The sequence below is a fragment of the Armigeres subalbatus genome, chromosome 3 (genome assembly GCF_024139115.2).
Source record: "Armigeres subalbatus isolate Guangzhou_Male chromosome 3, GZ_Asu_2, whole genome shotgun sequence".
NCBI lineage: Eukaryota > Metazoa > Arthropoda > Insecta > Diptera > Culicidae > Armigeres > Armigeres subalbatus.
The window spans coordinates 59,932,914-60,221,271 of NC_085141.1; the positions used below are offsets into that span (position 1 = coordinate 59,932,914).

The 288,358-nt window shown below is 40.7% G+C and overlaps 2 protein-coding genes and 1 long non-coding RNA gene across 3 annotated transcripts; all 3 read left to right on the plus strand.

Annotated features, from left to right (window-relative positions):
• Positions 1 to 1,628: 1,628 nt before the first annotated feature.
• LOC134226045 (uncharacterized) lies at positions 1,629 to 205,473 on the plus strand. Its single transcript, XM_062706560.1, has 4 exons — positions 1,629 to 2,316; positions 202,299 to 202,823; positions 202,959 to 203,381; positions 203,441 to 205,473. Exons 1-4 carry the CDS (start codon positions 2,314 to 2,316, stop codon positions 204,542 to 204,544), a joined length of 2,055 nt encoding a protein of 684 aa, XP_062562544.1. The 5' UTR covers positions 1,629 to 2,313; the 3' UTR covers positions 204,545 to 205,473.
• A 35,590-nt stretch (positions 205,474 to 241,063) lies between these two features.
• LOC134221669 (uncharacterized) lies at positions 241,064 to 245,224 on the plus strand. Its single transcript, XM_062700857.1, has one exon. It carries the CDS (start codon positions 241,064 to 241,066, stop codon positions 245,222 to 245,224), a length of 4,161 nt encoding a protein of 1,386 aa, XP_062556841.1.
• Positions 245,225 to 275,874: 30,650 nt separating this feature from the next.
• On the plus strand, positions 275,875 to 276,714 carry LOC134227421 (uncharacterized). The gene is made up of 3 exons (XR_009983671.1): positions 275,875 to 276,033; positions 276,089 to 276,152; positions 276,254 to 276,714. It is a non-coding gene; the product is annotated as an uncharacterized LOC134227421 (long non-coding RNA).
• Positions 276,715 to 288,358: the final 11,644 nt, after the last annotated feature.

Consider the following 288,358-nt stretch of genomic DNA (forward strand, 5'->3'; position numbering starts at 1 on the left):
AAACCGATGGCAAAACAACTTATGGACGTTGGTCACACCCGTTGCGTTCGACAGACGGAGATGCCGCAGTTAAAGCAAATAGTCTTATTAAGCATTTCTGCATTTCGAAATTTACATAGCCAGTATATTCTTCCATTTTTGGTAGTATGAAATAAAGATTTCATTAATATTCTCTAGCACATAGCTAACATCATATACTTACCAAAATTGCATGAATTGATAGTTCGATATGATAGTTGAAATGGTTTTGCCTTTCTCGTACACCAAGGTGTAACGAAAAGGCTGTATATTCACTTCCAAGACGATTTTGTGATAGAAGGTCCGGAGACCCATAGTGTTATATACCAATCGACTCAGCTCGACGAATTGAGATGATGTCTGTCTGTGTGTATGTGTGTGCGTGTGTGTATGTATGTGCGCAAAATAAAACTCACTCATCTTTTAGGAACTTATCGTGATCCGATTTGTTTGCAATAAGTAGCATTCGACGGGGAATCTGTCCCCATGACCTATGTCCCTATGACTATGGGATCAAAAGTTATGGCCAAGATACGATTTACATACAAAAAAAACACGCTAATAAATTTTCACTCATTTTTTTCAGTATATCACGATAAAGGCACAAACACCGCTAGGTGGATCAATCAGGGTTTTTTTTTATAATTTCAGTGTTAACCGCCTTTTTATTACAAACAAACCGTTAGATGCAATGCTTCAGTGTCTGATATGTCAGAAGTTAATCACTTTCATCGTTAACAAGTTTTACCTTTCAAGTCTCTCATTTCCGCTAATTAAGCAGGATTGTTTACCTTTTATGTTATTTTTCATAAAAATGTTCAAGTTAGTATGGCGTCTAATTCTATTCTAAAGTATAAACGCTCCACCGTGGACATTAAAAAGTTTCTTTCAAATAACATCAAACCATCATTTCCTGTTCGCGATCGCGGCTCTACATTCTCTCATTCACAACACCCACCCGGATGTGCTCACTGCGCCGCATTTTCAGTTCAAATTACATAATCAACCATCCAGCCAACCCCCGCACCGAACCGACCGCATTTCATGTTCTCGGATTAATTTAATCCTAATGAAGTGCTTTCATGCACCGCACACTCAGGTCATTCCGGAGTCCCGTTTGTCCACTTTTATTGGCACTTATTTCACGTGCGATCAACGGCGACGATCTTTAAATGCCGTTTCTCGCGCAAGTGAACTCCCTTCACCGCGCTCAGCTTGGCGGCTCGGTCCAAAGTGGCGTCTAGCGTGGTGAGTTCGTCGCGTAATCACCACGCTGCTGGTCTGTCGTCTCTCCGGGTCCGGCTCGAATGAACCGCACTCTCAGACCGCGCGCGCGAGGGTCTTCTTCGCGTGGACGCGCACGCGGATGCAGATCACGTTTTTCTTGGAGCGTTCATTTCACTCTCACTCTCGATTGCGCGCGCGATCACCCATCGCCCAATGCGCATAGCCAAAACCAAGCGACGAACCTCTTCATCCTATTTAGCCGATGATGGTGTGGTCTCGTGTATGCATTATTGATGGGGCGGCGGAGTGGGATTCTCTCTCGTCATGCAGGTCGTGGTGGTGCGGTCGTCGTCGGTCGGCGGCTTCTGTTTCTTGTGGGCTTTTTGTCTCTCCGGTTGGGATCGAGGAAAACATCCAAAGTTGATCTGTATAATAGCGTTGCGCGGGTTAAATTTTGATGGCATTTAGCAAATTAACGTCGAACCCGTCAGGTGGTTTTCGGAAACGCCGTTCAATTTTGGGAGTTTTAATTTAATTCTATTTTTATTTTTGGTTTTGTTCGGTCGCCTTTCGGTGAAAGCCGGTTCTCGAATCGAAATTTCGGTACCTGGGCACAGTTGATGGTGAGCTGAGAAAAAAAAGTATATATCTCCGGTATCCTTCCAAAAGAAGAAGCCACAAGGATCTGGTGGAATTGTGCGTGCTCGGAATACGAAATTGTGCAGAAAGTATAAAGGATCGGTGGAATTTAAAACCATTACCTGTTGTTGTTTTTGCCCCGTTGAACGGAGTGATTGTGGCTAGCGAAAGGAACACGGAACCGTGTTCGTAAGGGATTGTGTGAAAGTGCTTTAACGATTTTCCCAGATCTGGGGGAAACAGCCCGAAGCGATTTTGAACAAGCAAGAATTTATCGGAAGAGTGCGAGTGAAGTGAAAGCATATATTAGGGCGCAGGATATTCCGCGCTCTGTTAGGATTGTTCGAAAAAAAGAAACGCTCCCATCGCATCGGAGAAGGATATCGGAAAAGGAGACACTCGTCGCGAGGATAAATTCTGCAAATCGAAATGGTAAGTGAAAAAACATTCGGAAAATATGTGGCACTCGAGATTGTTTGCTTATTTCCGGAAACTGGCACGGCGGAGGCGGAAAACCTGGGTTGGTTTTGGGAATAGATGGGGGCGTGATGTGATAACGACCAAAAGAATTGCGAACCGATTGAGTCATGGTTTCTTAAGCATGGGAAGCTGCTGTCAGTGCTGTTAGCGAGTGGGAAATTTATTGGAATTTAACGACCTACCTTTTTTGTGTTGATGTGTGAATCTAGATCTTCTGGAGACAGGCAAGAGAGTGAAGGGTAAACAAAAGGTGGAACGACAAAAGGTAGAAAAGGTTGGGCCGGTGACAAAAATAGGACTTCTGCAGCAGATGATTGGTTACCTTTTGGAAATTCGTTTTTGGAGAGACATATGTTCAATTAGTAGACTGCACGTTTTAGCGGAAAATTGTGCAACAGCAAAACTTCGTCTCGATTTAGATCACGGTCTGTAAATGCAATTTAAGAAAAACCATTGCAAGTGCAAAATGTTTGGAAAAAAAATATTCTTGTATCTCCAAGTATTTGGCACTGCCGTTTTTTTGTGTTTGCCACTGCAATTTTTGCACACTATTCATAAATGTGGAGAAATTGTAAAAAAAAATATCCAGAACCTAGTTCCACTGCAGTTTTTTGTTTGTATTTCCCACAGTTTGAAATTGTTCCAAATGATATTCTATGAAATAACTAAGGGGTGGACCAAATTGCAACAACCAGATGGGAATATCTTATTACTTATTGAATTCTACTTAACTACATAGTGCTTGAAAGAAGGAGGTGGCCTTCTTTAAAGGAGCCCACCTGCCAAGAACAGAGCTCAAAATATTCAACTTTATAAGACTACTTCTGTCCGATTTTTGATAAACATTGCATGATAATTTAAAACGTAGAATGACATATTCAGACTACTACTCCATCGACTCATTCATCCGACCAAGGGCGTATCCAGAGGGGGGCAGGAGGGCCGTCGCCCCCCCTCTAAATGGTGATAAGATTGAACGGGGACTGGAATGAATTCCCTTAACATGTGCACTTTACAATCCAAATAGGTGGTTGAAATTCAAAAGATTCCCACAAACTTATTAGGGTATCCAGGATCCATAATACATATGAAAGTTCAAAACAACTCGAAAAATTTCGGAGTCATAAATTCTCCTTAAAATCCTTCTAGAAACTCCCCTGGGAACTTTTTCATTCCGCCGGGAAGTTATCCACAAATTCCTTTTGAAAATCGTTCGAAAATCCTTCTCATGTAATTGTAATTCCTTTTTATCTAGAAACCCCTCACTAATTTTTTGTTTAAGGGAATTCATGAGGAAATTCCTTGAAGATTTTTTACTTCTTTCTAAATTTTACTTGTAGACATTTCTTTGGCTATTCTTCCAGCAAAATCTCCGGCATTTCTTCTGGAATGTATTCGAGAGTTCCTTCAAGAATACATACGGAATTTCCTCCCAAAATTCCACCAGAAGTTTCTTCAACAATTTATGACAGAAATTCTCCGATTTCGCTCCTTACTTTCACTTGTAAATCTTTAAGAAATTTCTTCGGAAATTCTTCAAGGAACTTCTTCAGGCATTTCTCCAGGAGCTCTTCCTTTGATTCCTCCGGGATAAAACCGCCATAAACTTAATAGTGAAATCCTCTAGGATTTCATTCTAGAATTCTTTTCGCCATTACTTCAGAATATCCTTCAAGAATTCCTCTAAAAATTTCTTTGAGAATTTCTCCAGGAATTCGTCCAAGTATTTCCCTGGAAATTCTTCCAGGTATTTTTCCGGGAATTCCTTCAGGTACTTCTCCTGGAATTCCCTCAGGAATTACTCTGCGATTTTTCCCGTAAAAATTGTCCTGTAATTCTTTCCGGACTTCACTCGGAATAAACTCCAGAATATCATTCGGAAATTAATTTGAGAGTTCCTCCAGGACATCTTCCATTGAGTTCTTCCAGGAATTTCTTCAGAACAAACGCCCGGGAATGCATCCAGTAATTTCATCCGCAATACATCTAGGAATACTTTCAGGATTTCATCTGGGAATTTCGGCATTAATTCCTCCTGGTATTTAATCCCGGAATTACTTCTGATATTCTTCCTTGTGGGAATTCCTCCGGAAGTGCTTGTGGGAGTACCTCCGGGAGCTCCTCCAGGAGTTTTACCAAGAGTTCCTCCGGGAATCCCTCCAGGAACTTCACAGGGAATTCCTGGATTCGAGGTGAGCCAGCCTTGGACTGAAAACTTCCCAAATAAAGATAATAATAATATTTGAGGTTATGGCTTTCAGTCTTCTTATGCTCAAAAACGGGTTTTACGTTTTTATCCGACGTTTCGGTTACATATATTGTACCTTTATCAAGGAGTTAACTAAGTCCGGTTTTATTGTTACATTGTCTTAGCATTTCCTAATAAAACGGGACTTAGTTAACTTAGCGACTTAGAATTCCTCTGATAATTTCTACGGGAATTCCTCCGGATGTTCCTCCGGAAATTACTCTGGGAATTCCTCTTCTGAGGTGTATCTCCCGGAGGTAACCCCGAAGGAACTGCCGGAGGAGCTCCCGTAAGAACTCTCGAAAGAATTTCAGGAGGAACTCCTAGAAGAATTCCTAGAGGACCTCCCGGAGGAACTCCCACAGAAACTATCGGAAGAACTTCAGGAGGAATTTCCATTTAAATTTCTGAAGAAAGCCTAAATGATTTCCTGAAAAAAAGTCTAAATGAGTTCCTGGCAGAGCTACTGGTGGAGTTCCCGAAGAAGCTCTCGGAGGAATTCTCGTAGGAACTGCCGGAGGAATTTCTGAAGAAACTCCCGGGAGAATTTTCAAAGGAACTTATAGACAAATCTCGTCTAGCTCTCGTATGTAGCTGGACCATCGTCATCGTCAGAAGACATCCCGGAGAATTCCCTGAGGAGCTCCCAGAGAAATTATCGGAGGAGCTCTGGGTGAATTTCTATATAAATTCCTGAAGAAAACAAAATTAATTCCAGAAAGAAAGCCTGAATGAATTCCCAGAGGAAATTCTGGAGAATTTCCCGGAAGAATTTTCAGAGGAACCCCCGTAGGAACTGCCGATAGAACTACTGGAATAATTCTCGGAGGAAATCTGCCGGAGGAACTGCCGGTGGAACTCCTGGAAGAATTCCCGGAGGAGTTTTTGGAGAAATTCCTGGAGGATCTCCCAGTGGAAATCTTGATGTTTTCACCGGAATTCTTTCAGGATTACTTTGGGAATTAATCTAGGAATTCCTCCGAAAATTTCATTTTCGGTATAATTTCTGTATGTTCGGTGGAATTCCAGGAGAAATTCTTTGAAATTTTCACAAGAAATTATTTGAAACTTTCAGGGAAAATTTTATGGAATTTACACAAGAAATTCGAAGATTTTTTGCGAAATTCTCAGGAATGTTTACTGGCAGTTCTGCGGAATTTCCACGGAATATTCTTAGGAACTTCACGGTGCAATTTTTCAGAATTTTTAATGAGAAACAGCACGAAGAATTATCGGAAGAATTCCCTGCAGAACTCATAAAGGAGCTCGTGGAAGAATTCTTGGAAGAAAAAATGGTGGAATTTTTGGATTAATTCCCGGCGAAATTAATGGTGAAATTCCTGAAGACATTGCCGAAGAAGTTGCTGGAGGCATTCTTAAAGAATTCCTGATAGAACTTCAGATGTCGAAAGAATTCCTGGAGGAAGCTTGCATATTGTTTTTTTCTGCCTATGTGATAATAAATATTATTTCAGAGCGGATTTGTTTGGAAATTCAAATATCATTATTGTTGTTTAATAAACGCACAACGCGAACGTTGCATTGTGGGCATGAATGCGTCACGTTTATTAGCGTTGCGTTCTAGTACAAAACGCTGATTTCAACACCCAGCGCAAAGTGCTATTGTGATCCAGCTTTTACTGTTGGTTGTGAATTTCGTTTCAAAGTTTTTGGAACTTAGAAGGAAATAGTGCCAAGCATTAATATTAATGTGTTTTCATAAAACCACTATAAAACTACGAATTAGAAGACCCAAAAAGTTGCCCCCCTGCTCGAAATCCTGGCTACGCCCATGCATCCGACTGTCACGAGAGTCCATACTATGTGCAGAAAAACCATGATTAGCCTTGTTTGTATTGACGTTTACTGCCGAGCATGCCTCACCGAGTTCTGTGTGATTTATTACTTCACTAATTTTAAACGTGTTTAGGTTTGAAATAGTTTATCATAAGAAAATTATTTTGAACGTTTAGTGGAATGAGTTCGTACAACTCCATCCAATTCCACCACTTTGACAGATACGCATTTCGACCTCAACAGTAAGGCCGTCTGTAGTGTCTCGTACTTGACTCGACTTCAATTTATCGATTTCTAGAATGTAACATACATATTCATTGACCAATATTTTACCGAAAAATACCAAAGGATTATTTGTGAAAATTTCAGAATAAAAAAAACGTTTTAAGAGCGTCGAAATTCAGTGTCAAGTACTTAATCTCTTCAGTTTCGTAGTAGGAGAATTCTTTACGAATTACTTGCAAGGATCCTGACGTCAACGTTATTTTTTGTTCTGCTGCAGATTCTTCCGAGTTGCCCTTTAACCGATAAATCAGGCATCTTCTTCGTACCGATCAACAGGTGTGATCGTTGTCTCAGGTTCAACGATCGCATTAGGAATGATTAGACGCTACAAGATCTCGTTTGCTTGATTAATCAAAGTCGCTCTGGTTACAATCTCGACAAATGACAGCCATTCGTCTTACATGTGGCTGTTTCGTTTTGATGGAGATTGTTACTATGTAATAAATAACCAATCATGTTAGCCACTTTTTAATTGTTTACGTAACAGTTGCACTGAAAAACGTACATTAAGGACTATTTTTAATTGATTCAAAATAATAGTGGAACACGTCGGAGCAAAACAAAACATTGTGCATTTGGTAGCTTAAAACCGAATCTTTCAAATGGTGGCTGTTTGGCTTGCCGCTTTTCATGGTGTGTTGATGTGAAAATTTACTATTTTTTCTAAAGATTCCTCAATAACTTTGACAGGTTTCATGATAGATCAAAGTAGTCTTCTAGTCCTGAGTTAGGCCACAACTCGTACAAACTCCGAAGGTGACGAACAGATGCTCTAGATTGCCAGCTGGCGCTGACCCATGGACTTTGAAAGCTTCCGACAGCAACTGCTTTTTTAAACTTTGTTAAAGTGATTTTTCATATTACTAGAGTTCTTCACTGAAGGGGCTGCTGCTGTAACAATCCAGATTATCGCTCGTTATTTTCCAATCGGCAAATCCTCTAGTTGATTTCCTGGCGCTTATTATTATCATTACCAGACTAAGGTTGGAGTGGCCTGTGCAATACATAAAAGTCTTCTCCATTCAGCACGGTCCATGGCTGCACGTCGCCACGCAGTCTGCGGAGGGCCCGCAAATCGTCCTCCACCTGATCGATCCACCTTGCCCGCTCGGACCTCGCCTTCTTGTTTCCGTCAGATCGTTGTCGAGAACCATTTCCATCGGATTACTGTCCGACATTCTGACTACGTGCCCGGCCCACCGCAGTCTTCCGATTTTCGCGGTGTTAACGATGGATGGTTCTCCCAACAGCTGATCCCAAGTAACAATTTCCATGCTTCTGGGGTTTATTTAATTCTTATCGCGGATTCATAAAAGCAATCGCCATAGCTAGTTGCTCAGTTTTATTGTCGATCTTATTGCTATCAATAAACCTCTCATAAATATGCTGAAAAAGCTTCAAACGTCAAACGCTTATTGACCTTATGAGCAGCTCTACGGTTGTGATGAAGAGCGTGATAAATCCTATTTTCAAAACTCGATAAAAGCTAGAATTTTTGGTCGTAATGTGGTCAAATGAATTACCCCAATAAGAATATTTGCATTGCAAAGAGCTTATGACGGTATTCAATAAGAGCAACATGTTTCTAATCGAATTTTGTGAAGGCCATATTGAAAATGAAGAAGCATTTTAAGTCAGTGAAATTTTTCACTGAAATTTATGATTTGATGATCGTTTCACCAAGTAAAGCACTTTTTTGGTAATTGATGTGCATTACAAATATTTTGGGGTGTAGTATCAATCGACTCAGTGGAAATTTGATGTTATGATTACTTCAACTCAAAAGTCCAGAACTACATTATTTTGAGAGCGCGTAGTATTCAATCTAATTTTTTCACTAGCTTTCGCCATGAAATTGAACGCGCACCTCATTTGGATAGAAGTGAATTGAAAAACAGACATGAAAAAAATAGTATTTTAAAATCATCCTCATCACGATTGTCATCACCAATTTATTTTGTTTTTATTTTTCAGTAGTTTTGTTTAAAGCAAAAAATTTGACTGCCGCAGCAAATTCCCTTTTTTGCGGATGGTTTACAAATGATTTCTAAATAACTCTTTTAAGAGGTTTATAGTGGTTATCTAGAGAGGGCCACTTGGCCATATCTTACTCTTATAGTGGTCATCAGAAAGTTGTCACGTAGTCATGGGTTTTATTGTTAGATCTTACAATTTTAACTTGAAAACCATTCCTGGAGCGAAAAAAAAACTTAAAATGTTACTTGGGATATGAAACTCGTGGTTCATTCGCCTCTTCCACGTACCGTCCGCCATCTGCACGCCACCATAGATAGTACGCAGCCCTTTTCTTTCGAAAACTCCCAGTGCGCGTTGATCCTCCAGGAACATCGTCCAGATCCGTAGAAAACTATCGGTCTAATAAGCGTTTTGTAGATAGTCAGTTTGGTACGGCGGCGAAATCTATTCGATCAAAACGTTTGGCGGAGTCCAAAGTACGTACGATTTCCATAGTGCGTCACCTAATTTCTCTACTGGTATCGTTATCGGCGGTACCAGTAAGCCCAAGTACACGAATTCTTCAACCCCCTCGATTTCGTCATCACCGATACAAACTCGAGGTGGGTGGCTTACATTGTCCTCTCTTGAGCCTCTTCCTATCATGTACTTCGTCTTCGACGTGTTGATGACTAGTCCAATCCGTTTAGCTTCGCTTTTAAGTCTGATGTATGCTTCCTCCATCCTCTCAAAGTTACGTGCCATGATATCACTGTCGTCGGCGAAACCAAATAACTGGACGGACTTCGTGAAAATCGTACCACTCGTGTCAATTCCTGCCCTTCGTATTACTCCCTCCAAAGCCATGTTGAATAGCAGACACGAAAGACCGTCACCTTACCGTAATCCTCTGCGCGTTTCGAAGGGACTCGAGAATGCCCCTGAAACTCGAACTACGCACATCATCCGATCCATCGTCGCCTTGATCAACCGTATCAGTTTATCCGGAAATCCGTGTTCGTGCATTAGCTGCCATAACTGGTCCCGATCGATTGTCTCATATGCCGCTTTGAAGTCGATAAATAGATGATTTGTTGGCACATTGTATTCACGGCATTCTGCAATACCAGACGTACGGCGTACACCTGATCTGTGGTAGAGCGTTCGACCATAAATCCCGCCTGGTACTGCCCCACGAACTCTCTTGCAATTGGTGTTAGTCGGCGGCATAAAATTTTAGAAAGTACCTTGTAGGCGGTGTTCAGCTACAACACACGACACCTTCCATCCACTCCTGCGGCAGAACCTTATCCTCCCAAACCTTGGCAATTACCCAGTGCACGCTCGTTTGTAAGAAGGTTCCAGTTAATGTCCTTACACATATCGGGCTGTGGCGGATATACCCCGTTGGGCATAAGTACGTTAGGCATAAATACGTTAGGCATAAGTTCGTTAGGCATAATGAACGTTAGGCATAATGTACGTTAGGCATAATGGACGTTAGGCATAAAATGACCCAAAGAACAGCGTAAAGCTATGTCCATTTAGAATCCGGAATAATAAAATCATCTGTATCTCGGTAACGGATTGACGTACAAAGAAGGTTAATACATCAGAACAAGGGTAATTCACTGTACTTTAAGGAAACATTATTGATACAAATAATTTCTTCTTGTTTCTAGTGAAAATTCGCACATTCTTCTTTATTCCTCTCATAAAAAGTTGCACACCTCCGTAGTCAACTTCCTTGGCACAACAAATTTTGTTCCACATTTTGGTCATCTGAGTCGCGACCCGAGCTGTTTTTCCACTTTTTTCACTTTTTTTAAGCTTCCGCTTCATTACTGCCCAAAATGTCTCGATGGGCCGGAGCTGTGGGCAATTGCGTGGATTTATGTTTTTATCGATGAAATCTTCGCTATTATCGCGGTACCACTGGAAGGGTTCCCGGCTGTAGTGGCAACTCGCCAAATTTGGCCAAAACTTCACGGGACCTTTATGGGTTTTATGGAAGGTCGACCGCGGTTTTTGAGACATTCCTCCTTGTACAGCTTTGAGTCCATCGTCTTATTCGTCACAAACACTTAGGTCTTTGCCCCACAGTTGCATATCCCTTGCCAAAATCATCCGTTTTTTTGCAAGTTTGTCCAAAATTCAAACTTAAACTTCGCAGGAACTACTCCTCGTGCCGTCACCATGTAGAATTTTTGGCTAGGAAGCTGTCCGAAATCCATTTTGACGTAGGTTCCATCGTCGATGAGCAGGATTATCAACGTGGGTGTGCAGACTTTTTTCTCTCCTTTCGGCTTCCATCTGGAATAATTTTTGACACGCTGCACGAAACTTCGTGAAATTTATACCACAGCAAGTGGACGCCTAGGTAGACAAACCGCTGTAAAAGAATTCTTGCAGCGGTCACTTTCCGTGCCGCTGCAATACAATAAATGGTTCCGGATTCTGAACGGTCATAGCTTTATGACATAAAGAAGGCAGAATTATGCCAAACGTCCATAATGCCTAACGTACATTATGCCTAACGTCGCGGACCCGGCTGTGGCACGTGTCCCTTACGTGAACGGTTTAACTTCTCATAGAGCTTTCGTGCGTTATTAGAGCGATACAATTTCTCCGTCTCTTCACGGTCTCGATCTTCCTGCTGGCGCTTTTTCCTCCGAAAAATCGACACCGTCGAGAGTTTTGAGCGCAGACATACTGCAACGAGGCAGTGGTCGGATTCAATATTCGCACTGCGGTAAGTGCGTACTTTCGTGATGTCGGAGAAGAATTTACCGTCGATTAGAACGTGGTCGATTTGGTTTTCCATTACTTGATTAGGTGATTCCCATGTGGCCTTGTGGATATTCTTGCGGGGGAAGAAAGTGCTTCGGACTACCATTCCGCGGGAGGCTGCTATGTTTATGCATCGTTGGCCGTTGTCGTTCGATACGGTATGCAAACCATCCGGTCTGATGACTGATGACATTTCCTCCCTTCCTACCTGAGCGTCCATGTCCTGAGCGTTCATCCATCGTATGTCTGTTCCAGCTGTGCATAGAACGCTTCTTTCTCGTCGTCGGGTCTCCCTTCATGGAGGCTGTGCACGTTGATGATGCTATAGTTGAAGAATCGGCCTTTTATCCTCCTTGCGTTGATTGGCTGCCACACAATCACGCGTTGGAGCATCTTTCCCAGCACCATGAAGCCGGTTCCAAGCTCGTTAGTGGTGCCACAGCTTGAAGGTAGCCGCTCGATGCCTGCCTTTCCACACTTTTTGTCCTGTCCAGCAGATTTCCTGCAGCGCCACGACGTCGAAGTTGCGGGATGTAATTCATCGTAAATCATCCTGTCGCAGTTCCACGTTCCAAGCTTCCATTCGTGATCATTTATTCGTCACCTAGGCCCTTGGCGATTGTATCGAATCGTATTATTTTCTTTGTCGTTGTAATTATTGCTTTTTAAGGCCGCTTATTGAGCTTGCGCAAACCTCCTGTCTCGTCGGAGGGCCGTCGTGTCAGGGCTGTTCAGCGTCCCACCTAACACCACTTTGGTCGCTTTGGCGGAGCCTACTTGCGGATACATGCAGCTTTTTATAGAAGTTTAACATGGCCCACTGTCAAACCCCACCACATCCTAGGCAGGCACCACAACTCGCAGATGGCCTGGGAAGAGATCGTCAAGCCCTTGGACATAGTCCCTGCTTCTCGTTCTGGCGCTTGAGAGCTGCAAATTTTATGTCCTGCATGCGTGCTCCCTGATTAGCTACTTCTAAGATGCTCTAAACAATACTACCACCTTCTTTAGTCCATCTTGCACTACGACTAAAATAAAAATTTGCCCATCCCAAATACCAAATACCCAAGAAATCAGAGTATTAGCGAACAATAAACAAATAACAAAACTCAGCAAATAGTGCTAAATAGTGTGAAAATTTTCCACAAAACAAAAATAAATTTTCACTTTTAATAGCAAAAATTGCAATAATAAAAGAAGAATTGTCCATAAAAAAAAACAAAATGTTCAAAAAAAAAAAAATATAAAATTTCCGCAAAATAATCAATAAATCGCCTGAGCTTGAGCTTGAGCTTGATTGACTGCTCGTAGTTGCTACTCCATTATGACCAGATCAGCTGTTCTTGCACAGGGAACCAACAGATGTTTGCTTGGGACTAGCACACATCTTCAATGTACAAGTACTGATGATCTCATTTATTAGGTCATACTGGTGCCAGCCACGTCAGAATGCAAGTCAATGTAGGGAAGGGGGAGGAAATTATGATGCAATCACTCGCCCACTGCAAGCCGAATATACCTCTGCACTTGCCACGAGTTCATGCGGAATTTGTTGGAATTTCTGGGCTAGGCTGGAGAGTCCGTCCGTCTTGGTTAACGAGTTGCCAATGTGATAGATAGGAGAAGGTAACTGATGGAATTTCTAATTGAATGTAGGAAACGAGCTCTATAGTTCATTTCCAATTCTAGCAGATTATTGTTAGAATACTCAAGTTGAAGGTATAGGAATAGTAATGGAAACGGTATGGAAGTCCATTTCCAGTTCTAGTGATTGCTAGAACATGAGAAATAAAGAGAAAGATACAAAGTAGAAGAATAGTACGGACCTGGGATTGAACCCATGACCTCCTGCGTATGAGGCAGAAGCAGTAGCCATATGACTACCAAGCCCGCCTCGAAACAAGAGAGATCACGCACTGAACTGATTAATTTTATTGCCGGCCGCGCAATGCAGAACACAATAATTCGGCCGACCGCGCGATCGTTCTGCTGTCCGAAACATGAGAGATCACGCACAGGACTGATTAATTTTATTACCGGCGCGCAATGCAGAACACAATAATTCGGCTGACCGCGCGATCGTTCTGCGGTCCGAAACATGAGAGATCACGCACTGAACTCATTCCGCAAAATAATCAATAAAGAGCAATGAAAAAATAAAAAAAGGTTCATAAATAAATATAAAACCCAGAATAATCCACCTAGCGGTGATGGTGCCTTTCTCGTGTTTTATAAAACAAGAAAACGCATAAGAGTGATAAGGAAAGCACATAAGAGAGGTCAAAATTCAGCTATTTCCATCACTTCACATTTATTTGCGTTCATTTGAATGCATTGCAACAGTTCTTGAAAAAAAAATCGATTTTGAATTTTTTTTTCCAAGGGGACCCTTGAGAAAAATAGTGAAAAAAAACAATATTTTTTCAATAACTCTGGAACGCAATGGCCGATCGGGCCAACTTTCAATAGCAAAAAAATGAGGAAGGATTCCGGGTCGAATGAAACCTGTTGCAAGCAAATCGGATAAGGCTAAATACATAAAAGTGTGTCTAACATTTGTTTGTACACACACACACACACACATACATACATACACCCATACAGACATCTCTTCAATTCGTCGAGCTGAGTCGATTGGTATATAACACTATGGGTCTTCGAGCCTTCTATCAAAAGTTCGGTTCTGGAGTGTTGGCTACATTTATATTAAAACACTATTTAAGCGTATGTTAATCATGCACACGTTTTTCTCGGAATGAAATAAGGTACCTGAGCTAATATTTTGGTTTTGAGACCAAACGAATAGCTATTACTATCCAAAATATCAAACGAGGCCGTAAAAATAGGGTCTGATGTAATTTTTAACCATTTTTCCGCAAGCTTTAATTCTTAATAAGTTCATAATAACATTGATTCAAACCTCTTCTAACCACAGCCAACCAATAGGACAACTTTCACAAAGATGTTGCAGGGGTAAATAGTAAAATTATTGGGTTGCATAGTTAGAGGAAGAGTTATTTATTACAAGGCACGTATGGGGGTAAAATGAACACTTGTATCAAACTTTCACAAATTTATGATGAAAGTTGTGCAATTGTGAAGCGGAAGTTCAAGAAACAAACCAGATCAAATAACTGATATTTCAAAACTTTTTTTTCTTCTTTTTATTATATAGATAATTAAGAGCTTTTCAAAAGTTTTACCAGATTTTTCAAAAGGCTCTCATAATCTTAACTAGTTATATAGGGGGAATGACGGCTTTGGCAGGTTTTGTTCTATATTTGGCAGGGGGGTTTTATGACTGACTAGGCTCAAATTTGACCTAAACATTCTTTGCATATCAAAGAATATTGTGGCCAAATTTCATAAAATTTGGTCGACAAAAACCCCCCTGCCAATAATAGAACAAAACCTGCCAAAGCCGTCTTTCCCCCTATACAGTGCTAGAGTTAGAAAAAGAAAATTAAATGTTTCAAAAGGGTTTTAAAAGCGATATTCATTTTACCACCAGGCAGTGTTCATTTTACCCGCCCTATTTTTGAACATACGAAATTTCGATGTTTTTTATTTCGATGAAAAACTATATAAAACAATGTTTATTAGCGAAAAAAATGTTCAGTGCAATAAGAATATGAGTTAAATTGTCGAACCAAGTGGTAAAACTAGCAAATTATCCTCGTTTTATGATTGAATTCAACGCAAGTCCTTAACGTGTTCATTTTACCACCTGTTCCCCTACTTAGTAAACGCGAAAGGCAAAAAGCAATGAAGCTGAGCATTCTTCCATAGATGACCCCTTCTTTTAAGGCGTTTGAAGTTCATGGAAAATCTTATCAATTTTATTGCTTTTTTGTATTTTTTATGGATTTTTTTTTATTTTTTCATTGCTCTTTTTGATTATTTTGTGGAAAATTTTGTAATTGTTTATTGCTATATTGATTTATTTATGACAATTTTATATTATTTGTGAAACATTTTTATTTCTTCATGGATAATTCTTCATTTATAAATGCAATTTTTGCTTTTTAAAATCCTATTTTTTTTTGTTTTGCGGAAAATTCTCAATTGTTTAAGAAAATTTTGCATTATTTGGGAAAATTTTATATTTGTGTATTGCTCATATCCTGATTTCTTTATTGGCAATTTCCTATTTTTTTATGGAAAATTTCTAATTCTACATGGAAATTTTATTTTCCTGCCTTCTGGTTCACGAGACGATTTACATGCATGTCCCTTCACAGCTAAACCTGTGGCACGTGGGCTGTGTTAGAGAGATTAAGCTTCTTTTAAACTTTATGTGTCATCAGCGTGATAACCCAGTTTGGATAAGACTGCTTTTTCTCCGGAAGATCGACTTCTATATGTTCGCGCCCGTTTGTATCGCATTTCATTAACCCTCGTATGTTCTGGGCAGCAATCTGTACCCGTATCCATTATTCTCCTTCACCAACTGCTTACATTCGCCGTCATTACCAATCGTTTCTCTAGTGCACTGGCTGCGGTGCTATTTTGACACTTTTCCTATCATGTAGTGGAAGAATCAATCAATTTATACGTCGGTCTTCGACGCTATTCGAGCTCGTTATTCGGAGTAATATGCTATCTTGAAGAAGGAGATGTTATCTTCCCATTAGAAATTTGTTAGGTTTGGTTGCTAGATTTTGTCATCTGAAAATGTGAGCCTCGTGGTGAAATATATACCTAGCTTTTAATTATGCTATTAATTGTATAAGTATATTGACTTTACATCGGAGATAAGTATTTACATTCAGTTTTCTGTATGCTTTGAAAACGTGAAATGTACTCAGTCATATATTCACCTCTCGTCGTTCCAACAGACTGATAGAAGTTGATTGAGCATTTCAAATATTTGATATTTATACAAGCAGTACTCTGTAGATTTTACCCTTTTTTAATTATTTGAAAATGTGAAATTTTCCATCTTATTATTTTGATTGGATTATTCAATATACAATTGCATTCCCACGATATTTCTAAAAAGTTTCTCTCGATTATGATAATATTCAAAATTTGCAAATCGGAAAGCTTACCAGAATGCCATCTGGCGTCATTCGAAGATGAGGAAAAAAAGAAAACGACTTATCACATAATCATCGGAGTGAAATCTGTCGCCATGCCACCGAACACGGAAAAGATCTTTTCGTCACTCGCTCATTAGGTTCGACTGACTAATAGACACGGTGCCAAACGCGAGGAAGAAAGTGAGAGTTGCCACAACAACACAACAGGAACAACCGAACCGCACATCGCATCACAAGCCGCCGCCACATCTGCTTAGCATATAAATCGTTTTTCTATGACTGTCATCGCACTCCGACCGACCGGCATGGCACCACACAAACGGCACCATGGGGGTGCTGCAGCGCAGCTCAATGACTCAAACGAGCGCTGCAACCAAATCAAATTGAGACTGCGGTGAAGTGTATAGTTTTTGGATATATTTTTTCCCTCTCGAGCACACCCGGTTGCACTGAAAGGCTTTGGGTTTATTGCGAATCCTTGTTACACAGGGTTGATGGAGTAACTTCCTTAGCTTAGCGATAAGTCATGCGACTACAAAAGAAAACCACCTATAAGAAAGCCGGTCCGATTAACCAAGGTACCTTAGTTTTGCGGCACTGCAGCTTGTGAGTTGCAGTTGATAACATCGGAAACGATTGATGGTTACATCGTCTCAAATGTGTAAAGCACTGCTATATAGTCTTCTCACGACAGTGCCAAGTTTCAATCACCACACAAGGTGGATTAATCCAAGGTTTATATTTCTTGCTGTTCGCATTTGATTTTGGATGCGATGCGCGGTGGATTTGAATATTTTATTCCGGATGCGATACAAAGGTGCATATGCGAAGCTTGTGCCACCCAGTTGTGTGCAGTGATTGCGATTCGTGGGGATTCCATTTCACCCGGGCAGGATTGAATGCGGAGTAGAGTGAAATGCAGATTGCGCCGAGTTAAGTGTAGAATATGAAATGAGATGGGATTTGTGTGATTTGTGAGACGGATTTGATTTTTATTGTGGTGAAATTTGCGATTATTGCGTAACGAAGACATTAAATATTGGTGAAATAAGGATCGTCGAACGGATTCAGTTTGCAAATTCGTTAGGATACTGTTTAAATATTTTAGTGAGACTGAATCACGGGTATCGAAATGCAGATCCGATCATCTATTAGAAAGAGCATTTATAAATTCGCATTTCGCTGTTAAAATTATCGAATAGTTGTGCAAGGCCACGTTCAACGAATGAATAAACGGGAAGATGGTCTGGAATAACTCAACGTTATCATCCGTGGAATTGCCTAATGAACGTTAAGTTGTGAAGCGGAGAGATCTGCCAGAGTAGGGACTGGAGTTCCATTTCCCGACATAAGCTTGAAAATTAGTACACCGTCATGGGAAGTGACAATGGGGATGAACATGGGCCCCGGTCAAGAAAACTTCATAAGAGATGAGCCAGCTTGGGGCTATAGACTGTTGATGAGAACGATGGCCCAATCTCTTCTCCAAGCCCATTGTTATCCCCGCTGACGGTAAGCAAAAAAATGATTGTGTTGTGCTTTATGCCGCGAAATTACATGAAATATCGTGAGAAATCATTGAGTGACGCATTATAGTTTAACTTCTGCTATCAACCATATTGTACGTATCACCAATTCGATTTCTGGCATTTGGAGTCGCTTCTTACGCGTTTTCACCCGTTTTTTTTGACATCCGCGGTACGTATCACGCGAGTGAGAACCAACTTCAGTGTAAATTTTTTCGTTTTTGACATTTTGATGGCAAAGCACGGAAAATAGTATGAAGTTTCACCTGACAAAGACCCAAAAATTCATAATATATCAAAAGTTACGCTAATTTTAAAAGATTTTTGAAAAAAATTATGTAAATTCTTGTGTATAACGATTTTACAAAGTATTTTACTGAAATACACAAAACTTTTTGTATCAATACATGTTAAAACATCCATGGAATTCGAAATGATGTCAAAAATATTGAATTTTTATTTTTTGAGTGAAAATTTTAAAACGTCGTTTCTGAATATTTACAGATTTCGAGTTGAACCTGTATTGAAAACCGTCGATATCCTCATGTATACACTGCCGAAAATAAATACATTGAGAAGTCTGCTTTTAATACATTTTCATCACGGTTAGGTATCAACATTTCGAATAATAGTGATTCGATTATAAATTTTACTAGGAACTTTGACTTCTCAAACTATTGTTGTGTAGGTCTTTGACTTTTAAAATATGGATCTGCGAGTTTGTATAAACACACTATTATATGAGGCTTCAAATGCAGATAAATACCTTGATTTGATTAAAATTTAGTCCCTGTAATCAAACAAGTCCTGCTAAGTTTTTAGAACTCTGTCTTGTCTTTGTTTTTATTTTCTGCCGCCAGGTCCCTCCTAGTGCGACACTGTTGCCTCGCAGTTTAGTGTTCATTAAGCACTTCCACAGTTTTTTTGTTGCGAGGTTTCTAAACTAAGTTACCATTTCTGCATTCGCATACATATCATGAGGCTAACATGATTAGGGTGACCATATGAAATTTTTCCAAAGGAGGACAAATCATCCGAATCGTAGCAAAAAAGGAGGACATTTAGTTGAAAAAGGAGGACATAAAAAACAGTGATCGATTTTTAGTTTTTAATATGATTGAAAATATTATATTTGTCTGAATTTTGCACACCATATTCTACTGGAAGAAGTATTTTTAAGTCGAGGCAAATACGACATCTTCTTCTACTTTGTTAACATAACAGATTACTTTATTAACTCTAGATCACAGATCGACATTGCAATTCACAATCTCATTTTGACAACACGATGGCGCTGGTATGCTCTTGCATGCATAACGACAGTAGCGCACAGTGGCATTTTTTGATGACGCTAGCGCTGATTATGCAGGGGATAACGGCGGCATTCCAAAATTATTTCAAAATGAACAGTAAAAAGTTATCACAACATGGCGAGTGCAGCTTCAACGTCTGTTCTCTGTGTCCAGATGGAACATTCCGAGTCTCATTATAGTCTATATAAAGCACTTTCTAGTTAAAAATTACCAGCATCATCTTTATAACGGAAAGGTTTTTTGCTTTTTCTGATTTTAAAATCAGCAATGAGCAAATGTTGCACTAGATTACTGATCGAACATTAGGTTCTATTATGTAGGACCGAACACAAAATGCTTAGTTGACCAGAAGAGATTTTTTTTTCTTGAATGCCATTGAAAATCACAATTTAAGGAATGTGAAAGAGAATGATTCCGTTAACTGTATGACAAGAAAGTTCTTAACTTAACTTAAAACTGTTCAAATTATTTTAGATATTTATTTTCCATTCTAGACATGACATAGCCGTAGATATTGCCGTAGCGGCTGCTCTTTGCCTCAAAAAAGCTTTAAGTTTTAAGGTGAATCGGGGAGGCACTACAAACTGTGCTATTTTTCCTATCTCTTATCTCTTTCTAGCATTTTCATCTCGTAATTTTGGAGCGGGGAATTTCGGTAATTGTAAACGTATCAGCATGTAGGTTACGAGTAAGCACGCGCCGGTGGAACTTTTTCAAAATCATATTTGTTGTAGAAAAAAAGTTAAGCAGTCAATGATGAAAATGACGACGATTTGATGATTGTTCGTGCTTCCCGTATCACGTTAAGATAACTTAGTAAGATGAAAAATTATACAAATAAATAAATAAATATAATACATATTCAAAAAACATACCGTTCGATGCGTTTAAAAAGAGCTCGACAGATGTTAACTCGTAGAAAATTTTTAGAAGCATTTGCATTTTTGTCCTACTTTTTACAATTCTTCTGATATCTTTAACACCAACGATTGATCAATTATTCCCAGCCACATCAAATGACCGGAACGTCGGGCAGAATAAAACGTAAACCGTTTGATGGTTTTACCGACTGAGATAGCCGTAATTACAGTCGTCTTCAATACCATACTAAATTATGGAGGAAAATATTTCAGATTAGAAAGCAGCATCGCAAACGTGTCTGTTGCTAATGCATCTCTGTTGTATTATTGTTTGTTAAACTAAAATTTGTTTAGAAATATAGTTATTCATGCAAGTGTTTTCTCAAAATTTTCGAAAAGGAGGACATTTAGCGCAAAAGGAGGACATATGATTTTTAACGAAAAAGGAGGACATGTCCTCCTTTAGGATACCATATGGTCACCCTAAACATGATGATAATGTATTGTCAGTGAAGTCGAAAAAAAAAATCAACAAAGAAATCCATATCCAGAACAACGAAGCTTCGCATAGAATGCATCAGTTCAGAAGTTATCTTGCGAAATGCGACGGGTGCGTGTGCACGCCACGGAGATTTGAAAAGAAAAGGCCGCATCATGACCGAGACTTATGTTAACTAATAGTAAGCTAATAGTAAGCCAACAACTCCAAACTAATAGCTTTGTGAATGCTGGAAACGTTTCTTAACTTCGTAAATTTCGGATGTCTGATCCAACGGATAATTCTGCAATAACTACTAAGACAGTGAGCCCCAACATAGGTTTCAAGATAATATATTTTGCCTTCCAAACAACTTTGCAGCATACGAAAGTTCTTAGTATTTCTCAGATTTCGATAAAACTAGCTTCACTGGTAGTTTCATGTACCCTAAAGCCGCCAAACGTATACATTTCAAACTAAATTTATTTTAACCAAAATCAGGGATTGAATCCTGAAGAGAATTAACAAGTCTCTCACTTATCATCTCTGTATACATATACGATATGTAGCATACCGCGAGAGACTTTGTTCGCAAGCTGTCATGATAGAGAACTGTTCCGGGTGGCTTTGTTTTTTCGCACTTGTATACAAGTTTGATAAATTTGTTATCATGGCTTGTTATGATTCGGAACAGTTTTTGCCTCTCTTTTATCGTTGTTCGTTATCTATTGAGAGCGATTTCTGCAAACTCTGATCAAAATCAATGCTTCCAGGACTCACCTTGGGATTTTCTAGATAGTCAGCTCTTTTGCTCGGCAGTCTCCCAGATGCGCCAAACCACAACCAATTTCAGTCATAACCATTTTTTCGTGATCTTCCAGACACGCAGGGCCGGATTTAGCCGGAAGGGGGGCCCGAAGCCGACAGCTTGTGGGGGCCCAAAATATACAAAAAAGGTTGGTTTTGGTACATAAGATTTGTGGGAGCCCGAAGTCCCCAAACCAAAGCCTCCCCCTCCCCCCCCCCCCGAATCCGGGCCTGCAGATACGCTTTGAGGTTTTCCAAACCATTTTCCAGCGGCCTTCCAGACGCGCTTTGTGAATTTCCAAACCACAATCCATTTTCCATTGGTTTTCCAGCGTGTTGTGAGTTGGCAAACCACAATCTGTTTTCCAGCGGTCTTCCAAACGCGCTTTGTGATTTTCCAATCCACAATCCATTTTCCACCGGTCTTCCAGACGCGCTTTGTGAATTTCCAAGCCACTTTCAATTTTTTATTGGTCTTCCAGACACGCTTTGTGATTTGGTAAACCACAATTCGCTTTCCAGCGGTCGTCCAGGCGCGCTTTGTAGCAATACAAACCCCTTGCCTTGTGATTTGTTTACCAAATATTGTAACACATTTGCACATTACCCACTTGGATCCAACTCACCTTTTGAAATCAGCGTCAGGATCTAAAAAATAACCAAAATGTGTGGCTCCAAATGGCCGGAGCGAAATGCGACGACATCAGCTCTCCGTGGGTGTGTGTGCTAGTAGTCATGGCTTGCTGCTTATCGATTGACACGTTGATTGTAACTTACTCAAACCCCACATATGTGCGCACTAAACTCTGGAGAGAGTACAAATGTGTTCTATGCCTTATCGGTGCTGCTGCTACGTATACTGCTTCCAAAAGCAGCACATTTTCTACAGAAACACAGATTGGCCACAATCCGAGTATTGTGGCGTTAAATAACGTTTTCTTTGCAGTCACCCATTTCTCCGTTCTGGGTACCATTCCGATAGGAGTCAACTTCTTTGTGGAATACTAAGTCTTCGACGCAACTTGGAGGAACATCAGAGCAATTTGAGTCTGTTCTTTTTATTTCCTGTAGCAGTTCGATAATTGCAACGCAGTGCAATGCAGCTGTAATTGATTAATCGTCTGGCCAAAAGACATTCGGTCAAAGGCCAATATGCCGAAAGTTGTTTGGCCGAACAGACCATTAGGCCGAAAGAGTCATACAGCCGAATAGGTCATTTGGCCGAGTAGGACATTTGGCCGAAAAGGTTATTTGGCTGAAAATGTCGTTTGGCCGGATCAGTTGATCAGTAAAAAAAAGTCATTTGGCCGAAAATGTTGTTTGGTTGAATAGATCAATTGGCCGAAAACATCGTTTAACCAATGAGATTAATGAGAAGTGAGAAGTGATCAATAAGGAGTGAGCAGTAAAAAGAGAGACGTCTCAATTCTCACTTTTCGATCCTTATTTTTTATTTCTCACTGCGGAAACGGAAAAGTACGAAGCGAGATATAATGAATGAGAAGTGAGACGTCTGTGAAGCGTGATTAGCGCAAAGTGAGAAGTGAGGCATCTCGCAGTGAAAAGTGATAAAAGAGACTTCTCACTTCTGACTTCTCACTCGACATTTCTCACTTCCCACTGCGAAAAGTGAGAAGTCAAATGTGACAAATGAGAAGTATGTAATAATGAGTGAAAAAATATAAGTCTCACTTCTCATTTTTTATTTCTCACATCTCAATTTTCGCAGTGAAAAGTGAGAAGAGCGAAGTGAGACGACTTTTCACTCACTTTTTTCCATTTCTCACTTCTTACTGCGAAAAAACTCTCACTTCTCACTGCTCACTCCTCATTTCTCACTTCTTACTGTAAAAAGTGAATAGTTCGAAGTTCGAAGTTCGAACAAATGAGACGTTATACTTCTTACTTCGCACTCCTCACTTTTAATGATGAAAAGTGAGAAATGAGAGGTGAAAAATTTTCACTTATCACCCCTTTATTCTCACTCAGGCACCTCCTTTCTATCTTATATTTTCTTACTTCTAATTTCTCACTTTTCGCTGTGAGAAGAAAGTAGTGAGAAAAATAGATTGAGACGTCTCACTCCTCACTCCTCGTTTCTTACTTCTCACTGCAAAAACTGAGAAGAGCGAAGTGTGAAGTGAGACGCCTCTTTTCTCCCTCATCATTTTTTACTTCTAAGTTTTCACTTTTCACAGTGAGAAATGATGATTTCGAAGTGAGATTTTAAATGGCATATTCGGCCAAACCATCTATTCGACCAAATGGCCTATTCGCGCATTTACCTAAGGATATGCAGTATTTCGAAAAAAAATAAATTCAGGTGGCCCGAAACGAAATTCCGCGAAATTTCGCGGAATTTAAGCATGATGAAAACTTATTTTGCGATTTCGTTCCGTTGATTTAAAAAAAAATCGCCAGTGAAATCTAGGTTTTAACGAAATTAAATGGAATTTTAACCAATACATAATCCAAAAAAATTCGGCTACGCCGCATTTTGGTACAGCTTTGTTGAGAAAAAAAAAAAACAAAAATACATTTATTTTACGGAGCGCTAAAATCTATTGTGCATTTGCTAAAATACTTCAATGTATTCCTCTTCTCTTCGAACGGATTATCAACAGATTTTCATAAAAAAGGCCTTCGCAAACACCATGAGGAGTGGCGAACTTGTAGCACCTAAATGTGTCTACCGCAAGTCTTGAACAAATTCGAGTATTCCGAGAACTCGTTTTTATATAGACATTAAACCGATTTATTTCACTGCTATTTCCAAATGATATCTGTAGATATCTGAACACGATATCATAGAAGCAAACAGATTTTGTTCCGTACGACTGCATTGAAAATTCGTCGAATTTATGCTGTTTGAAAATGTGAACACAGTGTGCTAAATTTAAGACGATTTTGACAGCTACGATAGTTGCAGCGTTATTAGGCGCTTATCTGGAACTTCTATCTATTTGCTTTTGAATAGAAACAATTCATCCATGTATTAAAATATTCTCATAATGGAGTACATAATTTAAAATCAATCATATTATGTATATTAAGGTGGCTCAAAAAACACTTTTTCAAATTTTTTGATGGGCCGCCCTCTTATTCGGTTCTATTTGATGCCCTGATGCTCTGGACAAAATTTCAGCCAAATCGGTCAACGTTTGGGCGGTGCTAAGCTCGTTGAAAGTTTATATGCAAAAATGTATGCAGAAACATCCAAAAACAGTGATTTGCAGTTGGACGGCACAATTTACGATCAAGAACCATGATACTCATTCAGTTCTTGTAGAATTAAGTACAGAATATTATGCTGAAAACAGCGAGAAGATTAGAGTTTATTAGACAAAGATATTAGCATTTTACTGGAGTGTTGTAGGGGTGAATTTATTTCTTTTTTTTTTTTTTTTTTTTTTTTTTTTTTGTTAAAACTTTTTATTAGTTAATCATTTCTAAAATATTGCTAACTACAACTCTAATATGTATGTGAAGCAAATACATCATTGGTAATAAGAAGCAATGTATGCGGTATGACATCTTAACGTGAGTTATCGATTTAACAGATGTTAAGAAACTTTTTGAAATATTTACTGAACATTTCCTTATTGTTCCACCTTAGTTCACGGATATTTTTTGGAACGAGAACAGGCTCGGGTTTTATAGTGTACAGTATTGTATGCCATTGCTTCAGCAACGAGAAATAGTGCCGCACTCTTTTGTGATTTTTAGGGTTATACCGTTATACAAAATTTCTTCTAGTTCTCCTAATTTCAAATTCAACCTTTTATCTACTATGTTTTGTTCCAGTTCCACACTATCCCGGATTGAGTGCACTTCTTAATTCTATGAATAGTTGTGTCCGGTTTGTTGCATATTTCACAAAGATTGTTGTCTACTCTGTTTGTATAATTAAACATTTTTACTCTGTTTGGTATAACATCATTGAAAATAAGGTACAGCATCGACTTGGTCCTTGAACTTAAAAAGGGTTGATTAATATTCTCCCAAATATATTCCCACCAAAATGGGGGAACTTCACTTGAACTTTTGGTTTGATTTCCATTTCATCTATGAGATAATTGTATAAATTCCTATTAGTGCCCACGCACGCATTACTGGATAGTTTTTTTGCATCATCAGTCCATTTTTTACAATTTATTGACAGGCGACTCGAGTTGCTATTCTTCGCTAAAAAGTGCGTAATCTTTCTCCCGGAATCAAAAAGTACATTTCTTATGAATAATGCTCTACACTGACTCTCTGGGTCGATTAACTTCAAACCCCCTTTGTAATAGTCGAGGTATAATTGATCCCTATTAACCTTGAAGAAATATGAACTCCACAGGAAATAGCCTGTTTTCTTTTTTAGTTGACCTAGATGCGAGTTATTCGGTGGTAGCATGTGTGAGACATACCATAGTTTCGAGAGTAGATAGGTATTCAAGATAAAGACCTTTTCAAATAAATTTAGATTTCTAGCACTATGAATCTGACATGCAGCAGTAAAAGTATGTAGCAAGGTATCAAAATTTGATTTGATCATATTTTTCCAATTATCCTTAATTATTATTCCTAAGACTTTCAATTCATGTTTTTCTTGAATTATGTGTGGGCCAAGCTTACAATTATTGAATCGCAGAAAACCCGATTTTTTAAAGTTAATATTGATTGCTGCTAGTAATGAGAATTCTGTTACAATAGACATAACTAAGTCAAATTCAAGATCATTTCTAATTATTAATGTCAGATCATCGGCGTAGGCCATTATTTTCAAGAGTTTTCCGTCTATCATTATTCCCATCGTTGAGTCATATAATTGCCGGATCAGTGGTGAGTGGTGAGTGGTGATCTCCACGTATAGTGAGAATAACAGCATCGATAATGGACAGCCTTGTCGTACCGAACGGTGTATTTTGAACGAAGGTGTCAAAAACCCATTCACCAATACCCGCGATGACGCGTTGGAATATAGTTTTCGGATGAAAGCTATGAAGTGACTAGGAAAGTTGAATTTCTGTAGTGTTTCCCAGAGTCGTTCATGATCCACAGAATCAAAGGCTTTTGCAAGTCCAAGCTGAGAAGTGCAAATTTAATTCGTTTGCTCTGTTGTGCTCAAAAGTGATTACAGTTCTTATTTTATCCAGATTCTGTGTACAAGATTTCCTTCCAAGCCAGCAGTTTGACCTTCTCCGATCAGCAGGTCCATACACACCTTCAGCCTTGTTGTACATATTTTTGCTAGAATTTTATAATCGGTGTTAAGAAGACTTATTGGCCGATAATTCTGTAGATCATTGCGATTGCCTGATTTGAAAATCAGAACAATTATGCCGTTAGCAAAATTTTCCTGCATAGGTATTGAACCGTCCAAGAATCCGTTGAATAAATGTAGAAGATCCAGCTTCAGTAGCTCAAAGTGCCTTTCGTAGAACTCATATGTCAGACCGTCCGGCCCCGGTGATTTCTTTCTAGTTGCGTTCTTTATTGTAGCCAGTAACTCCTCTTCTTGTATCGGGGTTGTTAGGGTGATTCCTTGTTGGTGTGTAAGGGATTTCCGGATGTGATTCAGAGCTGCATAAGCTGACCTATGTTGATTTTGTGGTTTGCAGAATTGCTTTTCGAAGTGATCATAAACTACTTGTTTGGTGCTGTTACCATCCGGGCTGACAATTTTCAGTATTGATGAGCTTAGACCACTCTTAACTATTCGAGATACCTGGTATATACTTAACTTTTCGCTCTCGAGCATCGTAGAAGGTTGCACCTTGCTACGCAGACTAGACAATCGTTGCTCTTCGATTCCAACAATCGCTGACTTCACGGAGTTCATATTTTCCTGTACGTCTATGCCGCTAGACTGCTGCTGCATCAAATCCATGAGTTGTTTGTAATGACCTTCCTTCTTCATCGAGTTGGTTTGGTTGAGTTTGAAAGCTTTGGATTTGTAGAAATTCTTTGCCTTGTTTTTTAAAGTCATAAGACCACCACTCTGAAAAGTTGTCCGTATGCTTACGTCGTTGCTTCATTTCTGTGTAGATTTTAGAAATCTTCTGCTGTGTTGTCATCCGCTAGCAGAACTCCATTTATTTTCCAATATCCTCTTCCCATTAATGGAGCTACACCCTGACTACTTATATTGACGGTAAGAATAATTGCGTGATGATCAGAAAAGGAGACAGGCATTGTGCTGTAATTTTTAGCTTGGTGCGCGAAATCTTTGTCACAATAGAACCTATCTAATCTGGAGGCAGAATTGTTTCTCAAGAAGGTGTAGTCCCGCTTCTTGGTCCCAAGATCCTCGAGCTTGAAAAGATTGACCAGGTTTCGTAGTCCTTTGCAGTAGGGTTTGTTTTTTCCTTTGCAGTCTACCCCATCCAGTATACAATTGAAGTCACCGCCTATCAGAATATGTTGACCTTTGCTCAAATGAGGGGAGATGAGATTCTGAAAAAGATCATCTCTTTCAGCATTGTTTTGCGATCCTGAATGTCCATAGACGTTTATTATATTCAGACCATCAATCACAACTGAAGTGAGGCGGCCAGTGGGACACATCATTATTTGCTCAAAAGACAAAGTTTTTCGCACAAGAATAGCTGTGCCAATGTTTACATCACTGCGGTTGACGATAGCGAGATGTGAAGAGATGAAGCAGAAATTGTCAAAAGCAACTTCTTGTAACAACAGTATGTCTATGTCGTTGTGTACTATAAATTCCTTTAGCAGATTCTTTTTGGCTTCTGTTGTTATCGCGTTCATATTGACAGAGCATATCTTTCTGCTATAATACATGGTTACTTGTATGCAATATCGCATGGACTAATCGAGATCGAGACATCAAGTGACGGACAGCTGTCATCGTTGTTTGACATCATATGCCAAAATCGGCTAACCGTGTCACTACCACTACTCGGAAGCAGTGTCAGCATTTACCACACTCACCTTCTTTGTACTTCGCGATCGAGAACGGTTTTCCTGTTGTTTCTGGGTTGTGACCCACTGGATCTGCCATCATTACAAGCTGTGGCCGCAATAGTTTCCAGTGGATTCGGCTTCGCTCCATCCTCGCCGCTACGCTTCTGCTTTCGAGACCTTCGGTTCCGCTCAATGGTAACAAAGTTCTCTGCACCATCGTCTGAGCTAGATTTGCTGCTTGTTGTGAGGGGCCTTTTATTTGACCGATCTAACCCACCTTCAATCACTCCCTCAGCCGATTCGAGGTCGGATTCTGTGAAAATAGCTTTTGCATTGGATGTGACGTCAGCCTCCGCTTCCTCCAACACTTCGATGATTATGTCCTCTTCTTCTAGAGTTGTTTGCAGGACACTTCCGTCTCTGGAAGAGACCAGTTTCACCATTGACAGCTGTAGCTCTTCGCTGCTTTTGGACGATGATGCCATTCCGATCACGGCACCGGCGTATGTCTTCTTCGTGTTTTCCTGTTTGTCTCCTTTAGGCATTGACTCGTTGATAACAGCACATGTTGTATTCACATGTTGTAATAGCATAATAATAATAATAATAACAATAATTGAAATTGAAGTTGGAGGGCCAAGCCGGCCGATCACTGTACATGTATAAAATGATTGTAGAACAAACAATGTTTTAAATAAAGAAGAATTTTACTACTACTACCAAATTAGGTTTACATTATACCAAGGATGTTATCGATCATTTAGTAATTTGCGTTCGGTCATTTAGTAGTTTGTCAATAGCTCTTTCCAGAGGCTAAATTTTAAAATGTATTGCATGGCGGACTTCAAGTTCGAAAGTTTTCCTACAACTCTGCCTGACAGATCGATATTTGAATTACACTATTAAAGGAATTAAGACACTAGTTGTAGAATTGTAGATAAATCTTTGCACTAGAAGTCCGCCATACATCTCATGTTAAAATTTAGCTTCTGGAATTAGCTATTGGCAAACTACTAAATGATCAAACGCAGATTACTAAATAATCGATAGGGGCTGTCCACAAACCACGTAGACTGAAATTTCACATTTTCAAACCCCTCCCTCCCCTCAGTAGACTTTCGTAGACTTTTCCGAAACCCCTCCCCCACCCCCTTGAAGTCTACGTAGACTTTTCCAAATTTTACAAAATATCATATGTGATTGGACAATCAAAATCGAAATCAAATTTAATCCTCTGTCCACTGCTCCTGAAACCAAACCTCCAAGTCAATTAATTCAATTTCTGTTGAATTCGATTCCTCCTAGAGGTGTGCACCACCGCTGCCGACACTTTTGCATCGGCGCGCCACTGCTTAAAATCTGTCACACATCTGACCTATACACGACTTTCCGAAAGTCGAGTCAAGTACGAGACACTGAAGACGGCCTTACTGTTGAGGTCGAAATACGTATCTGTCAAGATACAATTAAGCGGTGGAATTCAAGGGGATTGTACAAACTCGTCTTATGATAAGTAAGAAATGGAGCCAACGGTTCGTCGAGATATGGAGAGATCAAGGAATGAAAGAAAACTTGAAATGGGTACTAGATCCAAAAAAAGCTCGTTGCCATGAGAAAAGACGACAAAACAAATGTCATGTTTTGTTGTTGATATGGTTGTTATTGTTCGAAGATGGTCTAGTAGCCTAAAAATTCGAACATATCTACATAAGGAGAGTAAAACCGAAATAAAATATGATCAAAACACATCGAGATAGAGAGATATCGAAATAGGAAGTTCGAGATACAGTCAAACCTCCATGAGTCGATATTGAAGGGACCATCGACTCATGGAAATATCGAGATATGGAATAGAAAACCCCTGGGAAGCTGTTTGAAAGGACCATCACAGTAACCCAAAAAATATTTTTCAACATAGCAAAATTTGCTTCCATGAGTCGATATCGAGTCATATAACATCGACTCATGGAGGTTTGACTGTATCGATATCGAGAGATATCGAGATATAGAATAGTCGAAGGTATGTAAATTGGGTTTTATGAGTGTTGATAATATTACATAGCTTGAATCTATTTTAAAAACTGAGCCTAAATCCAAAATTTCATTCAGGTGCATGGGAACTATTTTAAATCAATTTCAAAAAAACCTAATAATTTCGTGTATTGAACGTCCTTAACTTAATTTAAGGCCGAGCTGTCAACCTGTGAGCCAAGAAGTCAAATTTTCAAGATCTTTCAAAATGGATTAAATTTAAGGTCTATAAGTGTGAAACAAATAAGTTGTAGCTCAGAAAAAGGTGTTCTATCGAATGAATAAAAAGAAATCAACATGTTTCTAAAATTTACAAAACTCAATTGAAGGGACAGAGGAAACCATCGACATAGAATAGAATCGAGATATAGAACATCAAGCTGTAGAGAGTCGACTGTCGTTTGATAAATGCAACATGTTTAAAGTTTAAAGCAATGCTTTTAATGCACTTAAATGACTTGCAGTTATCGAACGAGCAAAATACCTCAAAAAGATTCCATAACAATGCCGCGAAAAAAAAAAATATTTCGTTTCGTTCCGTTAAATTTCGAATAAAATAGGACCTTGATTTCATTTCGTTTCGAAGTTGCGAAAATAATCTACATTTCGTTTCGTTTCGAAATAACTACGATGTTTAAAATCTTGTTTCGTTTAGTCTCACCGGACAACATGTGTTATCGCATACCCATGCGTTTACCTGTTCACGCCAAACGCTATACTATTTTACTCATCAAACATCTATTACCGAACCCATAGCTCAAGACCAGCAGCGAACTCTGTATCTTATCATCCAATATTCTGTCTGCAGCCACGTACACAACTTGATGATATACCATATCTCGGGTAGAAGCCGTGATATTGGTAACAAAACATGATATAAACTTGATTGAAATGAGTAAGCATATGTGGTATTTCGAAAAATTTCGTTTCAGGTGGTTCGAAACAAAATTCCGCGGAATTTGAGAATGGCGAAATCTGATTTCTTGATTTCGTTTCGATTCGTAAAATTACAAAAATTTCGCTAGAAAAACTAGCTTTAAACAAAATTTAACGGAATTTCGCGGAGTTTCCAAACAAATTTAAACTTAAACCATATTGCCTCGAATGGTCATGAATTATCAAAAAATTTGGCTGCGCCGCTAAACTGAATCATAAAACTGAATGTTATACAAATTTTCCTATTAGTCTTTTAAGAGCGCCTCTTTCACATTGATTTTGTGTTGGATTGATTTGAAACACGGTTTTCGTTTTCGAGTTTTCAAAACAACTTCGTTTACAATAAATATTTAGTGGGTTCACTTGAATTACCTTTTCAACTAACCAACGATTCCTTTCGCGTGACGCTCACGGAGATGCAGAGCATTCCTCGGTCTTGTAACAATAAGTGTCAAACTAATTTTCCTCTCCTAATAGCAGATCGTCGAGCTGATTCTATATGAGACTGTGGGTCTCTGAGTCTCATATAAAAAGGTCGAATTTGGAAGGAAATGATAGTCTTTAGTGCAACTTTTTGCATGGGAAAGTAAAAAATATTTCTTCATACCTGGTAAAATGCTGCTGTAAAAACTTTGCGATAACGTTTCTGAAACACAATCTGAAATACATGTCTTTGTGGATTTTAGAAAGAAGCAGAGGATTATTCTAGTGAGCATATGTATGCTATTAACAACTCTCTATCTGCGTACACGCCTGGCAGATGTGGATATATAAATGAGTATCCCACTAGAAAAAAAAAAACGAAAACAAAATCTGTGCATTCATTTTCTGGTTTTGAGTTAGCTCAACACTATAAAACCACGCTGATAAGAAAATATGATATATGCTTCAGCAAAATTACATAATTCTTAAGTGAAATAAGGTTTTCAACAGAATTTGAGTCCAAACACAAAAAAATCCCACAATTTCTATATTTTTATATACTTACTGATATAAAACTGAACTGATATAAAATTGATCAGATTTGAGGGCACACATTCCATGATGATTGAATTATCATCTTATCGCCATAAGTATATAAACGGGAATGCGGCAATTTAGCACAGACTGCTTCTTCTGTTACAAATAAGAAGTCATCTGACTTCGAAAAACCCAGATTAATCCATCTAGCGGCGATGGTGCCTTTGTCGTTTCTTTCGAGTGAGTAATTTCTACGCACTTTTGGTATGAAAAAAAGTGTTTTGGCCATAATTTCTGAGCCTATAGTCCGATCCGGCCAATTTTCAATAGGAACCCGAGTAGACGAAAATAGCTAAATAATATCAAATGTTGATAAGATAGCAAAATGAGATATGAACATGATTGATATAAGAGATAAAAGATCAGACGACAATATCAATATTTTGCACTAAAATATCATGAGGATGTCAAGTTATGCTATTTGTAAGAAGTGATCAATATCATGTGCCATTAGTTTGTTCTTATCCATAGCATATCTTGCTATTCAAATGATATTTCGGTGCAAATTTTTGATATTGTCGCCTGTTCTTTTATCTCTTATATCAATCAAATCCATATCATGTTTTGTTATTCTGTTCATGGCTTCTGCCCGGGAAACAATGGGACAAGTTTCCCCGTCGAATACAACCTGTTGCGAGGAAATCGGTTAAGGGTAAGTACAAAAAAAATGAGCTAGACTTTTTGCGCACACACACACACACACACACACACATATATACACACACACAGACATCACCTCAATTCGTCGAACTGAGTCGATTGATATATAATACTATGGGTCTCCGGACTTCCGATATAAAGTTTGTTTTTGGAGCGAATATATAGCCTTCACTCGTAGGGGAAACTGGACACACATGATCCCCACTTTTTGTTTAGGATATTTCTCGATGTAACATGCACAGATTTGCACAGATATAGGTTTCGGCTGATGCGATTTGATCAAAAAACCCAAAAATACAAAAATCAGCTCCTAATAAACCAGCCGAAAATGATATAAAAGTTCATGTAATCATCATGCAATGTTCTGTGAAATTGTTCTGTAGCATACCAACTGCCGTTTTTGCAATCCTGAGGTCAATCGAGCAATCAGAACCAATTTCCAGATCGAATGAGTGACAGAGGTGTATTTTCCCATACATTTTGACTGAAATCCCCATACAAACTTCAAATCAAATGCGCCAGCTTATGCAACAAGCGATTGAGCTGAAATTTTCAGAGATTGATTTTCTCACCCAAAGACACAATTCTGGGAGGTGCCCCGTGGAATTCGACAACATTTGTGTCTCCCCATAGTAATCTGGGCCAGTCTACTGAACATGTTTAGGTTCTTCCAAGTCCAATGAAAGGTTGAATTGGTCTAGCCTCAAATCCTAACAATTCTTCATAGTATGTCGTAATATCAGTCGTGCGAAAATCAAATATTGTTGATATTAAGTCGATAACAAACACTGAAGAAGTTTCCAAGTAGGAAACGAAATACGTATCTGTTTGTTGATACATAAAAAGTGAATAGTGGAAGTAAATGGAAGAATAATAGTCTTTTAACCTTGTAGCATTTCCCCTAAGACGCTCTAAAATAATTAATCATAAAAAATAACAAATTTAGCTATGGATAAGAACAAACTAATAGCTGAAAAGTCTTTGATAATAGCAAAACCTGATATTTTTATGATACTTTTGCCTGTTTTTTAGCACTTATTTCTAACAAATTCATATCATGTTTTGTTATCAATTTCACGTTTTAATGTTGATGTGCTTTTGTGGCAGCAAAAGACTGTGTGATACAAGCCCGTACTATAGTTAACCGCTGGGCAGTACGATCCTTCCCATAGGCAAACGTCGCACCGCGCGCGCTCGCTCGTTCCTAGTACCTTTAAACCATGGATTAGGATGGGTAAAGGTGTAGAAGTTTGTACATTTGTAAATAACCTGTTACATGTACTCAAATGCGTAAATAAAAAGCAGATAGAATTGAAGAACTATTTCTGTAAATCAATTGTATTCCTGGCCTTAGCATCGACCTCACATTCGGCCTCAACATGACTTTCGGCCAAACGACCCATCCACACTTTCTCTTGGAAATAAGTAGTTTAGAGTGTTTGTGATGCATAACCCGAAAAGCTACGTCGTGAAATAATGTTGAGCAATAACCTGAAAAAGCTCATCGATCTAAGCATTGAAAGTAAGGAGAAATGTGGTCATAGTGGATGTTCTATCAGTGATCAGGATTACAAGCGTGTCGTGCAAGCGGATACAGTTGTAAAGTCACGGGCCCGGAAACTATACACTTAGTCGCTGATGGAGCATTATTGTCTCATAATGGATGATGAGACTTACGTCAAAGCGGACATCCGGCATGGAAGCTTCTCAAGAAGGTCAAATCTGGGGAAGATATGAAGAAAAGTGGGTTTCCGTACCGCTGTAGCTCAGTAAATTTCGGAACTGATAGTTTGCAGAAAATTTGGTTTATTACTGATTTTCGGCAAAATATTTACCGCATCTCCGCAACTGAAACGTCACTTTTACTGAGATCTCGGCAAAACTCATGTTTGCTGAAACTCGGCGGTGCCCACCTTGGGAAAATTAACAAAAAATGCTGAGATCTCGGCGAAACAAATTAAGTATGTGGGGTACATTTATTGTTGAGGATGGACATCCTACCCTATGTGATTTTTGAAGTCATTACAATTTAGATTCTTGTTCTCTTGTTTTGTCTATCTAATCGGAAGTTGATTCAATCCAAGATTGGAGTGTGTGTCTAGCTATCGTTGAGTAAAATCGTGAATATATCAGGGAAAGTTTTGATTTTATTAAAGGAATCTTTTTGTGCTGCCATCTCAAATCCACTCAATTTGATCATCGATACATTCATTACACTTCAAAAAGCATCCATTCACCCAGATCAAGAACAGACTGATATGCGATCTGGAAAAGAAACCCATTTGATTACAATCTTTTACAGAATTGAAAAGAATCTTAGGAATCAAATTTCAAGACGAATTCTCATCATTCCTATTACCCCTATATCAAAGTTCTTTTCCTCCGTCCAATCATTTTACCCTCAGATCGGTTTCACCACCGTTGCCTTCCGAATGGATATATATTTGCAAGTCATCTAACGTCCATTTCGCATCCCCGATGTCGCACAGTGGGATAAATCATTATTTATTTTCCTCTTCAAAATGTGGTTTTATATTTCTTGTTTCGTTTTGTTCTCATTTACTCCAAGTTATTACAATTATAAAATTCTATAAATACAGAGGCAGGACCAATCTATCGAGACAAGAAAAAAAAATTCATCATCAAATTTAATAGTAGGTACCTAATTTTCCTAGAAAATCAGGAACATCTTTGAAATTCGAATATTTTAACTTGGATTTGAAACAGTCTGTAGAACTTTTCCTCATCGATTCATTGAAAATTGCTAGCAGAAGAACAATTTGAGCAGCAAGCTTGTTTTTGTTCCCATATTTATTACTCGGAATAAACGCAACCAAACTGTTTGTATTAGGTAGTCCATGGTTAGTATATGTAGATTCCTAGTAATGTAGGATACAACAAATTCAACCCCATCTCCCTATTTCTGATTCCAAATTTTATTTTAGGGAGCACACGCAGTCTTATTTTTTTTACATTGTATAGTTAATAAGCTGTCCGCAAGTCTAACCTCACTAGTGCTGTGCACGACCCACTGTGGGCCGTAGTGTTTCCATTACGATAACCTTTCCCCGTCATTCCCACACTTGGCGCTGTATCCACTCGGCAACTCTCGATAGATAAAAAGTGAAATCCCCCCTTGCCGATCTTCTTCGTTCATTATGAAATGGATTGACCCTTTTGTGCCACTCGATTCCCTTACTTTCGCCATCGTCATGATGGTCGTCGTCGTCGTCGTCGTCATCGAAATAGTCATTCCGCCCAAGAAAGCTCCTCAATTTTCTGCGGAACATCATTTTGAATTGATTTTGTTCGGTTTTCAGTCTCGGGTGTGTGTGAAGAAAATCGAGCCCTTGTTTAGGGCTGTCTGTCCTTCTTGTCGGAACATTACGCAACAGCATGAGGCTGTGAAGAATCGTACATAACTAATGCATAGACTGGCTCGGACACCCGACGGGGCCTCATCTCGAGAATTGAAAGAGACGAAATTGAAATTTCAAATGAGGAACGCGCAAAAAATGTGGTCTTTAATGAGGGTATGTGATATTGCTGTTTTTTCTCCCTATGAAATTTTGCAGAGCTTGTATGCTTTTAGATTACAAAGAGATTGAAATTTGGTTATCATTTCTGCAATAAATTTCACAACCTTTTGAATCTGGTAAAGTACCAAACTTTAAACTTAGTATTCTATTAGCATTTCCTTAGTCATTAATTGAAAGCTTTTCTATGCCCGCCATTGCATGAATATTAGACCTCTTCATGTTTTCAAAAAGTATCAAAAATTCAACCGGTCAGCCCAGAATCACAATTCTTATGCTAAAATAAGTCTCCTGTCAAATTTTCAGCTAATTCGGATAAAATTTCGAGGTGGCTCAAGTCGATTTAGTGTTTTTGGGCTATTTTCAATTTTGGAAAAAATCTAACGAGAGATATAAACGTCGAAAACTATCGCAACAACCTCTATACGGAAGCTTTTGGTGTGCTCTACAAGTCTTGTAACCATTGCTATTCGTTCCGTTCACGTTTTGTCCATGTAAAAGTGATTTTCAAGCTTTTAAGTGCATATAAATACTGCTTCCTCCAAAAGTCGTTGTTCTACAAATTTCTTGAATTTATGACAAATGATTGCTAATTTATTATATTATTATTCCTCTTTTTTCCCTGAAAATTTTAGTAATATAATTGTCGATGTGCGATTTACCGTTAAATTCTAAAAAATCAGAAGCTGAACATTTGTCATAAATTTGCACGCTGAGATTTCTCCAAACAAGTTGTTCAGGGTGTCGATGCCCAGGGTGTCGAAAAAGTTTCCAACCCGAGAACACCCTAGACCGGACCGAGAATCGAACTCGACATCTCCGGATTGGCGATCCTACGCCTTTGCTCGCTAGGCTACTGGAGTACGAAGTATATCATGTCGATAATAATACCAAGAATTCCCTTCCTGGATGTATGGATGAGCTGATTTATTATGGTTTTACAGCAATCTTGTTGGGAAAATCATGATCCATCAACTATGAAAAGTCATGAATGCCATTAGCTAATGTGATGGTTTGAATGCGAATAAAAATATCACATTCTTGCAATCGCATACCCGTAGCCGTTGATGTTGGTGATGATAATGATGATGAAGCATTTCCCTAAGCGGTTTGGTGGTGATGAAGTAATTTGATTCGGCTGAAAGAGCGTAGGCAAAACAAACCACGTTTCTTTCCGTCCGCTCATGGGGAAAGGGTTCTTTCTTGGGAGGCGCTAGAGATAAAACAGAACGCGCCACAAGAAATGAAATCTTTGATGAAGATTGAAATTTGAACGGCAGGGAAAAAGCATCGCCCTGCCCTGCAAAGATGATCAATTGAGGAAAAACACCCCGAGGAACGAATGCATGATTTAGTAACACCTTTCGTGGCTTTCCTCTCATCGCGTGGTACGCTGGATGGATGGCGTGAGAGGACCAGCAGCACCCGACAACGACGGGAAATCGAGGTTTGTTTTGTTTCGTTGATGATGATTCGTTCGGCGTGATGTGTGTTTGGTGAGCACGGTGCATCGTGATGAAAGGGTTTCATGACGACGAGCACGGTTGGAGAACTGGAGCTGGATCTGGCAAATTGCGTCATGCCAGTGCTTCCATACACGGCAACCATTTCCATCCGCCCAAGCCCACTGGGACTTTGGCGCACACATACTTTGAAGTTATGCAATGCCCTGTGTGATGTGCGGATGTTTGAAGGTGAAAGGTTTTCTCCATTTGAAGAATTGGAGCACTTTTTTTGGCATGTCTTCTTGGTCATTTCAGCGCCATACATCAAACAATGAATGGTTAGATAGAAGCCAGAGATGGTTTATTCTGAATAACTGTGAGCATTGGGGTTTGCACGAAAAATGTCATTTCGAATTTAAGACCAAACGTGATAGTGTATGAAATAGTCACCATCTTCTATTACATCTTCCACGTTGAGAATCGGTGATCCTACGAAAAGCCGTGACAGCGCCACTTAGGCAGTGTAGGAATGTCACACCGCGATTAAGAATTGACATCCAAACTTTCTTCTCGCAACGTCTATTTCCGAACCACGTTGCCTAAATCGGAAGGAACGACTCGACGGGCTCGAAGGTCAAATTAGCACGTCGGTGCTGAGGCGGCACGGCAGTGACAGGCGAGCACTGATTTGACGGGGCGGCGTGAGTCAGACCCTGTCGTTGTGCTGTGTGAAAGTGAAAATGGTGTGGATTGGTTGTTTATCGCACCAATTATGGGGAAATTTGAAACGAAGTGCGACAACTTAGCGAACGGATGCACGATCTTGGACAGTTACACTGATTGGACAAATTTGAATGCTGTATTGGTTTTTCGGAACTAAAAGTTGCATGACCGTGTTAAATATATGAATTAAATTATAATTAACTTCTTCTATGGGCACCTCGATGGCTATGAAAGGTGTATCGTTTTGGGGTGGTGCTTTTATTATTATTATTCGTTGCTGTATTATTTATTTCAAATAATGATATATTTTTTTCTTTTTTCAGGTGAGTTTTCCACTTGAACTGTCAGTTCTATCGTGAGTACAATCTTAGGTTAGAGAAAATAAGCGTTCAATTATAGTAAATTTCATAAAGCAAATATTCCATATGAGTAGGCAGCATCCCCTATTCCAGACCCCAATGTTTATGACTTGGCCGCTATTCAGCCAATCGGCTTGATTTGTTTGGCTTTAATTTTGATTCTGGCGATTCATTTAGGTGTTGCTGCAAATATAAAAACAGATAATAATATAACAGCCGATATGTATAACCTTTGCGAACTTGGTGCTAGAATATTAGGTTCAGTTGAGAGCGAAGAAGTTTCTATTGCTTTTCGGATATTTTTTCTTATTACTAAATTTTTTCTGGTATTTCTAGGATTTGCTTTGAAATCCAAATACTATTTTCTAATTCTCATGATACTTTCCGTGCCTCTACTATTCTACGAGCAGTTTTAAGTTTTGTTTCTAAGGAAACTCCCCAATTCAACGCTTATTTTCATTCTATAAAATACCAGTTTCGAAAGATTTCAAAATATTTGGATTCATTTGGACATTTTAAAACTCTTGATTTTGATATCAGATTTGGTTATTTCATGTATGGAATAAACGATTATTGTCAATTTCAAACGTGACGTGTACTTTCTTGGGGTGAATAAAAGATGAAAGAGTGTGTCAGATATGAAGGTTTTATACAGAATTCCAAGAAAAGCTCAGCATACAGCTACAGCATAATTGAAACATATGTTAATATCATGGTCTACTTGATTCGACTAAATACGAAAGTCGATTTTCCCATTTTTGTCCAAGGGACAACGCACTGTGCGTGGCAGGCGCCAGTATGACCTAACAAATGAGATCACCAGTACTTGTACATTGAAGATGTGTGCTAGTCCCAAGCAAACATCTGTTGGTCCCCTGTGCAAGAACAGCTGATCTGGTCATAATGGAGTAGCAACTACGAGCAGTCAATCAAGCTCTAGCTCAAGCTCAAGCTACGGAAAACTTGACCCCAGTGATCTCGGCTGAAAGATGTTATCTGTCACGGCGATTGTGACATCAGAAAGTAATCTCTGATAAGAATAGGTCCCCGCAAAATTGTCTGCAAATAGCCAGTTATTAAATTGAATGGTGCGAGATCGAACGTGTTTCAGGTAGGACGCAACATATTTGAGAAATCCGAGTTTGTGGTTGTGTTTTGTGCAGAGAAGTACACAGAACGATCGCGCAATCATCCATAATATTTTTTTCTGCTTTTTGCGGCCAGTAAATAAATTAAGATGTGCGCGTCTGGTTGTATTTTAACACGTAAATTTTTTTTTCAAAATAACTCCAGTAATATTTTGGTTTTATAATGGTTTTAAGGCACTCTTGTAGAGTAAATAATAGTCTTCGTTATAAAGAGCGTTATAAAACTAAAAATGTTACTTGGGAATGGTTCTCAGCAGTCTTACATCGGAATTTGTTTCTGTTTTCTACAATAGATCTCAAAATTCCTATAGTTCCTATGGAATGCTGTTTCCCTGGAGGAGGTGGTCACTTTTTGATCAATACTGAAACTTGCCCTGCGACGTATCAAGCTTCATGATTTAACAAATCAAGTCCATAGGAATGTGTTCTGATGGAATTTGGTTCATACGGTCACATTCCGGAACACCCTGGAATGCTACTTCCCTGGGGGGATTGGCCACTTTTTGATCATTACTGAAACCTGGCTGCATTCCATGGTGTTCCGGAATGTAACCAGATGTATCAAAAGAGGTGAGCCAGCCAAGGGCTGAAAACCTCTTTAATAAAGACGATAATAATAAGAAGATGTACCAAATACCTTAAGAACACCTTCCTATGAACTTGTTTTGCAAAATCATAAAGTATGACACGTCGAAAGACGTGTTTCCGGCTCGATCAGGCAGTGGTAATTTTTCCGGACCGGGAGGTTACTTCAGTACTCCCATCAATATCTCCGGAACCATGTCCATTTTCGAAACGATGGGCAATGTCGCTGAAACTATAGGAATTTTGTGATAGATTGCACAAAACAGTACTGCTTAGAACCATCATTTAGAAATTTTATTTCTACGTGAAATTGGGAGTCAGGTACGTATGTATTAAAGTTAGCACATCAGCTCAATAGACAGGAAAGTGAGCGCTTAGCTATATCCTATCTCTTCGATCGCATCGCTTACCGAAATTAATCCAGATTAATTATCTTTTGTAACGAACATAATGTCCTATTCCAAGACAAACGTGGAGATGCAGAGGAATACTCGGTCTCTAGTAGCAACGAGAGTCGGACTAACAATCCTTCCCTTCCTATATGACCGTAAAGACGCACGTGGCCAGCGCCGTTACTGACTAAAAATATTTGAGCTTCCAAAACGTGTACATTCAGAATTAGTAGCTAATCCCAAGCAACATTCATTTGGCTAGCATTTTTTTATACAGAATTCAACCTTTTGTAGTGCTCACGCAACGAGAAGTAATCATGTTTGGAGTAGACCTATGCGCCGATCTACTGTAAACCAGCGGCGTGAATACTATTTACTAACGTCAGCCTCGGCGTTGATAGGCGTGGATCAAAATTATCCCCAAAACTTCCTTGAATGTATAATGTGATGTGGCGAGAAACCGTACCTTTTATCAATTTCCAATGAAGAACCTATTAGTAGAGTAGAATGAGTAGTCCAGGAGGAAGTCCTGTTGTAATTTATTGTGAAAATATTCAGCAAAAATCCTGCATTTCGCCATCCTTAGCCTTCGTGTCTACAAAGCAAGGCTATGCCAAGGTTACTGGATTCAATTCATAGCACGGTGTGTGATTTTTTTTGGACTTCCCTATACATCTGAGCATTATAGAAAAAGTTTTATGACAAAGAAATGCAATACTGGTGCTTTGGCTTAGAATTATCTGGACTTTCTCATCGAAAAATGATGGGAAATATCTAATTCATTCCTCAAAAATCCTAGATGAGGAAATCCCCAAAAAATTTCGATAAGGAATTCCTGGAAAGTGAGTCTCTAAAAAAAATGGGAAAAGAAACTCCTTATAATTCTTGAATAAGAATTTCATTGAGAACTCCCCAAAGGTTCAGTAGAAGACATTCGCTATATGTTTCAGAAAATCTGGACTGGGGCGAGCGATTCCCCAGGAATTTCTCTGCCTGAGAGAGGAATTCTCCAAAACGTGTGCCGGAGGCGTTGCGTTGAGTTTTTGGAGGAGTTGCTCCATACAAATTTTGACAGGGCATTGTCGAACATTCTTGTAGAAGGAATAGAACTCTCCGGAGTTCTGGATAAATTCTCCAAGAATCCTGAAGGAGGAAAAATCTAGAACTTTTGGAGAACGAGTTCCCGTTCTTTGAGAATTTTCTTTGCAAACCTGGGGGAGCTTTTCCTGAGAATTTGAGAGAAAGAATACCTGAAGGGGAGGGTGAGATAGGCTGAGGTTCTTCAGGATTCTCAGAGGAGGAAATAATTTCTGAAGAGGTAAGTCCTCAAAACTTCTGGGGGAGAAATTCTGCAGAAATCCTGGAGATGGAAAAACCCAAAATTTTTGGAGTATAAATTTCCCAAAATTCATGAAGCAAGAATTTTCCAAAATTGTGTTGTTTAGCAAAAGAAAATAATGAATTTTCAATCAACGAATAGAGCTTAATTTACTAATATCCGACGTATTTAAAATTTATTCGGGAACCTTCCGGATTTAATTTGCTTTCATCAATTATATGAGATTGACAAAACAATTCAATACGAGAAAGGTAGAAAGTAAATCATAGAATGACACTAACATACATAAATGCAATTTGGCATATGCATCGTAGAAATGAATTGCTAGTCTCGTAAAATTTCTTGAACCAAATTAATTCTGGAAAATTGGCATTCGGAATAGTTTTTCCAGTAGATTCAGAACACCTAAAATCATCGATATTCCCAAAAAGAATTTGAGAAAAAAAATAATATCCAGAGCTGGTCATCATTCTCTACAGTATTTAGAGTAAGAATTTTCGATAAACCCCAAAGGGGTAAATCCTCAGAACTCCTGGAGAGGAGAATGTCTACAAAAAAAATAACCCACAATTCTTGGAGAACTTTCTATGATTCCAGAATTTTAGGGGAAAGATTTCCTCAAAACTAAAGAGAAAGAAATGTTCATAAATCTTTATGGAGAGATTCTCCAGAATATCTGCAGTTGACAGAGAAATTCCCCAGAAATTTTGAAGAGGGAATTCCTCAAAATTCTAGGAAGAAGAATTCTCCACTTCTTACCCAAAATTCTTGTAGAAGGAGTTGCTAGTGCTATCAGAAAGATTTCCTGGTTTTAAACGCTAATATTTCTAGCTTTTTTTGTATGTGAAATACCTAGAAAATGCTTTCCTACCTCTGGAGAAACTCACTTTATTTCTTTATGGTTTGACTTTTTCCTTCATCTTTTTCGAATTTTACGTCTCTAATAACACATAATATCAAGATAACGGTTGGATTACGACTGTAAATTTTGTAGTTCGATTTTCGGATAGCCATATCAATCATGAATATTAGCGTTGACAATTTTATTTCATCGCTGACGTTTCGATCCAGGGATGGGATCTTCTTCAGATTGAAACTTTGGCGATGAATTAAAATTGTCAACGCTATTATTCGTGACTGATAGCCAATGCGAAAATCGAACTATCAAGATAACTGTTCAGAAAACATATTGTAAGCTCTTTTAGTGGAATGTATATGGAATTCAACCGTCTAAGACGAGTTAAGATACCTCCATTTAATTCCACCAATTATTATTATATCCTAATAAGATAACTGTTGTTAGTGATAAAATAAAATTTCTAAAAGTTAGGAATAAAAATGAAAAGATGAATATACGGTGAAAATTTTCGGTGTATCGGCTGCACGGTCCAAAAATTTCAGCGGCGCGTAGGTGAAATATGGTGGCGACCGCGGCGCGGCACAACTCTAGTTTGGAGTAGTGCCTGAGAGCAGCTCTTTTGGTAGCTTTCGTGCTACAAAGCTGACGGGTTCATCAAGGACAACTATTAGAAGCGACGATTTTCCTACGCACGTGCCTTTCATTCACGTGTGTAATAATATGCGATAAAATCAAAGCCGCATTATCTGCATCGCAACCGTGAAGAATGTCAGCCAAGTCCACTGTAGCAAAGAACTCATCAATGCTATGGTAATCGGCCTTACGGAAATTGTAGATTACGGGCTTGATTGATGCTCGCATGTTGTTCAGCATGCAAAATTAACGGAGCAGCGTCTTGGGCGCTAAGAAAACACAAATGCAGGCTAGGATTATTTTTGTTAGTACTTGATTGATTTGACGTACTGTTAGATGACTTTATTCATCATTTCTGTTGATATTATTCCCAACGTGACAAATGAACTCATCACGTTCACAGCGTAAACTTCGTATTCAGGTCCAATTCAGGTCAGGTCTGACTAGATAGGGTACGGAAATATAGTCAGGTTACAGGCATTTTTTCGTTAGTTTCTCATGGATTTTCTGCACGGATTCTAACTAGCAGTTTTTTTGCGTATTTCTCCTGGTATTTTTAAAATAACTCTTTCAGATTTTTTGACGTAAACTACGTCTAAGGGGAAGACTCGGATATAGGGTGACAAATGAAAATTTCCAAATCCGAGACCGTCACGAAATCATGTAAGATTTTGAACGTTAATAGCGCATTCATCTTTCGATGGATTTCCCGACTCCCGGGATATTATTTTTGAAAGCCCGAAAATCCCGGGATACCCGGGACAAAACATCTTTTTTTACTTCAGGCTTACTAATAGTGTGTATGCTCACAATTTTTTTTTTGCATTGAACGCCCAATGCCAAGAGGAACTCCTTCACAAAGAAAACACAAGACTAGAGTTTTCTTTACCCTATGGCGGTCTACTGACTGATACTTCTGCCAGCAACTGCAGCTCTCTTATATTTAAACAACAAGTATCTACAATATATCGCTAGCTAACAATATTCCTTGATATTACAAAAGAGCAGATACATCTAACTGGCGCATGATTCCTACTTATCTTCCGTCTACAACGAGGAGTCGCACACTATCCGATACATATTTCAGCATTTCTCTACACAGCCTGAAATATTTTGTAAATTTACATTCATTTTGATGCACATATTTGGAGCATAAAAAGGACGCAAAAACGTTTTAATTTTAAATCTAAATTGATTTCATTCATTGATTGATGTGAAAATAGTTTTAATACATCAAATAAAGTTTATATTTGCTTTTCTATTTTATTTTATTTTGCGATTCTATTTTACGCCTCGTTAAGCTTCTCGGCCCTCCTAACACCGAGCTAGTCATCCTGAGCTCTTCGTCCCCTATGTTTATGTTTTGGTCCGAGTTCCTTCAGGACTTCTGCTGAGCAGCTTCTGAATGTTTTGGATTAAAGCTCTCCTAAGACTTTTGCTGACCTGCCCCGACAAATTCGGTACGACGCTTCCCATGATTAACGCAGTCAATTCATGATCGCCACGAGACTCATACAACCGATTAATGGATCCCGTACTGCGATTACGTCAAATATTATATTTACTTAATTAGTTGATCTTTGATAAAGTCTTTGGGACTAGTTTATCGACACTAAGTTGTAGATCTGGAACCATTCCTGGACCTATAACCTGCTGATGAATAGGGGAAGCTGTAACTGCTGGTAGAAATATCAGTCAGTAACGTGCAATGGAGTATAGGGAGCTCTACTATTTTGTTTTCGTTGTGACTCGTAGGCTTATGGACTAGAGGTGGGCATCCCGCTCGTGAACGGTTCAAAAGAACTAGTTCTTCTACGCGACTGAGAAAGCGCTCGCTCCTTTTTAACGAACGGTAGTTCTTTCGCTCTTTCCACACAAACGCTTGAAACTGCTTACTGCTGGTAGTTTATTCATTGCGCCACACTAACGAACGAATGAATGAGCGTGGAGCGGGAGCGCAAAAAGAGCTACTTACCCAGCGCAGTCTGGCTGAGCCGAGGAAAGGGTTTTTTGAACGAACGAACGAACGAACCAAAACAAAAGAGCGTGGAGCGGGAGCGCGCTTTTTACACAGTGCAGATCTGACTGTGCTGAAGAAATGGTTCTTTGAATGAACGAACGAACCAACAGAAATAGGTTCACACGAAAAAAGAGAGTGGAGTGCGAGCGTGCAGTCGATGTGTTCCAGAATATCGACGTGGCTCAATGAGAATAGATAGAAGGTGAGGAAGAAGACCAAATGCAAGTGTATTAGTGGATGATAGAAAATGTAAACAGCAAATGGTGACGTACATATTTGCACGGCTTCTTATGGGTGCTCATTCGAATGTAGTAGTGAAAGGTTTTTCGCCATACACGAAAGACACGCACACAGTATATGGATTTCCATACCTTAGTATTTATTTTCATTGGGCGTGGCCCACAGCGCGTTGGGTGCTTAGCAGTAGCTTGAGCCTGTATGTGAGTGTATGCGCGTTTCAGTTTCGTATCGGCAAACAATTCGAGAGCGGCAACGATGGAAACGGAAACAAATGAACGGGCTGCAAAGTCGAATGGGAAACAGCGAAATGCGCGCAATTCTAAGTCGTCGATTGTAGCAAGCGTGTGCTGTGCGAGTATATAAGACTAATGCTATGTTTAGACAAGGCAGTGAAGTGAAGAACAAGTCGCTTGAATTGAACGTCTAAACGCCTTCATTCAACTCACTTGAACGAAAAGAAAGTTGAACAAGTTCAACTTTTGGCAAGTCAATAGAATTCAACTGAATTGCTTAATTGACTTGCCCTGTCAAATCGTAGCATAAATTATTGTGATTTATGACAGCGAATAACAAGAATGAATTTTGTAAGAATAACCTTCCGTCAATGATTATTGGTTGATAAATGTGTCCTTCATATTATTTCATCTGTCTAATTTCTATATGGGTGAAAGTCAATGGAGACATAAGAAGAGGCAGTAAGACAGACATGCATTTTTAAAAAGAGTTCTGGTGCACTGCAGCTTATTTAGTAGTCATGTAGTGCTTTAGTAATTTACCCTATGCGGTAAAATATTATAATTTTATTAGGGTAATTAAAATGCATGCGTTGGTACGATAGAAGCGAAGTCTCAACGAAAATAATCTATCTCTTATTATATTGATACCATAAAGCAGAGGTTCCCAAACTTTTGGATATGCGACCCACCTAGCAGAATCCCATATTGCTCGCGACCCACCAGGTACCAAATGCATTGATTTTGTGAAATTAGATAAACATGAGTTCGCGTTAGATTATACAAATTGCTTTTTATCCCATCATTGTATTTGTCAAAATTTCGTCAATTTTTTGGATTGAATTTGGATGGGATTTGAATTGGATTTGGGTTGGATTTGGATTGGATTTGAAATTTAATCAGATTGGATTTGAATGGGATTTCGATTTGATTAGGATTTGATTTGAATTAGATTTGGATTGGATTTGAATTAGATATGGATTGCATTTTAAATAGATTTGGATTTGATTTAGATTGGATTGGAATTGGATTAGGACTGATTTTGAATTGATTTCGGGGTTTAGATTTGGATTGTATAGGACTAAAAAAAGGCCGTTGACCTCGTCAGGTTTGTTGTTCTTTAATCATCCAATCATTACTTAGATCCTAATTCAAAATATGGAATAGATTTGTGGGACAAAATAGTAACAAAATTATAAATTAAGATTTGTCTTACGCGACCCACCACTGAACAGCCCACGACCCCCCTGGGGGTCGCGACCCACAGTTTGGGAAGCTCTGCCATAAAGTAAATAACCACTGAACTGAGCTAAAAAATCTATTATATTTCGCTTTATTAAATAGGTATACTTTATGAAATGTAGTGAGCGGATGAACCGTTCGGATGAGCTAGTTCACTTTATTGAGCGAAACGATTCCGGATCGCTCAATAAGGTGAGCCATTTTGCCCATCTCTATTATGGACCCAGTACGATTCCACTACGCATCTTCCCTCTACAGCGAGGTGTCTGACACTACCTAGTATTGCCACAGAAAAAAACGCCGCTTGAATGAAAATTTAGAAATGGTCTAAATCAAAAGATATTTTAGTTACCAGATAAAGATTGTCGCTGTCGTCGCTGTCCGGAACATCTTTTGCTGGCGAGGATAGGGGAGCTAAATGTCAAAGAAGGAAAATCCATACAATATGACAGCTTGGTACCCAACATGTTCCGGACAGCAGAACAAAGGGAACCGAAGCGACAATCTTTATCTAGTAACTAAAATAACTTTGTCTAAATCTTCTATATAATAAAAATGAGTTGAGATTTCCTTGATGACGATTTAACTGGGGTACGGGTTGACCGTACGGGTTGAAAATTGAAATGTGTACTAGATCCAAAAAAAGCTCGTTGCTATGAAAAACGACAACAATACAAATGTCGTTTCCTGTTGTTGATGTGTTTGTTATTGTCCAAAGATGGTCTAGTAGCCTAAAAATCTGATCATATCGACATAAGGAGAGTGAATCCTGAACAAAATATGGTCAAAGCACATCGAGATAGAGAGATATCGAGATAGGGAGGTTATCGAGATGTAGAAAGATTGAAGGGACTGAGGAAACCATCGACATAGGGAGGGATATCGAGATATAGAACATCGAGATGTGGAGAGTCGACTGTATTTGCAATTGAAGTCAAACCAAGGATCGATTTATATTGATTTATTGTTTTAATTTGAATTCTGTATCATCTGGCCTTTCTAAAATATTAAAAAACAATGAAAAAAAAAAATTCAAAACAGAAGAAAAATGTTTTTAAAAACATTGAAAATCCCCGGGATCCCGGGATTTCCCGGGATATTCAAGAATTTTCATCCCGAATCCCGGGACAGCAAAAATGGCCGGGAAATGAAAACTCTACTGTGGTTGGCTTTTCTGCTCTGCTTTTTGTGCGGTGCTTTCCACCAGTTTGGTACAAAAAGTAGAGCCAGAGCAGTGACCGCGGTCGGCATAGTGTATAATGGAACGTACACACGGTCAAGCAGTTTGACCAATATTGACTCCACCTCTCGTTTATTCAAACATCCATCAAGCTTTATCAACAGCAGCACGAACAATCAATTTTTTCGACCAACAATATCGCACACGAACGACCGAAGCGCCAACTTGAGCACCAACTAGAGGTCGTTCAAAAATGATGTCACAGGCTTTAGGGGGGGAGGGGGTCTAAGATTTTGTGACAGTACATGTACTAGGTATACAAAAAAGCGTGACAAAGGGGGGGAGGGGTCTAGAAATCCCAAAAAGTAGTGGACGTCATACTTGAATCGCCCCCTATCAACAAATATATGGGGTTTGTGCAACGTCACTACAAATGATCAAACATGTTCGGCGAACCTTGACTCATTATTATCTCCGACAAAAACAAAACTTTGTCGTTGGTTCGCTTTCGTCGCTTGTTTCGCACGCATTTCAGAAAAATTACGAATATGTTATCCATAATGCCACTGCCAGATAGTGGGAGTTAGATTGCAATAAAATAGCACACACACTCTATTCCCGTCCGCAACGTTTACTACTCTGGCGCATCTCAACCAAATCACTTGGTGTTTGGTACCATGACTCATATTACGAACAGTGGCGTTTTAGCGCTCTTAAACTAAAATTGTCATTGGTTTTCCGCACTGAGGATCAATATAACAAACGAATTCAAGCTCCTGTGGAGAAAATTCTAAGAATAAAGTTAAAATGGGCATTTAAAAGCTAGTGTTCGAAATATGAGTCATGTTCGGAATTTGAGTCAAAACGGTACGGTACAGTCAAAACGGTACATTTCTAGTTGTCGCAACCGGGTTTTATCGACTCGCGCTTCTTTGTCGGACTCGACAATACGACTATCCCTTCTCTGCCAACGATGCCTCGACACTCCAACTAACATAGGGTGAAGATTCTGTCAAAGGTCCATGGCTCGTATTCCTTCACCAGTGATGGCTCGATGCTCTGACTACCATTGGACAGAGGCACCTGCACAAATATATTGCACATCGATCACAGTAACTTATATATGACCGGATTCTGTCACAATATGGTTACTGCAACAAGATTGGCTCAACTTGTGCTGCTTGGGAAATGGGACATCGTGACCATGTAACGCTAGTGATGCATAGATGATTCATCCTTCGGAACGACATCATATACATAATTTTTTCTTGACCATCTGACATTTCGTCTGACATTTCGTCATTAGACTTTCTATGTCACGTATCAATGGACACGAATTTCTTTTACCAACATCAATTATAGAGTTTTTTATTTCAAAATAGTATTCCTGCATAATTAATATTCATACTCCACTATTTCCACCTAAATATGACTACACTAGTGATGTACGAAAATCAAGATATATAGTTGGAAGGCTTTCGATAAATAAACGTTGCGGATGGGAAAAGAAGTGCTACCCTAAGGCTTCTTCTTTGAAAATGTAATGGAAATGTAAGCAATTTTTTAACTTTTAGTTGCATTAACCACACTAAGAACAAAATCAGCAAGGATTCAAATGGTTCAGGCTGTCATTTTGAATATGAATCTGAAACACTCATTTGCCCAGCAGCTGTTCTAGATTAATTTTTTATACCAAAAACTTTATGTCAAAAACTTAAAACTGGTACAAGGCTCAGTTCTATTTTCTGCATGTTTGAACCACGAATGAATCACGAGATTCAAATATTTGTCAATTATTTTGGTGAACGAATGATCATTTTAACTACTGATCAATCCTCTTTGCAATTACGGCACCTTTCCTGGCAGCAACATAATTATTTTATTTATTCAATCATTTAAAAATACGAATGGAACAATGCTGGGGAAACCAGCGAGTTTGTTCTGTTTTGCTCCAGATTCAAACTAGAGTAGTGGTCGAAAATTTGGAATGAAACAGAATCACTAATTTTACCATAAGCCGAATGCAACAGTTGGAATCGTGAAAAGCATCATTACCACTTGGGGTTTTAAAATTAAAATTTTAAGTTATCGTACCGTCGTCGAAGATAATAGATTTTTCTTAGAGTACCGTCGTCGGAGGTGACAATGGGTCAAATGGGGGTGATAATGTGTCACTGTTTCAACTACATAGAATGCTTGTAGAATAGATTTAATGTATCTGAGAACAAAAAAACTAAATTATTTTTTGTTATCCGACCTCCAGACTGTCGGTGAGGGCGCTGACGTCACCCCTGATTACGGTATCCAACATTTTTTTTATATTTTAAGTTATGGTAAATACAATTTTTGGAGCATTTTTCTTAGATATGGAAGAATTTTTGAAGAAATTACTCGAAAAATAACTCTTGTAGGGTTTTCTGGTTGTATACGTGAAGACATTTTGGTAGGAGTACTTGGAGAATATTTCAGAGAACTTCATGTGCAATTTCCAGGAGAATTCCTGAAAACAAATCCATGAAGAATTGACTGAATATTTTCAGGATTATTTCTCAAAATATTTTCATTAAAATTTCTTGGGAATTCTATGTGAAATTTCTTGCAATTTGCTCTTGGAGAAATTTCAGAAAATTTTCCGAAGAAATGTGCAAGGGAATTCCTGGAAAATATTTCAAATAATTCCTTAATGATTTTTAGAAGGAGTTCTTGGAGGTAATACCTGGAAGAAATAAGTTTGATTTTTGGAGGAATTTCTGGTTCCTGGAGAAAACTGCGTGACATTTTCTGGAGATATTCGCAATGGAATGTCTGTAGGAATTTATGGAAGCGTTATCGTAGCAAATCCTGGATGAACTTTCGGGGGAAACCTGTAGGAACTTTAAGTATCAAAAATTCTCCTCGGAAGAATAAATACAAAATAGCAACTCGATTTTTTTTTTTTTTTAACTAATTTTATTTGCTAATTATCTAATACATGCATTCATCTCTTAGACTAGGTGTTCCGTGTTTTCTTAACACTATCATCCTTATTTGCTATGTTACAGTTTTAGTTATTATTAATACATTTCAATTGCCTCTGGCAGTTAGAATTTTTCCTCTGGTTGAATTGAACCATGTAGGAATTACAATGTTTTCAACTTAACTAAACTAAACTTAACCTAATTTATACTAAGGGTACAAGGAGCTAATCGTTGCTATAGAAGATTGCACAGATTTTTGTCTAAAATTGGAAATTATTTTGTTGGACATTTGTTGCAATGTCTCAATATTAGAAATTCTATGAAGTTCATTGGTACTATACCACGGAGGCAACTTCAGAATCATTTTCAGAATTTTATTTTGAATCCTCTGGTATCCTTCTTTCTGGTATTGCAGCAACTAGTCCATATTGGCACAGCATACAACATGGCAGGTCTAAAAATTTGTTTGTAAATCAAAAGTTTGTTCTTAAGACAAAGTTTTGATTTTCTGTTTATAAGTGAATATAGACACTTAATATATTTGTTACATTTGGCTTGAAGGCCTTCAATGTGATTTTTAAAAGTTAATTTTGGCCTAGAAGAAGCCTAAATATTTAGCTTCGCTAGACCAATTAATTGCAACCTCAATTATAGTGACAATATGCCTGCTAGAAAGCTTCAAATAAGAAGCTCTCGGCTTATGTGGGAAAATTATAAGCTGAGTTTTGGAAGCATTCGGGGAAATTTTCCATTTTTGCAAGTAAGTGGAGAAAATATCCAAACTTTTTTGCAATCTACTACAAATGACACGAAGGCTTCGTTCTTTGGCTGAGAGGCCCGTGTCATCTGCAAACAAAGATTTTTGACACCCTGGTGGTAAATCAGGTAAGTCAGAAGTAAAAATGTTATACAAAATGGGCCCCAGTATGCTGCCTTGGGGGACACCAGCCCTTACAGGTAATCTATCAGATTTAGAATTCTGATAGTTTACCTGCAGTGAGCGATCTGATAAATAATTTTGGGTCAGTTTAATGATGTACAGAGGAAAATTAAAATTCATCAATTTTACAATCAAACCTTCATGCCAAACATTGTCAAATGCTTTCTCTATATCAAGAAGAGCAACTCTAGTCGAATATCCTTCAGATTTGTTGAGCCGAATTAAATTCGTTACTCTTATTAACTGATGGGTGATTGAATTCCCATGACGAAAACCAAATTGTTCGTCAGCAAAAATAGAATTGTCATTAATATGAACCATCATTCTATTTAAAATAATCTTTTCAAACAGTTTGCTTATTGAAGAAAGCAAACTGATTGGGCGATAACTAGAAGCTTAGCTGGATTTTTGTCCGGCTTCAAAATAGGAACAACCTTGACGTTTTTCCATTTATCTGGGAAGTATGCCAATTGAAAACATTTGTAAAATAAATTAACCAAAAAGGATAAAGAGCTCTCAGGAAGTTTTTTGATAAGTATGTAGAAAATACCATCATCACCCGGGGCTTCCATATTTTTAAATTTTCTAGTAATAGATCTCACTTCATCCAAATTAGTTCCCAACGAAGGGTCAAAAACATTCTCTTGATTGAGAATGTCTTCGAAGCTTCGTGTAACCTGATCCTCAATTGGACTAGTGAGACCTAGACTAAAATTATGGGCACTCTCGAACTGCTGAGCAAGTTTTTGAGCCTTTTCGCCATTTGTTAATAAAATTTTATTTCCCTCTTTAAGCGCTGGAATTGGCTTTTGAGGTTTTTTAAGAATTTTTGTTAATTTCCAAAAGGGTTTCGAACTGGGATCCAACTTCGAAACATTATTCTCAGAATAGCGAAACGTTTTGCCTTTCTCGTACAACAAAGTTGTACCAGAAGGCTATAATTTCACTCCAAAAGCCAAATTTTGATAGAAGGCTCGGAGACCCATAGTGTTATATACCAATCGACTCAGCTCGAAAAACTGAGCACATGTCTGACTGTGTGTGTGTGTAGCCCCGGGAATTTTTTATTGTTAAACACGTTTCATATAGAAGGACTTGACCGATTCGAGTGCAACTAATTTCATTCGACGGAGAAACTTTCCTAGTTGGACACTATTGTTTTTGTTTGCTAATATCTCATGCGGTTTGAATAATATTTCTATTTTTCTTTTATCAAATACGCTGTGTACATGCACATTTTAAATCATTAATCAATTTAGCCGTGACGCAATCCATTACTCTCATAGTTGAGTTATTTTTAAGCAGCGTGATATAATCGCATCAAAGCTGTTAACCGCCTAAATGTAGGCAATAAGATACCAGTCAAAACGATTAATGCAAGAGATGGCGTTTTTTCAATGGTAGTAAAATCGAAATTGCATCACTATTAAACTACTAATCAGTGCAAACTAAGTGCAGGAGATAATCTTTTCACCTCATACTTCATTCCTTATCACTACTTTCTTCTAAAACACCACCATTTTCCATAAATTTGCAAAATACTTGATTTTTCCATACATTTTATCGATTTCCAACTACCATTCTTCCATGAGCTCATGGTGAAAATTTTGAAAATCTCAGAACATAGAGTAGCAGGCTTAACAGCACAGATAGAAACGCCGGTTCCACCACTCAGTGACGAGTACCGTAAACATGGTGCACGGAAGGTTGTTGTCTACACTTTTTACGGCTGCTGCACCCTGGAAGTAAATGTCATCGAAGTAAACAGTCGGTCCCTTATTTACGTTGCATTTACCATACTAATTCGAATTCAACCCATTGAATCGAGAAAGGCATAATCACCACTGGGGGATAAATTTGGGTTTTGCCTTTCTCGTACAACTAAGTTGTACCGAAAGGCTATCATTTCACTCCAAATTCGAACTTTTGATATAAGTCCCGGAGACCCATAGTGTTATATACCATTCGACTCAGCTCGATGAACTGAACAAATGTCTGTCTGTCCGTGTGTGTGTATGTGTGTGCGTGTGTGTGTGCACAAAATGCCATAAAAAACATTAGCCAAATTTTCACATAGAAACTCTTAACCGATTTTCTTGCAACAAGTTGCATCCGCCAGAGACTAAAACGCTGTTGATCACTATTGAATTTCATAATAATTGCAAATTGCAAAAAATAGATAATATTAAAATAGTGATGAGACATAGTCACATAGAACAATAATGTGTTATGAAAAATGCCTTGCATCTATGAATATTTTTAAAGTTTATCCATGGCTTGCTCCCATTAAGAGTTTCATCGTACTATAAAGATGCTCGTGTTGCACGCATTTAGGCGTAAGTATGCTCTTCGTTCAGTCTCATAGTACTATGAAATTGTCCGAAAGTTAAAATTCGAATATAGGAAATTCGAGAAACTTTTGGCAGAGCCATCTGTCGTCTACTAGTGTAAATTTTCTATCATAACATTAGACGGTGTAACTGTTTTGCCTTTCTTGTACATCATCGAGGTGTAAGCGTAAAGGCTACATTTATTACCTTTTTGCGCGAGAAAGGCGCCATCACCGCTAGGTGGATTAATCTGGGTTTTTTAATTTCATTTTGCAAATCTCGCCAAATAACTTTCAACGCGGGATCGCGAGTTCTTTGGTATTGCCTTCTTCTCACATTTTTAAGACGGATCAGTAGCTGAAGATCGTCGTCAATAATAATGGAGTTGAATTTAACTTCACATTTCGGAATGAATCGCCTGCTTTGAGCGTGCTTACAGCGGCACACTAGGAGTTAACTTTCTGAAATCAGTATGACGAAAGGCATCTAAGGTTCGATTTCTCAAAATTAAGCACCTTCATCGAAAAAATATTTGGTAGGCATAGTAGCGGACACCTTTCTACATAACCGGTACCAAATAGTTTTTCATGAAAAGTTCCTAATTTTGAAAAAACCCGCATTAGATGTCTTTCGCCATACAAATTTCTGGCGGATAACTCCTGCTGGCTATTTTACGCATATACTTTAGCGCCTGGATGTGGTAGCGGCGAGTAGAAAATCAGCCACTGCCAATAATTCATTGCAATGCCTCTGGCTTCGACAATTAAATTTGTCAAAGATACGAGAGCATTATCAATATCACTTTTGGTATCGAGAGGAATATCAACATCAAAATTCCTATCGATATACGTTTTATATAAATCCCAATCAGCTCTATGATAATGAATCGCCTGCTTTGAGCGTAATTACAGCGGCACACTAGGAGTTAACTTTCTGAAATCAGTATGGCGAAAGGCATCTAAGGTTCGATTTCTCAAAATTAAGCACCTTTATCGACAAAATATTTGGTAGGCGTAGTAGCGGACACCTTCCTACATAACCGGTACCAAATATTTTTTCATGAAAAGTTCCTAATTTTGAGAAAACCCGCGTTAGATGTCTTTCGCCATACAAATTTCTTGCAGTTAACTCTTGCTGGCTATTTGCGCATATACGATAGCGCCTGGAAGTGGAAGCGGCGAGTAGCAAATCAGCCACTGCCAATAATTCATTAAAAGTAGATTTGAGATTTGAGAGATTTCAAACGTCACAGGAAGGTGATCAGAGTCAAAGTCAGCATGAGTTACCAATTGGCCACACAGCTGACTTGAATCCGTTAAAACTAAATCAATTGTAGAAGGATTTCGACTGGAAGAAAAACAAGTTGGTCCATTGGGATATTGAATAGTATAATATCCCACAGAACAATCTTCAAATAAAATGTTGCCGTTGGAATTGCTTTGAGCATTATTCCATGAACAGTGTTTGGCATTGAAGTCACCAATTACGAAGAATTTTGATTTGTTGAGAGTCAGAATTTGAAGATCAGCTTTCAACAAATTCTTCTGCTGCCCATTGCATTGAAATGGCAAATAGGCTGCAATGAAGGAAAATTGTCCAAAATTTGTTTCAACAGAAACTCCCAAGGTTTCAAAAACTTTGGTTTCGAACGAAGAAAATAATTAATGTTTGATACGTCTATTAATGACGATGGCGACCCCACCACAGGCGCTGTCAAGACGATCATTTCTGTAGATAAAATAGTTTGGATCTCTTTTAATGGAGAGTCCTGGTTTTAAATAAGTTTCTGTTATAATGGCAATATGCACATTATGAACTGTTAGGAAGTTGAATAATTCATCTTCCTTACCCTTTAGAGAGCGGGCATTCCAATTTAGAACTTTCACAAAATTATTTGGATCCATTGAAACGGAGTCCGATAACAATTTTTTGTGTGCACTTTATACCAACCTGAACAGCTTCAGGAATGGTATTTGCTTTGAACATTGCATCAATCATGTGATGCAATTGTTCAGTTAAACAATCAAAATCGGAAGCAGTCATGCCACCTGAATCGGCAACATGGCCGTTATTTTCCGTTGGGACATGGGTATAAACCTCATTTTGAGAAGAGAAATTTTGTCTACCAGCAGCGACGTTTGCATACGTAGGTACATTGGAAAAATTGGAATTTACTGAAGTGCTTGCTACCCGTTGACGAGCGGCAACATTTGTTTGTGAATTGTGGTGGGTATGAATTGCTCGACCGGTAACCGGTTTCGAAATTTGAGCGTTTGAAAAATTTCTACCCGGCGAATCTGGGATACGATTGGAATTTCCCGTCATCAATTTTTGACGGGAATTCAAAACTTTTTTTGCGTGAAGGGCATTCCTAGAAATTGGATTTATGATTGCCCCCACAATTTGCGCACTTAAATTTATTGGAATCTTCTCTCACAGGACATGCGTCCTTGGTCCTTGGCCAGAAAACTCGGCAACAGATACCACAATTGGCGGAATCCTTTGTTTCTTCGCATGAATCGAATCACCTGGGCTAAAGGTAGATTCGATTTGCTCAGTTTCATCATTAATCAAATCGAACTGATTGCTTAGCCGTGCGGTAAGTTGCGCGGCTACAAAGCAAAACCATGCTGAGAGTGGCTGGGTTCGATTCCCGGTGCCGGTCTAGGCAATTTTCGGATTGGAAATTGTCTCGACTACCCTAGGGCATAAAAGTATCATCGTGTTAGCCTCATGATATACGAATGCAGAAATGGTATCCTGGCTTAGAAACCACGCAGTTAATAACTGTGGAAGTGCTTAATGAACACTAAGCTGCGAGGCGGCAATGTCCCAGTGTGGGGATGTAATGCCAATGAAGAAGAAGCTCAGTTCGATAGGAGAAGAAACATTGTCAACATTAGATTTAGAAGGAATATCTGAAGTCTCCAGCTTCCTTCTATTTTTTCCGCGCTTGGGCAGGACGGTCTTGAAACCTTGTTTCTTTGAAGGAAGTGGAGAATTCAGAGACTCCCCCTTCCTCTTGTTTTTGTTAATACTCATTGCTGAGCGTGGAGACGTGACCTTCTAAGAGGTTTTTCCCAGAACGGTGTCCCTGCAGGATTACCACCGCTTGTCGGAATTTTACTTCCGCAAACGGGTCCAACGTAAAACGAAGGCACGGGTCCTTGCAAAGATCGTAACGGGATCAGTGGGTACAAATAGCGCTGAGAAGCACTGTTGAAATTAAAATAGCTTCGGGTAGTATTAAAAACTTCCTTCCGCAAAGAGAGAAAGAACCGCACAGCACGAAAGCACGATGCGGTCTGAACTATTTCGAGTCTTTCAACTGTCTGCAAGGTAACATTAATTATGTTTTATTTCTGAGACTGCTGTTGGTAGCGGGAACTAAATACGATGCATCCTTAATTACCACAACTTATTGCCCTAGCTAGAAAAATGGATTAAGCTATGGCTCTGTTTGGTAGATCTTACACCACAGTAACACACTACGTTAAAGTGATCTACCGTGTTACGGACCATTGGCAGAAAGTCATTTGGCGTAAAGGGTCGTTTGGCCGAAAGGGTCATTAGACTGAAAGGGTCATTTAGCCGAAAGGGTCATTAGGCCGAAAGGGTCGTTTTGCCGAAAGGGCCATTTGGCCGAATGGGAATTACTTTGACCGAAAGGGTAATTTGATCGAAAGGGCCCTTAGGCCGAAAGGGTTGTTTGACCGAAAGGGCCATTAGGCCGAAAGGGTCATTTGGCCGAAAGGGTCATTCAGCCGAAAGGGTCATTTGGTCAAAAGAGTCATTTGGCCGAAAGAGTCATTTGGCCGAAAGGGTCGAATTTTTATGAAAATGTGTTTTGTGGAATAAATTGTAATTGCTTATTGCCAATATTGATTTATTTATGGAAATTTTGTATATTTTTCCGTGGAATGATTCAATTTCTTTATGGAGAATTCTTATATTATAATAGCAATTATTGCTTTTAAAAGTGCTGATTTTTTGTTTTGTGGAAAATTTTCAATTGTTTGTGGACATTTATGGACTTATTAGTGGAAATTTTTTATTTATTTTTCGCTCTAACCCTGATTTCCTTATTTATCATTTCCTAATTTGTTAATGAAAATTTTTAAATCTTCATGAAAATTTTGTTTTGCTGCCTGCCAGAATAGTTTTTTTTGTTGGGGGGTAGAACCACTGCGTCCATTGAGTTGAACTTTTGTGGTATACCCCTGATTACTCTTAACTATGTATTCGCATCTTGTAGGTTGATCACCATTTGTCAAGTAAACAACCTAAGACGCGTCTTTTCCCAGTCCGGTATAATTGAGTTAATAAAACCCACTACCTTTCCAGGATTTGCAGTCCAAATATCTCCTGGTTGCATAAAGCCACTATTTAGAAATTTAGATCTACCCTTGTACAATGCATCACAACTGCAAAGCAGATGTTCCGAGGTTTCACGTTCCATGGTACAGAAACGACAGATATCATTCTGAATCTGACCAAAATTTTTCAAGGGATATCTGCTCGGGTAGTGTCCGGTTATTAGCCCAGTGAAGGTGCAAAGAGCTCTCTTGCTGAGCTCCAAGAGCTTTTCGGTTACTTTAACATTGGGAATTATAAATCTCTTTGATTGAGCACACTTTTCGGCAACCAACCAGTTGGTCATCAACCTTTGTGCTTCCCAGGATTTCAATTCCATTTTTATTGTACAGTATGATATACCGCAGAAATGTTCTGGGCCAATAAACTATGTGTTTGAACTTCGTTTCGCAAGCTCGCCTGCCTTTTCATCACCTCAAATGAAAGTGTCCTGGAACCCAGTACAGATTTGCGGAGTACTCTTGGCACACCCTTCGCAATGAAAGAATGCAGTCCTAGACAAGTTTTGATGTACATTTGGTCGGGGTTCAGCCAAACCGCACCAAGCGGCTTTTTAACTGACTTGTAAAATTTTGTTTGCACAAGGAAAACGGGAATCATTTCATATCAGTGCATACGTATATTTTATGAATGATGTCCTCAGTTATGAGGTTGGGGGATGTTCTATACGATTTCCGATCAATTAAATCCACTAAACGAAATCTTGGGCAGAAATGATTTTATGTTGGCGCTTGGTGTGGTTTGGCAGAACCCCGACCATTTAAAGCTACTCAATGCTTTGAGTGCCGCTTGACTATCTGTGAAGATACAAATATTTGCATATCTATATTTCTTCTCTACACAGATATTAGAACATTTCATTCCAGAATAGTTATATGCGGCGCTCCACCACACTGTAACCACCGATGATTTGCTTTTACCGCTCTTCAATTTTTGGGAGAATTTCTGGACGAGTTTGCAGAAGAAAAATTGGGAGACATTTTTTTAAAATAATTCCTGTAGGGTTTTTCGGTTGTATTCTTGGAGATATTTTGGTGGGAGTACTAGGAAAATGTTCAGGGGACTTCAGGTGATATTTCTGGGAGAATTCCTGAAGAAATCTAGACCAACATTTGAAAAGGGCGTAACAGCCAAAATTTGTGCCGTTTGATTCTTTGTCTACATACACAGCTATGTATGTAGACGAAGAATCAGAAGGAATAAATTTTGGCTGTTACGCCCTTTTCAAATGTTGCTCTAGAAATGTCCATGAAGAGTTGACTGAATATTTCCAGGAATATATCTCAAAACATTTTCATAAAAACTTCTGGGGGATTTTCGAGCAATTTCCAAAGGATTTATTGAAACAATTTGAATTGAATGAATTCCTTAATGATTTTTAGTAGGAATTCTTTTAGGAAATTTGAAAGAAATATCTGGAAGACACTGAGTTGATTTTCAGAGGAATTTCTAGAAAATTCACGTGACCGAGCAAAGATTATCATTTTAAAGCGTGTGGAGGGCATTTTTTGTGGCGATATAAATCGAACGACCTTCCATCTGCCAAGCTTCTATTTTGGGCGACGTGACTTTTGCTGTCGCAGCGCCACTGTGATTGTCTTTCGTGTCGATATGAAAGCCTCAATAGAATCTTGCATGTAGAGACCCAGCGATAGAATTGTGAACAAGATTGGGAGTTTTTGGGTAAACATTGAAGCAAGGATGAGGACATAAATTGATTTAGCTGTTTTCTGTTGGAATCACTTATTCATATCGAATCCGTTGGAAAAGTGAGATTTTGCCGAAAGATATTCCCTTTCGGTCCATTTTGCCGAAGGCTATGAGGCCGGAAGCTCTTTGGCAGAATACGTCATTTAGCAGAACGAATTATTAGGCCGAAACCGATCTGGCAGTAAGTCAGTCAGCCGAAGTTGTCATTTGGCGGAATAGTCGGAACAGTTATCTGCAAATAGTTCTTTGTAAACTCGTCTTAGACAGTTGAAGACATTTCACTAAAAGATCTTAAAACGGAGCATTTTTTCCGAAGAATGACCCCTTGTTAAAAAGCGCGTATTGATATTTTTTTTGTGGAAAGTTTTTTTTTAATTTGATGTGAAGACGAGCACGGAGATTTAGTAGTTACCACTTCTGCCTTTTAAGCTGGAGGTCATGGCTTCAATCAATAGATGCATAAGTATTAGATTGCTAACGGCGGTTCAAATCTTGTGATCAACATGATTTGTTCACGAAGGTATTTACTTTATGCGTCAGATGTTCATCATAGCAGTCCAATTCTCATACTCGAAAACAAGTGAATCAAAACAATAAATTTAATATTCATAGTAGAGACCAAGATGAGATAGTACTCCAATCTGCCAAGTTTGAGGAAGAGAAGAAGGCGGAGGATAAAAATCTCCAAAAGTTAACTTTTCTGTCCACAATCACATATTTGTCCTACGAACCTGTACGAACCATCATGCATACATAAGACCTATTCTACAGCACAACATTTTAATTAAATTAAATGGTGTGCAATTGCATCAATTCGGAATTTCGTCAAACACAATTCTCTTCCACATTTAGCCAATAAAGTTGAAATCCGTTCGTATAAATTTTAAATACTACACCGAATGGTAGAAATATACAGAAATGTTTTATTTACATTCGAAAATAAGAACTGTTACCACTCGCCCACAGCAAAATCAATAATCCAAACTCTATCGAAAATTCATCCGAAAACTTATCGAATCACATCCTAAAACAATTTCCGTCCTCGTACAACATGGTTCACCTCTTTCTGTCGCTTTCCGCCGTTCTTTAACTTGAAAATAAAGTCTTTAAAATCAAATCAACCCCCGGAGGGCCATCAAAAGTTGAATTCCAGCTAAGCATGAGATGGCAAAGTTCCAAACACATATAGTAGTTCCCATTCGTTCGAGCTGAGCCGGCTTTCTTGTGCGACTACCGCCGACCGCAGATCCCCAAACGTTGGTGCCGGGGCAACTCAAGAATCCTATTGCGGACGCAGGGCGGCCACCGAAGGAAAGCTGAGCTCTTCCGACTGTACAAACTTTTTTTCCCCAAAATTGGTACTCGGAAAAATCCGCTAGGTGAAAACGGTCTACCGACAGGAAGGAGAAAGAATCTCTCTATCAGATCAGTTGCATTTTTTTTTTGTATTTATCAAGACTGGCCGATGCGATTCCATTTTCAATTCACTTGGACTTGCAATGAACCTGGGCGTCGATTTTCTTCATCTAGTTGACGGGAGGAGATGAACGGGTGTATCTGACGACGACAGCGAACGGTAGAACTTGAGACACCTAACAACACTGCAATCTGCTTTGGCATAGGGGAAGGATATTGGAATGGACAAGGTAACCGATTGGACGCTACCGAATCAAAGTTCATGTGAGTAGTTCTGGAATAAACTTGGATATAATGCGACCATTTTTTCTTTATTTCAAAGTTTTAATATATGTTCCTCCTCGTTAACAAAATAGAAATTGGATAAGAAGCAAATCTACGTATTCTCTGTACTAAAGGGAGATATAATGGCATCAAACCAGATTTCATTTCGTTTCTAACTGATAGGCTTATTGTAAGCACATGGTCAGCCCTTTTCGAGAGCTTGAGAGTTGCTGAACCTGAACAAAATCGACTAATGTTTCCGCTCTTTCGGCCAGTTTATTTTCATTTGCTCCCCTCTTTGTGCAGCCTATAGACGGGCACATTTGGGAACGAAAAGAAAGAACCTTCATCTTGCATCGTTGGACGTGAAATTGAGCAGTCGCAGCAACAGAAGCATACCCATTAACAACATAATTGATTCGAAATTCGTTTTTCAATTATCATGTTTTTTCTGTTGTACAAGTTCAGGTGGGATGCCCTAACTCGTCCCGCCGGTGGTGGTGGTCGCTTTCAATCCCGAGTCAGCGAGAATCGGATAGCGAGAATTTCTGGCTCGAAGAACACTCATGTAAAGGGGGGACGGGATAAATGGAAAGGTAATTAAAACATCGGAATTTTATTACAGACCAGCAAACCGAGTGATGTAACACGAAGCTTAATGGGGGGAAAACGCCAAGATGGAATGCAATAGCGCGGATGCACGGTGAAAGGAAACGGTGTGGTGCTAATTACAACGTTTTCTTCTGAGTGCCTCACCGATAGCATTGTTGCTGTCGATAGGCGAGAATACGTGTTTCGTGTGTTTGCTCTGGTTGCCGTTTTTTATGGTGAGGTGATAAATGAACGTTTCTCAAAGAAAGTTTAGAACGATAAATAATACACCATTGGAGAAGAAAAAAAGAGTTCATATTGGAAGATATATCTGTTTGGTTTGAACTTTCAATCTGTAAGTATCACCTCTATTTTACATTGAACAATAAACTCAATCAGAAACTCTTTAGGATTGAGTTAGTATGTTGCTAACGAGTTTTAGTGTGATTGATGACTTAAGGAAAGGGGGCTAACAGAATGTATAGAATAATGGTTGAAATTGAGCTTTCGTACAAAACATGCGAATACGAATAATCGTTTATAATCGACAACCAAAAACCAAAATGTAAAATAAGTTGAGAAATAGATTAAAGCTGCAATTAGAGCATGCTCAAAACCATGGACTCTAAGTCACTTATTTAGACGAATTTGCCTCAATCTTCGTCGAGATCAGATTCCTATCGATTTTTTTTTACAAAACTGCAATAGCTTGGTCTAGCGTTTTGAAGTGAAAATGTAGCAAACAATGTAAAACTAGCCTTTCTAGTAGCGAAAAAGAGCGTGAACAGAGAAAGCCTCTGTTTAGCACATACGATCTATTCTGAAAGCAATATAGAATAGAGGTTTCGTCGCCTCGTGCCCCTGGGACCAGTACTGGAAGTTCTCAATGTAAATGAAAGATGTCACGTAATTTTTTTTTAAGCTTCATTAATTTGATTTTTAAATGTATAAAAAGTGCTTCACTGCTGTTCGGTGAAAGATGAAAGTCATTTTTCAAAAAATATCACAATTTATCTTTCTTGACAAGTTGAAAGTATACAATACATGCTTCATTATTGTTTTTAATTCCACTTACAACTGAGTGATGTAAAGAAAATGTGATTAATTTATAGTGTGAGTAATTTTTAAGAAAATGTGAGTAATTTTCAACGATGATAAGTGTTATTAGCATAACATTATTTTTTTCAAATAACTTAGCTTCGCATGTGCACAGTATATGTTTCCGAAATGGACAAACTGTTAATGAGTTTGCGAAAAGAATCCACGTGTCTTGGAGGGAATAGAACCTTCAACCTCCTACCCTTTAGATAGGCGTGATAATCGCTATACAGCAAATGGGTTGTTATTAAGCATATGCGATATTTCGAAAAATTTCGTTTTAGGACATTCGAAACGAAATTCCGCGGAATTCTGTGGAATTTGAGTATGACGAAATCTGATTTTCTGATTTTGTTTCTTTTCGGAAAATTTCAAAAATTTCGACAGAAAATCATACTTTAACCGAAATTAAACGGAATTCTGCGGAATTTCGAAATGATTTTTTAATAATTCCATTTTTTATATCAAAAAAAAATCGAATAAAGCCATTCAATATCTATTCCAAATTTGATACATATTAATTGTTCCACTAAATTTCACTACATAATACAATTCTAGGCCTTTTTTTAAATAGTCGTAACTGTATTTGACCTTAAAATTTGAAACGACTTCTACTCTCTCTATTTAGCATATTTCGTTCAACTGACGTTACTACCAGATAGATCGCAATCTATTCTTTCTGTTGGGTGCATTAGTTTACCAAAATAGTTTGAATTAAGAGCACTATCGCTTCAGTGTTGGTAAAAACTCAAAATCTCAAAACTCATGGATGATTCAAATCAAGCATGAGTTGAAACGCACCCAACTCAGCAACTAAAAACTCATGGATGAGTTGAATCCTGGTAGGTTTTCTTTTATTCTCCTTCGTTAAAAACAGTAAATTGACGTTTGTCATATAAAATATTAGACACTCTTTTATGTATAAGCAATAAATTGCCCCCAAATTGATTTCAAATGCGTTTTTAAACCAAAATGATTTTTCGGCAAGCGTGATGCATTCCTTTAAAATCGCAGACGATTTCGTTCGCACGGGAGCGCTCGTTGATTGAGATTTATGAGTGATTTTACCAACACTGATCGCTATTCTATAAATCAAGGTCAGAATCAATTAGCCCATTTGAAGAAAGTTCCTAGAATTATGTATCTTCAACAGAAACGCATTTAGCTTTCCACTTGAAAATTTCTTAAATGTTTTGTTGAAAATGTTTAAGTATAAAACGTTATGCATAACAGATGTTGATTTAAATAATATTGTTCAGTGAAGTAAAAATAAATTTTAGATCTCATGGTTTTGATACGCCATATTTTTACTACAGTTAAATTAGTTATGTATGTAATATGTAATGTATTATGATGAGGCGATTGTTTGGTTTGTGCTCTATTTGTGGTATCTCTTCGATAAGCTAAATATTCCTCACTAGTTTACTGAAAATTTTCCATTGTTTTCAAACAGTAAAATGGAAATGGCGATGTTTCAGAAGTTTTGGAGTGGAGATTTAGAACTTTGCAGATTCAAGAATGCTCCAGAATCTCTGATATCTCATTTATTTCAGATTCTGGAAGTGATTCAGTACTTCCGATTGAGATCATTGTCATGATCTAAACTTTTACCTTCAGATATTTTTGATGACGTATATCATGGAAATCTATAATTTTCCCACATTTACTAGATCCTGCAGATCCAGATTATTCAAACGCTTCGTACCGATTCTCTGTCACAATCGAGCCGGTGCTGCGCGTTTTCCGTAGGGCAAATTGTTGTTAGTTTGATTGATTGTTTGTTGGCATAAAATTAGTTTATATTCGATAGCCAAAGGCTCATACCGTTTTGACTCAAATTCCGAACACTCGCTTTTAAATGGCCATTTTGGCTTTAGTCGTGTAATTGAATTTATTTGTAATCTTGATCATCAGAACTGAAAACCGATGGAATTTTCAGTTTTAGGGTGCCAAAACACCAGTGTTAGGAATATGAGTCATGTTCGGGATTTGAGCCAAAACGGTCAGTATTCTCAAGATCTCCAAAGACTTATTACTGTTGATTATGAGCATTATATTCATTTCTTGTTATTTTTTATCTAACAGTCATATATATCACTCATATCTCTTCAAATAAAATCTTTTGTGTCTGAATCTTTCGCTCTTCTTACATAAATAATGGATAGGAACATCGAGTTTTGAAACATGTGGTTAGGAAGATTATGTACCAAATTTATTTGGTTACACAGGCGACCAGCTCGTCAGAGCTACCGACTGAATATTAACAAGGTTGTCTCGATTGGATTGTCACATCGCGTCCTAACTTTCAGCAAACACGTATTTTGCTGAGGATTGTGACGTTTTTGGCTAAACACAGCAAATAGTTTACTGGAAATCAGCAATAACCGATTTAATTTTACGTTCTGGTCTTAATTATGCTGAACTGTAGAAATTAAAACTGACTGTGTATTTTTGATTATTGCGAAAATTGTTTAGATACTCAAAATTACCTTCATCCTATAACTGCAGAAGACCCTCTAGAGACCCTCAACTCCAGTAGGCTCAAGTAACTTATTTTCTCTTTATTAATCAGACCTGTTGCAGATTTCTTTACATTCCATTTTCAATGGATTGAATCTCCAGACTTTACAGATTCTTCATGCAATGCAAAGCATTTGCCGGGGTGAGTGGGCTGAACCCAGGACTGTCCCGCAGAATCCGGGACATTTGGATACTGTAACCTAATGCCTGCATGCAGATAGCGTGATGGTGTTGCTAGAGTAAGCGCATCCCGCGGCTATTATTCTTGAGGTTCGACACTCACCGCACAGATTATCTTATCACATTTATCTTCCTTTATCTACAACGTAAACAATTGCTCGCCTAATATTTTCAGCAGACATCAGTAAAAATTTGGATAAAGTTTTGTACTGCAATCCACAGTTTTCATACTGCTTAGATCTGTAGAAAAGACTATTTTTGAAAGTTTTACAGATTCAATAGATCTTTCTGAATATGATTAAAAATTTGCCTGGAGACTTTATTCAAGATATTAATTGAAATGGAGGGGTGGCATTTTGAATCTGTAATACCTTTCAAAATGGTGAATAAATCTAACCAATATGAATAAGGTTTTTTTTTTTTAATTTTTACTGAGGTCTACTGAAAATGTGATGAATATTTTTACGTTGTTTATGGTAAATCTGATCTGATTTTTTACTTATGTCGTTTTGTAAAATTAAGCTAGATTCTCCCTATGACATTTAGGTAATAATTGGGCCGTTACAAACATTCAATAAAAATGATGTCCTGCTCATCCCGGAAAGCTTGAGCTTGAGCTTGATTGACTGCTCGTAGCTGCTACTCCATTATGACCAGATCAGCTGTTCTTGCACAGAGAACCAACAGATGTTTGCTTGGGACTAGCACTCATCTTCAATGTACAAGTACTGGTGATCTCATTTGTTAGGTCACACTGGCGCTTGCCACGTCAGAATGCAAGTCAATGTAGGGAAGGGGGAGGAAATGATGATGCAATCACTCGCCCACTGCAAGCCGAATATACCTCTGCACTTGCCACGAGCTCATGCGGAATCTGTTGGAATTTTTGGGTTAGGTTCGAGAGGCAAAGGTCCGTCTTGGTTAACGAGCTGCCAATGTGATAGATAGGAGAAAGCAACTGATGGATGTTTCTAATTAGATGTAGGAAACGAGCTTTTTTTAATAGTTCATTTCCAGTTCTAGCAGATTACTGCTAGAATACTCTCAATGGAAACGGTATGGAAGTTCATTTCCAGTTCTAGCGATTGCTAGAACATGAGAATTATAGAGAAAGATACAAAGTAGGAGAATGGAACGGACCTGGGATTGAACCCACGACCTCCTGCATATGAGGCAGAAGCAGTAGCCATATGACTACCAAGCCCGTTGATGTCCTGCTCATCCCGGAAAGGGCAAAAACAAATATTAAAATTAAAAAATAGAAAAACTCCTCGGATTTGTTTAAAAATGTTTTAGAAATCCTTATAATTTTCCGTTTTTTTTTTGTTGCCCCTTCAAAATATTATTTTAGGGCAAAAAAAACGAGGGGGGAAGACATAATTCGTTTTAAATATTTGTATCGGCCTTATTTGACTTTAAAAATATTAAACAAAATTAATTTTCTCCACGGATTTTTTGTATTTGTTTTTTTTTTGCATTATGTAGGAATATAATGCAAAAAAAAACTATTCAATAAAAATTCCGCAGAAAAAAAATTAAATTTCGATTCGTATCGTAAAATTTCGAATCCATTGGACCTCGGTTTTGTTTCGTTTCGAAGTCTCGAAAGTAAATCTAAATTTCGTTTCGTTTCGTTTCGAACCAACAATAGCATTTCGTTTCGTTTCGCCAGGAAAAATTGTGTTATCGCATACCTTTAGTTGTTATGGGGAAGGGCCGTATGACCTAGAGATGGGCGTTAAGATCCATAACCGTTCGAATGATCCGGATATTTGATGTGAGCGATAGATTAGTAGCTTACTTTTCAAAAGATCCGGTTCACCAAATCCGCAAATTATAGGACCATTTGTAAGAAAATTACATAATGAAAAGTTTTTTTTTGTAGTATTCCTAGTGAGAAGTAAAGGGGAAGTGTACCGGTTTTGGCCACCTTGCCTGATTGGGCCAACCCTGAACATGCATAGGGTATATGTTCCCTTTTCCATCTCAGCACATATATTCATCCCATTCTGCTCGTACTACATTTTAGCTAACGAAAACGCCCTATATTTGCACTGTTGCAACACATTCTCAGAGATTTAATTTAGGTTTATTTCTCGAAAACAATTAAAAACTATCTTTGATTTAATATAATTGCAGTAAAAAGTAAAACTCATGTTAGCTAAGGATGAAACTCTTACCTTCGAGCATGAGAATCGTCGCACTGGTGTATTCCTACTAACTGCAATACACTCACCGGCACTCAACTTTATCACTTAATTCTTCTAAGTATACAACACTGATGATTGAATATCACTACACATATTATTTTTATGTTTATAAATTAAATATTCCACTTATTCTAATACTGAAACTAGCTACAAAAGGCTAGGAAACAATGAGATGAATTATTTTCAGAACAACATAATGCTTGTCCTCATTTTCATCTCTTCCCACCTCGTCCAAAACAACACAGTGGTACCAGTTTTATTAAAATAGAACTGCTTTAACCCGTTATCATTTTTATTTATACTTTGCGATTCAATCAATGAAACGTGTATAATAGTCTTGGAAATCCCTGAATATTGGAAGAAACAATCATGAATTCTGTTTTGAATATTTCAAATAGTGTTGTTAAAAATATGATTCATACTTTATAAATACCATTACTTCTGCATATAACAGAATTTCGGAAGTTTGGCATCACAGCGGCTTCGATGCCAAAGAATCATGTACGCATGCGCTAACTGCCATGTGTGCGTACGTGGGTTGAACGATAGACATATCTGTACATTGCGTCACTTGTCTTGTTGTTGTCAATCCTCGCTTTGGAAAAAGACAAAACAAATCTATTGCAACTGTCATTCGTTGTATGAAGAAAGTTTTGAGTTTGGGTGTAAAGATATGTAGGTCTATGCTAATCGGATATGGCTATGCGTGTGTAGAGCACAAAGATGATTTGAGATGGATATCGGTGCATCATTTTACATTCAAGTGAGATGGAAATTTTACGGTGAGATTAATATAGATTAAGTCAGTAACATTTTGGTGAAATAATTAGAATAATTGAAGAACGAAATAGATTGATTTAAACAACATGTATGACTTTTGGATAATGAGCAAGCCCATTGATGTTCATTCACGAATCAACAGGTGTACCATTGCCAAGTTATTGCTGAAAGTTGCATCGATGCTTGCTAATGAGATGGATATAGGTACAGTTCCCCTATTTTCCATAAAAAATATCGATCCATTTTAACAGCGAAGATAGACAAGGGATGTATCTCCTGTTATAGCTAAGAAAACCCTCGTAAATTGCTTTACTTCTGAAGATATGAGAGGAATTGGCCAAATTACTGGTACAGTTACCCTATGCTTGTGAGTTAGGATGTAAATTTTATTTATTTATTTATTTATTTATTTATTTATTTATTTAATTCATCCGATAGCAGTTTTCATGAATGTCTTAGATAACTAATTTCGTCTTCCGGATTTTTCTACCCTTCTAATGAACAATCTACAAGTTTCCACAAAATGTAAGAGATCGTCTACTAATTATTTTATGTACGGAAATTTCACTGATTTGCTATCTCCTTACATTTTGTTCCCAAGATCTGATCCGTATGAAAGATCTGGATCATTAGACTGAATGATCCAGATCTGATCCATTCAACGAAGTGATCCGTTTTGCCCATCTCTAGTATGACCGAATACCTTTCGGCTGAATGCCATTTGACTGAAGGCCACTAGGCTGAAAGTCATTTGGCCGAAAGTCCGGAATAAGCTATTTGGCCGAACAGATCTTTTGGATAATAGGTCATATGATCGAACATGTCATTCGGCCAAATAGTTGATTCGAGAAGTGAGAATTGAGGTGTGAAAAAGAAAACACTTCTCACTTACTTCTCACTGTAAAAAGTGAGAAGCTCGAAGTGGGTAGTGAGACGTCTTATTACTCACTTCTTATTTCTCACTTTTTACAGCGAGAGGTGAGAAATTAGGAGTGAAAAGTGAGACGTCTCAATTCTCACTCATCATTTCTCACTTCTCACTGTAAAAAGTGAGAAGCGTGAAGTGGGTAGTGAGACGTCTCTACCCACTTTACACTACTCACTTTTCACAGAAGTGAGATGTCTCACTGAGACGTTTCATTTCTTACTCCTTATTACACTGAAGTTTTTTTTTTGCGCGGTTTTTTTTACGCGGATATTTTTACGCGGTACCGACGTAAAAAAAACCGCGTTATTTAAAAAAAACGACGTAAAAAAACCGCGCTATTTTAAAAAAACGACGTAAAAAAAACCTATTGGGGGACTTAGAAAATTTTATATGTTGGTGCCTACTGGGGACTTAGAAAATTTTAAATTGGGACTTATAATGGCCCCGTCCCCGTCTTCCTATTTGTTCGCTAGGTGTTGTTTGTAGGTCATAGTACGCTAGTATGGATCGTGATATGGTACATGGTTTTTGTGATATGAAACCAGGAATGTCTTCCGATCTATGCTCAAACTCATCTAAGAATCTCCTGAAATAAGGCCTTGAGATCTATGAAATAAGGCCTTGAGAGCTATAAAGATCTGTCCTCTTGTTTCAAATATGGTGCATGCTCTGTGTGGTTCATAGAATAGATTGTGTTCAAAGCATAAGTTATTGATCATCCAAAAAAATCCCGAAGCAAGGCCTTTAGATCTACACGCGTAACCAAAGATCCGTCCGCCTGTTTCAAATATGGTACATGCTCTGTGTGACTCATAGAATAGATTGTGTTCAAAACCTAAGTTCTTGGTCATCCAAAAAAGTACCAAAGCAAGGCCTTTAGATCTACACGCGTAACCAAAGATCTGTCCGCCTGTTTCAAATACGGTACATGCTCTATGTGACTCATAGGATAGATTGTAATCAAAGCATAAGTTTTTGGTTATCCAAGAGATCCTTGAAGTAAGGCCTTTAGATCTATACGCGTAACCAAAGATCTATCAGCCTGTTTTAAATATGGTACAGGCTCTTCGTGGTTCATAGAATAGACTGTGTTCAAAGCATAAGTTATTGGCCATCCAATAAAGTACCGATGTAAGGCCTTGACATCTACATGCGTAACCAAAGATCTATCGGCATGTTTAATATATGGTACATGCTCTTAGTGGTGTAGTATTAGCTTTATTATTAGCATTAGCATTAGTATTGAGCAATTCGGACAAATTCGTAGGTGGTACAAGCCTGGACTATTGTATAGGAGTAGCACTTTCACATTCATCCGTTATCACAGATATTGATTTGGGGCTAATCACTATCTCTTATATGGAAGCAATGCACTCTCCAATAGTTGAGATCTGTCTTGGCCACGTCCTTGCGAATGCTGAAGAAGGGGAAGGATGGTATGTTGAACACCTACTTAAGAAAGATGCAGCGACGACCTCCCATGTGTGTCACTTGAGGTTTTTGGAATTGTTAATGTGGAAGATTATAACAGTAGGAATCGTTTTGGTAAAACGTGAAACACAGAAACAGCTAAGATAGAAATACAGTCGGAAACGAAGGAACCTGGAAATGAACCCATGACGTCCTGCTTATAAGGCAGAAGCGGTAGCCACTAGGCCACCCAACTCGTCTTTTTGTGGTTCACAAAGTATTGTATGTACACAAAATCCATCTACATTCAGTTCGGTCAGTAGATGCACGTCGCCAGCCTTACAGTTCACGGAGGGTCGTCAAATTATCTTCAACTGATCGATTTATCTTGCTCGCTGCGTACCTCGCCTTCTTGTCCCCATAGTGATGGGCGATATTCAAAGGCACGATCTGGTGGTGACCGATTCATGAGAGAATGTGCAGGTTGAGGATCAAAGACCGGTTCTTCAGCTTAAGCATAATCAACGTTTAGCCTACACACCGGAAGCACTGATGATGATAAGGATTCATTCTGCCATACCCTGAGGGAAGTTAGGGATGCCATCAGACAGCTAAAGGCCAATACAGCAGCTGGTAAGGATGGTTTCGGAGCTGAGCTCATCAAAATGGGTTCCAGAATCCAGAGATCCAAAGGTCTTACTTCGGAAAATTTTGGATGACCAAGAACTTATGCTTTGAACACAATCTATTCTATAAGCCACGTAGAGCATGCACTATAATTGAAACAGGCTGATAGATCTTTGGTTACGCGTGTAGATCCCAATGCCATACTTCGGATTTTTTTGGATGACCAAAAACTTATGCTTTGAACTCAATCTATTCTATGAGTCACGTAGAGTATGTACCATATTTGAAACAAGCTATTAGATCTTTGGTTACGCGTATAGACCCAAAGGCCTTACTTCGGAATTTTGTTGGATGACCAAGAACTTATGCTTTGAACACAATCTATTCTATTAGTCACACAGAGCATGTACTATATTTGCAACCGGTGGACGGATCTTTGGTTACGCGTATAGATTCAAAGGCCTTACTTCGGATTTTTTTTGCATGACCATGAACTTATGCTTTGAACACAATCTATTCTATGAGTCTCACAGAGCATGTACCATATTTGAAACAGGCGAACAGATCTTTGGTTACGCGTGTAGATCTAAAGGCCTTGTTTCGGAATTTTTTTAGATGACCAAGAACTTAGGCTTTGAACACAATCTATTCTATGAGTCACTCAGAGCATGTACCATATTTGAAACAGGCTGATAGATCTTTGGTTACGCGTATAGATCTGAAGGCCTTGCTTCGGATTTTTTTTGGATAACCCAGAACTTATGCTCTGAACACAATCTATTCTACGAGTCACACTGAGCATGTACCATATTTGAAACAGGCGGACAGATCTTTGGTTACGCGTGTAGATCTAAAGGCCTTGTTTCGGAATTTTTTTGGATGACCAAGAACTTAGGCTTTGAACACAATCTATTCTATGAGTCACACAGAGCATGTACCATATTTGAAACAAGAGGACAGATCTTTATAGATCTCAAGGCCTTATTTCATAGATCTCAAGGCCTTATTTCAGGAGATTCTTGGATGAGCTTGAGCATAGATCGGAACACATTCTTGGTTTCATATCACAAAAACCATGTACCATATCACGATCCATACTAGCGTACTATGACCTACAAACAACACCTAGCAAACAAATAGGAAGAAGCCCCGTCCATTATAAGTCCCAATTTAAAATTTTCTAAGTCCTCAGTAGGCACCGGCATAAAAAAATGTTATAAGTCCCCAGTAGGCACCAACATATAAAATTTTCTAAGTCCCCCAGTAGGTTTTTTTACGTCGTTTTTTTTAAATAGCGCGTTTTTTTTACGTCGTTTTTTTAAATAACGCGGTTTTTTTACGCGTTTTTTTTTACGCGATACACGGAGCGACGTAAAAAAAACCTTAGTGTATTCACTTCTCACTGTTAAAGTGTAAAAATTGCACAGTGGGAAGTAAGACATGAGGAAAGAGAAGTGAGATGTCTCAGTACACACTTCTCATTTCTCACTCTTTATTTCTCACTTGTCAAATGACATGTTTAGTCAAATGACTTTCGGCCAGATGGATTTGGGCCTATTGGTTTGTTCGGCCTAGTGGCATTCGGCCAAATGGCTTTCGACCGAATGGGTTTCAGCCAAATGACCCTTCCCCGTTAGAGTTGGATAGTCAAATTTTGATGCGTTTGGCCAATCCGAATGCATCTACAGATATTTCGCAAATTCGCAAGAGCAGCAACAAGATTCATGATGCGTTACGTCGCATTCCTTTAAGTCGAAGGGGTTATTCGTGTTGACATCCAACGATTTGGCCCTGTTGACGATGATGTCGTCGTGTATCGTAGAGCAGATTTCGACCAGGACGTTTACTAGTTTACTTTGCACATCAGAGCCCCACTGCGCCGTATAATGATGGGGCTTTGAAGTTAACACGGTGATGTGGTAATTAGCTGGCCTGTCGCGTCTTTCACTGGCATCCTCGGATTCATCCTGTATCCACTTAGGCGTTATGAGATATCGTATGCGCTAATTGTTGCGGTTTTCTTCCCTCGGTTGGCCTGGGAGTCCATCCACGCTAGCTTGTTCCGCCTGCCATAGCGTTTCACTCCCTACGTGATATTATGACTTAATCTTCCGCCAGTGGTAATCAGTAATTTACTCTTTTCACAAAAGTTGTTCTCATCCAGACTGATTTCGTAGGTTTCCATAAGAACATTTGTCCACTATTCTTTGTGGAGTTTGAGTAAGATACCTTCCGAATGAACTAAATAAGAGCGATTTTAAATTAAATCGTTTTCTGAACAATACCCAATCCCAATAACCTCCCGCATTTCAAAAGTCCCTCCCAGCCTCTCTATAATAGTTTCCTTTGTTTAGAGAATACGTGTTTACAAATTTGATTTGAATTGACCCATGCGATAAAAAGGTATACAAAACTGTTCGTTTAATAAATATACCCTCTCTCATTCAGCTATGACACTCTTACCCAGTCTGATATAGTCTTCCTTAGACAGAGAATATGGGTTCCTAATTTGGTGGACATCGGTAAATGGGTTCAAAAGTTATGCTGAATTGATCGATAACTAAACAATACCCCTCTCTCTCTCACCCTCCCCCTTTAAAAATAACCTACCCACATCTACTAAAATCGTTTCCTTAGGACAGACAATATTTGGTTCAAATCGGTCATGGGGTTCAAGACTTACATTGAGTTGATCGATTGCTGAACAATACCACTCCACCCATACCAACCCTTTTTTTCAAAGAGCATTCATCCACACTATCGTCGTCTTTTTAACATGAAGAATGTGTGTTCCAATTTGGGTAGAAATCGGCCAAAATGTTCAGAAGTTGCACTGAGTTGATCGATTCCTTAACAATACCCCTACCCTATACCCCCTCTTTTCCAAAAAGCATCTCTATCCCCCTATCGTCGTCTCCTCATGATAAAGAATGTGTGTTACAAATTTGGTTGAAATCGGCGAAGAGGTTCAGAAGTTACACTGAGCAATACCCCACACCCTTTCCCTTTCCCAAAGAGCAAGAATTTTCCACAAAACAAAGATAAATTAGCACTTTTAAAATAAAAAATTGCAATTATGAAAAAAGTATTTTCCATAAAGAAATTAAACTACTAAAATTACTTATGGATCCTGTACACCTCCGGTGGTGCAAAGGGCCGACTTGAAAGATCTCCATCCTGAGCGATGTCCAGCTATCGCTTTAACCTGTTGCCAGGTTAGATTTCGGTCGACTTCTTTTATTTCTTTATTGAGGCTTTGCCGCCATAAGCCTCTGGGTCTGCCTCTGCTGCGATGTCCCGCTCTGGGTTCCAGTCTGATGCTTGTTTACAGCTTTCGTTTCCGCCCCTACGTAGAGTGTGGCCGACCCAGCCCCACTTCCGATCCCGAATTTCTGTTGCTATCGGCCTCTGGTGACAACGACGATGGACCTCGTTGTTTGAGATCCAGTTGTGAGGCAACCAGGCCCGAATTATATACCGCAGTCCTGGAATCCTTCAATGAAATGAAGAAAAAAGAATAATTCAACAGATTGAATCACATTCACAGATTCCCGTTTGTCGGTTTCGTACCTATTAGAAAGGTGTTCCGTGTATTTAAAATCCATTTAATGCCCCGTCATTCAGTGGCGCGCGCGTCTTTTATCCATCTACGTAATCGGTGACGTGCCGCACGGCGAAGATTGGACAAGAGATGAAAGTAAAAGTGAAAGATTACGTACTTTAAGGCGAACCCCACCGTCGTCGTCGCGTTGTTGCACTGCGCTGGCTGGCTGGAACAAGGATAGGAGGATTAGTCCAGTGGTTGTGATAATTTACAGCTCGGTCGGAAAGAGAGGTCCAAAACGATTATGTCATTAGTGGGGCCTATTGTTTAGCAAGATTGGGGCAAATCGCTGTCGGCACCTGCCCGTACGTGCGGTAGTGATCCGGAGGCTGGAAAGAAACCGGCGGCGGCTAGTGGATGGAATTGTTGAATGTTGATGTTGTTTCTGACAAGTGGCTTCTTCAGGCGCTTTGAATAATGATGCTTGGCTAAGTGGTTCAATATAATTATAAGGCGGAACTCTTTGGGGGGCATGGGGCAACGATTGACTTTAAAACGACATAATGCGATGAATTCGATGGTGTTCGGATTGGACTAGATTAATTGATTGTTCATCGCTTGAAGCTCTACTGCGGCTATGTGAATGGAATGGATTTCAAATCTATTCTTCGCACACTCCAATTATTCTGGAGGAATGTTTTGGACAACTTGTATGTTTTGCTTTGAAAATTAAGAACTTGCAACCGTTCTTGTCTCAGTGGATAAGTTTTAATTTTACTGAATATTCATTCGAGTCTGTAAACCAATAACGGATATTAAATGCAAATTCCTGATTAAAATATAATATTTGGTGTATAAATTCTGTTGTGGTTTGATTTAAAATTAATTATTCAATATATTTGCGATATATGATGTTCGTAAATTTCAACTTATATCTCCATTTCTAGGTAAGAATTTACTCCTTTTTTTTAACCTACGATTAGAAGAAATCGTATTATGAAATAACTAAAAAAGTTGAGCTTCAATCGACAATTTTCTGTAATAGTAGAACCCTAAATATATATGATAAATCTTTTGTAAAATTAGTTTCTAAAAAACTTGTGGAATATGAGTAACTTGGAACCTCCAAGAAATGAACGCACTTGTGCTGAAAATAATATCATTATAATGATAATCATGAATATACCGAACCAACCATAAAAACACTCAAAATAATAAATATCTTTTCCGTTTCTCCTCCTCTCTAGGTATGTAATTCAAAATTTCCTTGAGGTTCCATCGTAAGTACGAAATATGTGTCAATTAACTATGCTACCAAAATTGATCTCTTGCGACCGACGAGGCAAGGATAATTCTCCTAATTGGCTCCATAATGTACAATCTCTTGTATTCATACGATCAGCCGGCTACCGCTCTATTTGAATCACCTCCCCCACCTCCAACACACAAAACAGCTTCGGTGAGCGGTTTTAGCCGAGCCCGATCTTATGAGCAGCTCTTAATTCTCGAGCAGTAAAATTGAAACTTTAACGGGTCCCCTATGCCCTTCCATCAAATGGTCTCCCGAGGCCAATAAAGCAACTTTCACTATACCAACAACTTGAAAATGCTTCAAAGCTCCAATCGACATATCCTTACGGGTGACCTTCTGCCTCTCATCCGGGGCCGCCATTGCGGGTGTGCGGGTCGGCGGAGGCCCATTAATTGAAACATTAGCTGCCATATGCTGTGATTCGACGCTATTTGTCAAAGGCAATAAAGTGGCCATCTTCTGCAATTTTAAACTTGGAAGGGGACGCCGTTTGTTCCGTTCACTTCTCGGTGGATTTCAAACGGCTGGCAGCTGTGTGCGGTGTTGGTCCTTTTACGAGACGTGGTAATTCATCTATCCATTCTGAGTGGGAAAAAAATGCCCAAGTCGCATCTCATAAATCTTGACAACGCGCGCGCTCTCTTCACACAACAAAGCAGTGCCGCTGCGAGCTCCATTCTATGGTGATTGCGTTATAAAATATCATATCGAGTGGAGCTTCCAACTTCATCGACATCAGAGGTTCCAACCACTCTCATGGTAAGGGCCTCCAATTCAAAATATACATTGTTTAGCTATGTCTGAATTTTGTTTCCGTATTTTTATACTTTCATGCTTATGGTCTCTTAGTGTTCTGACCTTGTACCCTTTTAGTCATAATTTATACATTTCTCAACTCTTCTGTTCTCATTTTTGGGCAAATGTTTATGTCAAGTATGGTTCGCCAAATCCCATACATTAGGAACGGCTGACCTCTGAGTCTCCTTAGACTTGATTCATAAAATCGTTGCACTAAATCAAACACCATTCGCCAGCCTCTTGGCACGAGACTTCATGTAGCTTCGTCAGGTGCGATCCAACTGTATAGCCAGCAGTGCCTCCCACATAAAACGCAGTTTTGCATGATCCTACCTGTTATAGCGTCAATTGGTCAATCATTCAGGCATTCTGCTGCCAGTCAGCGAAACACAAGCCAGTGCTGAGGCAGGCGAACGACAACAATCTATGATCCGCGAATGCGAGTGGCAGTTAATCATAATAACGCTGCGCATGATGTAACAGCGAGGGACCCCACTGATGCTGCGTTTCGTTGTGGCTGTAATTGCTGCAAAGTGGATTCTGAAAAGCTCTTGCCGTTCACTGTGGGCGCTCTATCGCGGAACGACGATGACGATGTGACGAAGAACTAGGCCTACATGCCAAAGTCGACCACCCACATTTTCGAGTTGAGGACTCTCACACAGTGGACGAGCGGTTGCTACCAGAAGTGTATTTATTGTAGGTTGTTTGACGGAGGGCTGAAGACCTGTTTGTTTGCACGCAATTTTTCAACCACCAGATTATATGTTTTATTAGGAAAAAAGGGATTTTGTTGAAGTACTGTAAATTAAAAATAAACTGCAAAACGTATCACAGTCTAATTAGTTTTTTCGTAAGCTATCCTAAGCAGTTTTTAAAACATTCAAAACTATTCTGTTAACAAAAACTGTTCTGAATTTGATCTGAAAAATGTTAATCACTTTTTTGGACAGAGTAAGGCTGATCTCCTACATATAAACTTGAGAGCAAACCCTATTAACATTTTGGCTTTATGATGGTTTTATAACACTGTTGAAGAACAAATTATGGTCTTCAAGAGCGATATAAAACTTTAAATGTTACTTGGGATGGCACCCAAAGGTGTTGATTTGCCATTCCAGAGAATCTTTGTTCGCCATAGGATCTTTCCAGTTGAAGGAGATTCCAGTTACCCTTAGCATACAGTATCGTTATTGTTTTCATAGACATGCATAAAAGTCTATGGAATAAAAACTTTGAAAATGATGAAAATAACAAGCAGAATTGTAAACCTCTTATTATTTGGCCATGGAAACATGAGTATGTCAATCATTCAAAAAATCCGTGCATTTATTTTTTAATTTTAGTTTCACCAACTGGTAAATTTTCAGCGCATACCAGCTTGTATTAAACCATGCTTGTGTTCTCAATCTAAAATGTAATTTCAACTAAGCGAAAGAAAACTACTGGCGGCGTGTTTTCATTTCGTTGGGGCAATGTCGCAATCCACACAATGCAAAACTTCACCTCTCCGTACAGCTGCTTCTTGAAACGGAACAATTTAATTTGGTATGCAAACATTTTTTATTCGCCCTGTTTCCATGCAGCAGCAGAAATGTGAACGGTTGCATCCCAATTTTTTGAAGGGTAGGGTTGTTGCATTATTTTGTGAAGTTTAAATTGAAATTTAAAAAATCCAAGCTTTTGAGCGTTTTTTTGATCTCAATAAATTTTCAAAATTGGAAATTGAATTTTTATATTTTCAGATGTTCAGATTTCTCATAGACCTGTGCGCCACGCCGCCGCCGTTGATTTTCTCTCGTCGCCGCCGCGGTCAAAAATAAGTCGGCGCTGCCGAATATTTTTTTCGATGGCTATTGAACCAATAGTTTATTAGGTTTCGTACATTTTGTCAAAAGACCATTTTTACTGGTAAGTTAATCCTATCCTATCGAAATTCAATAATTTATTTTACGGAAAATATCGGTGATCTGAAAAACTACTAATGGTTTTTTAAATTTTTCTCAAGTTAATTAAAAACTGAATTTCGGAGATTTTTTTAAAAATTAACAGAAAACTGTCGAAAATATTACCAATGCAAATGTAAAAGAGTTGAATAACTTATTTCGGAACTAAGCTAAATAATAAGTAAATGCAAACAAGTTCGGTAAACGCGGTGAATGAAATCTCATTTTGCCATATTTTTTTACATGCGGTTTTATTCTTAAAGTCTTTCGTGAAACTGGAGAAAACTGGAATTGAATGAGTTAGTATTTCTTAATGAATGTCAAAATTCCGAAGTCAATGACATTGTCTGCTCGAAATTACCGAAATTATCTCGAATTCCAGGAGGAACTTCCCAACTGAGTTCTGGTGGAACCATCGGAAGAATTCCTGAAGGTATTTTCGAATGAATTCTTGTGAGAAATTCTAAAGAAAATCATGGAAAAACTTTCGGAGGATTTTCTGGAGGAACATCCGGAGCAATTCTGGGACGAACTTCAAGAGGAATTCCTGGAGGAACTTCCGAAGAAATTCTTGAAAAAACTTCCTGAGGAATTGCTAGAGAAATTTGGATAAATTCCGGGAATAATTCTTAGAGAAACTGGAGAGAAACAGAAGGAGAAATCACTGGAGGACCTTCTGGAAGAATTTTTCGAGAGGAACGATAGTTTCGAGAGGTAGTAAACGTCAGATGAAACGACAAGCAGAAGAAAAAATTCATTTTTAACATATCCTCGGAAAACCCGGAACATCTCCGGTGACCAAAGACCAATCTGAGGTTATGCATAAAGACAGTATACTAGAAGAGTTTCCGCGTCCGAAGGTCCCTGTTTCATCGAAATCGGATAATTCTACGCAAAGTTATGCTGATTTGAACTTCGATAATATTTTGCCTATCTCAACCTTTTTGTCTAACCCCTGTATGTTAGTGATAATACGTTTTCAACTTCAAATTAATCAAGAAATTGCTTTGGCAGAGAGCAACAGATTTTATGCACCGATCGACTCAGCTCGACGAATTGAGATGATGTCTGAATGTGTGTATGTGAGTGCGTGTATGTATGAAAGTGCGCAAAATAAAACTCACTCATCTTTCAGCCACTTATCTTGATCCGATTTGTTTGCAATAAGTTGCATTCGACGGGGAATCCTGTCCCATTGTTTCTTATTGAAAATTCGGACCAGATTGGACTACGGGATCAAAAGCTATGGCCAAAATACGATTTATTTGTAAAAAAACACGCTAAGAAATGCTCACTCATTTTTTAGTATATTTAATGTACGAGAAAGGCACAAACAGCGCTAGGTGGATCAATCAGGGTTTTTTGTCAAGTTGTCATATTATGTATGAATACAACATTAATTCGATTTCAATAATTTAATATTCTAGCGTATAATCAAATTGCAATAAACAAAACAAACCTCTTTCAACCCCTACCTCCTCCTAGATAGGTCCCATATTATATAAATATTCATATTTTATATTATAAAATTGAAACAAAAAACTTGAAATTTTTTATATTTATCATTTTAGATTTCCAGGTACTAGTTTTTTTCAGAATTTTAGATTTTTAAAATTTTTAGATCTACAGATTATTAGAACTTCAAATTCCTGGACTTTTCATATTTTTAGGTTTTTTAATTTTTAGATTTTAAGATTTCTAAATTCTTGGGTTTATAAATTTTAAGATTCTAAGATTTTAAGGTTTAAAGATTTGAATGTTCTTGCTGTGGCAGATTTGGGCTCACCTGTGTCCTTCTTCCAGCGCCTCACTATATGCTACAGTATACATATCTCACTAGGGCAAGATAGATAGCTGAACCAAGCAAAAATCCCAGCAAAACACTCCTTCCTTAGAAAGGTGTGATACTACGCACTACACATCACGATTTATTCGCATTCAAATTCGCATTCACGATTTATTCGCATTCGCAAAATGCAGATTTAATTTATTGCATACCGAAAACACTATTCAAAGCTACATCCAATCTTCATTGCTCCCGGTTGTCTTGTTCACAAGTGTTCTACAGGTAGCTATGAAACGACCAACCACTATATCGATAGCGTTAGTTACCAGATCGTTACCAGAACAGAACGAGAGCGTAATTCAGAGATGAGAGCGATCCCTCCAATAAGGTGTAGGCCGGTTTATTATGAATTTAGAACATCGAATCCCAACTGTTCTGTTATTTTCATTTTCTGACTTTCAGATCATTAGAGTTTGAGTTTTGGTTTTCATAGTAGGTATTCCAGGTTTCACGATTTTATTTTGATCAGATGGTTTTTAGAATTGTTGAATGTTTAACTTCATATTCTACGCAACTTACATTCCGATCGTCCTGCAATTCAGGCTTGCTGATACAGATTCGTATTTTTTTGCCTTTCTCGTACAACAAAGTTGTACCGAAAGACTGTCATTTGACTACCAAAACGATCTTTTTATAGAAGCCTCGGAGACCCATAGTGTTATATTCCAATCAACTCAGCTCGACGAACTTAACAAATATAACTTTGAAAAAGTATCACCGGCGCGTGCTTACTCGCAATATGTACACTTAATGTGACCAGCAAGCATCCTGCGGAACGCGGGACGCCTATCTGGATTATGTTACTGGATTAAAAATAATTCCTCCAAATCATTTAAACAAACAAAAAATATAACATTATTTGTAAGGCTGTATAAATTGAAATAAATTTGTAAAACGAAGTTGAAAAATGCCGATGTTTAAAAATTGCCGTTCCAAAAATACGAGGTTATAAGCTAGAATAAGACAGAAGATAGGGAAAAAAAACCTGTTGTGTAGTGTCTTCCCGAGTCATCTTAAGTTAAATGAAGAACCAGAATCGAGCTTCATATCAGTGTTGTCCAACTCGAAAAATAATTTTCGTTTTGTCACTTTGACTGTCAAACATATTTGACTGCCGACAAAAATGATTTAAACTCTAGGTGAGCGAAAGAATTTGAGAAATTCTGGAGCGTCTATTCAGTAATGCTTAATATAAGGCTACATATTTTAAAAACATATTTTAGCTTGTGGTATTTTGGAATTTGAATGTTTCAGATCATTGAAGGCGTAAAATCAATGCCTAGAATTTTCCAAATAAAGTATCCTAAATGAGCAACAATTCTCAGAAAGGGAATTTAAGAGTTTTGGTAAGAACTCATTCAGTTATATTGGGTATTTAGGGCGAATGTTTGATTTGTGGCGTCATTGAATGTTGATGTTTTAAATATAACTGGGAGCAAAATTACTAAATCTATGCAGCAGAGATGAGCAAAATCCGCAGGGTTATAGTTTTATAATTTGTGTTTTCTATATATACATATGTAGGCGCAAAAGTACTTAAGGAATGCAAACACCAATAATCCTCTGGGTATCCGAAGATCTAAAATCATCGATTGGTAAATTTGAAAGCATTGCGAAGAGAAGTTTTCGGAAAGGCGATCTTAGTAGGCGGATGTTTTTCCCCGAGAAAATTGTTTTCTATTTCTAGTCAGGCAGTTCATTGTCAAACTAAAAGCTTGGTGGTTTTCAATGAAAAAATAACAACAACGTAGTACAGATCTCACGCTTAGTTTCATAGGGGCGTAACTGTATAGATCGATTTCTCTTCGTCGATGCTTTCTTTTTATTATTTTTCTGAATTGCGCTAGTTTGTCGATGATTCAATGGTTTGGTGTGATAAAGGATGATTGTATCTTGTACCGGAATCAATAATCACGGTTGTAGCTTTTGAAACAATTGAGTTATTAACAAAATATAAAATCGATTAAGAGAAATCGATCAATACAGTTACGCCCCTATGAAACTAAGCGCGAGAGATAGTCGCGAATCGCGTCATTTTCACAAAGAAAACGTCGTTACGTCGACGAATATTAAATAGAAGCACTATGATGGCTTGAAATCAATTTAGTGGAAAATAATCGAATTTTGTGATTTTTTGACAATGAAAATCTGGTTGAAAAAATCACTATTTAAAAGTATGCGGGTGAAATAGACATTGTGTTTGGTTAAAACGGACGTGTTAAGAAATGAAGCAGTGAATTTAATTTAATAATTGTATGCATAGGCTAAGCATCTCTAAAAGAAGCCTCTGGGAATAAAAAATTTGGATAATATTTAATATATTGGTAACTTGCAATGATTTTACTAAAACCCAGATTAATCCACCTAGCGGTGATAGTGCCTTTCTCGTTTCTTGCGAGTGAGTAATTTCTTCGCACTTTTGGTATGAAAAAAAGTATTTTGGCCATAACTTCTGAGCCCATAGTCCGATCCGGCCATTTTTTAATAGGAAACAATGGGACATGATTCTGCGTCGAATGTTGCGAGCAAATCGGTCGAGAGTAAGTGCCTAAATAGAGAGTAAGAATTTTTCTTGTTAAAACTGGCCATAACTCCGAAGCCCATAGTCCGATTGGGCCGGTTTTTGATACGAAACAATGGGACAAGATTCCGCGTCGAATGCAACTTGATGCGAGCAAATCTGTTAAGGATAAGTGCCTAAGAAATGAAATGGTTAAGGAGAAGTGCCTGAAAAATCAGTGAGATTATTTTGCGCACACACAGACATCACTTCAATTCGTCGAGCTGAGTCGATCGGTATATAACACTATGGGTCTACGGGCCTCCTATAAAAAGTTCGTTTTTGGAGCGAACATTTAGCCTTTAAGTATACTTTGACGAAAAAGGCAAAAAGAATTTTGGTCATCACTTCTAAGACCATAGTCCGATCGGGTCAATTTTCAATAGAAAATAATGGGACAGGACTCTGCGTCGAATGCAACTTGTTGCAAGCAAATCGGTTGAGGATAAGTGCCTAAAAAATGAGCTAGACTTTTTAACGTGCTTTAATATGAAAAAAAGTATTTTGACCATAACTTCAAAGCCCATAGTCCGATCGGGTCAATTTTCAATAGGACACAATGGGACAGGACTCTGCGTCGAATGCAACTTGTTGCGAGAAAATCGATTAAGCATAAGTGCCTAAAAAATGAGCTAGACTTTTTAACGTGCTTTAATATGAAAAAAAGTATTTTGGCCATAACTTCTAAGCCCATAGTCCGATCGGGTCAATTTTCAGTAGGAAATAATGGGACAGGACTCTGCGTCGAATGCAACTTGTTGAGAGCAAATCGGTTGAGGATAAGTGCCTAAAAAATGAGCTAGACTTTTTAACGTGCTTTATTATGAAAAAAGAGTATTTTGGCCATAACTTCAAAGCCTATAGTCCGATCGGGTCAATTCTCAATAGGAAACAATGGGAAAGAATTCTGTGTTGAATGCAACTTGTTGCGAGCAAATCGGTTGAGGATAAGTGCCTAAAAAGTGAGCTAGACTTTTTGCGCACACACACACATACACACACATACACACACACATACACACACACAGACATCACTCCAATTCGTCGAGCTGAGTCGATCGGTATATAACACTACGGGTCTCCGGGCCTCCTATAAAAAGTTCGTTTTTGGAGCGAACATATAGCCATTACGTATACTTTGTATACGAGAAAGGCAAAAAGCATTTTTTTTTAAAGCAGTGATTTTTGTTGATCACTTAAAAATGCCATTTGTCTGAACAAAACTTGGAAGTTCGAATTTCTTAATGAATGCTTGATGTTTTCGCAGGTAAACAATACAAACTCTTCAAAATAAAATTTCGTGGAAAAAAATGTACACACTTAATTTTTTTTAACCGGGATATCAGCGAAATATTGAACTTTTACCAAGATTCGCACAGCCGTGCCCCAGCAAACATGTTTTTTGCCGAGATTTCTGTCAAAATTGATGAAAATCAGCAAATATTTTGCCGAAAATCAGCTAACAAACGTCATTTTTGCTGAAATATCAGTTTTTATTTTTCTGGCGCACGGCTGTGCGGATTTTTGCCGAGCTGCAGAAATAAAAACTAAGTGTGTATGTAGGGGAAATGACGGCTTTGGCAGGTTTTGATCTATTATTGGCGGGGGGGTTTTCTATAACCAATTATGCTCAAATTTGACATAAACATTCTTTGCATATCAAAGAATATTGTGGCAAAATTTCATAAAATTTGGTCAACAAAAACCCCCTGACAATAATAGCACAAAGGGGCCCTCCTTAGCCGTGCGGTAAGACGCGCGGCTACAAAGCAAGACCATGCTGAGGGTGGCTGGGTTCGATTCCCGGTGCCGGTCTAGACAATTTTCGGATTGGAAATTGCCTCGACTTCCCTGGGCATAAAAGTATCATCGTGTTAGCCTCATGATATACAAATGCAAAAATGGTAACTTGGCTTAGAAACCTCGCAGTTAATAACTGTGGAAGTGCTTAATGAACACTAAGCTGCGAGGCGGCAATGTCCCAGTGTAGGGATGTAATGCCAATAAAAAGAAGAAAGAAGAATAATAGCACAAAACCTGCCAAAGCCGTCATTCCCCCTACTTCATATGGTCTATATTATCCACACCAGAACGTGTCCGTTTTACCCCACCATGATCCAATTTCTTAAAAAATTCTGAAAAAATCAAATTTTGAGATAAACTATCAATTCAACCCGTGCACAATCTTTGGATAGACTTAGTTTAAGATGTTCGAGGAGCATGCGGATTAGTTTTGCCGATTTCTGTTTTAAAAGCTTAAATACTGGACATCAAAAATTACATAACTATGGCATTTCATCCCTAGTTTATATTAAATCTTTAATAAACAGAATAGTTTTCATTATTTGAATGTAGTAAAACATGTTACACTCATAATTTGAAACAAGCAATAAGATCCACTTGATGGAAAGTTTAATATGTAACGATTTAGCTCAAAAGGGACCCCTGTCCGTTTTACCCACCCTGTCCATTTTACCCTACTCTACAAAGCTTGACAGCTTATAGAAGTCTTGACCAAAACCAACATATAACTTACTGGCAGGTTTTATGTTAGTTCCATTTTATATTTCTGAAGAGGAACCTAGAAGCCGAGGTTTCCTATTGGAAGTTAAAAAACGGTTCTCTAGCACTTTTGCGAATCTAACTGAATTACATCTGTATAAAACCTTAAGCTTTTGAGGATGCCATTTTAAAACCCTATAGACCTAGCATAAGTCTTCGAAGTATTGCAATTGTTACTTGGACATAGAAGAGGCCATGCGAATTATTTACAATTTAGGTATGTCCAAACCGGATGTGACAAACAAATGTTTTTTTTTCTAAATACAGTGTTCTAAGTCATTCAAATCGTTCTGCAATTAAAACCAATCCATCTACCAGGTCAGGTAACGTGGTAGGAAATCGATAGCAACTGATCAATCCATCATGAGGGATGATCATGTCATTAGAGGCAGTGTGTATAATTTACGATTTAGATATGTCCAATCCGGATGTTATTCGCATGGTTCTTTAGGGTCTGTTGTATGGACATGAGTTGCTGTCAATTTTCTACCGAGTCTAGCTGACCTGTCCGAAGTCCAGAATAATGTGAATGGCTTGGCTGTATGGACATGCTGCGTTGCTAGAAATTTCCAGTCAAGCCTAGTTGACCTAGTAGAACTATTTGTTCGAATGATTTGAGGGGCGTATCCTATTTGGTCATTTCTAAATCAAAAATCATACACATGCCCGTAAAAAGCTTGCATGGACATGATGACTTACCATAGATTTAGTTGCATAGTTGACCTGGTAGACCAATTGGGCTGAACTACAGAATGATTTGGAGGACTTAGAATATCCGCTTTGGACATATCTAAATTGTAAATCATACACATGACCTCTGAGGTCCTGTATGGATATGATGGGTTACTATCAATGTTGTACCAAGCGTAATTGAACTGGTAGACAGAAAATTTTAATTCCAGAATTATTTGCAGAACCTGGAACAGCTGCAGTGATGGTTGCATCATGTTCTTCATCATATGTGAAATAGTTTTAGCCCATTTTCGAGAAAAAAAAACAGTAATATAATTGTTGTTGAGCGATGTTATTGTGCATATACAATGGGTATATAATCGGGTAAATTAGGCTGAGAAATGTCTGAGATATTTCCGAGTCAAAGTCGGGTCGGTATGCGCCGAAAACCTGAGTGTCAGATTTTTGGGTACTTAAGGAAGGGAAATTTCGATATAACATTTTAAAAAACAAATTCAGTTAAGAAAAATACATGTTGAAGAAATTGAGTTTCCTAGCAAAACGTCAACAGCTGTACCTCACACAAAATCGGGATAAAATTGAATTATAATTCATATCAGGAGAGTGACTCCAAACTTCAGATCGGTTCACCATATAGTGGGTTAAACCAAAGTTTTGGTCGATGCATACCATGCACTTTTTGAACATTTTGATTAAAAAAAACTATTTTTTTCCCTTGTCATAAGACAAGTTTGTACAATCCCATTTAATTCCACCACTTAATTGTACCTTGACAGATACGTATTTCGACCTCAACAGTAAGGCCGTTTTCAGTGTCTCGTATTGGACTCGACTACGAGACACTGAAGACGGCCTCCCGAGCAGCACAAGTCAGACAAAAATGGTTACAGCAACTTGATTGTGACCGAATCTGGTCACATATCAGTTGCAGAAACCAATGAGGAACATGTGTGCTGCTAGGGCTTACTGTTGAGGTCGAAATATGTATCCGTCAAGGTACTATTAAGTGGTGGAATTAAATGGTATTGTACAAACTCGTCTTATGACAAGTGGACATTCCACTAAAAATCTCAAAATAATTTTCTTAACAAAATTGTTTTTGCCAAGATTTCATCAATGCCTCTCAAAGATGACCAAAATTGAGTTCCATTTTTTATTTCAAAAATTTGTGGGCTCAATTTCGAAAAAATAAACATATTTTTTCAACATAAATTTAAGAAGAATGTACCTATTCCCTAAATCAGCGGTTCTCAACCTGGGGTACATGTACCCCTGGGGGTACCTTCGCTGGCCCTAGGGGGTACCTCGAACAAAAATCCTTAATGGCGGACGTATTACAAATCCAATCGAAACTCATTTATACAGTTTTGATACTTGTGTATTTTTTTATATCATAACTTTGTCTTAAACTTGTAAATAATTTGCTTGGCGATCAATAAATCAAAGTCAATTGAATCCTGCCTTCAACAACCAGCACAGTGTATGAAACGTTGCGAAACAATGGATCAGAAGGACAAAACTTCGAATTACCAATTTAAAAAAAAACTCTTCAATGCAATCTAACTGATCGAAATAAAATGTTGAATAATATGTTAAGAGGATGCTTCTGAACTAAAACTAGAGTCTAAAGGTTCGGAAGCCTCCATTTGAAAGGCATGAAGGCTTTTTGTCAAATAGCTTGGTTGCCACGTTGAAAAAGGGTTGGAAGCATTCTTCTACGTTTCTTAAGCCATATTCCAAGTAGCTAGGAAGCATTCACAGATAAAAATATGTGGTTTTTGATGTATTTCCATGCACATATTTGGAGCATGGAAATTAACGTAACAATCAATCGATCTTACTGTTCTTTAAAATCGAAATAAATTTAAATTGTTCTTGCTTGTAAAATTCAGTCAAACTTAATTGAATATCGAATGCAATTTTACATGTCGTTGAATTTTCAAAACTATTTGCTATGTTCTTCCAATCAGCTCGAAACCCTCTTTGAGAAGATCCATAAGTTACGTAACGCAAAAATTGGGCATTTTCAACCCCCGCTCTCCCCTATGTCACACTTTTTATGTGAAACATCGCCACACTTTGACCAACCCCCTCCCCCTCGGAGCGTTACGTAATTTGTGGACGCTCCCTTTTCAAGCGATTCGGAAGACTTCTTTTAAGAGGTTTGGCAGCCTTCTTTCAAGAGGTTCAAAAGCCTTTTTTCAAAAGGTTCAGAAGTCTTTTTCAAGAGGCTCGGAAGCATTCTTTCAAGAGGCCCGGAAGCCTACTTTCAAGAGGCCCGGAAGCCTCCTTTCAAGAGACACGTAAGTCTCCTTTCAAGAGGCCCGGGAGCTTCCTTCTAAGACGTCCGGAAGCCTTCTTTCCAAAGCCTAGAAGCCTTCTTTCAAGCGGCTTGGAAGCCACCTTTAAAGGGCTCGGATGCCCTACTTTTAAGAGGGTCAATAGCTTTCTTCCAAAAGGCCCTGAAGACTCCTTTCAAGAGGCCCGGCAGCCTCCTTTCAAGAGGCTCGAAAGCGTCCTTTCAAGAGGACCGGAAGCGTCCTTTCAAGAGGCCCGGAAGCGTCCTTTCAAGAGGCCCTGAAACCTCTTTTCAAGAAAAACCTCCTTTCAAGAAAAGCCTCCTTTCAAGAGGCCCGGAAGACTCCTTTCAAGAGGCCCGGAAGCATCCTTTCAAGAGGCCCGGAAGCCTACTTTCAAGAGGCCCGGAAGCCTCCTTTCAAGAGGCCCGGAAGCCTCCTTTCAAGAGGCCCGGAAGCCTCCTTTAAGAGGCCCGGAAGCCTCCTTTCAAGAGGCCCGGAAGCCTCCTTTCAAGAGGCCCGGAAGCCTCCTTTCAAGAGGCCCGGAAGCCTCCTTTCAAGAGGCCGGAAATCTCCTTTCAAGAGGCCCCGAAGCCTCCTTTCAAGAGGCCCGGAAGCCTCCTTTCAAGAGGCCTGGAAGCCTCCTTTCAAGAGGCCCGGAAGCCTCCTTTCAAGAGGCCCGGAAGCCTCCTTTCAAGAGGCCCGGAAGCCTCCTTTCAAGAGGCCCGGAAGCCTCCTTTCAAGAGGCCCGGAAGCCTCCTTTCAAGAGGCCCGGAAGCCTCCTTTCAAGAGGCCCGGAAGCCTCCTTTCAAGAGGCCCCGAAGCCCCCTTTCAAGAGGCCCGGAAGCCTCCTTTCAAGAGGCCCGGAAGCCTCCTTTCAAGAGGCCCGGAAGCCTCCTTTCAAGAGGCCCGGAAGCCTCCTTTCAAGAGGCCCGGAAGCCTCCTTTCAAGAGGCCCGGAAGCCTGCTTTCAAGAGGAAGCTTCTTTTCAAGAGGCCCGGAAGCCTATTTTCAAGAGGCCCGGAAGCCTCCTTTCAAGAGGCCCGGAAGCCTCCTTTCAAGAGGCCCGGAAGCCTCCTTTCAAGAGGCCCGGAAGCCTCATTTCAAGAGGCCCGAAGCCTCCTTTCAAGAGGCCCGGAAGCCTCCTTTCAAGAGGCCCGGAAGCCTCCTTTCAAGAGGCCCGGAAGCCTCCTTTCAAGAGGCCCGGAAGCCTCCTTTCAAGAGGCCCGGAAGCCTCCTTTCAAGAGGCCCGGAAGCCTCCTTTCAAGAGGCCCGGAAGCCTCCTTTCAAGAGGCCCGGAAGCCTCCTTTCAAGAGGCCCGGAAGCCTCCTTTCAAGAGGCCCGGAAGCCTCCTTTCAAGAGGTTTGAAAGCCTCCTTTCAAGAGGCCCGGAAGCCTCCTTTTAAGAGGCCCGGAAGCCTCCTTTCAAGAGGCCCGGAAGCCTACTTTCAAGAGGCCCGGAAGCCTCCTTACATGAGCCCCGCCAGCCTCCTTTCAAGAGGCCCAGAAGCCTCCTTTCAAGAGGCCCGGAAGCCTCCTTTCAAGAGGCCCGGAAGCCTCCTTTCAAGAGGCCCGGAAGCCTCCTTTCAAGAGGCCCGGAAGCCTCCTTTCAAGAGGCCCGGAAGCCTCCTTGCAAGAGGCCCAAAAGCCTCCTTTCAAGAGGCCCGGAAGCCTCCTTTCAAGAGGCCAGGAAGCCTCCTTTCAAGAGGCCCGGAAGCCTCCTTTCAAGAGGCCCGGAAGCCTCCTTTCAAGAGGCCCGGAAGCCTCCTTTCAAGAGGCCCGGAAGCCTCCTTTCAAGAGGCCCGGAAGCCTCCTTTCAAGAGGCGCGGAAGCCTCCTTTTAAGAGGCCCGGAAGCCTCCTTTCAAGAGGCCCGGAAGCCTCCTTTCAAGAGGCCCGGAAGCCTCCTTTCAAGAGGCCCGGAAGCCTTCTTTCAAGAGGCCCGGAAGCCACCTTTCAAGAGGCTGAGAAGTGTGCTTTCAAGTGTCTCAGAAGCGTTCTTTCAACATTCTAAGAAGCCTCCTTTTAAGTGGCTCAAAAGCCGCTATTAAAGAGGCTCGGAACCCTCCTTTCAAGGCTCATTGGCCTTTTACCAAGAGGCGCGGAAGTCAACTTTCAAAAGATTCGGAAACTCCTTTCAAGAGATTCGGAAGCCCCCTTTCAAGAGGCTTGGAAACCTCCCTTCAAAGGGCTCGGAATTATTCTTTCAAGAGGCTTGGAAGCTTACTTTAAAGAGGCTCAGAGACTGAAAAGCCGCCTTTAAAGGGGCTCAGAACCCTCCCTTCAAAAGATTCAGAAACCTCCCTTCAAGAGGCTCGGAAGCCTACTTTCAAGATATTCGGAAGCTTGATATTTTAATAAATGATATAATTTGAATTGGAAAATTTCACGGAATAATGAAAATGTCAGCCCAACTTATGGAGAGCCATATATACCGTTAGTTATCAAGGTCCATTTTTCATGGATCTCGTGAGTTACGTTTATTTTCATTTACAGCAAAAATAGGGGGTACCTCAATCAATGCGAAAGTTCGAAGGGGTACCTCTCAAGAAAAAGGTTGAGAACCGCTGCCCTAAATCATTTAATTTATTTAGCTTACATCTAAACAGATAACACTGAATCAACTATTTGACACCACAGAATCTGCAATTACCTGATAGGGGAGTTGATTTCACACAATTATTCTGATGACAGTGATCACTTTTATCCATAGTGCAATTATATGCATCGATTTTTCTGTTGGGGTCATATATGACCCCGCGCGCCTGAAAGGGTTAAACGATTTTTTAAGGAATTTTCGAGAACAATCTTCTATATATCTTCTTCTTCTTCTTCTTCTTCTTCTTCTATATACATAAAAATGAATTTCTGTCTGTCTGAACCTCATAGACTCCGAAACTACTGAACCGATCGGCGTGAAAATTAGTATGCAGAGGTTTTTTGAGCCGGGGAAGGTTCTTAAGATGGATCGAGACCCCTCCCCCCTTTGGAAAGGGGGGCTCCTATACAAATGAAACAGAAATTTCTACATAACTCTAAAACTAATCAGAGAATAAATCAATTTTAGGCGAAATGAAGTTCGTCGGGTCTGCTAGTTCCAAATATAATTTAGCTGGACATTATTATGAGGTGCGAGTTGACACCTCTGAATAAATCAATTGGTTGAACATGTTATTTATAAGAATTATATTTTCAATTCTCGATAAACTGCTGTTACGAGTACAGTCACCCTTTTTTGGGAGCTGATCCCGTTTGCATCTGGTTTGTTTTCACTGACATGTTGATTTTCAAGCCTCCTTTGAATGAACCGAGTATCATTAGTGAGAAATGCGGTAGCGCACTCTTAGTAACGACAAGGAGGATGAAACTCAATGGAATCCACCACAATACGACAATATTGAGCACTGTACAAACAACAATAGTTTCCAGCTTTGTAACAACATCAGGGAGCACAAAGTCACAATCTCGCTTGATAAATTGGAAGACAACAACATATAAAATGAATCTTGAACAACAAAAAAACAGTCCACATATAGATGGTGGAATCTGATTGAGGCACTTCTATTTTTTTATGTTAGTTCTTAAAATTATCTTCAACAAATCTAGTAGATCGTTTTAATTTGAGTGTTTGCTCTCAATGGAAAAATAAACCCTAAATCATATCATCACTACTTGAATGACCTTTGTCAGGCCCAATTTCAGTGACTCTAACGCAATACCAAAACCACAAACCATGAACCCAAACGGCCTTAATCTGAGTAGGTACATGCATCATCCACTGCTGCTGCCATCATACGCTTCACGATTCGATTTCGAACGTGCTCAAGATTTATCGCCACCCGCGCGCTTCTTGGTGGACATATTCGCACGTAAGATAAATCCTCCACTTGGGCCAAGGCCATCGCCGCCGTTGTTGATCCAAAATCGGCTTTCACATCGTTTTACCCTCCCCCAACCGGACCATTAAACAGTGTTCATCATGTGATCCCATTCAGTGATCAGCCTGATGCCACTCGAAGATAATCACGAAATAATGCAAGAGTAGTACTGTTTTAGTACGTTAGGTTTGCTTACAGTGAGCGAACTGGGGGAGCGATTGCATAAGCTTCGCAATGCATTGATGGGGATGACCTTTTGGGTGTTGTTTTCGTTGGTCGTGTTTCATTACACCGTTTGGACTGAGTGAGTTTAGGATTTTTAGTTTCAATGAGAAATCACAATTCTTATGTAGTTGGCTCGTCAACCTTACGACTTATTATGGACATCGTTCGGGAGAAGATAATATTTGACAAAGCACGATTGACCCATTTCTCAGGGCATATAGCGACTCGAAAAATATAATCTAGATTAAATGAACAAACTTGTGTACCTATTAAAAAAGTATATGAGAAATGTCAAATAGAACAAGTCCAATTACTCAAAGCGTATTGATGGAATTTATGTTTGAGCTATCTTCTGGGACAGGACCTTGTGTATTAGGTGATGTGGAAGCGTAAGTACATAGTTGGGAGAATATCAAAGATGATCGTCACAACGATTGGCTAGTTGGAAGCATTTTCAAGCGAATTTCATTGGCCATGTGTTCATTTGCATTTTACAGCATTTGTAGCCATTATTTTATAAAAGATATTCAGTAACCCACCCGCTGTCAAATGAGTGTAGAACCTTATTTCTTAACCTTAATTGCTTCTAACTGATGGCAAATGCTCTCACATGGCTTCCATCTAATTCCAAAACTGGATCGGGAAATAGATGTCAGTGCTTCGACTGTGTCCGATTTGGGAATTTCGGGCTCATTCGGTAGCCGCTATGTTGCGGAGGTCCTTCGTAGCTTAGTTGTTTAAAGCACCAGCCTAGCGTACTGAGGGTATTGCTTTCGAATCCCATTTTTTGTATTCTGTGAGTCAAACTAACAAAGTACATCATATATGTCAAAAATAAAAAATAACCCAAGTAAAAATGAAAATGATTCACACAACAAATCGCTTTTCGTCAGCTACTCAGCCAAATGTCGACTTTCTTTCTACAGTTTGCTATATTGCAGCCCACTTATAACTCAGGTAGCAATAATAACTGATGATGACATAAACGTGATATAATGGGAGTTCGTCGTCATTTTTGAAGATGGCCTACTTTAGTACTTAAGTTACGTATTGCCACATTATCTCTTGGAGGCTGACTACTAATGGCAACCAAATTATCGTTGTTAAATTATAACAAAAAAAAAATAACGTCATTGTTATTTTTATTACTCCAAATTGTTTACAATTAAAATGTCATTTATAATAAACTAGTAGAACGTACCCTGCGTTGCTCATGATTAGGGGAACTGTACCGGTTTTGGCCATGTTCCTAATTTAGCCAATTTTGCGAATAACTCCAAAAATAAAGCAATTCGCAAGGGTTTTATTAGTTCCAACAAGAGATATATCCACGCTTCAACACTGCTTTCAACTGATCAATTATTTTGGAAAAATATGTATTTTTCAGGGTTGGCCAAATTGGGCACTAAGTTGGCCAAAACCGGTGCACTTCCCCTATCACGTTTTCCGTTCGAAATGTCACTTTTTGCGTTGATTGCGACGCCGCACTCTACATAATTTTGTGCGTGATCGTATTGGGTTTTCTAACAACTCTCCACAATATTGTATTTTCACAATTTTCCAACTTTTCTTTTGAGCATATCTTTTATCTTCTATAGAAAGATAAAGAAGATAGAAGATATGCTCAAAAGATTGAAAATCATGGTTTATTTCAGTTCCTAGTGAAGTACATTTTAAAAATAGGTTTGTTGATGTCTATTTCATTTCATTTCACTTAAAAATATTCGTTTCAGTTTTTCCTTTATCTCTATATGCCATACGCAAAGCCACTATGATGAAGAACGATTCAACAGATTTCAATTTTATCTCAAATTGACTATCTCTTCGGAGCACAAATTGAATTAGGAATTCACAAATTCCTACCCATTTCATTTACTTATGCCTTTCTTAAATATTTGAAACAACTTTCGACCCGGGATCGAATCTGAAAGTCCTCAGTCCTTCTAGCTAAAACCATTAGATGCCTGTCTTATCATAACAATCACATTTTCCGCATCAACCTTCAACAAGAAAAAAAAAACAAAATCACGGCCAAGTGAACCCACCGACCCACATCTTGTTATGCTAATCTTTCTCACGCTAGTCTTATTCGTATCATATTTCGTCTACCCTTGAGTACCCGCCCGTATTTTTCTCTTTCTGGTTCCATCGACAAGAACTCCATTTTTTTCCATCCGGATGACTTTCGGTTTTACGGTGTATATCTCTTCGACAGCCGGCTCCGCTCCGCTCCGCTGCTGCTGGTCCTGGACCACGGACGGCCGCCTCTCGGTACAAGTCATATGCTGCCGGGTTCTAGGAGAAAGGGTTCAGATAGCGCAGTGGCTGGCTGGCCCTCAGTTCAGACTCGTTGGGTTGAGACGGAAATTCAATATTACGTGTCACCGCTTAGGTCAGCGCGTTCCATATTGGCCACACTTCTTCGGTAGCTTTAGATGCGGGATCTGTCCCTCTTCTTCGGTGTAGTTGGCACGATGAGAGAAAAGCTAGTGTGGAGTTCATTATATTTCGAAGTTTATTTCTACGGGTTTAAATATGACGCCTGGATAAGTTCGTAATTATGGGAAACGCTTTAGTTTGGTTTGATACTCGTTACCGCACGGCTAAGGAGGGTCCCGTTATATATGTCACTTAAATATACGTCATGTAGAAAAAATAAACTTGGACACATAGAATTATTACAATTTTATAATTTGTCATAAACTGCTAATTAGGGCAGTTAATATTCATAAATACTATTATGGATTTCATAATAAATTCACACGAAAGGAAGAATTTTGTTTTGTTCAAGGGTTGACCAAAATTTAAGATACCCCGAACGGCGATCGCATTGATGGCACGGCAAAGAGACTGCGAGAGAATTAGTTTCGACCGACCCAATACCAATATTGATATCGCACAAGGAGTACCTCGCACGAGAAGTGTGGATGTTTCGGTCAATCGACTGCTCGCAGACAAACAAATTTTAAAAAATAGCTTTGGGGTTGACATTTTGCAAGATAATTTTTGCAAAATATCAGACTTTCGTAAATTTTTGCACACTACGCGAAATGTGCTTCAAATATAAACTAAAGTTCCTTTAATGGGCGAAGGAGAAATGGGTAAATATTAAATGTTGTGAATGTTGATCTTGAACATTTTTGTTCGGAGAGACGAGAAAAAATGTTCGACAGCTATTCCGAAATAAATATCAAGTAACAGAGAACTGACATCAATAGCAAGTAAGTCAAAGCTATATATATGAGAGAGCGGTAGACGGCTCAGATTGATTGAAATTAAATTGTCCAAGTCTCGATAATAAAGCCAAAAAAAAAATGTCCGATAAGTTTGGGATCGTCGAGTTGATAAATATTTTCAGTTCAAAATAAGTTATGCAGGACTCAGCACGTGAAAGCTTCGTACTGCGCTACGATGAGATCGAGGATTTTGTCCTAAACTCGCCGGTGATAACTTGCCTAACTGCTCTCATCTGTGAAAATCTCAAATGAAAATCGCAATCATCATTTCATCATCGTCTGTGAATTATCTTACATAACTCTGTAACAGAGACAACTTTTCGAGCAGTATTGAAATGAAAATTGTCTTTTCTGAGGCTTGGTTTGTAGAAAATCTGTACCAATCTGTACTCTTTTGTAAAAATCTGTAATCTGTACTGTACAGAATATGTATCAGAATTCGTCAAGAAATCTGTACCTTTCCAGATAAATGTGTACTTGTGGCAAAACATCGCTTTTGATTGGGATTTGTTCAGCCTTGTATTCCTTGAAGAAGTTTCCTCAGATAGTAGAGATATGCTGAGAAACTGAGGGTATAGCGTAAAGGAAAAAAAACTTATCTCTCGGGGCCCAAGAAAACCCAATTTCGTTTTTATGTTTTTATTAAACTTTTTTTCGCTCCCTTCAACCATTTTCAATGTATTTAATATATATTTTTACGCTGAATTCAAATACATATTTAGATTTTTTGTATCACGTCCAGTTTTTGAGATAAACGGATTTTAATTCACAATAGTACGTATTTTCATAGAAATTTGGTTTCTCTCCCTTCAACTTTGAATTTCGGCTCCTCACTTTGAGAATAAAGTTTGAATTTTGTAGAATGGGCCTTATAGAATGCATTTGGGTTGTTGGATTTTATTGGCACGTTCAATTGTAATTAACAAAAGTACGTATTTTCATCGAAATTTAGTTTTTTCACTCTATGTTTTCAGATCTATGTCGGCTTTCCGATTAATAAAAAATATGAATTTTATAGAATAGATCTTTCAAAATACATATGGATTGTTGGATATAATTTGGCACGTACATTGATTGCGGAAAACAGAAAGAAATTCACAAAAGTAAGTAGTTTCAAAGAAACTTTATTTCTCTGTTCGTCAAAGCTGAACTTCGGCTTTTCACTTTGGGACTAAAGTTTGCATTTCAAAAAACGGGCCTTGCAGAATGCATATGGGTTATTGAATTTTATTTGTTACATTTCTTGTGCATTCTTCAAGGGTCATCCTGCGATATTCAAGCTTTGTTCTTTATAGAGTAAATAAACCAAATTTCTATGAAAGTACGAACTTTTGATAATTGAATTACGTTTTTCCCAACAAATGTACGTGTTGAAGTAAATCCAACAAACCATAAGCAAGGTCTATTATACAATATGCAAACTTTATTCTGAAAGTGAGAAATCGGAATACTGCTTTGCAGTGCAGAGAAATCAAATTTCTATGAAAATACGTATTTTTGTGAATTAAATTCCGTTTTTTGCAACAAATGCACGTGTCAAATAAAATCCAACAAAGCATATGCGTTCTGCAAAGCCTATTCTACAATATTCAAATTTTATTCTCAAAGTGAAAAGCCAATACTTAGTTTTGCAGGAAAGGGAAACCAAATTTCTATAAAAATACGAACTTTTGTGAAATAAATTCCGTTTTCGCAATAAATGTACGTGCCAAATAAAATCCAACTAACCATATGCGTACTGCAAGGCCTATAATTTGACTTTACAGAGCAGATAAATCAAATTTATATAAAAATACGAACTTTTGTGAATTAGATTCCGTTTTCTCAACAAATACACGTGCCAAACAAAACCAAACAAACCATATGCATTCTGAAAGGCCTATTCCATGATATTCAAACTTTATTATCAAAGTGAGAACCCGAAGTACTGCTTTGCAGAGCAGAGAAACCAAATTTCTGAGTCTAAGTCGAGTCTGTGGAGTTTATTCTGACTGTTGGCAAGCGGGAGTCACTTGGAACACCTTACCGCACTGTTTGTTCACTGAATGTGATGGACGACACATTCCCCGTTTGCTTTGATTGCTGATGATGTGACTCTAAGTTGTGGTTCACATTAGGCCTACTTCGATGGTTTCAAAGCAATTGAATATATGATTTATGTAGTAAACGACAAACAGGCTTGCCACTACTTTTTGGGAAATGGAATGTTTCAAATTAAAAATCTGGCAAAATCTGGCGAAAGTATTTGTTAACATCATTATTTAGATTTAGTTATTCTAACTAGGAATGTCACCTAATTAATTTAACTAACATTAAAAAAAATATTTTTGGAATCTTTGTATGCTTTTGCTTTATGTTTTTCAACATTTCTAGACCAACATTTGAAAAGGGCGTAACAGCCAAACATTATTCTTTGCGATTCCTCGTTTACATTATTATTTATTATTTATTCAGACTAAGGCCGAAGTGGCCTGTGCGGTATATAAGAGTCTTCTCCATTCGGCTCGGTCCATGGCTACACGTCGCCAACCACGCAGTCTACGGAGGGTCCGCAAGTCATCTTCCACCTGATCTATCCACCTTGCGCGCTGCGCACCTAGCCTTCTTGTGCCCGTCGGATCGTTGTCGAGAACCATTTTCACCGGGTTACTGTCCGACATTCTGGCTACGTGCCCGGCCCACCGCAGTCGTCCGATTTTCGCGGTGTGAACGATGCTGTTCTCCCAACAGCTGATGCAACTCGTGGTTCATTCGCCTCCTCCACGTACCGTCCGCCATCTGCACCCCACCATAGATGATACGCAGCACTTTCCTTTCGAAAACTCCATGTGCGCGTTGGTTCTCCACGAGCATCGTCCAGGTCTCGTGTCCGTAGAGGACTACCGGTCTAATTAGCGTTTTGTAGATTGTCAGTTTGGTACGGCGGCGAACTCTATTCGATCTTGCAGAGTCCAAAGTACGTACGATTTCCAGCCACTATGCGTCCCCGAATTTCTCTGCTGGTGTCATTTTCGGCAGTCACCAGTGAGCCCAAGTACACAAATTCTTCTACCACCTCGATTTCGTCACCATCGATGCGAACTCGCGGTGGGTGGCTCACATTGTCTTCTCTTGAACCTCTTTCTATCATGTACTTCGTCTTCGACGTGTTGATGACTAGTCCGATCCGCTTAGCTTCCCTCTTCAGTCTGATGTAGGCTTCCTCCATCTTCTCAAAGTTACGTGCCATAATATCTATGTCGTCGGCGAAGCCAAATAGCTGGACGAACTTATTGAAAATTGTACCACTCGTGTTAATCTCTGCTCTTCGTATTACCCCTTCCAAAGCGATGTTGAATAGCAGACACGAAAGACGATCACCTTGCCGTAACCCTCTGCGCGTTTCGAAGGGACTCGAGAATGCCCCTGAAACTCGAACTACGCCATCACCTGATCCATCGTCGCTTTGATCAACAGTGTCAGTTTATCCGGAAAACCGTGTTCGTGCATTAGCTGCCATAGCTGGTCCCGATCGATTGTATCATATGCGGCTTTGAAGTCGATGAATAGATGATGTGTGGGCACGTTGTATTCGCGGCATTTCTGCAGTACTTGGCGAATGGTGGAGCGTTCGCCCATAAAACCCGCCTGGTACTGCCCTACGAACTCTCTTGCAGTTGGTGCTAGTCGACGGCATAAAATTTGGGAGAGTACCTTATAGGCGGCGTTCAGCAATGTGATTGCGCGGTAGTTGCTACAATCCAGCTTATCGCCCTTTTTGTAGATGGGACACACGACACCTTCCATCCACTCCTGCGGCAAAACTTCCTCCTCCCAAATCTTGGTAATGACCCAGTGCAGCGCTCTAGCCAGTGCCTCACCACCGTGTTTAAATAGCTCTCCTGGTAGTTGGCCAACCCCAGGAGCTTTGTTGTTCTTCAGCCGGCCAATCTCCTCCTGGATTTCCTGGAGATCCGGAGCCGGTAGAATTATGTCCTGCGCGCGTTCTCCCAGGTCCATCACCATACCGCCATCTTCGTCTGCCACATCGCCATTCAGGTGTTCTTCGTAGTGCTGCCGCCACCTTTGGATCACCTCACGCTCGTTCGTAAGAAGGTTCCCGTTTATGTCCTTACACATATCAGGCTGTGGCACGTGGACCTTACGTGAACGGTTTAACTTCTCATAGAACTTTCGTGTGTTATTAGTGCGGTACAGTTGCTCCGTCTCTTCACGGTCTCGATCTTCCTGCTGGCGCTTTTTCCTCCGGAAAATCGAGTTTTGTCTGTTCCGCGCCTGTTTATATCGTGCCTCGTGCGCCCTCGTGCGGTGTTGCAGCAATCTCGCCCATGCTCGCCCATTCTTCTCTTCCACTAACTGCTCACATTCGCCGTCATACCAGTCGTTTCTCTGATCCGGGGGCACCGTGCCAAGTGCAGCGGCTACCAATAGCGGATCGAATATCTCTCCAGCCATCTTCAAGAGATGCTGCGCCTAGCTGCACTTCCGTTGAGAGTGCACTTCCAGCTGCTCCGCGTATCCTTGGGCTAGTCTACCGTCTTGTAGCCGCCCAATGTTAAGCCGCGGCGTCCGACTTCGACGCATGTTGTACACCGTCGAGAGTTTTGAGCGCAGACATACTGCAACGAGGTAGTGGTCGGATTCAATATTCGCACTGCAGTAATTGCGGACGTTCGTGATGTCGGATAAGAATTTACCGTCGATTAGAACGTGGTCGATTTGGTTTTCCGTTTCTTGGTTAGGTGATCTCCATGTGGGTATTTTTGGATATTTTTGCGGGGAAAGAAGGTGCTTCGGACTAACATTCCACAGGAGGCTGCGAAGTTTATGCATCGTTGGCCGTTGTCATTCGATACGGTGTGCAGACTATCCGGTCCGATGACCGGTCTATACATTTCCTCCCTTCCTACCTGTGCGTTCATGACGCCGATGACGATTTTGACGTCCCGCAGTAGGCATCCATCGTATGTCTGCTCCAGCTGTGCGTAGAACGCTTCTTTCTCGTCGTCGGGTCTCCCTTCGTGTGTGCAGTGCACGTTGATGATACTGTAGTTGAAGAAACGGCCTTTAATCCTCAGTTAGCACATCCTTGCGTTGATTGGCTGCCACCCAATCACGCATTGGCGCATCTTACCCAGCACTATGAAGCCGGTTCCCAGCTCGTTGGTGGTGCCACAGCTTTGGTAGAAGGTAGCCGCTCGATGCCCGCTTTTCCACACTTTCGGTCCTGTCCAGCAAATCTCCTGCAGCGCCACGACGTCGAAGTTGCGGGGATGTAATTCATCGTAGATCATCCTGTCGCAACCTGCGAAACCTAGCGACTTGCAATTTCATGTTCCAAGCTTCCAATCGTGATCCTGTATTCGTCGCCTAGGTCTTTGCCGATTATATCGAGTCGCAATATCTCTTATATTGCTCGTTTGATTGGTTTTCCAGGCGGCTTATTGGGCCTGCGCAAACCTCCTGTCTCGTCGGAGGGCCGTCGTGTCAGGGCTGTATAGCGTCCCAACTAACACAAGGACTTGGGCTTGTGCGCTTTGAGCGGCACACGTTCGCTTTGGTGGGGCCTACTTGCGGATACATGCAGCTTTTTATAGAGGTTTAACAGCGCCCGCTGCCAAACCCCACCACATCCTAGGCAAGCCCCACAACTCGCAGATGGCCTGGGGAGGGATCGTCAAGTCCTTTGACATAGTCCCTGCTGCCCACTGCCGCTGCCACTGCCACTCGTCGGCGAATATCAGGTAGATTTTCGTGAGGGCCGAACAACGACGGGTCAGATGTCTAGCCTGTGGATGATCCTTGATAAATTCCTGGAGTACAACTTGTACACACACCATCTGTTCATTGATTTCAAAGCAGCGTACGATTCAGTGAAAAGAAATGAGCTGTGGCAGATAATGTCAGAACATGGTTTTCCGGCGAAACTGATTAGTCTGATACGTGCAACGCTGGATGGCTCGAAATCAAGTATTCGGATTGCAGACGATGTATCAACCTCGTTTGTAACCTTAGACGGATTGAAGCAGGGTGATGCAAATTCGAATTTATTGTTTAACATTGCACTCGAACGCGCTATTAGGAGATCTGGCGTGCATTATTATCAGGAACGGCATTATCATCACACGGTCGCATATGCTCCTGGGCTTTGCGGATGACGTCGACCTTATTGGAATCGATCGCAGAGCAGTAGTTGAGGCTTTTGTCCCACTGAAGAGGGAGACGGAGAGGATGGCAGGTAGAGATAGAGGAAGACCTAGTGGTGTTGGTGTTGAGGTAGTGCTTGATGGGGATGTGTTTGAAGTTGTTGAAGAATTTGTTTATCTTGGAACGCTTGTGACATGAAGTGAAGTAAAAAGACGTATTGCTACTGCGAATAGGGCCTTTTACAGATTACGTCTTAGCTTAGGTCCCGCAACATGCAAACGCGGAAACGAAATTTGCTCTATACAAAATTCTGATTCAATCAGTGACCCTTTATGAACATGAAGCATGACCGGAGAGCTTTCGGGGTTTTCAAGCGAAAAGTGCTGCGTACAATACTCGGAGGAAAATTAGAAAATGGTGTGTGGCGCAGATGCATGAATCATGAGCTGTATCAAGTATACAAAGAAGAAAATATTGTGAATCGTATAAAATACGGCAGACTTCAGTGAGCTGGTCACTTAGTGCGAATGTCGGAAGAAAGAATAGCGAAAACAATATTCAACAGAAAACCAGATAGGGGCCGGCGACTTCGTCGAAGGCCACGAACACGCTGGCTGCACGGGGTGGAATCGGACCTGAGGACCCTGAACGTTCGGGGAAACTGGAGGAACATCGCTCAAGACCGACGATTATGAAGCTCTACAATACGCCAGGCATAGGTGTATCGACGCTGTAGCCAACCAGGTATCCAGGTGGGTAGGTAGTGGAATTAAATTTAGTCAACGTGGCACAATGGAAGTTTTTATTCTATATTCCAAAAGTATCAAGTTAGCCATCGCGTCGGAAAAAACTATCCAAAAAGTTTCCGTCGTTTCCGTTGTTCTGGACAATTTTAATTTTTTTTTATAATCCCAAATTTTAGCGCGTTTTTTGTTACTCGTTTCTAATTTAATGCTCATCCATTCTGAAAACTACAAATACTTACCAGCCTTTTTTCTCTTTTTCTCTACAGGTATGTAATGTTCAACCTTAGTTTGGTATACCAGCAATAATATTTGTCTTTAACTAAGTTGTTACGAATTCACTGGGGGACGTTAATAAAAAAATAAAAAAAACGATTAATCCACCTAATGCTAATGGTGCAGTGAGAAAGAGATTAAGTTCGTCGGCGCAATGCTTTATTATACATTTTTATACGAAACGCTGCGCTGTATTCTTTTCATCCAATCACTGTGACCGCCTTCAATATAGCTACGTCCGCAACTCACTCGAATGAGATGTCTTACCTTGACATGATTACCAATCTCGCCGGTAACCTTCAACCTATTCACCGATGACTGCACATGATTTTTCCCATCCTACCAGAGATGAGAAAGAAAAAAAAAACTCTCGCCCACTGAGTTGGTATACCTAACCTACCTTCTTTCCTATGGGTTCATTTCTGAAAGAGTGCGGTAATATTTTCACTTTCAACCAAATTAGTGGACTTTATTACCGGTTATTCAGTCGGTCTACGAGTAGCCAACTCGTTTGTTTGTTGCTATCAGGGTGAGTCAAATTTAGTTGTTTCGAATCATTAAAGCTTTAACTATTTTCCTTGTCTTTTAGGTTAAATTTACATTTTTACTCACATTCGATGGCCCAGTAAAATGAATCGAATTTCGTATTCCCACAGCGAGTGTGTTTTCCCTCACACTGAGATCTTGGAGCCCAGCAGCCACTGGGAACGATAATCAAAAATATGCCCCACCCAAACGTACGGTCGCCCATTCAAGCTAGCCACACGGTTCCAACCATTTGATGGTCCATCCGGAATGCAAGGTTGAGGCTTCCCTTTCTTCTTTCAACGACTTCTATTTGTTTGTGCACATCATGGGCTTCCCCAGTTGGCTGGCTACTGGCTCGCTCTTTTAGTTCGCTTTGCTTTGCTTTATGTTCACATTTTTTCGAAGTAGTAAGCCGTCCCTTGAGCTGCCTCAAGTCGGAGAAGCTTCAGCTTGAGCACACTTCTCGGTTACCGCTAGGATACGATGATGATGGCAACGATCATGATGTTGATGTTTGTTAAGTAACTGGAAGAGAGACTGGTAAACGCTGGTGAATGGGAAGTAGAACTATCATTATTATGAATAAAACCCAGCTTTGTCCGCCCCTGCTTTAAGCAACTATTGAACAGAAATTGATGATATAAGGCAGGTTCGGGCGATTCAATGTAATTCAATGGATTTTTTGTTAGTTATGTGAATCTTCAATTTGAAAGCAATGGAGATAAACTTTTCTAGGGATTAAGACTTTATTAGTTCAATTTAGATAAGTTTTTATTTGACTTAAATTTGTCTACGCGATACATGTTTCGGATTATGGTCAGGAATTGTATTTTGACTTGAATTGGATTTGGAATCAGTTACTAATCAAGACAAGCCCATTAATACTATGTGCGGCAAGTACAATGGATACACTACGCCCATATATGTTTCTCATCCGAAAACATCCTAGACCGGACCGATAATCTAACTCGCCATCTCCGCATTGGCAAACCTTGCGAGGCTAACTGGAGACCATGTTCCATATCATCGGATTGGATTCTATCTGAGAGCAACCATGAAGATACATAATTTGTCTTAAACTTGAACATGCAAACGTCGTAAATTCCGATCGAACCCAGCCCTATCGGGATGCATGGCAGGTACTCCCACCAGTTCACCAGACCGACTAAATTTGATTGGCTATGGATCAGCATGAACCCAAAGCTTAAACACTTTAGTCCGTGAAAGCATGCAAGCAGGTGTTCCCTCCAAACTTCTCATTCTGCAATAACCCCATTGGTACACTTTTTAATGACTTCGTTCCGGAATCCTCGACCGCCGCCATATAACATCCTTCCACCGTTCGCTTTTTTACTAAACGGCGATGTAATTCTATAGTTGAAAACTACTTTTGTATTGAATCGGCACTTTGAGACCCTCGACTGGCACCTGGGTACCGCTTAAATTCGCCCAACGTGCCAGCTCGGACTGCTCCAAATTTTTCGGCAACTAGTGATTATCCCATTAGCAAACAATGTTGGCTCCCCAAACGGCAGCTCAGTAGCTGTGCTGCTGGTGGAAGAAAAACGGAAAAACTAACTGCCATGTAACACGGTTTCGGTTCGAGTGCTGCTGGCTTAGTTCGAAAAAAATGGCACCAACACGATACCCGCACACCTCGCCGTCGCTAAAGATTAATGAGAAGGTACGAAACGGTTGGAAACTGTAATTATTTTTCCAGCTCTTGGCTCGATAGCGCCCCTCAACCGGTGTGTCTGACTACAAAAAAGCTACCCGGCCAGCCAGCAGAGAAGCAAAGATGAGTGGATCAGCTGCATGATGGATGGTTGAGAAACTGAATGGCTCGCTCACGAGCGTGCTCGCTGTGGATGACTACTGCAGGAGCGGGGTAGTCGATACTACTGGCGATGAAGCGAGATGAGCGGAGCCGAATGTTGGTAAGTTATGATAACCATGCTGATGAGGAGGAGTGCGATGATGGTAGTCTACAAACAATGCATACCGGAACATCGTGCCTTGTGACATAATCCGGACCACATGGTTCAGTACGCAGCCGAGTCCGCCGGGTCTGCGCGTGGTGGATGTCGCGCGGGTGTGAGAACTGGTTGAGCCGCGATGGGAAGTTCATCCGATGGGGGTCTTGTCTAGGTCAGTCGAACTGCGTTATCAACCAATGGAATGGATGGATTGTGCTTCTTTTGTCTCTGTTTACATAAGAGAAATGGAGCGTGTCTGATGTAGAGGTTTGAAGCGGATAGAGTTGTTGGTTCTTTTTTTATTTATTTCAAACTAAATTGGGCGGAAAATTGTCTTAACAATTCGAAATGTTTTCGATAGTGATGTTATTTTTTTTTTCGTTTGTGTAGCTTTCATTGATGAGAAATGACAGTGGTCAGCTAAAGATCTATAGCTATACATCCAATATTACATGATTCACGGTGACTTCCTTTGAATGCAGATATAAACAAAGCCAATGTTGGGAATTCGAGAGATGAATCAATGAAAATTTTCAATAGGCTTGCAATACGCACTCAAACATTTGAAATTCAAACGCCTGAAAATAAATAAAACTTATTGCAACTTACTAGACACTACTTACCAGTGCTGGTAAAATCAAAACAAATCTCAATCATCGAGCATCCCCCCAACCCCCCGTGCGAGCAAACTCGTTTGCGAATTTGAAGGAATATATCACGCCTGTGTTTTTAAGCTAAATCGCATCGTTTCACTCATTTGCCAGAAAATCATTTCGCTCCATAAAGCGTTTCACATAAAATTGGGGTCAATTTATTGTTTACACATGAGTATCCATTGCTCTATGTGACGAACGTTGATTCACTTTTTTATCGAAGGAGATCAAAAGAAATTCTACGATGATGAAAAAGATGATTCATCTCAGTTTTCTGCATTCTATGATCTTGATGTAAGCATAATATATTATTCTCTGTCAACAATCGGACGAGATCGGACTTGTTTCAAGTAGGACGCAGAACATTCGCGAGATCCGAGTTTGTGGATCAGTGATTAAAAACGAGCTCGGTGGTCTAGTGCCTACCTCTTCTCCATTTCATCAAGGATTACTTTTACGCGGTTGAATACCACTTGAATTATCTTTGATTTTTTGGTGGGGTTGACGAAAGGTACCAATCGAAAGGTAACAAATCAAACCGTGTAAAACCGCCAACAACTGATATAGGTATCAGATCGTCAGCTCGGGGATCATCTTTACTGACTTTTTTTTCTCATTTACCTGATGGAAAAGGAAGTGAAAAGTTGTAAGGAACAGGAAATACAAATAAAAAGATGAATGAAACCATTTTCTGGGGAAGAAGCCCCAATCCACAAGTTGATGTACAGTAATATCCCAAGTTTATTACCTCCCTAGTGAACACAAAATCGGGAAAATTTTTATTTTCATAAATACGTGAACGGAACTCATGATTTCTTGTCGAAAAGGCTTACAGAATTCTTGACAGTTGCTCAGAAATGATTCATAATAAACCACAGGCGGTGAAAGTTACTTCATAAAAAAACATTGTTGTTTACTGTATTAATTACAAAAATAAAAGAACGACTAAAATTCGTAGTTCTTTAGAACGACCGACTAAGGTCCAATGGCGATTCCGAAGGCAGAAGCAGGTTTCTTATTGAAGCGACTACGTCCGATAGTGGTCTAAGCACTGATTGGCACACTTGAGAGATGAATTTTATTTGCTTAACTAGATCAACTCGTGCGTGAATTCACATCAAGGAAGTCTGGATTTTTTGTTTTAAATGCGTAGATTTATTCAATCTTTCACAAAGTCGTTAATATTTGCAGACAAGGGGTTTTGAGGGGCCTTTTGAATAATGCTTTCTTAATACCTATTGGAACATATACAGCTTCTAACGACTTTAGGGCCGTTTATTAATAACGTTAGCATTTTTCTTGGTTTTAAACCCCTCCCTCCATGTAAGATTTTCCCATACAAATATTTTTATTATATATGGAACGTAAGAAATTGTCAAGCCCGCTCCCTACTTTCGTAATTAGTGTACGACCCCTTAAGAACACAAAAAAGATACACATAAAAATATTACAACTCTATCATGCTATTTGTTTAGAACATGCATGATAGTAAGAGGCGCATAAAACGATTTCGCCAAGGGCTGTTTTACTGTGCTCGTTCCTTTAAACAAAATATGGCATGAATTACATCACTTTACTCAGTGAATCCTCGATCTATGCTTCATAGGGGGGTCCCGTATCGTAGTTGGCTACACGTTCGCCTTATAAGCGAATGGTCATGGGTTCGATTCCCAGCCCCTCCACCAAACCTTCGTCAGTCGCCAGAAGCGCAGTCCGTACGATGGCGTTTTGGGGAACGCGCCTCACCGATACGGCTGTCTGATGACGACTGACAAAACTGTTCTTCTCGGAGGCACTCCTCCAACGTACTTTGATTCATGGCAACCGAACAAAGCAACGATCACTGGATTCACCACATGGACAAATGAACACAATGGACACACGATTATATGGACTGGCAACGACAACAATGACGAATTATGGACATCTAAAAATAGATTCTGTGTGGATTCTGTAGAGCAGAGTACCACAGTAGATCACGGCACAGTAGCGGTTAAGAGCACAGAGTGCCTATCAAATAAATATACGAATAAAAAAAATCTATGCTTCAGTTCAATTACCCTACCCAATTAACAAAATTTCCTTTTCGATGTATTATGGGGATGCAGAGGTATTCTCGGTCTCTAGTAACAATAATAACTACATACTAACATTTCCTTCCTTTCTCAATTGACTGTAAATATTTAGGTAGCACCTTTATTGATCTAGATTTGTGAGCTGCTAAAACGTGTATTTCGAGTATAGGTGGTAAATCCCAACCTCTACCTATTCACTCGGATCGTTGAGCAAGTTACACCAGTTCTGATAAATCGCGGAGTAGCTAAACTAAGCTTCATTACTAAACACAATATAACTTTGTACTAAAGTCTGTTTTTCACGCGGGGATACGTTCCACGTAAATCAAAACCACGTGAAAAAGGCCGAGTAAATTTCAAAATCCACGTTAAAAACGACTCGAATAAAAACGCGTAGTGCACTTACAGAATGAAACGCATCTTTGACCTCGTCTGCCGTTGTTGATTGCTCACGCAAGGTCGCGCGTATTTTTGTTTCTCATTTTCTCTGTTTAAATTCACTACACTCGATTCTCGTCCATACTCCGCGCACGTTAAGTAGAGTGGGGTAAAAATGCGCGTTAGTTAAGAGTACGTTTTCGATTTTTGTATTTATAACAAAAGATAAACTTGCAGCACTGCATCTGTTTGATAGGCTCTCTGACCAACTTTTGTTATGTGTAATTGTAAACGGTTTGAATAAATAACAGCGGAGATATTAGATTAGATAATTTTCTATCCAATTTGCTAAAAAAAAATGTGTTTCCACCACTAGTATTACATTACCATGTATAGTAGAGTTGGGCGTCATGGTCATTTTTTCAAATTAATTGTTTTTAGAAACCATTCTGTATCCCAATCAACTATGCATCTCATTTGAAGTTTGTATGGAAATTAGTATGGAAGAACGGATACAGTTAAACCTCCATGAGTCGATGTTCTATGACTCGATATCGACTCATGGAGGCAAATTATTTCATATTAAAAAATATTTTCTTGGTTACTATGATGGTTCCTTCAAACAGCTTTCCAAGGATTTTATATTTCACATCTCGATATTTCCATGAGTCGATGGTCTATTCAATTTCGACACACGGAGGTTCGACTGTATTTTTTTTTCATTTTTACTTGTACAGGTTTCAGTTCATCGTTTCTCACTTGAGACATCTCACTTCTCACTCCTCATCTCTCACTTAACAATTCCTACTTCTTGAAAGTTAGAGTGGTAGTTTCTCCTTCCTGTAAATCGATAATTAAATGGGTGCTACAAATATGTCGAGTTTTTGCATTTTTTGAATATTTCAACAGGCTAAAAAGGTTTTATGCTTGAGAACGTCTTAGTTTGTCAAAAGGACCGAAAGAGCCGAGAAAACCGTCATCAAAGATTGACTAAAAAATAAATCCATAAGTGACTCAAACCAAGAACAAATCATCTCTGAAAGAATTTGCGCCCGCTGAGAAAGATTTACCAGAAAATTTCCACCCTAAAAATTTAGCGTCACTGAATAGGTACTTCTCAAGACTCTAGTCACGTTTGAGGATTTTTGTTCTCTTCGAATTCCCAAAGACCTGGAAGTTACACGCATCAAGGCTTTTTCATGATTTCTTTATTTTGAAATGTTTTAATTCACAACTTCATGTTCTGTGACTCATAACTAGTGGTTAATTTTTGGGAGTCGAAAAGCTCGCGGTTTGGCCGAGGTTAGGAATACAAAATAAAAAAAAAGAATATTATATGGACTACTGATTGTAACATTGTCAATAACTAGCGTTGTTGCGGGGTTTTCCCTGCATCTGAATGAAATAAACACCGATAAAAAAACGTTATATTTCAGGCGGAAGAGAGGATACACATATGACGCGTTATGTGTTACCCCTAACAAATATCCGATTTGAACGAATTTTTGGGAACATTTATTGAAAAGTATGTTTGAATAGGCAACCTAATATTCAAGTCAATATTGTTGTTATCTGTTTAAAAAAATATTTTTTTAGTTATTTTGAACTTTGAAATTTAAAATTTAGAGGCGTTTAAATTTTGAAAGATTTTTCCTCTGGAAAAATTTCAGAAATTTATGAGCGTTTTTCGTAAAAAAAAGTTCTTTACCGCCGCGAGCATAACTGTCACATACTCAAAAAGATTTCTTACCATTATGAGACAGTTATGCTTGCGTTCAGAATTATTAAATGAGGGCCTCCAAAGTCTTCAAATTCCATTCCTTCTAACGTGCACCTTTTGAATTATTTGCGTCTCCATGAATGAAGAAAATATGAATCATAATATCCCCTACTTTTTAGAAAAGCTACCGTCCTAAATATTCAGCATCATTGAATAAAGGACCCTAAAAACTCTCAAATTTTCAATCTGATGATTTTTGCCCTCCCTGAAAACAATTTTAAACTTATATATGTTGTTCTTCCATCTCATAAGACAACAAAATTGACTCCTTCAATCAAACACATTTACAAATTCCCACCCACTAAGAGCCTGATCGGAAAGTTATCTACCTGGTTAATTCCCTAGTAGCACACATGTTCCACATAAGTTACTGCAACTTTTATGCGACCAGATTCAGTCACAATCAAGTTGCTTCAGCCATTTTTGTCTAACTTGTGCTGCTCGGGTTATCTTAAGGTGTATCAAATATTTTCAGGAATACTTTTAAAAAATCTTCCAGAAATCCGTTTTGGAATTCCTTCGGGAATTTCTCCTGGAATTCTTTCAGAAATTCCTTTAAGAATTTCAGTATTAATTCTTTTGGTTTTTTATTCGAAAATCCCGTAAGTAAATTCTTTTAGGAATTTCTATGAAAATTCCTTCGGAAATTCATCCAAAAGTTCCTTCAGAGATAACTTTAGAAATTTCTTTGAAACTGTCGAGAGGAATTCTTTCGCAAATTCCTCCGGAAATTTATTTAGGAAATCTTTCGGAAATCCTATAAGTATCTCTTCAAAATTTTGTTAAGGTATATGGTTTCATTGAAATCCATTGCAAATTCACTCAGAATCTCCTTTAAAAATTCTTGCGGAACGTCCTGGACTAAATCTTTGAAAAAATATCCAGGGCTTCCAGAGTCATTTTTACGTAAAGACTGTACTCGGTAAGACACGTAATCTAACTTGAAACGTGTTTTTTACGTGTGGGTAAAAGTTGATGACTGAAACTAGCTTTGTAATGTTTGTATTAGCATACGTTTATTACAATTGAGATGGCATCGAAACAAAAGCAGATCTCTTAAAAAAATGTGTGCGCCATCGGGGAAAATCCGACAGACAGAAAGCAATTTCCGGGGCGTGAGTTTTACGTTGCCACATTACGATTGGCCATTTCTGAGAATATATGGAAGAAAACGATAAAGAAATTAACAAAAAAACGAGCAATGGGTAATGTTTTCAACATAACCGCGAGTAGACGTAGGACTTGTATAAACGTAACGTATTTACATTTAACTTCTAACTTTTGGATCTATAGAGTTTGATTATAGGTATTGATATTGGAAACGACAACTTCCATGCTGTGTAGAATTATTAGCAATTTGTTTATTCAAAACTTCTGGAAATAAAACTAATAATTAAATACATAATTAGAACTGCTTTGTTTCTAACTATTAAGCCCTTATTTACTCAAGCAAATGTAGGGCATCTATAGATTTCTTATCTAATACTATCATCAGTATTTGAAGTTTAAAAATTTTATTTATAAAACTTCCAGACCTGGGCAAAATGTGCTATTTTAGGGGAACTGTCCCGTTTTCCAAACAAAGAAATACAGCACCAACTTCGTTGCTTCTTTTTGCTAACATGCGTGCTTACTGTTGAAAGAAAAATCACAACAATAAGAAACAAGTCAAGGAGCAGTAACCCTACTAAAATAAAGGAGGTACTGCTAATACGTCAACGAAAAATTATTTAATGTTTTGATCCCAAACTCCGAGTCTACGTCAAGTTTAATAATACAATTTCTCAGAAAATGGAAAACAAAAAATAAGATAAAGTTTATTTAAATATTCTTCTGGAATTTTTTTTGCAGACTTTTTTAAAACATTTACATATAATACAGCGAAATTTTCTAATCTAAAATGGATATTAACACTATTGCTGATTGTGCACTTTAATAGCTAATGCCTTTTGCAAATAAATGAAAGTAATTATTTTAATCGAATTTTTATTTTCATCAGCGTACTTCTTTTTTGTAGCGAATCAGAACTGTTATAGTATAACCATGTTTCAATGAAGGTGTGGCTCAGTACCAAGCACAACTTAACATATGGTCAGTCATATGACATGACTCATACCCATCCCGGGATCATATGGATTATGAAACCCATCACCTGGATGAGCAGACCAAATCTCTCTAATTTTATTGACGAATCCAAGTGATAAAAAGAAGAAGACATGCGATGGTGAGAAACAACAAAATCGTTCATGGCGAAGTATACGGCGGCGATTTTAAAATGTCCGTATAAAATTAAAAACCAATTCTAATTAAAAACTAATCAACGTAAAGTGCGAGAAAAATGGAAATCTATATTTTAGGTGCATCACACGAAAAAAAAAATTTTTTGGGATAATGTTTTCTAAATCTAGCTTTTCATTTTTCTCGCACTTTACATTCATTAGTTTTTAATTAGAATACCTTTAGAATTTTATACGAGCATTTTAAAATCGCCGCCGTATACTTCACCATGAACGATTTTGTTGTTTCTCACCATCGCATGTCTTCTTCTTTTTATCTCTTGGATTCGTCAATTCTTCCTCATCCACCACCGCTGCCCTCGCTGCCACAGCCATCATCGGCCTGTAGCCGTGAACCCCGAGCGATGCGATGGGCGATTGCATCCATCGCAACCGACACCACTGCATCCGACCATCATCAAGCACAGAATGACAAAAAAAATGCGCCCACTTCTTTTATGCATATTCGCAGACCCACCCACCAGCAGTTCTACCGCTGGTGACTGTATGCTGTCGCTGTGTAGGTAAACACAGCGAACGAACGAACGAACGAAACGAAAAATGCGGAAGCAAAAAGCACGTCAGTACGCGCTGCTGTCACAAATTGTAATGCCTCCACACGGCAGGCACTGCTTATTTTATACACAAAGAAAATCTTCCGGTAGACCCGAACATACCGTGACATACCGCATTATGATGTCCGTGTTAGGAATGCACGGGATTGGTTACATATGAAATTTTGACTGGCTTTGACAAGCATTGAAATTCTCAGTAGCTAATCGTTAATAATCTTAAGTTTCAATAAAATAGGCAAAATGGTGGAGAGTGTCCAAGTCGATTGATATATAATTCTTAAAAATCCATCGAAAGATAAAGGCGCTAGAAACGTTCAAAATCTTCCCTTCCAGCGTAACGCTCTCGATTTCCAAAAATCTAAATGACACCCAGTATAGTAAAGAAAGACGTAAGTCCTACGTCAAAAAATCTTGGTTTGGCAGGCCATGTGTGGGTGTGGCAAGATGACACAGCCGTCCATCACGACGGGTACCCTCAATAGGCATATCTGCCGAGACGATCGAGTGCCTCCAAAAGCACCTGCTGCCTTTTCCTTTCCCGGAAACAGTTCCGTTGAGAGCCTCATCGGAAAATATGTTTTTTCAGCAATAACTATGAACCGTGTTTAGTTAGGTTGTATGAACTCGACTCGTACTATGAGTTAGGAAGTACTTACGGGAATACTGCCTCTAACAGATCGTTTTGCGAAATAATCGCTCCGATTCCTCATCCGTTGTGAGGTTCTCAATCTTTTGGTCATTGGAAACTTCGAAAAGCTACCCAGATAGAAAAATCCACTGAAATTTACAATAAGAATCATACAAATATATGGAACGCCATTTTCAGCGTATTTTTTCTGTGTACTCGAACGAAACCCTCAACCTCGTTTCGTGAGTATTTACCACTGGTGCATCATGCTGGGTATAAGCCTATCATCGTTTGACACCAATCGTGCAAATTTCTTAAATTCTTCCAGTTTCTCTGTAACTTTTGATCTGTCCATAAAACAAGCAAGAGATTCGTTAAATTCCAAACTTCCTTCATGCGCAGGTCATCCTCCCATTACGTGCAATCAAATACGGGTACGCCAGTGAGGCGAGAAGCTTTTTCAGAGATGTGTCAGAAACGGATGAATTCACTGGTTTTGGTCTTTCCATCGTTCTTCATAGTGCCTACTATTAGCTCGAAGAGCCAAGTTCCGTGATCCTAGGTTCCGGGTAACCTGCTGATCTAGCAGCAATACACTATTCACTTGAGCAAATTGCTTTACCAGCTAAACCACTTTTTCATCATCACCGACAGTCCAACAGTGGAGGCTATGCAGTCAATTAAACCGGTTGAGTACTCAGTGTTTCTTCTAATCGGGATATGGAAAGCTTTATCAAAACGGTCTTACACATTCACCATGGCTTGAGTTCCTTCTCATTGCTCGATTCCGGGAAATGAGAAAGCGGGCTTTTCGGCAAAGATAGGCGCAATGGTAGGTGATACGGCAAATCACCTACGATGTTTTTTATCTTATTAATTTGTCAGGAATCCATGATCGACTGGCATCAAAAAATGGCCAAATAGAAAGATGGGTAGATGGCTATATTCAGATCGCCGCCAGGTGTCGAAGCATATGAATATTGAATTTGGGTAGTTTATTTGAACCATTTGTCGTCTAAGGTAAAATTTCTAGTCTTTAAATGCACCTCTTTCTCGAGTGGGGCTCTTAGAAGGAAATCTCTGCGTTAACGCCGCAGATTATCAGGAAATTCACCCTGCGGCGTGAGCATGCGATGAGCAACGTGGCCTAGATCTGCGCTAACTGAACAGTGAACATCTTCGGGACCGAGGAAAGCAGCCAAAACCTATTAGCGAAGTGTTGGCGGGTCTTAATACATGTTCATTGTCCACCAATTTTTAAAGTTACTGATGTTAGACTGTAATCATTTTCCACACATCCCTTTAATGTGCCTTTGGGGTCATAATCCCTTAAGAATGTCTTCCTCTTGAAGTCTACCGTTAAACCCCATTTCTATGTCTTCCTCTCATTGCTCTTTCCCATGAAATTTTTGTTTGTCCCGTTACAGATGTAAAACATCGCCAAGAATGTCAACTAAGTGCACTTTAGCATTCTCTTTCATTCCTATTGTATTATTAAATCCCTAAAGTCTGTGTCTCTCGGTTCCCCAAAACTAGCAATATTGAAGATGAATCGTGAAAAATGTATTGAAAAATATGTTTCCAGCTCCGTAACGATTCACGGCAAATGAGCCTTCCAAAAAACAATAATTTTAACAAAAAACTACAAAACAACGTCATCAATGACAATATAAAAAAAATCATCAAGGAATCTTCAAAATTGCAAACGCACTGGCAGAGCCCGATGTTGAGTACCATTCGTTGCAAGCACGCTATAGTTTTCAAAGGCGTCGTACTTGAACCAACGGGTGCCCCGTAAAATAGCAATGGCTGGTTTTTCCAGTGCTCTAGAGTGCACAAGAAAGCAAACGTTCGCGCCACGTGCCTCATGGATAGTCGCAAAATTTTGAATATTGCACTACATGGAATATCATATGCTATGTATTAGTTTTTAAGACTAATAAAGTTTATTTCATTTGGAACGTTAGTCCCTTCGAAGAAACAATAGTTTCACAACTTAAATGCTTGTATTATTTTCCCGCGATTGTTTATCTTATAGCAAGAGTCCACTACCAGGGGGCCTCTCATAGTACTCTTTGGTGTGGGGGTAAGAGGTGGGACTAAAAATAAGGGGCCGTCCACAAAGTACGTCACGCCTCTAGGGGGGGGGTTCTGTGCAGCGTGACGATCCATACAAAAATTTTGGGGTTTGTTACAAAAAACGTGACAAAGGGGGGAGGGGGGTTGAAAATCGCCAATTTTGCGTGACGTACTTTATGGATCTTCCCTAAATAAAAAGAAAGACTAAAGCTAATTTTTTTAAATTTTCAATCTAGGGTTTGCCAAACATGTAATTATACTTACTTTAGAAATGTGTTTTATACTGAATTTTTTTCCAGTTGACATTTTTTGAGTTTTCGAAACGACATCGCACTATATCTGTAGAAAGAGCTATTTTTTCGTAGCGGAATATAGCAGTTTTGTATGTGTTTATGCCGGTTGAGTGTTTTAAATATTAGGTTACCGTCATCGGCGTTGAAAATTGTTCTCTTTTTAGTTCGGAAGACAAAACCGGTCAAAAATATGTCTTAGAATTGTTATTTTCTCATCGTAAATTTATTTAATCCGTTACGCAAGCATTATGAGCAGTTAAAACTTTAGACCAATCGTTCTTTCTTTATTTTTCTTATTATCAACTCTGACGGCGGGGTTACTTGCATTCCAAGCCGTAAAAGAGTATACATTCCGGATACTCCTGCATCCAACCCCAGCAGTATTCCGTCCAATTTGCTTCCTTCGAGCACTTGCGCTACTCCGGAGCAGTCATTATCGGATCATTTTTGGTCTCATATTGGCCCCTAAATTAGTCCTGGTGTCACTGTAACGGGCTATTAAACTGGCCCAACTCGACGTTAATGGCCATTATTCTTCACCTTTAACGACCGAACCGAGCTAGACAACCAGAGCTGACACGATGGAGCCGGCAATTTGATTAACTTTCTGTGGCACTAGAAATACGGTAATTTATTGCATCGAAGTTTGTTAGCCAGTGGCAAGGATGGCGGCGCTGGCTGACGGAAAATATGGATCAACACCCGCTTTAAAGTGGTACGATGATTTCTTGGATCGATTTGTCATTCCCATGTCGCAGACAACGGCTGTCGCTCAGCTAGCGCCACATCGTATGATGTTTCAATTTTTTACTGCCGTCCCTGGGAACTATTGGTGGATACACATGGGATGGTAATACTAACAGCATCTGTTATTACGCACTCTTCCACACGGATGATTTTTTATTGCATTTAGAAAATGGTAGTTGAGGGGATCAGAAGCGATGAAGTGTAAGTGATATTTTTGCCATTTATATTTTCTAAGTAATTTATTTTTCCCACTCCAAATTGAAAAGAAATATATGTGACAGGAAATTAGCTAAAGTAAAACTATTTATGTTGAAATACACATAATAAAAAAACGAAAAAAAGTTAAAAACTTAGAAATTTTCATACATTTTTTATGAAACGAAAAATGTTGAAAACTTTGGAAATCCGTTTTATTGATACTAAGTTTTCTCTGTTTGTGATCACTTAAGAAGATAGATATTAGAGTTGTCCGTAAGGGCAACCACTAAAATAATTTATCGATTGGCCTATTCTTCTGTAAAAGAGACGTAAAAGTCTATAAAAAGAAAGAAAAGAAAATCTGAGCTACCACTCAAAAGTGAGTGGACCTAATTTCTGAACAGCCCTTGTGTTGTAGTTCGTACTAAGCACTAAGCAGCAACAACTTGAGTGGCTACCCGTAAAAGTGGATTATCTCATCCGGCAAATCGTTCGGCCTCGCACCATTTACTTAGCCGACGATTCGTGTGAATTTTTTCGTTTTTGTTTTGTCGAACTTTTTTCTCCCCCTTCTGATTTGCTACTGTGGCTGGCGGATACCACTGAAGAGCTTATTATCTCATGTCTCCATCACACTTACCTTGTTTGTCGGTGGACGGCTGTTGTTGTTGTTGTTGGTTGATTGGTCTTTCCTCGCCGCCAAGCTGGCTGGCTAGCTCCCCAATCAGTCAGTGAGGCGAGGAAGAACGAATGATTGGAATTATTACTAACCGACTTTGTCTTGGAGGGTGGTAAACATTTCCCTAACTTTGAAGGATAATAGATTATTATACTCATTCACCATAATTGCTAGTGCGATTATTGTTCGATGTAATGATTAGTCCCTGTTGTGTGGGAAGTAGGTTGGACTCGATGAACTGATTAAGTAATTTGTAGTGTATTGCGGGGGTGCTATTTTGATCGTATTGACGTATTGAAATCGCGGTCGAACCTTGAACATTTCGTCGACTTCCCTAGTCATAAAGAACCATTGTCCTGTTTTGGATACACGAAAAATCGATATACACTGGATTCTGTTTTTACACGATTTTCATTTTCTCAATTTTCCACTCATCCTTAATGTTTGACGCATAATAATTATCATGGGATTTTTCTTTGATTTATTCAGGATTTTTTTAAACATGTTGCGAAGATTGGTAAGGTAAGTTAAATTCACACGATCAAAAATACGAGCGAAAAAAAATCGTGTAAAACAGATTCCTGTGTAGATGTTATTTTAGTTTCTTTATACGTGACGAGCCAGCCTCGGGCTGAAAGTCTCGCAAATGAAGATATAAAAGAAAACCTTTTTGTTCATTCTTGTTATGAATTTGGGTTTTGCGTTATGTTTTAAATTAACAATAATAATTTATATATCATTGAAAAATCAATCAACCATAGCAATAATAAGGGGTTATAAGTGCTTTGATGCACAAGCTTTTAGTTAGCCTGATCATCAATATATCACAAGTGAACCTAACATGATCCATCAAATAAAGCCTCATGATCGATAGCTTAGAATAAATAATATACCAATAAAACCATTTAATGTAAATGAAAATTCATGAATCTTTTTTCCAATCTATGGACAAAAAAACGTGACCGGCGGCGGAATTGACTCTTCATAGAATAGAACTCTATCTTTGTGCACATTGAAGTGGAATGTCAATCCTCCGTCTGTTGGTTCCTTGTGCAACTTTCATCGTTCTGGCCAATTACGGCGTAACATTTATGTATTGTATGATCATTCTCAATACAATATCAATACTGGTCCTACTGAATATCATTTTCTCTCAGCATCGCTTAGAAGGTTACACAACTTAGTGCAGGATACTTTCTTAAGATTGTTAAACGGTTTCAAAGTCAAGCTGATTAGAATAGTGTAGGTGTAAGCACTTCATTCATACTGATCAGGTCGATTTTGAAATATTGCTTACATAACCATGTGCGTGCAACAAAAGAATCATGTCATGGCAGATCTCGGCCAGTTTGGAAGAGAGCTGCCTGAAATTCGGTTAGCAGTCGTTTAGGCAACTTTGCGTCCAATGCATAGAGGTCTCAATCCCACACTCGTAATTCGTGCTAAATTCTCCAATCGGTAATTATAACCATCCTGTCATCTGTTCGAAAACGGTGATCTTGGCTTTCCATACACATTGAAGAAGTCACAACCTCGGTGTACGAACAACAGGATACCTTGATTGCTCATATAACTGATGTCAAGTAGCATAAGATTTTGTCAACGCAGCTGCATACAAGTTGGTCATTCCGAAGATCCATAACCGGATTCTTGAATGAAAGACGCTGGATTTGAAGTACAAAGTAAACTTGTAAACGCAATTGGTAAAATGTATTAAAATCTTAATAAGGCACACGTGCTTATTATGCACATCATAATACAGCATCCGTCCCAACTTTAACAATCCAAACCGGTTATGAGTGTCGTTGACACTCGACAATGTTTTTGCCTTCCTTCGTTGTTCAAACTTTTGCGGAGATGATTCTTCTAACCATCCCAAAAGCAATTCACGATCCAAGCTTAAATTGAACACATTCGCTGTCCCCCGACGAGTAGAGAAACCCACTCAATAATTGTCCGATGGCTTGCGCAAACTCGTCACATGTCGATCACTTTCGTTGACACTCCGGATACTTTTGAATAAACCATACGGCAAGGTACATTACATCCATTTGTTTTATTTTTATCCTTACTTCGCACCATTTTCTAGAAAGGATCAATAAAAAGTATTGCTAAGATGGAATTGGAAGCCACATTTTAATAATGTTCCTAATTGATGATGGTATCTGTCGTGTTCCACAAAGCTAGAAAAATTATGTTGGTATTTCTTCAACTTTAACATTTAAATATGTAATATGTTAGAAACTTCAAAATTTATTTTCCTTTCAAAATGTCTATGAAGGAAACAAATTCAAGTTTGCAAAGTTGAAAAAATGAATCCCATATTTGAAGCATATTCAGTTCTGAACGAATCTTAGTTATTATCCAAATGAGTAATATTTGAAAACCACCCGATCCTCATATTTTTTCTCCGCTGGCCTTATTTACCAGCCGTGCATTTGTAGAATGAAATCTCAATCGGTGGGAATGAATCTAATTTATGAGATGTTATCTTTCTTCAGCCTTATATAATATATGATACCTATAATAAGTTCCTACTGCATTTCAAAAGCTCATCTTATTTTTCTTTATGCTTTCAGGTAATAAAACATGCGCAACAAGATTGTAAGCAAGCAAGTATTATATAGGTACTGTTATAAAATGTTGAGGTCGAAATACGTATCTTTACTTACTGTTACTGTTTCGAATCTCCATCTCATACTACTTTTTCTTCCCATCATTAGCAAAGGAATGTAAAGCAAATTGGATCGACTTCTTACTTCACATAACACCAAGTGGACCAGTGGAGAATTTTCCGCTTTACAAAAGGTTTTCTCCCTACTAGGGAGGGAATCGAACCAACACTCCGGTCGGGTCAGAAACGTGATAAAATCGGATCGAAACGTGAAAAAATCGGGGAGTGAAATAATTTTATTATTCACGGATTTACACAGTAACTGAAAAAATCGTATTAGGTATAATTGAAGGAAATCCTCATTCGACCAAAATCCATTACGCCAAAAATCAAACCATTAGACCAAAACCCATCTGGTCGAAAGCCATATAGCTGAACGGTCTTTATGGCCGAAAACGTATAAAATAACGTACAGCCAAACAGACAGAGAATTTCCGTTGATTGAACAGATCATATATATGACCAAAAATGTCATTTGACAGAAACAGTTGACGAACATTTCATGTGGTCAAAAGTAAGCATATGCGGTATTTCGAAAAAAATCGTTTCAGGTGGTTCGAAACGCAATTCTGCGGAATTTGGGCATGGCGAAATCTGATTTATTGATTTCGTTTCATTTCGTAAAATTGCAAAAATTTCGCTTGAAAAAACTAGCTTATAACGAAATTTAACGGAATTCCGCGGAATTTCGAAACAAATTTAGACTTGAACCAAACTGTCTCGTAAGTCGTATATTATCAAAAATTTTGGCTGCGTCGCTGAACAAAATCATAAAGCTGTTTTCAAAACTTAATGTTATACAATTTTTTTCTACTACAAAATCCCATTCTGAGTCGACAAATATGTACGTATTCAGATTTCTTCAATAAAACGTCTTCGGTGTTTCGTTAGAAATGTACAACAGAAAACGAAAAATATCTTTAACTATTCTATCCCATTTTTTCAAGTGATCCGACTCAATATTTAAGACGTCAGGCTCAGAGTGTAAATGTAATCAGATATGAATCAGATCAGTACAACTTTGACTGAGGCAAAGTCGTGGCGTGGATTCCTGAGGCCCTTGTAAAGTATTTTTAGAGCGCCTCTTTTCTACGAAATGCCAACTTCTTCACCTCTTATGCCTCAAACCATGTTTAAGTGCATGACTAAGCACCATTTAAAAGTTAAGAAGGCTTTAAAGAAAGCATTAAACGAAGCACATGATTTTACGTTGGATTGATTTGAAACACGGTTTTCGTCTTCGAGTTTTCAAAATAACTTCGTTCACAATAAATATTTAGTCGCTTACCAAGGTGGCTTCATATGAATTATCTTTTCAACAAACCAAAGATTCCTTTCCCGTGACGCTCACGGAGATACAGAGCATTCCAATTGACTGTAAGGGCGTAACCGGCTCATACTGTTCATAGCAGCTGTTTCTTGCACTTAATTGAAGTCGGTTGAGGATGAAAATTCGACAACAATTCAATTCATATCACATAAACAAGGACAAAAAGACAATAGGTTAGTTCCTCGAGTTGATTGTATATAAGACTATGGGTTTCCGAAAAAGGTTGAATTTGGAAGGAAATGATAGCCTTTTGGTACAACTTTTTGTATGAGAAAGGAAAAATTATTTCTTTAGACCTGGCAACTGGTGCCGTAAAAACTTTGCGATAACATTTCTGAAATGCAATCTGAAAGACATACACTGGTGGAAATAAGTATAAAGACAAGCTCGATTTTCATACAAAATGTCCATGTTGGGAGGTCAAAATCTTAATTCTTAGTGATTCGTTTGGGCTGATTTTTTGCCAGTGGGCCTAAAATGACATGAATTTTCATTCAATGATGCATATTTTCTGCTTACACGCGTTTCCGTTGGAAATAATTATAAAGACTGTTCTGTAGTATGGAGCCCCATATAAAAAAGTGGTGTCTTTATAACTATTTCCAGATTTGGTCAAAATTAATAGAACTGTTTCAAATGCACTCAAAGATCGAAAATTCAAGTTAAAAACAGGTGACTAGTGAAATTTTAGCCAAATCGAATTGCTACAAGAGATTTCGATCCTCAAACATGATGAAAATTTATAAAAATCATGCTTGTCTTTATACATATTTCCGGCGGTATATCTTTGTGCATTTTAAAAAGGGGATTTGTCTAGCGCGCAAATGTGTGCTATTAACAATTCTCTATCTGCGCATATTATATTTTCATATTCTGGTTTTGATTAAGCTCAATACCAAAAACCACGCTGATAAATGAATATGAAGTATGCTTCAGCATAATCACGTAAGTCCTAAATGAAATAAGGTTTTAAATAGAATTTTAATCAGAAAAAAGTGGGAACCTGTTCCTGAACTGATATAAAATTGATTAGATTAGGGAGCACCCACTCCACGATGAATTCCTTTGAAAGCGGCACAAATGCTGGGATATTGCCTTATCGCCAATGCTGAACGGTTAGTTATCACAGACTGCTTCTTCTGTTACCAAAATTCAATTGGTCGCAAAGCAGATATTAGACTTTGAGAAAATGAATTCAGAATTGCGTACATAATGTAAAATCAATTCAATAAAAATTCCGCGGAAAAAAGTTTAAATTTCGTTTCGTTTCGAAAAATGTCGAATTAAATGGACCTTGATTTCGAAGTCTCGAAAGTAAATATATATTTCGTTTCGTTTCGAATCAACACAGACATTTTAAATTTCGTTTCGTTTCGTTTCGTTAGGAAAAAGTATCTTATCGCATACCCTTATTCAAAAGGAATTAATGGCCAAAAATGTCTATCAGCCGAACAAGTCATTTGGCCAAAAATGTCGTTTGGCCGATCAAAAAAAATATTTGACCTAGTAGATTGTTGGACGAAAAATATAATTTAGTCGATCTGGTCTAGATAAGGTAAAAACAAACATAATACAAAACAAATTATGTCAAAATCACAGAGGGTAGGTGGTTGTCTTAGATCAGAGTCTATTATACAGAGTTGCGCAAAGAGTGAAGCCAAATCTACTTATTGAACTGTCAAACCGTCTACCCATCGAGCAAAGTAAACAAATGCTTGTTGGTAAGGCGGAAGTATTGTTATCGCCTAATGATTTTTATGGCGAATTAAAACGCAAGAATTGAAACATATTAGATTTGTTCTAGAAACAGCTTCAAAACACTTTAATACACCCCACAATAAGGTAGCAACAAGAAACTCACGTGTTTGCACTCTGTGGGTGATTTGGTGATTGAATTAAAAAGCTTGAGAAGTAAACACTTCCGTGAAGTCACTTGAAGGATTGAGCAAAAATGAAAGTTGCCAACATAATAACAAGACCATCATTCAGAATAAGTGTAATGGAACGTACACACGGTCAAGCAGTTTGACCAACATTGACTCCACCTCCCGTTTATTCAAACATCCATCAAGTTTTACCAACAGCGGCACGAACAATCAATTTATTCGACCAACAATATCACACACGAACGACCGAAGCAACAACTTGAGCACCAACCATCAAAAAATATATGAGGGTTTGTGCAACTTCACTACAAATGCTCAAACATGTTCGGCGAACCTTGACTCCACCCCCGACAACTCAAACCAAAATCAAACCGTTTTAATTTTTTCCAACCGAGCCGCCAACTGTCAAATGGTTGTTCGAACAACTTCACACACGTTCCAACAAAGCAGCAACCGAAGCGTTTTCTTGGGGGTGGAGTCAATGTTCGTCAAACTGCTTGACTGGTGTGTACGTTGCTTAAGAAAATCCTATTTGCGCAACTTTATAATCAGAAACTTTGTCTTAGATCAAAGTGTTGTACTTTGCGCTGGTCATATTGATTACTCGTTTTTTTTTTCAGTTTGCTGAGATGACAAAAATATGTCACATACTTTTTGAAAAAACATTTCGCATTTCTCATTTTTCACTTATCGCTTCTGTTTTGTCATTTCGCAATTCTTTTTCCTCACAAATCATTTCTCACTTCACTTCACAACAAGAATTATAAGACAGAATGAAAATTAAAAGGGAGAAGAAAAAACTGAGATGATCGACGGTTCACTTCTCCCATTTCTTAACTCTTATTTCAGTAAGAAATATGTAATGGGAAGAATGAAGTGAATAGTGAAAAGTGAGAAATGAAGGGAAAGAAGTGAGAAGTAAGGCAACTCTTCTCACTTCTTATTTCTCAATTCTTACTTCTAACATTATTACTTCTGATTATTTTTTCTTACTATTAAAACTGTGAGGTTTGAAGTGAGAAATAAGAAGTGGGGATTGAAAAGTTAGAAGCAAAATGCGAAAAAAAATAGTTGAAAACAAAATGTGAGGAACTGCTGTAATATGAAAAAGTTTCCTTTTTCCCCCCTAAAAAAAAAAGTTTTTAAGAGTAGTGCTAATCGATCTCTTTCAGAAAAATGACAAACATACATGTTGTAAATTTGCGCTTACGTCACTTTGTTCAGATTTCGGCAGGGAAGAATTAATGTAAATGGTTTTTACTAAGGGAAAAATTTGACAAATTTTCATCAATGATCGTATGACTAGCACGGCCAAATGGCCTGTTCGGCGAAACGACATTTTCGGACATATAACACTGACAGCAAAATAAATCATATGAAAAAAAAATCGCTTTCTTTTCAAAATCTGATTTACGAAAAATTTACGAAAGGTTTCTTGTGAAGGGGTGGAATACAAAAACAATAGTATCTATATAAGGTAAAATACTGAATTGGCAGTATGCGACCATTGTGAGCCAGCCTATATCATTTGCGTAAACTAGTGCTTCCATTAACGAGACGGTTTTCCCAGGAAATGGGGTGTTGGCCCTCCTTAGACGTGCGGTAAGACGCGCGGCTACAAAGCAAGACCATGCTGAGGGTGGTTGGGTTCGATTCCCGGTGCCGGTCTAGGCAATTTTCGGATTGAAAATTGTCTCGACCTCCCTGGGCATAAAAGTATCATCGTGTTAGCCTCATGATATACGAATGCAAAAATGGTAACTTGGCTTAGAAACCTCGCAGTTAATAACTGTGGAAGTGCTTAATGAACACTAAGCTGCGAGGCGGCTCTGTCCCAGTGTGGGATGTAATGCCAATAATAAGAAGAAGAAGAAGATAAAAAGGCGACAAATAAACTGCAAAACAGATGGTCTTGAAAAATTTCTTTTTTATAACTTGAGAAGAATATTATTTTCGGATTGTTTAGTTGTATGTTTCACCTTTCAAAATAAAACTTTGCACTATTTTATAATAGTTAATGAAACTCGGCCTCAACGTTTTTTGATGTGGAAACATTTCGATCCAAATTCGAGAGCAATGAGTATTAAAAACTCTTGCTATTGTCAATAAAAATTGGATCAATGTTGCTTTATTGAATTTGTATAAAATATAATTTCCCAACGCGCTGGAAATAAATTCCTCCTACGTACTTCAAATTAAACTTTCGATTACTTGGGTTTTTACCTTAAATAAGACTTTTGGTTACATTTGTCATGAGATTACAGTTCCCAATCAAACATGAACAGTGCCGTCAATTTTTTTTAAATTTTTTTTAATTTAAATTGAAATATCAGCTATAATAAATTTTATATTCGTGAATTTGAATAATTGAGTTGAACAAAAACAGGAATAATAAGAAAACCGTTCCAGCAACCCGTGCCGTCCTTTTCACCATAATGAAGATAAGGTACACTGGGGGAAGTGGAAAAGGAAAAATCGATAGTTCATGTTTGAATTAGTGTAAAACCAGTTTAAGTGATCTAAATACGTTCAATAAAAATAGGCTATCAAAAACAGTCAATTTTGCACCAACTGTGCGGAAATTCATACCATTTTGATCGCTTGAAATTTATGGAAATACATTCTAAAATTAGGAGTTGTTTTTCCACTTATCCTAGGGATGTTACCTTGACCTTCAATAGTGATAACTAGTTACATAAAACTAAAATCAAAACGATAATTGCTCTGAGTATCTTTTGTGGAATAATTTCATTACTTTAACGGAAGGATCACCTCAAGGAATTCTCGTAATAGCTAGGGGAGGGCTGGTTTTGCCTTCTCGAACACTAAGTGTACGTAAAATCTATATGTTCGCCCCAAAGATGAACTTTTTAAAGGAAAAATGGGACTTACAGGGTTATAAAATAATCAACTTAGTTTAACGAATTGAGATGATGTCTGTATGTGCGTATTTGTATGTATGTGTGTGCGCAAAGCACGTGCAAAATTATCAGCTATTCTTAAGCACTTGTCCTTAACCAATTTGTTCGCAAAAAAATTGCATTCAACGGTGAAACTTGTTATGAATAAACATTAATGTGAATTATAGAATATATTTACCTATCAGTGCCATTTTTAACTTTCTTATGCATTTTTTTCATATTTAAAACATGTGAAAGGCATCAATACCGATAGGTGGATTAATCAGGCATTTTCTCATTTATATTAGTCCAATCACCACTGGATAACATGATAACAAAGAAGGAACATATTAAGATTCACAGCTATCGAGATAAACCCTGGAGGGTAGAAAAAAAAATGCGTAATTAGAACATTATCCACTTCCCCCGCAGTGTTTCATACCTGGGGTAAGAGTAAATTCTTTGAATTATTTGCTTTTCTGGTACAAACCACTACCAATTGAATGAGATTAGTTTAATTGTATTATAATGGTCACATGTGATATAAATTGACTTGAAAAAGGACAATTGGTGCAAATAAGAATTGATTTCATGAATGCAAAATCAACTTTTCGCAAAACCTAAAGTTACAGTTCAAGCGTTAACCGTGTTAGTGTATGTATTATACAAATTTCAACATAGTACTAGTGTGAGCATCAAAGTATATTCTTGCATAATGTTATGATGTGGTAAAAACTGTGAAGTATGTACAATTCCAATTCCTGGAGTCGATTTTTACACTTACCTCCTTTTTGTACTTCCTCCAGTGTACCTTATACAAAAAAATCAGATAGTACGTTTTTTTTCTCCCAGCAGTTAAATACTTTAACTATGAAAAAGGTGCAATTCCTGCTTCTTTATTTTTTTATACCAATACAAACAAAGACCCCTTTTCATTATTCTCGTATATTTTATAGCTAACATATTGAGGAAAACAAGTGCAGAATAAACAAAAGTAACTCTCGTTTACCTTTATAATACCAAAATGCTTGAATTATTTAATACAATAACTTTAATACGGCTCCGTTATGCTCAAAAATTTTGAGCCTTCCAAATAAATTACTGTTGTAGATATGCTCTACATTTTCAAAATATATTTGGTGTAGAATAGTGCATAGGCCTTAAAGAAATAATTTGGTAAATCGTACATAACTTTCGATAGAAAAAACATACACACAAACATGGAGACAAAGTTTAATATAAGCTAAGCTTTCCACCAATGTATTATGTATCCAAAAGGTGGTTGCAAACCTAGCCTCTATTTTTATTATTAAGAAAAAAGGACATACTCTTCCTCTTTCCAACGATATGCTGATCTTTAAGATCGGTTGAGAAATGTTGGAGTTATGACAGTTTTGGTGAGTCAAGAATTGACCAAAGGGGTCCATAAAAGTGATTTCGTGTATAACTAACGAGGGGTCCATCTTTCTGAAGAATTTAATTTAGATCCTTAATATACTTGTCGAAAGCTTTCGAATGAACAAAAATTTAGGCATTTTTAAGGAACTCGTGCAAATAGTGGCCCGGTCTCATCGAGAATTACTCATTTGGTAGAAAGGACATTACGTCGATGTGACATTAGGTTGAATGGCCATTTGGTAAAAATTAAGTTTTCGGTTAACCATCAACAAGTTGTGGCTCGAAGTTCGTTCTTGAAGTGAAATGATAGCCTTTTGGTACAACTTTGTTGTACGAGAAAGGCAAAAACATGATCGCAGAGCTGATGTAAATAACGGTACCGCGGTAGCAGCAAACTAATATTTAGGGTGGTTAAAAAAATTGATTTTGCTACGGTATGCTCTGCCTATTCTATTGCAAATTCTGGATGTCTTCCGAAGGTTTTGGCTCATTGGCTTGAATTTGGGCTGATTTATCGCTTCTGGTTTGTATGGTTGGAGGTTTTCCATTGCAAGGAACATTTCCATCTAGTTTTTTTATTAAATCAATGAAAATAACAAACATTAGATGAATGAATTAGAATATGTCATAATAATGTTTTAAAACAATTGTGAGTAATGTGCTTGGAATAAAAATGACAATATAATTTAAAAGTGAATCAAAGTTGAATGCCCATTCTCCTTTCAAGGTGAACTGTATTTGGAAGCTCATTGTGTTTACTTACAGAATATTGAATATTAGTTTTAAGCTAAGGAGGGAAAATAACACCCACCAAGCTCAAAAGTCGACATGAATGTCTCCGTAGTTGTAACCAATCTGAAAACATTTTTGAATTTCTACCAACAACTGTTGAAAGCCTTGTGGACATACAGTTAACTTTGTAAGCCGTGTCTAGTGTCTAAATCCATTCGTATACCATGAACTTATTGGTATGTATTCAAGAAATAATCTCTCCAGGTCTACAATATGTCTTAAATAAATTCCTGAATTTGTTCTCTGTGATTTGTCTATTGCTGATCGTTTCGGCTAAGTCATACAAAATTAATCACATGTCAGTTTTTCTTGCCAAAATTCTGTGCAATGCTTTCCTAAATGCCAGTTTATTGATATATCAAACATTTGTCCACCATTATTAAAATAAGTTGAACCTTGTTAAATTGCAATTCACTTTGAAGATGGTGAGTTCGTTCTGTCTTTTTTAGTTTTGATAAGTTAGAGAATATGCGTATGTCGTATTTGACTCGACATCCCAAAACCCTGATTGATCCACCTAGCGGTGTTTGTGCCTTTCTCGTACATTAGTCACACTAAAAAAATGAGTAAGGATGTCTTAACGTGTTTTTTGTATATAAATCGTATTTTGGTCATAACTTTTGATTCCATAGTCCGATTAGACCTGTGCGCCGCCACGCTGCGCCGCCACCGCCGCTGGTTTTACACAAGCCGCCGCTGCCGACAATTTTGGGTCGGCGCGCCACCGATCATAATTTTGCCACGCCAATGACTAATCGCAATAAGAATAAAAATCAATTAACTTAAGTTGAGTCGAGTTAAGTACAAACTGAAGAGGGCCTTACAGTTGAAGACGAAATACGTATCTGTAAAGCAAAACAACGTGATGGAGTTTATTGGAATAGTACTAAACTCGTCTTATGATAGTTCATAAATGGTGAAAGGGTGGAAATCGACAGAATTCAATTTCAAATCTACCTTACGAGATGATGTCTCTAAGTCAGTGTGGTGAAATACATTGTCTGGATTAATAAATATGTTGGTTGATTAGTTTATGAGTTTGCATGAGGCTTCATCTAGTGGATTTCTTCTACCAAGTAGAATAACACATACAATGTTTAACTGATCTTTGGAATTCGTCTAAGCCAAGCCTTTGGCATTCAGTCGGGCACCTAAACCTGTAGGTGACTTTAGAAATTCTTTTTTCTCCGAAAATTCCTTCAGAATTTACATTACGAATTTCTTCAGAACATCATTTACGAATTTCTTTAGGAAATTCCTTATGGAATGTATACAAAAAAATATTTCAGGAATTTCTACTTTTTTAAGCAATGCCTTCGGAAATTTCTCCTATGATTTTTTTTCGGCAATTATTCCATGATTTCCTTAAATTAATTCTTCCAGATATTACATAAAAGATTTCTTAGAACTTTTCAAGGAACTTCTTCGGAACTTCTACCAGCAATTCCTTTAAAACATTCTTCGGGAATCCTTCCAGAACTTCCTGCAGGAATTCCTCCAAAAATGCTTTCACGAGATCATTCCGAAATTCTTTTAGTAAACTTGGTAACTAACCTTTAGTAACATTGGTAATTTTTCAGTGTTTAATGTTTATTTTTTTGTTTTACTCTTTCGAAAATTCAATTAGTAACTCCATCGAAAACTATTTCATTCTCTAATTATTTTTCAAAGGATTTCCGGAAAGAAATTCCAAAAGAATTTCTTAAGAAATCTACGAAAGAAGGGCTTTTCGAAGAAACTTTTAAAGAAATCTATGGAGAAATATCAGAAGGAATTCTTGGCGGATTTTTTTTAGATTATTTAAGGAAAATATCGTGAGGAGTTCTCAAATGATTTTTTGGAGAAGTTTTTGAAGAAATTCCAGGAGGGTGTAGGATAGATGGGAAAAACTTTCTTCATTTTTTTATGGGCCGCCCTCTTATTCGGTTTTATTTGTTGCCTTAATGCTCTGGACAGAATTTCAGGAAATTTATATGGAAAAATGTATCCAAGAATTGTGATACTCATTCAGTGAAGTATTTAATACAGAATGTTATACTGAAAAACGCGAAAAGATTAGAGTTTGTCCGGCGAAGTTATTGGCATTTCTCTTTTTTCTCTTTTTACCTTTGAAAAGAAATAAATTCACCCCTACAACACTCCAGTAAAATGCTAATATCTTTGCCTAAGAAACTCTAATCTTCTCGCGGTTTTCAGCATGACAATCTGTAATCAATTCTACAAGAACTGTATGAGTATCATAGTTCTTGATCGTAAATTGTGTAAACATTTTACCATATAAACTTCCAAGGATTTTAGCACCGCCCAAACGTTGACCGATTTGGCTGAAATTTCGTCCAGAGCATCAGGGCATCAAATAGAACCGAATAAGAGGGCGGCCCATCAAAAAAATTGAAAAAGTGTTTTTTGAGTTACCCTAGTGTAGGAGTTTCCAAATGAATTTTCGAAGGCATTTTAAAAGAGAGCCTGAATTGATTTTCAAAAATAATTTCCGTTGGAACTGCCAAAAAGTTTTTGGAGGTATTTCTAAAAGACTTCCCCAAAGAATTCCTAAAGGAATTTCCAGAGAAATCTACGAAAAATGTTTGAGGAGTTCCTTAGGAAATTGTTTCAGAATTCCTCCAAAAACTTTATTAAAACTCCTACAGAAATTCAATTACGAATAACTTTGGAAATTTCATCAACTTTTGAAAATTTGCTTAGGAATGTCTTCGAAAATTAATTAAAAAATTCCAGCGGAAGTTACTTTTTGGATTTCCTCTAGGGGTTCCTTAGTATCAAGACAGTTTTCCTGAAATTACCTTAGGGATTCTTTCAAATATACCTTAGGCAATTTGTGAAAAAAAATTTCCGGATAATCCTTTGAAAATTCATCCAGTAAACTCTTTGGTTACTTTAGGAAGCTACCTACAGACACTGACAAAACTACCTCTGTAAAGGGGAAGGATCGTTTGGCCGAAACCCATTCAGCCGAAAGCCATTTGACCGAGTTCCACTTGGCCGAACAAACCATTAGGCCGAAACCAATCCGGCCGAAAGGATCATTTGGCCGTACGGGTCATTTGGTCGAACAGGTTATTTGGCCGAAAGGGTAATTTGGCTGAAAGGGTCATTTTGCCGAAAGGGTCGTTTGGCCTAAAGGGTCTTTTGGCCGAAAGGGTCATTTGGCCGGAACGGTCGTTTGGCCGAAAGGGTCATTTGGCCGAATAGGACATTTGACCGTATAAGACATTTGACCGAATAGGTCATTTGAAAAGTGAGAAATTAGGAGTGAGAAGAGAGACGTCTCAATTCTCATTCCTCATTTCTCACTTCTCACTGTAAAAGAGAGAAGCGTGAAGTTAGTAGTGAGACGTCTCTTTACCCACTTCGGACTATTCACTTTTCACAATGAGAAAAGTGGAATGAGAAGTGAGAAGTGAGACGTCTCACATCTCACTAAGAAAATTAGAAGTGCGAAGTGAGCAGTGGGACGTCTCACTATTCACTTTGCGCTTCTCAATTTCTACAGCGATAAGAGAAAATGAAGAAAAGAAGTGAGACATCTCACTACTCACTTTCATTTCTCACTGTTCCCTGTAAAAAGTGAGAATTGAGACGTCTCCTTTTTCACTTCTCATTTACCACTTATCGTTGTAAAAAATGAGAAGCATGAAATGAATAGTGAGATGTCTCATTACCCACTTCGTCCATCTCACTTTTCATAATAAAGAGAATAGTGAGACGTCTCACTTCTCTTTCTTTATTTATCTCTTCTCATTGTAGAAAGTAAGACGTGAGATGGCTCACTTACCATTTCTCACTTCTCACTCTGGAAAGTTAGTAGTGCAAAGTGGGTTGTGAGACGTCTCACTACTCACCTCATGCTTCTCACTTTTTACAGTGAAAAGTAAGAAATAAGGAATGAGATTTGATATGTCTCTCTTCTTATACCTAATTTCTCACTTTTCAAATAACCTATTCGGCCAAATGACCTATTAGGCTAAATGTCTTATTCGGCCAAATGTCCTATTCAGCCAAATTACTCCTACGGCTAAACGACGTTTTCGGCCAAATGACCCTTTTGGCCAAATGACCTTATCAGCCAAATGACCCTTTCGGCCTAAATACCCGTTTGGCCAAATTACCCTTTGACCAAACGACCCTTTGGGCAAATGACCCTTTCGGCCAAACAACGTTTTTGACCTAATTACCATTTCTGCCAAACGACCCTTTCAGCCAATCGACCCTTTCGACCAAATGACTTTCGGTCTAATGGTCTGTTCGGCAAAATGGTATATTCGGCCAAACAACTTTCAGCAAAATGACATTGGGAAAAAGATGCAGTGTTTGAGCAGAAAATACTGCGCGGTGGAGAATAGTAAATGGCGCAGACGAACGAATGAATCACGATTGTACAAAGTTTATAAAAATGCAGACAAAGGCAGGCTGATAAAATATGGCAGATTACAGTGGGCTGAACATGTACTGTGTATGCTGGAAGAGAGACCAGCAAAAAACCTTCCGGGAGTCTGGAAGAGGACGTTGGCTCCGGGGTAAACTCCGGACTCGGTGACTGTGTGCAATCGAAGAAGATGCTCGTGCAGCCGGTGTGCAGGGAAACTGTCGACAGGCGGCCCAAGAACGAGCAACCTGGAATAGGAAATTAAATTCGGTTTTCCTCCGGACAACACGGAGTGTACGACCATCATAGGTATAGGTAAATTTAGAATGAAATTTTTGGACATTTTCCTCAGGAATTTCTTCACGTCATTCTCCATTTCCTTTGGATTTTTTTAGGATTCCTTCAGATTCTCATTCAACGCTCCTTTAAAAATTTATTGGGAATTTTTTTTGAAATTCTGTTAGGACTTTAAAATTTTCCTGAAGGGTTACTACTGATTTTTCTTTGGGAATTCCTTCAGTTCCCAATTTTTTCAAAAATGTTGCCGGATTGCCTCCATAAACATTTTGCGACATTACTTCAGGAAATCCCTTGGAAATTCCTTTGAAAAACTATTTTAGGAAATCCATCGGAATTTAGTTCATTGTTGAATAAATTTCCGAATGGAATTCCTGCAGGATTAGCTCTACTACAGGAATTTCCCAAAGAGAACGTGAATGGATTTTAGAAAGAATACCTATACAAATTTCTGTAGGAATTCTCATAGAATTTTACGAAGGAATTCCTTATGAACTTTACTAAGAAATATCTATAGAAATTTCCTAAAAAAAATCTAGTTTCCTCCAGAAATTCCTTCAGGTCCTACACCAAGAATTTTTTGGCATATTTAACCAAATTTCAGGTAAAATATTAAATTTGGTTGGTCATCCCCAGTCTTACTCAGCTAGTATTTTTTTTATTTATGTTGATCATAACATTTTAACATAAATAACATTTTGAAATCAGGTATTGATTAGTGTCGCCGACAATTGACTATTTTGAATGTGCTGCTTGATGATCGGCAAACGTAGAATATTGCAATTTTAATCCATTGAAGTTGATTTGTATCCAGCTTTCCACGCTCGGTAATGGCGGCTTGTCGGTGTGTAAAAATCAATCGGTCGCTGTACTGTTTGACACTAGCTGGAGGAAAACTCACTGTCGAAAAGGTCTTTTTTCCCTTCCCCTCACCCAGGAACGCCAGTGGGCTTTCCTCCAGCTAGTGTCAAACAGTACAGTGACCAATTGATTTTTACACACCGGTAAGCCGCCATTGCCGAGCGTGGAAAGCTGGATACGGGCGATTCTTGCCGTGTGAATCAAAACCGCATGAATCCAAAAACCCGCATTAAATTTGATTTTTTCCAGTCATTGATTTTTCATTCACGCCGGTTCACGCCGCCGCCGATAAAAGTCAACGGCCGCCGCCGTGACGCCGCCGCCGCCGGGGCAAAAGTGACCATCACGCCGCCGCCGCCGATGATGTGACCGGCGCACAGGTCTAAGTCCGATCTGCAAACAAATCGAATCGAGAGAAGTGCCTAAAAGATGAGTTAGTTTTATTTTGTGCACATACTTACACACACGCACACACAGACAGACATCATCTCAATTTGTCGAGCTGAGTCGATTGGTATATAACACCATGGGTCTCCGGAACTTCTATCACAAAATCGTCTTGGAAGCGAATATATACCTTACACCTTGGTGTACGAGAAAGGCAAAAATCAGTCAATTTAATATCAAATACTGAAAGTTTTGTGTTTGGTATTTTCTTTCTCATGTCCTCCTTTTCCAACCAAATGTCCTCCTTTTCGGCACGATTTGAAGAACCTGTCCTCCTTTGGGAAAATTTCATATGATCACCCTATCTTGGGATGAATTTTGCCATTCTTTTTGTGCGACTTGATGTTGCCTAGTAATATACAGGAAGCTCTGGAAAACGTGATCAAATTGAATATTGCAGACGTTAAAACTGTTTAGTTCCACAATACTCATTCACCATACCACATCTCATCCGTCTATTAGTTAATTTATTGGATAACAGTAACAGAAACAATTCTAACACCATCGAATAAGAAAGTATTGCCAATGCTGGTTTTATTCTGGTGGACAGCAATCAATAATTTAATTGACGCACGATCTTATCCCGACTGGTGAATGCCGGATTCTGACTCAAGAAGCGAGACCCCAATTCAAATTGCTCCCACCAAAACCCAATAATCGAATCTCTATAAGATAAGGTATCAACATCGAGCATAACTACAGCGTGGAGTTTAAGGGAAGTGAAGAACAAGAAATAAATCGAATAGCGAGAAAATTTTGAAGAATTTCGGCTCCGTTATGATTTATGATGTATGAGCCAGTAAGGAACAAAACAATATCTCCTCGGCTTGAACCCAATTCACTCTTTTATAAGAGAAGTAAAACGTTCGAAAATTTTTGAAATATTGCTCAAAAACAAAATTCAGGCTACAGCCCTCTTTAGATTTCAAGGCTTTTTCAGCCTTTGTGTTTTTTCTCCTAACAAAACAAACTCATCTTGAAATTTGTTGGAAATGTTGTAGAAATTCAAATTTTGATAGATTCTCTCTTGGAAAGAAATGTCATTCATTTTTTTTAGCTTACAGCTAAATGGGGAAAGATTCCCAACTTCCTGGACGCAGCGTTATTATTGTATGTGCAACTTTAAACACATTAAACACAATTTATTGCGATAGTAAATACTGAAATCCTTAACTAATGAGCTGTGGAAAATGCTCTTGACATCAGCTAAAGAGCAAGTCAATTTCTAATGAGTTCGCAGTGTCATGAGGAAGAATGTTCCGATGAACGTGATCCCATTACGTCATACATAGTAACTGAAAATTTTCACAGTAGACTGGTACAGATGCTTATTAAATCTCTAGCACAACTCACACTCATTATTTATTTTGCATGTCCCTAAACATATTTAAAAGCCTATAACCAGTCTAGAATGGTCCATCTAGTGAGGAAGACTTTTCTCGATACCAGGCTGCCGGCTTTCCAACCAGCCAGCATCATTACCATCGCCCTGGTGGTAATCGTCATTATTGCGGTTTCACACTATGCGGCATTGCAGCAACTTTGGTGATGATGACGACGACGACGACGAGCAAACACCATGATGGCTAAATTTAGTAACATCCAATTTATGCCACCATTGCCCATAGAGACATATATGAATGTAGTCAGCTGCGGTGCTGGTGGCGCGGTTTGGCGTAGATAATTAACCGAACAGAGCGTCGAAAACCGCCTAAATATGATCAATTGAGGAACTACCCATTCCCTCGGCGGCTGGCTGGCGGGGTCGAGGCAATCAATGCGAAAGTAAATTGTTGCAGCATATTTTGCTTTTGAGGAATCTGTGGTTCGGTTGGTGAAGGACGATGATGCAATTGTTGAGGTTGTAATAATTTAGATGATGTTTCTACACATGTGGGTATGTTTGAAGAAAAGAAATCTATAACAATTGCTTTGAAATGCACCAAGGTCCTTTTGAACGCAATTTGGGTTTTGTCGGTTTTGTTTAAGTTGACTAGAATGAAAAACCAAAACATAATAATATAAAATTAGGAAGCATGAGAATTAAGAAAACTGATTCGCTACGCCCCACAAACGACCATTATCTAATCGCTGAGTTACTGAAGGTCCGTCCAGTTCAATCGTCTACAAAGTCGAATCCTTAAACTTTAATGAACATCAATCGAATTTACTGTAAGCTATTAGTTCCGATTGAACATAGCGATAGTGATGTGAAATTTTTGACCCCAGTCGCGAAAGTCTCATTTAAATTTCATGAGCAACCAACTCCGGTTCGTTTCACTCCACCAGAGTCCATGAAAAGCAACACCGGCGAGCGCAGAATAGGGTGCAATTTTCTTTTAAGCGTATGACGAAAAGATTTCGTAACCCAAATATTTTGTTCTGGGGTAAAAAAAAGTTTACGCTGCGTAATACATTGATTCCAAATTCTTCAACTTGAATGTCTCGGACTATGATCTAGAATTTGTAACCTGTCGATGGTAGCTATCCAACTTGATGATGCGATAAGAGGATAAGAGTATCCTAGAAACGGTTTCGTAATTGATTTAATTTCGAAAAGCAACCACCCAAGCAAAGCGCTCAAAGTGTTTCGTGCCGAAAATGCAACTTGATGCTTGTTCATTCGCAGCATGCCTTAAGACAAATTTAAAGCCCTCTACGTTGGACGTTTTGCCGTCGAAGAGGTGCCTAAGAAAAAGGGAGGAGAATTTACTATTCGAAAACAAATAATGTTCTCCTCACTCTCCACAATTATATCAATTTAGACAATATGATCGTTTTCTCATTTGATCAATTCGGTCGTTATGGTTAATTTGTTCAATAACGGCATTTTGCCGATTGGTCAATTTTGTGAATGATGTAGCTTGGACACTGAAGTAGTTCTGTTTACTATTGATTTTTATTCAATTTGTTTTTTACACTAACAAAAAAAGTCGTTCAAAACATTCTTTGGTTTTTTTCCTGATGGTTTATTTAGTGTTGAGAAATTCGTTCGTATACAGTAGGAGCAGCGAAGCATGGCATGGAGCAAATACGTTAGAATTTAGGATAAAATTAGATGTGGTCTAACTAACTATGTGATTCTGACAATTCGAGAATATCTGAAAATTGAATCTAATTTTACGATATATTTGGGAAACCGGCAACCGATTTCCAAGAGACATTAAAACGAATTTTAAACGAAAATTCATCCATGTTTTTCGACGATTATTCATCAAACATTACACAGTAAATTGATCCAATTTTCCAACGAAAAATATTTTTTAACGGAAATTCATTCGAAATTTCAACGAAAATTCATTCGAATTTCCAACGGAAATTCATTCAATTTCCAACGGAAATTCATTCAATTTTTAACGGAAATTCATTCAATTTCCAGCGGAAATTCATTCAATTTCCAGCGGAAATTCATTCAATTTCAGCGGAAATTCATTCGAATTTCCAGCGGAAATTCATTCGAATTTCCAGCGGAAATTCATTCAATTTCAGCGGAAATTCATTCAATTTCCAGCGGAAATTCATTCGAATTTCCAGCGGAAATTCATTCAATTTCAGCGGAAATTCATTCAATTTCAGCGGAAATTCATTCAATTTCAGCGGAAATTCATTCAATTCAGCGGAAATTCATTCAATTCAGCGGAAATTCATTCAATTTCCAGCGGAAATTCATTCAATTTCAGCGAAATTCATTCAATTCAGCGGAAATTCATTCAATTCAGCGGAAATTCATTCAATTTCAGCGAAATTCATTCAATTTCAGCGAAATTCATTCGAATTTCCAGCGGAAATTCATTCTAATTTCCAGCGGAAATTCATTCTAATTTCCAGTGGAAATTCATTCTTATTTCAGTGGAAATTCATTCGAATTTCAGTGGATTCATTCGAATTTCCAGCGAAAATTCATTCAATTTCCAGCGGAAATTCATTCGAATTTCCAGCGGAAATTCATTCAATTTCAGCGGAAATTCATTCAATTTCAGCGGAAATTCATTCAATTTCCAGCGGAAATTCATTCGAATTTCAGCGGAAATTCATTTCAATTTTGCGGAAATTCATTCGAATTTCCAGCGGAAATTCATTCAATTTCTAGCGGAAATTCATTCGAGTTTCTAGAGGAAATTCATTCGAATTTCCAAAGGAAATTCATTCGAATTTCAAAGGAAATTCATTCGAATTTCCAAAAGGAAATTCATTCGAATATCCAGTGGAAATTCATTCGAATTTCCAGCGAAAATTCATTCAATTTCCAGCGGAAATTCATTCGTATTTCAGCGGAAATTCATTCGAATTTCAGCGGAAATTCATTCAATTTCAGCGGAAATTCATTTCAATTTCCAGCGGAAATTCATTTCAATTTCAGCGGAAATTCATTCAATTTCCAGCGGAAATTCATTCGAATTTCAGCGGAAATTCATTCGAATTTCAGCGGAAATTCATTCAATTTCAGCGGAAATTCATTCGAATTCAGCGAAATTCATTCGAATTTCAGCGGAAATTCATTCGAATTTCCAGCGGAAATTCATTCAAGTCTTCAAATCTTCATTCGAATATCAAACGGAAATTCATTCGAATTTCCAGCGAAATTCATTCGAATATCCAGCGGAAATTCATTCAATTTCCAGCGGAAATACATTCAATTTCCAGCGGAAATTAATTCGAATTTCTAGCGAAAATTCATTCAATTTCCAGCAGAAATTCATTCAATTTCAACGGAAATTCATTCGTATTTCCAGCGGAAATTCATTTGAATTTCAGCGGAAAGTCATTCAATTTCAACGGAAATTCATTCAATTCAACGGAAATTCATTCGTATTTCCAGCGGAAATTCATTTGAATTTCCAGCGGAAAGTCATTCAATTTCCAGCGGAAATTCATTCAATTTCCAACGGAAATTCATTCAATTTCCAGCGGAAATGCATTCGAATTTCAGCGGAAATTCATTCAATTTTCAGCGGAAATTCATTCGAATTTCCAGCGGAAATTCATTCAATTTCAGCGGAAATTCATTCGAATTTCAGCGGAAATTCATTCAATTTCAGCGGAAATTCATTCAATTTCAGCGGAAATTCATTCAATTTCAGCGGAAGTTCATTCGAATTTCCAGCGGAAGTTCCTTCGAATTTCCAGCGGAAATTCATTCGAATTTCCAGCGGAAATTCATTCGAGTATCCAGCGGAAATTCATTCGAGTATCCTGCGGAAATTCATTCGAATTTCCAGCATTAATTCATTCGAATTTCCAGCGGAAATTAATTCGAATTTCCAGCGGAAGTTCATTCGAATTTCCAGCGGAAATTCATTCGAATTTCCAGCGGAAATTCTTTCGAATTTCCAGCGGAAATTCTTTCGAATTTCCAGCGGAAATTCATTCGAATTTCCAGCGGAAATTCATTCGAATTTTCAGCGAAAAACGGAAATTCATCAAAATTCCAAATTCCAAATTATTCCAATTATTCATTCGAATTTCCAGCGGAAATTTATTCAAATTTCCAGCGAAAATTCATTCGAATTTCCAGCGGAAATTCATTCGAGTATCCAGCGGAAATTCATTCGAATTTCCAGCGTTAATTCATTCGATTTTCCAGCGAAAATTCATTCGAATTTCCAGCGGAAATTTATTCGAGTATCCAGCGGAAATTCATTCAAATTCCAGCGTTAATTCATTCGAATTTCCAGCGAAAATTCATTCGAATTTCCTGCGGAAATTAATTCGAATTTCTAGCGGAAATTCATTCGAATTTCCAGCAGAAATTCATTCGAATTTCCAATGGAAGTTCATTCGAATTTCCAGCGGAAATTCATTCGAATTTCCAGCGGAAATTCATTCGAATTTTCAGCGAAAAACGGAAATTCATCAAAATTCCAAATTCCAAATTATTCCAATTATTCATTCGAATTTCCAGCGGAAATTCATTCGAATTTCCAGCGGAAATTCATTCTAGTCTCCAGCGTTAACTCATTCGAATTTCCAGCGGAAATTCATTCGAGTATCCAGCGGAAATTTATTCGAATTTCGAGCGGAAATTCATTCGAATTTCCAGCGTTAATTCATTCGAATTTCAGCGAAAATTCATTCGAAGCGGAAATTAATTCAATTTTCAGCGAAAACGGAAATTCATCACAATTCCAAATTCCAAATTATTCCAATTATTCATTCGAATTTCCAGCGGAAATTCATTCGAATATCCAGCGGAAATTCATTCGAATTTCCAGCGGAAATTCATTCGAGTATCCAGCGTTAACTCATTTGAATTTCAGCGGAAATTCATTCAATTTCGAGCGGATATTCGTTGAATTTCCAGCGGAAATTCATTCGAAGCGGAAATTCATTCGAATTTTCAGCGAAAAACGGAAATTTATCAAAATTCCAAATTTCAAATTATTCCATAATTTCACGGAAAATTCTTCTTAATCTCCACGGAAAATGCTTCCGGATTTCCACGGTAAGATTTTCCGAATTTCCACAGGAAATTATTTTTAAATTCCTAATGTCCGCTGTACAATATTTTGACTTTTCATACTTTTTTTTTTGAAATTCCGATTCGAATTTCCAACGGGAATTCATTTGATTATCCAACGGGAATTCTTTTGATTATCCAACGGAAATTCATTCGATTTTTTAACGTAAATTCATTCGAATTTCTAACAGAAATTCATTTAAATTTCTAACGGAAATTCATTCGAATTTCCAACGGAAATTCATTCGTGGATTTTTCTATAGACACTATAGATTCCATAGACAAGCTGCGACGAAGGCGAGTGTACCCAAACGAGCATGATGTCACAAATGCAATCCAAGCAATGGAGCATGTGACGCCAAATTTGCGTGGTACACAGTGAAAGAACGGAAAACACACTAAATCGAAATGACTCAACCGTGCCTCCGCTCGTCTTTGGAACCTATAGTGTCTTTAGATTTTTCTATCTATGAATGTCATCCCTTGCTCCGCCCATGTGTGACGAGTGCTGGCTAGCTGACAAAAGTGAAGCAACGCTTCTAACGACAACGATTCTTTGCGCCCCAAATGGCAGCCATAATTGCGTCGCGCGACAATGAGCCAGCATTGGCGAGTAAGTTCTGTTCCACTTCAAATAAGATGGTGCGCTTTAAAGTAGTGCACTTTAGTGCGACTTGCACTGGAATGGTAACGTAGCGCAATCGTTTACTACTGATTTTTGCGACTCGAATTTTCCAATCGCTTTCGTTTAAGGCGGAGATTGCCATGTTTAATTATAGATGGGATTTCCCCCCGGGTGCGATGTCCCGTTTGTGACTTTCCAGCAGTCATCGATTGCTCGCTTCGTTCAATTAAATTAACTTTTGGAGTGGGACAAGGTTTGCTGGCTTGTTCTGGTTGGGTGAGATTAACCGTTTAATTAGATGGAAATCTTTCTGATAATTGACTGGGATGGGTCCGGTGGACGTGTTCTTCGGTTTTTCGTACGTTGGTGAAACATGTTAATGAGATAGCTCTTCATAGTTCAAAAGTGGCTCTTATTATGCAAATATCAGTGGTTTTACACCGAAGAACATTACGAGATTACATTTGATGATATTATTGTCATCATTAGTAGCGATATCCCAATCCAATTAGTTCAGCTTTACAAAACGATGATTCAAACAAAAACAGGTAGAATTAAATGATAAGAGTGATAAACAATACAAATGCTTATTTATGCTAGTAGAATTTGTCTGTAAAATTGTAACTTAATTTTGGAATTACTTTCAGTTACAGATAATAGCGTTGACAATTTTACTTCATCGCCGACGTTTTGATTCGGAAGAAGATCCCACCCCCGTGACTGAAAGCCAATCCGAAAATTAAGTCGTTTATTTAAGATCTGTGAACTTCGTAAGCCTAATCTTAAATTCGAATTGTTAAATTTTCTGATCGAAAACTGAATCATTCTTCTTTATGTCTGCACAAGCCAGAACAAATACCAACACAAACCTCAATCAAGTTTATCACAAATCTCAAAGCATAACCTTTTTTTGGAATCCTGCCTGTAAGGAAACACTCAGATCCAATTGCAGCGAGCTTATCTCGTCTATCAAGACGCCTAAACTCGAAGCGCCTCACCTTGCTCATGTGCCTGGTACCATTCCGACGGGCAAAGAGTGCGGGACATTGACCGGAAAATGTCTGTCAGCTGATACATCCTGGCAGCAAGTAAAACGTTCACGATATATGACGATTGCCTCACTGCGCTCTGCAGTACCGAGCGGTAGCATTACACACAGTGCAACATTCTGCTAGGATATGGATCTTTTCCAGAGTAGGATATTAAGAAGGAACGGAAACCCATGCCGTCGTCCACAATCGACGGTTTCGTCCACATGAAAACCATGCTACAAAAGAACACACGAGTGCAGTTTTATCTGGAATAGAGCATAGCTGCGGTAACGTCTTTTCAAATTCTCAACTCGACAGCAAACACACAATCAGTCCCAGTTACAGACGGCAACGTTGCTTTGAGATGTTTATTTTTATTTGGTTGTTATGTGATTGTGAAATTTAGACCGCTTAGACTTGGGATCACTTGAGATGATTTAAAACTACGGCCCCGAGGAATCGTTTTCTATTGGGGCTTAGCAGCTTTCTCTCGTTTTATGTTTCTGTCTTGTGTATATTTAAAAAAAAACTTTATTTCTCTTGAGTCGAACTGTTCTCTGAGTTCGCTGAGAAAGATATTTCATATCACCACTAGGTAGATTAAGCTTTTTTTTTTCTTTTCACCAGAAAGCAGTTTGTAAAAATACCACAGAACGATCATTCAGCTCTGTCTCTACTCCTTTCAGTCATCGTCCATCTTCAGACGATTGCCAGCCATGTTCAAATGCTGCTGATTTACCCCTGGAGACGGTTGCTAGCATTGGTGACACTGTGGTGGTGGGTGCGATACATCAACCAGCGTGTCGTTTGCGATAAACATCTTTCATTTTTCACCAATGCATCGTTGCACAAGCTTTTGTCGGGTGGAAAAATTAGAAATAAAAAAAACAGGTTAAGCCACGCATCAGTGAGAGAAGATACTTACGCATAACATGGAGATACACCTTCTGATTTGTTGGATTTATTAATTTATTAACGTTGATTTTAATTTGAATTAGGATCGAGTTCTGCTTACAATAACCGCAAATTTGATAAACATTAATGCATGTTAGTTAGTTTAAAATAATAAAATATTTCCGCTTGAACAGTTAATATGACTTTTGAACACTTACTGCTTTATAAAAAAATCCTTGTTAAGTTATTTATGAAAATGAGCTACTACCAATTCTATGATCCTTTAGCAACTCTTATGCAAACCTGAAACGGTTTGTAAAGTGTTAGTTCCATCTTAATCGGTTGGTTGGTTGGTTAATATAAATAGAACTAAAATAATGCAAACTTTCGATTCTTTTAGTTCTATTTATAATAACTAAGGACTTAAGTGAACACAAAACGTTTGATGCACCACAGGTTACGCGAAAGGTAAAACTATATCTGGAGTGGGATTATTGTTCCACTAAGCTCACATGATACCAACCTCCGTTTCCAATTCACTTGAGTAGAGATACACAGCTCGAGCTATACAAACAGGCGGCATGGCACCCAGTGCAGTGGTCAGGACACACTCTTCTTGGCTGCGTCCTTCATAGTGTCATTTATCGCTAAAGCTTATCAGATGGTACCGTCTAGCTTGTGGGACCAAAATAATAGCTGCTAAACAGCGTGCTTCTGCAATTCACGAAGAGGGTCATAAAAGTCGATGATTTTCCTGAGTAAAACTGACGTTTGGGGTTGGTATGTGGTTTGGATCCTTGCAGACAGACCGACAACCGATTTTAAATTGAAAGGGAAACGTGTTAGTTTTCATTTAATTTTTAAGGGAAATTTGGAATCAAAATTTAGAATGTTTCTCACTTTGAAGTGACATCCCAAGAACAATTTAAGCTTTCTAATACTCTTGGAGACAGTGATTTACTCTTCAATTGCATTTTCTATTGTTGTTTGCATAACAAAAAACCTGTTTTGATAGCTATATCTTTATGATAACAATAAACTGATTCACGCACATATCATAAAATCCACTCTATAGCATGCACGAAGCAAGCGTAATGGACATATTTAGAATTTTTGCTACACAACTCAAACGGAATTTTTTGATTCGAAATTTTGTTTCACAATCAGCCTCGTGGTGAATTTCAAATTCACCATTTTTTTTTATATTCCCATTTCCGAAAATCCAAATCTGACATATTACATTTTTGTACTGTGCTAAAACTTAATTGACTTGTGATATTTTGTTTATATAGGATAACGCAAATCAATTCATATCAATGCAAACATTCATTGGCTATGGAACATCCTCAAATCTGCTTAAAGAAAGCTTGAGCTGAAAATGGGTAATTTTTCTATGGTGCTTGGTGCGATTTGGCTGAGCCCCGGGCAAATAAGCAAATAATTTAACATGGTTTCATCCATATGTGCATTATGTGGTTTCGTGAATGGTTGATTTGTGGCTTTCTAGTATAATAATGTATAATTAATGTGACCAGAAGCCCAGCGTTTCGCGGAACGCCTCATTTTTCAACTCCATTTTCCAAAGTTATACGGTCGCACAAATATTTTTAAATAATTTTTTTAGCCAACATCTATGCAGAATGCATTTTTTTCGTGTAAATTTCCAAGCCAGTGACGTAATACTGATAGGCGTCCCGCGTTTCGCAGAACGCTTGCTGGTCATATTATGAATAATCACGTTTAAAAAATCAGCAGTGCTCTAAGTTGAACTGTTTTTTAAAGATCCAAATGGAAATTGTAATTAGAATTTTCTTATTGTTATTTAGATGTGAAGAAAAAATATACGAAACATTTGTTTGACAAATACAAGCAACTGACACATCATGGTCTTGCAGCTTAGTAGTATTCATTAGGCGAGAATGCTCTTAGACACGAGGACTTCGAGCAAACTTCTGATCATCTTCAATGTGTGAAAATGCCAAATTTTATCAAAATTACAACATTTCAAAAATATTAATTAATTTTCCTTTTTAATGTAAATGTATATATGAAAAAGTGATACGAAGTGAAAATCCAGAAGCCATCAGAATCGAGGAAATTAGACGTGAAGCAGTCTACGTAATCAAAGCAGTTTCAGAAAAAACAGTCTTGAAGACAATTATGACGATTTGCCGTTTCCTTTTGCTCTATCTGGACCTGAAGTACTTGAAGTGAACTGGATTTGGACCATTATTTCTAGAGAAAAATTTCATATCTAAGGCTCTAAGCTCGGTGAGTTTGTTTCATGTTGTTTTTACCCTGTCAATGCAAGACCTTTACAAGATTATTCAAATAGTTTTGGACTGTGGGTACTTTTAAACTGTCACAATACGGGTTGATACCGTTTTTTTTAACTTTACTGAGTGTGATTAAGCAGATGTGTGTTTCGTCCAACAGTAGAAACACCATAGTGTATCGTTTCAGACTTGACTTCGACTCAAGTACGAGGCCTGGGTTTGAGGTCTGGGTGTGTCTATGGGGTTGCGATCAGGCTATGGATCTACATGCTATGGGACTGGTTGTTTTCTGGCACAGCATGGCATCCCACTGAACAAGCTAAAGAAAATTCTATTGAATCTTTCTTATTTGTTAATAAATCTCCGATGCTAATGTTTCCGGCTAAATGCTCTGCCTGGATGTGTTTTTAACTGCAACATATTCGGTAATTTTTTTCACTAATAATCTGCCAATGATCGCATATTTGTGACATTGGCGATTTTGCTATACGACCTCCAGAATGTCGATGAGATTGATGACCCATTATCACCCCCTAGTCCCATTGTCACCTTCGATGTCGATAAGATGAAACTAAAATGGTGCTGAACACATACGCTCCAACTTTCATCTACTCGGTTACTCGGTAGAATTGTGCTGTCTCCTCTTTTCCGAGGAGATTTTGCTCGATTTCCTTCACGCTTTTGAAAGAATTTGAGTGGAATTTCTGTGGAAAAAAGAGACAGCGGTGCTCAGTCGTTTAGTAGTTGGGAATTAGCGTGTACTGCATTCGACAGGTAAGTTATTTGACAAATCCTATTTTTTTAAATTGGGAAATGGTTTCAAATTATTAGTGGGTTGTCTTTACTTGCCATGAACCGAGCTAGTAAATAATATTTCATTTATTTCTACCGCTTGATTGTAACTTTGTTGTCTTGTACTTGTCTCGACGTATGGCGACCTAAAGTGAGCATGCCACCGTTGGTTTTTTGGCAGAGAATACATAAATAAATTCTAAAGTTTTAACCAGAAAACTAAACCTTTAAATCAGAAATCGCGGAAAATTACATCAAATAAAAATGTCCATTGTCCAGTATAACTAGCTTTCTGCTGTTTGTTTTGTTTCGTGTTCAATGACCCTAGAAGGACGCCAACGCAAATATCATTATTAAAAACCGTTTTTTTTTCTATTTTCCTCGCGTGAACAAAATGATTACGTAGGCGCTTCAGACAAAATTCAAAAGAACTATCGCTACTTTGAGCGACAATCATGTTTATTCTCGCGTTGGATTTTGCTGCTCACGCTTATAACTATATACATTCAACCAACTATCTCGAATGAATGATTTGAATCACAGCTTGTTAATGCTCCCACCACATCATCTTGTACGGAAAATAAGGCCAATATAACCTTCTAGCGAGCCTTTTATGGGCAATTTCATCCAAAAATTAAATTTTCAAATAGCCGCATAGTCACCGCATAATAGTTACAAAATGGCCCAAACATTTTTTTCACAATTCAACAATATAACATGAAAAACGGTTTTATTCCAAAATAGTGTATTTCCACCTAGAATGAACGATACTTGGTCTCCTTAAACGCATCCCTAAAATAGCTTTCGAAATATGCCAATCCTTCATATTAGTCAATCTCCAAGACTGATATTGATATTTTCTCTCATCTAATTTAATTAATGCTTTTTTATTAAGGAAAGGAACCACAAAATTAGATCAAAAAGAGTTTAAAAAACAAATTTTTTAAACATATTTTGACCAATTGATTTCGCAAGAAGCCTTTAACATATTTATTATTATCAGTCGCTTCAATCTTGCGACAACTTAGGGTTATTGACTAAAAAAGGTGATACAATTCACACAGATTTTGCCTACTTTTCAGATTTTCAGCATTTTTGGAACAAACAAAAAGTGAGAGTGCGTGTCTGATTGTGTTTGCGCTAGCACGATGAACGATAGCGCGATCAAGGAATTGTTTTATTGTGCGTTGTGCGGGTGCGTCAATTAATTTCCTTTAGCAAGTTCTGCTTTGTGTGGATCAGTAAATTAAATGGCAAGTGCATGTATGTAGTGCTCAGTCTTCACATCCATTTACAAACCAGCCTTCCTCGTTTTGTTCCATCCGCATATGCTTTTTTTGTAAAGTGCTTTCAAAATCCAACTTGCAAAATGTGTGTGAATCATTTCATCTCTAGGTTGAATCAGCTTAGATTTTAGTTGTGTTGCTCATATAGACTTAAACGTCTGACAGATCTTTAAACAATATTTCTTAAATAAATGCGAATCAATGGTTTAGTTTTTTCCTATTTCAAGAAAAAATAATTCCTTCAGGTTACATGCTCCATTCCCGTTATTGTTAAGGGTATATATTAATAACTTCATTAACTCAATTTGAAACAAATTGGGGGAAGGGACATTTAGATTACTTTTATTTTCGTTTCAGAGAGCGAACAATGGCGCTTAAACCTAGGCTAATTAGCCAGGGCAAGTTTAATAGCTTTGCCCCATCCCAAGGAAATCAACATTGGAGTGAGATAAATTTCTTAGCATGGTCACTCCCAACGTCTATTCAAACTTATTATATCATTTGCTTATGATGATACTCCTTAACTATATACCCTACCAACCATCCAACTCCTTGACATCTATGAGGGCGTCGGTGCGTCGCAGGCCTCTCGTTAAGTTGATGCCATATCATCATTTCTTTCCCTTCCCTAGTAACGGAGAAGATGGGCGTGGTTAGCAAAGGTAGCTTTCATGTTTTATCATTTTGGACCTCCAATTGGGTTGCTATTAAATCCAAAATAGTAATCCATAAGCAGTTGGAGTAAGAAAGTTAAAGAATATACATGACAGCTATCAGTATGCAATCTACGAAATACTCCGTTACAACGCGACGCACCGCAACGCAACGCAACTTCTGATCATCTTCAATGTGTAAGAACTGGTTACCCAAAAATAAGCAATACCAGCGCCGGCCGTGTCCAAATGCAGGTCAATTAAGGAATAGGTAGGAAACTGTGGACATGATACTCGCTCTGATAGAAGCCGACGATTCAGCTGCATTTTCACGAAAAATCACTGGGATGTTGGATATAGGGTAGGAAGTGTGGCAGGGCTCGTTTTGGTAATCGGCATGCCGTGTATAGCGTGTAGTTTGATTGATTTTAAACAAAAACATTCGAACGAACGCCAATTATTATAATTATCGATCGCACAAAGCAGAACAAAACTTTGATTATTTTTTTATAGTTTATTATTGTCTTTTTTTTTAACATAATATGTATTAAGTTCAACACATACAAAACTTTGATAACCGGTCGAACATGGCCGGACTCGAAATTTTTACTTTCTGCTGAATTTACTTACCCACACACAGCAGAATAAAATTTCGATGACCGGCCGGTCGTTCTTACTAACGAAAACACCACCGGACTCGATACAAATTTTTACTTTCTCCATATATTTGGTGCCTTTTTCAAAAGATTAACTATATTCTATACTAGAACAAAAGTAGCGCAATATAGGGTAAATCACTACTTGGGCCTATGGACCCGGTTCCCGGCTCACTGCACAGAAAACTGATGATTTATACTGTTTGGAAGCCGTAGGTTATTTTTCACAATACTCAATATTTTTCAATCACTTATTTACTCCTAATTGATACAATTGTAGAAAATAAAAATGTAGATTTCAAAATTTTGCTCTCCGATGCCACACCACTGAGCCGGAGTGATTCTTTCCACTTTTACAAAACGGTATCATCAAGTAAACACCTACCTGAAAATCGTCACAGTGCTCGATACAATCATTGCTTCAAGCTTTTAATCACCACACCATAATGCTAAACACACGCACTTCAATCTTATCACTAGAACGTATCACTAGAACTTATATATTATCAATTCAGTGCAAAACCGAATTATAGCCGCTAACGAAGTTGGATTTTTCTCACAATTCATACGTTAAACCTAACTTCGGAAGTGGTGCGCTGTTTTCATTTGGCGATGTGCTATACAGCGCACCACTTCCGAAATTAGGTTTAACGTAAGAAAAATCCAATTTCGATAGCGGCTATAATTCGGTTTTCTACTGAATTTATAATAAACATACTAGAATACATTTGAAAATGTATTCTCAAACCAAACAAAAATTCACCTCGGTCCAAGAACTTCTAGCCGCACCGTGCTGCCAAAAGGCCAGGATTATGAAAATGATCCTTCATCGTTAATAGAAAAACTGTCTAATACGTTGACGCTATCATGTTATTTATAATTCTCTCGATTTCAAGAGTTGAACAAATTTTGTTTTTGCTGGATGAGCAAATATATCTTCTCAAAAAAATAAAAATGATTATGAATAATACCATCTGGCATCTTGTTGTCGTGGAACGTGCATATTTTTGTTTACGTCGCATTTTCTACCGTCCCGAGAGAGAATGAGAGTAAAATGTTGAGAGATTGAGTGAAATTTTGCTTAGGCCGGGAACTGGTTTTATGTGTGCCGGAATGGCAATCGCTATGACTGAAATGAGTGCTGCACCTCGTTAATTTAAATCAAATAAAAGCTTTTTTGAACGATATTTGGCACGAATAGCTATTTTTAAGCATTAGTGAACCCCAATGCAGTATTATGCAGCCCACAATTCAGGAAAAGTTGCTTCCTGTCATAAATATCAATTAAATAATGCAGTCGTACGCATGTTAGGCCGGGAATGGGGTAAGAAACCCTATGCACCCCAAAGTACTTAATTTGTATTGTGGGAATATTTAGACCCGTAGTCAGCTACTGAAAATTATTTCTTTATTTTAGGGGGTGCTGCCCAAATGGTTCTCTATCCTATACAGATTTTATTCGTTAGGTGATTTTATATTTACAAAACTTGTAATTCTACCCGAATTCACTCTCAAATTTAACAAAAAATAACTATCAACGCCGCTTGTAAAAAGAACTCAAATATTGAAATAATATGGATATTGATTGTAGGTTTAGGGTCATTTGGCCGAATACTTAAAATATGTTCTCTTATTAAGTGTGAAGTGAGATGTGATTAGCGAGTAGCGATAAGTAGAAGTGAGAAGTAAGAAGAGTGTAATGGGAAGTTTGAAGTGAGAAGTGACATGTGAGAAATGGCAAATGAGTGAAGTGAAGTTATTAGTGAGAAGTGGGATGGGTGAGAAGTGTTAAGTGATATAACGAGTAGTGAGATACACGAAGCGATGAGATGAGAGAATAAACAAAGAAGAAGCAATGAGGAAGAAAGAAGAAAAAGAAGATAGAACGAATAAGGAATAAGGATGAAGGAAAAATGATGTAGGAATAAGGAAGAAGAAAGAAGGAATAATAAAGAAAGGAGGAAGAAGAAATATGGAAGACGGAAGAAAAAATAAGGAAGAAGATAGAAGGACGAAGAAAGGAGAACGAAGAGAAAGAAGTACGAATGAATAAGGAAGAATGAAGAAGTAAGGAGAAAGAGGAAGAAAGATGAAACAAGAAGGGAAATTAAAAAAATAACGAATAAGGTAGCAGGATGCTGGAAGAATGAAGAAGTAAGAAGGAAGAAGAAGAAGAAAGAAGTGAAAAGTAAAAAGAAAACACTGATTGATCCACCTAGCAGTGTTTGTGCCTTTCTCGTACATTAGATACACTAAAAAAAATGAGTGAGAGTTTCTTGGCGTGTTTTTTGAATATAAATCGTATTTTGGCCATAACTTTTTATTTATTTATTTATTGTTGTATCCATCTGACATCATGGTCTTAATGTATTATACTTAATTAAATTATACTAAACAATTAATTGAATATACGTGATGTACGCAAGCGTTGTCGAAATGCTCCCGTAGATAAATTAAAGTCAAATAAAGAATATGCTTCTCAAAATGCTCTGCAAATAGAGTTGATTGGGCCATTGGCATCATAAATAGTATTCCTAGCTGATCAGTTGCCTCGATCGAAGGATACGTTCAGGAGCATAAAAAACGAACACGTTCCAGCAGAGCAGGGCAGTCGACTTCACTATGTATTAATTTGGCGCCATAAACTGCCCGGTTAGTTTTACGACATACATGTAGTGGTTCAATTCCTAGTAAGGCACAACGGTGTTCATAAGGAGGCAAATTTAACGGGTCACGCCACGGCAGATTCCTCAATGCATGTCGAACAAATTTTCTTTGTACCGCTTCTATTCTCGTGATCCATAATGTATCATAAGGAGACCACACCACCGACGCAAATTCCAAAATGGATCTGACCAAAGAACAGTATAGGGCGCGCAGGCATATTGGGTCGTTAAACTCTTTAGCAATCTTGAGGATGAATCCTAGCTTTTTCTATTACATAAGAGTAATGCAGCTTAAATGTTAGTTGGTAATCCAACAACACTCCAAGATCCTTCAGTTTATCCACACGTTCAATTTGTTGACAATTTATGCTGTAATCATATAATATCGGAGACTTCCGTAACGCAACATCTGGAAACGCAAACTTGAAGGTAGTTAATGAGACCAACGTGCGAAGATATCCAAAAGCTTTTGAAGTTCCCTACAATCTGCGTCACTTCGTACGATGAGGAAGATTTTCAAATCGTCAGCGTAAATTAGTAAACCACCGTCGGCGAAGAGAATACTAACATCGTTAAAGAATAACGTAAACAGTAGAGGTCCTAAATTGCTTCCTTGTGGCACTCCAGAGCCAAGCGTGAAAAAAAAGTGATTCTGTTGCACCAATTTTTACGCATAGACATCTATCTTTAAGATACGACTGTAGCCAATTGCAAACTCTTTCCGTAAACCCGAGACGACGTAGTTTAGCCAACAGGATTCCATGATGCACTGTGTCAAATGCAGCCTTGATATCGGTGTATATTGCGTCTACTTGTGCGCCACTGTCCATGGAACTGATGCAGGTTGATGTAAAGTCACAAAGGTTACTTTCCACAGATCGCCTAGGATAAAAGCCGTGTTGTGCTTTACTGATGTAAGTGCGAGACGATCCAAACATAACATCATTCACAATTGTTTCCAAGAATTTTGAGTCAGCTGAGAGTGAAGTAATCCCACGATAGTTAGCAACATTTGACTTGTCACCTTTTTTGAAAACTGGCCGCATATGAGACGTTTTCTGAACAGTCGCGAACTTTTGCTGTTGCAAAGATTGGTTGAAAATGTACAGTAGAGGTTCCGCTAGTACGGGCCCACATTTCTTGAATATGCACGATGGGATACCATCTGGTCCTGGACAAAACGACAACTTAAGCTTTTTAAGCGCCAACTCGATCATCAGTGGAGTCACTTGGAAAATGTCTAGATCAATCAAATCACGTGGTACTGTATGGATTGCTGCGTTCGTTTCTTCGGCGGTAAGAATATTATTCGTAAAAAAAACGCTAGAGAACTGCTCTGCGAATAGCGCGCACTTTTCATCCAAATTGTTTGCCAAGCCGTCACCTATAAACATCGATGTAGGGAGACCATTCTCCTGTCGTTTAGAATTGACAAAAGACCAAATTTTTTTTCGGATTTCTGCGTAGATCGTCCTGTTTCCGCCTCACATACTGTTTGTACAGATTTTTTTTGATCCCATTGTCCGATTTGGCCAAATTTTCAATAGGAAACAAATCGGTTCAAGATAAGTGTCTAAAAGATGAGTGATTTTTATTTCGCGCACATACATACACACAGACAGACATCATCTCAATTCGTCGAGCTGACTCGTTTGATATCTAACACTATGGGTCTCCGGACATTCTATCACAAAATCGTCTTGGAAGTGAATATATAGCCTTTTCGTTACACCTTGGTGTACGAGGAAGGCAAAAAAGAAGAAGTAAGATTGAAGAAGAAAAAACGAAACAAAGAAAGGAAGGAAGAAGATCGATGCAGAAAGAAGGAAGAAGGAAAAATAAGGAAGAAAGATGTAAGAAGGAAGAATAAATAAGGAATAAAGGAAGAACTAAGCTGGAAGGAGGAAGAAAGACGAAGGAAGAAGGAAGACAGAAGAAGAAAGAAGGAAGGAGGAAGAAAGAAGAAGGAAGAAAAAGAAAGAAGAACATGGAAAGAAGAAGTAAAAAGAAGAAATAAGGAGGCACGAAAAAGGGGAAAGGAAGAAAAAGAAGGAATAAGGAAGAAGAAGGAAAAGGGAAAAAGGAGAAAGTAGAAAGGAAGAAAGAGGAAAAAGAAGAAATAAAGAAGTAGAAAGAAGGAAGAAAAGAGAAGTTAGAAAGAAGAAGGAGGAAAAAGTACGTAGAAGGAAGAAGGAAAAGATAGAAATCCTGGATTTTCCGTTCTTCAGTTTTCAGTTCTCAGTACTCAGTCCGCAGTTCCTAGTAGTGTTGGTAAAATCTTCTCAAGTCTTATCGGCAACTTAAATCATGAGTGAGTCAAATCTTATTATAATAATGGCCCAAAGAATCGTTCAAGATTCGAATCACGATTTGCATGATTGCATAATTTTACGTGTTCTTTATTGTTAAATTTGTTGTTAATAATGTTATTGAATTAAACTTTTTTCGCTTAAAACAATGGCAATTAAATCTATATGTAAACAAAACATATGCCTCGATTGCGTTCAGACGCTTTTCAAAGCGAAATCATTTTTCGGCGAGTGAACAAAGCGATGTGATTCTGTCCGAGAAAGTCAAGCACGATGCTCTCCCTACAGAATCACAAGCGAGTTAACTCGTGCATGAAGCCTCAATGATTGAGATTTGAGTATGATTCTACCAACACTGGTTCCTCGTTCAAAATTCTCAGTTCTCCGTTCTCCGTTATAAGCTGTCAGTTCTCAGTTCTTTTTTCAGTTTCCACTTTTCACTTCTCATTTCTCACTTCCCATTTCATACTTATCATTACTTACTTTTCGTTTCTGCCAAATGGCCTTAGCCTGACACCGATTTTACATATCAGTGTTGACCAGATTTTGTCACTACTCGATTTTTTCTGCCCTCGATTTTATCACGTTTTCGACCTGAATTCATCAGGTCCGGATTTCATCAGGTTTTCGAACGTGTCATTCTTTCTGATGTTCGCAAATAAAGTCACAAACAACGATGATTTTCATGAAATAATTTTCACCTTCTGTGGTTAAACATCAGTAACGCAGAAGAGGAAGCGGCAGTAAGCTAATGGGAGCGACTAAATAATGTAAATATAATCCAATGAGAAAGAATATTCCAATTAAAAAAATCCATATCTCCATTGGAAATGGCTTGGAAAATTATGAAAATTATGAGATGAAAAAAAGCCAGCTCTGGGTCGGGTATGGGTTTGAGAAATAAAATACTGAATATTTTTCTAATTGTTTCTGGTAATTTTGAGGCGTTTTTATTGTTTGGACGTACATTATTTTCAATTTAATGAGAAAGAGAAAATATATAGGGGAACTGTCCCGTTTTCCATCTCACTGAACATATGTCCATCTCATCGCAAAACAGAGAAATACAGCACCAATATCGTCACTTCCTTTTGTTAACATGCGTGCTCAATACTGAAAAAATCGCAAAAGCAAGGAATAAATTTAATTCCTTTTCATTGCTTTGTTTTTTTATGGGACGAACATGGGCGCTATGAGATAGCTTGAATTTTCTGGCAAAAAAATAGTTTGGTTCCAGCTCGGGTTCAAGAAATTGTGATTCGGGACAGGTACGGGTTTACGAGTGTAAAAATTCACGGATATGGGTCGGGCTCTGGTTTGATAAGATTTTTCATTCCGGGTTCGGGTCCGGGTTTGACAGGAAATTATAATTCCGACTCGGGTTAGGTTAGGGTTTTACAAAATGTGAAACCCGACCATCTCTAATCCTCATCCTTGATTGTGCCCACGCTCGCTAAGTCGTTCTGTAGTTGGTTTTGTTCTGGAGGACTTCGCAGCGAGAACCATCCTTGCAGCGTTGATGTCCGGCATACATACAATAAGCTTTTGACACTTTTTGAATACAGGGTTCGCCGTAGAGTTGGGAGAGCTCGTGGTTCCTCCTTCACCATCACACACCGTTCTCTTGTATACCTTTGAAGTTAATTCTGAGCACGCGTCTCCCAAATACCCCGAGTGCATGCATGTGCTCCTCGGGGATAGTCCATGTTTCATGTCCGTAGAGAACAACCGGTCTTATGAGCATTTTTTAGGTACGCGATACATTTGATGCGTATGGAAATTTATTTGGCCGCAGTACCTTCTGGAGCCCGCAGAGGGCTGATTTCCACAGATGATGCGCCTGGGACCTGATACTCCCTTTGAAAGATTTTTTTGCAGTACAGATCTAGCCTGTTGCCAAGCGTTTAAATCTCTTATGATGATTTTGACGTCGTGACTTGTCAATTCTCCAGCACCGGTATTTCCCGGACATACCAGTACCGTAATACCGGTACTAAGACAAAGGGTCCGTACTAGGAACTCTAGTTGCAGACGATGCTCAAAATCTCCTGAAATCTGCGGGAACGGTGTTGGTTGCTGATGCATTTGGAAGAGGCTGGGATTTTACATTAACTATATGCGTCACGGATTTAATGGCTGAAGGGTGGTGGATGTAGCGTAGCAGCATATTGGACAGTGGGATCGGCAAGAGGTAAACATGGAGGCATATTCCAGAGCTGCTGATTAATTTCTCGACCAGGGAATGGATCAATTACTACATCTGTGACCAGGCAATCGATATGGGCTTGATAAATCGAAAACCGCTAACGGAAGGAAAGGGATGTCTTCTTCACCACCAATGATCTTTTACCGGTTGCACCAAATGTTTGAACCAGGGTAGGGATCTGATTGATTCCAAACCCCTTCGACAAAGGAACGATAAAACAAATGTGATTTGGAAGCACAATCAAGTAATGCTAAAGAGTGTACAATGTACATTCCCATGGCTGTTTAGGGAAGATTCTTTAATTACGTAACGCAAAAATTGGGCATTTTCAAGCCCAGCCCCCTTCCCCTTTGTCACACTTTTGTATGAAGCATCCAAAAATTATGTATGGGTCGTCACACTTCGCCCAACCACCCCTCCCCCCTCTAAGCGTTACGTAATTTGTGGACGCTCCCTTAGGACATCAACCGAGAAACCTTTTGGACTGGATTGAAACTCGGGAAGGTTCTGGGTTGAGACCCGAACTATCAACTACTACTTTAGATCAGGTTTGGTATATTAGGCACGTGAAGGAATGCATGATGTCTACTTTTGAACTCGTGACTAGACCTACAGGGAGGGTATGTATATCCAAGATAGCCCTTTGCCAAGCAAATGAAGCAAAGATTAAACTTTCTAACCTTCCCTTGTTGTTGGGATAGCTCGCATTACAATTCTCACATGTCTCGTCACTTCTGACTACCGGTGTAGCCTCTGCGGATGACTTCGTCGATGGTGGGTTCTGGACGAACTTCTGGTTGGATTTCTATGCTGACGATGTGGGAGCAAGCAGTGGCTGCTCTTGAACAACCTTTTTGTAGGCCTTGTATTATGTGCTGTCACGAAATCTTAGACCCCCACCTAAAACCTGTGACGTCATTTTCGAATGTCACTATATGAACCCCTTATATGATTTTGTTTTTTTTTTAAAGCAGATAAGTCGAAACAAAAATTTTTGTTTTTTTATTTTGGTATAAGTTACTACTACTGGCACTCAAGCTTCGTTATTAGTGTAATTCAAACAACACACTGTTCAGCAGAGTTGTAGAAAAACATTCACACTGGAGGTCCACCATACATACAACACATTTTAATATTTAGCTTTTGGAATCAGTTATTGGCAAACTACTAAATAATCGAAAACATCCTTGCGTATCTCTAAATAGAAAAAATGAGTTTACATGCGGTAATATACAAACCTTCCGGATGGATGGACCTAATTGTAAGATTTCCTCACTAATAAATTCGTATTGGGATCTGCTGTTTATTTTATATATATGAAAAATATGACATTTCACTGGAAATATTGTACAAATGTAAAATACTACGTTTTCATGAGTTCTGAAGAAAATTATCAAGCGTCAACTGAAATCGATTCAGATGGCGAAGCTGCAATCAACTAAACCTAAACGATGGACAGTTAAGTCTAGAACAACAACCCGGACAAGATCGGGCAGGTTCGATTAGTGAGTAATAAATGTTGGGGACGAGAAGGGGTACGGTCCAAATAAGCCTTCTCCCTATCAGTTTATATAAAAAAACGATCTCGAGTAAACAAATAACTTATTATGATTTGCACCGGTTCAATTTTAGAATACGTACGGCATCGTCCTATACAACTTCTAATCATAAAGATAACGATTTACCATGAGTGAATGCCTTCCGTTTACTCAGTTTACGTAATACCGAATCTAAATGTAGAGCACTGCTTCAATTTAGTCCGGAAGAAAAAGTGTTCACAATTGGTGAAGGGCCTGTACCCAACATGTTGCACTGCAGCTTGATGAACTCTCATTTGTGCTCGTGCCTCGCAAATATTGAATAAGTACCGTCAATCAAAGTCACATTGGTTGCTGAACGAACATATTGAATGATAGCCAGAATTTAGATTTGCTTGCAATATTTTAAGTATGTTTGTCACACGAAAGCAATGGGCAAGAGAATAAAGATTTCCACGGTTCTGAATAGATTTCGTCTAATCTTCTGTATGAGGTTTCTGTGATTTTTTTTTCAGATTCCAGTGGATGGAAAATTTGCACTAGAATGTTCTGAAGCTTTTTCATTGAGAAATTAATCTATAACTTCATTTAACTAGACATTGTAGCTTGTATTTTTTCTATCCTACTTTAGACAACATTCAAAAGTATTCAATTTATTTTGAAAAATGCTTCAATCTAAATTCAAACAAAAATGTGGAAAACAGGTGAACGGTTTCCCCTCAACGCACGGCCCTTAACGCAATCAAATCGCTTCCCAAATGACGCTACATAGCAAACACATGTTCCGTGAACGAACGCATCATAACAGGCATGTAAAAAGATTTAGACAGCCGACCAAATTACACCCAATCATTTCGGTTTGATAGAAACATCATCTTCTTCACACGAACGCCAAACAACCGTGTCACGATATTGTTCAACGAGGCTTATAATGACGCGATCCGACAGCAACAATGTCACGAAGCTCGCCGACGACGAACGGGATGGTGTGGGTCGGCACGGAACGGGGAAGAGCTTATGCGCATCTCCCAGGAAAAATCCTGCCCCGTTCTTTTTTTTCCCGATGGGTTGTCGAAGTTTTAATGAAATTACTGACTTTTTTCACTCCGGATGGTATCTGCTGGTGCGCTCGGGAGTGTGTTCGCTTGTTTAGAAGCCGCAAGAAAGGCTGACAAACCGGGAGCGTGGGAGCAGCAAAGCTGATTGCCAGGGTTCTGGGCGATTGCTAGCGAGTAAACGTTTGTAGTCTGGCATGAAGGGTAAGTTATGGCAAAAACGATGATGTTTGCGGTTCTGCTGAAGCGGATGGTTGTTTACTAAACGGATGCCGTTCAGAGGAAGCGAACACGTGTATGTTGATCATAACTTCTCGAGAAGGTCAAAGCATATATGATGTAATAGCTGAAACTGTAGATATTAGGATCGAAGTTGTTCGAAGTTTTTCGAAACGTTATTTTAAACTTTATGATAAACATGGCAAAACTGCTTAAAATGGCATAATACATCAGATATCATTTATTCTGAAATCAGCAGACATAATCTTCTGAGTCTCACGTGGTCTTGAGTAACGCGCACAATCTCGCTTGTGGTGTGCTTAGCCTTCTGTCTGTGCTCGAAAACACTTACGTTCTCAAATTGACCCCAAATCGGAACTGCTATAACTTTTTTAATGTTTGGCCGATTTTGGATTTTTGGCCCAAGCAGCACACTTGTCATAAATGAGTTGCTGTCACTTATGTACGACCAAATCCAGTCATATATGAGTTGTTGCAACAAAATTGTTCTGAATTGTGCTACTCGGGGCTGTTTCGAAAGATAATTTAATCATCTTTCAGGTCGTAATCAAAGATTGACTATTGGTGGGCGGGTACATCGCGGGGAGGGGTTTTAGTAAACAAGGGTACAAAAACAGTGATTTTTCATGATTATTTTACTTATATCCGAAAATCCTACCCATTTTGAACTGCACCTTTTCAAAAAGGTTATGCAGGAAGGCGTGTACTTTGGCAAGAGGCGTTGATAAGTTTAGAACTTGGCCGCCAGGTGGTGGTATATTTGAATTCATTATTTTAGACTACTCAAGATATTCCGATATATAGAATTCTGTGTAAATATTCTTATCACACAAATTTAAAATTTGTTAAAATGGCGTCTTGATCAAAGATCATCTAGTGTGAATGGACTGTCTTGTGACGGAAGTAATAATTGGGATTTTTACAAATAGACGGCAAATTGGTTGATCTTTGGTTACGCATGTAGCCCCAAAGACCTTAATTCCAGGGTTTTGTTGGATGACTTAAAAAATATTCTATGGACACATTCTATTATTTGCAGCATCCCTGGAGCAGGTTGAATACAAAGAAAGCTTTTGATGAGCTCTACCACAACATTCATGTTTGCCAAAAATGCTACAAACCAACATACATCATATCTCACATGGAACCATATACTCAAATCTTGGAAGAAGTGCTCATTATATTGAGCACCGCTTTGTAATCCTGGACATCCTGAACAATGTTGCCGAATACAACTTGGGTGAAGGTATGAGGGATCTCAGGCTAAAACAATATTTCAAACATGCAAGAATATTGCAAGTACACTAGCGCCGCCTATTTGTAAATTTCCTAACTATTTATTCCGTCACATGACAGTCCATTCCCACCAGACGAACTTAGTTAAAGACGTCATCTTTCCAAATTTCAAATTTGTGCGATAAGAATATTTACAATGAGGAAAATTCCATGTATCGGAATTACTTGAGTAGTCTAAAATAATGAATTCAAATATACCGCCACCTTGCGACCAAGCTCTAAACTAATCAATGCCTCATGTGAAATCACACGCCTTCCTGCATAACATTTTTGAAAAAGTGCAGTTCAAAATGGGTAGGATTTTCAGATGTAAGTAAAATAAGCATGAAAAATCACTGTTTTGTACCCTTTTTTACGAAAACCCCTCCCCGCGATGTACCCGCCCACCTATAGTCAATCTTTGGTAACGACCTGAAAGATGATTAAATTATCTTTCGAAACAGCCCCAAAAATCCAGAATTGGCCGAACATTAAAAAAGTTTTAGCAATTACAATTTGGGGTCAATTTGACCCCAGAGCACAGACAACGTAAGTTTTTTGAAAAAAGCACTCTGTAGCGCATATTTTCAAGATTTTTCAAACGAATTTGCACCTAGGAGACAGATCTCGGCGATTTTTACCAAACTACCAAAAATTAGGAGAATCGAGTTCAGTGCGTGATTTCTCTTGTTTCGGACTGCAGAACGATCGCGTGTTCGGCCGAAATATTTGTTCTGCATTGCGCGGCCGGTTATAAAAATCAGTTCAGTGCGAGATTTCTCTTGTTTCGGACTGTAAACGATGACGCGATCGGCCGAAATATTTGTTCTGCATTGCGCGGCCGGTAATAAAAATCAGTTCAGTGCGTGATTTCTCTTGTTTCGGACTGCAGAACGACGACGCGATCGGCCGAAATATTTGTTCTGCATTGCGCGGCCGGTAATAAAATCCGTTCAGTGCGTGATTTCTCCTGTTTCGGGCGGCAGAACGATGACGCGATCGGCCGAAATATTTGTTCTGCATTGCGCGGCCGGTAATAAAAATCAGTTCAGTGCGTGATTTCTCTTGTTTCGGACTGCAGAACGATCGCGTGTTCGGCCGAAATATTTGTTCTGCATTGCGCGGCCGGTAATAAAAATCAGTTCAGTGCGTGATTTCTCTTGTTTCGGACTGCAGAACGATCGCGTGTTCGGCCGAAATATTTGTTCTGCATTGTGCGGCCGGTAATAAAATCAGTTCAGTGCGTGATTTCTCTTGTTTCGTACTGCAGAACGATCGCGCGATCGGCCGAAATATTTGTTCTGCATTGTGCGGCCGATAATAAAAATCAGTTCAGTGGGAGATTTCTCTTGTTTCGGACTGCAGAACGATCGCGCGATCGGCCGAAATATTTGTTCTGCATTGTGCGGCCGGTAATAAAAATCAGTTCAGTGCGAGATTTCTCTTGTTTCGGACTGCAAAACGATGACGCGATCGGCCGAAATATTTGCTCTGCATTGCGCGGCCGGTAATAAAAATCAGTTCAGTGCGAGATTTCTCTTGTTTCGGACTGCAGAACGATGGCGCGATCGGCCGAAATATTTGTTCTGCATTGCGCGGCCGGTAATAAGAGTAGCTATCGAACAAGTAAGTGCAGTGCGTGTTTTAGTCGTCGGGAAAGAAATAAAGTATCTATCTAGTGTTCGGTGGCTCATGTGCATGTCGCGCGCGGTCGAAAAAAGCGAGTTCTTCAATAGTTTGCTGTAGCCATCGAACAAGTGAGTACAGAGTGCTGCGCTTCCGTGCGGTCGTTCAAAACGCGAATCTCCTTAGCTTTCATATGCCACCGGGCGTGCATGTTTTTAACTTTTTACTCGTATTAGTGTCATTTCCCATCCCATAGATCGCATCGCTTACCAAAGTGAATCCAGATAAATTATCCTTTGTAACTAAGACGATATCCTATCCCAAGACAATCGTGGAGATGCAGAGGTATACTCGGTCTCTAGTAGCAACGAGAGTCGGACTAACAATCCTTCCATTCCTATATGACCGTAAGGACGTGGCCGGCGCCGTTATTGACTTTAAATATTTGAGCTCCCGAAACGTGTACATTGAGAATGGGTAGCTAATCCCAAGCCCCATTCATTGTGTTCTCTGTACAATTTCGCAAGTTCAGTCAATCACGGAGTAGCAACTACGAATTGTGCGGTCATAATGCTCATGCTCATGCTCACTACCAAAAATTAGGAGAATCGGTTGAAAAATAAAAAATGGCAGCTACTCAAAGTGGCCTGGGGTCATATTGACCCCAGAGCACAGACAAAAGGTTAACAAACATACTTAGCCTCGGATAGTGTTGTATCTTCATCGATGGTAAAACGAAATTAATCTAAATATGTGTTAATGTTAAATGTATCAAAATTTTCTGTTTTAGTTGGATGTTTCTGCCTTAATATGAAAAATAGCTTTGCTATTTGATTGCTTTGACAATGTTTTCAACTCATTGATTGTCACTACATCATTTCAATGGAACACAAAACTCAGATAAGATACCGTAGGTCACCAAAATCCATACAACTCAGCGATTTGTCGAGAACAGTTACAAATATGAATATTGTGTTCACCGATACCGATAATTCGTTTCATAGCTAATCAAATCTGTCATGGGAAAGCTGGAGGAAACTCAGTGACAAATTTTTGAAAAGTACTGTAACATAATAATACATAATACATGTATGAAATTGAATCCATACGTTTCTAATGTTTTTTTTTCTTTCTAGGTGAGCTCTTCAAAAATTCTGTTATTATTTTCGTAAGTATGTTCAGAAACGTAAGACAACGCTGAAGTCACTAATCATAGACCGGATACATTATTACTGTCCCATTTTATTCCGTCACTTGATAGTTGCTTGGCAGATAAGTAATTTGGCTTTAACAGTTATTTTTCACACTAAACGTGCAACCTTATGTTCTACCAATTAAAGTTAGAAATAAATTCATTGTGTATAAAGCCTTGGCCTTCTGATGAACTAAAATCCAGTCCACTGGACATTGAGCGCCCTTAGGTCCTCTTCAACTGCAAAAAGCGATCGTGTACGGAGGAAGACATTATTGTTTTCAAATATTTGTTTTGGCCTAACTGTTATGCATAGAGTTTTAAGTAGTAATATATTAGCAATAGAAGAAGCAGGTTATGGAAGTGGTTTTAAAGGAATTTATCGTGAAGCGTATGCCCCCGAATATAATTAGTTTGCAATTCTTCTCGTGATGAGCTGATAAACTGTTGAGCTGATGATAATTCTGTTAAGCCCTTATTTCACCTTAAAATTAATTGAAGCATACTCCATGTCGTCATAGAGTGAAGCAAAATGTATCCGCAATACAATTAGTACGAGCTATCATATGTTCGGTAGGGCTTTGAGACAGTTCGTCGAATGACATTTCGTCGAATGACGTTTAGTCGAATGACATTTAGTCGAAAGTACATTTGGTCGAATGGACATTTAGTCGAATGGACAATTAGTCGAATGGAAATTTAGTCAAATGGACATTTAGTCGAACGGACATTTAGTCGAAAGGACATTTAGTCGAATGAAAATTTAGTCGAATGTTGAAAGTGTGTAGTTGGTAATAGGTAATTAGTTAAATGGAGAATTCGTCAATAGATTTTTGGTTGAATTTGAATAAATAATCCACAAGATTCATGGATAAACTGATAAGAGGAATTCAGTCGACGTGTGGAAGTACAGCGGAAGTGCGGAAGAGCGGAAGAAACGAATATGGATGTCAATGAGGATTTTTCACCTGACCTTAAGAAACTTCTGGAAACTCCTACAGAGATAGCAAAATATTAGGTACTGATGGTGAAACGACATTTCATCGAATGGACGTTTAGTCGAAGGGATATTTGGTCGAATGAAAATTGTTTTCTTATTCTTTTCATTGAAACTCTTTCTTTCACTCAATATTTATACAATAATTAGTTCAGAATGAAATTGTCTTCTAACCATAATTCGTTTATTATTGGCCGAAAATTTAATTACGACCTAATGGTCATATGAATTTCTGGTGAAATGGTGACTGAATTTCTTTTGACCATGTAGTATAGATTCATCGTAGTCGGTTAGAGGGGCTCGCCAATATCAATATCCAGTCGGAAATATTCGTGGGATATTCACCGTTTTCGTATTAATTATTCTTTTTAAGGACCCATCATTCTTTGGACAATATTGGAGCAATAATTATGTGACTTTTAGAAAACCCGAATAAATCATTTATTTTTTATTGTTATTGGCTAAAGTTCTTTTCTTTCAAATAGCCATTCGACGGAACGTCATTAGACTAAATTTACCAAGATTTTTAATTCGAAAACTCGCTTTCGACCAAACGTCATTCAACCAAATGTCCAAATGTCCTTTGGTCCGGCCAAATGTCCTTTCGACCAAACGTCATTCGACCAAATGTCCTGCGTATCTAGTGGATTAAATAAACATTTTCGACTAAATGTCCTTTCGACCAAATGTCCATTCGACGTAATGTCATTTCGACTAAGCATATGCGGTATTTCGAAAAATTTCGTTTCAGGTAGCTCGAAACGAAATTCCGCGGAATTTCGCGGAATTTTAGCATGGCGAAATCGCATTTCTTGATTTCGTTTCGTTTCGTAAAATTACAAAAAAAAAATCGCTAGAAAAAGCTAGCTTCTAACGAAATTTAACGGAATTCCGCGGAATTTCAAAACAATTTTAAACTTAAACCATTCTTCATATTATCAAAAAATTTGGCTGCGCCGCTGAACAAAATCGTTAAGTTGATTTCAAAACTTTAGGTTATACAATTTTTTCTAATAACTCTTACTAGAGTAAGGGAGGTATTTTGGACCACCAGTTCGACGGCTCATATTTTGGACCACTGAGTGCAAATTCCTTTTGGTGGTCCAAAATAAATACTCTACATAACCTATTCTTAGTAGACAAATACGTGTGTAGTTTTCTTCTATAAAACGTCTTCAGTGTTTCCAAGCTTCAAATTTATATTTTGTGACATTTTTTACTATTTGTACATTATGAATGCGAAATCTATCGTGTTGCTGCTGATCATGGGACGGCAGCTAGTCCAGGAGAACGCGAAGTGAAAAAAAAATCTACCTCGCGTAGCAGAAATTTGTTTAAACAGTGTACAATCGATACTTGTAGATGCTGATCACGCCAGCTAGTGTGGGAGAACGCGAAGTGATAAAACTAATGTCTTCAGAGCACAGAATTATTTAGTGCGGAATCGATCGTATTGTAGAAGCTTATTAAACGAAGCACATTGAATTGTGTTGGATTGATTTCAAACACAGTTTTCGTCTTCTTGTTTTCAAAATAACTTTACAATAAATATTTAGTCGCTTACCAAGGGGGTTCACATGAATTACCTTCTGTACTAACCAACGATTCTTTTCCCGTAGCACTCACGGAGATGCGGAGCATTCCTCGGTATTTTATAACAGCGGTTCTCAACCTGGGCTACATGTACCGCTGGGGCCCAGGGGTACTTCGGACGAAATGCTTAATAGCGGATGAATTACAATTTTAATCCAAACTTATTGATAAAGCTTTGTATTTTTTTTATTTCTAAACTTTATCTCGCGCATAATAGGTTAAAGGATGTAATTTGTACCGCCCTTATGGGGCTCTTATTTTGGACCACCAAGAGTAATTTGCTCTCAGTGGTCCAAAATATGACGCGTCGAACTGGTGGTCCAAAATACCTCCGTTCCTGTCCTCCACAACCAGTACAATGGATGAAGAGATGTGAGAAAAAGATCAAAAGGGCAAAACCCCGAATGAACAAATTTTTAAAATCTTCTATGCAATTTTCCGGGTCAAAACATAATGTTGAATAATATGTTAAGAATATGATTCTTAACTAAAATCTAGAGTCTACAGATTCGACAGCCTCCATTTGAAAGACATCAAGACTTTTTTTCCGAAAAGCTCAGTTGCTTTGTTGCAAGAGAATTGGAAGCATCCTACTACGCTTCTCGGAGGCCTCCTTCCAAGCAGCTCGGAAGCCTCCTTTCAAGTGACCCGGAAGCATCATTTCAAGAGGTTCGAACACTTTCTTTTAAGAGGCCCGGAAGCCAAGCTGTTTTTCTAGAAATTTCTTTTTTTCTGCTTCTTTTAAAAGCCTCGGATCTTTTCAAGGGGCTCGGAAGGGATTTTTGAACAAACTCGACAGCCTCATTTTAAAAGACTCGGAAGCCTACTCTAAAGATGGTTGGAATCCTTCTTTCTAGAGACTCGGAAAGCTTTTTTTAAGCTTACTTCTTTAAACTTTCTATTTTTTCTTTTCTCCTTCTTTTAAAAGACTCGGAAAGCTTTTTTTAAGAGGCTCGGAAAGCCTCTTTCAAGAGCCTCGAAGCCCTCTCGAAAGCCTCAGAATCCTCCTTTCAAAAGGCTCGGAAGCCTCCTTTCAAGAGGCTCGGAAGCCTCTTTTCAAGAGGCTCGGAAGCCTCCTTGTGGGCATTTCTAGAACTTCGCAAGAAGTTTGCACAAAAAATCCAGAGGGTTGAAAGATCATTAAAATTGCTGAAAGTTCTTTACTTATGATTGCTTTTAGCTCATACTGACCATAACAGCTGTTCTCATATGCCAAGGACACGCAGACAATAGCTCAGTTCTTCGAGCTGATTGTATATAAGACTATGCTGCCGCTAACCGCAAGTAGAGCACATATGTATATGGTAGAACAGTTATTTGACTTTGAAAAGTGAAATCCGAAATGCGTACGTAAGTAAAAAAAAATTATCAAAATTCCGCGGAAAAAAAATAAAATTTCGTTTCGTTTCGAAAAATTTCGAATCAAATGAACCTTAATTTCGTTTCGTTCCGAAGTTTCGAAATTAAATCCATATTTCGTTTCGTTTCGATTCGAATCATCATAGACATTTTAAATTTCGTTTCGTTTCGTTTCGTTAGGAAAAAGTGTGTTATCGCATACCCTTAATTTCGAACAAATGTCATTCGACTAAATGTCATTCGACGAAATGTCTTTCGACGAAATGGTATAGATTCGTTCGGTAGCGAATCCGATCATCGCCCGATCCACTTCAGAGGTGGCTAACCATCTGAAATTTGTATATCTCGCGCTAAGGATCATTCTGTCAAAGGTACAATAAAGTAGTTGAATTAAATGTAATACAGTCGACTCTCTACATCTCAATGTTCTATATCTCGATATTTCTCCCTATGTCGATGGTATCCTAAGCCCCTTCAATCTACATATATTTCGGCTTTCTACATCTCGATAACCTCCCTATCTCGATATGTCTTTATCTCGATGTGTTCTGATCATATTCACTCACACTCATTCACATGTTCAGGATTCACTCCCCTTATGTCGGTATGTTAAAATTTTTAGGCTACTAGACAATCTTTGGACTACAACAAATACGTCAAAAACAGCTTTTTTGGATCTAACTAGGGGAAATGACGGCTTTGGCAGGTTTTGTTCTGTTATTGTCAGGGGGGGGGGGGGTATTATTGCCAGGGATCTATCCGCAGCACTCAGGACAATATCGAGATGTGGAGAGGCGACTGTAGTACTTGACAAGATTGTATAGGTAGCTAAGTTTAAAACAACCAGTATTTTTTTTTATGGGGTGCAGCCGAAATTTTGAGTAATTTGAAGTATGAAATTAGTTCAATTTAGTATAGATCTTCTTCTTCTTCTTCTTATTGGCATTACATCCCCTCACTGGGACAGAGCCGCCTCGCAGCTTAGTGTTCATTAAGCACTTCCATAGTTATTAACAACGAGGTTTCTAAGCCAAGTTACCATTTTTGCATTCGTATATCATGAGGCTAACACGATGATACTTTTATGCCCAGGGAAGTCGAGACCATTTCCAATCCGAAAACTGCCTAGACCGGCACCGTGAATCGAACCACCCAAGCCACCCTCGGCATGGTCTTGCTTTTTAGCCGCGCGTCTTACCGCTAGGCTAAGGAGGGCCCTTATTCCGCGGAATTCCGTTAAATTTCGTTAAAAGCTAGTTTTTGATGGCGAAATTTATGTAAATTAACGAAACGAAATCAATAAATCAGTTTTCGCTACGCTTGAATTCCGCGGAATTTTGTTTCGAACCAACTGAAACTTTCACCTTTTTGGAATGTTGGTGCCGATATCTCGGAGCTTTGAGTGACGGAAACCCAAAACAACCATAAGCACTATATTTGGCCTTTTCGGCAATATAAAGCTATGTAAGCCAGGTTCTATAAGCCAGTATAAAGCATGTTTGCAATGTGACAGCGTCATGGGCGTAGCCAGGATTTCGAGAAGGGGGGGGCAACTTTTTTAATCGTAGTTTTATAGTAGTTTTATAAAAACGCATGAATACTAACACACGAAACCAAATCGAAACAATAATGATTAAACAATAATGTAATTAAAATGCGTGATTTATTGCTCATCAGATATTTTTAAATAAAGTGAGAAAAATATTAACGAACTTAGTATTCAGAAAAAAGCATTCTTCCATAAGTTTAAGAAAACTAGAACCATACATCTGAATTTCTAAACAAATCCTCTCTGAAATAATATTTATTATAAAATAGGCAGAAAAATCAATATGCAAGCTTTCTCCAGGAATTCCTTCGACAATTACTCCTGGCATTCTATCCGAAATTCTCAGGGATTCTTTAGGAATGCCTCCAGCAACTTCTTCGGCAGTGTCTTCAGGAATTCCACCATAAATTTTGCCGGGAATTGATCCGAAAATTCCACCATCATTTACTCCAAGAAAATCTTCACGAACTTCTTTATAAGTGCTGCAGAATTCCCTGCAATAATTCAAATAATTTCGTGCTGTTTCCCATAATTTTTAATAATTAGAATATTCCGTGGAAATTCCGCAGAATTGCCAGTAAACATTCCTGAGAATTTCACGAAAAATCTTCAAATTTCTTGTGTAAATTCCATAAAATTTTCCGTGAATTGTTTCGAATAATTTCTTGTGAAAATTTCAAAGAAATTCTCCAGGAATTCCACCGGAAATTTATACAGAAATTATACCGAAAATTCGGAGAAATTCCTAGATCAATTCGCAATGAAATCCTGAAAGAATTCCGGTGGAAACTTCAAGATTTCCACTGGGAGATCCTCCAGGAGTTTCTCCGAAAATTCCTCCTGGAATTCTTCCAGGAGTTCCACCGGCATTTCCACCAAAAATTTCTCTAGGATTTCCTTCGAGAATTATTCCGGTAGTTCTATCGGCAGTTCCTCTGAAAATTCTTCCGGGAATTTCGGCAGAATTGGAATTTATTAAGGCTTCTTCAGGAATTTATATAGATTTTCCACCAGAAGCTCCTCCGAGAATTTTTCTGCGACCTCCTCAGGGAATTCTCCGGGAGGTCCTCTGATGGTGATGATAGTCCAGCTACAAACCCCAACAAAGGTTTCATCTAGACGAGATTTGTCTATAAGAGGAATTCTCTTGTTTCCGAGAATTCTTCTGGTAGTTTCCCCGGGGTTCCTTTGAAAGTTCTCCTGGGAGTTTCTTCAGAAATTAAGCTGGAAATTCCTCCCAAAGTTCTTCCGATAGTTTCTCTGGGAGCTCATCCGGGAGGTCCTCTAGGAATTCTTCTAGGAGTTCCTCCTGAAATTCCTCCGGGAGTTCTTACGGAAGCTCCTCCGGCAGTTCCTTCGGGAATTCCTCCGGGAGATCCACCAGCAGTTTCTACGAGAATCCCTCCGGGAGTTTCACCGGCAGTTTCTCCGGGTGTTTCTCTGAAAAGGAACTCCCGGAGGAACTCCCAGAGTAATTTCTGGAGGAACTCCCGGGGGATTTTCTATAGGAATTTCCGGAGAAATTATCAGAGGAATTCTCGGAGGAACTGCCGGTGGAACTTCTGGAGGAATTTATTGAAGAACTACAGGAAGAGTTTCCGGAGGAAATCCTGGAGGAACTCTCGTAAGAATTCTAGGATGAACTCCCAAAGGAACTTCCGTAAGAATTCCACGAGGAACTCCTGGAAGAATTCTTAAAAGAACCTCCCGGAGGAATTCCCGTAAGAACGCCCAGAGAAATTCTCCGAGGAACTTCTGGAGGAATTTGTAGATAAATGCCTAAAGAAATACTAAATGAATTCCTGGAAGAAGCCTGATTGAATTCCCGAAGAAACTACTGGTGGAACTTCAGAGGAACATCCGGTGGAATACCCTACAGGAAGAGAAAAAATATTTCTGAAGGAACTTCCGAAATCCCATTTCCCGTGAAATTCCTGCCAAATATCGTCCAGGAATTCCCTGTGAAGTTCCTGGAGGTATTACCGGAGAATTTCTTGGAAAAACTCCTGGAAGAACTCCCGGAGGAACTCCCACAAGCACTTCTGGAGGAATTCCCACATGGAAGTCCTGAAATAATTCTTAGAGAAGTTCCTAAAGGAATTTCCGAAAAAATATCTGAAGGAATTCCCAGAAAAATACCAGGAGGAATTAATGCAGAAATTCTCAGATGAAATCCTGAAAGTATTCCCAGATGAATTGCTGAAGAAAATCCCTGCGGATTGTTCCGAAGAAATTTCTGGAAGAACTCTTGGCAGATATCCGAGTAAATTCCGAGTGAAGTCCGGAAGGAATTCTAGTACACTTCCGCGAAAAATCTCCCGGAGAAATTCCGGAAGGAATTCCTGGAGAAGTAGCTGAAGAAACTCCCGAAAAAATACCTGTAAGAATTTCTGGGGAAATATTTGGACGAATTCCAGGAAAAATTCATGAAGATATTTCTAGAGGATTTCTTGAAGGATATTCTGAAGTAATTGCGAAAAGAATTCCAGATTGGAATGCTAGATGATTTCGCTATTGAATGTTTGGAGGTATTCCCGGAAAATTTCCTGGAAGTAATCCCGGAGGAATTAAAGGAAGAGTTCCGAGAGGAATGCCCGGAGAAGTTCCTAGAAGAATTTCCGAAGAAATTTCTTATAGATTTACAAGTGAAATTATGGAGCTAAATCGGAGGATTTCCGTCATAAATTTTTGAAGAAACTTCTGGTAGAATTCTGGGAAGAAATTCCGTATGTACTCTTGACGGAACTCTCGAATGCATGCCTGAAGGAAATGCCGGATTCTTCCGGAAGAAAGAACAGCCGAAGAAATATCTAGAAGAAAGTCTTGGAGAGAAGAAAAGAAATCTTCAAGGAATTTCCTCGTGAATTTCCTAAAAAAAATGTAGTGGGGGGTTTCTAAATAAGGAGGAATTACAATTACATGAGAAGGATTTTCGAACGATTTTCAGAGGAATTTCTGGATAACTTTCCGGAGGAATTCAGAAGTTCCCAGGGGAGCTTCTAGAAGGATTTCAAGGAAAATTTTTGAGCCCGAAAATGTTTCGAGTTGTTTTGAACTTTCATATATTATGGATCCTGGATGCCCTAATAAGTTTTGGGAAACTTTTGAATTTCAACAACCTATTTCTGTATATGATTGGATCGTAAAGTGCACATGTTTGAGGGAATTCATTTCTGTACCCGCTCAATCTTTCCACAATTTAGGGGGGGCAACGGCCTCCCCTGCCCCCTTCTGGCTACGTCCTTGTTGCACATTTCTGAGTAATTCCGAAGGAGTTTCGGGAGGAATCTTTAAAAGTTTATTTTTGTTTAGCGTCTCGCGCTTAACTCGACTTCGAGTCAAGCACGAGACACCGAAGTCGGCTCACAGCTGCAAGGATGTTATCGATCATTTAGTAATTTGCGTTCGATCATTTAGTAGTTTGTCATAAACTCATTCCAGAAGCTGAAATTCAAAATGTGTTGTATGGTGGACTTCTAGTGCGAAGGTTTTTCTACAACTCTGCCTAATGGTTTGTTGTTTGAATTCCACTAATAACGGAGATATAGCGCTAGTTGCAGTAACTTAAACTAAATGATTAGAATTTTGTTATCATTTAGTCTACACACTTAAAATAAATCGCAGATTTTTGTGAAATTTCACCGAAATTTCAACAGCGGAACTGTTCGGTAAAAATTTTACAGATTTTGTGGTGGTTTTGACAGTTAAACAAAGGAAAATTCGCAGAAAATCGATTAAATAATTACCGAACAAATCTGCTGTTAAGATTTCGGTGAAATGAAGCGAATTTCACCGAAACTGTGAAATGATTTAAGTGTGTAAGTTACTGGAACTATAGTTATAACTCCGTTACTAGTGGAATTCAAACAAAAACCATTAGACAGAGTTGTAGAAAAACCTTCGCACTAGAAGTCCACCATACAACACATTTTGAATTTCAGCTTCTGGAATGAGTTTTTGACAAACTACTAAATGATCGAACGCAAATTACTAAATGATCGATAACATCCTTGGCGGTGGTAGTTCCGAAATAGCACCAAACTCGTCTTATGCCCGGTGATCATAATATACATCGGTCGAATCGAATCTGTTCTCAACAGCGGCGACCAAAGAATATAATTTAAGCGAATAAAAATCCCAACTCATGAAGTTTTCATATAATTCATGTATTGCCAAAAACCAGGTTTGGTGTTCAAATATAGCATTTTCTGCAACTATAAGTTTGAGGCGCAGTTGAAACCTTAAAATGTCAAGAAAATTATTTTGAGCTTTTAGTGGAATGCCTTTACATGTGCTTGGAATTGTACGAAGTCGTCTTATGACAAGTAAAATGTTTTTCAAAAGCGAAATGTGAAGTAAATCCAGTTGGCAGGCTTGTAGTGTTGAATTGGAAACCTTAAATCTAGTTTTTTTCTTTATTAAAGAGACTTACAACCTCAACATAATTTGAACTATTCTTGATAACCGTGTATGCCAAAGAGGATGCGCGTCGAAAAAGAATTCCGTTATATAAGATGTTACGCAATTACCTCTGCAGAGAAAATCCCTCTATAGATGCCTATAGGCAACAATCCCAAATTTGGAGAATACCTACGCAAAATTGCCACGGTCATCATCGTTCGAGCCATTCGACATTCTTCGCTGCCGTAACTACTTGTACTTCATCATACTTGACAGTACTCAACAAAAAACGCTTGCTCTCCTAAATGACAACCCCATTCGTCATACACCCAATTTCGACCGATTGGTAATTAACTGCACTCCCGAAAGCCCCTTCAGCAGTAAACTTCGCAACATCCTTCCTTCCTTCGTAAGCACACCATATTGAATAATAGGCTGACCCGATCCTATATGGTCCGCACGATGACGACGTCAAAAAACAAGTTTCGGTGTTACGAAATCACCGGCATGCAGGTACGGGATTATGATCTCACGACACGACCGTATCCAAATTGTTTTGCATCCACGATTCAGCGATACCCACTTCTTTCCGATCTCAACACAACACACTTGCATCCCCGCGTGCGTGCCCGTTAACAACAGACAACAGCTGCGCGCGACCTCCGGGTGAAAGTGATCTGCCTGCTGCTGTTCCCAGAAACAAGTCACGGAACAGGAACAAGCAAAGCAGCAGCGCGCGGGGTAGCCCCCAGGCTACAAAAATGTCTACTCGCGGGTACAAGTTTGCCGGTTGAGTGGCGGATCTGCCTCTTTTTGGGGTGTGAATCGAAATTCCTAGCGCGCGTCACTACCGAATCGAGAAGCGATCGCGGTCATTGCGTGCTGGTTGCCTTCGGGCGGTAGGAACAATTTTGAATCATAAGCTGCGAGACGCACACGTCGTCGTCCATTGTGGTGCCACCGACAACGACGACGAAGGCGATGCTGCCGGTCGGTTTGTTTGTGCGCGCTTCGAGGAGCGAAAGGTGAGCGCTGTTCGGGGATATGGTAATTTGCGGTTGTATATTGGCGCATGTTTAGTGGTTGTTTGTGGTTCGTGGAATTGATCGATACATTCGAGCATTTATGCCTTTGTACTGCGGTGGTAAAAGGTTGATCATACTTGATCATTCGATTAACTGTTGTGGAACTGAAAGAAGACTTTAACTGTAAATTGAACAAAAAGGATGATTTGTCTGATATCCACGAGCAATAATGTTTTAATCGTCTGGCACACTATTGAATCATTTTAAAAGCAATACGGATTAAGTAATACAAATCCTAGAAAGTATGCCTATCTGCATATGAATGTGTAATTTATTTCAAGGCACTTTCATTAAAACATATTAAAAAGGAGCAGATTGCGATAAATAATCAATGACACATTTTATTGTTTGCCTTGTTTCACATTACTAAATAACAGTAATTTTCAACGAAAATTTATGAATGATGACGATAATTTTTTTTTTAAATGGTCACACCCAACCAGGATGGCAGATTTTAATACAGTTCTACATAACAACCTTACAGAAACTGTATAATAATTTGAAATATACAATTTCGGAAGATTTTAATACAGTTGTTGTATTGAAATCTAACAGATTTGTATTATTTGAATACAATATCTGTATAAAAAGCTTACAGAATTGTATATGCCATGATATTATACAATAATTGTCAGATTTGTTTTTTTGGGTGCAGTTTCAAATAACTGTGATATAATTTGATTGTATTTCTGTAAAACCGTTCGATAGATATTTGATGATGCTCTGTTGTTGCTTCGAAGCCGCTTTATACTTCAGCCACGTCAGAATTGATGGTGCCTCAAAATCTTCCAAACAATCAATCAACATTCTGACCTCTTACAGATCATGGGATTATCCACAGGGTATCTTGTCGCTATCTAAAGCTAAGTGTAAGCTCTATTCAATCATGGATGATGGTTATTCACACCTAGCTGTGTTCCGTATGTTATTGAACCAGCAGAATTTGAGACGAATATCATTTTTGCTGGATTGTTGTCCGGCAGCTCTGCAACCGGTTTGGCCACCTACTGAATACTTGGTTCCCTGTAGAGCCCTAAGAGTTTATTGGTCAAGTATCGCATTTACCCTCCTTTTAACTGAGGCTCACCCGTTTTTTTGGAAACTGGGACTTAATATTCACAACCCTACCAGACATTAAACTCCAGGAGGGGAGTTATTGGAAGCCATTATGAATTGGGAGGAAAAACTTTGAAGGGTTGTATACTGCCCACAATCGCATATTTGGTCCATATGAATAGGAACTCCAGCAAAGATGGGACTGAATTGCGATCATAGGCAGTATATAAGATTTATATAAGACATATATAAGACACGACCGCAAGGTAGAACATGTTGGACGACGAGGGCCATTGTTGCGAATGATCTTTCTGCCGTCGTCAAGCGATTGTGTTTTGCACTTTGCACAGCTGTCTTTTGTATAGAATGATGATCTTCACATTTCCATTTCGGAAACTTCATCACGGAATCCAAAATCCAAAAATCACGTTTTCAAGGGCACACCCATCGGTGTAACTAGCCACGATGGCTAGGGGAGGCTATAGCCCCTTAATCTAATTTTCTCTATTTTGAGCTTCTTTTCAAAAATGCTCGAACATTTTACCACCTCATTACGTACGAACTTTCCCATACAACTTGTACGTATATCGCCTCCACATTAGCATTTTATGTGGCATCATATACGAGTTTGTGTTGACTGGGAGGTGACGGATCGCCGTCAGGTTCCCACTGGTAGGCAGTGGATATTTTTGCATATTTCATAAATATTTTGTCTATCTCTAATAAAAAAACATAACAATAATGCAGCATACCTCCAAGGATTCCGACGGGAATCCTCCAAGGATTCCTATGAGAATCCTTCAGTGATTCCAAGGGTAATGTTCCATGGATTTCGACGGGCAGGAATTCGAAATTTTTGGCAGGAATCCTCCAAGCATACCGAAAGGAACCTCCAGGGATTCTGAAGGTAATCCACCAGAGTTTCCGAAGCAAACTATCGATGTATTCCGAAGCGAATCGTTGAATGATTCCGAAGCAAATCGTTAAAAGGATTCCAATAGTAGCGGGATTCCGGAGCAAATCGTTGAAAGGATTACGAAACAAATCGTCAAAGAATTCTGAAACAAATCATCTAACGAATCCGGATGAATTGCGAAGCAAACCAATGAGAGATTCTGAAGAAAATCCTTCATGGATTATAAAGTGTATCCACCACAGATTCCCGAAGGTATCCTTCAGCGATATCGAAAGTAATCCATTTTGTAGTCTTCTGGATTCCGGTTAATTTTTTTAGATATTCCAATGAGAATTCTTCTCGGATTCTAATGGAAATTCCTCCAGGATTTTGATAAGAATCCTTCTCGGATGCTGATGGGGATCTTTCTCAGAAATGATAAATAAGCTCATTTGTCTTCCACTCATTTCATTATGATAGGGTGAATATGGGAGATAACTCTTTTGTCTTCTAACTTTTCAGTAATTCATTATGCTAAATCTTCAAAAGTTATATCACTGCTAATTAACGTTTTAAATCCTAGTTCTAGGGAGGGCTAAATTTCTCCTACCCCCCCCCCTTATTTACGCCAATGGACACACCACTCAATACGGAAGCAACGCACAACTTTCTTAATTGATTCGACTAAGATGGCGACGTTTGAGGTTTTGGCTTTCAGTCTTTTGGGATCAAAAACGGGGTTTTATGTTTTCATCCGACGTTTCGGACACATGTATTGTGCCTTTTTCAAGGAGTTAACTATGATCCGTTTTATAGTCACATTAGCCATCAGCATAGGACCTATTTGTCACCACAATTCGTTTGCCCTGTCTTGTGTGAGGTAGGGCGGAAAATTTGAACTGACCCGGCTCGCAGAAACTGTTTGGTGCACTTTTCTGTTTGGCGCCACTTTTACTAATAAATACTAAATTATACTAAAATTTTACTAAAAAATAGTAAAAGTGGCGCCAAACAGGAAAGTGCACCAAAAAGTTTCTGCGAGCCGGGTCAATTCAAATTTTCCGCCCTACCTCACACAAGACAGGGCAAACGAATTGTAGTGACGAATAGGTCCTATGCTGAGGCTAATGTGACAATAAAACGGATCATAGTTAACTCCTTGAAAAAGGCACAATACATGTGTCCGAAACGTCGGATGAAAACATAAAGCCCCGTTTTTGATCCCAAAAGACTGAAAGCCAAAACCTCAAGCAACGCACAACTGTCATTTTTGTAATTTCAGCTTTGCTGCGTCGCAGCATGCGTGAAATAATAAAAATGACAGTTGTGCGTTATTTCCGTGTCGAGTGGTGTGCCCTTGAAAACGCGAGTACCTTGAAATTTGGATTCCGTGAGGAGTGTCCTTAAGTCCCTTACGCAATATATTTTTTGTCAAATCTTGCCGTTCCGCTGAATTGAATGTTGAGCTTAAGAGCGACAAAACCAAAATCAGAATCATTATACAAATTTTCTCTTGACTGCTATTGAATGCGACTGCCTCCGACGCGCGCTCATGATTTTATTATTATGTTTTGCACTTTGAGGAAAACTCGTCTCAGCTTAAACTTATTTTGTATAAAATTATGGCCCTGAAAACAACCCATTTATTCCCAAAGATATATGTAAAACTGTAAAAAAAAAAACATTTTTCAATAATGTGACTTTAGAATCACTCACAGAAACCATTCAATAGTTTAGATTTGCAAGAAAATTGTGGCTTGAGAGCTGCTTCCACTGATGATTGCCAAACGATGGTACTCTAGACGCCAGCGTTGCAAAAATGTAGTCCACCGCTGTTGCCACGACTGCCACAGACGTCATCATAGAGAAACAGCCAACCAATAGTTGGAATGTTGCGAGAATAATACTCTTGAGTGCTGCTCTCCGCGAAATCTGGAAGAAAATGGCTTACGCTCACCGTGGATTCTCGAACAGAAATAGCGCGTGAGCGCGAGACACGGAACTTTTTATGCTCAGAGAAAATGGAGCGGTTGGCCAAAAGACCCGCATGAAAGGGATTGGAAAGTTCTGAAATTTTTACAAAAATTAAAATTTTCGATAGTTTTTTTTATTATTTTTATGTTTATTACGGAGACTTTCAGCCCTACGCTGGCTCGCCTCCGGAAAAAAGTTTCAATAGTTTGTCGTAGACAATCTGGGGAATTTTCAAGTTTTCAAGTACCGCCAGTTTCACCGCTTTTTCCACGGAGTCAAGATTGTCTAGATAATTGTCTTCATTCTTCTGCGCTTCTGTTTATGATATGTTGCACCTGTAGACGGAGAGCAGCTCGACCCGAAAGATTTCACTTCTATAACAAAGTCTTTAATGAGTTCATCAGGACCATTCTGCCACAAGAATCATTGAGCTTGCCGATCTTGCTGGCGAATTCGAATCTGGTGAAATATCTCTTTGGTTTCACTTGCTATGATAACATGGTGTTGCCGAAAACGGTACAGCACTGTCGTAAACGAGGTCAACAGGTCACCCTAGCAGCACAAAACATCTCAGCTTATCCGTACTTTTGGTTGCCCTCGGGTACATTCAACCAATTCTACAAGCATTCTTTGTAGCAGAAAAAGGAAGAAGGGCCGTTTGGTCGAATATCGTTCGGCCGAATGACCCTTTCGGCCAAACGACCCTTCCGGCCAAATGACTCTTTCGGACCCTTTCACACAAACGACCCTTTCAGCCAAACGACCCTCTCGGCCAAATGACCCTTTCGACCAAATGACCCTTTCAGCCAAACGACTCTTTCGGCCAAATGACCCTTCCGGCCAAACGACCCTTTCGGCCAAATGACTCTTTCAGCAAAATGACTCTGCTGGATAGACGACCCTTTCGGCCAAATGGCTTTCGGCCGAATGGGTTTCCCCTTCCCCGTTCAGCCTAGTGGCATTCAACCTAAATTCGTAAACGAATTTAAGTACGGCAGTGTAGCCGAGTGTGCGTTTCAAGTGTTCGTATTCAGAGAGAAAATTGCTATTCTATTTTCGTCATATGGCCGAACAGGTCATAAGGCTGAAAGTGTCCCTTGGCCTAACCAGTCATTCCTTCGTGAAACTCATTTTCTGACTGGGTCATATGGCCGAAAATAATGAATAATGAATGAGCATAATGAATGTGTAAAATGTGAGGTGGTTATTGATAATTGAGAATGAGAAGTAGCAAATGAGAAGTGAGAAATAATAAATGTGTGACTCTAACTTCTTGCTCATCATTTATCATTTCTCACGATGAGACTTCTCACTTCTCATTCTCACTGTGGAAGTGTGAAGTGCTAAGTGAAAGTTAGAAATAAAAAGTGGAAACTAACAAGTGAGAAGTAAGAAGTGAGATGTGAGACGTCTCACATCTTTATTTTACATCTCACTTGTTACTATGAGAAACGGAAAGTGAGAAGTGGAAAGTGACTAGCAGTCTTCGGCCAAATGGTTTTTGGGTGAACAAATTTCTTCCTTCTTCCCGTCACTCTATTCAGCGTGACTAACACGTGAGCGCTCCAATCAAAATATGGCATACCGTACTCCCATAGCTGGGCACGGGAAATCTTCGCCCATGTTTGTACTTTTCAGCTTCAAGGTGTAATTCCGTTGACTGTAAACTGCAGCTTTCTTTAAAAATCGAGACTTCGTTCCAGTTCTTGTTATTCCCCTGTTACACCTGGGGAAGGGTCGTTTGGGTGAAACCCATCCTGCTGAATGCCACTAGGCCGAATATACCATTTGGCCGAAAGGGTCATTTGGCCGAAAGGGTCGTTTGACCGAAAGAGTCGTTTGATTGAAATGGTCGTTTGACCGAAATGATTATTGAGCCGAATAAGTCATTTCGCCGGAAGGATCATTATGCCGAAAAAATTATTTGACCGAAAGAGTTATTTAGCCGAAAGGGTCATTTGGCCGAAAGGTTCATTTTGGCCGAAAGGCTCATTTGTTCGAAAGAGTATTAGGCCGAAAGGGTCATCTGGCCGAGAGGGTTCTTTGGCCGAATAGATCATTTGGCCAAATAGATCATTTGAAAAATGAGAAATTAAATGCGAAGTGAGACGTCTGACTTCTCGCTCTTCATTTTACTTTTCTCACAGACATAAAAAAGAGAGTGAGACGTCTTACTACTCATTTCGCGCTCCTCTTTTTTTACAGTGAGAAGTGAGAAACAAGGAGTGAGAAGTGAGACGTCTCTCTGATCATTCCTAATTTCTCACTTTTCAATCGACCTATTCGGCCAAATGACCCTTTCGGCCAAATAACCCTTTTGGCCTAATGACCCTTTCGGCCAAACGACCCTAACGGTCAAATGAACCTTTCGGCCTAATGACCCTTTCGAATTTAGGGCCCTCCTTAGCCGTGCGGTAAGACGCGCGGTTACAAAGCAAGACCATGCTGAGGGTGGCTGGGTTCGATTCCCGGTGCTGGTCTAGGCAATTTTCGGATTGGAAATTGTCTCCACTCCCGTGGGCATAAAAGTATCATCGTGCTAGCTTCATGATATACGAATGCAAAAATGGTAACCTAGCTTAGAAACCTCGCAATTAATAACTGTGGAAGTGGTTAATGAACACTAAGCTGCGAGGCGGCTCTGTCCCAGTGTGGGGATGTAATGCCAATAAGAAGAAGAAGAAGAAGAAGAAGAAGAAGAAGAAGAAGAAGAAGAAGAAGAAGAAGAAGAAGAAGACCCTTTCGACCAAATCACCTCTTGGCCAAATGACTCTTTCGGCCAAACGACCCTTTCGGCCAACAGACCCTTTCAGATCTTTTGACCTTTCGGCCAAAAGACCCTTTCAGCCCTTTTGACCTTTAGGTCAAAAGACATGTAGCCGTCAAATGATCTAAAATCTACGGCTGCTAGATGACGCTGATGCTTATCAATCTATTCCTGAAGTAGAATAGGATTCGACATGTAAGCCTTCATCCATATCCATTGATAATTTTTTTTATATATCTATATTAAAAAAAATCGACCCTTGACCTTTGATAGATGGTTAGATTAAGAACGACGAGTCTAAAACATATAAGAGTTTCTAGTTTGCCGGCCTTGTACCTTGCTTAGAAGGCTCCGTACGACGTTCTGCTCGTTAAAAGAGAGTTTATAGTGCCGTCATCATCTGTGGTACCGACGTCGGATGATTCTTCTTCAAGCATCTGCTAAGCTCGAAATAGTAGACGTTATTTTAATGCTAAGTCAGTCCGTAGTAGACCATCCTACTTGAAACACTTCACAATTGTGCAAATTCCTATCACCCATGAAACGTGAAAACCTTTTCCAGTGCGATTTATGAATAATACTTAATGTCAATTAGAATTCTAATGAATTCACGAACAAGGTCCTACGTTGTTTTCGTTAGTCTTGTAAGGTACACTGAAAGCTCTCTCGTAGCCTCTCGTAGTAGTATTCACATTGTTATGAAAAGTTGTGAGAAAAAATCCTGATCCATTGTGCATCTTTAGTTTCTAGAATTGTCTGATTGTTTCGGAAATTTATGATGATGACTTATTTTAGTTAGCTTCAACTAATTTTAATTAGGCAAATGACAAAGTTTTGCTTCAAAACTATCTTTGTTATCAGTATTATTGTTCTTACAGAGCAGTAATTCGCTCACTGGTAATATTGACTTAACGTTAATGCAAAGATAATTCACCCTTCAACGGGTGTTCTTGGGACCAAACCAAACATCAGAAGGAACATCCCCCTCGCAGGCAGAACATAGAAATCTCATCACTAAAATCAAAATCAAGCAGCACATCCTCCAACCACCTTCGGCTTTCATCTCAACAACGAATCGCCTTGGACCGAACATGACAATGTAATTCGAATCCGGTAGCAAATGGGTTTCCCTCCAGGCGTCGTCCCACAGAAAGAAAAAGAAAAACGAGTGAAAAAAAACCATTTCAAATTATGCCTTCGGGTAAGCTGAAATCACGCCCATATGGTCATGAAAGGCGGATCCGATTGCAATCATATTTGGCCCACCCACCTCCACCGTGATAGGGTTCGATTATATCCCAATACTAGGAAGAAAGAACCGACAAAAAATGGAATTAATGCTCTCGAAACAGGGCTAAACACGATGACTGTGTGGAACTGCCACCGACCGTAGCAACGCCGGCCTTGGGTCGATCCCGTGACGGTAATGGCTGTAACTGAAGCAATTTTATTTGCATGTTTTTTCACTTTCAACTGGAGGGTCCCTCAACCGATGGGTGCCAACAAATAATGGCAAGTGTGCGCGCGGTGGCAGAGTGTTGTCGATGTCATAAAATCAATATTTAAAGTTTTCACTCGTACGTTAGGGGCGGGTGGTTCAGTTCAGTGTACCCAATCCATCGTGTTTTTTTTATCCATGCTCGTGGCCAACTCTACTTCGAAAATGATCGAACAAGGAGGAACATGCCGGTTAACGCCAACTTGAAGTGTCAATTTTTAGACCATTCTCCCCTACGGCTACGAAGCTTTACCCTAGCTCAGTCAGCTGATAATGTTCGATGTGCATATGACCCTCCGAGGTTTGGGTTTTTATGTGAGGTGGGAAATTTTATACCCGGATGTTATTGATCGTTGAGTTTGCTGCAGACCGCAAGCGTGAAACCATTTTCCGCTGTTTATTTAAAAAGTCAATTCACGTTGGCCGTGGGTTGGTTTTGGGTTTAACTTTCCGAGCGTGGAGATGTGAAAACCGTTGGCCACCGAAACACTCTTTTCGATGCCTCGTTAGATGTTTGAGAACCTCTGAACTACGTGAGAAGCCCAACTTGAATGCTTGATTTTGACAAACTAATTTTTCCCAATTTGCAATTAAACAACGAGCATGTGTATATCAGTTGAAGAACGAAGTAATTGAAATTTCACTACTCCTAGTCCAAGCTAAATGGTATGCGATATTAGTTTTCATTTGAGGTCTGAGCAAAGCAAAGTTTCCAAAGCTTCCAAATTTACCAAGATTTTTTTAAATTTAATTTCCTTCTGATATTTCTCTGAATTTCTCTTTTGAATCGCACTGGAAAAATTTTAAGAAATTACCCAATTCTGGTAAAAGAAACGTCAGATGAAAATAATTTCAAAGGATTCCAAATACACCAAAGAAGGTCAATATTTTCAAATTTATCACATTACTAGAAAGTTTAACTATTGTCATTGAATAGTATAAATTATAAGTTAAATAGTAATTACCACCTGAAGAACCGCATACCCCTCACGAAGCAAACAATCCAAAGCTTCGCCATCATCATCAACAACATTGTCTGGCCGGGTGCGTTGATGTGCCCGACATTGTTGTCGCTCTCGTTCGCATTTTAATTAATTTGTTTTTGTTTGCCTTTTTGCATTCATCGGCAAATTCCCCATCAAATTCAATCAGCTCCCGCGGCGTGGTTCAGCAGAAAACGACGCGTCGATGGGGCTGCGGAGCCCCTTCCAAAACGCTATATGGCGCTCGGTCGCCAATCAAGTCTCGGTGAATTCACAAACGGCCAACAATGCAATGGATGGACGACGGTCTGCAGGCCAAAAAACGCACTTTAGCAAGGCCTGATTCGACGAGGACGCCGACGATGATGATGAGCTGAGCACTTTGCAGAAAGCCTCCGCTGGGAACTTACCCATGGGAAGACCCCCCCTTTGCTGATGTATTATCGTTTTATGCAAATGACACCGATCCCGTTGAATATTAAACAGATTTTAGCGCTCGATCCATTGCACACAGAGGAGCTTTCGTCGTGGCTACCGGACCGGCGATGGCATTACTTTGCCTTACTGCAGCGAGCTCTGCCGATCAACCCCAAGCGAGAAAAATGGCTCGACTCGATTCGTCGACGTTGGTCGCCGGTTGTTGACAACACAGTGATGATGGATGATCTCATTTCGGCTGTCAATTAATTAGCCGTCGACGGATTATGGATCAGATGCGTTGCTACAAAGTGGCTCGCTCATTGTTCACTTGCTCGCACATCCGGTTCGTACGCACGCATCGTTGGCTGCCCGCTCTCGTTTACGATGCACGATGGCGAATTTTAATACATTGACAGCATTTTAATAGGTTTGCGCGTATCGATTATACATACTTTGTATAAATCAGTGTGCTTCAAATTGCATCGTTGGAGATGGATTATTGCACTGGGGATGGAAGTTCTAAATCAATCCAAAATGTGTAGGGGGCAGGGAGCATGGGAAATGTTGTAATATTGGGGACCTAAACCACTTAGGTTAACCTTATACTCCAGTAGTACGGTAGCTTGAAGTCAGTTCAGTGGAAAATAATCATTTTCTGTGATTTTTATGAACATTGAAAACAGACTGAAAAAATCCCGATTCAAAAGTGTGCGGGTGAAATGGTCATAGTGTGTGGGTAAAATCGAAATGATAAGAAATTGAGCAAGAAAAATAAAATTTAACAATTAAACAAAATAAACATAGGGGAAGTGCACCGGTTTTGGCAAATTTAGTGCCTAATCCAAATCCAATCCAAATCCAATCCAAATCCAATCCAAATCCAATCCAAATCCAATCCAAATCCAATCCAAATCCAATCCAAATCCAATCCAGTCCAATCAAAGTCAATCAAATCCAGATCAAATCCAGTCCAGTCAATCCAAAGTCAATCAAATCAAGTCCAAATCAGTCAAATCGGTCAAATCAATCCAGTCCAGATCATCCAGTCCAGGTCAGTCCAAATCCAATCCAATCAGGTCAAATCCGGTCAGATCCAGTCAGGTCAGTCCAGTCAGTCAGATCAATCGGATCCAGTCCAGGTCAGTCCAGGTCAATCAGATCCAGTCAGATCCAGTCAGATCAGTCAGGTCAGTCCAGGTCGGTCCAGATCCAGTCCAGGTCAGTCAGATCAGTCCAGGTCGGTCAGGTCGGTCAGTCGGTCCAGGTCAGTCAGAGTCCAGTCCAGATCAGGTCAGTCAGATCCAGTCAGATCCAGTCCAGGTCCAGTCCAGATCCAGTCAGATCCAGTCCAGATCAGTCAGGTCAGTCCAAGTCAGTCCAGAGTCAGTCAGTCCAGTCAGTCCAGTCAGATCCAGTCCAGATCCAGTCAGATCCAGTCAGATCCAGTCCAGGTCAGTCCAGATCCAGTCCAGATCCAGTCCAGGTCAGTCCAGATCAGTCAGGTCCAGTCCAGATCCAGTCCAGTCAGTCCAGATCAGTCCAGGTCAGTCAGGTCAGTCCAGGTCAGTCCAGATCCAGTCCAGATCCAGTCCAGGTCAGTCCAGTCAGGTCAGTCCAGGTCAGTCCAGATCCAGTCCAGGTCAGTCCAGGTCAGTCCAGGTCAGTCAGATCCAGTCAGTCAGATCCAGTCCAGGTCAGTCCAGGTCAGTCCAGATCGGTCAGGTCAGTCCAGATCCAGTCCAGGTCAGGTCAGATCCAGTCCAGGTCAGTCCAGGTCCAGTCAGGTCAGTCCAGGTCCAGTCCAGATCCAGTCCAGATCAGTCCAGGTCAGTCCAGATCAGTCCAGATCCAGTCCAGGTCAGTCCAGGTCAGTCAGGTCAGTCCAGATCCAGTCCAGATCCAGTCCAGATCAGTCCAGATCCAGTCAGATCCAGTCCAGGTCAGTCCAGATCCAGTCGTCAGTCCAGATCCAGTCAGAGTCAGTCCAAGGTCAGTCCAGATCCAGTCCAGATCCAGTCCAGGTCAGTCCAGATCCAGTCCAGATCCAGTCCAGGTCAGTCCAAGTCAGTCAGGTCCAGTCCAGGTCAGTCCAGATCCAGTCAGGTCCAGTCCAGGTCCAGTCCAGGTCAGTCCAGGTCAGTCCAGATCAGTCCAGATCCAGTCCAGGTCAGTCCAGATCCAGTCAGATCCAGTCCAGGTCCAGTCCAGATCCAGTCAGATCGGTCCAGTCAGTCCAGATCCAGTCCAGTCAGTCAGGTCAGTCCAGATCAGTCAGGTCAGGTCCAGTCAGGTCAGTCCAGGTCAGTCCAGGTCAGTCCAGGTCAGTCCAGGTCAGTCCAGGTCGGTCAGTCGGTCAGGTCAGTCCAGTCAGTCAGGTCCAGTCAGGTCAGTCCAGATCCAGTCCAGGTCAGTCCAGATCCAGTCCAGGTCAGTCCAGATCCAGTCAGGTCAGTCCAGATCCAGTCAGGTCAGTCCAGATCCAGTCCAGGTCAGTCCAGATCGGTCAGTCCAGGTCAAGTCAGTCAGGTCGGTCCAGGTCAGTCCAGTCAGGTCCAGTCCAAGGTCAGGTCAGTCAGAGTCAGTCCAGTCCAATCCAGTCAATCCAGTCAAGTCCAGGTCAGTCAGGTCAGTCCAGTCGATCAGGTCCAGTCAGGTCCAGTCCAGATCCAGTCAGGTCAGTCCAGGTCAGTCCAGGTCAGTCCAAGTCAGTCAGGTCAGATCCAGTCAGTCCAGATCAGTCCAGGTCAGTCCAGGTCAGTCAGATCCAGTCCAGATCCAGTCCAGGTCAGTCCAGATCCAGTCCAGGTCCAGTCCAGATCCAGTCAGGTCAGTCCAGATCCAGTCCAGATCGGTCCAGGTCAGTCAGTCCAGTCGAGTCCAGTCCAGGTCAGTCCAGATCAGTCCAGGTCAGTCCAGATCAGTCAGTCAGTCCAGATCCAGTCAGTCCAGGTCCAGTCCAGGTCAGTCCAGGTCGGTCCAGATCCAGTCCAGGTCAGTCCAGATCCAGTCAGGTCAGTCCAGATCCAGTCCAGGTCGGTCAAGTCAGTCCAGGTCAGTCCAGATCGGTCAGGTCAGTCCAGGTCAGTCCAGGTCAGTCAGGTCAGTCCAGGTCCAGTCAGGTCAGTCCAGGTCAGTCAGATCCAGTCCAGGTCAGTCCAGATCGGTCCAGTCGGTCAGATCAGTCCAGTCAGTCAGATCAGTCAGATCCAGTCAGGTCAGTCCAGATCCAGTCCAGATCCAGTCCAGGTCAGTCCAGATCCAGTCCAGATCCAGTCCAGATCAGTCCAGGTCAGTCCAGGTCAGTCCAGATCCAGTCCAGGTCAGTCCAGATCCAGTCAGATCCAGTCAGTCAGTCAGTCCAGGTCAGTCCAGATCCAGTCAGGTCAGTCCAGATCCAGTCCAGTCAGTCCAGTCCAGATCCAGTCCAGGTCAGTCCAGATCCAGTCCAGGTCAGTCAGATCCAGTCAGATCCAGTCCAGGTCAGTCCAGGTCAGTCCAGGTCAGTCCAGATCCAGTCAGATCAGTCAGATCCAGTCCAGTCAGTCCAGGTCAGTCCAGATCCAGTCCAGGTCAGTCCAGGTCAGTCAGGTCAGTCCAGATCAGTCAGGTCCAGTCCAGGTCAGTCCAGATCCAGTCCAGGTCAGTCCAGATCCAGTCCAGGTCCAGTCCAGGTCAGTCCAAGTCGGTCCAGAGTCAGTCCAGATCCGGTCCAGGTCAGTCAGGTCAGTCAGGTCAGTCCAGTCCAGTCAAGGTCAGTCAGATCCAGTCCAGGTCAGTCCAGGTCAGTCCAGATCCAGTCCAGATCCAGTCCAGGTCAGTCCAGGTCAGTCCAAGTCAGTCCAGGTCAAGTCAGGTCGGTCAAGTCAGTCCAGGTCCAGTCCAGGTCAGTCCAGATCAGTCCAGGTCAGTCAAGTCAGTCCAGGTCAGTCCAGATCAGTCCAGATCAGTCCAGGTCAGTCCAGATCCAGTCCAGATCAGTCCAGGTCAGTCCAGTCAGGTCAGTCCAGGTCAGTCCAGATCCAGTCAGGTCAGTCAGATCCAGTCAGATCAGTCAGATCCAGTCAGGTCAGTCCAGATCAGTCCAGATCCAGTCCAGGTCAGTCCAGATCCAGTCAGATCCAGTCCAGATCCAGTCAGGTCAGTCAGGTCAGTCCAGGTCCAGTCCAGGTCAGTCCAGGTCAGTCCAGATCAGTCCAGGTCAGTCAGATCCAGTCCAGGTCCAGTCCAGATCCAGTCCAGGTCAGTCCAGGTCAGGTCAGTCCAGTCAGTCCAGATCCAGTCCAGATCCAGTCCAGGTCAGTCCAGGTCAGTCAGGTCAGTCCAGATCAGTCAGATCGGTCAGGTCAGTCCAGGTCAGTCCAGGTCCAGTCCAGTCAGTCCAGATCCAGTCAGGTCAGTCCAGATCCAGTCAGGTCAGTCCAGGTCAGTCCAGATCCAGTCCAGATCAGTCAGTCCAGGTCAGTCCAGTCAGTCCAGTCCAAGTCAGGTCAGTCCAGGTCAGTCCAGATCGGTCAGTCAGTCCAGGTCAGTCAGGTCAGTCAGAGTCAGTCCAGATCCAGTCCAGGTCAGTCCAGGTCAGTCCAGGTCAGTCCAGATCCAGTCCAGGTCAGTCCAGATCAGTCAGGTCAGTCCAGGTCAGTCCAGATCCAGTCCAGATCCAGTCAGGTCAGTCAGTCCAGTCCAGGTCAGTCCAGGTCAGTCCAGATCCAGTCCAGGTCAGTCCAGTCCAGTCCAGATCGGTCAGGTCAGTCCAGATCAGTCAGGTCAGTCCAGGTCAGTCCAGATCCAGTCCAGATCCAGTCAGTCAGGTCAGTCCAGGTCCAGTCCAGGTCAGTCCAGGTCAGTCCAGATCCAGTCAGGTCAGTCAGATCCAGTCCAGGTCAGTCCAGGTCAGTCAGGTCAGTCCAGATCCAGTCCAGGTCAGTCCAGGTCCAGTCAGATCCAGTCAGGTCAGTCCAGGTCAGTCCAGATCAGTCCAGGTCAGTCAGATCCAGTCCAGGTCAGTCCAGATCCAGTCCAGATCCAGTCCAGGTCAGTCCAGATCCAGTCCAGGTCCAGTCCAGGTCAGTCCAGGTCAGTCCAGGTCCAGTCAGGTCAGTCCAGATCCAGTCCAGGTCAGTCCAGTCAGTCAGATCAGTCAAGGTCGAGTCAGATCCAGTCAGTCAGTCAGTCCAGGTCAGTCAGGTCAGTCAGTCAGGTCAGTCCAGTCAGTCCAGATCCAGTCCAGATCCAGTCCAGGTCAGTCCAGATCCAGTCCAGGTCGGTCAGGTCAGTCCAGATCCAGTCCAGGTCAGTCCAGGTCAGTCCAGGTCCAGTCCAGGTCAGTCAGATCCAGTCCAGGTCAGTCCAGTCGGTCAGATCCAGTCCAGGTCGGTCAGGTCAGTCCAGTCAGATCAGTCCAGATCCAGTCAGGTCAGTCCAGGTCAGTCCAGGTCAGTCCAGGTCAGTCCAGATCCAGTCCAGTCAGTCAGATCCAGTCCAGAGTCAGTCCAGATCCAGTCCAGGTCAGTCCAGATCCAGTCCAGGTCAGTCAGGTCAGTCCAGGTCAGTCAGGTCAGTCCAGATCCAGTCCAGATCAGTCCAGGTCAGTCCAGATCCAGTCCAGATCCAGTCCAGATCCAGTCAGGTCAGTCAGTCAGTCAGTCCAGATCCAGTCCAGATCAGTCAGGTCAGTCCAGGTCAGTCAGGTCAGTCCAGGTCAGTCAGATCCAGTCCAGGTCAGTCCAGTCAGTCAGTCAGGTCAGTCCAGGTCGGTCAGTCCAGTCCAGTCAGGTCAGTCCAGATCCAGTCCAGGTCAGTCCAGATCCAGTCCAGATCCAGTCCAGGTCAGTCCAGGTCAGTCCAGGTCGGTCCAGATCCAGTCCAGGTCAGTCCAGATCCAGTCCAGGTCAGTCCAGGTCAGTCAGGTCAGTCCAGGTCAGTCCAGGTCAGTCAGATCCAGTCAGGTCGGTCCAGGTCAGTCCAGATCCAGTCAGATCCAGTCCAGGTCCAGTCCAGATCAGTCAGATCCAGTCCAGGTCAGTCAGGTCAGTCCAGATCCAGTCCAGATCCAGTCCAGGTCAGTCAGATCCAGTCCAGGTCAGTCCAGATCCAGTCAGGTCAGTCCAGGTCAGTCAGATCCAGTCCAGATCCAGTCCAGGTCAGTCCAGATCCAGTCAGGTCAGTCCAGGTCAGTCCAGGTCCAGTCCAGGTCAGTCCAGATCCAGTCCAGGTCAGTCCAGTCAGTCAGGTCCAGTCAGGTCAGTCAGGTCAGTCCAGATCCAGTCAGATCCAGTCCAGATCCAGTCCAGGTCAGTCCAGGTCAGTCAGATCAGTCCAGATCCAGTCCAGGTCAGTCCAGGTCAGTCCAGGTCAGTCCAGATCAGTCAGGTCAGTCAGTCCAGAGTCGGTCAGATCAGTCCAGGTCAGTCCAGATCCAGTCCAGATCCAGTCCAGGTCAGTCAGGTCAGTCCAGATCCAGTCCAGATCCAGTCCAGGTCAGTCCAGGTCGAGTCCAGAGGTCCAGGTCAGTCAGGTCAGTCCAGGTCCAGTCCCAGGTCGAGTCAGATCGGTCCAGGTCAGTCCAGGTCAGTCAGGTCAGTCAGGTCAGTCCAGATCCAGTCCAGATCCAGTCAGGTCAGTCCAGATCCAGTCCAGGTCAGTCCAGATCCAGTCCAGGTCAGTCCAGGTCAGTCAGATCCAGTCCAGATCCAGTCCAGATCCAGTCAGTCCAGTCCAGTCGGTCCAGGTCGGTCAGGTCAGTCCAGGTCCAGTCCAGGTCAGTCAGGTCAGTCAGATCCAGTCCAGTCCAGTCAGTCAGTCCAGTCAGGTCAGTCCAGATCCAGTCCAGGTCAGTCAGGTCAGTCCAGATCCAGTCCAGATCCAGTCCAGGTCAGTCCAGATCCAGTCAGGTCAGTCCAGATCAGTCCAGGTCAGTCCAGGTCAGTCCAGATCCAGTCCAGGTCAGTCCAGATCAGTCCAGGTCAGTCCAGGTCAGTCCAGGTCCAGTCAGATCCAGTCCAGATCCAGTCCAGGTCAGTCAGGTCAGTCCAGATCCAGTCCAGGTCAGTCAGATCCAGTCAGATCAGTCCAGGTCAGTCCAGGTCAGTCCAGATCCAGTCAGATCCAGTCCAGGTCCAGTCCAGATCCAGTCCAGATCCAGTCCAGATCCAGTCCAGGTCCGGTCCAGGTCAGTCCAGTCGGTCAGGTCAGTCCAGGTCAGTCCAGATCCAGTCAGTCCAGTCCAGGTCAGTCAGGTCAGTCCAGATCCAGTCCAGTCAGTCCAGGTCAGTCAGATCAGTCCAGATCCAGTCAGGTCAGTCCAGTCAGTCCAGGTCAGTCAGATCCAGTCCAGATCCAGTCAGGTCAGTCCAGGTCAGTCCAGGTCCAGTCAGGTCAGTCCAGGTCAGTCCAGGTCAGTCCAGGTCAGTCCAGATCCAGTCCAGGTCAGTCCAGATCCAGTCCAGGTCAGTCCAGGTCAGTCCAGATCCAGTCAGTCGGTCCAGTCCAGGTCAGTCCAGATCCAGTCCAGGTCAGTCCAGTCAGTCCAGTCAGGTCAGTCCAGATCCAGTCCAGGTCAGTCCAGGTCGGTCAGGTCGGTCAGGTCAGTCCAGGTCAGTCCAGGTCAGTCAGGTCAGTCAGGTCAGTCCAGATCCAGTCCAGATCCAGTCCAGGTCAGTCCAGATCCAGTCAGATCCAGTCAGATCAGTCCAGATCCAGTCCAGGTCAGTCCAGATCCAGTCCAGGTCCAGTCCAGGTCAGTCCAGATCCAGTCCAGATCAGTCAGGTCAGTCCAGGTCAGTCCAGATCCAGTCCAGATCCAGTCCAGATCCAGTCCAGATCCAGTCAGGTCAGTCCAGGTCAGTCAGGTCGGTCAGTCCAGTCAGTCCAGGATCCAGTCAAGTCAGTCCAGGTCCAGTCCAGGTCAGTCAGGTCCAGTCCAGATCCAGTCAGTCAGGTCAGTCCAGATCGGTCCAGATCCAGTCCAGGTCAGTCCAGGTCAGTCCAGGTCCAGTCCAGATCCAGTCCAGGTCAGTCCAGAGGTCGGTCAGTCAGATCCAGTCGGTCAGGTCAGTCCAGGTCAGTCCAGGTCAGTCCAGTCAGTCCAGGTCAGTCCAAGTCGGTCAGGTCCAGTCCAGGTCAGTCCAGATCAGTCCAGATCCAGTCCAGGTCAGTCCAGAGTCAGTCCAGATCCAGTCAGGTCAGTCCAGATCCAGTCCAGGTCAGTCCAGATCCAGTCAGATCCAGTCCAGGTCAGTCCAGGTCAGTCCAGATCCAGTCCAGGTCAGTCAGTCCAGTCCAGGTCAGTCCAGATCCAGTCCAGGTCAGTCAGGTCAGTCCAGATCCAGTCAGTCAGTCCAGGTCAGTCAGTCCAGGTCAGTCCAGATCCAGTCCAGGTCAGTCCAGATCAGTCCAGGTCAGTCCAGATCGGTCCAGATCCAGTCCAGATCCAGTCCAGGTCAGTCCAGATCAGTCCAGGTCCAGTCAGGTCAGTCCAGGTCAGTCCAGATCCAGTCAGGTCAGTCCAGGTCAGTCCAGGTCAGTCCAGATCCAGTCCAGGTCAGTCAGGTCAGTCCAGATCCAGTCCAGGTCAGTCAGGTCAGTCCAGGTCAGTCCAGATCCAGTCCAGATCCAGTCCAGGTCCAGTCCAGATCGGTCCAGGTCAGTCCAGGTCAGTCCAGATCCAGTCCAGATCCAGTCAGATCCAGTCCAGGTCAGTCAGATCCAGTCCAGATCCAGTCCAGTCAGTCCAGGTCAGTCCAGATCCAGTCCAGGTCAGTCCAGATCCAGTCAGATCCAGTCCAGGTCAGTCCAGGTCAGTCCAGATCCAGTCCAGATCGGTCCAGATCCAGTCCAGGTCAGTCCAGGTCAGTCCAGATCCAGTCCAGGTCCAGTCCAGATCGGTCCAGATCCAGTCCAGATCCAGTCCAGGTCAGTCAGGTCAGTCCAGATCCAGTCAGGTCAGTCCAGGTCAGTCCAGATCAGTCCAGGTCAGTCCAGATCCAGTCAGGTCAGTCCAGATCCAGTCCAGGTCAGTCCAGATCAGTCCAGATCCAGTCCAGGTCAGTCCAGGTCCAGTCCAGGTCAGTCCAGATCCAGTCCAGGTCAGTCCAGGTCAGTCCAGATCCAGTCCAGTCAGTCCAGGTCAGTCCAGATCCAGTCAGGTCAGTCCAGATCCAGTCAGGTCAGTCAGATCCAGTCCAGGTCAGTCCAGTCAGTCAGATCCAGTCCAGGTCCAGTCCAGATCAGTCCAGATCCAGTCCAGGTCGGTCAGGTCAGTCCAGTCAGTCCAGGTCAGTCCAGGTCAGTCCAGATCCAGTCAGATCGGTCCAGATCCAGTCCAGATCAGTCCAGGTCCAGTCAGGTCAGTCCAGATCCAGTCCAGGTCAGTCCAGGTCGGTCCAGGTCAGTCCAGATCCAGTCCAGATCCAGTCCAGGTCAGTCAGTCCAGGTCAGTCCAGATCCAGTCAGGTCAGTCCAGGTCAGTCAGATCAGTCCAGATCCAGTCAGGTCAGTCCAGGTCAGTCCAGATCCAGTCAGGTCCAGTCAGATCCAGTCCAGGTCAGTCCAGGTCGGTCAGATCCAGTCGATCAGTCCAGTCAGTCCAGTCCAGGTCAGTCAGGTCAGTCCAGATCCAGTCAGGTCAGTCCAGGTCCAGTCAGGTCAGTCCAGGTCAGTCCAGATCCAGTCCAGGTCAGTCCAGTCAGTCAGTCCAGTCAGTCCAGGTCAGTCCAGGTCAGTCCAGATCCAGTCCAGGTCAGTCCAGGTCAGTCCAGATCAGTCCAGGTCAGTCAGTCCAGTCCAGATCGGTCCAGATCCGGTCAGGTCCAGTCAGATCCAGGTCGGTCAGGTCAGTCCAAGGTCGGTCGATCAGTCAGTCCCAGTCAGTCCAGATCCAGTCCAGGTCAGTCCAGGTCAGTCAGGTCAGTCCAGGTCAGTCCAGATCCAGTCAGATCCAGTCCAGGTCAGTCAGGTCAGTCAGGTCAGTCCAGGTCAGTCCAGGTCGGTCCAGGTCAGTCAAGTCAGGTCAGATCCAGTCGGTCAGTCAGTCAGGTCAGTCCAGTCAGTCAAATCCAGTCAGATCCAGTCCAGGTCAGTCCAGATCAGTCCAGATCGGTCAGGTCAGTCCAGATCCAGTCCAGGTCCAGTCAGGTCGGTCCAGATCCAGTCCAGGTCAGTCCAGATCCAGTCAGGTCAGTCCAGGTCAGTCCAGATCCGTCAGTCCAGTCGGTCAGATCCAGTCCAGGTCAGTCCAGTCAGTCGGTCAGTCCGATCAGTCAGTCCAGATCCAGTCAGGTCAGTCAGGTCAGTCCAGATCCAGTCCAGGTCAGTCCAGGTCAGTCCAGATCCAGTCAGATCCAGTCAGGTCAGTCCAGGTCAGTCCAGGTCAGTCCAGGTCAGTCCAGATCCAGTCAGGTCAGTCCAGTCAGTCAAGTCAGTCCAGGTCAGTCAGATCAGTCCAGGTCAGTCCAGATCCAGTCAGGTCAGTCCAGATCAGTCAGGTCCAGTCCAGATCAGTCAGTCAGGTCAGTCCAGGTCAGTCCAGGTCAGTCAGATCGAGTCAGGTCAAGTCAGTCCAGATCAGTCCAGGATCCAGTCCAAGGTCAGTCCAGATCCAGTCAGGTCAGTCAAGTCGGTCAGATCCAGTCCAGATCAGTCAGGTCAAGTCCAGATCCAGTCAGTCCGGTCAGGTCCAGTCCAGTCGATCCAGATCCAGTCGGTCAGGTCAGTCCAGATCCAGTCCAGGTCAGTCCAGGTCAGTCCAGATCAGTCCAGGTCAGTCAGATCCGGTCCAGATCCAGTCCAGATCCAGTCAGGTCAGTCCAGATCCAGTCCAGGTCCAGTCCAGGTCAGTCAGGTCAGTCCAGGTCAGTCCAGATCCGGTCAGATCGGTCAGATCCAGTCCAGGTCAGTCCAGATCCAGTCCAGGTCAGTCAAGTCAGTCCAGGTCAGTCCGTCAGTCCAGATCAGTCAGGTCAGTCCAGGTCAGTCCAGGATCCAGTCCAGATCCAGTCAGATCAGTCCAGGTCAGTCAGGTCAGTCCAGATCAGTCCAGTCAGTCCAAGTCAGTCCAGATCCAGTCCAGGTCAGTCCAGATCCAGTCAGGTCAGTCCAGGTCAGTCCAGATCCAGTCCAGATCAGTCCAGTCAGTCAGTCAGTCCAGTCCAGTCAGTCCAGGTCAGTCCAGATCCAGTCCAGGTCAGTCCAGGTCAGTCCAGATCCAGTCAGGTCGGTCCAGGTCAGTCCAGATCCAGTCCAGATCCAGTCCAGGTCAGTCAGGTCAGTCCAGATCAGTCCAGATCCAGTCAGGTCAGTCCAGATCCAGTCAGGTCGGTCCAGATCCAGTCCAGATCCAGTCCAGGTCAGTCCAGTCAGTCAGTCCAGGTCAGTCAGGTCCAGTCCAGATCCAGTCAGGTCAGTCCAGGTCAGTCCAGATCGGTCAGATCAGTCCAGGTCAGTCCAGTCAGGTCAGTCCAGTCCAGGTCAGTCCAGATCAGTCAGATCGGTCAGATCCAGTCCAGGTCAGTCAGGTCAGTCAGTCCAGATCCAGTCCAGATCCAGTCAGTCAGGTCAGTCAGATCCAGTCAGTCCAGTCAGTCCAGATCAGTCCAGATCCAGTCCAGGTCAGTCCAGATCGGTCCAGATCCAGTCAGGTCAGTCCAGGTCAGTCCAGATCCAGTCCAGATCCAGTCCAGATCAGTCCAGGTCAGTCCAGATCCAGTCCAGGTCCAGTCCAGGTCAGTCCAGATCCAGTCCAGATCCAGTCAGGTCAGTCCAGTCAGTCCAGTCGGTCCAGATCAGTCCAGGTCAGTCCAAGTCAGTCAGATCCAGTCCAGATCAGTCCAGGTCAGTCCAGGTCAGTCCAGATCAGTCCAGGTCAGTCAGATCCAGTCCAGATCCAGTCCAGGTCAGTCCAGATCCAGTCAGATCCAGTCCAGGTCAGTCCAGATCAGTCCAGATCAGTCCAGATCAGTCCAGGTCAGTCCAGGTCAGTCCAGGTCAGTCCAGGTCCAGTCCAGATCCAGTCCAGGTCAGTCAGGTCGGTCCAGGTCAGTCCAGATCCAGTCCAGGTCAGTCCAGGTCAGTCCAGATCAGTCCAGATCCAGTCCAGATCCAGTCCAGATCCAGTCAGATCCAGTCAGATCCAGTCCAGATCAGTCAGGTCCAGTCAGGTCAGTCCAGATCGGTCAGGTCAGTCCAGGTCAGTCAGGTCCAGTCAGGTCAGTCCAGGTCGGTCCAGGTCAGTCCAGGTCAGTCAGGTCAGTCCAGATCCAGTCCAGGTCAGTCCAGGTCAGTCCAGATCCAGTCCAGATCGGTCAGATCCAGTCAGGTCAGTCCAGGTCAGTCAGGTCAGTCCAGTCCAGATCCAGTCCAGGTCAGTCCAGGTCAGTCAGAAGTCAGTCCAGTCGGTCAAGTCAGTCAGTCCAGTCAGTCAGATCAGTCAGGTCAGTCCAGATCCAGTCAGATCCAGTCCAGGTCAGTCCAGTCCAGTCAGTCAGTCAGTCCGGTCCAGGTCGGTCAGATCAGTCCAGATCGGTCAGTCCAGTCAGATCCAGTCAGGTCGGTCCAGGTCGGTCCAGGTCGGTCCAGGTCGGTCCAGTCAGTCAGATCCAGTCAGATCGGTCCAGATCCAGTCAGGTCCAGTCCAGTCAGTCAGTCCAGTCCAGGTCAGTCCAGATCCAGTCAGATCCAGTCCAGATCCAGTCCAGTCAGTCCAGGTCAGTCCAGATCCAGTCAGTCAGTCCAGTCAGATCCAGTCCAGGTCAGTCAGGTCAGTCCAGATCCAGTCAGGTCAGTCCAGATCCAGTCCAGATCGGTCAGGTCAGTCAGGTCAGTCCAGATCGGTCAGGTCAGTCCAGATCCAGTCCAGGTCAGTCAGGTCAGTCCAGGTCAGTCCAGGTCAGTCCAGTCAGTCAGTCCAGGTCAGTCCAGGTCAGGTCAGTCAGGTCAGTCAGGTCCAGTCCAGATCCAGTCCAGATCCAGTCAGGTCAGTCCAAGTCAGTCCAGGTCAGTCCAGATCGGTCCAGATCCAGTCAGGTCAGTCAGTCCAGATCCAGGTCAGATCCAGTCAGTCAGATCCAGTCAGGTCAGGTCCAGTCCAGATCCAGTCAGGTCAGTCAGTCCAGATCAGTCAGGTCAGTCAAGTCAGTCAGTCCAGTCAGATCCAGTCCAGTCGGTCCAGTCAGTCCAGTCCAGTCCAGATCCAGTCCAGGTCAGTCCAGGTCGGTCAGATCCAGTCCAGGTCGGTCAGGTCAGTCCAGGTCAGTCCAGGTCCAGTCCAGGTCAGGTCAGGTCGGTCAGTCAGTCCAGATCCAGTCAAGTCGGTCAGGTCAGTCCAGATCCAGTCAGTCCAGATCCAGTCAGGTCGGTCAGATCGGTCAGGTCAGTCCAGATCCAGTCCAGGTCAGTCCAGGTCCAGTCCAGGTCAGTCCAGATCCAGTCCAGGTCAGTCCAGGTCAGTCCAGGTCAGTCAGGTCAGTCCAGATCCAGTCCAGGTCAGTCCAGGTCGGTCCAGATCGGTCAGTCGGTCAGTCGGTCAGTCGGTCCAGGTCAGTCAGGTCAGTCCAGGTCCAGTCAGGTCAGTCAGGTCGGTCAGGTCAGTCAGGTCGGTCAGGTCAGTCAGATCCAGTCCAGGTCAGTCAGGTCAGTCAGGTCAGTCCAGATCCAGTCCAGGTCCAGTCCAGATCCAGTCCAGATCCAGTCCAGGTCAGTCAGGTCAGTCAGATCGGTCCAGATCAGTCAGTCCAGGTCGGTCAGTCCAGATCCAGTCAGATCAGTCAGGTCAGTCCAGATCCAGTCCAGATCAGTCCAGGTCAGTCCAGGTCAGTCCAGGTCAGTCCAGGTCCAGTCCAGATCCAGTCAGGTCAGTCCAGTCAGTCAGTCAGTCATCCAGTCCAGGTCAGTCAGGTCAGTCCAGGTCAGTCCAGGTCGGTCAGGTCAGTCCAGGTCAGTCCAGGTCAGTCCAGGTCAGTCCAGATCCAGTCCAGATCCAGTCAGATCCAGTCCAGGTCAGTCCAGAGTCAGTCCAGGTCAGATCCAGTCCAGTCAGATCCAGTCCAGGTCCAGTCCAGATCCAGTCCAGGTCAGTCCAGGTCGGTCCAGGTCAGTCCAGATCCAGTCAGGTCAGTCCAGGTCAGTCCAGATCAGTCCAGATCGGTCCAGATCCAGTCCAGGTCAGTCCAGATCCAGTCCAGATCCAGTCCAGGTCAGTCAGATCCAGTCCAGGTCAGTCCAGGTCGGTCAGTCCAGTCCAGGTCAGTCAGGTCAGTCCAGATCCAGTCCAGGTCAGTCAGGTCGATCCAGTCAGTCAAGGTCCAGTCCAGGTCAGTCCAGATCCAGTCCAGGTCAGTCCAGATCCAGTCCAGGTCAGTCCAGGTCGGTCCAGTCCAGTCAGGTCAGTCCAGGTCAGTCCAGATCAGTCCAGGTCCAGGTCAGTCCAGTCAGTCAAGTCCAGTCAGGTCAGTCCAAGTCAGTCAGTCAGGTCAGTCCAGAGTCAGTCCAAGATCCAGTCCAGGTCAGTCCAGATCAGTCCAGGTCAGTCCAAGTCAGTCCAGGTCAGTCGGTCAAGTCAGTCCAGTCAGTCCAAATCCAGTCCAAGTCAGTCAAATCAATCCAAATCCAAATCCGATCCAAACATTTCAATTCCTTGCTTGATTGCGTATCGTATCAAAACTGTGATCAAATTAATTAGAAATTAATCAAAGACTGTCAAAGGGATCTCCATTACGCATGCTTGAAACATTTCGCTCATAGTAGGATCTGGTCAATTTTTAATTGAAAATAAAGGGATCCAGCCCCGTCGAATGCAACATGTTGCGAGCAAATCATTTAAGGATATGTGCCTAAAAATGAGTGTGTATTTTTGCGCACACATACACATATACACACGCACAGACAGACAACATCTCAGTTTGTCGAGCTGTGTCAATTTATATATAACACTATGGGTCTCCAGGCCTCCTATAAAAAGTTGGAATAATACAAAATTGATTTGAGATTTCAATACAACGATTAGTATCATATTACACTGGATTTTGTTTTTACGCGATTTACATTTTCTCAATTTTTCACTTATCCTAAATGTTTAACGCATATTAATTATCATGTGATTTTTCTTCGATTTATTCTGGATTTTTTGAAACATGTTGCGAAGAGTTTGGTGGTAAATTGAAGTCACACGATCAAAAATACGAGCGAAAAAAAATCGTGTAAAAACAAAATCATGTGTAATTATAAAATGTGGGTTTCAAATTCAACAGTATTATTGATTTTTTAATTAGGCCTTTTTCAATGTGTTACTAAGTGTTGTCTCAATATAAATTGCTGATTGTGGATAGGTATTGTGGATAGATGAATTCTTCCTTTCAGAGCCTCTGAAAAATTGAATTAATATTGATTTATGAAAGACAGCCCAAATGTGTCTCGCGTACCATGAAACCGTTTATTACTTTCCCCTTCACCCAGGAAGTAAATAAAACTATGACATGCCAACCTCCTTAAGCGGGACGATTTGTTCCGTAATGATTGCCAACATTATTTATCTGTACTCTTCATTCGTACCAAACGCGTTCGTCCAACATTACACTGAGGCAAAACCTACAGATAAATGAATCGAATCGATCTCGAGCAACAAACTATTGGAAAGGTGTGGCCTTTATTGATTCCCATTACCGACCTATATGTACCACACATCGAGCACATGCCCACAAACAAACCCAACAGCCAAGGCTAATCATCCATTTTTTCTCTTCTTCCGCTCCCCGTTTCATCCAAACAGCTGCGACCGTCAGCATTGCTGATTTGTGCATTGGTGCTCACGACGGCGACTCAAGCAGTCGTCAATATCGAAGCCCAACGTCGTGAGGCACCGATCGCCGATTCATATGGACTCCCACCCTCGTCTTCCGGTGGGTCGTCACTGGATCTACCCACTCCCGTCTATGGAGCACCAGCAGTAGCGCAATATCCAGCCCCACCACCGGACATACCTCCCCCGATCATACCGCACAAGGAGTACGGGGTGCCAGTGCAAAGCTTCGGACCACCCAACATCAACATTGAATACGGGCCACCAGCTCCGCCACCGAAACCCTTGTACTTCCCACCGAAGCCCATCTATGGCCCACCTCCGCCACCACAACATGCCCACCATATATCACATGCACCACCGAAAAAGCAATCTTCCTTCTTTGAATCCCTCTTCTCGACGTTTGGATTCGGAGGCGAAGAGGAACATCGTCACCATCACCAACAGCCTCAGCAACATTATGGACCCCCTCCCAAGCCAATTTACGGACCACCGGTATGATATTCAACCATTTTGGTTTAAACATTCTTAAAAAGGTTTACCTCAGTTAGTCTCAACTGAATTTTCGATGAAATTAGGTCTAATATCAGTCGAACAATTATGATCAATAATTTTCCTTGTCTTTCTCAGAAACCATCTTACGGAGTTCCAACGTTCAACCCGCCTGCCCCTAAACCAGTCTATGGACCCCCGAAACCCATCTACGCCCCACCAAAGCCTGTCTATGGTCCACCAAAACCAATCTTCACCGCACAGCAGTCCTTTGGTCACCATTCTTCTGCGCACGTTCCTCCCACTCCCCCAGAAATCAAATGCGATGGATGGAAGCCAATCGCTGGTCCAGTCGTCCAAGGCCCACCACCAGCCCAAGTAGAAATCCATGCTCCGGAATCCTCTTATGGACCACCTCCTAGCGGGGACTTCCTCGGTGCCGGTCATCAGCAAATTTCCGGTGGTGATCTCGGTCTTCAGTTACCCCGATTGGAACACGGCCCGGCGTTCAACAATGACCTGCACGGCGGACTAGAATTGCAGAAGGGAAACAGTCTTGAGGTACTTTAAAAAAAAAACATCTTGAATACATTGAATATATCAAACTTTATATCCCACAGATTCAATCGAACTTCATTTCTGACTCTTATGGAGCCCCACCGCTCGATTCGTACGCCCCAGGTACCTACAAGCCATCTTTCGTCAAGCCACTGCCTCCACCTCCACCACCACCACTGCCATCACCGCCAAAGCTGCAATTCCCACCGACCCAGTTTTACGGAGCTCCTCACCGACCGGGTTCATTCCAAAACGGTCTTGCCATCTCCTACGGATCGATTAGCGGCAATTTAAGACCATGGTCTGGACCAGTTTCTGCGCCCCGGCAGCCCATTGCTCACCGCCCACCCGTCCCATCCGGTCTGATCGAATCCATCGGACACACCGTTGAGCAGTTGGACAACTTCGGAACCAAGCCTCACTACTCCGGAGATGTTTACCTCCCCCCTCCGACCAGTGATATCCCAAGTGCTCCCGCCGCAAGTCTCGAGTTGCACTCGCTCCCGTCAGACCATCCACCAAAGCCATTCCTTACCCAGCATCAATTCCCGGAAGCGCTCGCACAAGTGCAGCAACCCCGCATTCCTGACTTAAACGTCCTTCCAATTTCTGGCAGCGACTGTGGACACGGTCCGGAACTATCGGGACACGATCAGCAATCGTCATACTTCGGAGCATCTGGAGCTCAAGCCTACGCCAGTGAGGAGACCAACAGCATCGACTCCAGTTATGGTCCACCTGCCTCGGGATCCGTTGGAGAATTCCGCACAGCCCACCAATTGTCCGGCAGTGAGCCAATTGCCGCGTCCAGCCTACCCGGTCTCAGTGGAGGGCTCGGCGGCCTCGAGTTGGTATCCGCTCAGAAATCGCACAGCCTGACCATTCCCGTGCAAGGACAGCTGGGATCCTATCAACTGCAGTTCCAATCGGCCGATCCCGTTTCTTCGGGCCATGGTGGATCAGGTGGTGCCCCTCACGAACAAATTCTCACCGAAGGATTGCTCCAGTCCATTCTGTCGGCTATCGAACAGCCGCAGTCGAATTTCCAGCAAGAAACGTCCTATGATCCGAACATTGACCACAGCGAGGTATCCGTGTTCCTCAAAAGCCCCGAAGGTCAAAAGACATTGGCCGATCATCCAAGCGAGTCTGTTCACAAACGATAAAACCCCCTTCCAAAAGTCAAAGGTTGACTGTGTGGTTGGGTTGAGTGATCTATGAGGATGGTTTGTTGTTTATTAATTTCTCTAGAGTAGTGCAGAAGGAGCATTTTCTGTGAAGCAAGTGGCACTGGCCAAGTTTAATTTATTACGTCCTCCCTGTTCGATGTGCGGCCGATTGAACGATTGAGTGTTTGAAAGCAAGAGCGTGCGCTTCGCCGCCGTTGTCGTGGACCAGGTGATACAAGTTGTCACTAGTCGATTGCAACGAGCGGCACAAATTATCAATTAACCGCGCTTTTATCTCGCCACCATCTACCGGCTTCGGTGGCCAAATGAAGTTACCGTAAGATACCTTGGACAGACCGAGTGGGGGAAGGGATGGTAGCGAATCTGCAGCATGAACAAACCACGTGCCGGAGGACTGTCTATGGTAATGATGAATTAAGATGTTGAGATTGTCCTATCGTACCACTCCGCTCGGTGGTGACACGTTCGGCAAGGGAACAAAAAAAAACCAATGCCACGCTATAAGGGTGTGCAAAGTTACCAAGCTCGAGCTGAGGGATACCAATTAGTGCTGTGGAGCGTATTGTGGGTTATAATTAAGTATTTTAATTATTTCATTCAAAGTGGGGCACGTATGAAGCTCGAGGCAACCAGGAGATGTAACTGGTGCTCGGGATGATCGGAATAGGAACGACATGAGCCGTTTGAATGCGATGCCTGTAAAAGGAAATGAGTGTGCAGAGTGTTTGTCTGACATGTGGGTATTTATTATTTAAACGGAGATGCAGATGTGCAAAACATGAAGCAAATAGTTTTACGATGGAAATGACAACGAATTTGAATGTATTATAGATAGTATCGTCGAGTAAAATTTAGAGCGTTTAACAAAGAGCTGGGAGATTATTTGAATAAAGGAGTTAAAAATATTTATCGAGCTTCATTCGTATATGATGACATCTTTGGTTACTCATTTGAGTCCATTTGTAATCTTCTTCTTCTTCTTATTGGCATTACATCCCCACACTGGGATATAGCCGCCTCGCAGCTTAGTGTTCATTAAGCACTTCCACAGTTATTAACTGCGAGGTTTCTAAGCCAGGTTACCATTTTTGCATTCGTATATCATGAGGCTAACAACGATGATACTTTTATGCCCAGGGAAGTCGAGACAATTTCCAATCCGAAAATTACCTAGACCGGCACCGGGAATCGAACCCAGCCACCCTCAGCATGGTCTTGCTTTGTAGCCGCGCGTCTTACCGCACGGCTAAGGAGGGCCCCTCCATTTGTAATCTATGTTGTTTTGAAGCAGAATACTCTGGCTGATGACAAATTGAAATCCGTGTTCTTTTGATTCGTGCATTGTTCCAGATTGCCATTTGATCTGAGCCGATTAGTTTTTGAATTCAATTTATAGAATGGTATTGTAGAAAAAATTTAAAATGTTTTCCAGCAATTCAAAAAAAAAAAACCTTGATGTATTTTTCCTAAAAGACAAAACATTAGCATTAGCATAGAGCATTTCGCACAAATTTGTAGGTGGAACAAGCCAAGACTATTGTATGAGAATAACATCACTTGAGGGTTTTTAGTACCGACCCTTTTAGGTGAGTTCCGGTACTACGGTACTGAACCCCTCAGTACCGGGAGTACCGGGAAAATACCCGTACTGGACGATTTTTTTTTAAATAATCAAAATCAATAAAAAGTCAGGATTTGATGGTAACGATTAAAACTTTATTCATTGCTTTGTATGTATTCAACACTAGTCTTGGGGCTTGTCCTTATCCCTGAAATATGCTTTCAAAACGCATAGCATATCTTATGTTTCGTCAGAAATACGGGATCGTATTTTAGAAGCGAAGCTTCCAGAAACAGAGAGCGCCCTTTCTGAGGTGTGATGACCGTCATGAGCATTTACGTTTATGTATCTGCGGTTCCGAGTTGAAGTCCACTCATCGAAAGTGATATTAATATTACGGCCTTGCTTCCTTATTTCACCAATATCCTTTCGGTACCTCAACAACAAAATTTTAGTGCGCTTTGACCTTCGGCCTTATACCTTCCGGTGATTTGGATCTCGAAACCCTCGGGCATATAATCCTCTGATGTTGTCCTCTGCAGCCATCTTGCCAAAGCGGCCTCAAGCGGGGACGATTTGGAAAAATACTGATGAAGTGTGACAATCTTTTTGGGATGTGACGATGTCGTTGCGGTTTGATTGTCTTGAGGTACATCATCGGACGCCGGACGTTACTCTTTTGAGCTGTTTTTTTTTTTTTTCAATCCGGAGGTACTCAAACCTTTGCATTTGATCACTTTGGAACACTTAGCACATTTTGCAACACCACGGTTTTGAATTCCACGAAGAAAATATCTCCAAACGGAAGTTTCCGGCACTCCTTCCTTGCTAATTGCTTCAAATTCCATCTTCAATGGTACTGATCACTCCATTCACCACCGTAAACAATACTGGACAATGACAGTTTCAATTCTCCGACAGAAGTACGTCACGACTGCATTCATGCAAAGATGATTTGTAGTGGTATTGGTGTTATACGTATGAATATGAATGAACTGAGCGAGACACAGCTGCTTGTCAATCTTGTCATTCAAAATCGAACTGAGTTGCCAAGGTTGCACAGTTGGTCAGGTGTTTGAAATTTTAGTAAAAAAAATCATTCTCACTAGCTGCTGCATTCGAATCAGGTGGTTTTAACCACCGGAAGTTTTAGTTTCCACTCGGACCAAAACTTTTTCATTAGTACCAAAAATACCGGTACTTTCATTAAGCCAGTACCGGTATTTCGGTACCGAAAATTGGTCGATACTCCCGGGAATTCCGGTACCGGTACTCCCGGTACTAAAACCCATTGTATCGGATAAAAGTGTTTTTTGCACTTGAAATTATAACCGAATTCAAATTCATTTCTTAGTGAAAAAACCCGCGTGTACAATCGCGTAGCGTACTCTTTTTCGAATGAAACATAAAATGCACCAACTCTCTCTTTCTCTCTTCATATCATCGCTGATGTCAGACCAATGTTCTCGATCAAGAGGTCGTCGTTAGTTGTGCTGGTAGTCACCGTTCACAGTCTCCATACTTAGTCCCCTCCGGTGTGACACTGGTTTGTCATCACAGTAATTGCCTTCCATCATAATTTTCCTCAGCTTAACAGTTGGTCGTCGATAGACTCCCGAAGATGTCTTTACATCCACCACTCTCACTACACCGTCTTGTCCAGGATAACACCGCTGAATAATTCCCATAGGTCAGTTTTCTCGTTCATTCAGCATGTCGACTACGTATACGATATCACCCATGCCCAATTCAGGACTTTTATCCGTCCATTTTTGCTTTGGTATTAAGCTTGACAAATATTCCTTAAGCCAATATTCCAATATTCCTCTTCCAAAAGAGTTCTATAAGAACTTGCGCTCTACGCCATTGCTTTCCCCAGTTGAGGTCATACTGATCTAAAACTCCTGGTGATTGTACGTTGCTGGTAGTCCCGATCAAAACATGATTTGGGGTTAAGATTTCTTGGTCTTCAACATCAACCGAAACATACGTCAGCGGTCTGCTATTAATAAGATGTTCAGCTTCTATCAATACTGTATGTAATACTTCTTGCTTCGGTGCTCGTTCCTTGAGGGTCTCCCTCAAAGCGGTTCGGATACTTCTGATTAGCCGCTCCCATGAGCCTTCCATGTGGCTCGCTGCTGGAGGATTAAACGTCCATTTGATTCCACGGAGCAGTACTACATCTTCAACATCCGGAAAACTCAAATGTTCTAAAGCTTCTCTCAACTCTCGATCAGCTCCTCTCAGGAGATTTCCTCAGGTTTGCGTCATCTTCCTATCATACGGCGAAGTGCCAGGATACACGAGTCTGTGGTTAACGAGTGGGCCAACTCAACGTGTATCGCCCGAGTCGTCATACAGGTGAATATGACTCCGTACCTCTTCTCTCTATGACGTCCAACAGTGACCTCGAAGGGACCAAAAAAGTCCATTCCACAATGCGGGAACGGTTGACAATACATTTGAAGTCGACAATTAGGAAGTTAGGGAATTAGGAAGTAGGGAATTAGGAAATCCGATCACAGGCTGCAAAACTTGAGGTTTCTTTACTCGACAGCGCTGGCAGTTATGAATCACATTTCGGAGTAGACTTCTGATGCCAATGATCCAAAAAGTCTGCCTCAACTCATTCAGCACTGTCTCTCTATAGTAGTGGTTTCCTTGGCAGTGGTAATGTAGCACTAACAGCTTTACGTACCGACCGCTTCCATCTAGTATTATGGGATTGCGAACAGCTACCTCAACTTTTGCGTTTACCAATCTTCTACCAGTTCGTATAATTCCATCAGCGTTCAGAAACGGTGATAACTTATTCATTTTACTCGATTGTTTCAATGTCTTATTGTCTCGTAAAGCCTGTAGCTCCTCCGGAAATTGTTCGTTTTGCACAGATTTTATCCATTGCTTAATTGCTCCTTGCTCGTCCTCTGGTGTAATTGATAACGTGCCTCTTTTTCTCCAAACTTCAAAGATTTTGTAGAAATATGCTGTTGCGCGAATTAATCTTCTCCATTTACTGAACCTCTTTGCGTCAGGTAACTGTGGCTCCGATACTATTACAACATTTACAGCATTTGTTTCTCCAGAAAACTCCTCATGTGCTTCAAGCATTTCTATGGGATTTGAATCAACAGGCCATTCTCGTTCATTTTGCTGCAAAAACTCAGGCCCTCGAAACCACCTTCCTTCCGGCTTAAGGTTCAATGAACTAGTATCTCTTGTCGCTTCATCTGCCACATTGTCCGTAGTTGATAACCATCTCCAGTCAGCCGATGTCGATTGTTCCAAAATTTCTCCAACTTTATTTGCGACGAACGTTTTCAGCGCTTTCCTGGTGTTTAACCAACATACTACCGTTTTCGAATCCGTCCAGTAGTAATTTTTTCCTATTTTGCTTCCCAATTCCTCTTTTATTAACAACGAGAGACGATACCCCAACAATGCAAATACAACGTGAGCCTGAGAAATGCTGGTCTTCACAATCCGCATGTAGCCGACAGCAGCGAAAGCTTTCGAACTGCATCACAAAATCCTCGATTTTCTGCTGTAGCATCGGGGAATCTGAATAGCTAAAACAACTTGCAAATCCTTTAACCATGTTCTCAACTTTTGTCTCGCTTCTTCGTCCAGTTGATCGTCCCAGCCAATTCCACTACGCCAGACTTGTTGCATCAATATACGTCCTCACACGGTAAGAGGTGTGATAAATCCTAACGGATCGTAGACGGACATTACCACTGATAACGTTTCTCTTTTGGTCGGTACCACTTTTCTGCTGAGAAGTTCGGAATTGATTCGATTCATTGTGGGAGAAAACAGAATACACTCTTTTTCACTGTCCCATAGTAGGCCAAGAACCCGTTGCTGACAGTAACCAATTTCGGAAGCAGAAACACTCGCACGTAACTCCACTGGTATAGTTGCCATCACATCTCGTGAGCTGCATCTGAAGTTGCGGATGCGGAACCCTCCTGCGCTATGTACCTGGATAACATCCTGAATTAGCTCTGCGGCACGGTATTCATGGTATTCACTCCCCAAACAATCATCAACATAGTGACCGTTTATTATCAATTCACAGGCTTCTGAATAAATAACTTTCAACATGCCGCTCGGCGTTCAGATTTTTTATGTATTGTGCGATAAAGGGAGATGAGTTTGCACCAAATATCATTGCTTTCATTCTGTAGGTCTTCGGCTTATCAGCAGGATTTTCTCGGTACAAAAAAACACTGAGACCATGAATCTGCTTCTGCTATTTTGATGCGATGGAACATTCCGGCGATATCTGCTTCAAATCCGATTTTTCCTGTCCGGAACCGCAACAAAACACCATATATCCGCTTCAGAAGATCAGAACCAGATAGAAGTGCATCATTGAGACACATTCCATTGGATCTTGCCGCCGCATCAAACACAACGCGCAGTTTTCTGGTTTCATCCGATTCACGACAGGAAAATGTGGAAGATACAACAAGCTGCTCCGCTTCATTTTCAGCTCGTCATCGGTAACAGGAACAGCGTAACCCTTAGCAATGTATTCATGTATTTTCTCTGCAGATTTTTCCCATATTCCAAGCTTTTCAATTTTACGTTCAGTACATTTCAGCCTTGCCAATGCCAATTTGCGGTTTTCCGGAAACGGTCAACCTTGGTTTGAACGACTCCCATATTTTCCAGTAGAATATACGAAGCTACAAGGTCCTGTAGATTATCATCGTCGCAACAAACATTGACACCTTGAGACTCACAATGCTCAACGTTGAATGGCCCGTGTACAGCCCAACCCAGCATACATTTGGATATTTCCGGGGCATTCTGTTCTGGTTGATACACTTGAGTGCCTGTACAATTTTTATGTGCAGTTGTCCTATCAACAGCAAAGGGGATCGTCCATCCAAGCAATCCAGATTAGCTGTTTTCACATATGGATACTGACGTAGGACTTACGTCTTTCTTTACTATACTGAGTATCATTAGATTTTTGGAACTCGAGAGCGTTACGCTGAGAGGGAAGATTTTGAACGTTACTAGCGCCTTTATCTTTCGATGGATTTTTAAGATTTATATACCAATCGACTCGGACACTTTTCACCATTTTGCCTATTTCATTGAAACTTAAGATTATTAACGATAAGCTATTGAAAATTTCAATTCTTGTCAAAGCCAGCAAAAATTTCATATGTAACCAATCCCGCGCATTCCTAACACGGACATCAGAATGCGGTATGTCACGGGCCTTCGGTTCTACCGGAAGATTTTCTTTGTGTAAAAAAAAGCAGTGCCTGCCGTGTGCGAGTCATTTCAATTTGTGACAGCAGCGCGTACTGACGTGCATTTTGCTCGCGCATTTTTCGTTTCGTTTGTTCGTTCGCTGTGTTTACCTACACAGCGACAGCATGCAGTCACCAGCGGTAGAACTGCCGGTGGGTCTGCGAAATTGCATGAAAGAAGTGGGCGCATTTTTTGTCATTCTGTGCTTGATGATGGTCGGATGCACTGGTGTCGGTTGCGATGGATGCAATCGTTCATCGCATCGCTCGGAGTTCATGGCTAGAGGCCGATGATGGCTGAGGCAGCGAGGGCAGCGGTGGTGGATGAAGAAAAATAAAATTAGAGAGATTTGGTCTGCTCATCCAAGTGATTGGTTTCATAACCCACATGATCCCGGGATGGGTACGAGTCATGTCATATGACTGACCATATGTTAAGTTGTGCTTGGTACTAAACGACACGTACACAGGGAATCAATTTTTCTTGGATGCGCATACGAAACAAGCGACAAAAGAGAACCAACGACAAAGCTTTGTTTTTGTCGGAGATTTTTAGCTTAGCTTAGCTTTGACTGACTACACATATATATGGTTGCTACTCCGTGATTGACCAGAATCAGTGAAATTGCACAAAGAATCAACTGAATGATTGACTGGGATTGTTCAAGCATTCTCAGTGTGCAAGTTTCAGTGACTCTAAAATTCAAATGATCTATAACGGCGCCGGCCACGTCCTTGTAGTCAGTTAGGAAGAAGGAAGGAATATAAGTAGGTGGTTTTTGCTATTTGAAGACCGTGTTTACCTCTGCGTCTCCACAAAAACCACAGGAAGGATTATCAGTTAAATGGTAGGCATCGTTGGATCTGGATTCACTCTGATAAGCGTTTCGACCGTGCCATTCTTTATACACAGTGATTTTACCTAGCCATGAATCGGGCGCGAAAAGTAGTACAAACTAACTACCGGCCTACCGGGCGTGCAATGCAGAACACAATATTTCGGCCGATCGCGCGATCGTTCTGCTGTCCGAAACAAGAGAAATCTCGCACTGAACTGATTTTTATTACCGGCCGCGCAAAGCAGAACACAATATTTCGGTCGATCGCGCCATCGTTCTGCTGTCCGAAACAAAAGAAATCTCGCACTGAACTGATTTTTATTACCGGCCGCGCAAAGCAGAACACAATATTTCGGTCGATCGCGCTATCGTTCTGCTTCGCCATCGTTTCCAATATCAATACCTATAATCAAACTCTATAGATCCAAAAGTTAGAAGTTAAATGTAAATACGTTACGATTATACAAGTCCTACGTCTACTCGCGGTTATGTTGAAAACATTACCCATTGCTCGTTTTTTAAGACCATTTCGTTCACGTCAACTCGTTGTCCACTCAAATTCAAATTTTTCACCGTGCGGATTCCTTTCAGCAAGGAAAAGGGTTTATCACATTCGCTTGGCCCGACTTCCACGGCTACAACTTCTGAGTTGTCATTGGATCGCTTCGAACCACCCATCAGAGTACAGCACCAGTGGATTCTTGTAACCGGTGACAGTGTTTCAAGAGCATCCTTAAATTCTCAGATTTAAAAAAGCATGCTCTGAAACCATCTCCATTTTCCAGATCGTTTCAAATCTTGAAATTTTCCAATCTCAGCATGCACGATTGATGCCAGGATTCAATCCTTGATTGAAATTCGTAATCAGCACTCATAATCAATTGTTCACCAATATGTACCCATTAAGAATGATTTAAACATTGAAAGATGATTAATTTATGTAGCAAGAAATAAAAGCATAAAGAAGCTTTTACCAAATCCCAGTTGTAGGAGAGGAAGATCCTGATTTTGAAAGCCGTTTGTCAATGGATACTGTTTAGAAAGTGATTCCGAACACAATTTCTCAAAATTATTCCGAACAGGTACCTTTGTATAGAGCTGAACTATTTTTCTTCTAATGAATAGGTATTAAAACTTTATGTAACCGCTTGAACAATATATTTTTTTATATTTTACATCGCACTTTTTCAAGAAGGTTTAGGAAGAACATAAGACAAATTTTTAGATGGTAAATACACATTTATCCATGAAACGAAGTGCCAATTAGGAAATGTGTGTGCAAAATTCACATATTATGTACAAATTTTAACATTTCTGATTGATCCTGAAATAATCTCAAAAGCAGTGGACAAAGTGAAATAAGCTCTATAAGGATATAAGGACTGAATTTTCAGATATCGTTATGATTTTTACGGTCTTGAGCAATAGTAATTCGTTTGCAAGTAGAAATTGTGGGTAAGGATGAAACGGCATTGATCGATTTTTCTTCATCAATTTTATGATTCTTCAACAACTCTATTGGATTATAAGTTACAGTTGTGATTATTGCTTTCTATATTACATATTACATGCACAAAAGCATAAACTATTCGGGAGATTGACGCAATAAGCTACATTCATAAGAATAGAACAATAGTGCTCTAATGATTCTAATCGCGAAAAATAAACTACTAGAAGTGTGAAAAAACGGCAAAGCAATATGTAAAAAAAATCTGATTCAGTATTACTGGAATCAGTCCACGCATATGGATTGAGCAAAATCCGCAAGAAACTAACAACCATTGTTGTATTTCTTATTGATGTCATATTTTGAACAAAAATTTTCTTTTGTATTCCTGTGTAATGAAACAAGATTTTTGCTAGCTTTGGATTCGGTCAATCCAAATTTTAAAATTTTCTCTCATAACATATCCATGTAGGGTAAGACGGTATAATGCGCCCCACCTGGACAAAACGCCCCCCTTTGAATTCTAGAAAACTATAACTAATTAAAGGTCAAAAACAGTTGGTACCTATAAGTATTTGTAAACCCATCATACTATGTGAATGTGGAAGTATTTTTGTATTACACAATGAAAATAATAGCAAAATACAAAAAGTCAGTTTTGATGTAACTTTGAATGTTTGTTTGCTCAACATTCTGGAGCGACTCTGGCATACTGTCCGCAAAACTTGCACTGGAACACTCAGTTGGGCAACAAAATTACTTTTCTCAGTGGTTAATATGATATAAAAATGCTTCCATCTTCAAAAATATAACGATTTTCGAAAACATGTTTCACTGGCCAAAACGCCCCAGTGTAGGCAGGACGATATGCCCTTACCAACTGGACACAAGCGCAGCGAGCCTGCAGCAGTTGCTTCCAAATTGTATGGAAAATATTGAAATGTAATTCACACCTGCTTGAATGGACCTATGTTGGTTTTTTAATGTCAAGCGCATAAGGATTTGTAGCCTTTTTATTATGGTATTGATAAAATACTAATGAAGGGCAATTAAACGTCTTTGGTTGAGGTGGGGCGTATTGCCCAGGCACTTTTTAAAATTCATTTTTTCACGACTTTTCAAAAAAGCTTTATTACGTGTTAACTGAAATATTTTTATATGACTACTCACGGGCAATGCATTTTCGACTTCCTGGACTACCAAATAACACAAAGTTTGCATAAATTGCGTTGAAAAGTGAAAAGTTATCAAGGAGTTGCCTTAGGGGGGGGGGCATATTATACCGTCTTACCCTATTATTGAACAATACAAGTCTTGTCGCTGAGCCATGGAAGGACAAGTTATTTTTAAATTACGCTTAAAAGGGTTGGCTGTAATAATACCGTGTTTATGTAATAAAATAAGTGCAATCAAAACATAATTTCACATTTTTTGTAAATTTATTTCATGTTTCTTTTTAATCATTTTCACTTGTCGCTAGTGTATTTAACTGACTTTACACTCGACGTTCAATTTAAGTTTAAACTCGTTATCACCAGCCATCGACGATGTATTTGAATTAACGCGCTTCAGGATCCCATGTGAAGAATTTTTAAAATGTGTGTCCTTCTCGCTGCTTATACCTGCAATAAACGATGATTGCAATCCCTTATGATATAGATCTGTGGCATTGCATATTTCATATAAGTACCAATACGTAAGCTAGGATAGGATGTGACAATTCAATTGAGACTGCCTTGTTGTTTTTTAGTCGGTTGCTCTGACGAGGTTATCGCCAGTGCAGCCAAATTAATTTGGTATAAAATCTTCCAAATATCATGTATCAAAAATTGATGTTTTTCTTTCAGTTCCATCCAATATTTATGTAAGAGAAGCGAAAGACTAACAGAGGGAAGTTTTTCACTAATTAAAAAAAGAGTTTTAGATCTAAAATGACAGAAATGTAAATGATAATGCCTAAAATCAACAGTTTTAAATCTTTACAACCCTTGAGAATAATTTATATGGCGTTTGCAGTTCAATATAAATTAATTTTGTGCCAAATAACTCGAACTCGAACATTCACGTATATTGCTTAATATTAACTTTACAAACCAGCAACACGGCCAAACTAACAACATGCTGCCCTACGAAAAACGCGCCACCGCCAATCGAAGTAATCGATTGTCATTTCCAACCAATCAGCAACCGGTACGATTGTGACAGAAAATCGGTACGATTTTTTATGACTACTTGACGCATCCTATCCTAGTACGTAAGTATTCTTTGAAATGCAATACTAAGGGTGAAATCAGTAGTGATTCAGTTTCATTCCAAATTTTCGACCACTATTCTAGTTTGCATCTGAGCAAAATAGAACAAACATGTTGGTTTCTCCAGCAGTGTTCCATTCATGTTTTTCAAATTTTCAATTAAATGAAATCATTATGTTGCTGACAAGAAAGACGCCGTAATTGCAAAGTGGATTGATCCGTAGATAAAATGACGCATTCATACACCAAAACAATTGAAAAATATTTGAATCTCGTGATTCAATCGTGGTTCAAATCTGCAGAAAATAGAACGGAGCGTTATACCAGTTTTATTTTTTTGACATTTGACTGGTATAAAAAATGAATCTAGAACAGCTGCTGGGAGAATGAATGTTCCAGATTCATATTCAAACTGACAGCCCCGAACGATTTGAATCACTGCTGATTTTACTCTAAATCAATTATATGTAGCTTCAAAACAACACACTTCGTAAATAAAAGACTATCCTGAGGTGGAAAAACTTTCATTGACAGAAGTACATTTAGATAAAAAGTGTTATTCAAACAAAGATAACTAGATTGAATACCGTTTTTTTAATTTATTTAGGATTGGATCCCAGGATTCAATCCTCCCATAGAAAATGAAAAAATATAATGCATGCCTGTATCCAGATCGTTTGCGGGATTTGAATCGATCCTTAATCTATTGGGTTTGATCTCAGCAGCTCTTGGAGTGGGATTATTTAAAGACTGACCGGTGATCCCAACATATTCAGCAAGTGCAGCATCGATGAGTGTTAGACTGGAGCCTTCGTCTAACAAAGCAGGAATAATTGTAGACACAACCTTGGATTCGAACGGGAATAATCCTCAGGAGAGCATGGTACGTTTTTGGTCATTCTGAAGATACAGTACTCACGCCACTTCTGTTCGGAGCTGCAGCAACGGGAGCATTCGGTTTCTCTCCTTTATGCAGTAAACCGTGATGATAACGGTTGCAATTTTTCACAGGACATTGCTGTCTTCTCTCCACCGTCTCGTCCACCGTGCGAACGCAAGCAGCAGAAGCATAGCTTATTTTCAATTGCTAGTTGATACCTGCGTTTGAGATCCGCATTTTTGAAGATATCAAACAACGCAACATCATGACTGCCTCGTTGACAAACTGGGCATTTTTTGTTGTCCACTTGTCGGCCATCCTGTTGATTACTGACTGGTTGCTTGATGCTTGTTTGAGCTGACACTTCGAACATTCCTCCCGCCGCTAATGTGTAGTTGATACTTGTTGCATACTTTGCCATTTGTTCTACCCATGTTGCAATATCGATCACTGTTGGTTCCAAGATGTTGTTCCAAGATGTTGATGTACTGACCCCACATCATCGTCTGATACTGTGGAAGCTTTTGTAGTAACAAGCAAAGCAGTTCGGGATTATAGATGAGCTGTTTCAACCCTTTGATACCAGCAGGCAGATTGCGCAAAATAACGTCAAAGTCGATGAAGGATTCCCGGTTGGTAACGACAGGAAGCGTTCTTCAGTAGCTCGGGTCTTCCAAAACGTAATTCTAGTGCCTTCACAATCTTTTCAGCATCCGTTGATGCCATTAACATATGTTGCACAGCCTCTCTCGCCTTTCGAGTCAAGCATTTATTCAATCGTACAACATTTTCCATTTCACTGTATTCACCAGCTGCAGTTGAGAGACGGTATTGATTTATGAATAGCTGCCATTGCTTTACGTTACCATCAAAGTTCGGAAGTTATTCTCCACCAGTGCTTCTCACTAACATCCTCTGCATTGATTTCGTAAGCTGTACCATTTCTGAATTTTGTATTTTGAATTTTGCAAGTTTTTTGAGTGAGTTCTTCATCGTGACTTGTGTGACCTCCACTAGGTTCAGCTTTACAATGCCGTTTGGTTACAAAAACAGGATCTGCGCATTATGTCTTGAACTTTCAATTGTATGTAGTTTAGAAATCCATTGTTGGACTCTGTCCACTGGATCTACTTCCTGCAAGTTTTTCAACCATTGGACATCACGAGACATCACCTGCCAATGCTGCTTGGGAAGATCCATAAAGTACATCACGCAAAAATCGGCGATTTTCAACCCCCCCTCCCCCCTTCGTCACACTTTTTGTAATACACCTCTAAAATTTTTGTATGGATCGTCACGCTGCTCTGAACCCCCCCCTCCCCCCTAGAGGCGTGACGTACTTTGTGGACGGCCCCCTTCGGCAATTTGAAGTTCTCTATTTGCGCATTGAGCACTTTTGCGGCCCGCATTCTCTTCTCACGGGCTTGTTTTTCCTCTATTTCCTCCTCCTCTAACAGCTGTTTCTCAGCATTCAATTTTGCACGCATGACTGTAGCTTGCACTGTTTTGCTTGACGTTTTGCTATCTGCAATGAACGGTTCTTTGCGAAAAGTATTACTATTCCGACTTTTTTCCGTGAATCCATACTCCATTGACTGGTTCAATAGGGACTGGGAAACTGGAGCAAAATACTCGTTATTAGTCGCCTCTGCCGGAGATGGATCAGCTAGACGGAATATCTGCATCATAATCGCAATTGCGCACGGAACCGCGAAACAACTCACTTTATGGTTCCTTTCACTTAAATCCGCCCTTGCGTGGAAGAAGCCAAAAATAAGTAAAATGCGAAAAAATCCGGTGAGTACTTTGCCTTTACTCCTGTGTTGAATTTTCACCCACTATGAAGTTTCACCAACTCAAATTTATGTTATTTTCACTCACTCGAGACTATGGTGAAAACAACTCAAATTTGGCTTCTTCCACAGAACAGCATACGTTGGGTCGATGCAGCTCTCTTTGTTTATAGTATCATTCATGAGAGGGAGTGAGAAAACTACCTAATATTGATTTAAAAATTTGAACTTCGTACTCAAAGTTGAGATCTTTAAACTTTTTTTTTAGGTTCTTTATTTTTTCTGTGCGAGTTGTCTTGTAGAAACGTCGTTTCCAATTGGAATTTCTAGCAGCTCACAGGTTTTTCTCACGTTCTCCAATGCTGCATTCTCTATTATGCAACGTACACACCAGTCAAGCAGTTTGACGAACATTGACTCCGCCCCCAAGAAAACGCTTAGGTTGCTGCTTTGTTTGAACGTGTGTGAAGTTGCTTGAACAATCATTTGACAGTTGGCGGCCCGGTTGGAAAAAAATAAAACGGTTTGATTTTGGTTGTCGTTGTCGGGTTGGAGTCAAGGTTCGCCGAACGTGTTTGAGCATTTGTAGTGAAGTTGCACAAACCCCCATATATTTTTTGGTGGTTGGTGCTCAAGTTGGCGCTTCGGCCGTTCGTGTGTGATATTGTTGGTCGAATAAATTGATTGTTCGTGCCGCTGTTGGTAAAACTTGATGGATGTTTGAATAAACGAGAGATGGAGTCAATGTTGGTCAAACTGCTTGACCGTGTGTACGTTCCATTAGGCTCAACCTAACCTCAAACTGAAGAGAGTGCAATCCGAAATCAAACCCTTCGAATTTTTGCACTTTTCTCCTGATCCAATTAAGCGTGGTTTCGGAGCCGTATAGAATCTTGTGCGAAAGGCGAAGCTCAGTCGGCTGAGCAGCGTCCACATTTTCAGCAATTCGATGATCACCGGAGAAAATCTGCATTTTGGTTTTGTTTTCGATAAACGCGAAACCGTAATCCGTAACGCGTAAATTCGATGTCGAAGGACCAATATGTATCGGATAAAAGTAAAAAAACACTTGGAATTATAACCGAATTCAAATTTATTTCTTAGTGAAACAACCCGCGTGTACAACCGCGTCGCGTACTCTTTTTCGGATGAAACATAAAATGCATCAACTCTCTCTTTCTCTTCATATCATCGTTGATGTCAGACCAATGTTCTCGATCAAGGGGTCGTCGTTAGTTGTGCTGGTAGTCCCCGTTCACAGTCTCCATACATCCATCGTTACCACAGATATTGATTTGGGACTAATCACTATCTCTTATATGCAAGCAATGCACTCTCCAATAGTCGAGAATTGTTCTGGCCGCGTCCTTGCGAATGCTGAGGAAAAGGAAGGATGGTTAGTTGGACACCTACTTAAGAAAGATGCAGAGAACACTACGACCACCCATAGGTGCCATGGGAGGTTTTGGAATTGTTTGACACTGATTAAGGACTAGCAAGATGTAATCGAAGAATGGAGCACTCAATTATTAACAATTTAACATAAACATCGAGTGTTTATTCGTTTGTTGGGACTTGCTGAAATTTTACACGTCGTTGAATTTTCAAAACTATTTGCTGTGCAGGTAAAGCTGGTCACGATACTTATTCGCCTTGTCGTGACGAGCGATCTTGTGCACGGCCACTGGCTTCAGGCCGCAATTTTCGAGTTGTGCTTGGAGCTCCTCTTTGTTCATGTCGTGGAGTCCTCGCAGTAAAGCCTTGAGCGGCTTATTGACGGGGTGGTCATAAGCGTAGTACTCATACTTGTGGACGTTGATAAACTTCACGACGGATTGATGAGCAGAGCCGTAAAGTACATTTCAACCCCTTTACGATCAGTTTGCGACTTTTCGGTCGCAAATCCGCGGATCACAAACACAGGTAGGCACTTCTCCTTCCACTATAGTTGTACCTCCAGCAGCTGCAGTTGCTGCCTCTTGCGCATCTACTACGGGTTGCCAAAGTCGTCAAGAGGCAATGATGAGAACACGTTGTTAACCAGAATATTCTAGGTGTGGAAAACTGGCTTAAAATAATATTTTAACCGCAGGAGAAATTCCGTATTATTATTTGAGGGCTAGTCAAAAATGTTAGTGTCACTGGAAACAGTGACAACATATTGCGAAGTGAACTTTCCTCGACATGAAATTTATCAGTTGTTAGAGACGGGTGCCGGGACAAATCTCGAGAATCAAAATTCATTCGATAAAGCATAAAGATTTTATCACGTTACAACGTCGCCGTGTCTTCAACAGGCCAGTGGACAAGTGAAAACTACGGCGAAGATCGCAAAAAGACTAACGGACAGTCTAAAGAATGCGATGGAAATCATTGTAAGCGCTTTTACAATGGCGTAAGGCTATTAAAGCCTCAATGGATAAACGCACAAGTCATGCTGTATAAAAAACATCGTTTTTGTAACTCGTTGCATAAATAACTATTATTTCTGAATATTCTATACGTTACCAAAATTCTCTGTGCGATACTAAAAGCAACCGTTTAGGAGTCCATTTGTGTAAAAGCACATCTCACTACATTCAAATCAGCTTTGCATGTTATCCAAAGCCTCATCCATGTACCATTTGCTGCCAAACATGCTAAGTTTTTCGTTCCATTCTTCCGCTCGATTACTTATGTGTACATCAGAATGCAGAATTTACCACCGCATCTCATCCGTGACTGATACCACTTTTTCCACCTTTTTTGTGATCCTAATATTTCACTCAACACTTGCTTGCATCCAACAAAGAAGGACGCCCTCAGGTAACTGCAAAGCCGTATTACTGCAAGCCTGTGGTTACGATAGTTGCACAATTTTCCATCATACATATGCATAAACGAACGAGAGGCAGCAGCCTCCATGATGGGAGCAAGCAAGCAGAAAGCCATCTCTGCTGCTAGAACAACTTTCGATCTCTAGGGTAACTGATTTATTTTCGATGGACGAAGGACATTCCACGAGAAGTTTGTCTAAACAGAGGGGCAGTGAGGCAAAACTTTGAGGGACGACAAAAATTAAACTCAGTGTTGGTAAAAATGAATTTCAATTCTCAATCATTAAGCCCTCATGCACTTGCGATTTAAGAAGAATGCATCATGCCTGAGTTTCGCAAGAAATTCATGACGAAACGCTAAAGGGATAGAAGATTAAAAGGACAAAAGGTTCTTCTTCTTCTTATTGGCATTACATCCCCACACTGCGACAGAGCCGCCCCGCAGCTTAGTGTTCATTAAGCACTTCCACAGTTATTAACTGCGAGGTTTCTAAGCCAGGTTACCATTTTTGCATTCGTATATCGTGAGGCTAGCACGATGATACTTTTATGCCCAGGAAAGTCGAGACAATTTCCAATCCGAAAATTGCCTAGACCGGAACCGGGAATCGAACCCAGCCACCCTCAGCATGGTCTTGCTTTGTAGCCGCGCGTCTTACCGCACGGCTAAGTAGGGCCAAAGGACAAAAGGTCGAAAGGGGAAAAAATCGAAGAAGAAGAAACTAGGAAGAAGAGACATGGAAGAAGAAAGAAAGAAGAGATAGAAGAGAAGGAGAAATAAAGAAAGCGGAAGGAGGAAGAAAGAATAAAGAATAAGGCAGAAGTTAGATGAAAGAAGAGAGAAGAAGAAAAAATAAAGAAGGAAAAAAGATAAAAGGAATAAGGAAGAATAAAGAAGAAAAGAGGAATAAGAAAGAAGAAAAAAGGAAGAAGAAGGAAGAACGAAGAAGGAAAAAATAAGAAGGAAAAAGAAAGAAGGAAGGAGGAAGAAGGCAATTAATTAATTAAGGTGGCAACTTAATTGTGGATGGTATTATAAAAAAAGTTTTGATGTTTTTTCGTTCCTTCCTTCCATCATTTACCACAAAAGATGCAACGTTCAAACAAAGAAATGTTTTCATAGACATTTAGATAAGTTTCAGTGTAAGACCGGTGAAAGGACGGTTGATAATGCTTCGAATAAAATGTTTTGAATCAGTACAACCCTCGATAATCCTCAAACCCTGTGTGTGTGTGTGTGTGTTTTTTTTTCTAAGCAATGGAGGGGGAATCTGCTCAACAGACTTCCTGGGTTGGACGTCCAGGAAGTGCGGGGTTAGGGACCACCTCCAACAGCAAACGAGGGAGGCAGGACTACATCCCCGACCCGCTAAACCGTTTTCCGTTAGAGGGTGCGATAGAGCGAGCACCCAAGTAAGACTCGCATGGGACGGGTGCCTGTGTGAGCGAGAATGAGCGAGTACGTTTAGTACTGCCATCCCCCAGAAGTAGTACTGGGAGGTAGTTCCTGGGGGAAACGATGGCGGAGCCCAAGGGAGTTTAGTCGGTATTACCGGTACGGTCGAGTCCGACACTCCTGCACACTTCCGTGTGGAAGTTTGGCAGCAACTACAATGCACGTGTTTTGGGTTAGTGTGTAAATACATTCTCCCTTGCAAAAAAAAGAACGTTTCCATTGCCGCCAAGCCCATTGTCCCTTCGGTACAACCAGAAAGTAATGCTTCAAAGGGGGGCCTCCGCTAGCAATGATGGTTCTCCGTAGTTGCATGTCCGAAAGATTGTGAAACTATTGAGAACTTGAGCTACATGTCCTAAGCCCTGGTAAAGGAGGAAGGTTGCGATGGCTGTTATTCATGGCCATCGTGTAAAGCAAAAATGGATAAACCCCAATGCCAAGGTGTCATGCGACCCGTGCCGAGGGCTGAATGGTTGAGGGGGTTCTAAACATGCTCAACCGCTAACGGAACCTGGGGTGCACCAGGGCGAACACCCCAGTAAGCAGCCCTTACTGCACTACGGCGGGGCACTGGTGCAGCGGGCATTTATTTCCCTAGCTACTCGTGGGACCAAAAATGAGTACAAATTCTACAAACAACCCTCAAGGTGACGACTGCCTCTCTCAGTCGTGTGAGAGCGAAGTGGAGAATACTCTGAGTCAGCTTGGCCTTACCGAAGACCAGCTACTCAGTAGTTCGCAGGAGAAGATGGAAATATCCTGCCCCTCAACGCCTATCTCCCGGAGCAGCACATGTTTCGACAAAGCAGATCCAGATCTACAACCCCCCTCATCGACCGACTCCAACCTGCTGGACATGGAAGATAACGAAGATGATGGTATAAGGATCATCATCAACCCCCAAAAATCTTTAGCAAGTAGCAAAGGATCCGAAGATAACAAGGGTTCTACGGAAGCCAAGGGTGCTCCGAGAAAGAAAATCCCCACACTCACACGCTCGCAGAGGAAGCAGCTTAGAACTATCCGGGAGAAGGGAAAAGACCGGAATGAGGCCTTGTCCATAATCCTGAATAAGGAGAGCGAGCCCACTTCCTCAAAACGCTCGAGAAACGACCTAGACAAATCCGCCACAGAGGACCCCAAACAAAAAAGGGTGAAGCACCATCTGAATCCGAGAGAGCGCGCCCAACAGTCCTCAAACCGCGCGCCTCAGAAAAACGTGTCTGGACAACAAAACCCACCCATGAGGAAAACAGCTGGTATCAGCTACAGTGATATGGCCAAAAGCGTGAAGGTCGGGATAATACCCAAAGACTTTCCCACCGTCCAACTCACTACAGCCCAGCTAGACCTTCTACAAGAAACACTCCTGCTCAGAGTAGTTCAACAGCGAAACGAGCCAATAAACCCCAAATTCAACAACCTCATCTACAAGTCCGGTTACATGGTTCTAATCTGTAAGGATCAAGAGACTGCTGAGTGGTTAAAGAGAATATCCCCATCCATGAAACCCTGGGAAGGTGCAGAGCTGATGGCAATGGACGAAGTGGCGATTCCACGTCCAGAGATGATCCGAGCATTCTTCCCACAAAGCTCCAGCTATGATGACGACCGAATAAAGGCTCTCATAGAAAGCCAAAATGACATCACAACAACTAATTGGCGTATTGTGAAACGATCCATTCTGAAAGATATTCATGTTGAATGGATCTTCACAGTAGAGGGTGCGTCGATGGAAAAGTTGAAGAAGTCCAAATACACCCTCAACTACCGATTTGGTGAAATCCAACTAAGGAAGATTACAGATCAACCGACTGCCGCTACCGCCAATCCGACTGGAAGGCCGACCCAAGAGCAATCTGAGGAGGCCTCCTGTTCGGGCGAGGTTAGTAAATCTCACCCCAAAAGCACCATAAAGGCTAGTCTGTCCGCCTCTAAAGGAAAAGCTCGAAGCTTACATGCGACCCCCTGCTCTAGTGGTACCAAACCAAAGGTATCTAAACAGGGCAAAAGGGTGCAAAAGCGACAGTTTGACCACAGAGGCGAAACTGGCGGGCCAGGTTGCTTCAGGGAAGAGAAAACCCAAACTGTAATATCAAACGACATCCTGATGATCCGCAACATCCAAAGCCGGACAGTCGTCGTCCGGAAAAAGCAGGAACCCCGGAAATGGCGACTAAAGTTCTGCAAGTGAACCTCCACCATGCTGAGAGCGCCACGGGTGTGCTCTGTCGGAGGTTCACCAAAGAGAATTTAACCGTGGCCCTCATTCAAGAGCCATGGGTCAATAAATCCAGAATACAAGGTATTCCACAACACTCATGTAAGTTGGTATATGATGACAGCCAGCTTTCTCCTAGAGCGGCTATTTTATTACATAACAACTGTAAATACTTTCCAATTTCAGAATTCATAAAAGGGACATCATGGCGGTCAGGATGGAGGTACCTTCCGCCAGAGGGAGTAGAGAGATCTTGGTGGTCTCGGCATACTTCCCAGGTGACGTGGACGAAATCCCTCCTCCAGAAATAGCTGCGCTCGTAGCCTACAGCCACCGACACAACATCCCCTTCGTCATAGGGTGCGACGCAAATGCACATCACACCGTATGGGGAAGTACCAATATAAACACCAGAGGTGAGTACCTGTTACAGTTTCTCTCTTCCAAGAACATTGACATTTGTAATGTTGGTGACAAGCCCACGTTTGAAAACTCCATTCGTCAGGAAGTTTTGGACTTGACTCTATGTAGTCGGTCTATCTCTGATAAAATAAAAAACTGGCATGTTTCTGAAGAAATATCAATGTCAGACCATAAACACATCATCTTCGAATGGGAAGGGGTCTAACGATGGAAAAAACGTTTAAAGATCCTAAGAAAACTGATTGGGAATCCTACTCAGCTATCCTACGATCCGAAGAGTACATCATAGAAAGTCACATCAAGTCCATAACACAATTGGAAGATGCGTCCAAATCCATTAAAAACAAAATCCTTAACGCCTACCAAGAGAGCTGTCCAACTAAATCAACTAGTTCGAGTAGAGACGTTCCATGGTGGAATAAAACTCTTGAGAAGCTTAGGAAAACTGCGCGTAGGGAGTTCAACCGTGCTAAGCGAACCGGCGATTGGAGCCTATACAGAAAGGCCCTGACGAACTACAACAAAGAAATAAGGTCAGCCAAACGGAAATCGTGGATTCTAATGTGAAAGCATAGAGAATACACCCGTAGTGGCCAGACTCCAAAAACTCTTTCAAAAGACCACTCCAATGGTGTGGGTAGCCTCCGAAAGACGGATGGTTCGCTCACTGTAGAGCCTAGCGATACACTGAGCGAATTGTTAAAGATCCACTTCCTGATTCAATCCCTGAGTCGAGCATCGGCGACCAAGGCACTGGAATTGCTGTCTCAGATCCACAAGAGATCCAATCATGGGTTTCTGGATCTAAAAAGACGCAATAAAGGTTGCAAAGGAAGCTTTCACTCGGGCCAGGGTTGAGAGGGCTGTGAGATCTTTCGAGCCATTTCAGTCTCCTGGCATGGATGGAATATTCCCAGCGTTGATCCAAAAGAGGAGAAAACACTGGTTCCACCCTTGGTTGAGATTTTTAAGGCGAGTCTGATTTTGGGGCACATACCTAACGATTGGCGTCAAATCCGGGCTGTCTTCATTCCGAAGGCAGGCAAGAGAGATAAAACCAACCCCAAAGCATTCAGGCCGATAAGTTTATCCTCTGTAATGCTCAAAATTATGGAAAAGGTACTATGCGAGTACATAAATCACAAATTTATGAAAGCAATGCCTTTGTCAAAAAACCAATTCGCTTATCAAAGTGGAAAATCTACGATCTCGGCACTACATACGGTAGTTCAAAAAATCGAAAAAAACACTTAATGCAAACGAAATTGCTCTTGTAGCATTTCTTGATATTGAGGGCGCATTCGATAACGCTTCTTATTCGTCTATAGGGTCAGCAATGTTGAGGAGAAAATTCGACCCATGCATTGTTACCTGGGTACATGCTATGCTAGCTAATCGGAAAATCTCCTCTGAGCTTAGCGGTTCATACATCACTGTTAAAGCAACAAAGGGGTGTCCGCAAGGCGGAGTGCTTTCTCCTTTGTTGTGGTCACTGGTGGTGGATGAGCTCCTAGACAGCTTAGAGAGAAGAGGCTTCGAAGTGGTTGGATTTGCTGATGACGTTGTCATTATTGTACGAGGCAAATTCGAAAGTGTTATCGTGGAAAGAATGCAATCTGCCCTAAATCACACTTTTTCCTGGTGTCAAAAGTATCAACTAGGCATAAATCCTACAAAAACTTCCATTATCCCTTTCACCAAACGGAGAAAGGTACAACTGAAACCCCTTTTCTTGAATCAAACACAATTAGTTTATTCAAGTGAAGTAAAATATCTAGGTGTCATACTCGACGCAAAGCTTAATTGGAACTCTCATCTCCAATCAGTTGTGCAGAAAGGTCTCAATACACTTTGGGTTTGTTCAAAAACCCTTGGTAAAAGATGGGGCCTAAAACCAAGTATGATCATGTGGATATATAAAACCATTGTCCGTCCCAGGACTACTTACGCTTCCCTTGTCTGGTGGCCTAAAACTAATGAGGCTGCTGCAAGGGCTAAGCTCAACAAAATCCAACGCACCGCTTGCATAGCCATCACTGGTGCAGTTCGTAGTACACCCACTTTGGCCCTAGACGCAATGCTTCACCTGCCCCGGTTAGATCAATTCATAAAGCTGGAAGCGGAAAAAGTGCTCTAAGGTTAAAGAGAACAAAAACACTGCTGTCGGGAGACCTTACGGGTCACCTCAGCATATTAAATGAATTTGCCATAAATCCCGCAATAGGAATTTGTAGTGACTGGATGGAAACGGTAGTCAATTATGACTTACCTTACGATGTGTTCATTCCTTCCCGCCAGGAGTGGGAAGGAGGTGGACCAACGTTCCAACAGGCTCTATAAATTTCTTCACAGATGGTTCGAAAATGAATAATCTGACAGGATCCGGAATCTATGGCCCTACAACAAAAATTTCTGTTCACTTAGGACAGTGGCCCACAGTATTTCAGGCGGAAATATATGCAATATTAGAATGCGTGTTATTATGCCTGAGGAGAAAGTATAGATTTGCAAAAATATGTATTTTCTCTGACAGCCCAGCGGCACTTAAGTCGCTTAATAACTACACTTGTAACTCAAAGCTAGTGTGGGAATGCATTCTGGCTTTGAAAAACTTATCCATACGCAATCGAGTCTACCTATATTGGATCCCAGGACATACGGGTCTAGAGGGAAACGAGATTGCTGATGAGCTAGCCAGGAATGGATCTAATGAAAGGTTCATTGGCCCTGAGCCCTTCTGCGGGATCTCAGACTGCTCTGTAAAAATGGAACTGAACAAATATATGGTCAGTCAAATCACATCAAACTGGAATGCACTTCCCCATACGAGCCAATCCAAAAGGCTCGTAACGATTAACCCCAAGAAAACCCAACAACTATTAGGTCTCAACAAAGGGATCTCAACATCTACACCGGTCTAATAACTGGACACTGCCCTGCAGATACCATCTACAAAAGATCGGAGCAATCCAAACCTCAAATTTCCGCTTCTGTGACGAGGAGAGAGAAACATCAGAACACATCCTCTGCTATTGCAGTGCACTCACCCAACGTAGGTTCAAAGTTCTCAGCAAGCCCTTTTTAGGGCCTGCTGACATATGGATCTTATCCCCCAAGGACGTGGTTGGTTTCATAAAGCTAGTCTCGCCAGAATGGGGGAGTCACATACTGTAACTCAGGATCTCTATTCATCAATAATAGATGGTCTTGAGTTCAGTCGATACCAAGGTATCTCAGTGACAAACATGTTACTGAGATAACTTGCGTATTTCACAGCAAAAGGGTATATCACAATAGTCCTAAAATCTGGACGCAGTGATCTTCACCCGACAAACGAGGAAAAAAAAAAAGAAGGGGGGCCAGTGCACAACCCACCCTTGAGGTTAGCTGCGTGTCCTTGCAGCATCGAACATCGTGACTCGCTTTTTTTAGAAGAACACCATGTTATCGTGCCAGCGCATTGCCGGCTTTCCAGGTGGCCTTACCACGCCCTATGTTGTCGGAAGGTGGGAAGGGTCGACTTCGCGCCTGCTTCCCTCTGCATGGCAGGTATCAAGAATGATGGTGCCGCGTGCACCTCAAATTGACCTCTCTTCGATATGGCCTATTCGCCAACACACGGAACTCGGGCGAGGCCGAGTGTCCGAACCGGTGTAGATACTGTCTGAAGTCAGGTGAGTCAGGTGAAAAGTGATTTCCCCATGGCGCCTCTTGACCCACGTACCTATATCCGGTATCAATCTATGTGTCCATTTACCCTTAGTGGAACAGTCTCACGCACGCTGCCATTTGATCATTGAGGCCAACCTGACAGCCCTACGGATGCCTCTCGTGCCGCGCATTTCGAAGCACTCTATGTCTTCACCGATAACGATGTCAATAGGCATCATACCGGTGATGACGCAAAGTGCATCGTGCGACACGGTACGGTACGCGCTCGCAACTCTTAGGCACATGAGCCTATACGTACTTTCTAACTTCGTTCTGTAGCAGTTAATACGCAGGGCCGTGCCCCAAGCTGCCCCCCCATACCTCAGTATGGACAGAGCGACGCTGGCCAGAAGCTTGCGCTTGTTGGCATAAACCGGAAAGCTATTGGACATCATCCGGGACAATGTCACTATAGCTGTGGAGGCACGCTTGCAGGCGTAATTGACGTGGCTACCAAAGGTGAGCTCAGGGTTTGCAGAAATCGCTCTCAATAGATAACGAACAACGATAAAAGAGAGGCAAAAACTGTTCCGAATCATAACAAGCCATGATAACAAATTTATCAAACTTGTATACAAGTGCGAAAAAATAGAATTGGATAGGCAGCCCCCACAAAAAATGGTGATTCTCGCTTTGTTTTCGCTCCTTTCGTGTTGGTTACTGCACAACTGTGTAGAACAAGTTGGAATGCATCATAAGAGCCAGTGCTCCCCGCATTTGGAGCTTTCTAAAAGAAATTAATCATTGGGTATAACATCCCGAATCAGTTCTCTATCATGACAGCTTGCGAAAAAAGTTTCTCGCTACATATCGTATATGTATACAGAGATGATAAGTGAGAGAATTGCTCTTTTTCTTTAGTATTCAATCCCTGGGTGAGCTTATCGTCGATCATTACCACCAATAGTTTGATGGAGCGTTCAGAAGTGACCGCTTATTACCGCTTGTTGCTCCGACTTTCGGTTGTTAACAACAGCCACATCAGTCTTGTGGTGAGCAGTTCTAACTTCCTGGAACTCATCCACTCCTCCACAATTGCGATCGAGTGGGCTGCAGTCAACTCCACCTCTTCGATCGATTCGCCGTATACCTCCAGCGTAATATCGTCAGCGAAGCCGACGATTTCCACGCTCGCCGGGAACTTCAACCTCAAGACCCCGCGGACATGACGTTCCATAACACTGGACCCAGTATGGAATCTTGCAGAACCCTTGAGGTTATGTCAACGCACTTCCGCCTCGGAAATTCCAAGACGTAGGAGCGCATCTGCAATAGCTTCCCAACTGGCACTATTGAATGCATTCCTCACGTCGAGAGTCACTACTGCACAATAGCGAACTCCCCTCCTCTTACGCTGGATAGCTATCTTCGCAGATTTGGTAACCGACAAGATAGCGTCGACGGTCGACTTACCCTTTAGGAAGCCAAACTGGTTACTCGATAGACCATCCGCACCCTCCGTGTGTATCAACAACCTGTTGAGGATGATCTTCTCGAGCACCTTCCCCGCCGTATCAAGCAGGCATATTGGTCTATATGCCGACGGATCCCCCGGTGGTTTTCCTGCCTTTGGCAATAGGACCAAGCTCTGCCTTTTCCATGCTTCAGGGAAGACTCCCTCGTCCAGGCATCTCTGCATGACAGATCTGAACATCTCGGGAGCCTCAGAAATGGCCACTTTGATGGCCAAGTTCGAAATCCGGTCCTGGCGCCTTACCTACACTGAGGGACTGTGCAATCCCCGCAAGTTCCGCCACGGTTACTTATTCCTCGTCGGCCACCCTGGACCCTAGCAGCTCCACAAAGTGGGGCCAGGGGCTTGGGTCATGGCGTGGGAAGAGCCCCGCGATGATCCTCTCCAGCATCTCTGGAGACCGCTATGTAGGGGCCATCGCCCCACGTGTCTTGGCCATTACGACCCTATAGGCGTCACCCCATGGATTCGCGTTGGCACTTTGACACAGGCCCTCGAAGCAGGCTTTTTTGCTTGATATAATCTCAGTCTTCAGAGCGGCTCCAGCAGCCACGAACGCCACCTGTCGTTCAACACGCTCCTCTTCTGTACGTGCTCGCTGCATCCGCCTCCTTGTCCGTAGGCAGGCGCGGCGCAGGTTCGCAATTGCTTGAGTCCACCAGTAAGCCGGTGGCCTCCCATTCCTAGGGTGGACTTTCCTAGGCATGGTGGCATCGCATGCACGCGAGAGTACTGTTACCAGTTGCTCGCCACTCAGACCGAGAGTATTGTGCTCGCGACGGAGCGCTTCCTTAAACACCTCGTCGTCGAAAACGATGTCTTCCACATACGAGGGCTAGGCATCGACCCTTCTTCCGTGCGCTGAATGCTGATCGTATAGTCGATACTGTAGCGAACCGCCTGGAGGTCGCTGTGAGTGTAGCCATCATCTACCCTACAATTCGAACTACTCGTTTGGCCAGGGTTCCAGAACGTAACGTCGATAATCGACTCGGCCCCGTTCCAGCTGTACGTACTTTTGGTACCGACATTAGCCAAGTCCACATCCAACATGGCCAGTGATTCCAGCAGGATCTGCCCCCGTTGATTCGTGGTTCGGCTTGCCCATTCCACGGCCCAAGCGTTGAAGTCCCCCGCTATCACCACCGGCCTACGCCCCATCAAGTTAGTCGTCAAACAATCTAGCATTCGACCGAACTGCTCGATCGACCATCGAGGAGGCGCATAGTAGCTGCAGAAGAAGACCTCGTTGACTTTGGCAATGACGAAGCCCTCGTGTGTCGAAGACACCAACTCTTGGACTGGGTATTTCCCCGTTGTCCATATCGCCGTTCCTGGCGGGTACCCGGTAAGGGTCTGCTATGATGGCGATATCCGTCCCCCATTCAGCAACTGTCTGACACAGCAGTTGCTGGGCTGCATCACAGTGGTTCAGGTTTAGCTGCGTTACCTGCACAGTGATTTTGCAGCACGATTAAACGCCGGGCACTTCGAACCCCATGGGGGTGCTTGCTTTTCACAGCTTTGCTGGAACAAATAAAAAAAATTGGAAGGATTCGTGCAGCATTGTGCCTTATGTCCCTCCAATCGGCAGCGTCGGCAGAGCTTGCTTCTGTCAGGGCCTTTGCAGTCCCATTGCTTGTGCCCCGGTTCCAGGCACTTGAAGCAAACTTCGGGTTGCTCGTATATGCCCACAGGGCACTTGACTACCTTGGAGGTGTCCGCTGCAGATAGCCGAACCAACTGAGGTGAAGGCTCCTGCTATGTATTGATGATGTTGGTTTGCGTGGGTGTGCTATCAAATTCATCAAATTGATGTTTGAATCTTTGTTTAAAAAAGCAGATAAGTCGTTTTGAAAATTTGTTATTGAATTCAGCGATAATATATCGTTTTGTAGAAAGATATTTATCACTATTTGTGTATATCAAGCATACTTTTTACATTACGATAGATTCATGCACTTCTTCATCTGATGAACGCAATAAACTTGCGTGAAAAATCACTTTGACTCGGTGTTTTAGCAGCCACTTAAGCAGGCAGGCAGTGCAAGAGTTTTTATTTCTTTTGCCCAATAAAGAAGTTTTCTGAACGGATAATTCTCACACTATTTTAGCATTCATATCAATTTCACAACTTTCATTGGCATAGCGACACGATCAACCGAAAATTGTGGGTACAATCTAATACTACACTACACTTATCTTCACTTGATGCCTAATTTCAGAATACGATTTTCATTATTATGTTATAATTGCCTACTTTAAAGTTTTTACAAACGGTTTATAGTGAATAATGCCCCAACCTTCCATGGGCTAAGAAACCAACCAGAGTAAGGATTATAAAAATATGCCGAACATAAAGTCCATTTCGCTCGAAACTTTTTATGGCTTTAATAAGAGATTGTGTACATTTATTGTTGTTTTGACTATTTGACGTAATAATCAAAAGCAAGCAATCCGTCTGGTGGCATAATTTTGGTTAGATCTCCAATATATGAAGATTTACAACAGTAAATATGCTCAACAAGAGCACAATATGCTAAGGTTTGAGCCACAGTGAAAAGCGGGCGCGTGGTGCTTTTAATACTTATTAGATATAATATAACATATTATGACTCAATGCACATCAGAAGTATTAGATCCTTCCGAGTTTGAAGCAATTATGAAATAATTTATCACGGAGCGTACAACCTTCAATTAGTTCACCTATGTTGTAGTTCGTGATATGTTTCCAGGACCAGAGATGAAACGTGAGGCATTTTCCACTTGTTCCTGCCCTCAATAACTAATAGCATCGCAGGATTCGCAATAATTTTCCAAAGCTGTCTCTTGTCCGTTACATATGTTCACAATTGGGTGAAAATATTGGCTTTTGCACTCATACGATGCTATTTGAATTCGATATACCAAACATACATCTGATCAAAACATATTATTTACCCTAAACCTTGCAACGGCAGTGGCAGTGGCACCACCATCACCACGTCATCTGCAGTATATATGAACACCATGAACTACCGTGCAGACGCAGAGGCACACGGTCTGCTGATGGTGCGATGATGCTTGATATGATGTGCTTTCGGATGGGTACATTCAACCGGTTGCTATAGTTATTGCAAGTATTCTAACCAGATGAAGCACAGGACCTGGAAATTGAGCTCGGAGCTGAACGGCAAGACGAGGAGGAAAATGAATTCCATTTATGCAAAATTTCGTGGAATATTTCAGCAATTTGGATGCTCCAAATTTGATTCACTGCAAGGTAGCTGTGGCGGCTGAGCGATGGAAGCAATGGACGCGACTGCGGTGGCGGCTACTGTGACGAGAGCGGAGCAGTGAATATTATTTCCCTGTGGATGGGCTTCTTTGAGTGAGTTCTTGGCGAAAATGTCAATAGGCGTCAGATAACGGTCCTTGTACAAATAGACATTTTCCGACAAAGTATCACAAAGCTCGAAGGCTAATAAAATAAAACTTTTTAGGGTCGAACCACTTTCAGGATTTCAGTCTTTCTCCTACTCATAGCCTGAGACCAAAAAGGAACTTAGGATTTGTATATAACAATCGATTCAGCTCGACAAAAAAAAACAAAATTCTTTTTATGTGTGTATGTATGTTTGGCTGTATATACATTAGAGTAATTCAAGTTTTGACTTTTTTCACTCTCTCATCCTTAAACGAGTTTTTAGCTAAATTGATTGTAATTTGAATGAGTACGCGAAATTTCTATAAACATTAATTCCTTAAAAATGAATCAAATGTAAGGACAGTGAAGAAAACGTGCCCTCCAACAGTAAATAAACTGAAACAACGCATTTTGTCTTAGCTTGTCAGTGGATTGTTACAATGTTTCATTTCTTAACTAAATTTCGCGATTTTGTGCAGAAGTGTTCAGCTTCTGAAGCAATACCGCCATTCGGTTGTAAGCTGCATGCTTTACGACCGCTCGACTTGAATAAATCAGCCAACTTCATTCATTGACCATGACCAAACTCAGTGTCTGTGCAGAGCGCATTTCCAATTGATACCTTTTGTGTAATTCCGATGGGGATGGGACCGAATCAAACATCTACGCCATCCCATTCGAACAGTCAGTTAAATGCGTCCACTGTAGGCACGCACCGACACCGGAGGCAAGTCCAATGTGATTTGCAATTTATGACTCTCATCGAACAGCGTAAACGTTGCTATTCCAATCACAGTGAATAATTTTGGAAACAGAGACGGACATAAATTGATTTTAGTTACATGGTCGAAATCAAATTACGAATCAAACAATGGACAACAAGTATTCGAATGGCTTCCATTTCTTTAAATCAGTAAATCATAGGTTCAAATCCAAGTTCATCTTTAGTATATCTCTATACCTTTGCTTGTTTGTGGTAAATAAATACTAGAGTTGTTTTCCGTTTACTCACAATGTTACCATCTTTATCTACACCTACAACAGAACACACATTTCATTGATGTACTTTGATAGAATGAGAAACTCGTTTTCACACCTGTAGCATAATACATTCCGCATAAACATCACACATGTGCAGGAGTACATTCGGTTGATAGATTTCCTCTCCACTTTTAAAAATGATTGCATTCTGCTGTGATAGGCACCATTGCGGTTTTACAGTTTCGATTGTAGGGGAAGTGGGGGTAGCACGCCCATAGGGGTTAAAACGCGCCACCCCTGCATAAGGTTAAATATCCCCATTTTGATTATTTTCAATAGTCTATACGATAAAGCAATGAAAAATATTGCCATTGGATACATATATTTCATGATTTTTCTCTAGTTATACATGAAAAACTCGAAAAAACGATTTTTGCGTGTTTTGATGCAATTCTAGCTCGGTGGAATTTAGTCTTTCTGTCGCTGTTATACATTGATAAATTAATAATTGAGCCATGAGCCATGCTGCTTACTCGTGTTCTTTATGTTCCACAAGAAATCGTCGTCAAAAATGGTTTTAAAACCATTTTATGGGCCTTCAAACTTCTGAGGTCGGTGTGAGCCATGAGCCATGCTGCTTACTCGTGTTCTTTATGTTCCACACGAAATCGTCGTCAAAAATGGTTTTAAAACGATTTTATGGGCCTTCAAACTTCTGAGGTCGGTGTGGGGCATTACGCCCATGCTCATTTCGTATGACCGAAACAGCTGAAACATTCGGTTAATTGCCTTAATGTAGGCATAGAAAATGAAAATCAGTATGATAAGCACATGCGCGTTTTAACCCATCCACTGGCGCATCTCACCCCGCATGGTTTCAAAATCATTTTTTTTTCGGGTGCTTTTTAAAAATCAAATTTCTGTGCAATAAAATGGACAATTAGATATCTGTTATCGGTAGTCAGTCGCAGATATGTTGTTCTTCAGTATGCGTTGATGAAAACTGGCTGAAATGGTGGTTTTCATTGATAAAAATGGCATTTTCCTTAACGTGGGCGTCCTACCCCCAGTTCCCCTAGAAAAGTGTCATTCCCAAGCGCTTTTTTGATTATTATCTGTGCAAGATTCCAGTCATAATCAAACTGATAATCAATCTTTAGTTCATATTTATATAAGAAAAACAAATACACTTAACATCTGTGTAATGAAACCAATTTATGCTATAATTTATCAAATACACATATTACAAATTAGATATTTACTCAATTATAATTGTCAAGTGTAGTAATTAGGTAACGGAGGAATGTTTAGCCAATCAAAATCCCATCGTGCGTGTGGGCCAAGATAGGCCAATCGATTGATCGCTGGTATCGCACATCAAAACGGAATAGCAGCTCTACTATTTGGCGCGATAATGCCAAACAGTGAAGCGTTAATGCATAAATTAGCATAATGTCCCCTCGGGAGGATTACGAGGGTTAATCCTTTGTGTTACGACCGTTGGCCCGCACTACTGTTAGTGACACTGCGAAAGTCCCATTATTTACTATCACACATCACACGTGCGTGGAGGAAAGCCGTGAAGAAGGCAGTTGTGTGCGGGAGGACCTGTCTCCAATGGAACGAATTTACACCAAACTGTTTGAACTTTGCATTTCGTTGGCGATGACATCATGGACCGGGAATAATGGAACGGCTCCTTTCCTTCTCTTCGGTGTCATTTTCAGAAGGGTTTTCTCGTTTGATTTTTTTCCAACTCAATATGGCTCACATCTTGGGGCTTCATCGTTGGACAAACACGGCCCGGCAGCCAAGTGTAACGAGCATGAAATTTACCTATTTATTGCTTATTAGCCACAGGCTTGTGAAATGGCAGCACCTTGTGCGACCTAGTCCGAAACTTAACGCTAGGGTTAGCAACAGATGTCACTTGGTTGGCATAAGTTTCCACACGAAAGTATTCGGTAGTTTTCCTATCGGATTGCATCTGAAGTGTTCCGAACACAAGAGCCATCGGTGACCTGTTTGGTGTTATGGTATATGCTTGATGAAAAAGCGTGTTTGATCAGACAGTAGGAAAGCCAGATTGAATTCTTCAATCGTTTGTCAATTATGTACGACATAACGACAGGTAGGTACCAGTACTGGTAGTTTTCATGATCGCCATGTGAAAATGAAAACAGTTGGATTTTCATTTTCACGAAATGAAAATGTAGCGGGCTCCCGGTCACCTGTCACATTACATTACATGAAAGCGGGATAGAATAAAATGTAAATATCGCTTGACCTCTCTCAATGAAAATGAAAATCTCAGTACTGGTAGGTACACCAGCACTGACAAACAGACATAACACATTGAACATTCACTCATCAAAATCATCGTCGTTCAAACACTAACGACATATGTTGCTTTCAGTTAGTTGGGCAAATCACGAACCAGATGGCGGTCATGAGTAAACGTCAAACTCGAGCAAATCCGATGCGCGCGCCACGTGTGGTCGATTGGCCATCTAATGATTTTTCGAATTGACCAGTAGATTAGTGAACGATAGAAATTGGACGAGTATTATGTTTGTTAGTCTGGACTACCAGCTAACCAGACTGATCAAAAGAACGGTGGATGGTGTGCAAAACTGTGTGAAGATCTCGGGCGAACACTTCAGCTTGTTCACACCGCGCCGTGTTCTGATTACTGGGAGGTGATGGCCTTTCGCTGTTGTTGTTTAACATAGCGCTAGAAGGTCCCGAGTAGGAGGGACGGCCACCATAACAGAAATAGGTATGAACAAGCCTTGCATAAGAGGTGAAATACCATAAAATTATACCAAAAATGTATGTATATGCTAAATACTTTAGACATAACATGCTTAGGTATATCAATACAAAACCAATTATTATTTTGTGATGCGTTTAGTATTAGAATACCTTAGCATGTTATGCCTAAAGTATTTTGCATATTGATTCTTGTTATTATTTCTTCGTAGTTTTCCTCTTTGCAAGGCTAGTTTATAACAGAGTATGAGATCAATAACAGAATGAAGATATTATTGAGTTAATTTCTTTTTCTCGAGATGTCTTGCAGAGAGCCGGGTGTGGAACGATCCTGCTAATTTGGTTGTTTCGTGGATGCAATGGTGATAGAACTTTACACTCGCTTTAAACGTGAAGCAGAAAAAGTTGGACAGGTGGCGAATGCATCGAAGACAAAGTGCATGTTTGTGGGCGGAACCGAGTGCCTGGAGGAACTTCCGCAGCAATTCCTGGAGGAACTTCCTGAAGAATTCCTGGAGGAACTTCCGAAGGAATTCTTCGAGGAACTTCTGAAGGAATTTCTTGAGGAACTTCCAAAGGAATTCCTGGAATTCCTTTCCGGAGGAATTCCTGGAGAAATTTCAGGACGAATTCCTGGAGGACTTTCCGGAGGAATTCCTGGAGGAATTTCCGGAGGAATTCCTGGAGGAATTTCTGAAGGAATTTCAGGAGGAATTCCTGGAGGAATTTCCGGAGGAATTTCTGGAAGAATTTCCGGAGAAATTCCTGGAGGAATTTCCGGAGGAATTCCTGGAGGAACTTCCGGAGGAATTCCTGGAGGAATTTCCGGAGAAATTCCTGGAGGAATTTCCGGAGAAATTCCTGGAGGAATTTCCGGAGAAATTCCTGGAGGAATTTCCGGAGAAATTCCTGGAGGAATTTCCGGAGAAATTCCTGGAGGAATTTCCGGAGAAATTCCTGGAGGAATTTCCGGAGGAATTCCTGGAGGAATTTCCGGAGGAATTTCCGGAGGAATTCCTGGAGGAATTTCCGGAGGAATTCCTGGAGGAATTTCCGGAGGAATTCCTGGAGGAATTTCCGGAGGAATTCCTGGAGGAATTTCCGGAGGAAATTCTGAAGGAATTTCCGGAGGAATTTCTGGAGGAATTTCCGGAGGAATTCCTGGAGGAATTTCCGGAGGAATTCCTGGAGGAATTTCCGGAGGAATTCCTGGAGGAGTTTCCGGAGGAATTCCTGGAGGAATTTCCGGAGGAATTCCTGGAGGAATTTCCGGAGGAATTCCTGGAGGAATTTCCGGAGGAATTCCTGGAGGAATTTCCGGAGGAATTCCTGGAGGAATTTCCGGAGGAATTCCTGGAGAAATTTCCGGAGGAATTCCTGGAGAAATTTCCGGAGGAATTCCTGGAGGAATTTCCAGAGGAACTCCTGGAGGAATTTCCGGAGGAATTCCTGGAGGAACTTCCGGGGGAATTCCTGGAGGAACTTCCGGAGGTATTCCTGGAGGAACTTCCGGAGGTATTCCTGGAGGAACTTCCGGAGGAATTCCTGGAGGAACTTCCGGAGGAATTCAGAATGCTACACTATTTCCAACACAAACAACAGCACATCAAATAATTAGATTGATCGTTATGCATCGATGCCTCGTTGCATGCCCCGCTTGACGCAAGCTGCTTTTTTGCCAATTTGAATACGACCGGAAATCGTCCAACAGACACCACTCACCTCCTTCCGAATATGAAAAGTAATACTACAAATGCGAACTAATAAACTCTTATCCGATAAATGTCTCTATCCACCACGAAGCTCGAACCAAGATCGCCACAACCAAGACCTAAAAGCAGTGTGCAATCGCAGAGAAAGGTCAGTTGTCGGTTTTACTTCAATTGGTAAGCAGTGAGCAGTACTGAAGTATACCGCAGTATACAGTGCAGTGAGAATAACACCGACGATTAGTGCGGATGGTGTCCTGCCTGTGGTAATTATCACGGCTGGAACAGAAAACAAGTGGAAAATTATAAAGAAATATCTTCCCCCATAGAGTGTGCGCTAATCGGATTAGTGATGAAAGAAGTAACACTGCCAGGAAGGATGGATCGGCGGAAGTGAATATAAATCTTTGAGATCGGTAAGATTTCACAAATCAATTGTTATCTGAAACCTACTTCCAAAGTGCAGTGATGAGATGGAGATCTAATGGTGTTCTTCGATATGTGCTACAGGCCATTTCTTTAAACCAGCAACATTCGAGGTGATGCTTCCTTCTTGCGGGCTGGTGATGTCAAGGTGGGTGGACGATATGGGCGTGCTAAGCAGCGGGGTGGCCAGCATTGTGCTGGTATACTATGACCCCATCTGTCCAGACAGCATGTGTCGTTCTGCGGACGCCGAGGGATACACACACACACGATCATCACTCCCACAGAACAGTAGGTTAAGTAGGGTAGAACAAGATGTTAGTACACTTTTAATTCACTCCATTTTATAATTTGTATGGCTGAAATTTCCTTCTTGGATTGGGATGGCTCGATAACCCTAATGGGTGGTTCTCCATGACATCGAATTATTTTGTTGCCACAGGTCAAGTTAGGGATCGAGGACCAAGATCTGTGTGCCTCGTTCTACTTGTTGTGTTTTGTCTCCGTGTCTCATGCGCCCTCTTGGACCGTGGTCCGAGGGGCGGATAATAAGCTATCAAAGAAGTCCGCAGATTGTTCATGCATAAAATTAGCCCACGCCGACCCATGCCGCCGCCGATAACCAACTGAAAATGATCTGTCTCAGCTTAGCAAATAATCTATCACGAAATCATTACAAAACTCGTTAACTCTCTTTTCCCCTTTCAAATTATGTACTAAAAAGAAGAGTGCAATAAAATGGGGGGTCGGTTTCGGACCAATACTTGCCGGTCGGTTTCGGACTACCCCAACTTTTTTCGCAAAATGTCGCACCATTTATCAGTACCATCATACCACCTCATACGACCTAACATAAGTAGCGGTAAACATAGCTAAGATCATAAGCACTTATCGTCCGATTTTTCAATACATGTTCGGATGAACTAAATAAGTTCCACTAACTTCTTGTAGCAGCTGGTCTTTGCAGCAGCTACAAGAAGTTAGTGGAACTTATTTAGTTCATCCGAACAAACTCAAAAATCTTATATTGAGTTACGGATACCCTCACCACAATGAGCGAATCCAAGATGAACTTCACCACGACACCCTGCGAAGCTTGTGGAGAACTTTCAACGCAGGATGATGAGATGATCGGGTGTGACAGCTGCGAGCATTGGTTCCACTCGCGCTGCGTGAAAGTTACGGCGGCGGCAAAGAAGGACAAGAAATGGTTCTGTCCGGAAGCTGTCTGCCAAGCGGTTTCCCAAGCATATCAGAAGCAGAAGAAAAGTACCCGTTCAAGAAAGGCCCCAGAAGATTCGGATCGGGCAAGTGTGAAATCCAACGAGCCTCTATTACCAGCCTTGCCTTCGTCTGTGGAAGAAAGGATCCGAGCCATGGATGCAGAGAAGAAGCGCCTGGAAGAGGAAATGGACGCAGAGCGTGTGATACGCGAGAAGGAGTTGGAGATCAAGAATGCTTTGAAGGAACGAAGAATGGTCATGGAGCGCGAGCTGCGAGAAAAGGAGCTACAACAGGATCGAGAGCTTCGCGAGAAGGAGATTGAAGAGAAGAACCTTCACTTCCAAAGGGAGCTGCAGGAGAAGAAGGAACATCTAAGCCGCATTCTAATGATGGAGCAAGCCCATCAGGAACAGATGTCTTCTGTGGAACGGAAGTTGAAGGAAGCGGAAACAGACAATGGCCGAAAGAAGACGGAAGTGGATCCGCGAGAAGGTTTTTCTGGAGGAGTTGGCCTAAAGGTAACGCCATTACGTTATCCGGCCATTGGTAAGCTAACGGAAGCTAACCTGAAGCTGTATGCACAGAAAACCGAAGACGTCGAAGATAATAATTCCGAAAGTAGTGAAAGCGATGCGGAAAATGAAAGGGAAAGCAACGTGACAACCCTAAACGGGCTGGAGCAGCCGCGACAAGGACCGAGCAAGGCTCAATTGGCCGCTAGGAGCGGATTAACCAAAAAGCTTCCCAATTTCTCCGGGAAACCCGAAGAGTGGCCGCTCTTCTTCGGAGCTTATCAGGCGTCCAACGAAGCTTGCGGATATTCAGACGTGGAGAACTTGGTGAGACTTCAAGACTGCTTGAAGGGACCGGCGCTTGAATCGGTTCGTGGCCAACTTATCTTCCCAAAATCTGTTCCACGCATAATCGCAAAGCTACGTCAGTTTTACGGACGTCCGGAGCAGGTACTTCAGAACCACCTGGAAAAGGTTCGCAAACTGGAACCACCCAGGGCCGACAAACTGGCGAGTTTCATACCGTTCGGAAACGCCGTGGAACAGTTGTGCGAGCACTTGGAAGCAGCAGATCTCACTCTCCACTTGGTTAACCCGATCCTTATCCAAGATCTAGTTAACAAACTTCCGGACGGAGAAAAACGGCAATGGGTCCACTACAAGCGGAAGAAGAATGCAGCGACACTTCGAACGTTTACCGATTTTCTGTCGGGCATTGTGACTGATGCCTGCGAAGCGAACGTCAACATCGAGTATAGGTCGGACACGAAAGTGGTAGTAGGAGTAGGCGGAAGAAATAGACCGAAAGAAAAAGCGGCGGTGTGCAGTCATAGTGAGGTGATGTCTTCCTATGTAAACGAGACCTACAGGAAGCAGCAGAAGCCATGCAAGGTATGTCAGCGCTCGGACCATCGACTGCGGTTCTGTCAGGACTTCAAGGACTTATCCCATGCAGATCGGATGAAGGTCGTTGCCAGGTGGAAACTATGTCAGGTTTGTCTTAATGATCATGGGGGTCAGTGTCGCTTTAAGATTCGATGCAATGTAGGTGACTGTAGGGAACCTCATAATCCTTTAATTCACCCAGTTGAGGGCGTAGTGGGCATGAGCGCGCACATTAGGTCGGGTCAGTCAGTTATCTTCCGAATGGTTCCAGTAAAGGTGCATTCTGGGGGAAGGTCGATAACAGTCCTCGCATTCCTAGATGAAGGTGCCTCAGTAACCTTGATCGACAGCAAGCTTGCTGATCGTTTGGGGCTTGTAGGTGTTCAAGAGAAGCTCACTATTAAGTGGACAGCTGACGTTTCAAGGGTAGAGAAAAGTTCTCGGCGTATGAATGTTTGGATTTCGGCAGTGAGTCCGCCGGGTAATGCGAAGATGTTGCTCCAAACGGTTCACACAGTCGAGAAGCTGATGCTGCCTCATCAAGCGTTGAATGCTGAAGAGCTGGCGATGGAGTATAAACACATACGGGACTTGGAAGTCACATCGTACGACGGTCGTCCAGGAATCCTAATAGGAGCAAACAACATCCACTCCTTTGCTCCGATGGAGGCAAAGATTGGCACAAAAATCGAGCCGATTGCTGTCCGCTGCAAGCTTGGTTGGACCGTGTATGGGCCAAGACAAACCGATTCGGCGCTGAGAGGGAGCTATTTGGGATATCACCAGAACGTGTCAAACGAGGAAATCCACGAGCTACTGAAGAACCACTATGCATTAGAGGAATCGGTAGTAAGTGTGCAGCAGGAGTCGCTTGAGGACAAGCGGGCTCGGTCGATACTGGAGCGGACTACAAGACGACTTAGTGGTCGATTTGAGACGGGACTTCTCTGGAAGACGGATGAGATTCACTTCCCGGATAGTTATCCAATGGCCCTGAAGCGAGCGACACATTTGGAGAGAAGGTTGGAAAGGAAGCCGGAATTATACCAGAAGGTTCGGAATCAGATCCAGGACTATTTGGATAAAGGCTATGCACATCTGGCGACGGAGGAGGAGATAGCCAATACACAGAGCGACAAGGTTTGGTATCTTCCTCTGAACGTCGTTCTCAACCCGAAGAAACCCGGGAAGGTGCGACTAGTCTTTGACGCGGCAGCAACTGTTCAAGGAGTATCCCTAAATTCAATGTTGCTAAAGGGACCTGATCTACTTGTGCCACTAGTGTCGGTGATTATCGGTTTCCGGGAACGAAGGATTGCTTTCGGCGGAGACATCCGAGAGATGTATCACCAGTTGAAGATAGTTACGGATGACAAGCAAGCACAGCGCTTCCTCTTCAGAAACAGCAGCAGTGAGTCAGCGCAAATTTACGTGATGGACGTCGCCACGTTTGGTTCTACGTGCTCTCCAGCATCGGCGCAGTACGTAAAAAATCGGAACGCGGAGGAGTACGCAACTCAATTTCCGGAGGCGGCTGCAGCAATCATTCATCGACATTATGTCGATGATTACTTTGACAGCGTTGACACGGTCGAAGAAGCGCTAGAACGAGCGCAGCAAGTGAGCTTCGTTCACAAGCAAGCTGGTTTCGAGATTCGGCACTGGGTTTCGAACTCAGTGGAAGTACTTTCAGGCCTTGGAGAAGATAAACCCATGGAGCCGGTTCTATTCAACCAGGATAAGCAGTTGGGCAGCGAGCGCGTGCTTGGAATTACATGGGATCCAGAAATAGACGTGTTTGCGATCACAATAATGCACCGGGAGAGTGTCAGAGCGTATTTGTACGATAGTAAGCGGCCAACGAAGCGAATAGTTTTGAGTTGCGTGATGGGATTTTTTGATCCACTTGGTTTGCTATCGCCATTCACTGTTCACGGTAAAATAATAATTCAGCAATTGTGGCGAAGCGGTTGCGAATGGGATCAACAGATTGGCGACGAGGAGTGGTGCAAGTGGAAGCAGTGGACGGATCTCCTCCCGGAGGTAGAAGCCCTTCAAATACCACGGTGCTATCTTGGTGACACAATATCGTCGTCGGTGGAATCTCTCGAGTCGCACATCTTTACGGATGCGAGCGAGCACGCCTACGGATGTGTTGCTTACCTGAGAGCGATCGTGAATGGGCAGATCCATTGCAGTCTGGTTATGTCCCGAGCGAAGGTAGCGCCACTAGAGTTGATGGCCGCAGTGCTTGGGGCGAGGCTGAGTCAAACCATTCTAAGCTCACACTCTCTGCGGATCACTAAAACTGTGCTGTGGACCGACTCAAGAACCGTATTATCCTGGCTGCGTTCTGATTCATATAAGTATAAGCAGTTCGTAGCATTCAGAGTGGGTGAAATTTTGGAATTGACGCGGTTTATGGACTGGCGGTGGATCCCGTCGAAGCAAAATATTGCGGATGTCCTCACCAAGTGGAGTCAAGGTCCTCCACTACAAAACGACTCGGACCACAAATTCTTTACCAACCGGAGGAATTCTGGCCTTCTACAGGGCCGATTGATGCAACTGGAGAAGAGGCGCGAGGAATGATGCAGTTTCATGCTGTGGTGGATGCCGAATCGGTGTCTCGATGGGCAAAGCTGGTTAGGATCACTGCAACAGTGCTGCGTTTCATTGCCAACTGTCAGCGAAAGAAGAGTGGGTTACCAATCATGACATTGAAAGCCACACAGAATCAGCAGAGATTCCTCAAGGTAGGATATCGGAGCACGGTGACGATACTCCAGAAGGAGGAGCTCCAAAAGGCAGAAATCGTCTTGTGGAAGCAAGTGCAATTTGACAGTTTTCCAGATGAAATGAGCGTGTTGACCAAAAATATTCAACTGGAGCCTGGTCAATCTATGGAGAAGATTTCGAAGTCCAGTCAACTGTATAAGCTATCGCCGGTGCTGGATGCCGAAGGTGTGTTACGGGTTCGTGGCAGACTTGAGAAAAATGAGGGCATTCCTTTCGATAAGCGGTTTCCGATTATTTTGGCCAGGAAACACGAAATCACGAGAAAGCTGATCATGCACTATCATGAGAAGTACGGCCATGCAAATCGAGAAACGGTTTTCAACGAGTTGCGGCAGAAGTTTTGGATAACGAATAAGCATATGCGGTATTTCGAAAAATTTCGTTTCAGGTCGTTCGAAACGAAATTCCGCGGAATTTCGCGGAATTTGAGCATGGCGAAATCTGATTTCATGATTTCGTTTCGTTTCGTAAAATTACAAAAAATTCGCTAGAAAAAACTAGCATCTAACGAAATTTAACGGAATTCCGCGGAATTTCGAAACAAATTTAGACTTAATCATACTGTCTCTTACGGTCGTGTATTATCAAAAATTTTGGCTGCGCCGCTGAACAAAATCATAAAGCTGTTTTCAAAACTTAAGGTCACTCCTCACGGAATCCAAGTTTTAAAGTGCTTGCGTTTTCGGGGGCACACCACTCGATACGGAAGCTACGCACAGCTTATTCTTTCACGCATGCTGCGACCCAGCAAAGCTAAATCAACAAAAATGACAGTGGTGCACCGCCTCCGTATCTAGTGGTGTGCCCCCGAAAACGCGAGCACTTCGAAACTTGGATTCCGTGAGAAGTGTCCTTAATGTTATAAAAAAAATCTGAAGGGTTATGTACAAGACACGACCGCCCAACGTAAACTACGTAGAACAGTTTGGTGCATTGAGGAATGTAGTCATATTTTAAGATAATTCATTCGAATACTTATTTCACTGGTTTAGAACAAAATTACCATAACTTAAAATATAAAAAAATGTTGGATACCGTAGTCAGGGGTGACGTCCGAGCCCTCACCGACAGTCTTGAGGTCGGATAACAAAATCGTTCAAAAAGGTCACTTATAATTCAGTTTTATTGTTCTCAGATACATTAAATCTATTCTACAAGCATTCTATGTAGTTGAAACAATGACCCATTCTCACCCCCATTTGACCCGTTGTCTCACCGAAGACGGTACGATAACTTAAAATTTTAACTTTAAAACCCCAAGTGGTAATAATGCTTTTCGCAATTCCAACTCTTGCATTCGACTTAGAGTAAAATTAGTAGGGATTCAGTTTCATTCCAAATTTTCGACCACTATTCTAGTTTATTTGTAGTAATATATAGGTGGAAATAGTGGAGTATGATTATTAAATAATACTATTCTGAAATAAAAATACACGTTGAGCCAATCTTGTTGCAGTAACCATATTGTGAGAGAATTCGGGCATATATAAGTTACTGTGATCGATGTGCAATATGTTTGTTGCTGGGGGTGTATACTGGTGAGTGCGTGTACCACGATTTAGCGATTTTACGACAGATGCGAGACGATACGCATCGGCCCTGGACCTTGCAAAGAATCTCTGCTCTGGCTACGGACAAACAGGTGCCTCTGTCCAATGGTAGTCAGAGCATCGAGTCATCACTGGTGGAAGAATACGAGCCTTGGACCTTTGGCAGAATTTCCGCCTTCTGTTATTTGGAGTGACGAGGAATAGTTGGCAGAGAAGGGATAAGTAGTCGTATTGTTGAGTCCGACAAAGAAGCGCGAGTCGATAAAACCCGGTTGCGCCAACTAGAAATCAACAAATACTAGCCATGTACCGTTTTGACTCAAATTCCGAACTTTAGCTTTTAAATGCCCATTTTAACTTTATTCGTGTAATTCTCTCCACAGGAGTTTGAATTCGTTTGTTATCTTGATCCTCAGTGCGGAAAATCAATGACAGTTTTAGTTTTAGGGCGCTAAAACACCAGTGTTCGGAATATGAGTCATATTCGGGATTTGAGTCAGAACGGTACCAAAAACCAAGCACTTCTGTTGAGATGCGCCAGAGTAGTAAACGCTGCGGACGGGAATAGGGTATTTGTGCTTTTTTATTACAATCTAACTTCCACTATCTGGCAGTGGCATTATGGATAACATATTCGTGCAACCATATTATTAATATGATTGCAAGAATCTTAGATCCGGGAGCTAGAAAGTAATAGTTCTATTGTAACCTATAGCCCGTTTCAATAAAGTATGCGTTCCGAAGCTATAGCCGTATACAATAAGCCCCGCATGATTGTACCCACAGAGTATCTGAAGTGCATTCAAACTTCCTGAATTAAAATTGAATTCTTTTGATTTTGGCGCATATTTAATGTTAAAAATATAATTAACATTTTGCAGTTTATCATAAAATGGCTTACCATTTTCCTAAGTTATCTTTGAATCGAACATGTTTGTTCATCTGCATTGCGATTATCGCATTGACATTGCATTGCCGTTGCTAACAATCGATCATCCTTTCCTTGCACAAACATACGCTTCTATGTATATCGCCGACTGCGGTCACTGCTCTGGCCCTACTTTTTATGGCAAACTGGTGCGAAGCACCGCACAAAAAGAAGAGCCCAAAAACCAACTACACTGAACGACGGCCGAATGAGACTCACGTTGCGAACGGGAAAAAGAGGTGCTGCCAAAATGGTCCAATACCCTACTTTAACGTTGATAATCAAATGTTTCAATATAACTGGAAAATTGGTGGAGAGCTTCCGAGTCGATTGATATATAAATCTCAAAAATCCATCGAAAGATGAATGCGCTATTAACGTTCAAAATCTTACATGATTTCGTGACGGTCTCGGATTTGAAAATTTTCATTTGTCACCCTGTATCCGAGTCTTCCCCCTAGACGTAGTTTACGTCAAAAATCTGTTGACGCCTACTACATAATCCCATTCTGAGTCGACAAATACGTATTAAGTTTTCTTCTATAAAATGTCTTCGGTGTTTTATTAGAAATGTCCAACAGAAAACGAAAAATATATTTAACTATTCTATCCCATTTTTTTCAGAAGTGATCCGATTCAATATTTAAGACGTCAGGATCAGAGTGTGAATGTAATCAGATATGAATCAAATCAGTACAACTTTGTCAAAGAGGCAAAGTCGTGGCGTGGATTCCTGAGGCCCTTGTGAAGTATTTTTAGAGCACCTCTTTTTTATTAAAGAAGTCGTACACTAATTGCGTAAGCACTTTTGGGGGAGTGGGGTGTGCCATTTTCTTATGCTCCATATAAACAAATTATTTGTATGGAAAAATCTTACATGGGGGGACGGGGGTTGAAAAACCTAGAAAAAATGCTTACGTAATTAGTGTACGGCCCCAAAGGCCAACTTCTTCACATTTTTATGCCTCAAACCAAGTTTCAGCGCATGACTAAGCACTAAGCATATGCGGTAATTCGAAAAATTTCGTTTCAGGTGGTTCGAAACGAAATTCCGCGGAATTTCGCGGAATTTTAGCATGGCGAAATCTGATTTCTTGATTTCGTTTCGTTTCGTAAAATTACAAAAATTTCGCTACAAAAAACCAGCTTCTAACGAAATTTAACGGAATTCCGCGGAATTTCGAAACAAATTTAAACTTAAACCATATTTTATATTATCAAAAATTTTGGCTGCGCCGCTCAACAAAAGCGTAAAGTTGTTTTCAAAACTTTAGGTTATACAAATTTTTCTATTAACGCTTACTACCATTGGCGTAACTACAGTGGTTCCATGCTGGTGCAAAGCTGATTGAATAAATAATAGAAGCAACAGACAAGAAATTTTCGTTAGTTCCGCCAATGCTTACTACATAACCCCATTCTTAGTCGACAAAGTATTTCCATGATTCAAATTTAAATTTTGTGGTATTTTTTTTTACTATTTGCACAATATGAATGCGGAATCGATCGTGTTGCTGCTGGTCATGGGACGGCAGCTAGTCTGAGAGAACGCGAAGTGAAAAAAAATCTACCTCGCGTAGCAGAAATTTGTTTAACCAATGTTAACTAATGTCTGCATTATTCAGTGCGGAATCGATCGTGTTATAAAACATTATTAAAAGAAGCACATTGATCTTGCGTTGGATTGATTTGAAACAAAGTTTTCGTCTTCTTGTTTTCAAAATAACTTCGTATAACGGAACGTGTAGTTTTCCGGCTGTAGCAGTCTTGCAACGCAGCAAAAACAAGTTTACTTCTGCATCCGACGGTTTCGGTAATTTATTTTACCTTTTTCATGGATTGGAAGATTGTTTTTTTTTGTACATATAGCAAATTCCTTTCCCGTAGCGCTCACGGAGATGCAGAGCATTCCTCGGTCTCTTATAACAATGAGTCTTAAACTAATTTTCCTCTCCTAATCCTAAATTGACTATAAGCACGTGGCCAGCATCATTATTGGTCATGAATTGGAAACTCCGAAGCAAGTATACAATAAGAATAACTTTTTTGTATTCCAAGAATATTATTTAATTGGTGAGCTGTGCATATTTGCTTTTTCTCGTCCAATCGTGATTAGCAGGTATCAGCAGCCGAATTCCGGTCAAAAAATCTCTTGTAAGAAAAGAAATTCTTGAAGAGATTTTCAAAATTTTCTTATTTTGGAATTCCGACGAAAGTGTGGAAGAAATTTTTTGACAGATGAAAAAGAAAACGAGAATTTAAATTTCTTCCAATTTTTTGGGGGAGAAATTCGAGAAGAGATTTTTCGAGGATGAAATTTTACGGTATAATTGAGTCTTCTCTTCCCATAATATTGTCGGCGTAGCACCAACTTAGAATTCGGAAGTCCGGACTTCCGAACCGAACTTTCTTCCGAAGTTTTTTCTGTCAAACTGATGGATGCGTTGTTTAGCGCATCTTCAGGGGAATCCAGCGCACTACTTCCGAAGTTGGGAAAGTTGCCTGTATCTGGAGAAAAATCCAACTTCGGTATAAAAAGCGGTATAAATTTATTCCGGATACACAATAAGTGCCAAATAATGCGGAAAATGTTCTCGGTTCCCTGGGCATGATCCATTACACTTAATCGCGATTTAAGATATTGTGCTTCCAGTTGAAAACCGAAGTGAGCTCTCGCGACAATCGAGTTTTCTCCCGTTTCCTTTTGTCATGGCGCACGGCGGTGGCATAGATGCGCACTAGTCGCGATGCAGTTGCGACATCAGGAAATAAGGAAAAACTCAATCGTCGCGAGAGCTCACTTCGGTTGTCAACTGGAAGCACAATACATACTCATGCAATGACTAGCATAGAAAAGCTTTCAATAAATAACTGTGGAAATGCTAATTGAACGCAAAGTTGAAAATCAGGCCAAGTTCCAGATGGAATGTAGAGCCATTGAGAAAGAAGAAGAATCGCGTTTGATTGATTATTTGATTACATTTTTTCAAGGCAAACATTCCAAAACATCCGAATTAGTCAAATATCATGATGCATATGTGCACAATCAACTATCATAATAAAAAGTACGCAGATTTCAAAAGCTAAGCTAAGCTAAAGCTAAGCTAAAGCTAAGCTAGAGCTAAGCTAAAGCTAAGCTAAAGCTAAGCTAAAGCTAAGCTAAAGCTAAGCTAAAGCTAAGCTAAAGCTAAGCTAAAGCTAAGCTAAAGCTAAGCTAAAGAAGCTAAAGCTAAGCTAAAGCTGAGCTAAAGCTAAGATAAAGCTAAGCTAAAGTTAAGCTACGGCTAAGCTAAAGCTAGCTAAAGCTAAAGCTGGAGCTAGCTAAGCTAGCTAAAGCTAAGCTAAAGCTAAGCTAAAGCTGGGCTAGCTAAAGCTAAGCTACAAAGCTAAGCTAAAGCTAAGCTAAAGCTAGCTAAAGCTAAGCTAAACTAAGCTAAAGCTAAGTGGCTAAGCTAAAGCTGAGAGCTAAAGCTAAGCTAAAGCTAGCTAAAAGCTAGCTAAAGCTAAGCTAAAGCTAAGCTAAAGCTGGCTAAAGCTGGCTGAGGCTGAGCTAAAAGCTAGCTAAGCTAAAGCTAAGCTAAAGCTAAGCTAAAAGCTAAGCTAAAGCTGGCTAAAAGCTAAGCTAAAGCTGAGCTAAAGCTAGCTAAGCTAAAGCTGGGGCTAAAGCTGAAGCTGAGCTAGCTAAAGCTAGCTAGCTAAGCTAAAGCTAGCTGAGCTAAAGCTAGCTAAGCTAAGCTAAAGCTGGCTAAAAGCTGCTAAAAGCTAAGCTAAAGCTAGCTAGCTAAAGCTAAAGCTAAGCTAAAGCTAAGCTAAAGCTAGCTAAAGCTAAGCTAAAGCTAAAGCTAGCTAAAGCTAGCTAAAGCTAAGTTAAAAGCTGGGTTAAAAGCTGGGTTAAAGCTGAGCTAAAGCTAGCTGAGCTAAGCTAAAGCTAAAGCTAAAGCGAGCTAAAGCTAGCTAAAGCTAAAGCTAGCTAAAGCTAAGCTAAAGCTAAGCTAAAAGCTAAGCTAAACAAAGCTGCTTGAAAGCTAAAAGCTAAGCTAAAGCTAAGCTAAGCTAAGCTGCTAGCTAAGCTAAAAGCTAAGCTAAAGCTGCTAAAAGCTAAGCTAGCTTAAAGCTAGCTAAAGCTAAGCTAAAGCTAAGCTAAAGCTAAAAGCTAAAGCTAAAAGCTAAAGCTAAAAGCTAAAGCTAAAAGCTAAAGCTAAAAGCTAAAGCTAAAAGCTAAAGCTAAAAGCTAAAGCTAAAAGCTAAAGCTAAAAGCTAAAGCTAAGCTAAAGCTAAGCTAAAGCTAAGCTAAAGCTAAGCTAAAGCTAAGCTAAAGCTAAGCTAAAGCTAAGCTAAAGCTAAGCTAAAGCTAAGCCAAATGCTAATGGTTAATACACCTAGGTAAGAAAGTTAGAGCATTCGTTATTTTCAGACAGTCAGCTATTACTGCATATTTTCATCACTAGATTGAATATTTCATTTTTTCATATATCATTTTTGCCTCCATTATTTCGGTTGCTATAGACGAATCCAAGTAAAAATAAGAAGAAGACACACGACGGTGTTAACTTTGACAGATCCTACAGCACAGCATAGGAAGATCATTTTAAAATGCTTATAATAAATTCTAGACAAAATGTAATTAAAATCTGATTGATGTACGATACGGAAAAAGTTCTGAATTACATATTCGGAAGCATATCTCAATTTTTTGAATATTTTCAAAAAATGTATCTATCATACAGTTCGGAACTTTTTCCGTATCATACTTCAATCAGATTTTAATTACATTTTGTCTAGAATTTATTATAAGCATTTTAAAATGATCTTCCTATGCTGTGCTGTAGGATCTGTCAAAGTTAACACCGTCGTGTGTCTTCTTCTTATTTTTACTTGGATTCGTCTATAGGCGAAAGCAAGTTTTATTTTCGATATGAGGATGTTTTGAACAATCAGTATACAAATAGATGTCAAAAGACATCTAGTGGAAAATAAGTGAACTAATATTTTTCTTCGCTAGAAATTTTAGTTTTTTCTTTCTCTTTAGTCTATCGGAATACTGTATGAAGAGAAGAAATTTTTGTAAAGAGAAAGAAAATTTATTAATCTCTATTTGCGAAGAAATTTTTAAATTTTTTCTTGAACCACCGGAATTCGGCTGCAGGTATCAGAACGTCGGCTCCACGGGGCACGTTCACCTCAATTTGGGAGATTTGTGCCTTCGCCTTCACAGCCTTTTTCATCACACCTGACAGAAAAGGAAGTGAACAAAAAGGAAAGGAATGTGGATGGGAGAACAAAGGGAATGTTTGGAAAAGGGCCCTTGAAGAGGGCATACAACGCATAAGCGTACCAGAGCTTATAGCTCCTTACCACAACGGGTTATTAACAACAAAATACTCTGAAGGTTCAGGTTTCTGAAGTCAATTTCACTAAGTAAGTGTTTACCAAATATTTGGAAGCGCAATTGCTCATAGACTGGGCAGTTACATATTAGATGATAAGAAGTTCCATTATCGGATTCACAGCTATCACAAACAGATGATTCAACGCGTTGAATATTTGCCATGTGATAGTTCAGTCGGCAGTGACCTGTCAAGGCCTTGACTAAGACACTGCAATTCTGTTTAGACAGATTAGCTAAATAGCTAGCTACTACCGGAGATGGCTCCCGGATGTACAATTTTGTTTGATGACATGAATCCAGACTACTCCAATGCCATTTGTGCTGAGTGACAGCCCAAGAGTTGATCACAAGCTTCACCCAACACTTGGATATTGGAATAGCTGGCTCAGGACCAATGAAGTCATGTGATGCTCCATTACGAGCTAACTCATCAGCCAATTCGTTTCCAGCAATGGAAGAATGGCCAGGTACCCATATAAGGTGTAAAGTATTAACTGAATTCAGTTCCTCAATTTGAGTTCGACATGCGATTACTAACTTCGACCTTGAGTTGGCCGAGGCGAGAGTTTTAATAGCTGCTTGGCTATCTGAACAGAAGTATATTACTTTGCCCATAATGCGTTGCTGCAGTGCAGATTGCACTCCACACATGATGGCAAATATTTCCGCTTGAAATACAGTGCAGTATGTACTCAGTGAGTGTGACTGTTCCAATCTCAACTCACGCGAATAGACGCCTGCACCTGCTCTACCTTCGAGGAGGGAGACGTCAGTATAACAAACAATGCTGTCCGACATACTTCTCTCCAAATAGCCAGATGTCCACTCATTCCGCGAGGGGAATTATGTTGAAAATGTCCTATAAGGAAAACTACTAACTTGTGTGAGATCACTTGGAGCAAGGGAAATTTTATCCCAATTAACCATAAGCGGTAACAACGAAGTGTGTGTAGAACTGCGGTTTACAGGATTCTCTTCCATAAAACCGAGTACCCATAGTCGGTAAGTACAAGAAAATGCTTCTTGTTTGAGATGTATGTTTAGTGGCATATATATAAGCACGTGGCCAGCATCATTATTGGTCATGAATTGGAAACTCCGAAGCAAGTATACAATAAGAATAACTTTTTTGTATTCCAAGAATATTATTTAATTGGTGAGCTGTGCATATTTGCTTTTTCTCGTCCAATCATGATTAGCAACTACGATGTGTATAGTTAATCAAGCTAATAAGCTCTCTTTGACTATTTGCACAATATGTAAAGAACATTGCAGATTTGGGCTCATTTCTAGATCTTCGCATGGAATTTGCAATAAAAAATCTAGAACGGGTTAAAAGATCATTAAAATTGCTTAAAGGACACACAGACAATAGCTTAGTTTGTCGAGCTGATTATATAGGGGGAATGACGGCTTTGGCAGGTTTTGTTCTATTATTGTCAGGGGGGTTTTTTATGACTGATTTTGCTCAAATTTGGCCTAAACATTCTTTACATATCAAAGAATATCGTGGCCAAATTTCATAAAATTTGGTCGACAAAAACCCCCCTGCCAATAATAGAACAAAACCTGCCAACGCTGTCTTTTCCCCTATAAGACTATGGGTCTGTGAAATTCAATCTGAAATACTTTGTGCATTTTAGAGAGGTGCAAAGGAATCTTCTAGTGAGCAAATGTATGCTATATATGTAGACGAAGAATAAAAAGGAATACATTTTGGCTGATATGCCCTTTTCAAATGTTGGTCTAGTAATATCAATTCTCTATCTGCGTATACGCCTGGCAGATGAGGATACATAATTGAGTATCCCACTAAATAAAAAAAATCTAAGCATTCTAAGCATTTCTAATTTTGACTGATTCAATACTTTAAAACCACGCTGACAATACAATATAAAGTATGCTTCAGCTAAAAGTTATAATTCTTAGGTTAACTAAGGCACAAATGCTGGGGTATTGCCTTATCGCCAATGGTATATGCGGCGAGAATGTGGCGATTTATCACAGATTGCCTCTTCTGTTATTATAACTCTTTTGGTCGCAAAAGAATTATTCGACTTCAGCAAATTGAAATCAAAATTGCGTACATAATGTAAAACCAATTTAATAAAAATTCCGCGGAAAAATATTAAAATTTCGTTTCGTTTCGAAAAAAATCGAATTAAATGAACCTTGATTTCGTTTCGTTTCGAAGTCTCGAAAGAAATCTATATTTCGTTTCGTTTCGATCCGAATCAACATAGACATTTTAAATTTCGTTTCGTTTCGTTTCGTTAGGAAAAAGTGTGTTATCGCATACCCTTACTAAGCACCGGAGTTAAGGAGTTAAGAAGGCCCTAAGGAAAACATTAAACGAAGCACATGATTTCGCGTTGGATTGATTTGAAACACGGTTTTCGTCTTCGAGTTTCCAAAATAACTTCGTTTACAATAAAAATTTAGTCGTTTATTTATTTATTTATTTATTTGTTTATTTATTTGTTGTATTAGGTTTGACTAGCTTTATGTAGCCTTATCAAACACACTTAAAATCTATTGACTTACATCTTTACATTTTAAACATCCACATTACAACAATTCCTTACAAAGATACATCAATCCTTATAATACAATCTCACAAGCTATCATCAACTACACAATAATACATAATAAGAACAAAATAATCATTTAAATTAGGGGTCGTTCAAAAATGATGTCACAGGCTTTAGGGGGGGAGGGGGTCTAAGATTTTGTGACAGTACATGTACTAGGTATACAAAAAGCGTGACAGAGGAGAGGGAGGGGGTCTAGAAATCCTAAAAAGTAGTGGACGTCATATTTGAATCGTCCCTTATTTTAAACAAAATTGGTAATAGAATCAAAGTCAAGGTTACCATGCATCGTTCTTGTTGAAAAATTCTCTGAACTTAACGTTTTTAGGCCATGTGACAGGGTCCATTGCGTATGATTTATATTGTCGTGGTATAATAATTTTAAATGAAATGTAATCTTATTTTGGTTTCCGTTTCCAATATGAAACTAACTTAGTGACATCTAGGGTAAATCACTACTAAACTCACGCACTTCAATCTTTTTTAATTGTTTGTATCACTAGATCTTATACAAACATATTGAAATACATTTAAAAATGTATTCTTAAACCGAACAAAAAATCACCTCGGCCCAAGAACTTCTAGCTGTACAGTGCTGCCAAAAGGCCATGAGTCTTATTTTAATATGAAGATAATCCTTCATCGTTAATAGGAAAACTGTCTAAAACGTTGACGCTTTTATGTTATTTATAATTATCTCAATTTCAAAGAGTAAAAACAATATTTTTTCAAGTATTTGGAAGGAATTTGGATGAGTGCATATATCTTCTCAACCAAATAAAAAATATTATGAATAATACCATCTGGCATCACGTTGTCGTGGAACGTGCATATTTTTGTTTATGTCGCATTTTCTACCGTCCCGAGAGAGAGAATGAGAGTAACATGTTGAGAGATTGAGTAAAATATTGCGTATGCCGAAGAGACTTGGGGTATGCCAGATACGCAATCGCCTATGACTGAAATTAGTGCTGCACCATGTTAATTTAAATCAAATAAAAGCTTTTTCAAGCAGTGTTTAGCAAGAATAACTATTTTTTAAGCATAGGTGAACCCCATCGCAATATTACACGACCCACAAAATTCAGGAAAAGTTGCTCCTAGTCATAAATATCAATTAAATAATGCAGTCGTGCGCATGTTAGGCCGGGAATGGGGTAAGAAACCCTATCTGTTTAGAATCCAGCGAAACTAAGGATGTCGCAAATTAATCGATTACTTTGATTAATCGATTAATCGTTGCGATAATCGATTAATTTTGAATCGATTACCTCCCAACCATTAAGTGATTCAATAATCGACAAGAATCGGGAGTAATCGATTAGTTACTAATCGATTAATCGGGATTTTACGACAGCTATAAGATGTCGATTACTTCGATTAATCGATTTATCGTTTTGATAATCGATTAATTTTGAATCGATTACCTCCCAACGAAGAATCGATTCAATAATCGTAAAGACTCGAGAGTAATCGATTAGTTACTAATCGATTAATTGAGATTTTACGACATCTCTAAGCGAAACAATAGCACGAGAAACTAGGTAGCTGCTTAACATCATATTCAGTAGCACTCAAGTCGATGTTTGTTAGCAAAAGAGAAAAATAATTGTCTTCTTTTGTACGTTGTTCCAATAAATCTCCTTGATTACACTCATTTGATCCATGAAGCAATTTAAACGATGAAATTGGCGTGGAATGAAGCAGATGCGGGTTGATCTCAGTTGACTTCGGTTCCAGTTTAGAAATGATGTCCATAATTACGGATACATTATTTTTCAGCTCTTCAACGTCATTTTCGATCGATGATTGCCATGAAAAAATCCAGCACAATCTCCTTTACACACGGTGTAGAAGTCATCGTTGACTATAAGAGAGCACTCTCGGCAAATTTTGTCACTCTCCACTGTAGACATTATGGCTTCCAAATTAATAACGTCGACCAGCAAATAGTCGTCCTTTTTCACGGTTTTCAAAATTTGAACTTATTTGAATCCACTACAGTTTTATACTCTAGACCTTCGGCGAACAGTTATCAATTTTGCATTAATTTAAAGCATAGAAACAAACAACAAATGAAACGGAGCAAAAATCGACACAACCGCCGAGCAGTGAAAAACAAACCACATGAATTACCTTTTCAACAACGTGGCGCTCACGGAGATGCAGAGCATCAGTCCATAGCAGCCGTTTCTTGCACTCAGTTGAAATCGGTTGAGGATGAAAATTTTACTACAATTTTTGCATGCTTCATATGCACAAACACATATACAATAGACTGGCCCAGGATACAAAAAGTCGTCCGATTCTACGGGGCACCCCCCAGAATTTTGCCTTTGGGTAGGAAAAGCATTCTCTGATTGAGAATAATGATGAAATTTCAGCCTGATCGGTTTTTGCATAAACTGGCGCAATTGATTTGAAGTTAATATGGGGGTTTCAGCCGCAATATATGGGAAAATACATCTCTGTTACTATTTCGTACATGAAATTGAATGGAAAAGCCCGATTGAGCCCAGATTTGCAGGAAATGAAGTTAACATGCCAATGAACAATTCCACTAAAAATTCTACTATGATTAAATAATCTTTAAATTAGCATTTTCATGTAATCGAAGGTAGCTGCGATATGTATTGTGGCGCGCGTGCAGTTACTTATGTTTCAGTGCGCGTGAAACCACGCATCGCAGGCACCTTTAATTGCATGCATATGTTTTCATGGCAATTAATGAATTTCAAAGTGCTCAACCCAACTCCAAATAAATCAGCCAAAAACTGATTTAAAGTTTATTTAGTAATAGTAGAATTTTTAGTGGAATTGTTCATTGGCATGTTAGCTTCATTTCCTGCAAATCTGGGCTCAATCGGGCAAGGACGAACGGACAATAGATTGGTTCGTCGAGTTGGTTGTATAAAAGACTATGAATATCCGAGCTTACTATAAAAAAGTTGAATTTGGATGGAAATGATATCTTTTTGTTACAAGTTAATAAAACAAATAAAAATCCCACAATTCTTATATGTTTATATACATATTTACTGATATAGAGCTGAACTGATAAAAAAATTGATCAGATTCGGGAGCACTCATTCAACGAAGAATTCCTTTGAAAGTGGAACAAATGCTGGGGTATTGCCTAATCGCCAATGGTAAACACGACGATTTATTACAGACTGCTTCTTCTGTTACTATAATTCTGTTGGTCGGAAAGCTTATATTGGACTTTGAGAAAATGAAATCAGAATTGTGTACTTAATGTAAAATCAATTCATTAAAAATTCCGCGGAAAAAAAAATTAAATTTCGTTTCGTTCCGAAAAATTTCGAATTAAATGGATGCTGATTTCGTATCGTTTCGAAGTCTCGAAAGTAAATATATATTTCGTTTCGTTTCGTTTCGAATCAACACAGACATTTTAAATTTCGTTTCGTTTCGTATCGTTAGGAAAAAGTGTCTTATCGCATACCTTTAATAACGAATGCTAGAGCGGCGATCTTGAAAGCAACGAAAGAATGCGTGTGGTGTAGAGTGTATCGCTGCGTGCCTCAGGTTCCGATGATGGCACCGTTGCCGGTGCAACGAATTACAGCTCACTTGCGTCCATTCAGCGCGGTGGGTGTCGATTACTTGGGGCCAGTGGAGGTCACAGTGGGCCGTAGGAAGGAGAAACGATGGATTGCCGTCTTCACGTGTATGGCGGTGAGAGCGGTACACTTGGAAGTGATGCACAGTCTATCTACACAATCCTGTTTGATGGCTCTTCGACGTCTTTCTTGCAAGCGAGGAGCTCCGGAACAAACATTTTCGGATAACACGACATGCTTCCGCGGAGCCGATGCAGTGATGGTGAAAACGATCAAGAACATCAACAAGGAGTGTGCTGAAAAAAATGACAACAGCAGTAACAGCGTGGCATTTCAATCCTCCCGCAACACCTCACATGGGCGGTGTTTGGGAGCGGATGGTGCGGTCCGTAAAGGAGGCAATGCGTGCGTTGGACGATGGGCAGAAGTTGACGGATGAAATTCTCGCGACAACGCTGGCTGAAGCTGAAGACATGATTAACACACGTCCATTAACATACATTCCTCAAGATTCAGCGGAAGAAGAAGCTATTACGCCGAACCACTTTCTCCGTGGGTCGGTGACGAATGCAGACATGCAAGTAGATGGTTCCGTAGACTTTGCAGAAGTGCTACGAAATACGTACAAACGGTCGCAGTATCTGGCAAATACGATGTGGGAGCGTTGGCTGAAAGAGTACTTGCCTACCTTGAACCATCGTCCAAAGTGGTTCGAAGAGCGAAAATCTTTAGAAGCTGGTGATTTGGTGTTCGTAGTCGACGGAAGAAACAGGAAGAACTGGGTGCGAGGAAGAGTGGAAAAGATAATCGAGGGGTCAGATGGACGTATACGTCAAGCGGATGTAAAAACTTCAGATGGAAAGGTGCATAGGCGAGCAGTGGCGAATTTGGCGGTGTTAGAGGTTCTAGACGGTAAATCCGGAATCTCAGGTGAAGCTACCGGATGTTACGGGCTGGGGAATGTTCACACCGCTGAACAGTGCTAGGTCCGCAGTCGGTAAAATAGCCGAACCCTCTGCCAATATAATTTGCGCAATACGCAAACAGCGCTTCGCGCGATAGGCGAATATGGGAAAGGAACAAACAAAAACAAACCAGAAAGTTGAATTGAATGAATGCAGTGTAAATAGCTTATTATAAATTCTTGCTAAAACCAGTGTTTTAAGGAGAGATAGCCGGAGAAATCGTTGAGAAACGTAGAAATTCCGAAGATTTGCCTGTAAGTAAAGAAAAATATGTAATTAGTTACTGAAATACAAACAAAATTATATAGCTTACAGAACACTTCCCAGTAGCATTATACTTCCCGAACCGTTAGTTTACGCTAGTTTGTACGGTGATCAGCTTGTAAGTAAACCTGAAAAAGAAAAGAAAATTGTAATTATTTAAGTTTTAAATTGCTAGGAAAGTGCAGTAGAAGAAAAGGAAGAAGTCGAAACGGATTTGCAATTGTAAGGAAGAAGGGCACTATAAGAGTGGGTATTATATAGCAAATAATGTATGCGCATGAAATAATAAAAAAAAACTCATTTCAGTTTTTGAGCTGCTGCAAAGACCAGCTGCTACAAGAAGTTAGTGGAACTTATTTAGTTCATCCGAACAATACATGTTAAAAATATTTTACCGATATATCCTGCAGCCAAAAAATCAATTCCAATACAATATGGCGTAGTCAAAACACAATATGGCTCAGAAACTCCGAAAAACTCATTCGCCGACAACGCCATCTATGAGGTAGACCGGGGGGTCGGTTTGAGGAACACTCTCTCTACCGATTTTTCAGTACATTGGAACCATAAAATAAGTACTATATTGTTCGAACCCCAACAGATAATCATATCTCTGATATTAATATTACATTTCAAGAAATCACTCAACAAGGTAAATCCAATCCTTCACATAATTACTCATTTCTTATCCTGTGATGCTTGTAGAGAATAGTGATACAGATCGGTATTTTGCAGCAACATGCGCCAAACCAACCAAATTTAATAACTACAGTAATAATCCGATTTTATCAACCCTCCTTGGTGAATTTTGGGATGATAAAATAAGGAATGCGTAATAATTGAAAAAAAAAATATTTTCAATTTTATAATTCATTTCGCGAATATGAACCACTTGAACAGTTATTTTTTGTCGAAAAGACTTATAAAATACTTGACAGGCACTCAGAAATGTTTAATAAAAACCACAGGCGGTTAAAGTTATTTCATGAAAATCATTGTTGTTTGTGGTTTACGAAAATAAAAATAACGTATAAAATTTAAATTTTTTTCCGGTGGTGAGAAAATTAGGTCGAAAACGTGATAAAATCGTGGATGGACATAATTGTTGAGTGACAAAATCGGGTTAACATTGTGCTTTTATTTTAAATTGATTCTATTCAATTAGTTTAATTAGGAACTTTATTAACACAGGCCAATTACTAAATTACAACTACAATGGTTACGGCCAGTAAAGTTATTCCAAGTTATTTAGAAACTAAGTCGATATCGAGGAACCAAGCCGGAATTTTAACTTAATCAAAATGACTTTTCAATACAAAAATAGACCGGGTTTTTTTAATGCGCTAGACTATCATCGTTATCATAAAATCGCTGTTCACTCACATCGCAGTAAAACATCACATCGCCATAGAAATCAAGCAACAATAAACGAATTTCAAACGAGAAGACCTCCCTTGATCTCCTATCTTACCGAATAACCTCAAATTCAACAACCAAACGTTACCAACTTATTCAGGTTGCAGTCCGGTTGGTTTTCCCTCCGAAATAAAATCGTCGACGAAAAGTTGCTCCTCTCTGAGGCTTCGTGAGAACCAAAGATAGTGGGAAAAAAAAGTTTCATCCAACATCCAGTTACCTGTTGCATCATCGTGACCGCATCCAAGGGAATGCAATACACCTTCCGTGTGCCTCCCACCACGATTCGGTCGGCAAAAAATACCTCTACGAAAACCTTGCCTCTCGACTGCAACAGCATCGCACTGGTGCCGTTGTTCCATCCAGTGCTCCTCTCCAACGACGCGCGGATGCATATTTTATTTTGCGAACCGAGAAAAGTGAAAGTTCTCGATAAGGCCAATGCTAAACGTCGCCAATGTGCAGTGCTACGTATTTTTTTCCTCCTCTGAAGCTCTGGATACCGAAAGGCCATCGGTATAACACACGGTCGTGGAATTCGATGCCGAGACGGTAACAGCAGTGCAGTTGCAGTCGCAGGAAAAGAAGAAAGGTATCAGACCGTTCATTTCTGGTTTGATGTGGTTGCATCCCCGCAGGATGGTGGTGTGTGGGCATAGTTGCCCATGCTGCAGGAATATTTTTCGGACACGGTGTGCTTAATGTAGAACCAACAAAAAACAATTGGTGATACAGCGCGTATCTTTTTTTTAGTAAAATACAAATGTTTGCGTGGATCAAACCTCGTTGTAGCTTCAAATAGCAGAAAATACATCCTACAACTTATGTTCGTATATTCAACAAAGTATTATTTCATCCGGACAATGCTTTATCTGTGAAATATGAAGCAAAAGTTCGATTTGAAACCAGAGTAAAAGTAGATTCATCAATTTGTGATTTCCTAAATAATTTTGTTCTGCTACACACGCCGCGATGTTTCCAGCAAGAAAGGCAGCCAATCATTGGATGCTACTTCCTCGGAATACTTTCGACGGCTGATTACGCAAGAGCGAACGTAAATAACTGATTATTCAGCGGGTTGAAAAATTACTACCATGGGACTCCTTTTGCTATAAGATTAGTGCAGGCGGATATGTGTGTGACTGCGACAGTTAATTTCGTTACCGCAATGCACAGTGACATTTGAATAATAAACGATGGACAGCAGTCGTGAGGAAAAAAAAATATCACAAAAATGTCATATGTTTAACAAAATTTTCCTAAAATTGGTCAAACAGACACTGAATATTTAAGTTTTATTATAGGCAAGACATCTAAAACCCGACAGCAATAACCTTTTTCTCATTTTACTTCTTAGTATGCAAAGGCTTGGTTACAGTTTAAATTTAATAAAATCAAAGATTAATTATCGCGCACTCAAAGTTTTTCATTACATATTCTACTACCGCAACATAAGGAGTGTATAATTAAACGGCTGTCCCTGTTTGTTTTAGATTGGACTTCTCCATCTCTCTTCATTTCTCCAACGAGTGAAGGTCTGGTGCACCATACTCCCATCCTATAAACTACCCTGACTTCCAGTCCATTCCGGTTCATTTTCCAGTTCTGCCTGGACTGGCAGACCGACATTAGAAACACGTGATGCCCGACGAGGCTTACATAACACACCCACCGAATGTCACAGTCACAGCCGAATGGGAGACTCCTTCCGTCTTACCAAATGAACAGGCACACAGTTAGGGGAGTGTGGATCTGTAGAACTGAAATCGACCAACATGAATGAAAATTCAAGTTAATAACTTTTATAAATTTGGACTTAAATTGCCATACAATTCGTCATTCATTATTTAATCACTTTGAGGGCGTCGTCATCGTCACGTGGCAGTACAGTTTGATGGATTTTACGATCCAAAATATAGCTGTCCAGACTATTTACAATTCGATTTTTTTTTTCAATTTGACTATTTTGTTAACAAAGTAGATAACTTTGCTCCAAGCCACCCTACTTAGTTACTTCTGCGTGAGAGAGCATGCTGACGGTTGCCGTCTGGATCTGAAGAATTCGATGCGGAATATGCATTGCATCAAAATTCAAACATTTCTCGCTCTCTTGTGCGCTTGGTACCGTGGGCTTTCACCGCTACACGGCGATCTGAATTGGCAGCTTCTTCAGCATTTTTTTTTCCAAGACCTCACTTTAGTTTTATGGAAGACCCTTCTACCAATAATTCACTGGTAGAAATGAATGTTAAGAAATACTCGTTTTATATACTGCCGTAATCTGAAAAAGTGGCGTATACGCCATTTTCCAACAGAAAAATGACAAACATGTATGTTGTAAATTGGCGCTTACGTCACTTCTCAGATTACGATAGTATAAGAAATAATCATGTTTAAGTTTCAATATTTCAATTCTTAGTAATTAAATTAAATTGTTTGACCTCTAAATCAATCAAATTTTGAAATGTTTCAATCTTTTATCTAAATATTTTAAAAGAGTATTTTAAACTCTTTGAATCAAACAGGCCGTAGTTACACTTGGCTCCCATTTGGTTCACCGTGCATTGTGCAATATCCTTCCGCGAGCTAGACCTTTGGTATAAGATCCCTACGCAAGAATCTGACATGACGTCCATTGCTACGTTTTGAGAACTTCAATGACTTATACTGGTGGAATCGTGCCGCAAATTATGTTTAGACAAATTGAGTTTGTGCCATACCAATGGTCGATGCCGTGCCATCATCGGCTGAAGCAGTTCTGGAGAATTGTAGGCATGCAATAATTCCATGAGAGTAATAAGTTTGGAATAATTCTCTCCAGCCTGCTTTTGATCAGAGTGTACAGTAGAGTAAACTGATGGACATATTTTATTCAAATTCGAATGAAGCTGATTCGGATTTTCCGTCTTCCGTAGCAGTGTTGCAAATTAAATAATGCTGAAAAAGGTTAATGTAACTGTTCCAGTGAATCTCCCAGTTGAAAATTTTTAAACATCCTTGGTGACATCGGAATTGGAACATTGCCGTCCTAATTTTGCATTCTTTACGCAGCAGTTGCCCTCCAAGCAGCACACTTGTCATACATGAGTTATTGTCAGCTATGTATATCAGTCACATATATGAATTGCAGCACCCAAATCTGCTTAAATTGTGCTACTCGGGACATTTGTTAACTGCGAGGTTTTCAATCCAAACACTATTAATGCATTTGTATATGATGCTGCTATTCGCAGATACCAATATTAGGAACATTGACCAGATACATCAAGCAAATTTCCTGCTCAAAAATGCCGACCACATATGCATATTTAGAAATTTAAGTAGTAGGGAAACTGTTCCGTTTTCATCTCAATAAAAATATATTCATCTCATAGTAAAATGAAGAAATACATCGCAAATCCTGCGCTTCGTTTTTGCTAAAATGCGTGCCCTGATGAAAAAATAATCTCAAAAATAAGAAACAAATCAAATTCTCTTTCATTGCTTTGTTTTTAATGGGATGAACATAGGAGCTATGAGATTAAGTGTCGAACAGCTTCCCTACATAATTGAGTTGTGCGACAGAGGCATAGGCTGAAGTGGAAAAGAGATTATTTTTTCTAATTTATTTTCCTTTTCAGAGTTGCCTATTTGTCAAACATACATGTTGGAAAAAAAAACAAAAAAGTTTAAAACCAGCCCAACAATCAAAACAGATCTAGATGACTGAATCAAATAAAACTCTGTAGCGAACATCAATTGATATTCTGTCACGCATCGTAAGAATTTCCTAAAACCATATACTGGACTTTTGAAAAATAAAAACCTAAGCCGAATATGATACCAACGGCATTCTGTTGAAAATTCATCGCATTGTTCATAAAATGAGCAAAAGGATGATTTCGAAACCGCCTACAGTGTTCCAGTGAATCGTCCTGTGACCGTTTCGTATATTTTGCTGGCCATCATCGAAGAGCTACTATTGGGGAATGTGCTCTCACTCAATACAGATAGGTTGTCCACATGTCCACTTACATACGCCGGTCATCGTTGCGTTTTGCGTTGGGGCAAACATATAGCCATTTGATGTAGGTTACAGCTACAGCCCACATGACGATATTGGTAGTTGAGCTTCTTTGATCTTATGATGGTGTATGGTTCGCGATATATGGAGTACATGCGATGTGACAATTCTGTTGAATATAACATGATTGAACAAAGACAAAGATGCATTGGGGTTGATCAAATTATTGCATTATTGACTGGAAAAAGTACTGGAAAGAATAAATTTCGACTGTTACGCCCTTTTCAAATGTGGTCCAGATTTATTTTTTCAATGTGCATCGTGTAGTAGGGTTGGCATTGGAATTCCATTACATTCTGGAGATAATGTCTTCAATAATCATATCGTTAACATCTGCGTTGGACTTATTTGATTGGTGAAGCATTTGCATGACCACTAAGGACTTATGTGGACACGCTGGGTTGCTCTCGATTTGATACTAGTCGTAATTTACCTGGTAGACCAATTCAACTCAACTCCCGGACAATTTGGAGAACCTAGAACATCTGCGTTGTACTTATTTGAATGATGAAGCGTTCGCAAGGGCTCTTAGGACTTATATGGACACGCTGGGTTGCTGTCGGTTTGGGATCAGGCTTAGTTGACCTGGCAGATCAATTGAACTCAACTCCTGGACAATTTGGAGAACCTAGAGCATCTGCGTTGAACTTATTTGACTGGTGATGCATTTGCATGACTTCTAAGGACCTATATGGACACGCTGGGTTGCTATCCTTTTGATACCAGTTGTAATTGACCTGGTAGACCAATTGAACTCAACTCCGGACAATTTGAAGAACCTAGAACATCTGCGTTGGACTTATTTGATTGGTGATGCATTTGCATGACCTCTAAAGACTTATATGGACATTCTGGGTTGCTCTCGGTTGGATACTAGTCGCAGCCCAAGCAGCACAAGTCTAATGAAACTGGTTACAGCGACCTAATTGTGACTAAATCGGGTCACATATAAGCTACTGTGATCTATGTACAACATGTGTGCTGCTCGGGAGTCGACCATGTAGACCAATTGAACTCAACTCCCGGAAAATTTGTAGAATTTAGAACATCTGCGTTGGACTTATTTGACTGGTGATGCATTCGCATGACTTCTAAGGACCTATATGGACACGCTGGGTTGTTATCCTTTTGATTTATTTATTCATTATCAGACTAAGGCCGGAGTGGCCTGTGCTGCACATAAAAGTCTTCTCCATTCAGCTCGGTCCATGGCTGCCGTCCTCCACCTGATCGATCCACCTTGCCCGCTGTGCACCTCGCCTTCTTGTTCCCGTCGGATCGTTGTCGAGAACCATTTTCACCGGATTACTGTCCGACATTCTGGCTACGTTGCCGGCCCACCGCAGTCTTCCGATTTTCGCGGTGTGAACGATGGATGGTTCTCCCAACAGCTGGTGCAACTCGTGGTTCATTCGCCTCCTCCACGTAACGTCCACCATCTGCACCCCACCATAGATGGTACGCAACACTTTCCTTTCAAAAACTACCAGTGCGCGTTGGTCCTCCACGAGCATCGTCCAGGTCTCGTGTCCGTAGAGAACTACCGGTCTTATAAGCGTTTTGTAGATAGTCAGTTTGGAACGGCGGCGAACTCTATTCGATCGGAGCGTCTTACGGAATCCAAAGTACGTACGATTTCCAACCACTATGCGCCTCCGAATTTCTCTGCTGGTATCGTTATCGGCGGTCACCAGTGAGCCCAAGTACACGAATTCTTCAACCACCTCGATTTCGTCACCACCGATAGAAACTCGTGGTGGGTGGCTTACATTGACCTCTTTTGAGCCTCTTCCTATCATGTACTTCGTCTTCGACGTGTTGATGACTAGTCCAATCCGTTTAGCTTCGCTTTTCAGTCTGATGTAGGCTTCCTCCATCCTCTCAAAGTTACGTGCCATGATATCAACGTCGTCGGCGAAACCATAACTGGACGGACTTCGTGAAAATCGTACCACTCGTGTCAATCCCTGCCCTTCGTATTACTTCCTCCAAAACGATGTTGACTAGCAGACACGAAAGACCATCACCTTGCCGTAACCCTCTACGCGTTTCGAAAGGACTCGAGAATGCCCCTGAAACTCGAACTACGCACATCACCCGATCCATCGTCGCCTTGATCAACCGTATCAGTTTATTCGGAAATCCGTTTTAGTGCATTTAGCTGCCATAGCTGGTGCCGATCGATTGTATCATATGCGGTTTTGAAGTCGATAAATAGATGATGTGTGGGCACGTTGTATTCGCGGCATTTCTGCAATACCTGACGTATGGCGAACACCTGGTCTGTGATAGAGCGTTCACCCATAAAACCCGCCTGGTACTGCCCCACGAACTCTCTTGGAATTGGTGTTAGTCGCCGGCATAAAATTTGGGAGAGTACCTTGTAGGCGGCGTTCAGCAATGTGATTGCGCGGTAGTTGCTACAATCCAGCTTATCGCCCTTTTTGTAAATGGGACACACGACACCTTCCATCCACTCTTGCGGCAGAACCTCATCCTCCCAAACCTTGGTAATCACCCAGTGCAGCGCTCTAGTCAGTGCCTCACCACCGTGTTTAAACAGCTCTCCTGGTAGTTGGTCAACTCCAGGGGCTTTGTTGTTTTTCAGCCGGCCGATCTCCTCCTGGATTTCCTGAAGATTCGGAGCCGGAAGTCGCATGTCCTGCACGCGTGCTCCTAGGTTCATTACCTTACCGCCACCATTGTCTGCCATATCGCCATTCAGGTGCTCTTCGTAGTGCTGCCGCCACCTTTGGATCACCTCACGCTCGTTTGTAAGAAGTTTCCCGTATATGTCCTTACACATATCGGGCTGTGGCACGTGGCCCTTACGTGAACGGTTCAACTTCTCATAGAACTTTCGTGCGTTATTAGCGCGGTACAGTTCCTCCGTCTCTTCACGGTCTCGATCTTCCTGTTGGCGCTTTTTCCTCCGGAAAATCGAGTTTTGTCTGTTCCGCGCCCGTTTGTATCGTGCCTCGTTCGCCCTCGTGCGGTGTTGCAGCAATCTCGCCCATGCTGCATTCTTCTCCTCAACTAACTGCTCACATTCGCCGTCATACCAGTCGTTTCTCAGATCCGGAGCCACCGTGCCTAGTGCAGCGGTTGCGGTGCTTCCAATGGCGGATCGAATATCTCTCCAGCCATCTTCAAGAGATGCTGCGCCTAGCTGCTCTTCCGTTGGGAGTGCCGCTTCCAGCTGCTGCGCGTATTCTTGGGCTAGTCTACCGTATTGTAGTCGCCCAATGTTTAGCCGCGGCGGACGACTCCGACGCGTGTTGATCTCCGTCGAGAGTTTTGAGCGCAGACATACTGCAGCGAGGTAGTGGTCGGATTCAATATTCGCACTGCGGTAAGTGCGTACGTTCGTGATGTCGGAGAAGAATTTACCGTCGATTAGAACGTGGTCGATTTGGTTTTCCGTTTCTTGGTTAGGTGATTTCCATGTGGCCTTGTGGATATTCTTGCGGGGGAAGAAAGTGCTTCGGACTACCATTCCGCGGGAGGCTGCAATGCAATGCATCGTTGGCCGTTGTCGTTCGATACGGTATGCAGACTATCCGGTCCGATGACCGGTCTATACATTTCCTCCCTTCCGAGTGAGTAAATGAGACGAATTAATCAATAGGTGAGAAAGTGAGTGAGTTAGTGACAGAGTGGGTATGTGAGATAGTGGATGGATAGGTGAACAAGTGACTGAGTAAATGAGTAAGAATGTGATTGAGTGAAAAAATGAAAGAGTTAGAGGTTGAATAAGCGAATTTATAAGAGAATCAGTTTGTAAGTAGAGCATGAGCATGATGACCGTGCATTTCGTAGTTGCTACTCCGTGATCGACCAGAACAATCGCAATTGCACAGGGAACCAATGGATGGAAGCATGGGGTTTGCTCTCCTACCTCAATGTGCACAGTCCACGAGAGCTCTAGTATTTTGGATGGTCGATAACGGCGCTGGCCACGTCCTCACGGTCATTGGGGATGGGAAGGAATAGATGATGCAGTCACTCGCCCACTGCAAGCCGAGAACACCTCTGCACTCGCCACGAGTTCCTGCGGTATTTTATTGGAATCTGGGGTTAGGTTTTATGGCAGAGGTTTGTCTTGGTTAACGGGTTGCCAATGGGATAGTAATGAAAGGGGGTGTATATTCTAATTGGATGCCGAAACGAGCCGTTTTGCCTTTCTCGTATACTAAGTATACGGTAAAGGCTATATGATCGCTCCAAAAACAAACTTTTTATAGAAGGCCCGGAGACCCATAGTGTTATATACCAATCGACTCAGTTCGACGAATTGAGGTGATGTCTGTGTGTGTGTATGTGTGTGTGTGCGCAAAACTACTCAAAAAATGTCACTCATTTTTCGGGCACTTATCCTTAACCGATTTGCTCGCAACAAGTTGCATTCGACGCAGAATCCTGTCCCATTGTTTCCTATTTGAAATTGGCCAGATCAGACTATGGGATCGAAAGTAATGGCCAAAATACAAATTCGTACGAAAAAATCACGTAAAAAATGTCACTCATTTTTCAGGCACTTATCCTCAACCGATTTGCTTCCAACAAATTGCATTAGACGTAGAATCCTGTCCCATTGTTTCCTATTGGAAATTGGCCAGGTCAGACTATGGGATCGGAAGTTATGGCCAAAATACAAGTTTATACGTAAAAGTCGCGTAAAAAATGTCACTCATTTTTCAGGCACTTATCCTCAACCGATTTGCTCGCAACAAATTGCATTCGACGTAGAATCCTATCCCATTGCTTTCTATTTGAAACTGGCCAGGTCGGACTATGGGATCGGAAGTTATGGCCAAAATACAAACTTATACGTAAAAGTCGCGTAAAAAATGACACTCATTTTTCAGGCACTTATCCTCAACTGATTTGCTCGCAACAAATTGCATTCGACGTAGAATCCTGTCCCATTGTTTCCTATTGGAAATTGGCCAGGTCGAACTATGGGATCGGAAGTTATGGCCAAAATACAAATTTATACGTATAAATCGCGTAAAAAATGTCACTCATTTTTCAGGCACTTATCCTTAACCGATTTTATCGCAACAGATTGCATTCGACGTAAAATCCTGTCCCATTGTTTCCTATTGAAAATTGGCCGGATCGGACTATGGGCTCGAAAGTTATGGCCAAAATACATTTTTTTAATAGAAAAATCGCGAAAAAAATGTCACTCATTTTTTAGGCACTTATCCTCAACCGATTTGCACGCAACAAATTGCATTCGACGCAGAATTTTGTCCCATTGTTTCCTATTGAAAATTAGCCTTTATCCGATCGCATTCCGATTGCATTCGACGCAGAATCCTATCCCATTGTTTCCTGTTGAAAATTGGCCGGATCGGACTATGGGCTCGGATGTTATGGCCAAAATACATTTTTTAATAGAAAAATCGCGAAAAAATGTCACTCAATTTTAGGCACTTATTCTAACCGATTTGACGCGGAATCTTGTACCATTGTTTCGTATTGAAAATTGGCTCAATCGGTCTATGGGCTTCGAAATTATGGCCAAAATACATTTTTTTTACAAGAAAAGTTCTCACTCACTTTTTAGGCATTTTAGGCCGAAACACATACAAAATTCTCACTCATTTTTCAAGCACTTCTCTTTAACGGATTTACTCGTAGCAAGTTGCATTCGGCGCGGAATCTTGTCCCATTGTTTCGTATTGGAAATTGGCGGAATCGGACTATGGGATTTGGAATTATGTCCAAATTACTTTTTTTTTTACAAAAAAAATCTCACTCATTTTTAGGCACTAACCTTTAGCCGATTTGCTCGCAACAAGCTGCATTCGACGCAGAATTCTGTCCGATTGTTTCCTATCCAAAATTGACCGGATCGGACTATGGGCTCAGAAGTTATGGCCAAAATACTTTTTTATGCCAAAAGTGCTTAGAAATTACTCACTTAAAAAAACGAGAAAGGCACCATCACCGCTAGGTGGATTAATCTGGGTTTTTTTTGCTCATTTCGAATTTTAACAGTTACCTGCTAGATCTAATCAATTTGTAGGTATAGGGATAGAAGATGGAAACGGTATGAAAGCCCATTTCCAGTTCTAGCGATTGCTGGAACATGAGAAATATATGAAAAGACACAAAGTAGGAGAAGTGGAACGGTCCTGGGATCGAACCCACGACCTCCTGCGTATGAGGCAGAAGCGGTAGCCATATGACCACCAAGCCCGTTAAGTGGATGTACAAGAGAATCAGTTTGTGAGTAGATGAGTAAAAAAGATTTTGCGAATATGTGAATGCGTGGTACTGTGAATTAAGGTTATACAGAATGAACACCGAAATAATTAAATTCGAGCTATGGAAATGCTAGCCGCAAAAATAAAAATGTTAGTAAAAAACCGCAAAGCTACAAAGAGCATATCCAAAATCCAAAAGCCATCATCAATCAACTTCAACTAAGTGCAAGAAACAGCTGCTATGGTCAGTATGAGCTGAAGCAATCATGACTGAAAGAACTTTCAGCAATTTTAATAATCTTCCAACCCGTTCTGGATTTTTTTTTCTGCAAATTTCATGCGAAGATCTAGAAATGCACACGAAGAACAGCTTAGCTTAGCTTGATTAACTGTACGCATAGTAGTTGCTAATCATGACCAAAAACAATGCTGGTCACAGTCAATTAATCCCTTAGGTTTAGGGCCTTCTCAACTCTTAAGCGGTGCTGAAAAAAGATATTTTAGTTACTAGATAAAGATTGTCGCTGTCGTCGCTGTCCGGAACATCTTTTGCTGGCGAGGATAGGGGAGCTAAATGACAAAGAAGGAAAATCCATACGATTTGACAGGTATGTACCACACATGTTTCGGACAGCAGAACAAAGGGAACCGAAGCGACAATCTTTATCTAGTAACTAAAATATCTTTTGTGCTGAACCATGTGCTTAAACATGGTGTGAGCCCTAAGCGGAGGTGAAAAAATGCGCTCAAAAATACTTCGCAAGGGCCCTTGAAATCCACGCCACCGATTTGCATGTTTGACAAAGTTATACTGATCTGATTTAAATCTGATTACATTTACAAAAACTTAGCTTAGAAAAGTTAAAGATACTTTTCGTTTTCAGTTAGATATTTCTAGCAAAATACTGAATACATTTTACAGAAGAAAACTAAATACGTATATGTCGATGGTTTCGGGTTGAAAACATTCTCGACACCCTGGGCATAGTGTATCCATTGTACTTGCCACACAAGATACATACTCATGCAATGGCGGGCATAGAAAATCATTCAGTTAATAACTGAGGAAGTGCTAATAGAATACTAAGTTGAAAAGCAGGCCAAGTTTCAGAAATGTAGAACCATTGAAGAAGAAGAAGTAGCCGAAATAAAACAATGAAGTTCTGAAAATAGTTTTATGATTTAGTTCAGCGGCGCAGGCAAAATTTGTGATAATATAAAGTATGGTTTAAGTTTAAATTTGTTCCGAAATTCCGCGGAATTCCGTTTAATTTCGTGAGAAAATTATTTTTTTCTAGCGATTTTTTTTTTGTAATTTTACGAAACGAAACGAAATCAAGAAATTAGATTTCGCCATGCTCAAATTCCGCGGAATTTCGTTTCGAAGCACCTAAAACGAAATTTTTCGAAATACCGCATATGCTTACTCGCGATATATGGAGTACATGCGTTGTTACAATGCTGTTGATTATAACACGATTGAACAAAGAAAACGATGCATTAGGATTGATAAAATAATTGTATTATTGACCCACATTTAAAAACGACGGAACAGCCAAAATATATTCTTGCCGATTCCTTGTCTACATACAAAGCTATTCACGTGGAAAAAGAACTGGAAAGAATAAATTTCGGCTGTTACGCCCTTTTTAAATGTTGGTCCAGATTTATTTTTTCAATGTACATATCAACAGGAATCAACCAGTCCAAATGGTGTTAAATACGTCTATTGTCACTAACACTAAAGTGGCCAATGTGGTCATTTATCGATTTCAAGCGCATAACCATCTGTTTGGTGAAAAATTATGACGAAAGAGCTGCCGCACGGCATATTTTGGTGCTAAAACAGAAATGTCCCCTCCTGCGGGTTCCCCGGGGGCACCTTGCATGTACCAGGATTGGCCAATGTGGTCTTTTATCGATTTCAAGCGCATAACCATCTGTTTGGTGGAAAATCATGACGAAAGAGCTGCCGCACGGCATATTTTGGTGCTAAAACGGAAATGTCCCCTCCTGCGTGTTTCTCGAGGGCACCTTGCATGTACCAGGAGTGGCCAATGTGGTCTTTTATCGATTTCAAGCGCATAACCATCTGTTTGGTGGAAAATCATGACGAAAGAGCTGCCGCACGGTATATTTTGGTGCTAAAACGGAAATGTCCCCTCCTGCGGGTTCCCCGGGGGCACCTTGCATGTACCAGGAGTTGCCAATGTGGTCTTTTATCGATTTCAAGCGCATAACCATCTGTTTGGTGGAAAATCATGACGAAAGAGCTGCCGCACGGCATATTTTGGTGCTAAAACGGAAATGTCCCCTCCTGCGGGTTCCCCGGGGGCACCTTGCATGTACCAGGATTGGCCAACGTGGTCTTTTATCGATTTCAAGCGCATAACCATCTGTTTGGTGGAAAATCATGACGAAAGAGCTGCCGCACGGTATATTTTGGTGCTAAAACGGAAATGTCCCCTCCTGCGGGTTCCCCGGGGCACCTTGCATGTACCAGGAGTGGCCAATGTGGTCTTTTATCGATTTCAAGCGCATTATCATCTATTTTGTGGAAAATCATGACGACAGAGCCGCCGCACGGTATATTTTGGTGCTAAAACGGAAATGTCCCCTCCTGCGGATTCCCCGGGGGCACCTTGAATGTACCAGGAGTGGCCAATGTGGTCACTTATCGTTTTCAAGCGCATAACCATTTGTTTGGTGGAAAATCATGACGAAAGAGCCGCCGCACGGTATATTTTGGTGCTAAAACGGAAATGTCCCCTCCTGCGGGTTCCCTGGGGGCACCTTGCATGTACCAGGAGTGGCCACTTTCGTCGCAAGCCCTTTCATGGACCATATATTACCGTTTTAAGAGAATCTATGAAGAATTAGCGATCGAATGGCATATATGGAGCGGTTTTTATGCTCCCCTTATATGACCGACAAGGTCCCCGTGGAAGCCGTTTCCCGGTGGCCATTGTCTCCAGAACCAGCATATCACTACATAGCCACAAAATTGATGAGTTTATCTTTCGAACGGTATATAAACTTTGTAATTCGGTTATAATTTGACTGTTTTATAAGCATTTACATTTCTGGGTCAATATGACCCTAACATCTTATTCGTAACTTTTTTTATGGGGTCGTTCCTGTTGCACCTTAAAATACTTTTTTCATGTCAGATGCTTCATTTCCACAAAATATTAAAAGTCAAGAAATTTCAGAACGATCGGACTATCAGGTAAAAAGTTATTCTACTTTGAAGTTTCGTTTTGGGTCATATTGACCCCAACATCTTACTAAGGTTAAGTCACTCGCCGTTGAATAAAAAGGCGGTTGGGATGACAAGACATTTTGGATCAAATCTTTTATATTAAGATTTGTAAAAACAGTAAAGAATAGCAAATCCAATCAATAGCTCTATTCCGAGTTGAACGGCAAATGAAGAGGACGTAGTTCTTTGAAGTGGAAGTATTTCAAATTAAGTGCAGGCAGGCGTTCAACATTACTCTAGTGAGTTAATTAGCTAATTAACGGTGATTATGCGCTTAAAGTAACTGCTATATGTTCTTTTTAGTATCGGAAAATTAAGATTGTGAAATAGAAAGTATTAAGGCCCAAGTGCATGGAAACAAGTATTTCCAAAGTAAGTAAGGTAAATTAGCTATGAGAATGGTGCTAAGTTTTAACTTGTATTACAGTCGTTTGCGAGAGAAACTATTTTTGTAAATCCGCAAGTTTGAGACGTGGCTGCTCGAGGCTCAGGTAAGGCTTATAAGAAGAAAATGGGTTGTGGTGATGATTACGGTTTAGTGAGGTGTTAATTGACGCGTGTACGCCATTATGTTTTCTTTTCTTTCGTGAAGGAACTGACATCCTTCACGCGAAGGGGTTCCTGCCGGTCCCAAGAACCGGAGTGTAGGTTGCTAGAGGATCCGAACGCTACGGCTCCTCGGGGTGGATCCCGAAGCTTGGCGGCTTGTAGGCGTATGTCTCGTCGTCCGGCCAGTGAACTACCGAAGCACCTACGGGCCAGGGAGAAGATTCACAACTCCCGGAAATCGTCACTGGAAGCCAATTGCCAGTCATCTTTCCATCTTGTTGGCCTCGAGTAAGTCACCTATCCGTGCAAAGCTACAACTGCTCGAATAGCGTGGGACAGCACCGTCGTAGCCAAGACCGGCACCACTGACAGCATCGTCACCGAAGATAGTCGTGTAGTGCCACACGAATACCCAAACGTCGTCAACACCGAGTCAATCAGCACAACCACCGTCGTCGTCAACATCTTACACCACTACCACCGTCGCTGAACATCGCACCTGAGCTCGAGCCGAAACCACGTAAACAAGGTCAGATCTAGTGTATAAGATACGCATACTTGTTAATAGAACCGAAGTTAGAAAAAAACAGTCAGGCCGTTGTTTTTGCTATATGCCGACTGAGTCAGGGGCTGCGGAGAACCCAGTCTTACCTTTGGAAAAGAGGCAAACAGAACTTGCATGCAAGTATGAAGCTAGGAGAAGGCGAAATATAATTTTCAAACGAATACTGAATCTGAATTGTCTTACAACAGAGAGAAGAGTGATTGATTGGATATTAATTAATTTACAGAATTTCATCTTATTAAGTATAAGAAGTTGCGGGTGATTTGATCGGTCCGTTCTTGATGTTTTCAGGGTTATTTTTGAAGGACTCGCCCTGAGTCTCACCGGGTAACTTAACTTGCTGCTTCACAAGCAAGGGATCTAGGTCGCCTTGCTTGGCGCTTAAGTGGAGTCAGTCGACCGGAAAACCAAGAACGGTTTTAAAAATCCCTAGACCTCTCCGTTACAAAGAAAGCAGTTCTTCCGCGCGCGCGAGCCATTTCGTTCGAGATGTCGCGGAGAGCAGACCGTGGTACCACCTTCGGCATTGGCGGAGCTCCTACCGGAAATTTTATTCCCGGCGATGGTGTGGGTCGCGCGGTCGTCGTCATCAACATTAGCAGCGCTCAGATTAAATTTTCTTGTCTGAAATAGGGGAATGACGGCTTTGGCAGGTTTTGTTCTATTATTGTCAGGGGGGATTTTGTTGACCAAATTTTATGAAATTTGGCCACAATATTCTTTGATATGCTATGATATGATATGATATTTGATATGAAGTACTAACGATCAGCTACCATCAATGAAAGCGGCTCTTGGGAGCGTCCACAAATTACGTAACGCTTAGAGGGGGAGGGGGGTTGGGCGAAGTGTGACGACCCATACATAATTTTCAGATGCTTCATACAAAAAGTGTGACATAGGGGGGAGGGAGGGTTGAAAATGTCTAATTTTTGCGTTCCGTAAGTAAAGGATCTCCCCTTAAGGTGACTCGGGGAGGCACTACACACCGTGTTATTTTTCCTATCTTTTGTCTTTTTCTAACATTGTCACTTCGTAATTTTGGAGTGGCGTATTTCGGTTTTCAGTTGTTTGATGTAACTGTGAATGTATCAGCATGTAGATTTCGAGTAAGCACGCGCCGGTGATACTTTTTCAAAATCATATTTGTTGTAAGAAACAAATGTTTGCAGCTCCTCCGTTAGACGCGCGCTCGTGATTCTACATACATACAGAAAACATACGATCGTTCAACTCATCCATGAGTTTTTAGGTGCTGAAATGTCTCGCGCGCGCGCGGGAGAGCAGTTTTCTTATAATCAATAAAGATGGCTCATTAGTCCCGCCTCTTTGTTGTCCGGTATGGCTGCAAACATTGTGTAACCGTCACACACTCACCTAAGGGGCGTGGCTACAGGTTCAACTTTATTGATTACAAGAAAGCAGCTCTTCCGCGCGCGCGTGGCATTTCGTTCGTGATATCGCGGAGAGCAGACCGTGATACCACCTTCGGCATCGGCGGAGCTCCTACCGGAAATTTTATTCCCGGCGATGGTGTAAGTCGCGCGATCGTCGTCGTCAGCATCAACAACACTGAGATGGAATTTTCTTGCGTTTTTCTCTACAATGGCAGCTATGGTGGTGTATATTTCTGCAACGGTGGCGTCTGAAGTACCATCGATTAGCTGTCATCAGTGAAAGCAGCTCTTAAGCCATAATTTGAGGCGAGACGAATTTTGATCAAAGTTCATATTAATCTGATATTTTCCTGATAGTTTTCGTCGGTGGCGGAATCACGACCGTGCGTCAGGAACGCTACAAAAATTTATTCGCATGGATAGCATCAATACCAGTGAAATTTCCCGTCAAGATTATAATTTTAGTAGATAGACTGTTACTTGTTTCAGGTTTAATTTCCATCCATGCGAATACATTTTCGCAGCTTCTCCTTCTGACGCACGCTCTTCGTTCCCACTGATGGCGTAGGTAGCGCTCGTAACAGGATCGTCGCGACAGAGAATCCAACGATGGCAATATGTTGCAGTGTAGCGGTAAAATCATAGAGCCAGCATCTGCATTTAAGTGAAATACTCTTGTGATATTCTGACTATTGAATGGTTGCTGTTGTGTTGGTGATTAGAAATCCGCATGATCTGAAATCTGTCCTTTTCAGGGCATTAAATTTTTCATTGGAGGAATTTGGTTTGATTGAAAGTAAATTCATGAGATGGTTGCGTTAAATCGGCAGCAGTTACGCAAAAATTCATTAGATTCAATCCATCATTTTACTTCTGCAGAGTTAGTGATTAAAAATCCATCGAAAGATAAAGACGCTAATAGTTTGGAATCTATCCTAATTTCGTGACGATCTCGAATTTGCAAATTTCCGTTTTACACCCCGTATCTGAGTCTTGCCCTTAGACGTAGTTTACGTCAAAAAATTATTTCAACTTAATCATCCTCCCAAACATAATGGTGGTCCTGAAAAGATCCACTTATGTGCCTCAACAACACGGCGTTAATTGCCAGATTCAAAGATGCTGTTGGGAACACCGAAGTAAAGATGTACTGCTGTTGCCACGACCGCCACCACCACCCAACGAAAAATTTCATCCGCATGATCACTCATAAATTTTAATCAACGAGCCCTCCCGTGCGAACGAAATCATCTGTGGAATGCATCATCAGGAAAGCATCACGCTTGAATTTGTAATGCTAAAACGCATCATTCCGCTCATTTGCCAAAACATCATTTTGGTTTAAAACGCATTCGAAATTAATTTGGGGGCAATTTATTGCTTATACATGAAAGAGTGTCTAATATTTTATGCGAGAAACGTCAATTCACTGTTTTTAACAAAGGAGAACAAAAGAAAACATACGATGATTCAACTCATCCAGGAGTTTTAAGGTGCTGAGTTGGGTGCGTTTCAACTCACGCTTGATTAGAATCGTCCATGAGTTTTGAGTTTTTATCACCACAGACCAAACCACAGGCGTTATCGCTTGAACTGCCCTGGTCCGTTCTCCGTGACATCCAGAATGAAAATGACGCGCGCACGCGAAACACGGGGCTTTATATACACAGGGAAAACGAAGCAGTGGATCAAAAGGCCCGTACCTTACTGCAATCTGATGTCCGTGTTGGGGATTTATGAACGGAATTGAATTTTTCACCCGATTTGGAAAGAAATAACATTTTCAATAGTTTAACGTTGATAATCAATAGTATCAATAGAATTGGCAAATTGCTGGAGAGTTTCCGAATCTATTGATAAGCAAATCTCGAAAATCCATCGAAAGATAAAGACGCTATTAGCGTTTGAAATCTATCCTAATTTCGTGACGGTCTCGAATTTGGAAATTTCGGATTTACACCCTGTATCTGAGTCTTCCCCTTAGACGTAGTTTACGTCAAAATTGTATCATTGACTCACATTTAAAAACGACGGAACAGCCAAAATATATTCTTACCGATTCCTTGTCTACATGCAAAGCTATTCACGTGGAAAAAGAACTGGAAAGAATAAATTTCGGCTGTTACGCCCTTTTCAAATGTTGGTCCAGATTTATTTTTTCAATGTACATATCAACAGGAATCCATCAGTCCAAAACACTAAAGTTTAAGGTCCTAATGATTTAGCATGTAATATACAATCCCATAAAAGTATAGTAATAACCATATAAAAAAGGTCAAAATAGCACTTTAGTGGAATAGATTCCATTACTTACATCAGTTCCTGTTTGTTTGCATCCAATATTAAAGTGTTCCTTTCCAACCGGTAAAAATCGAACTTTGAAGAAAACTGTTTTTTTTTTGTAGCTTTATTAGAGTGATTTTTAATTTTTGAACAAAATTCGCCGCTTAAAGCTGTAACTGTCTAAGACGAGCTTAGTACTTTCCATTTATTTCCACTACGTTTTGTCATCTTTATAGATACGTATTTCGACCTCAACTGTGAGACAGTTGAAGACATTCCACTAAAAGAGCTTCATAAAGTCTTGCGAGTTGTCCCTACAGCCGGGAAGTGCAAGAATGGTATAGCGTCAACGGAGTTTAGTTTGTTCCAAAAACCCTCAATCCGCCAAATTGTCCTCAGTTCAGCCCTTAGAAAACCACTGGGCTATTATGAAGCGAAAGCAGAAGGTGAAGGGAACTGTCATAAAAACGGCAACTCAGATGAAAAATTGGTGGGATAGAATCACCAAAACAATGGACGAGACTGCTGTATGTCGCTTGATGGGTCGTATTAAGGGAAATCGAGAATTCTTTCGAAACCATGACAAAGAATTCTATTCGTATTTTACACTTGAAATATAATGAACTGTTTGATATACCAGCTCATTGCATAAAGTAATTTCAACGAACAAGTGTACAAATCGAGTGCATGACGACGCTTCTTCTTTAAAAATTTCATGGCAATTGAAAAACAAACACAAGTAATTCTGATTTCTTGGTCAGACAAAAAATGGGTTCATGCAAAGAATGTCACCACATTTTGTTTTGGATGCAAACGTTTAAAATAATTTACCTTTCAACAGATAAAATCACTATTTTCGTCGTGCTTTCTAAGCGGCTTTGAAACCTTTTTTCAAATGACATTTCGCCGAAAGGACGTTTAGTCGAAGGGATATTTAATCGATTGTACATTTCGTCAAATGAAATAGCTGCAAAAATGTGCTGATTATTAAAATTATACTCTTTTTACACCTAATGATGCTCGTTATGTTCTCCGCGAGGTATATGTAGTCGAAGGTATAAGTAGGTATAATATGACCGCGAGGTATAAGTAGGTATAATAGAAGTCGCTTCTATGCCTGTCTATCTATAATAAGAAGGAGGACCCATCAGCTCATCCCCAATGTGTTGACGTGGGTGAACTTTTACCTGACACAGTTCCTGTCAGGACTTAGTTGTATCTGCCAATATTTGCACCAACGTGGACATGCGTCATCGCCATTCTGTCCGGCGTATATTATAAAAAAAACCGTACAGTGATGGCTCGGATATAAAACCATTTATAAAACATATTTACTAAAAAACGTCACCTTCGTTTCAGTAGAAAGCACGGTTTATGCTTTATGCCTTTTCAGCGATAAACTCAACAATGCTGGAGATTAGGGAGGATGCGGGAGCGCTAATTTGACATTGTACAACGGCCGCATTTTAGACGATATTGAAAGAATTGGTTTTTGGTTTGTTGTTTAAAGTTTGCACTAAAAACACCCCAACCCATAACTTGAGCACCACTATGATTCACATTTTTGAGCATACTCCAGTCGCTTCAACATATTCATAGCAAATATGGAAGGCTTTTACTGCGAATTATAACCATGGTATACTTTAACGACGACGATATCCGGTAAGGGCCTTTCACAAATTAGCGTTACGTAATTTTAGAAAGAACCCTAACATGTTTGCGGACTGACCACGGCGTTTGTACCTATTGGATTTTGTCTTCGTTCGTTGACGATTGACGGTTGACGATCAGTAAGCTTCGGTTTACGGTCAATGATTTGTCCATTGAAAGTTTTGTTTCACGTTCTGTACAGACTATCGCGACAAATTACCGGCTATTACTGACAAGCTTTAACCTCCATTCTTGATTAAGTTTGGTGTTACTATCGGGATGTTTCTATGTGGAACAGCATGTTCTCTACAGAACAAACACTTTGGTTGTAAAAATTAATCGAAAGTTTTATAAATAACTTTGCAGCACTTGTATTCACAAGATAAAACTAGATAACTGATAAACTGACAAATCATTGTTTCCTGAAAAAAAAATGTAATATCTCTTCAGTGTACGGACAACTTATTGGCGTCGGTCTTGTGACTTTTTTGGAGAAATAAATTTTAACTAGGTATTCATATGATGTACTTTTTGATTATTATTGTGCTCATGCCCTTCTTCTAAAATTCCGGCCCATAGCTTAGGCTAGTTCGCCGACTGGCTTGCTGTGATCCACTGCTACGTTGTCTCGATCGCTCGGCGGTCGTGCCACAAACTTCCTCACTCGAATCCTCCTGACTTCCCCCAGCGTCGAGGGTGGTCCACCAGTTCCGGTGAAGCAAACTTCCGCACTGGTGCCCCGACTACCGGCGGCTATCGCGGGGGAAGCTTTTGCACATAGCGCCGACTTCGTCTTTGGGTTGCAGAGGTGGTCCAACAGCTCAGGTGGTGGATGACGTCCGCACTGGCGGTGTTCTGCATACCCGAAGCACTTCCTTCTTCTTTCTTCAGCAGGTTGGCGGTTCGAGTGCCGAGGTCGGTCCGTTGATCCCGGTTGGTAGAAGACTTCTGGTTCGCTAGCGCCCCGATGACTCGAGACCAAACACTGCTCACTGTGGTGGATTTCCCTTCAAACCGACGCTTACTTGCTGGTCTCAGCTCTGACAGTATTTCCGTCACGACTCTGCTTACCGCGTTCCTCGTACCTTCATTGTGACACATTCCCCCTGCTATGTTGTCCGCCCTTATGGCAGGCATTATTCTACGTGCCTCCGCAAACCTCGGGCAGTCGAATATCAGGTCTGGAGTCTCCTCTACGTTGATATACGCCGGGCAGAATGGTGAAGACGTATGGCCACACCGGTGCAAATATTGGCGGATTCAACCGTGTCCGGACAGAAACTGAGTCAGGAAAAAGTTCACCTCACCATGCTTCCTGTTCACCCACGTCGACACATTGGGGATGAGTCGATGCGTCCACCTTCCATTATCCGCATTGTCCCACTCCTACTGCCACTTCACCATAGAGTCCAGTCTCACTGCTTTCCTCACATTTCTGGTATCCCTCCGTTGGTAGCACACTGCTACACAGATAGAAAAATCCACTGAAATTTATGCTAAACATCATGCACATAAATGGAGAGTTCAGTGCGTGTTGGCTCTTGTTTCGGACGGCAGAACGACCGCGCGATTTGCCGAAATTTCGTGTTTTGCATTGCGCGGCCGGTATTAAAGTTAATTAGTTCAGTGCGTGTTGGCTCTTGTTTCGGACGGCAGAACGACCGCGCGATTTGCCGAAATTTTGTGTTTTGCATTGCGCGGCCGGTATTAAAGTTAATTAGTTCAGTGCGTGTTGGCTCTTGTTTCGGACGGCAGAACGACCGCGCGATTTGCCGAAATTTTGTGTTTTGCATTGCGCGGCCGGTATTAAAGTTAATTAGTTCAGTGCGTGTTGGCTCTTGTTTCGGACGGCAGAACGACCGCGCGATTTGCCGAAATTTTGTGTTTTGCATTGCGCGGCCGGTATTAAAGTTAATTAGTTCAGTGCGTGTTGGCTCTTGTTTCGGACGGCAGAACGATCGCGCGATTTGCCAAAATTTTGTGTTTTGCATTGCGCGGCCGGTAATAAAGTTAATTAGTTCAGTGCGTGTTGGCTCTTGTTTCGGACGGCAGAACGATCGCGCGATTTGCCGAAATTTTGTGTTTTGTTTTGTTTTTCCCTTAGGACGGTTCGTAAGTAAATTGATGAATATATTTTATTACTTTTACAGCATATACTGTTATTGACAAACGCTCTATATTGTCGAATAGAGCTCCCTATTATTCACCTTTCCCACTAACACAAATTTTCCTTCCCGAGACATCTATGAAGGTAGTATGGGTTCCCTGCATCTTCACTAGTAGATGTTGAACTAACATTCCTTCCTTCCTTCCGTGATTGTAAGGACGTGGCCAGGTATACAACTGCTACTGTATAGGAAAAGGTACTAATCCCAAGTACCAATTTGCGACAATATAGTAGATTGCTCAATTCAAGCTCTGTCTGGTAAGGGGCGGGTGTCGCGGGAGAGGTTCTCTTCGTCGACTTCCCCTCACTTGAATGAAAGTGACAGGCAGGGAGTTTCTTTGCAGTTTATCACCTCAGAATGCAAGTTCGCATTGTTTTCTTTCGTTTTGAAGTGATAAACCAGAGAGAGATCTGCTGCTTGTCACTTTTGTTTAAGGGAGAGGGGGTCGACGGGGAGAGTCTTCTCTTGCGACATTCGCCCTTATTCCGGATGGAGCTTGAATTGAGCATTGTATAGCCACCCACGATTTGTACAATCACATATGCTATGCTATGCTATGCTATGCTATGCTAACATCATGCACATAAATGGAACACCATTATTAGCGTAATTCCACGCATGATATAGCCTAAATCTGTACAATATTTGACGTGAATCGTCAATATTGCTTGCAAGTTGTAAGCAAACTTGTTAGGAAGAGGCCCATTTCCGCTTTGAATAGGGTAAATTTCCGCATCTCAAGTTTTACGTGCTGTTTACTTTTCATTTAGATAAGAAAATTATTTTGAGCTTTTTAGTGGAATGTCTTCACTTGTCATAAGACGAGTTAATACAATCCCATTGAATTCCACCACTTAATTGTATCTTGACAGATACGTATTTCGACCTCAACAGTAGGCCGTCTTCAGTGTCTCGTACTTGACTTTTCATTATTTTTTTCTGTGTAGGGTTATGCAGATTGGAATAATCCATGCGAATCATCCACGCTATTCAGCTTCCTACGGTTACGTTTCGTCTTGAGCGCAGCTCCCCATGCTGGAACTCCGTACCTTAGTATCAAGGACGATACTATCGCCAGAAGACACCTACTGCTGCCTTTCGGACCGCCGACGTTCGGCATGATCCTTGCTAACGCACTGATCATTTTAGCCACCTTTCACAGGAATAGTCCGGTCATCAATCATCACACCTAGATGTCTCAGAGTCCGTACCGACGAGATGTCGTGCCTTCCGATGGTAATCTGCTATCTGCATCCGCTGGATTACTTTGCAGTTGCTGACCAGCATTACTTCCGTTTTGTGGTGAGCCTACTGCAGCTTGACTCCATTCATCCATGTTTCTACTGCGTCTGTCGCTTCCCCCACCAGCATTCCCATCTCCTCCAGTGACTCACCGGTTATCGTTAGGACGACATCATCCGCGAATCCGTAAATCTTTACACCTTTGAGCAACATCAGCATCAGCACTCGTTGTACACCACATTGCATAACGTCGGGCCTAGTATGGACCCTTGTGAAACGCCCGCCGTAACCCTGATCGTTTTCTGCCCCGAGTTCGTTTCGTAAACCAGAATCCGGTTCAGAAAGTAGCTCCTAAGGATTTTACACAGGAAGTCAGGGATTCGCATTCCATGCAGCGCTGCGGCGATGGCCTCCCAGCTGGCACTATTGAACGCGTTTTTGACGTAAATTGTCACTACCGCGCAGAACCGATTGCCGCTCCTCTTCTTCTTGGACGCCCTCTCTGCATCTTCAATGACTGTCCTGATTGCATCCACGGTCAATCTGCCTTTACGGAATCCGAACTGTTTTTCTGATAAACCAGTCTCACCCTCCGTGAACTGTGTAAACCTATTAGGATAACCCTTTCCAGAAGCTTCCCTTGTGTATCCAGCTAACATATGGGCCTATACGATGCTGGATTCCCCGGCGGTTTTCCTGATTTCAGCAGCAGCATCAGTTTTTGGATCTTCTACGTATCCGAAAAATTACCATCTACTAAACACTTCTGCAGCACCATCCTGACAGGTGCGGAAACGCCAAAATCGCGCATTTTAGAGCTACATTCGTAATTCCATCCGGACCCGGAGCTTTCTTCATCTTCAATCCATTTGCCACTGATAATAACTCGTCATTGAAGACTTGAATACCTGCAGCTGCAGCGGTTACTCGGTCTTCATCTTCGTACGGCGTACGCGGCCACGTCATAGAATCATGCTGCGGGAAAAGGCCGTCCACGATGATCTTCAGTTTGTCCGGACACATTTCGGCTGGCGTCGCAGGACCCCTGATCTTCTATGTTACGATTCGATAAGCGTTACCTCAAGGATAAGCGTCAGCTTCTCGGCCAATGAAGAAGAAGAAGCGCTTTGATAGTTTTCAATGTTTGTTGGGAAATTATTGGTATAGATCAGTACTCGTGGCTTTCGTGATCGTCATGTGAAAGCGAACACCGTTGCATTTTCATTTTCAAGAGACCAAATGAAAATGTAGCGGGCTCCCGGTCACCTGTTACATTAAGCACTAATGATGGGAATGTGGCATTGTTTTGAATTCTAAATTTCTGAACAGTTTTCCTAGATCTGTGCAAATGACGATGACTAGTCGATAAAATGATTATATTGCTCCTGATTTTCGAGTTAGAAGTAACATTATTGAAAAACTAACAGCTTGTTTACAATAGTTTGATGACGCTTTTATGATATAAAAATCCTTGAAAATTTAGCAGAATTCTTTTCATTGTTTATGTTTTGTATAAAATCGGAAGCGAATAAAATCGGAAGAAAATAAGAATCCCAGAACTGGTATAGAGTCATAATTCTTGAATTTAAGGTAATTAATGTTGAAATGTCCTTCTTGTAATGAGAGGGAAAATATCAAATGTCTTCCAGCAAATTGGTGGTCCGCTAATGAATGATTCTTCCTTTCCACCAACCAAGCAAAGAACCATTTAACCACAATCCTCGGTTCCACTGAAATGTGCGGCATAATGAATGTGTGTACCAATCAGTTTTCTTTCCAGAGGACCACTGGAAAAGGTCGACATAGATCCATCACGCTCGCTTTCATTCGATCCTTTTATGTCTGGAAATGGGCCAGACAACTTTCATCATCGGACGCCCTCCAGGTGCTGTTCATCTCTGGTCTTCTTCTGCTTCTCCAGGAACGCTCGTATATTACGTCATGAATCTGAGAAAAGTTGGTAGTGGGAGGAACATGATTATCCCTTTGATTGTAAGCCTTAGATAGAAAGGGAAAAAGGATCTGAAATTGTAGCATTTTGTGTGTCGTGATTAGTTGCTCTTCACCTATCATCATTAGAATTAATGTAGCTTCTCGCAGCTAATAATCGTAAATAGAAGAGAATCTCTTGTCGAGGACAGCAGGTCAAGGATTCTACGCCTACACGAACTACCGTACGTGTTCTTCCGCTTTGATGTTCGCCACATGTTCCACCCACGAGCCAAAGCAGTCTCCGCAATTCATAAACTTGGTCAAGGTAGAGACAGGAGTCCACCCAGCAACAAGCAGACATATCATCTGAGGCAACAAAGAGGCTATTAAATCATTTATTTCACTGAAGTTGCCCCCCGTCCAAAAGTTTTTGGTTCGTATCTCCCGAAGGTCGTGATAAAGGCAGTAAATGAAATATGAAGATGCGCTGATAGTACCATGAAATTTTACTCGCACCATTAACTTAGATGAATTCAATCGGACAAATAGAAATATTTTGATAATTTACATTTTACAACTTTGATGGTGGTATAGCTCTATGTAGTATATGATGTAACAAAAAGGCTCCATTCGATTTAAATCACTTTTCCGTCACTTTTGTAAAAGTAGAAGTAAAAGTAGAGGCTATTGAACACACATATCGGCTCTAAGATTTCAAAAAGGGGAAACAGCTATTGTTAACAAGAGCTTCTCACGTCGCTGGTGGGCTAATTTGAGCCCACTTACGCAATCCACACTACCGATGGAAGGAGCGAATCCTCTTCTTTCATTCAAGGGCGCTGGATTGTGTGAGTTGGGCAGAAATTAGCCCACCAGCGATGTGAGAAACTCATGTTAACAAAAGCAGTTTA

What these genes read in the sequence shown, in the direction of transcription:
- LOC134221669 (XM_062700857.1), top strand. Translation starts at nt 241,064, where the DNA reads ATGAGCGAATCCAAGATGAACTTCACCACGACACCCTGCGAAGCTTGT.
- LOC134226045 (XM_062706560.1), top strand. An exon ending in AGCCAATTTACGGACCACCG is followed by an intron (nt 202,824 to 202,958) that starts GTATGATATTCA and finishes TGTCTTTCTCAG; the next exon opens with AAACCATCTTACGGAGTTCC. An exon ending in AGAAGGGAAACAGTCTTGAG is followed by an intron (nt 203,382 to 203,440) that starts GTACTTTAAAAA and finishes TATATCCCACAG; the next exon opens with ATTCAATCGAACTTCATTTC.